The sequence below is a fragment of the Tiliqua scincoides genome, chromosome 12 (genome assembly GCF_035046505.1).
Source record: "Tiliqua scincoides isolate rTilSci1 chromosome 12, rTilSci1.hap2, whole genome shotgun sequence".
NCBI classification, from domain to species: Eukaryota; Metazoa; Chordata; class Lepidosauria; order Squamata; family Scincidae; genus Tiliqua; species Tiliqua scincoides.
The window spans coordinates 2,917,870-3,150,513 of NC_089832.1; the positions used below are offsets into that span (position 1 = coordinate 2,917,870).

Sequence of the window (232,644 nt, forward strand, 5' to 3'; positions counted from 1 at the left end):
TTTTTACTCCAGCTTCCATTCTCCAGGGAGCTCAGGGTGCACGCTTACGCCCCTCCCCCTATTTTATCATCACAACAACCCTTCAAGGTAGACCAGGCAGGGCAGTTAGCAGCTATCTGATTTTTTGAATAGCCTCAAGGTTTGAGGCAATTAGTTATCTGATCTTTCCATCACCCTTGTTTTAAATCTGAGGTTCTGTGGGACCCACCAGAAATCAGGTCCCAACCCACAGTTTGGGAAATGCTGTACCAGTGTGGCGCGCGCACACACACACACACACACACACACTGTGGACAATACAGCAACAAACATTTTGTCCAACAAGGCCCTTCAAAACACAGGATATTTTTAGGTGAAATGTCCTGATTCTAAAGTCTCCCTTTAGTCCTTGCGCAGACCATCAGCCAGGCAAGGCAGGCTTCTGTGCCCTATCTGTGACCTTGGAGGAGACTTCCTTTTTCCATGTCTCTCTCTCAACTTCAGACGTTTCACAATCAGATGACACAATTCTATATGACACTTTTATGCAAGGGGGGGGGAAACGGAACTAAGTGGAGAGACCAGGAGATCCAAATTACACTACTCCCCCCCCTTTCCTTGGAATTAGCAAAGTAAATTGATCTGCTCTCAGAGTGCTTCACACAATTCAAATTGGGTAGAACAGGTTTCTCAAGGTGGGCTGTGTGATGCATGATGGGCTGGGAATAGGGGAGGGGGCCTGGCTTTTATCCAGATAATCCTGCCTTCCAGAATCCACTTTCAGTGCATGAGGGTGTGAACACGGGCATGTGAAGAGTTCACCTTTTACAGGGGTTGGTTATGGCTTGTGGACATCATCCACACACACCCCTTGAGGTGCACTCAGCTTGTGTCTTTTAGGCTGCAATCCTAGACACATTTTTTTCTGAGTAGACATGCCTAGGCTTCGGCTCTGAATGGTTACTTGCTGTGATAGCTGGTAGTTGGCAACCTTCAGTCTCGAGAGACTCTGGTATCACGCTCTGAATGGTGGTTCTGGCACAGCGTCTAGTGTGGCTGAAAAGACCAATTCGGGAGTGACAATCCCTTCCAAACTGGGAGCAAGTGCAGTCTGTCCCTGGTCTGTCTCCCTGGCTATGGGCCTTCCTTCTTTGCCTCTTAGCCTCAGACTGTTGGCCAAGTGTCTCTTCAAACTGGGAAAGGCCATGCTGCACAGCCTGCCTCCAAGCGGGCCGCTCAGAGGCCAGGGTTTCCCACCTGTTGAGGTCCACTCCTAAGGCCTTCAGATCCCTCTTGCAGATGTCCTTGTATCGCAGCTGTGGTCTACCTGTAGGGCGCTTTCCTTGCACGAGTTCTCCATAGAGGAGATCCTTTGGGATCCGGCCATCATCCATTCTCACAACATGACGGAGCCAACGCAGGCGTCTCTGTTTCAGCAGTGCATACATGCTAGGGATTCCAGCATGTTCCAGGACTGTGTTGTTTGGAACTTTGTCCTGCCAGGTGATGCCGAGGATGCGTTGGAGGCAGCACGTGGAAAGCGTTCAGTTTCCTCTCCTGTTGTGAGCGAAGAGTCCAGGACTCACTGCAGTACAGAAGTGTACTCAGGATGCAGGCTCTGTAGACCTGGATCTTGGTATGTTCTGTCACTGGTAGAACCTGCATATACAGGGGCAGTGTACCCCTGAGTGCAGAAATAAGCAACAGGGGAGGGTTGTTGTCTTTATGCCCTGCTTGTGATCCAGTGTTTCTACTTCCTTTGAGGCCATGCTGGTCCTTCTACCATCCACTGGAGAGAGGTGTGGGGTATAGAAAGAATTGGTGCCCCTTTTGCGTCTGATATTTATTGGCCGCTCTTAAGCCAAAGCTCCCAGAATAAAATAAAAGGAAAACAGGGACAGCTATAAAATTTCTCCAAAACAAAACAACAAGGAAGAACAGCAGGTAAAAAATTCCAGCACAGAAAGTAGGCCAGGCTCAGAGGATGCCCTTCCTTGGCAGCTGCCAGTGAGGCTTCAGATGGGTCGCATAGCACCTAGCATTGCCACCATTGAAAATACAAGGTACAGGGTACAGAGCTGCTGGATAGGGTGGGCTCCTGGTGGGAGAAAGGCCTGGTGCTTTGCCCTGAATTGATGGGAAGATGGAATGCTGGAATGGGGGGAGGGCTGTATGGTTGGAGAAGGATCCAAGCTGGAATGCTTGAATTTCGAGCTAAGCAAAATTGTAGCACAATCAGGCTGTGTAGAAGCAACTGTTACCCTGCACATGCCCGATCTTGTCTGATCTCAGAAGCTAAGCAGGATCAGGCCTGGTTAGTACTTGGATGGGAGACCGCCTGGGAATACCAAATGCTGTAGGCTTATACCATAGTCTTTCCATGCCCGATCTTGTCTGATCTCAGAAGCTAAGCAGGGTCAGGCCTGGTTAGTACTCGGATGAGAGACCACCTGGGAATACCAGATGCTGTAGGCTTATACCATAGTCTTTCGAGACTGAAGTTTGCGAACCAACCAGGCGGTGTAATGTGACCTTTGGCTGATTGGTGCTTAGGTTTGAAGCCTAAATTGGTGATGTCACTTCCAGCTTAATGACATCATGACCAGTGGAACCCAACATTGTCATTCTAAAAAGTGGGTCCTGGTGTTTAAAAGTTTGAGAACCGCTGATATATGTAATGGAAATGCGCAAGATACCTCCAGGAGATAGGGTGTGGTGTCAGCAGTGGCCCTTTTCAGGGTTAAGGCCTGGGCATTCAGCAGGGAGTGTGCTGTACAGATGCAGCCACTTGAAGGCAATAGGGCCCTCAGGCATAAAAGCACCTGATGAAGGAAGAGTTTGGTGTGGGTTGCAGAAGGAGGAAAGCTTGAGGAAGGGGGGACATGGCTAATGGTGATGTTGATGTTGGCAACCTTCAGTCTCGAAAGACTATGGTATCGCGCTCTGAAAGGTGGTTCCTCTCCAGTGCGCGAAGCCTGGGTAAAGAAGGTATGGAGTTGCCAGAGCGTGACTGTGTTCAGCCGCGAACTGCCTCAGGGACTCCGGCTCCTGATTTTGCCTCGAGGTTGACTCCTGAAGCCTTTTCCACAACTGGATGTAGCCACAAGGCAGTGGAGGTTTGGGATCAGAGTTTTCCTTCTCTCAGATGAGACTCAACTAGTGTTGAGGGCTAATAGACTGATTGGTGAATAGACTTGGGAGACTGCTGGAACAGACTGCTGGAGACACTGGAGTTTGGTACCCAAGACCTGCTGACGACCCAGGGTCTGCTGTAGTGGCGGGAGACTGCTGGCAGGAGAGAGGACCTCTGCAGATTGAACAGGCAAGCTACCCTGGTGGTGGGGTCCAGCAGGACTGCAAGGCAGAACTAAAGCCTTTTGGGGGGAGCTAAAAATGGGCATAGGTTCTCCAGGCAGAGCTTAGACTGGGAATCTGGCAGAACAGCATAGCCAGTTGGCAACCTTAACCTGAAAAAAACTGCAGTTTGAAACAGCTGCGCGCACTCACACACACACACACATCCCTACACCATCTTCCAGCCAGAATTGGCCTCCTTCCACTTCCAAATGCAGCACCCCTCCAAACTAAGAGGCTGCAACAGAGCCGTAGCATCCTGCCTTGCATGCAGAAGGGTCTAAGTTCAAGCCCTGGCACCTCCAAGGAATGCCTGCCTGGAACTTGGGAGAGATCCTGCCAGTCCGTGTCTGCAAGACTAAGCCTGACAGATAAAGGTCTGACTCTGGGGGCAGCATCCACTTAGTGTGTCTAAGAAACTATCTTTTGGTGCACTAGTCTAGTGCTACCTTAGTTCTGCCTCCGGCTTCTAAATGCTTGTGTACATAAGTTTGCAGATGAGATGCTTGCACACAGGTAGGATTCTGGGGGTTCAGGGCCCTCCATGGTTCCTTCCAGCGTGGAGGTGCCATTGTTCCGCAGGTTGCTCTGAAAGGTTCTTGGCTTCACCATAGCAGCAGCCTTTTGCGCACCTCTGCCTGTGGGGACAAGCGGCGCTCCCCGTTCTCATGAAGTTCAGGCTGCCAGGCCCTTCAGAGAGAAAAAGGGAGCCTTCTCAGCATCTGTTCCTGCCAAGGCGGAGAGCGCGGGCCTGGCTTTCTCAAAGCTCCACCAGTTCAGCCTTCCTTTGGAGGGACAATGTGAATTTTAAAGGCAGCCCAGCAGGGATCACTACATTTTTCATTCCAAAGGGGGGGGGGAGATGAGAAGGGAGGGGGAGAGAGGGGGGAGCAAGGCTGGGGGGGGAGGAGAGAGAGGAGCCTGGTTTACTGTTTGCAGCTTACTAAATCCAGGAGAGATACAGGATTGCCAGGAACTTGAAAGGCACAAAGGGGGTTGTGTCTCAGGATCAGGGCAAACCAGAACTCAGGAGCAAAGAGCCTGACTCCTGAAGGACAGGATGGGATTCTATCCAGCAAGGTGCCCCATGGAAAAAAGTGGCAGGCATTGTGCGCTCCTTGGGTGTTGCACAGCAGGTGAACATGCGCCTTTCACTGGCGCTTTCAGCCAATGGCATGGCACAGCACAACTAGTGGCACTTGGCCCCACTGCCCGGGTGACTGTGTGGCACAGACTTGCCCTGCCTGGCCTGACCCTGCTGGAAGTGAAGAAGGCTGGGGTGCAGGGGCACCGATGAGCAAAGGGCGACGGGTTCCTTTTGACAAAGGAGGAAACGGAGCCTAGTCCCTGCTGTGGGGCAAGTCCCCCTCTCCCGTGCATCATTGGGGGGCAGTGGTGGAATGCACAAAAGTGGCGTGGTGTTTCAGTGACAGGACCTCTGCACTCCAGACAACTGTGTCCTGGTCAAACGGGTCCTGGTTTTGCATCCCTTCCTTTTGCACCCTGGACACTTGTGTCCCAATAGATGTGTATTTATATTAGATGTACTTTTTAATTATTAAAATGCAAAGGTAGGATTAGGGCTGGGGTAAGAAGCTTAGGATATAGAGCAGGGGTGCCCAAACTCCGGCCCATGGGCCACTTGCGGCCCTTGGGGGCTCCCAATCAGGCCCTCGGGGAGCCCCCAGTCTCCAATGAGCCTCTGGCCCTCCAGAGACTTCCTGGAGCCCACGCTGGCCTGACGCAACTGCTCTCAGCATGAGTACGCCTGTTTGACCTCTCACCTGAGCTGTGGGATGAGGGCTCCCTCCACTACTTGCTTTTCACGTCTGTGATGCAGCAGTGGCAGCGAAGGAAAGGCTGGCCTTGCTTTGTGCAAGGCCTTTTATGGGCCTTGAGCTATTGCAAGACCTTCATTCATTCATCTAAGTTCCAGCTCTAGTATATTAATTTAATAATAATAATATAATAATATACAGTATTTATATACCGCCTTTCTTGGTCTTTATTCAAGACTTTATTCAAGGCGGTTTACATAGGCAGGCTTATTAAATCCACGCAGGGATTTTTACAAATTGAAAGAAGGTTCTCTCTTTCAAGAACCACCACATTCAAGATGTTACGCTCCGATCTGGTTTAACATTCTGGCCTCCATCCTCCCACGCTCCGAGCAGATGGAACAGCTCAGCTGCAGCTTGCCAGCTGCTTCAAGGTCGCACGGTGCCGGTGGCCTCGAACTGGCGACCTTGTGGATGTTAATCTTCAGGTAAATGGAGGCTCTACCCTCTAGACCAGACCTCCTGCCCATTTATGTAAACTTATGTAAATTTATTCAAATTTTAAATGTAAATTAATTCTTTTTCTCCCCCGGCCCCTGACGCAGTGTCAGAGAGACGATGTGGCCCTCCTGCCAAAAAGTTTGGACACCCCTGATATAGAGCATGGGCTTTGCGGCCCAGTCAGTGGCGTCACGCCAGCGTGTCACCCCTATGATGGACTAGATGTCCCTGCTGGTTTTTTGGCTATAGACTAGAGATATTTCAATGCCATTTGTTTCATTGCATTCTGTGTGAAATTATGCATCAAGTGATCTATAACATGATTGTATTATTTGAAAATGCCTAGATTTAAATTTTTTTGGCCAGTATTGGTATCATCCACCTCCTATGTGCATCACCTGGTGCAGCTTGTACCCTCTCCCGAACCCAGCTAGCGATGCCACTGGGTCTGGTTACTGTTTGTTGCCCGGTTATAGTGCCCACATGACACTGCCTCATCTGGTCTGGTCAGCCTGCTGGCAATGGAGGTGACTGGGACAGCGGGGGCACCAATGGGCAAGAGGTGCTTGGGCAGCTGCCTGCTCTTTAAAAAGAGGCCTGGTTTGGGGGAAAGGGTGCCAAGCAAGCACCCTCCCTTGTGTGCACAGCTGCTGTCTGGTGACACTCCCAGAAGTCGAACCTGTGAAAGGTAGACGGCGCTTACAGGGCTGAAGTCTGCCAAAAAAAAGGCCAGCCTCACCAAATACGTACAAAGACGCTCTTCTAGATTCATCTTTTCCACCTGCAGAGAGTGGAGCCTTGCAGTCAGAGACCCGCCTTGCAAGGGGACGTGGCAAGGACCTGGGTTGGGGGGCAGAGGCACATCCATCCGTGGCTACCCTGGCCCCAGCAGTACACAGCAACCGCTCTCTGCTCCCACCCCTCACTTCCCTCTGCCAGCTGTGCTCTCGCATTCCCTCCAGTGGGGTTCAGGAGAGAACAATGCGCTCTCATTCAGCCCGGACGCCCGTGGCCATTTTCGACACAGTTTGTGCCATTTTGTTCAAGGATTATGCCACGCGGAGCAGCTGGCCCTTCCTGCTTCTGGGTGGCCACATCTCCGCCCGGTCCATGATCTTCCATAGGGGCTGAGTCGAGCCCGGGGGAAGGCCAGCAACTTCATTCTTATGGGAGCGTCTCCTGCAGGGCTGTTTTCTTCCTGCCCTCCAGGCTTGCCCTGGAAACATCCCCTAGAACTTCTCACCAGGCAGAAGTCCTCCCCTCTCTCCCACTCCAATACTCTGACACTGCTTTGGTGCCAAGGAGGAAGGCTGCAGCCCTCACACAGGAGCAAGAGACTGGGAAACAGGCAGCTGGTGAGAGAGAGAGAGAGAGAGACAGAGAGAGAGTGTGTGTGTTGCTTTCTGAATGGTTTGCCTTTCGTGGCACTACGAGTGTAATAATCACACGGCAGGACCTCCTTAATAATAATAATAATAATAATAATAAATACAGGTATTTATATACCGCCTTTCTTGGTCATCAGATTTCTCCGCAGACTTTATTCAAGGCGGTTTACATGGGCAGGCTGTTCTAAACCCCCGTAGGGATTTTTACAATTGAAGAAAGGTTCTATCTTTCAAGAACCGCAACATTTCAGATGGATCTTTCTGATCTGGTATCACATTCTGGCCTCTAGTTTCCTCCCATGCAAGCTGACCAGCAGCTCCTTCACCTCTCACATGGAGGGCAGCCAAGACGCTTCTTTGCTCACACCAAAGAGCAGGTGGAATAGCTCGGCTCAGCTTGTCAGCTGCTTCAAGGTCTCGCCATTCACGGTGCCGGTGGCCTCAAACTGGCGACCTGCAGATGTTATCTTCAGGCAAACGGAGGCTCTACCCTCTAGACCAGACCTCCTGCCCAGACCTCCTGTGTCTCCTTAGAGAGACACAAGCGCAGAGATCACCGTGACAAAGCGGACTGGTAACTTTGGTCTGGCTACTTCAGCCCACCAAGACAGAGCATCTGATGTCCCCAGTTGCTGGCTGCCTGGATCCGACGCTATCAGTGGCTGCCCAGGCAGTGGTGCTGGCCAGGAGTGCTGTCAGCCAACTTTGGCTGGTGCTCCGGCTGCAGCCCTACCTGTCAAAGGCCGGTCTGGCCTCATGTCCACACACACTGATCACCCCCAGTGCCCTGCTGGTGCAGCCACTGAAGATGATTTTGAAACTTCAGCTGCAGCCAGACAGGATTACACAGGTGCTCAAGGGGGCGGGGCATCATCCCCATCCCGTCATGCTGACTTGGTACCAGCTACCCTAGCGGTTGCCACTTTGCTTCCAGGCCCAATTTCAAATGTCCGTATGGAGGATGAAGGGCCTGTGCAGCCTGGGACCCAATTCCCTGAAGGGCTGCTGTTGCCCACATGCCCCTCCCGGGGCAGCACAACCAGCCTCTCAAGCTGTGGTCTCTGGTCCGTCTTTGACACAACTTTCTTAGAGGGTAGCAGGATCAGGGCCCTCTCAGTAGTGGCACCTGTGTTTGGAATTCTCTCTCTCTCTCTCTCTCTGCAGATACCCACTGAGGCTTCTCACCAGTAGCGTAGCCAGAGGGGGGATGCATTCTGGGCAGTGACGGCAATGTGTCGGGCGCTTACCAAACCAAACGACTTGTCTTGCACATTGCGGTCAGTGCCTGGAATGGCTCCAACAGCAAGAATGTTAACATCCTTGTTAACTGTTAACAGCCTTGTTAACTTGTTAACATCCTAGCAGTTAACAACAACAGAATGGCTCCCCCCCGCCTACGCCTCTGCCTCCCTCCTTCTCTATTCCCAAAAGTTTTCAACTTGCTGATTTTAGCCGGTCTGCTTGATTTCCTGGTGCATTTCACCTTTCTGTTTTGGCTGGTCATTGTCAGCTGCCCGGGGGCCACTTGTTTCAAAAGGCCACTTGTACAGCCAGGCAAATTCTCTTTATCGGCAAATTCACTCTCCACTTATCTGTGAGGGGCAGAATTGCCACCTACCTCTCCTTACCTGAGACTCTGTTCTTGTTGTCCCCTAATACTGTGCAGGTGCATTCAGGGTGGGTGGGGCTCAGTGCAGGTACAAGCAGGCAGGTGGGCATGAGAGAGGTTGCAGAAGGAGAAGAGACAGTGGCCTGCTCGCAAGCAGAAGACAGTATGGAGGAAGAGGGAGACACACATAAGAACATAAGAACAGCCCCACTGGATCAGGCCATAGGCCCATCTAGTCCAGCTTCCTGTATCTCACAGTGGCCCACCAAATGCCCCAGGGAGCACACCAGACAACAAGAGACCTGCAAGGCTTCCTGGGAATTGTAGTTAAGAACATAAGAACAGCCCCACTGGCTCAGGCCACAGGCCCATCTAGTCCAGCTTCCTGTATCTCACAGTGGCCCACCAAATGCCCCAGGGAGCACACCAGACAACAAGAGACCTGCAAGGCTTCCTGGGAATTGTAGTTAAGAACATAAGAACAGCCCCACTGGCTCAGGCCACAGGCCCATCTAGTCCAGCTTCCTGTATCTCACAGCGGCCCACCAAATGCCCCAGGGAGCACACCAGACAACAAGAGACCTGCAAGGCTTCCTGGGAATTGTAGTTAAGAACATAAGAACAGCCCCACTGGCTCAGGCCACAGGCCCATCTAGTCCAGCTTCCTGTATCTCACAGCGGCCCACCAAATGCCCCAGGGAGCACACCAGATAACAAGAGACCTGCAAGGCCTCCTGGGAATTGTAGTTAAGAACATAAGAACAGCCCCACTGGATCAGGCCATAGGCCCATCTAGTCCAGCTTCCTGTATCTCACAGCGGCCCACCAAATGCCCCAGGGAGCACACCAGATAACAAGAGACCTCATCCTGGTGCCCTCCCTAGCATCTGGCATTCTGACATAACCCATTTCTAAAATCAGGAGGTTGCGCATACACATCATGGCTTGTACCCCATAATGGATTTTTCCTCCAGAAACTTGTCCAATCCCCTTTTAAAGGCGTCTAGGCTAGATGCCAGCACCACATCCTGTGGCAAGGAGTTCCACAGACTGACCACACGCTGAGTAAAGAAATATTTTCTTTTGTCTGTCCTAACCCGCCCAACACTCAATTTTAGTGGATGTCCCCTGGTTCTGGTATTATGTGATAATATTGTGGCGTAATATTATGGGCATAATATGTGGTATTATGTGATTATATTGGTTCTGGTATTATAGGTGTATAACACCTATACAGTATATGGCCAATGGGGGAAAGGGTTGTAGTAATGGCATCCAGCCAATTGTACTTATTTTTAGAAGGTTGTCTGGATTGGGTCATTTTTCCACATCAAACGGGCAATGGTATTGGTCCATGGAGAATGGTCAGACACATCTGGTCCACTTCCAGACTTGCTCCACCATCTTGGGCACCATGGCTGAACTCCAAGGGACTCCAGCTGAACCTTCACAACCGTAGCGGTGATGAGAGGCTGTTGATGACAGGTCTCTGGAAAGCTGTCTGAATGCTGCTCTGGGGCTGGGGCAAGCAAGAGACAGGTGGAGGAAGGGTGAAGCAACCTCCTCCCCATTGCTGATCTCTGAGGCCGGCAGTGTTTCAAGGTGGGAGGAGGGCGGGGAGGAGGCGGGTGGGAGGTGTTTTGGGGTGAGGGGAGTGCAGGCAGCAGGTGTTCCCAGGGGCAGGCGGGCGGACAGCAGGAGGCAGATCCAGGACCCACCAGTTCTGCTGGATCCTGACCCCGTTCCTGGGTGGCTCAGGGCAGTCCCGAGCGGCTCAGATTTGTGCCAACTTCAGAGGTCATGGAGATCAGAGTAGCCCCATTGGGACTGCAGTGGCTGTCCCCAGGGTAAGGGGAAATGTTTCCCCTTGCCTCTGGCTGCCTGAAACTTGTGCTGGATACAGCACAGGCAAGCTGGCCTGCCTCTTCCAGCGCAAGTTAGGATTGCACTGTTTGGTCCACAAAGTTCATATGGTGAAGAGGGTTCCCTGGAACCTAACGGCATTTTTCCCATAGGCTCACTAGTCTACTAGTTCATTATCCACCAGGTTTTCCAGGAATATAACCCTAGCAGTTAACAAGAACTGACTGTATTTTGAAACTAATAAATAAATGTTTAACCAACTTCCAGGGCCAGAGCAATTCATCAGGCCTGAGTCCATCTTGAGACTACATCTCAAGACTCACCTCTGCCAGGAACTCACCATGTACGTAGCCTAGACAAACCATTCCTCCTCAGACTCTCTTCCCTCCCAATCAACAACAACAATGCCAACCTACCTTATAGGGTTGCTATAACAACGACAAGCAAATGCACAGGAAGCTCTGTGAAGTCTTAAAAGTGCTTTACATAAGTGCTCGAAGTATATATTGTGCTGCATCTACATCCCAGCACTGGAGGAAGGGCGTAATGACACATACATCCCAGCACTAGATTTTTAAAATTCAGAATCCATGAGAAAAAGGTCAGTATGAACTCTGGTCTCTCTCTCTCTCTCTCTCTCTCTCTCTCTCTCTCTCCATTGCCCTTCTAGATCTTGCTTTTGAGGTGGGGAGAAGTTTGCACATAGAATATGGACAATAGGATTACAGGAGGCAAATCTAAATGCAAACATTGCATCTTTCAAGATTCAAAGGCCATTCAAGAGGACTGGGCCAAGGGGCAGATTGTGAATTCCAAGAGGCGCAGTGTAGGTAAGGCGATACCTTTTCCTGGGCCAAGTTTTGCCACCAGAAGATCACAGAAGTGTCAGGACTACACAGAAAGCCGCCAGGGCACACATTCTTTTCTGCCAACAGAAGTCTGTCCAGTGGGTGGTATCTCCTTACTGACCTGCTCTCTGGGTGCCACAAGCACTGAAGATGCCCACCATGGTTGTGCGTCCGTGGGCGCTTAGAGTTCAAGGAGATTCCTTGGCACTGTGTTCACTTGTACGTCTGACCTGCCAGCTCCTGAAATCGGTCCGTTGCACCGATTAGAGAAAATCCTTTTCTAGGCCCTCACTAGGACAGGGAGAGCCATGCTTTGGAAGGGTCTAGTTGTTGGAAAAGATGTGGGGGGGGGGGGATTCTTTTGCATTCTGCCCACAGCTGCTGGAATGGTAATCTTAGGAAGTCAGCTGGGGAGAACGGTGGCCTCTGAAGCCCTTCCAGGCAGTCATCACTTGTGCAGATGAATGCTGGGACCAGACTGGCACACTCCGGCCAGCCCTCACCCCCCGCCTTACTCAGAAGTGCCAGTTTGAAAGCTCGCGGACGCCAGGCTTAAAGCAGGCACTTTGATCTATTTTCTGCGACAGGTAAGATCAATTTCCATCCACGTCGCCCAGGCACAGATCAAAGGAACAATGTTCACAGGAGAAAAGGCGGGGACCACTCAGCTGTACCCTGAAAATGTAAGAGGAACGCAGTATATGAAGACATGCCGCAATGACATTGTGGCATTGACCCAGGCAAATGCTTGCAGTCGTGGCCCAAGGGCCACCAAAATGGACCAGGAAGAAGGGATGAAAACACAGCAGTGGGCATCTGGAAAGAGTAATTGGGAACAGCCTTGGGACTTGAACAGGATCAGGCCTTTAAGGGGGCACTGCATTCGGCTCCAAATGCCCACGTTTGCTAGAAAGAGACCCCATTTTCAGACATCTGTTCTTAGCCAATCATTTCTGTTTATATAACATATGAGCTATGATCATTGAGAAGCTGTGTAGGGGGAACTGTGTGTGTCTTGGGCAGCTCTATGTGAATTGGAAGTTGTGTGATTTTTTTTAAAAGGCTATTTTATTGGTTGTTTCTTTTCTGCTTGTTTTTTATTTGTTGACTGTGATGCCAATAAAGGTTTCTGATCTGATCATTTCTGTCCCCATTTTTGCCTTTTGGGGGGTGCCTCCTTAAAACATTTTGTTTGCATACGTTGCTTAAGCTGACCCCTTCAAGGTTCAGTTCCTCCCCCAGGATCTCTATTAAATAAATGCATTTATTATATTTCTCTCCCACCTACCCCCAGGTTAAAAAATAAATAAATCACTGTCTCTGGGCAACCTGCAAACAGTTAACACAACGCAAAAATACAAATGATTAAGGTACAAATCCTATCCAACTTCCCAGCCCTGATATAGCCATGCTGATGGGGTGTATACCTGGAACCTAACCCCATTTTTTCCCATAGGTTCACTGATTCCGTATCCTCTAATTCAGTATCCACTAGCTTTTTAAGGAACCTAATCCTCCTGGATAATTAGAACTGACTGTATTTGGGCTCTTTCAGATCTCAAAAATATGAACAAGATTTGCACATGTTCTCTTCTGTCATTTGCAGCTACTGAGTTTCTAAATGAGTACAGTGTGCTTATTTCTGGTCATCATTTGCTTAATGATAATAATAATGATGTCACTTCTTGCTTGTCACATCCAGCCCTCAGCAAGCACCATGAATGCTAACTTCATCCCTCTGTCTGAAACGAGTTTGACATCCCTACTCTAGAGTCGCCTTCTACTCTCCCCCTACAGCTCCTCTGTTCCTTGCTTCCTGTTCCAATCCAGGGAGCAGAAGGAAGAGGAGAAGCGATGGAGGCATGCGGCAGGCAGTCCCTGAGGCCACTGTCTCAGCTGGCTTCATTGCAAGGCCGGCCCTGAGGACCAGAAACCAGGACACAGCCCTGGTTATAAATAAACAGGGACCATTATAGTGTATGGAGCACTCTGGAGAAAAACAGGCCAGCCACAGCTGCAATCCTGAGTGGCCTTGGGGGATAAAGGGCTGAGATTCTACTTTGCTTTCCCAACCAGCCTAAATGCAGGCAGCTGAGGGGGAAGGAGCAAGTCACCTGGGGGGAGGGCTGGGAGCGGCTGCTGGGCCCCAAGGGAATGAGTCACCCCCAGGGAAGGAAATCCTTTGATTCAGGCCCCAAATTAGTCATCAGGGTAGGAGGAGAATTCCAGCAAGTTAAGCTAAGGGGCAAACTGTGAATTACCCTCTGAAAAGGGAGGGCAGGAGGCTTTTAAGGAGGTGGAATGCTGCAGATTTGGATATTATCACAAGGTCAGCCCTCCCCCCCCTTGCTTCTCCTAACACCTAGCTTGATGAAGAGTTCTAGAGAATGTGAAAGCTTTGCTCCTAAGTATAGCCAGATCAGGTTGGTGAGCATGCACAGAATCGGGACCAAACCTGGGCATCTGAGCACTAGCACAACTTGCTGTCCCTGTGGATTCTGGGTGCAGGGCAGCGATTAACAAGACTTCACCATGCACATATTTGGAAGCGCACATTCTGTGACGCGTGCTTCGCCACTCTTTTACCAAAGCTTGTTGCTTGCATACAACGCCTGGCTGCTTTTTTGACCATTGACATAGGAAGGGCACCCATTTTTCTTTTGCCCCAAGTGCGTGATCCACTTAAATGGATGACGAGCTGTGCCAGATGACCACCGCATCTCAACCTCCGTGTGCTTCCGGCGGGACCCATGACAATCAGCATCCTCTCCGATGTGTGCCATTGACCTTCCATCTGCTGACCTCGTGACTGAGTTTGGCTCTTCCAGGTCGCTGGTCAGCCAATCGTTTCCCGTCTTCCCTCCCATAGGAAGCCACCGTTCCCAGTCATTCCATAAGGCATCAGCCATCACGTTGGCGCTGCAAAGGATATCAAAGGGTCCACACAACAAGAGAAAAGAGTCACAGCCCCCCCAGCGAGGTAGGGACCCTGCACCTGTTTGACAGGTAGCCCAATTCACAGGAGGGAGCCCTTCGGTATGGAGAGCCCAGGCCCACCCAATCCTCCTGCATTTCTCACCTTCCCTCCCTGCTCAGAAGTCTGCTCTTAAAGACTGTAACGTGATCTCCAGCAGGCGCAGCAAAAGGAAGTGATTAACTCATGCACAAATCTGCCAGGAGACAGATTCAGAGCAGGCGGGCTTGGAAACCCAGCTCCCCGGACAAAGCGGGCAGGTGAGCCTCCTGCGTGGCAGGTATTTGCTTTCCAATCATCTTTTGTCTCACTCTCGGAGCACGCACACCTGTGGTCGGCGCAGTGGGCTGGCTCAGACAGCCCAGAGCAAAGCAGTGTTCCAGGCCCGCAGGGTGAGCCAGATCTGGCTCTGGCGACGTTCAGCCTCACATTTGTGGCCAAGCAGGAGGGAGCACATCACCCCACATAGAAAGCCAGCGCGCATGCAGCTGGCCAGTCAAGAACTAGTTTTAGAGGTAGAAGTAATGACGGGCAACTGCAGTTTAGTTCGCATCAGGAGAGTCCTGCCAAGTCAAACTGTTGTGGGTCCATCTAGTCCAGGGTTCTGAGCCCCACAGCGGCCAACCTAGATAGCCCTGGGAAGGCCACAAACAAGGACAAAGGCCACAGGCCTCTTCCAGTGTAGTTCCCCCAACAAATGGAAATCACAGGTGGACTGTCTTTGAACATGGAGGTTCAATTTAGGAAATATGGGGGGGGGGACACACCAATGAGAATGTTTACCTTCTCACCTGCTTGTGGGCTTTCTAGATAAATCTAGGTGGCTGCTGTGGCAAGAGGAACCAAATCTTTGGCCTGATCCAGCAGAGCCCTTCCTTGGAAGGGTAATGAAGATGGTATCGTTTAGGCACATTTTTTTTAGACCCTTTGATGTGGCCAGGCTGGAACTTGTTATATTCCGCTGTGTGCGCGCATGTTGTGCTGTCTGTTTATATTAGCTGGTTGTCTCCCATTAAGCCGCCTGACATGCCCTTCTGTGCAGAAAGATGCATTATAAATTAATGCACCCAGTTCGAGATGTTCCTACTTAACACTGTGCACTGACTCTTAGGGGACAGTGACTCATTTGCACCATCAAGTCTAGTGCCGATCCCGTTAAATGGCTTGGCAGTCCTTAGATTCAAAACCACCAGCACCGGAAAAAAAATAAGTGGCTGGGAATGAAAGGAACTCAGCCTGGTGGCTTTCCCTGTCTTGTAGGAGATTTTTCTTCAGGTCTGCATATACTTGACAGCGTCCCTGTTTTTCTCCCATGTCTTCTTCCCATTGGAATGTCTTCCCCCGAAAGCCCAAATTAATGTTGGAACGTTTGGAATTTGCTTCAAGATGCAGTCCAGATGAAGCTGTTTCATGGTGTCACTCGCCCGGGTTTAGGGCCAGACCGGCATCCTCTAATACTAAACATTCGGGCCGCAGATTTCCCCGGTTGGGGTCGGAGAGTGCCAAGTTGCTTGCAAATATACAACACGCTCATTTTGGAGGGAGAGAAAGGTCACACCCGCTAATCCCTCTTTTGGGGTGGAATGTACACAACTGTCACTCTCCTGAACATGTGTAATTAAACAGCCTCTCTGGTCTGTGTTGCTTGGGTGTTTATTTCCCCCAGTTGGCAACATGGTGGATTTTTAATATAGTTGGACATTGAAAGAGTACAGCCTCTTTACAGACACAGAGCTGAGGTTTTTCTCTGGATTCTACCCTAAACATCTGGCACTGCCAAAGTTAGAATGCCCCTTAATCTTGGGTGATAAGCTCTGAGTCCTGTTGAGCATAAGAATAGCTCCAGTGGACCAGGCCAAAGACCCATCTAGTCCAGCTTCCTGCATCTCACAGTGGCCTACCAGAGGCCTCAGGGAACACACAAGTTAACAAGAGACCTGCATCCTGGTGACCTCCCCTTGCAACTGGCATTCAGAGATAGCCTACTTCTAAAATCAGGAGGTTGCACATATCCACCGTGGCCTGTAAACTGTAATGGGCTATTCCTCCATAAAGTTGTCCAATACCCTTTTAAAGGCATCTAAGCCAGATGTCAGCCATCACCACATCCTGTGGCAAGGAGTCCCACAGATTAAAGAAATATTTTCTTTCTAACTAATCAGTGGCTTCGCTTTGTAAGAGTGTTGGTAATTATGCAGGTAATTGTGGGGAAAGGACAATGACACGTGATCAGTTGTGATTGGTTGGCAGATCAGGAACTGCAGTTTGAAGAGGTTTTGCAAACAATGTTAGCTACACAGCTGAATGGGCAGAACCAGGCTTGCAGCCAGCCTGTTCTCCTTCTCTGAAGATACTGCACCAAAGTGACAGGCATGACCCAAGGACACAAAACACCCAGGGAGGAGTAGCTTTAAGCCATAATTAGTCTGTTGAACGCTTGGGCGCTTAAATTATGGTGTGGTCAGTGTAATGAATGAATTGCACCATACTCTTAAGTGGGGTGAAAGTGGTTTGAACACACATTTGCTAGCTAGAAAGCATATGTCTTATCATGGACAGGAGTGTGTTGGCTTTTGAATGGCTGCCTTTTTCATCACCCACTACTACTGAAATGTAAACTGTAAGCTCCATGGGGGCAGGGGACTGTCTTTTTTGCTCATGTCACTTCTGCGTAAAGGAAAAGAATCCTGCTGAGGCCCCCTCAGCCAGCACAGCGTAGAGGCAGAAGGCAAAGTCAGGGTTGGAGCAAGAGGCCAGTCCACAGGGTTGCAACAACAGCCTAGAGAAGAGCTGAACGCTCAAAGGCTGGCAGATGTTTCCCTGCCAGGACCAAAAGGGCAGGGCGATTGCTGGATTCCATGAGTTGGACACAAAGCTGGGCTGAGTCCAGCCACCCTTCACGGCTCAGCGATGCTGTCCTCGCATCTCGTTTGCTGAAGTTGCAGCCCTAGGAAGGAAAGCCCCAGAGCTTGGGGAGGGAGACATTATGAGGGGGTGCTCAGCGCTTTGCAGGCCTGCTTGGCAAAAAGAGGAAGCTGGGGTGGGGGAGCACTTGAAGGACAGAGATTCGAGGGGCCTGGCTGGGCACTAGTACCAGGAACCTTATCAGGGGTACAAAGTTTCTGTTGGGGTACAAGGCTTCCTTTGGGCCCCTTCCCTTCTCAATTGGATCATAATTACATACAATTATAATTTTTATGAATTACACAACAGGTGAATGCTAGTCTTCCCACAATATATGCAAACATTTCCTGAGACCTCGGGAGATTTCTGGCTTCCTCCTTTGGCTCTAGGGCCCCCTTTTTGGCCTCGGTCCCAGGTACATTATACCCCCTGCACCCCCTCCCAGTCTAACCCAGCTCATAGGATTGTTAGGACCACCAAAGGAGGGCAGCGACTCGGGCATGGGGAGAAGGTCCCTGGTTGGATTCTGACATGCCCAAGTAGGGCTGGAGAAGACCTCTCTGCGCCTGAAACCCAAGGAGCTTTTCCCATTCCAAACTCAATGGATCAAGGGTCTGACTCCAGGCAGGGCAGCATCCTAAGCTTTCAATATGGAAAAAGCGACATCCGGGGGGAAGAGGTTGGCCTAAAAAGTAGCGGCGAAACCCACCACCATATCATGAGCCAAAAGTGGGGCTTGAATGATTCTGGATGCAATTTTGCCGTTTTAGGTACACCAAAACGAGAGCCAGGATGGTGCAGTGGTTTGGGAGGAGGACTTAGACCTGGATGATCCAGGTTCAAATCTCCCCTTAGCCACAAAGCTTCCTGGGTGACCTTGGGCCAGTCACTTTCTCTCAGCCTCACCTACCTCACAGGGTTGTTGTGAGGACAAGAAGGAGGGGAGGAGCAGCTGTGTAAACCGCTCTGAGCTCTTTGGAAGAAGGGCGGTATAAAAATGTGAATTAAAAAAAAAAAAAACAAGCAAGCAAGCAGACTCAGCAACTCACACAGGGCTAGGGCAGCTTGCTTTCAAACTGGGCATTCTTGACATTACTCAGTGTTCAAGTGTCTCATTGCTCACTCTCTTTAGGGGAGGTGTCCTAACCCCCCCCACACACACACACAGAGTCTTGTTCCTGTAATATCCCAGCTAGCGCTCTGTAGAGGGAAGCCAGCCACACCCTGCTCCTGTAAGTTCCATACAAGCACCTCAGAAAGTAGCGCGAGATTCTCCTCTTCTTCCCCCCCCCCCACTTTCAATTCCTTATAGCGGCTTGGGTGGAGTGGCCTTAAACTAAGTACATCTCTGTGCATTATAAATTGCAGGGTGTTGGAGCCCCATGAAAGGAGGGAAGGACTTGCCAGACCCTGCAGGATGAAGAGAACATAAGAACAGCCCCACTGGATCAGGCCGTAGGCCCATCTAGTCCAGCTTCCTGTATCTCACAGTGGCCCACCAAATGCCCCAGGGAGCACACCAGATAACAAGAGACCTGCAAGGCTTCCTGGGAATTGTAGTTAAGAACATAAGAACAGCCCCACTGGATCAGGCCATAGGCCCATCTTGTCCAGCTTCCTGTATCTCACAGCCGCCCACCAAATACCCCAGGGAGCACACCAGATAACAAGAGACCTCATCCTGGTGCCCTCCCTTGCATCTGGCATTCTGACAAAACCCATTTCTAAAATCAGGAGGTTGCACATGCACATCAGGGCTTGTACCCCGTAATGGATCTTTCCTCCAGAAACTTGTCCAATCCCCTTTTAAAGGCGTCCAGGCTAGTTGCCATCACCACATCCTGTGGCAAGGAGTTCCACAGACCAACCACATGCTGAGTAAAGAAATATTTTCTTTTGTCTGTTCTAACCCACCCAACACTCAGTTTTAGTGGATGCCCCCTGGTTCTGGTGTTATGTGAGAGTGTAAAGAGCATCTCCCTATCCACTCTGTCCATCCCCTGCATAATTTTGTATGTCTCAATCATGTCCCCCCTCAGGCGCCTCTTTTCTAGATTGAAGAGGCCCAAACGCTGTAGCCTTTCCTCATAAGGAAGGTGCCCCAGCCCCGTAATCATCTTAGTCACTCTCTTTTGCACCTTTTCCATTTCTACTATGTCTTTTTTGAGATGGGGTGACCAGAACTGGACACAATACTCCAGGTGTGGCCTTACCATAGATTTGTACAACGGCATTGCAATATTAGTCGTTTTGTTCTCAATACCTTTCCTAATTATCCCAAGCATAGAATTGGCCTAGAAGAGGACTGTAGGTGCCGAGGTCCCTCAATCGCAAACAAGAATTGCATTTATAGAGCTCCTTTAAAAAAAAAAATCTCAGACAAGAGCAGATGAAAAGTTCTTCAGCGTTGGGATGATGACCGCTGTGTCCATCAGTAGCGATTCACACAAACTCAGGAGTGTAAATGGACAAAATTACCCATACAGGTCTGACCTGTTTAACCACGGGTTCAGAATTTGCAGATATAACTCACTGCAGATTCTGATCTCACAGTGGATGGCCGAACCTGAACTCCCAAACATGTTCTCTGAGGCCCTGAGAGGCTGCATATGGACGAAAACTGGAAGAGCCTTTTTGCCACCTCTGGAGGCCCGCAGAAGCCTCTGCGAGCCTCAAAATACCGCCAGACTCAACCAGAGAACATCTCTGGTCACGTCCAGAGGTCACAGGGGACCAGAGCCGCGCATTCGCTTTTCCATGGGTTTCGGTATCCCTGCCTGGATACGGAGGTCCAACCTGTATATCTGACAGCCACAATGAATACTGGAGCCAGATTGTGGTTGCATCTAGACCAGGGGTGTCCAAAGTTTTTGGCAGGAGGGCCACATCATCTCTCTGACAGTGTGTCGGGGGCCGAGGAAAAAAAGAATGAATTCACATTTAAAATTTGAATAAATTTACATAAGTTTACATAAATGAATATATTAAAGATGAACTTATATGAATGAATGAAGGTCTTGCAATAGCTCAAGGCCTTGCACAAAGCAAGGTTGGCTTTTCCTTTGCTGCCTCTGCTGCATCACAGATGTGAAACAGCAAGCAGTGGTGGGAGCCCTCATCCCACAGCTCACATGAGAGGTCAAACAGTCACACTCACGCTGAGAGCAGTTGTGTCGGGCCAGTGAAGGCTCCAACAAATCTCCAGAGGGCCAGAGGCTCATTGGAGACTGGGGGCTCCCTGAGGGCCGCATTGAGAGGCCTCGAAGGCCACAAGTGGCCCCAGGGCCGGGGTTTGGGCACCCCTGATCTAGACCACTGGTGTTTGCTCTCAATGGAAGGGCAGCTTCTCAAGGCCTTGACAGGGTCTTCTAAAGGATTCCCAGCAGTAGGGGGAACAATGGGGATTGAACACGTGACCTGTTTGCAAAGCAGTCACTCCTCTGCTGGGCTTTGGCCAACGGACTGGGGCACAGCCTCCTCTGCAATCATTTTTCTTCTTTAAAGGACTATCCGGACATTAATCCATACAACTAAAGCATCCCCGAGTATGTACAGAGTGCTTTCCCACTGAGTAACTGCAGCCTGTATTTGTGCTCATTTTACTAAGGCCTCCTTCCAGGGTTGACCGAAACAATGCACAAAAGGGGCTCAGTATCTCACACCCCCCATCCCAAATTAAGAATTACCCTCACCTTCCTCCTCCTTTTAAGAGGAGATGGAAAGTTCTGACTGAGGTTTGTAACAAACCCCAGTTTCCCCACTGTGCCTGAACCTGAGAGACCATGGTTTGTACAAAATGCAGCTTGTGAAGCCAGGATTCTCAACCAAGAGCTTAATATCCTGGCTTGCTTGTACAAACCACAGTTAAATGTTTTCAGGTGCAAAAGAAAAAGGAAGCTTGATGTCCACCTTCAAACGGTGGTGTGGCTATGTCTGAATTGGGGCACAGACCCTCAATACAGTGTGAACAGACAAACCAAATGCTATTTCATGGCTGTTCTTTTAATTTATTAAAATCAACATGCTCAGTCATCTTATTCTCCTGAAAGGATTTGGAGGGTCTTGGCACTTGATCTTCACTCCAGAATGCTCGCCCTTCTGACCAACCCTCCTGGCAACTCAAGGCGACTTTGGCTTAGTCCTACCCACTTTCTATCCAGCTCCACCCACCTGGGTCAGGATACCTGGGTAACCTGCAACTCAGAGGCTGCCTAGAGGGCCCAATTGTCCCACTAATGTTTACATATGCGACTCATCAACCACTAGAAGTAGGCAGAAAGTCAGTCCAGGTGCCCTCATCTGAGCCACGCTTGCCAAGGCTCAGTCCTCCAAGCAAACAGTGAAATTGTCCAGATTTAAAACAGTTCCCGCATTCCATATTCCCACAGCAGACTTCCAGTGGGTGCCATGAACCTCAAAAATCAGTGAGGGAACTGACAATATACAGAGAGGGGAAGAAAGTAAATTGATGGTGCTCAGACCAGCCTGATTTTTGTTGTTATTCATGCCAATTAGCTCAAGGGATGAAATGCATTTTTGCTATTTTAAGTAGGACTGGGAAAAAAATCTTCCCTCTTCCTTATCTCTTTTGGGATGCAAATCAGGCATTATGACCCTCTTATAATTCAACAGAGTTTCTTTGAAATAAAAAGAACTGTAACTTGTTTACTAAATCTAAAATCTGTTCTTCCTTGTTAATTTTTCCTCTCTTTTGTTTGTTTTAAAAAGGGTCACTTATCTCAAGTCATTCATTCCATGATCTCTGAAAGAGGAAGAGAGCTTGTGGAGAATCTTCATGAAATGAAAAGTCACGTATTCAAATTTTTCTGTAGACTAAAGTCTAGCCCAGCTATTTTTTTTTAAACAAGTCATTTGGTCAGCAGAAGAAAGGATGCCAGCAAGACAGAGGCCAGGAGGTCACAATCCAATATCACCTTCTTGCCTGAATTGTGGATTGCCGAAGCTTCTTTGCTTTGCTGATTCAAGAGCTGTCTGTTTGAAGGGACGTCATCCATATCCAGGTCATATGCGAGCTCTGGAACAAAGGAAATGAAAAAGAACGTGACTTGATTAGCAAGTGGAACTCACTGCCACAAGACGGCAGAACTTCTATGCTCCAGAGGTTCCCAACATTCCTTTATGGAAAGGGGGTAGAAAAGTGATGGGAGAACAGAGAGAAGAGAACTGCAATGCTTGACGTGATGTTTAAGTATTTCCCCACAGCATAGGCTTCCTTTGAAAGCCTTCCACATATACAGACCCTTGCAAACAAAAAAAAAGGAAACTCCTCTATCCCATTAGCATGGGGAGAAGTCTTTGCTACATGGAGCGTGGGACAGCGGAAGCCTGCAAACCACACTTAGGCCCCCACTAGTGTCCAGGGTCACACTGGCCTCCGAAAACACTTCTGCCACAAAGCCAGCTTTCAATCAGATGCTTTTGCTCTCGCCAAGAATCTGTTCTCTCCCCCCCCCCCCCTGTCTTCTTCCAGGCAACATCCCAAAACCTGCTCCAATGTTGAATCAGACCTGCTGGGTCTGGGGGTGGGCCTATTTTCAGCAATCTGTGCTAAGGATGTTCCCCACCCTCACTCAGTCTTGTGCTTTGTGCTTCAGATTAGACCAGGGGTGCTCAATAGGTGGATCGCGATCTACCGGTAGATCGCGAGGCAAAATGAGTAGATCGCGGAGCCCTGTCTCTCCAAACTGTTAATATGTCAGTTTCGTCTAGTGACTAGACAAAACTGACATATTTAGCTGACACTAAACTGACACTGAAACTGACACTTTAGCTGCTCTTCAGGCATGCAGCAACAAAACTGACGAAACTGACTAGACTCCAGCAGGGGCTCCATACATTAAAGGGGGTGTCTGTCAGACGCTTCTTTCCCCCCTGGTAGATCTCCGGGCCTTGCTGGGTTTCAAAGTAGCTCTCGAGCCAAAAAAGTGTGAGCACCCCTGGATTAGACAATCCTTTGACAATAATGGTCAATCAATCCTTAGCTCTGCTGGAATTTAGGAGCAAGGATTTCCCCCCCCCCCGCCACAAAGAAGAGGTGTTTGAGAGAGGGAGGGGGTGGGTAGGTGGTTCTCCCTACCCATTTTGCAAACAGACTGCTAGCTTTTACACTGTATTTTCAAAAAAGCTGGGGGGAGGGCAGATTTCGTTTCTTTACCCCGTAGCCTTGGGGCAATCTAAAATTTGCTTTGCACCTAATTAAATCTACTTAACACCTCCGGAGTTCCATTTTAAGACTGTTACAAACTTTGGACTTTGGGGGCTTTGCCATCACCCCACTTTCTCTCCCCCATCCTTTTTCCTTGTTCTCTCCAACATCCAGCTTGGAGAAAAGAAAAGAAGGGCTTGACGAAGTCCAGGAGGGTGCCCGCATGGCTAACCAGCCAAGTTAGAGAGACCCTAAAGGGCAAGGAAGCTTCCTTCCGTAAATGGAAGTCTTGCCCTAATGAGGAGAATAAAAAGGAACATAAACTGTGGCAAAAGAAATGTAAGAAGGTGATACGGGAGGCCAAGTGAGACTATGAGGAACGCATGGCCAGCAACATTAAGGGGAATAATAAAAGCTTCTTCAAATACGTTAGAAGCAGGAAACCTGCCAGAGAAGCGGTTGGCCCTCTGGATGGTGAGGGAGGGAAAGGGAAGATAAAAGGAGACTTAGAGATGGCAGAGAAATTAAATGAGTTCTTTGCATCTGTCTTCATGGCAGAAGACCTCAGGCAGATACCGCTGCCTGAACGGCCCCTCCTGACCAAGGAATTGAGTCAGATAGAGGTTGAAAGAGAAGATGTTTCAAACCTCATTGATAAATTAAAAATCAATAAGTCACCGAGTTATTAAGTTATAAGTTATAAGAGTTATTAAGGAATTATTAAGGAGTTATTAAGGAATTAAAGAATGAAGTTGCTGATCTCTTGACTAAAATATGCAACTTGTCCCTCAAAACGGCCACGGTGCCAGAAGATTGGAGGATAGCAAATGTCACGCCTATTTTTAAAAAGGGAAAGAGGGGGGACCCGGGAAACTATAGGCTAGTCAGCCTAACATCTATACTGGGTAAGATGGTGGAATGCCTCATCAAAGATAGAATCTCAAAACACATAGACGAACAGGTCTTGCTGAGGGAGAATCAGCATGGCTTCTGTAAGGGTAAGTCTTGCCTCACAAACCTTTTAGAGTTCTTTGAAGAGGTCAACAGGCACGTGGATGCGGGAGAACCCGTGGACATTATATATCTGGACTTTCAGAAGGCGTTCGACACGGTCCCTCACCAAAGGCTACTGAAAAAACTCCACAATCAGGGAATTAGAGGGCAGGTCCTCTCATGGATTGAGAACTGGTTGAATACCAGGAAACAGAGAGTGGGTGTCAATGGGCAGTTTTCACAATAGAGAGAGGTGAAAAGCGGTGTGCTCCAAGGATCTGTCCTGGGACCGGTGCTTTTCAACCTCTTCATAAATGACCTGGAGACAGGGCTGAGCAGTGAGGTGGCAAAGTTTGCAGACGACACCAAACTTTTCCGAGTGGTGAAGACCAGAAGTGATTGTGAGGAGCTCCAGAAGGATCTCTCCAGATTGGCAGAATGGGCAGCAAAATGGCAGATGTGTTTCAGTGTAAGTAAGTGTAAAGTCATGCACATTGGGGCAAAAAATCAAAACTTCACATATAGGTTAATGGGTTCTGTGCTGTCTGTGACAGATCAGGAGAGAGATCTTGGGGTGGTGGTGGACAGGTCGATGAAAGTGTCGACCCAATGTGCAGCGGCAGTAAAGATGGGCAATTCTATGCTTAGGATCATTAGAAAAGGTATTGAGAACAAAATGGCTAATATTATAATGCCGTTGTACAAATCTATGGTAAGGCCACACCTGGAGTATTGTGTCCAGTTCTGGTCACCACATCTCAAAAAGGACATAGTGGAAATGGAAAAGGTGCAAAAGAGAGCGACTAAGATGATTGCTGGGCTGGGGCACCTTCCTTATGAGGAAAGGCTACAGCGTTTCAGCCTCTTCAGCCTAGAAAAGAGACGCCTGAAGGGGGACATGATTGAGACATACAAAATTATGCAGGGGATGGACAGAGTGGATAGAGAGGTGCTCTTTACACTCTCATGTAACACCAGAACGAGGGGACATCCACTAAAATTGAGTGTTGGGAGAGTTAGAACAGACAAAAGAAAATATTTCTTTACTCAGCGTGTGGTCGGTCTGTGGAACTCCTTGCCACAGGGTGTGGGGACGGCATCTGGCCTGGATGCCTTTAGAAGGGGATTGGACAAGTTTCTGGAGGAAAAATCCATTACGGGGTTACAAGCCATGATGTGTATGTGCAATCTTCTGATTTTAGAACTGGGCTATGTCAGAATGCCAATGCAAGGGCGGGCACCAGGATGAGGTCTCTTGTTATCTGGTGTGCTCCCTGGGGCATTTGGTGGGCCGCTGTGAGATACAGAAAGCTGGACTAGATGGGCCTATGGCCTGATCCAGTGGGGCTGTTCTTATGTTCTTAATTGGGTAGAACTCAAAAGCTTGCTGATTACTTTCCAACTCAATGATAACCATTTATTTAAGAACATATTTCACTTATTTCCACCTTTGCGGGCACTCAAGACAGCTCACAGTACAGAACAAAAACAACAGATATACTGTCATCCATGTACTGTGTAAACATGATGTTTTACACAGAAGGAAAGGGCAGTTCCCTGCCCCAAAGGGCTTACAATCTCTAGCCACTGACAAGAGAGACAAGGGAGGCAGGGGAATCATAGAGGACTGTTTCAACTACACATAAAGCAGGGATTGGTGCAAAGTCTTCTGTGGAAAAGCAGGGTTTAAGAAGGGATTTGGGGAAAGTGCATGAGAAAACATAAAGGGATGCCCTTAGTGGGCTTTTTCCCCAAAAGGAGAGCAATGACCAGCCTATTGCAGGGGCTTTCACGAGAAAAGTGCACAGATGCAACACTCTAAGCCACCCCCACTGCAAGTCTCTGTTTGCAAAAGCTACTTTCAGAAACTAAACTCCTGGAGGTGAATGTGTGAGTTGCTGGTAGCACATCAAACACTCAGATCTTCTGGTCTTGCTGCAACATGCCATAGGAATGACACCGACCCAACAGCTGTAAACCCTCAAATATGTGTTCCCCACATCAGCAAAGCAGGGGGAGGGAGGCGGGGGGGGCATTCCATGGCGGGAAGACAATTCAAATTATGTCGCTCATCTCTGTGCAGGCTTGGCAGGTAGGAGTCATTACCAAGGGGGTCCATCTTCCAACTCCTCCTCTGCTTTTGGAAGCCTCTGCAAAGACAACTGGAGTCATGCCAAAATGCAGGAAGGGAGGGGGAAACCCACCCCTGCTGTCAGACTGGCACAACGGGTTACGCACTGCGGCTGGCGCATTCAAATAAATAAATAACGCTAAGCCAAGGGGATGGGTTTTGGCATGCAGGCACATCACTTCATACCAAAAATACACCCCTGCCTGGCAGCCTTCCCTGTCCTCCCCCCTTTCTGCCACCATCTAAGGACAGCTCCGGACCACAGGAAGCCTACCTTGGGCACAAAAGGGGCATGACATCAAAGAGCATCGTGCAACGCTGGCCTGGCAGCCAGCTGGCCAGCCAATATAAGGACTACTGGAGGCCAAAGCCAGAAAACGTTCTCATGCAGCCAAGCACCTGGGGTCTCTCCAAAGGGGGCTCCAAGCATAGTTCAGCAGATGGCCTCAAGGTTGAGTGGGGTGGTCAAGCAAGCAAAGGCCACACGTCTTCTACAAATTGCGTGGCTGTTCCGAGACCGTGCCAGGGGCCTGGCGGAAGCCAAGTGTTGCTGGAATGATTCTCTCTTAAGAATGCAAGAAGAGCCCAGCTGCATCAGGCCAAAGTCCCATCTAATCCAGCTTCCTGCATCTCACAGTGAACCACCAGATTTCTCAGGGGGCACAGAAGACAACAAGAGACTTGCATCTTGTGGCCACTCCCTTGCACCTGGCATTCTGAGGTAGCCTACTCCTAAAACCAGGAGGTTGCAAAATCCTTCATGGCTTGTAACCTGTGATGGACTTTCCCTCCATCAATGTGTCCAATCCCCTTTTAAAGGCATCTAGGGCAGATGCCATCCCCACATCCCGTGGCAAGAAGTTTCACAGATTACACACTGGGCTAAGAAAGTTTTCCTTTAGTCTGTTCTAACTCTCCCGACACTCAATTTTAGTGGATGTCCCCTGATTCTGGTGCTGTGTGAGATGGAACATACCAAGATCCAGGTCTACAGAGCTTGCGTCCTGAGTACACTTCTGTACTGCAGCGAGTCATGGACTCTTCGCTCACAACAGGAGAGGAAACTGAACGCTTTCCACATGCGCTGCCTCCGATGCATCCTCGGCATCAGCTGGCAGGACAAAGTTCCAAACAACACAGTCCTGGAATGAGCTGGAATCCCTAGCATGTATGCACTGCTGAAACAGAGTCGCCTGTGTTGGCTCGGTCAAGTTGTGAGAATGGATGATGGCCGGATCCCAAAGGATCTCCTCTATGGAGAACTCGTGCAAGGAAAGCGCCCTACAGGTAGACCACAGCTGCGATACAAGGACATCTGCAAGAGGGATCTGAAGGCCTTAGGAGTGGACCTCAACAGGTAGGAAACCCTGGCCTCTGAGGCAGGCTGTGCAGCATGGCCTTTTCCAGTTTGAAGAGACACTTTGCCAACAGTCTGAGGCTAAGAGGCAAAGAAGGAAGGCCCATAGCCAGGGAGACAGACCAGGGACAGACTGCACTTGCTCCCGGTGTGGAAGGGATTGTCACTCCCAAATCGGCCTTTTCAGCCACACTAGACGCTGTTCCAGAACCACCATTCAGAGCGCGATACCAGAGTCTTTCGAGACTGAAGGTTGCCAATATTCATTCTGTGAGAGGGAAAAAATAACATCCCTCTATCCATCCCCTGCACCCCCATCTTCTGGAGGTGCCGATTGTCATGAGGCCAAGAGGGGAACGACCATCACAGAAAGCAGGTGAATGGGCAAGAGGTATTCACCCACTGGTAGGCTATATTGTCCAGAAGGGGATTGGACAAACTGAAGAAGAGGAGATCCATCAGCAGTGATTAACCATGAGAACTGAGCTGAGCTTTCAGCTGCAAGGGCGGTGACGCCACAGACCATCAGCAGCTGCGTACAACTTCAGTTCCTGCTTCTCTTTCCGGCAATCTCATTGGTCCATCTGCAAAGCAGGATGCTGGACTAGATCTTTGGTCTGAGCCAGCAGGTTTCGTTCTTTCAGCTACACTATTTAGGAATAGAACCTCCAGGTTCAGTGGCAGGCTACTTCAGAGCACTATAGTCTGGGGACATACAACAGGGGTGTGCGCGCCAGGTTTTATTGGGATTTTCAGTGAAAGATGCTGCAACTACGATTGATATTTATCAAAGACAATGACGATGCCAGGTCAGACTGGCAGGCCAATCCTATCCACACTTTTCTGGAAGTAAGGCCCATTGACACCAATGGGATTTACTTCTGAGTAGGCAGGCATAGGATTGGGCTGTGAGGTGGGTAACTCAGGTCTAGCACCCTGATGCCTTTGCCTTCAGCAGAATCAGACCGCCTGTGCATCAAGTTCAGGATTATCTACACTGAAGGCCAGCAGCAGCCCAAACCCCACCCTGCAAAACTCAATTTTTATTTTTTTTTTGCTTTTGTGGGGAGGATACCTAATTGAGGCTGCTATCCTAACCACACTTTCCTGAGAGTAAGCCTTATTGAACAAAACTAGGACTTACTTCTGAGTAGACCTGGTTAGGATTGTGCCCTTAGTCATCCGGGGAGGGATTTCCGAACCAGGTAACAACAACTTTCTTCTACCTGAAGAATTAGTGGTGGCACAAAAAAGTAAACTATTGGCGATCGCATGCCCTCCAACTACTAGGTCTTACTACCCAACTTGGTTCTGGTTCTCTTCCAGTAGTGCACCCCCCTAACTGTTTGACTCTACATTGCTTTTCAGATGGTTCCAATAAAAGCAGAACCTTCATTTTGATTGCCGGTGCTTCAGTGTAATTAAGGCTGTAATTAAGCAGCAAGTTCCACTAAAGGAGGTGCGACTTACTCCTGAGCAATCAGGCACAGAACTGGGCTATGAGTCCGCCAGCACCTCCTGCAGGCAATCTACAGCCCTTAACCAACTGCAGGTGCCATCACTTCCGCCATTCTTCTCCATCCCTGCCACCTTTGCTGTTTTCCTTAAAATGGTCAACCTGCAGAAGGGAGCTGTTGAACTTGGAAGCTTGCATGCTGTTCACTGCCACTGCAGTTGACTCTAAGGTGCTGAGGTGCCAGGCTGCCTATTTTGCTGTAGCTCCCGCCAGCAGAGCCTGCATCTCCATTCATTGGGGAGAACCCTGTGCCTCCGAGCCAACTTCCCACAGGAATAAAGGTGACTGAGCTGCTCCCAGCCTTGTGCCCTTCAGCTGGTGCTGCCTCTCTCAGCACCTCTGAGGCTGGAAGGGTGCAGCCCCAAGCAGGGTGTCAGCAAAAGCCCCAAAAGCCGGTTGCAATTAGCCTGCATGCCAAGTCACATTGAGGCAGAGCATCCAGGTACCACGATCCCTGCGATTTTGCGGTTGTGCCTCTCTCTCCCTGCTTCGGTTTAAAGGGTGGAGCACCTCAAACACTGCTGAGTGTGAGAAAGTGACAAATGGCAGCTAATTCTCACTGCAGGGGGCAAGAGAGAAAGAAACAAGACAGGATCTGCCCTTCCAGGGAGTGCCAGGGCTGCAGGACGTGGAACCTCTTTAAAATAATAATCTGTTTATGTTAAGGTATTTAAAAAACAAGCCTTGGTGAGAACAAGCAAGTTGCACTGACATCATGCACTGAACATTTTAATGTTGCACTGACATTTATTGTGAATTGAGCAAGCCACCTTGGGGTGCCCTTTGGGGAGAAAGGCAGAATATCAACAGAAGTCTTGTTGGCATCCTTCAGTCTCGGAAGACTATGGTATCGCGCTCTGAATAGTGTTCTGGAACAGAGTGTCCTCTCCAGTGCGCGAAGCCTGGGTAAAGTAGATATGGAGGATAGACTGTTTCCCACGCAGCAAATCCCCCCTCTCCACGTCGCTGGAATGATCCAATGGAAAGGCAGAGGCCAATACAGTTGGTTCCAGCGGCGTCGTAGGAGTTGCCAGAACGTGACTGTGTTCAGCCATGAACTGCCTCAGGGACTCCGGCTCCGGATTTTGCCTCGAGGTTGACTCCTGAAGCCTTTTCCATAACTGGATGTAGCCACAAGGCAGTGGAGGTTTGGGATCAGAGTTTTCCTTCTCTCAAATGAGCTGCTTTCTCAGGTTGTCAAGTCCCATCTACCCGGTGGCTGTTTAGTCACCTCTTACAACAAGTACAGCCAAACCGAGGGCCTGTTCTTATCCCCAGCCCAACAGAAGTAATGAACAAACATAAGGTACATGCATGATGCTTTCAGCAGTGGTTTCCAAACTGTGGGTCATGACCTGATTTTTGGTGGGTCGCGAAACTGACAGCTGACAAGGAAAATGCATTGAACCCTATGGGAGCTGAAATGGAGCAGCACACGCGTGTTTATGTAAGTGAACGTGCCTTGATCCTCTTTGAAAGGCAGGCCGTGGGGAAGGCAACTCCACCAGAATGGTCCCAGTCCAATGAGCGCAGGCCCCAACAAACTCTCTCGCAAAGGAAGCCTCCCCATCAACCTGACAAGGAAAATGTATTGAGCCCTATGGGAAGCAAAACTGAGCCGCACGTGTGTTTACTCATGAGTAGGCAACTGTGTGGCGCACAACCACTTCACGCAGCTGGGGGGGCAGTGGATGGGGGCGTGGCACCACTCTCCCCAGGCATACTGCTTGGGGGACTGACCCCTTGACTCCCCTCAGATCTGCTGGTGCTGCCTTAGACCTAGGAGGGGGGCTTGCCAGTCCAGCAGGAACATGACATGCTGCTGGCCCAGGACTGTCCCCTCCAAGCCCTAACCTGGATACTCAGGTGGGTAAAAACCAGCTGACTCACTCAGGAGCATCCCTGTACTGTTGATGAAAGGTAGCTGGATGCATTCAAGAATGCAAACATCAGTTGATGCATTCGCCTTGTCCTGACTCCAGAAAAATTATGAGGGCATGGGGAAAAATAATCTCTGCTTTCTCTCCTGCTGTGAGTAGCCAAACCATCTTTTTTCCCCCCTAACATGAGACAATTTTTTATAAGCCTCTATCACATTCCACCCGCCTTAGACACTCTTTTCCCCTAATTAAATCAGGTTCTCCTCTGCTGTTATGGTCCTGCAGCAAATGCAGTTCAGCTCCTGCCTTCTTCCCTCTCCCCCCCTCTGCCCATTTCATCCCCATGGGACAAGATGTTCTCCTCCAATTGCTCCATGCCCTGTGGAAGACCCTCGATTTCCCGCCACCACAGAGCAAGCACATTGTGGCAAAGGGGAGCCTCGCGGTGCCAACTCTCTCTCTCTCGATCTCTCTCTCCCTCTCAAAAAAAAAAAAGCCACTTTGGAAAGCAGCCTGCCCAACAGATGCTTTCATTCCCTTCTGCAGGAACTGGCTGTGCTCAGCGCATTACTGGCTCTGTCCTCGCTACACAACATGTTCGAGGAGGAATAGACACAACAGAGATTGCACCAAGCAAAAAATGCCACTGCCTCTCTTGGTTTTCGGATTTGCACCCAGGATGAGTTTTCTTGAAGTCCTGTGTCTGAGTCAGATCCTACAAGTTGCCTTTTGTGTGTTTAGTAGCTGCGGCTCCCAAACAGGAACTCCTGCCATGGGGGCACCCACCTATCTTGGAAACTCCTAATCCACAACCGGAGGCGTTATGAAGGGACCATGGACCTCTATGCCTGAATCTGCGCTGGAGGGGGCATTCTCTAGCATAGGGTGTGTTCAACTGCCTTCCACCAAGGTCAGACTGTTGGTCCATCAAGCGGCTCTCCAAGGCCTCAAAGAAAGAAGCCCTTTGCCAGCCCTCTTACTAGAGGCCCTTGACCTGGAAATGTCACTGAGCTCAGAAAGCAAGCACTCTCTCCCTGAGCTTGATCCATCAGCACAGTCCACGAAAGAACTTGCGAGGCTGCCTCCTACTGACTTGTTGGTCCTCTAGAACTGGCAGCAATTCCTAGCTCAAAGAGAAGACCTTCCCCAACACCCTCCTGAGCTGGAGAGGATGGAGATTGTTCCTAGGATGCTCTAGCATGCAAGAGATGAACCTTCACAAGGTGCCTGCAAAGAAAAATGACTTCAACTTAATCCAGAAATGGCAACACTGTGATTTTGAGGGCTAACCTTCAAATTTTAAAATGTTCCCATGAACAGGCTACAGAGAATGGCTGGGTTCTCAGTATTTATGAGGCCTGGCCTGGCCAGAAGCTTCAGACTGCCTACCAAGCAGAGGGGGGGACCAGCAGTGTTGCACATGCTTTTTAGCAGAGGCATACGAAGAGGGTAACTGGGGGGGCGGGCCTGGGTGCCAGGCTGCAGAGAGGCACCCCAAGATGGCTGGAGTGACCCTGGCTGATCTTGGTACACCACTGCTTCTTATTTCCTTTCCTGTACCTTCAGAGAGTGCCAAGCCTTGCTCAGCCTCAGAACACGAGGTGCCAAGCTAACACGCCAGATTCCTTGAGTGAGTAAGAGGCGGAACTAGGATGCAGTCTGAGGGGCACTACACTGGGAGGGGGGCATAGCTACACCTCCGGGTCCATCCTAGTTATAGACTTGATGCTGCTGTTTCCTTCTCCTTCAGAGGGAAGCCTCTACCGGAGAAGGAATGGGTGTGCAAAGCCATCAGTGCCCCCTGCCCCGTGGAGAACCCGTAAGTGACATCACCATGTCATACGACTTCACGGCGTCACTACGTCGGGCGCAGGGGCAGTGAGTTACGTCTCCGAATTAAGTGAGCCAAATCATACACCAAATTGTGGATGTGGCATGCCTCATAAAGAAGCCGCACCACCGCTAATTGCCTGGGCAGGTTGTTTTTCTGAGAGCGCCCCCCATTTTGAACAGGTGGCCGGATCCGGACTGGGGTAGTGAAATGTGCCCATGCGAGGGGCTTACAGAGAATCCAGACTTAAAAGAAACTCAGAAATTGCAGCCTAACTTCATGGGGTGCTCACACAGACAGAAGCCTTTTTAAACACAAAAAGCAGCCCTTGTGTGCTCCAAAAGCAACACCGTCTTCCTATTTTGCATGTCTCTGAACCACATACACTGAACTGAGAGAGCCACCTCTTCAGGGTCTGCCCTGGAGGCCTTTGTCTTTAAAAGTGGATCAGGGTACTGGCCCTTTATGAGGAATTCATTTATATAGATTTTTAAAAGTAGGCTCACCTCAACTGAAGCAGACATTGAGATTATAATTATGGGAACGTCTCCTGGGTTAGATTTGTAAACTCTTCGATCGGCTTGAATTACCAAAATTAGCAAGGCTAATTTTTAAGGTCCCTATTCAGAAGGGGCTAACGATTTGGAATTCCTTAATGGCCTTCGGAAAAGGCGCCTTTATGCTCCAGCACAATCTCGGCTTCATTCTTACCGAAATTCCTTCTCTTCGGGGCCTGTGAATGCCCCTGTTTTGTAGCCAACACAAACTTTGTCCAGTAAAATAATGTACGAGGGACTGTGAATAAAAAAGAGCTTAGCTGTTCCTTTGCTCCTGCTATTTTAAAGCAGAAATAACTTTGGTTTCTCCCGATTCCCGAGACAAAGCCCCGAAATGCAAAGCACGGCCAGCCCTTCGGCTCAGCTTGAAAAGGGCCTTCAAACATGCGCTCTCGCAAGTAATGGACTTATTAGAGGGATGAAAAGAAGGACTTTTCAGAAGAGAAGCCCAAGTGCTTTAGTCCTGTCATATCAATGATCTTGCTTCAGAATTTCATTCTGTTTACATTTCTTCTCCTCCTTTTTGAAATATCCCCGCTGCCTCCAGCAGCATGAAAGACTGACACTTGTAAAATGCTCATTTATGTATGTTAATGCGTGGAGGTGCCGGGCATTGTGGAACGTCAATCCGGGGCTGGAGGGGGGGGGAAGGGGGGAAAAAGCCAGCACAAAAGAGGTGGAGCGCGGTTCTCTCTCTCTCTCTCTCTCTCTCTCTCTCTCTCTCTCTCTCGTGTAACAGTTTCCAAAACAGCACACTGGACTCTGAAACAGCCCCAATACGAGGGGGTTCCATTTTGCACCCCTTATAAGCTTATGAACAGGACAGAGCATATTTAAAGAGTTGTGGGGAAGGGAGGCCCTTCATTTCAGCTTACACATCTGCTGACTGTGTGAGCACTTTGGAGCCTGCACTACTAAGGGTTCCCCCTGCCTGAAAGCCCCACCAAAAGGAACCAGGGCTAGGCAACAGCATGAGAGATGCGCACCAGAGAAGGCTCCGGAAGTGGGGGGCTTCAAGGATGGTGGGTACCGGGTTGGATTTAAGAGAAGGTGACTCTAGGAAACTACTTGGGGTGCTGGGCATTTCAGTTATTCTTCAGACTAAACAGCTTCTATAAGAGAAGAAACTACATAGTTTCTTGTGTGGGAAGGGCATGAACAAACAGATTTTCATTTCTGGGCATGCAGGTCATTGTCTCATGCGGCAGGGACGAATTGTGTGTACGGAGGTTGCCAAAAGGGTACAAAGGCCATGAACAAACAAGGAGATTCCCCAAGTTCAATAAACAGAGAGAAACAACAAAGATTCTCTGCGCCCAGGGCACAGTTCTAGCGTCAGTCTCAGGGCAGGGAAGATTAAAGCTCCCTATTTGGGCCTTCAAAATGGTCTTGCACACTAGCTTGCACGTAACTAGCTTACTTGTCACGTAACTAGCCACAAGAGCTAATGCACCATCTGGATCCAGAAGCAAAGTAGCATGAAGGTTCGCAGGCCAAACCTGATTGGATAGTCCATCCATGCAACAGGTGCCAGTTAATCTATTAATGTTTATCCCTTACCATTCGTCCAAGCAGAACTATAAGCAACATACAGGTATTAAATAGCTCCAACAGGCTTGGCTTCCAAAACCGTGCCAAAGCTACTTGCCTTCGGACCACACCAAATGTGGGTGGGGGACATTTTCTGAATTCCATCCTACCTTTAATACAGAACCCCCATGCTTCCCTACAAGTAAAAAGTTAGCACATCAGGGAGAAAGAGTCTAAACTCAGTTCTCCCCCCAACATGCTTGCTTTCTATTTGCAAAGAATTTTTAAGTTAAAGGACCACTAAAAAAAACCTGAATCTGCCACCTGCAGCGTGAAGCAATGCTGTCCGTTCTTCCCATTTAGTATTCTACAATATCTTCCACCTGTGCTCAAAGATACTCCATCAGTCCAGAGAAAACGACCAAGAATCAATGGGTTTGATTGGCAAATGTTGGTGCTGTTACAGGAGGAGCAGATTTATACCAGGTTCTGAGAGAAGATGCTTGCTCCATGGGCAGAGGTGAAGGACTCCCATCTTACCCAAGGCCAAGTGCTCGACTTTTAAAATTGATATTTTTCAATGCTAAATTTCATTGGGTTGCTTTTATTATTCCCCCCCCCCAAAAGCAGGGTTATTTACATATCAGTCACTTTGAATCACTGGAATAGAGCAGGATATAAAATAGAACACTACCATCACAAAATGGCCAGGGGTTGAAAGATGGTGGCCCCACCGCGAGTAGCAAATGGGGCCTCTCGCATCTCGACACTCTGAGCAGCTTGCGAGGCTGGGGACTGTGATCGGAGATGCCCAATTATGGAAGGAAAGGGAAGCAGGAAAGCTGAAGTCAATGTTTTCCTTGGGGAGGAAGCAGCATTTCATTATGTATGGCCAGGGAGTTCCTATTTGCAAAGAAAAACACGCACAGGTCTTCTAATTTTTCTCCCCCAATCACCACCTGGGTCCGGTGGAGTCCCAAGCAGCTGGGCTCATTCACCTCCCTGAGAACTGCCAAATCAGAACTTCTAAAATGAGAGACACAGCGAGCTGATTTTCGTGGTTAAAACAGAGCCCATTCCATGGAGCTTTGGAGTTTCCAAAAGGGAGACCAGACCTTTCCGAAAATTAAGGGCATACAGTGAGATACACGCATCTCCCTGTGAGGAAGAGGGCCATAGCTGGACCTCCATGTGCAGATAGCTGATTTCAACATGGAGCATCTCTACATAGCTTGTGCCATGTGGGGCATAAGCATGGGTTTTGTCCAAGGACCTTAAAAGAAATAAACAAGTGCATGTGGATTGATGATCTGGCCTTCTTGCTTTTTATATGAGAATCCACGGGGTTTGTTTTTAGATTTTTAATTATTTGTAAATTGTTTTAAATGTTGTGTTTTTAATTGTTGTAAGCTGCCTTGTGTGCCCTTTGGGCATAAAGGCGGGATATAAATTAATAAAATAATAATAAAACTGTAACACCAGTTACAGTCATTCACACAGAAACATGCACCCAGAGATGCTGCTGTTCCCAGGTAGAAAATAAGAACATAAGAACAGCCCCACTGGATCAGGCCACAGGCCCATCTAGTCCAGCTTCCTGTATCTCACAGCGGCCCACCAAATGCCCCAGGGAGCACACCTGATAACAAGAGACCTGCAAGGCCTCCTGGGAATTGTAGTTTAAGAACGTAAGAGCAGCCCCACTGGATCAGGCCGTAGGCCCATCTAGTCCAGCTTCCTGTATCCCACAGCGGCCCACCAAATGCCCCAGGGAGCACACCAGATAACAAGAGACCTCATCCTGGTGCCCTCCCTCGCATCTGGCATTATGACATAACCCATTTCTAAAATGTCTGTAACGGCTACAGTTAACATGTGAACAACCTTGACTGTTTGCTTAAAAGGGAACCACAGTCAGCCTTAATTCTCCAAGGGTACCTGGACATCATGTGTTTTCAAACATCTATTTTTTATGGTCACACTCCACATTTTTTGGTATCTAGCTCAAAAAATCTCAAGATCTACATTGGGGTGGGGGGAGAAGGCATGTATGAGAAGGTGCCAAGAAACTAGTTGGGTTATGTTACTGAAGGTCATGGTCTATAGAAGATCCATTGCCACTTCCCTGCAAAAGGCAACGTCCAGCAATTTGCCCCCTTCCCAGATCCTGGGACATGGAATTGCAGATTCTCCAGCACACGTAACCAGCCGGGGGGGGGGGGGAGGGCTCCAATGCTTACACAGCAGCTGTGCAAGGACAGGTGTTCCAGAGGTAACTCTTAAAAGAAAGCCCTCTGAGTAGATTTTGACACACGTAGGCCAGAGTTTTCAAGCTGCTTCCGGTCCCTCTGATGTCCCATTTTCTTTTCTGATGGTGGTGGTATTCCCAGGGCTCATGGAGACCATCTGTGTGGGCTGCAGGCAATGGGAGAGATTTGCAATCTCATGCATCAAAGCATGTTGAATCCAAGGCTCTTAGGTTTCCAGCTTGGATGCTCATGCAAGAATAAATCTGGATTCCAGGGGGAAGGGGGGGAAGGGCTCCCCACCAAATTTAGCTTGTTATTCTAAACTGCAGCCCCATTACTGGCAGAGGGCACAAGGCTGCGTCTGCTCCCGGCTCTCTCCAGCATCTGGCAAGGATGTGCGCTTACGGGCCATTGCCTGCTCAACGCTTTTGTCCATCTGTTGGCTGGATCCTGACCCTGGCTCCTCTGGAAGGCTGGTGGGACCATTTGCTCAGCCGCAGGTGCCAGGCAAGCCACAGGGCTGCAGACTACCACAAGCTCCTCCCGGACATGATCTCAACTCCAGAAACAAAAAAGCACTTGTTGCTCGCAGCAGATGTGGCCTCCAAAAGGGAGACAGGCCGCAACATCCCATGCGGAAGGAGGCTGTTCCCCTCTGCCAGCAGGGACAGGGCTAAGGAGGGCAGTCAAGCTCCTTGGCGGCACTGCCCAAGGTGGGGAGAACCGTGTGACAAATCTGAGTGATGTCCTCTGTGGGAGACAAGGAGCCAGAGAAAACCTTACAGGAGTTGCAGCCCCACCCCATGATCAGAAAACATGATCACACTGGAGAGGCGAATAATATCACAGCATGACCATGGTGTAAATTTGACTCACCGCAGATGCCATGTTGTTGGCAACCTTCAGTCTCGAAAGACTCTGGTATCGCGCTCTGAATGGTGGCTCTGGCACAGCGTCCAGTGTGGCTGAAAAGGCCGATTTGGGAGTGTCAATCCCTTCCACACTGGGAGCAAGTGCAGTCTGTCCCTGGTCTGTCTCCCTGGCTATGGGCCTTCCTTCTTTGCCTCTTTGCCTCAGTCTGTTGGCCAAGTGTCTCTTCAAACTGGAAGAGGCCATGCTGTACAACCTGCCTCCAAGCAGAACGCTCAGAGGCCAGGGTTTCCCACCTGTTGAGGTCCACTCCTAAGGCCTTCAGATCCCTCTTGCAGATGTCCTTGTATCGTAGCTGTGGTCTACCTGTAGGGCGCTTTCCTTGCACGAGTTCTCCACAGAGGAGATCCTTTGGGATCCGGCCATCATCCATTCTCACGACATGACCGAGCCAACGCAGTCGTCTCTGTTTCAGCAGTGCATACATGCTAGGGATTCCAGCTCGTTCCAGGACTGTGTTGTTAGGAACTTTGTCCTGCCAGGTGATGCCGAGAATGCGTCGGAGGAAGCGCATGTGGAAAGCGTTCAGTTTCCTCTCCTGTTGTGAGCGAAGAGTCCATGACTCGCTGCAGTACAGAAGTGTACTCAGGACGCAAACTCTGTAGACCTGGATCTTGGTATGTTCCGTCAGCTTCTTGTTGGGCCAGACTCTCTTTGTGAGTCTGGAAAACGTGATGCCATGAACACCAAGGAAAAGCTACTTCCGGTTTGTTCACCAAACTGGAAGTGGCCAAGAGTTGCATATCTGTGGATGCCTGAATCCAAGGTGTGTCCTAGAACAATCCCCTGCAGATAAAATGGCCCAACTGTATTAACCAAATTATATTTTTTAAACACTGTTCCATCTCGCAAGGAGCTCCCGGTTATTTTTCAGACGCTGAAGCTCCTGGATTGCATCAAACACATCCAGTTTAGAATGAGATTTCTGCAAGGAGTAGGGACACTTATATTTTCTGCAAAGGAATTGGGAGGGCGATCTATTAGCCAAGACTTCCAGAAAACATCTGAGGTGGGGTATTGTAATTGTTATTTTAATTGTTGGGTGTTGAGTTGGCACTGTCCTGGGGACCACTGCCAGCTACATAAGAAGAACATAAGAATTGCCCCGCTGGATCAGGCCAAAGGCCCATCTAGTCCAGCTTCCTGTACCTCACAGTGGCCCACCAAATGCCTGAGGGAGCTCACAAGACAACAGACACAACCTATGGCCTGGTGCCCTCCTCTGCATCTGGCAATCAGAGGCAGCCTGCCTCTAAAACCAAGAGCTTGCACATACCTACTATGACTTGTAACCCGTAATGAACTTCTCCTCCAGAAATTTGCCCAATCCCCTCTTAAAGGCATCCAGGCAAGATGCCATAACTACTTCTTGTGGCAAGGAGTTCCACAAACTAGTTACATGCTGGGTAAAGAAATATTTTCTTCTGTCTGTTCTAACTCTTGGTTTTTGGTTTAGCTACTTGGCTTTTTGCATAATTCCGTGACTCATTTTGGGGTGCAGAGTTTGCAAGACCCTTCTTAGAACTCAAATTGCCAGAAGGATGGGTGTGGCTCAAATAGAACGCTGCACTGTCTTCTGGTCTGATGGGTCACTTAAATAGCTGCTATAAGTGCGGAGGATCCAGGAGAGAAGCACCCCGCATTGAGAACTAGAAACTTGCTGGGGGGGGGGGCTTTGTCAGCACAAAGACCAAGGAGTCCAGATTAAGCACTGCAGGTGTCAGCTGCCATTGTTATTAATCAGAAAACTGTTGATTCTGCTCCCACACAACAATCCTTCCTCCAAAAGCTGCCCTTGTTCCCCCCAGCCTTTGGAAATGTTCCCACCCTAACCCCACCCCACCAACATAAGATAACCATGGCAAGACCACATTACCACAGCAAGATCATGAACTTCAGCTCTGTCAAATTAACTCAGGGCAGTCAAATTTATGAACAGAGTGATAGAAGTGCAATTTGGAAGCCTGCTCCCTCCCCACAAGGTGAAATGCAGAAGGTAATATTTCTGCCCAAAATAAATGTACTGTATTTGTACATCTATTGTTTGATTTGTGTTAAAATTCAAACACCACTTTTTGGCTCAAAGGAGCACCCACAGAAGCACGGAAATGCAATAATTACACAGACCTACAACATTTTGATGTCTTAAAAGTTAGACCTATTGTTGGGTATATGTGGAGTGCTGAATCCAAAAATGCCATCAGCTTTGTCCAATTGGCTCTAGTTTGGGGGGCACAGCATAGCTACCTTACATGCAGATTCAAGCAGCTTCCTCATGAGGAAGCTAACACCATGGCTTTCTCACGAGGAAGCTGCTTGAATCAACATTTAAAGTGGCTATGCCGTACTCCTAAAACTAGAGCCAATTGGGCAAAACTGATGGCATTTTTTTTTGATTCAGCACCCCCAAAAATATCCTAAATTCATTCAAGCATTGTTGGCAACTAAAAAAAAGTTGTGTTTTTTTTTAAGGCTTGAGTTCTCCAATGAAAACAGCACCTAAACAGTATATTCAGCTCCCTGTGGCAGATTTAGGGAGTGCAGAATATCTCTCTGCAATAACACTGGAACTTTGCTTAACGGGCGGGCGGGTGGGGGGGGTCATTAAGAATCCACAGATGGAAGCATGCACCTGATGGAGCTTAGAGAGCAAAAAATTTGGAAAGGGGGGAGAGAGGAAGGATATTGGTGGTTATTATTGGAATACCAATGAGTCCCCCTGGACAACAGGAGTGGTATAGCAAATGGAAATGGGAAAAGAAACGCCGCTCGCCCCCCCCCCCCACTCCAAGACTTGGTAACAGCTGTTTGAATAAGAACTTAGCACAGGAAGCACCTTTCGGAATCCTGGGGATGCAAACAGTCCCAAAATAGCCTTGAGCGCAGCCTCAGAGCTTCAGACAGGGAGGTACGTACAAGCAGGACAAACAGAAAGTGGCAGGATTGGATGCTAGGCTGCGAGCGCGCCGATGATGGCCTTGCCTCTGTTCTCGTGACGGCAGGACCACCAGCTGCAGGAAGCCCCAAACTGGCAGCCTTCTGGGAACTGGAACTTGCTTTCCAACTCCCTTTGGCCTCAATGGCTCTCACATGCCCTTTGAGTTTCTCTCCAACTCACCCACCGTGACCGACTACTCCCCATCTCCAACATGATACAGTTGGCCGCTTGAGCCCTTCAGCCTTTGTCTCCATAGATGGTACCAAAGGACATCAGCCCGGCTCCCCTCCGTGTGTATCCCGAGTGCATGAAAGAGAAAGCAGGACCTCATCTTCCCCCAAACACTGGCATGTCCAGCTGAATATCAGAGAAGAAAAAATATAGGCCCAGGTGCAGTGACATGCTGTGAGGTCCAGGTTCGGGGAGGCTCGGCCACATGAATGCTCACTCACTCACTCTCTCTGTGTGTCCCCCCAAAATTTTATTTTTAAATAAATTTAAAAACTCATCTCTTCTCCCTCCCACTCAGAGTTAGGGAGAGCTTGGCAAACGTGCCCCCTGAGGCAGCTCGACAACTGCCTCCCTGATGCTTCAGAAAGCCTAGCCACTTCATACAGGCTTTCTGCCATTTCCATGGTTTTCTTATTAACAGAACGAAGGCAACTAAGGCCTGAAAGAACTCTGCCTCCCCAGGGATTGCTGGTGCAGGTGCCCTGCCTGTTTTCCATTGGAAGTCAGAAATGATTGCAGCAAATCGGCTGCTAGCTGCCTGCCCGAGTATTGTAGACAGAGAGAAAGTGTGTGAGTGTACTGCTCACTGACTTTGCTGGAGAAGAAGGGAGTGGAGCAAAAAGGTACTTAAAGATATTTTTAAAAACTTGTTGGGTCCTTGTCTTTGTTTTTTACTTGCTGGGTCCAGTGAGGCTCTGCCTCCCCCTGACTGCACATCCCTATATTTATTATTTATTTTATTTATTAACTTTATTTGTATCCCGCCCTTCTCCCTGAAAGGGACCCAGGGCGGCTTACAACATGTAAAAAACAATTTTAAAAAGCATGATTTAACACAGTTAAAAACATATTAAAAACACATTAACAGAGGCCATATAAACAGAATAAAAAGAGCATAAAACAGCAAAATCATAGAGGAATCCAGTCTGTCAAAAAGAAACTAAAAGGTGTATAAAAGTGTTAAAAAGGCCATGGAATCAGAAGGCTTGTTTAAAGAGCAGGGTCTTCAGGCCACGCCGAAAAAACTCAAGAGAGGGAACCATTCTCAAGTCAAAGGGAAGGGAGTTCCACAACATTGGTGCCACTACTGAGAAGGCCCTATTTCTTGCTGCCGCCCCACAAACCTCCTTGGGCGCTGGCACTTGTAAAAAGGCCTTCTCTGATGACCTGAGAGGACGAGCCGGATTGTACGGGAGTAGGAGATCTCTAAGATACCCTGGCCCAGAGCAGTATAGGGCTTTAAAGGTCAAAACCAGCACCTTGAATTGGGCCCGGAAACAAATGGGCAGCCAATGTAGTCCCCAGAGAAGTGGACTGACCGAGTCAAACTGCCTACCTCCAGTAACCACACGGGCCACCGCATTCTGCACTAATTGCAGTTTCCAAACCGTCTTCAGGGGCAGCCCCACATAAAGCGCGTTACAATAATCTAACCTTGATGTCACCGTAGCATGGATCACCGTGGCCAGGTCTGCACGATCCAAGTACGGACGCAGCTGGCGCACCAGCCGAAGCTGAGCGAAGGCCCCCCTAGCCACAGCCGCCACCTGGGAATCCAGGACCAGCTGCGAGTCCAGGTGGACCCCCAAGCTGCGGACCTGCTCCTTCAGAGGGAGTGCAACCCCATTCAGAGCAAGCCGATAATCTGATAATCCCTACACAGATGTCTAGATGCAGAGGTCACTTCCATGCATTTGGCATGTGTTTGGAACCGTCATTGTCCTGGGGGCAACCTGGTCTTTCACATTCTGCTTTCGAGAACAGTTGGAAGCGCTAACCTCCATTGGACACCTCGCCTAACCCAAGATCTTCCAAAGGAAGGATCCTGCCGTTAGGATGGCAAAGACACCTGGTCAAGGTCTGTGCTGGAGCTGGGCTAGCGAGGCTCCATACGTCCTGTTCATCACCCAGCTATACACCAAACCATTTTGCTCAACTTCCCGTCCCTTCCCCACTCTACTCCAAATTCTAACACACATCTAATCCAGCTGTAGACGTAATCCAGGAAACACATGCAGCCAAGACACTCTTAAATCTGGAAATGGTCACTGCTAAGACCGTTCTGCATTTAATTTAAAGAAATTAACTCTCACTTCTGCCACAGCTGCTACAAATTGGACCACTTCATAGGTTACAAATTTGCATTTATCGCTGAAAAATTTTTTCCAATTTTCTGAAAGGAAACATGAACCAGCAAAATGAGAAAGTAAGAGCTCCTTGGAACACGCATAAAGGCAGACAGGAGAGTCAAGAAGATGACGTAAAGAGGGCCTCGCCAGGAGAGGCCAAAGGTGGCCAGGATCCTGTTTCCCAAAATGGCCCATCAGACGCAGGCAAGTGGCCCTCTCCTACAAGCCGGTAGGATTTCCCTTTTTATAACACTGGTCTACACACATTTTGTTCTCTTAAAAGTTAGACTTATTCTTGGGTATATTTGGGGTGCTGAATCAAGAAAAGGCAACAGTTTGGCCCAAATGGCTCTAGTTTTTGGAGCAGGGCATAGCCATCTTATATGCCGATTCAAGCAGCTTCCTCATGAGGAAGCCATGGCATTGACTTCCTCAAAAGGAAGCTGCTTGAATCTGCATTAAAGGTAGCTATGCTGTACCCCCAAAACTAGAGCCAGTTGGGCAAAGCCAATGGCATTTTTGGATTAAGCACCCCAAAAGTATCCTAAATTCGTTCAAACAACCTTGGCAAATTAAAAAAAGGGCTTATCAGTCTATCAGTCTAACCCAGGGGTGTCCAAAGTTTTTGGCAGGAGGGCCACATCATCTCTCCTATATCACATGATATAGGTCATATATGATGACCTTGCCTCCTATATGAAGAGGAAAAAAAGAATTAATTTACATTCAAAATTTGAATAAATTTGCATAAGTTTACATAAATGAATATATTAAAGATGAACTTATATGAATGAATGAAGGTCTTGCAATAGCTCAAGGCCTATAAAAGGCCTTGCACAAAGCAAGGCTGGCCTTTCCTTTGCTGCTGCTACTGCATCACAGACATTAAACAACAAGCAGTGGAGAGAGCCCTCATCCCACATCTCACGTGAGAGGTCAAACAGTTGCCCTCACGCTGAGAGCAGTTGTGTCGGGCCAGTGTGGGCTCCAGCAAGTCTCCAGAGGGCCACATGCTCACTGGAGACTGGGGGCTCCCTGACGGCCACATTGAGAGGCCTCGAGGGCCGCAAGGGGCCCCAGGGCCGGGGTTTGGGCACGCCTGGTCTAACCAACTGAGTGATAAAGGTTGCAATCCTATGGGACTTACTTGTCCTACCTGACAAGTTAGGCCTAATCAGGTCTGCTCAGAAGTATGTCCTATTGTGTTCAATGGGTCTTACTCCCAGGAAAGTGAGGTTAGGATTGCAGCCTTAGTGCCATTAAACTCCATAAAGTTTACTTCCAAGTACACATTCAAAGGATTGCACTGTCAATGTCCCAGTTGTTGTATGCAAGAACTTGATAGAAAATATAATCCTTTTTCTTCGACCTGGTACATTCAACCCCCCTCCCCCCCACAAAGCAAACATCCAAAGGCTGAATGTGCTTCACGAAAGCAATTGCCTTGTATCCAGAGGAGCCTTTTTTCATCCTCGTGAACGATGCGTGAGTGGATGCGACGATTGCTGCTGCCCTTGGCCTTGATGGAAGAAAAAGGCAGCAAAGCACAAATAGCTGGTTTTGCTCAAATTGCAGCCAGGCCTCCATTTTGGTGGTACGCTGCATCGAGACCAGAAGCCAGAGGGTGCATCACATCTCCAAATCTCCACTGCTGCAAAGCTTCTCCTAGAGTTTTCACAAGATTTTTGCCTAAGGGATGCCTGAGGGAAGGAGCTGTGTTAAGGCATTTAAAAGCGGTGGTGTAACTAAACTAAGGGAGGGGGCAGGACAGTATACTGCCCTGGGTACCAGACCTTGAGGGGGTGTCAAGGGAGTTTGACACTAGCAGCCAAATTGTGGAAACCTTGGTATGTACGAATACCACCACAGTGTTATATACAGGTGGCCCTTGATACCTGCGAGTTCAGTACCTGTGGATCTGAATACCTGTGGGTTTCCAAAACAGGAAGGCGAGGAAGAGGCAAAGCAGCGTACCAAAGACAAAAAGGTAGACTTGGACAGGAAAAGGGAATCCTTCAGACACCTTGGTCCCAGGTGCTTAGGTGATTCCTTTGCGAGGAACCTCAGAATCCTCTGCAAAGAAGTGGGGCCCTATAGCCGTCAGTGCAAAAAGGATTTCTTGAAGGTAAGGCATTATATGTAGGGACGAGGCACACATTTTTATAACAGAGCTTTCGTCTCAAAACTGAGGGCTGTAAGGGAGACAAAAGCCCCCCAAATCAGCCCCAACCAAGCCCAGTGCATCCCTGTAAGCCAGTTGTAACTTATAAGAAGATTCCATCTTCACTGCCCGTGCACAAGAAGCCCCTTGTCTCGCCTTTCAGTTTCAAAACATATGAAACAAAAACAAAGCCAAAAAAAAAGGACATTACATTGATTCAAAACCACAATTGCAAATAGGGACTTGAGTCAACTGGAACAAGACAGAAACTCTTCCTCCACCAATCTGCACGTGGACAGAGAATTCTTGATTCCCAACCAAGGCTTCATTAAAAAGAGGAGAGCAACGTCAGCCAGCCCAGAAACACTTTTGCAACGGCCTGGGACGCTGTGCTGTTTTAATGGCATGACGACAGTTCTCAGGGCGAGATAATCTTGCCGGCGTCGGGGCTCAGCTCCCCCTCTCCTTTCTCCCACGTCCAGGGGAAATACGCGTCTTGTAAAACAGCATGCCCTTTCAAGCTCTTGTTTCCTTGAAATGCGGAGGCACTAGGAGGCCAAAATGACCACAACAAAAAAAATAAAGGCTCATCATGACGAAGGTCAACAACGCATTTGGCACAGGGAATGACCATGCAGAAATCTGGCGGGTACCATGTGGGCTGCAGCCCCCCTCCTGAGCCATGAAAGGGTACAGGATCTTGGAAGAGGAAGCCGTTTTAATGGGGAGGTGCTAACCCAGCCATGCGACAGCCACTCACCTCCTCACCTGTAGTGCGTTAAGAATTGCCGCCAAGTGACCGAACCAAGAAGCCCCCTCCCCCTGAGCGCAAGGCCTGTTGGTGGAGGGCGAGAGATCTGCACCTTCAGGAGGGAGAGACTCCGGATCCAAATGTCATTGAAGCACTTGCAAATGGAAAGGCGGACATGCCTTCAGCGGGTGCAAGTGGGAGAGGGCTCTTGCCTACATCTCCTGCTTGGGGACTTCCGGGGGCATTTGGTTGGGAAGAAGCCGGATGCTGGCCTGGAGGGGACTCGTCTTGGCTGTCCCCTTCTGTCCCCTCCTCGTCTTGGCTGTTCAAAGGGGGGATTTGAACCTGGATCGTCCAGGTCTAAGTCCACATCCCAAACCACTACACCACCCTGGCTCTCTATAACTTTTGATAGAATAGAAATATTTCAATGCGGTCTGTTTCATTGCATTCCACATTAAATTTGCACATGAGTGATATATAACATGCCACAGGATGTGGTGATGGCGTCTAGCCTGGACGCCTTTAAGAGGGGATTGGACAAGTTTCTGGAGGAAAAATCCATTATGGGGTACAAGCCATGATGTGTATGCGCAACCTCCTGATTTTAGAAATGGGCTATGTCAGAATGCCAGATGCAAGGGAGGGCACCAGGATGAGGTCTCTTGTTATCTGGTGTGCTCCCTGGGGCATTTGGTGGGCCGCTGTGAGATACAGGAAGCTGGACTAGATGGGCCTATGGCCTGATCCAGTGGGGCTATTCTTATGTAACATGATGGTATTATTCAAAAAACACCAAGATTTAAAATTTTTGACTAGTAGTGGTGTCACCCCCCCCAAGCATGTGTCACCCAGTGTGGCCCACACACCCCTAGTGATGCCCCTGGTCCGGTCTCTGAAATGTCACCGCTGCCAGCCAGCCAGCCAGCATGCAGTCAGACTGGATTGGCACCTGTGCTTCAGTTCAATCCCCCCCCCCCCCCCAACTCAGCCATGATGCCCACTGGAGGATCTCAGGCCAGCAATGACTGAATGCAGACTCCCAGATCCAGAGCTTGCTGTGTCACCAACCTTCCAAAATATTGGGGAAAATGCTGTAATTTCATCCCGGAGACTCACTCTGACATCTGGGCGACGTAACCAGCACATGGCTATGCATGCACTTGCTATTTTGAGACCTGCCCAAGTGCACAAGTTCCAGGCTGCTCTTTTCCAACATAAAAACAGGAAGCAAAGCCCCAGCCATCTACAAATGTTTCACTGATCACATGAACATTTTTATTTTTGAAGTGGAACCACAGCTGCAATATCAACAGATCTACTTCTAGGCAGGTCTGAGAAGAGGATGTCTGGGTTGGGCCTGTCCCAGAAGACAGTCCTCTGCCCAAACCAGTGGTTGACTAGTGATCACGCCCATATCTATCTGGAAATGGGTGCAGGAAGGGTCATGTTTAGGAGCTGCAGGGCCAAATTAGAAACTTTCTTGCAGGTTCCAGGTTCACAGCCAAGTCTGTAAAATCTTAGAGTCAAACTTTATTCTAGACCAGGGGTGTCCAAACATTTTGGCAGGAGGGCCACATCATCTTTCTGACACTGTGTCAGGGGCCGGGGGGGAAAAATTAATTTACATTTTAAATTTGAATAAATTTACATAAATGAATTTATTAGAGATTGCACTTATATGAATGAATGAAAGTCTTGTAGTAGCTCAAGTCATATAAAAGACCTTGCACAAAGCAAGGCCAGCCTTTCCTTTGCTGCCACTGCTGCATCACAGACATGAACTGCAGGTAGTGGAGGGAGCCCTCATCCCACAGCTCAGACGAGATGTTGAATAGTCGTCCTCATGCTGAGAGCAGTTGCGTCGGGCCAGCACAGACTCCAGCAAGTCTCTGGAGGGCCAGAGGCTCATTGGAGACTGGGGGCTCCCCGAGGGCCTGATTGGGAGCCCCCGAGGGCCGCAAGTGGCCCCCGGGCCGGGGTTTGGGCACCCCTGTTCTAGACTTTCTACCTCTAGGGTAGAATGGAAAGCAATCAAAACGTGCGCCTAAAAAGTGCATGTGGGTTAATGGACCAAATGGATCTAAGCAAATTTTAATGTAAAACTGCTTTCAAGACTAGAGTAGATGACTCTAGCACAGGGGCCCCTTCAGTGCAGGGCTCAATCGGGAACAACTGGCTCAACGATGGCCCTGGGTGCAGGCGCTGAGCCAGCTACTTAAATGAGCGGCACAAGGTTAGAATAGAAAGGTGGCCATTTGCCCAAGACCACCAAGTGAATTCACGGCAAAAACAAGAGCTGAACAGGGGGACTTGATCACAAAATTCCACAGGCTCTTTATGGATGGGGCTGAAATCTTTGCACCCTCAAACGAATCTGGGCATGTGGATTTGTACAATGGAAACTTGTGCTCCATTTCCAACTTAAGCCCTCATTTCCACATCTTGCTGCAGGGAATGGCAGCTGTGGGAGGCTGTCTGGAGCAGGAGGACTGCCGGAGGGGGGCCAGAGAGAAGCTTCACTTCCTATGGACATGCGCGCTTATGTACCTGATCATGCACACAGGCCCTCGCCTCTTTTGTCCCGTGGCTACCATCAGTATAGCAGGTCATCAGGAAACCTGCAAAACCCACTTGAGCGTGGAAACAAAAATGAGGCGAGGAGCAGCGCATTCCCTTTCTAACCAGCTTCCCTGTTTGTTTAAAAAAAAAATGTTCACCTCCAGATGGAGCGAAGAAGGAAGCCTTCATTTAACACTGCAAACACGGGCCTTTCTCACCACCTCCAGAAGGGAAGGGGTAATTCAACTGGGGAGAAAGAGAGTGTGAAGGAAAAGGGCTGGACATCTCTCTCCCTCCAAGGGAACTGCCTCCAGCCAGCTCAGCAGCCCTGCAGGGCTGCAACTCATTAAGAGGCAGAAATGTTGAGAGATCCAAATCGCGGGTTGGCCACATCTTGCAGGGCTCGGCCCTCAGGACTGTGCAACACCAGATAACACCGAACATTCCTTCCTCCACATATGAGCTCCACATGTCACCCACCAAGTCCAATATTTACCGAGGCTGATAGGATAACTCGGAGGTCACTCCTTCTCTCTTCCCTAATGTTTTATTATCTCCATGTTTTATTTACCCGTTACATAAAATATACATTTTTTTCCACCCTTTATAGGGAGAGTCTTGACAGGCAGCAGCCAAATACCTCAGCTTTCACTCCATTAAAGAGTAGGTAATTGTCCCAGATCAAGGGGAGAAAACTTATACAAGCATCTGGCCTCATTTTAAGAGACCCTGTTTTCCTCTTTAAACCTGAAAGCTGCAGGGCTGATTCTATCCAGATTCCCGTTGTCCAGTCTCGGACCAGAGAAACTCACAGTCCTCAGAGAGGGGTTGTTGGTCAGAGCAAGTCAAGGCAAGGCAGATTTAGACGAGCAAAATTCGTCACATTTGGGGCAGCCCTTGTCCAATCCCATTTCCACTGAGCTATCCTACGATGGAGTCTCCAAACCAAACTCTTCCCTTGGTCTTGGGAACATAGGAAGGGACCCATAGTACGGTGCTTTGTAAGAAGAAGGTCCTGGGTTCAGTCCCTAGATGCCCCTTCCCCATGAAATGGCCAAGGAGCAGCAATCAACAAGTCCCCTGCCTGATACTCTAGAACAGCGGTTCCCAAACTGTGGGTTGCAAGTCAATTTTTGGTGAGGCAGGGAGCGTTCGTTGAGCAGAGCCTCCAACTGAAACACGAGTGATGGAAAGATCAGATAACTAATTGCTTCAAGCCCTGAGGTTATTCACATACCAGGTAGCTGCTAATTGCCCTGCAAAGAGCTCAGCTCCTGCAGTTTGCAAGGAACTGAGCTCCTGAAGCTTGCAAGCATGTGGCCTAGGTATCTTAGTCGACACTCCTAATAAATAATAAATTGACACTCCTAAAAAATAAATACTTCTAATAAGTTGACACTCCTAATAAATAATTCCCCTCCCAGAGGGGGTCCAGAGAGCTGAACCAGTGACCCAACTCAGCAAGTAGCAGCTGCGTACGAAAAGAAGGGAGAAGAAGCAATGTTGGCAACAAGGTTGGAGATGAGCAGCAGTTAGACAGCAGTGAAACAGTGATGTTTGGTGCTTGGGCACTCTACCAAGTCTGAGAGGGAAGGTCAACAGACTCTTCTTACCTGCTATGAACCTCAGTTGATTCTTTACCCTTATTTCACCGTTTCCAGACATGTCACAGTCATCCTCATCGTCACAGTCCCCACTCTCTGCCTCATCCTCATCTTCTGATTTCTCCAGACTTTTCCGGCGGGGAACTGACACTCTTTTTAACAACTGCAAGACAGGTGGCGGGGGGGGGGGGGGAGAAAAAGACACCGGAGGTTAACAAAACATCTTCTGAGATTACAGCCTCATGGACACCTGAAACAGAACCAAATCCATTCAGGAAAACGGATCGAGCTTCTGAAGATTCTCCCCCCCCCCCCGAAAAGCCGTTCTTAGCGCAGAGAAACTAGTGCCCTAAAGAGAAAGGTCCCCGCTGATGGAGTCAGAAGGTCTACGTCAAACGTTCTCCATGAATCTGATTTGCTGAACGCCAACTGTCTTCGGCTTGTTTAGAGGTTGAACCCACCTCCAAACCTGCACCCCAGGACCCCTCCGAGAGACCACCGGACAAGAAGGGTGGGCCAGGGTCCGGTTAGCTGAAGACGGCCGACAACTAGCCATTTCCTTCAAACAGAAAATTAAAAAAAATTCTCTGCTCGGGCTGGCCTGAAATGAATCGCTCAGTGTTCCTTGCCTGCTTTGGATGAGCGTTTGGTGCAATTTTGAATTAAAATCCCAAAATGAAAGTCACCAAGTCGTAGATGGGGACTGCATCTATGTAAGTCCTCCCAATGCATGGCTCTTGGGCTGCTATCTCCTCTGAGCCCTGCCCCCCCATTTTTCTCTCCCAGAATGCCAGGGTGGTTCTGGAGTTGCACCTAGACCTGGGAGATTCAAATTCCTGCTCAGCCATGAATCTTCCTGGGTAACCTTGGGCCGGTCACTGTCTCTTTGCCTCACCTACCTCACAAGGTTGTTGTGAGGATAAAAGGAGGGAAGGAACCATGGGCCCCTTGGAGGAAAGGGGGCAGAAACATATGAAAGATTAATAATATAATAATAATATACAGTATTTATATACCGCCTTTCTTGGTCTTTATTCAAGACTTTATTCAAGGCGGTTTACATAGGCAGGCTTATTAAATCCACGCAGGGATTTTTACAAATTTTTACAAATTGAAAGAACCACTTTCAAGAACCACTACATTCAAGGTGTTACACTCCGATCTGGTTTAACATTCTGGCCTCCATCCTCCCACGCTCCGAGCAGATGGAACAGCTCAGCTGCAGCTTGCCAGCTGCTTCAAGGTCGCATGGTGCCGGTGGCCTCGAACTGGCAACTTTGTGGATGTTAATCTTCAGGCAAATGGAGGCTCTACCCTCTAGACCAGACCTCCTGCCCTCCTGATTAAATAAATAATCTTCCCCCGGCTCTAAAGGGTGGACCTTGGGGTTCTAGAAAGAAAAAATGGAAGGAACTCTTATCAGCCTAGAAGTGTCGACGCCACAGTTAAAGTCTCCTTGTGGCTGGCCGTGGGTGTAGGCCAAGTTTCATGCCAAACTGCTTGCTACGAGTCAGACGAAATATCTGCGGCAAGCGGCAAGGCGGAAGTGGTGAAGACAACAGAGCCCATAAGGCTGGCGTTTCTGCGAAGAGCGTGGCTAGGTGCCCCGACCCCAAAATGATGGCCTCCCAAGCCTTTAATTTGGGGGTCAAGTGCCAAGGAAGGCAGACATTCCTAAAATAAACCAGAAGACAATATAGCTGTTACCATACTCCTGGGCATTATGGTCTGTTATACTGTTCTATATTATGATGCATGCTGTATAGAATGTGTGGGTGAGTGTGTAGAGTGTGATTGCTGGAACTGTAGTATATATTTATGCTGGTATCCCAAAGGTGCATAAATTTTGTTGTGCCGTAGCACAATGACAAGTTACTACTACTACTACTACTACTACTACTACTACTACTACTACTACTACTAACTACCGCGGCATCTCTCTCCTTAGCGTTGTAGGAAAGCTGTTTGCCCGAGTTGTACTAAAGAGGCTCCAGGTACTTGCAGAGAGCGTCTATCCAGAATCGCAGTGTGGATTCCGAGCCAACAGGTCCACCACTGATATGGTATTCTCCCTTAGACAACTGCAGGAGAAATGCAGGGAACAACGACAGCCACTCTTTATAGCCTTCATAGATCTCACAAAGGCTTTCGACCTGGTCAGCAGAGACGGCCTCTTCAAGATTCTCCCCAAGATTGGATGTCCACCCAGGCTCCTCAGCATCATCAGATCTTTCCACAAGGACATGAAGGGCACTGTTGTCTTCGATGGCTCCACATCAGACCCTTTTGACATCCGAAGCGGAGTGAAGCAGGGCTGTGTTCTTGCACCAACCTTGTTTGGGATTTTCTTCGCTGTCCTGCTGAAACAGGCCTATTTTTAAAAAGGGAAAGAGGGGGGACCCGGGAAACTATAGGCCGGTCAGCCTAACATCCATACCAGGTAAGATGGTGGAATGCCTCATCAAAGATAGGATCTCAAAACACATAGACGAACAGGCCTTGCTGAGGGAGAGTCAGCATGGCTTCTGTAAGGGTAAGTCTTGCCTCACAAACCTTATAGAATTCTTTGAAAAGGTCAACAGGCATGTGGATGCGGGAGAACCCTTGGACATTATATATCTGGACTTTCAGAAGGCGTTTGACACGGTCCCTCACCAAAGGCTACTGAAAAAACTCCACAGTCAGGGAATTAGAGGACAGGTCCTCTTGTGGATTGAGAACTGGTTGGAGGCCAGGAAGCAGAGAGTGGGTGTCAATGGGCAATTTTCACAATGGAGAGAGGTGAAAAGCGGTGTGCCCCAAGGATCTGTCCTGGGACCGGTGCTTTTCAACCTCTTCATAAATGATCTGGAGACAGGGTTGAGCAGTGAAGTGGCTAAGTTTGCAGACGACACCAAACTTTTCCGAGTGGTAAAGACCAGAAGTGATTGTGAGGAGCTCCAGAAGGATCTCTCCAGACTGGCAGAATGGGCAGCAAAATGGCAGATGCGCTTCAATGTCAGTAAGTGTAAAGTCATGCACATTGGGGCAAAAAATCAAAACTTTAGATATAGGCTGATGGGTTCTGAGCTGTCTGTGACAGATCAGGAGAGAGATCTTGGGGTGGTGGTGGACAGGTCGATGAAAGTGTCGACCCAATGTGCGGTGGCAGTGAAGAAGGCCAATTCTATGCTTGGGATCATTAGGAAGGGTATTGAGAACAAAACGGTTAGTATTATAATGCCGTTGTACAAATCGATGGTAAGGCCACACCTGGAGTATTGTGTCCAGTTCTGGTCGCCGCATCTCAAAAAAGACATAGTGGAAATGGAAAAGGTGCAAAAGAGAGCGACTAAGATGATTACGGGGCTGGGGCACCTTCCTTATGAGGAAAGGCTACGGCATTTGGGCCTCTTCAGCCTAGAAAAGAGACGCTTGAGGGGGGACATGATTGAGACATACAAAATTATGCAGGGGATGGACAGAGTCGATAGGGAGATGCTCTTTACACTCTCACATAATACCAGAACCAGGGGACATCCACTAAAATTGAGTGTTGGGTGGGTTAGGACAGACAAAAGAAAATATTTCTTTACTCAGCGTGTGGTTGGTCTGTGGAACTCCTTGCCACAGGATGTGGTGCTGGCGTCTAGCCTAGATGCCTTTAAAAGGGGATTGGACGAGTTTCTGGAGGAAAAATCCATTATGGGGTACAAGCCATGATGTGCATGCGCAACCTCCTGATTTTAGGAATGGGTTAAGTCAGAATGCCAGATGTAGGGGAGAGCACCAGGATGAGGTCTCTTGTTATCTGGTGTGCTCCCTGGGGCATTTGGTGGGCCGCTGTGAGATACAGGAAGCTGGACTAGATGGGCCTATGGCCTGATCCAGTGGGGCTGTTCTTATGTTCTTATGAACTGCAACAGAAGGCATCTATCTCCGGACCAGATCAGACGGAAAGCTCTTCAACCTCTCCAGACTGAGAGCAAAATCCAAAGTCCAGCTGAAATGTCTGCGTGACTTCCTCTTTGCCGACGATGCAGCTGTCACTACCCACTCTGCCAAAGATCTCCAGCAGCTCATGGATCGTTTTAGCAAGGCCTGCCAAGATTTTGGACTGACAGTCAGCCTGAAGAAAACACAGGTCATTGTTCAGGATGTGGACTCACCTCCCTGCATTACAATCTCTGAGCATGAACTGGAGGTTGTCCATGACTTTGTGTACCTTGGCTCAACGATCTCCGACACTCATTCTCTCGATACCGAGCTAAACAAGCGCAACGGTAAAGCAGCTACCACGTTTTCCAGACTCACAAAGAGAGTCTGGTCCAACAAGAAGCTGACGGAACATACCAAGATCCAGGTCTACAGAGCTTGCGTCCTGAGTACACTTCTGTACTGCAGCGAGTCATGGACTCTTCGCTCACAACAGGAGAGGAAACTGAGCGCTTTCCACATGCGCTGCCTCCGACGCATCCTCGGCATCACCTGGCAGGACAAAGTTCCAAACAACACAGTCCTGGAACGTGCTGGAATCCCTAGCATGTATTCACTGCTGAAACAGAGACGCCTGCGTTGGCTTGGTCATGTCGTGAGAATGGATGATGGCCGGATCCCAAAGGATCTCCTCTATGGAGAACTCGTGCAAGGAAAGCGCCCTACAGGTAGACCACAGCTGCGATACAAGGACATCTGCAAGAGGGATCTGAAGGCCTTAGGGATGGACCTCAACAAGTGGGAAACCCTGGCCTCTGAGCGGCCCGCTTGGAGGCAGGCTGTGCAGCATGGCCTTTCCCAGTTTGAAGAGACACTTGGCCAACAGTCTGAGGCTAAGAGGCAAAGAAGGAAGGCCCATAGCCAGGGAGACAGACCAGGGACAGACTGCACTTGCTCCCGGTGTGGAAGGGATTGTCACTCCCGGATTGGCCTTTTCAGCCACACTAGACGCTGTGCCAGAACCACCTTTCAGAGCGCGATACCATAGTCTTTCGAGACTGAAGGTTGCCAATACTACTACTACTACTAAGACGTCCATCCCGACCAGACACACTCTCAGTGGGTTCCAGTGAAGGGCCTCCTGCTGGGTGAAATACATGTGCTGCAAGGCTAAAACCTCTGGAATTTCAACCATCAGAGGAGATCTCAGAAGAACCCACACTATGAACAGAGCTTCTGGGAATCTGGAGACTGAACCCGATGCAGGGACATCTCAATATCCTTCAGGTATTTTAAAAATATTTGGAATACTTTCTGCTACTTCTTTAACTGCTCAAGCCCCCCCTCCCCGCTGTCGCCGCCACAATGTCTTTGGGTTCTGCGGCTTACGCAACACATCTTGCAATGCCTGTTAAGAACATAAGAACAGCCCCACTGGATCAGGCCAAAGGCCCATCTAGTCCAGCTTCCTGTATCTAACAGCAGCCCACCAAATGCCCCAGGGAGCACCCCAGATAACAAGAGACCTGAATCCTGGTGCCCTCCCTTGATGTCAAGGGGCCACTTTGCAACCCCCTGAATTCGAAAAGCAAGATTTAATAACAGCCTGGCTCTCACCATAGTGATTAGTTGCTGCCCTTTAGAAGTTCATAGAAACATTCCAAAATTTTGTTTTTCTGAAAAAATGTCCTTCTGAGTTACAGCCTTCAAGATGGCTATCAAGTCTCATCTCACCCCCCCCCCTTTGCTTTTGCAGGGGTCTACATCCCTTCCCTTCCTTACGGCATGCTCAGGCTGGCACGTGTGGCCCCCCTTTTGTCCTCACTACAACCCCATGAGGTACGCAAGACTGAGTTACAGTCTGGCCCAAAGTCACCCTGCAAGCTGTGATAGGGATTTGAACCTGGATCCCATCGGTCCAAGGCCAAAACTCTGTCCACCAGGCTGACTAATAAGGAAGGCAGTGGAGAAAGAAATCACACTGCTATGATTTCCTCTTGTTCAGACATGCAAGTCACCCCTTGAGGCTGAAGTCATCCTGTGATAAATAACTCCTCAAGCGGTTTGTAATGGCATTACCCAGAATTATCCAATTAACTTCTAAATGCCACAGCCAGAAGACTGTTGCGGGCCAGCCCAACACCCCAAACCAGGACAGGCATGTTTTGGTCTCACCAACTTTTTGCTCTCCCTAACCCCAGACACCTACACTGAAGGTTTGGCATATGCAAAGCAGAGACTGCCTTCATCCAGGGGGCAGCTACTATTTTCTGTGTGTGCTTTGCTAGAGTCTCTGATCAAACAGATTCTGCAGGCTCACATAAAACCCTGCACCACCTCTTTGACCCAAGACTACATAGGGCCAAAAATAAAATGACGACTCCCTTATACCGCCTCCAGCTTTGAAAATTTATCACCTGGATACATCCAGAGGCTGTTTGGGGATGTGCTTTTTTTTCTGATCGAGTGTTCTGCTTGCACATGGCAGTCTGACAAGAATGCTTCAGTGTTTTCGCTTCTGCACAAGTTGGCCCCACGAGCCGCACCGATTTCCTATTAAGTAACAATTATGACTGTTTTGTCTCCCCCCAAAATGATATTCGGTGGTTTCTCGGCCTTTAAATAGCTGCTCTCGCAGAGCACTACCCTGACATTACGGCTGGTTTCTATCTTGCGGGAAGAGGCAGCAAAATATACAACCCAATAATCAGCAAGCAGCATTCAACAATAAGCGGGTTTTAAGTTAATGACAATTTACCCAGCTGGAAGAGTTTAAGCAGCACATCCTCTTTCCTCTCCTGCCAAGCCAGAAAAGAAAGTCTCCAGTTCAAGGCATCCAACTTGGAAGGAAAGGTTAAAATCCAACTCTGTGCATGCACTTGTGAACATTTGCACAGCACCTTTGGAACACACAGAGAGAGCGCAGCCCGTTCTACCTGAGAACATATTGAGAGCAGGAAGGGATGCCTCATAAGAGCACAAGCCTACAAGCCAGTGGGTCAGACCATCTAATGGAGCAAGCTTTTTCCCCAGCAGTGGCCAGTCAGATGCCTCTAGGAAGCCCATGTGCACAAAATGAAGTCAAGGGACATCTCCCACTGTTGTTCCCCTGCAAATTGTTCTCAGGAGGTTCCATACAGCTAACACAATGAAGAACCACTGGTCAACACACCAAAATCTTTAACATCCATGCAGTAGTGAGGACTGGAAGGCTCCAGATCTCCCCAGGGGGAACATTCCACAGTTTTGGCCACCACCAAGAAGGCCCTGCTTCTCATGAATACCTACTAGGTTTCTGAGCAGGTCTTCCAACAATGATCATAAGGGAAATTCAAAGGGGAAGGTGTTTTTTCAGAGATCCTGGTCCTCAATGCCCAAACATAACTTCTCCAAGTCTAGTACAAGGGCTCAATTCTTCAACACACTACAGCGAGCGAACTCATTTGCTCACCTGTGTTTTTAGGGTACATCAGTCTTAACAGCAGCCCAGTTCCCTTCTGCCATTTCAGTGTCCCTCATTATTATGGCATTCAGTATCCCCCCGCCCCCGCCATCAGAATGGAGGAAATTTTGAGAGCACATATCCTGCAGGGTAGTCACATCTCTCACACAGAAGTACACATCTCCAGCTCCCCTGATGATTGACTGGAGCCAGTCTCCCAATATCTTACACAATCTGGACACCCAGGAAAATAAGTGCACATGAATATCCTCAAGCATCAGCTATAATTTAACCTTAATATTTTTTTTAAGTAATGAGAAAAACACATTTTTTAAAGTAATTTTTGTTGTTGTAATTATAGTAATGGCCTTGCAGTCTAGACCCCCAAGCAGAGTGGCCCGATTCCCCCACTCTTCTGTCCTTATAAGGACATTTGCAAAAGTCAACTGTGTGTTTTCAAAAAAAATCCACTCAGCATAACAAACAGCTAAAATGTGACCTCAAGTGTTCAGATAAGTGAAGAGGATTTCTTTCAAATGGAGGGTTCCCTTAGGAGTCTGGCAAAGCCAAATCTGAATTAATATTTATACTCTTCTGGGGCATGCAGCTCTCCTTTAATTTAGTCTGCATGACTGAAAGAATTTAATAAAATTAAAAAAAAAAAAGATTCTAGGGGCAGTGCTGAAAATTCTCCACATATTTTTCCATAAGCCTTTTGGACAAGGATCAAGCGTCAAGATTGGAATGGGCTAATAATGGGTCTGCAGCTAAAACAATAGCCAGTTATACTTTGTTCAGTTTTTCTAGTGATTCTAAGTGTAGGAGAATGGCAGGGAGGAAAGGAAAGGTGTGTTTGCGCAGAAGGGCCTGGTTATTCTCTTGCACTTCTCAAAAGAGGCTGCTGCCTACTAGGCCAGGCTCTTGATCCAGCTAGCCAAGCACTTGCCAGCACAGACTGGCAGCATCTCCCCAAGGTTTCAGAGATAAGCTACGAGGTCTCCCCTTCTTCACTGAAATTTGAAAGAAGCAGTTTTACCAGACTATTGGATTCCAGAATAGTGACTGTCAAGTACTGACAGGACTCCTAATTGCCAAGTTTTTGTGGGTGGTGCAGATTTTGGTGCACCTCTCTTACTTTTCCTCCAAGAGGTAACTTTTCCCTCTTTGAAGCCCAGGTGTTAATTAAATGTACATTTGCTCATTCACACCACAGGTCTTCCAAGTGATAAAAATATGGCCATCCTGCCTGCCTTTAAGAGGATTTAAGGGTGAGGTCTGGCAACAAACAAATCAAGGTTTAATTCTAGTTACAGAAGAATTACATGAGACATCATTTAAGTTCCAGATCTACAAACCAGGCTTGTTAACTTCAGAGGTATTATGGAAGGGGGAGAAGATAACTGCACCCTGGATCACACTGCAGTACACCCCCCCCCCAAGGACCCTGTCATGGCAAAGGAGATTGTCAATGCACACAGCTCAGTGGTCAATGCAAATCCTCAAAGTTCATTTATATGTTAATCAAGAGCAAAATCATGCAATTGGAGCCAATTAGATAGGAGTTGCACCAATCACACCAGGGGTTCTGGCAAGCAGAGCAGCCTTGCTGAATCAGATCCAAACTCTGGACTAGGTTACTGGTATCTGGCTCTACTGGTATAGAGCTGGATGTGACAAGGCTAGCACATCCCTGATAGCCAAATGGAAGCTGGCATGTGCAAATCACTTCAGTTCCCAGCTAGAAGCACACAGAAAGAAGACTCTTTTCCACATTTTAATGGTTGCCACAGCTGTGTTAGCTGCATGATGGAGACTGCATCAGGGACTGCAGGATTTGAACCCGCTATACCCAAGTGTGGCCTGGTGAGCTCCTGCAGACTGCCTCTGTTCAGGCCTTGATAAGCACGAAGATGGAGAACAGGGCTGCTCACCACAAGCAGAAAGTGATAGAAGCTTCACTTTATGGTTTTTGCTCCGGTCAACCGAGGACCACCTTGCAAAGTTCATTACGGGTTACAATATGTGCAAGCTCTTGGTTTTAGAGGCAGGGTGCCTCTGATTGCCAGATGCCGGGGAGGGCACCAGGACGCAGGTTATGTCTGTTGTCTTGTGCGCTCCCTGAAGCATTTGGTGGGCCACTGTGAGATACAGGAAGTTGGACTAGATGGACCTTTGGCCTGATCCAGCGGGGCTCTTACATTCTTACGTTAAAGGACTTTAACATGGAACAGGCAGCAAGAGAATCATTCCTCTCTAAAAACTTTGAGAGCCAATGCCAGGAGGCAGCTTCGTCCTAAGGAACTCCCCACCACATGCCAGCCAGAACCAGTGAACTCTTATCTTAGGAGGGGGAAAGCATCGAGTTTCGTCCCACCGCTGCACTACTTGGTTTTGCAAATAAAAGAACCGACAGAGTGTCATCGCCAAACTCTCCAGTCTGCAGTGCTCACAGACCTGCTCTTGATACAGCCCCTGCTCCCCAGTGTGCCTGCTAGTTAATTAACTTTTCCTGGCACATTTGCCAAAAGGATTATTTTATCTCTACAGTTTTTTTCATTCAGATGCGAAAGTCTCACTTCCCCAGACACAAACAAACGGGGCCTTTCCCGGCAGAGGGAGAAACTCTCTGCGCCTGTAAACACAGGCAGTGCCAAGCACTTTCCTAGAGATTTGACTCTGTCAACTGTTTCAGGGAACCCTGGCTCCATCCACCAGTCCTCCCTCGAACCACAAAGGAAGACTATTTAGAGTCTGCTTTGGAAGTTGGGGGGGGGGGGGAGGACTCCCACGCATTCTGGAAGCAGAGAGCCAGACTTTGTCCACTGAACCCCAAACCTCTTCCCACATTTGTCATCAGGCAGCCTCTCACACACTGACCTTGCAGTTCTGTGTTATGGGAAAAGGACTTCCCTTTCCCTGGGTCTATTGACAATCCGCTCCGCTGGGTGACCCCCAAGTTCTAGCACAAAGAAAGGCAGAACTGTGGTCTGCGACACCCACCCACCCACCCACCCACCCACCCAGGATTTAACTGTTCTTCTCAAAGGGGCCAACAGCACAGATCTGGTACTTCTCCCTCAAGAGGAACTTCCACATAGCAAGAGTCCTCACCAACACACTATCGATTTTGATGCGCAGTGAGGCGCTCTGCATGGCCTGCCCTAGTCTTTTAAAAGGCACTTCCGGTTTTTTGCTAAACAAGAAATGTGTCTTGGAAGGCTCTGGCAGGCCTCCTGAGGCATGGGGAGGCTATGTGCTGTCTCCTTGCACCTCAGAACACCTTTGCATGGGACCGGAAGACAATTATGGTTATGTCTTGAGGGTCCTCTGATGGCCCTGACCTGTAAATTCAATTATCTGTGGTTTTTTGTATCTATGGGGGGTCCAGGAAAGGATCCCCCACAGACTGGCCAACGATTGGCCCTCGTTGGCCATCAGAGGCAGGTCATTCACACGGCCTCACTGCACATCAAAAGGAATCCCAACACAATCAAAGGATTCGTCCAGTCACCTCTGGGAGGTACAGCCAGGCTCTCCTGACCGACGTTGGGCTAAATCCTGCAAACCTGCGGGTCCCAAACCTGCGAACAAGGAGGGTTGACCTGTACTCTGTTTATGGAATACTATTCCCAGGAAGGCTCACCATTTTGGTGCCATATGGAGACCTGTATCATCATCCAGGATTGTCGTGTTCTTTTTCCCATGTTGCCATTCTGCCGCAGTTTTGGATTTTATTTCCTGTTTGTGTTTGCTACTTGCAAACTGCTTTGGTAAATTTTATTGTTGGAAAAACAGAACATAATGCTTTGCACACACGCACACACTTCCTCCACTCGTTTATCTGCAGAGGCCACGGGTGCCAGAGCCTAGTTAAATAACATAGCTGACCCGTCATGAGAAAACGGAAGATTCTGGAAAATGATGCAGTAGGAAACAGCTGCAGGAATGAACTGGTCAGCACCACTGGAACTCACTGCTACAAGACACGATTATGGCCACTAGCTTAGATCATTTCTTCAAAGAAAAAGGAGGGGACACACTATCAAGGACAGATCTATCAAAGGCCATGAGATGTGGAGGAAAGCTAAAAGGCTACAGCCATCGCCTTCCTCCATGCTTGTGGAGCTTCCTGAACGCACTGGCGGCTTGTTGATGGGAAAGGTTTGTTGGACCAGTTGAAGCTTCACCCCAAGGAAGTAAGATAATTCTGATGTCTGGAGAAAGGAACGGAGGAAGAGTCAAAACTGAACAGATTTGCAAGCCAAGGAGAGTGTAAAAATACGTTCCTCGAAGGGCACCACCAGGCGTTTACTTCCCCATTTACAGGGACACAGAAACAGGACGCCTGTTAACGCAGTGGCGTGCCTCTGCTGCCCATGGTTTTACAAGGCCACTCTCCTTCCCCTTGAGCCCATCCTGCTGGTACAATTCCCGGGGAGGTCGGTGCCATTGTTGACCTCCAGCCCGCAGGCAGCCGTCAGCCTGACACTTCAGTACGCCGAGCCACTGCGCTTGCTGGGGAAAGCGGACACATTCAACAGTGACAGGCAAACAGGGAACAAACCGTTTGGTGGGAAGATCTCGGGGAAAGGCACAAAAGCGCTATTGCAAGGAACAAATCTGCCCGGGCCAGCCTGCTGCCTCCCCCAGACCCAGAATTTAGAGGTCACTGCCATGAAGAGAACGTGAGTAAAGCAAGTGGACACAGGACCCAGGAGAGAGGGGAGAAGGGAGCCCAGGAGCCAAAGGAGGAGGCTCAAAAATACCCTGCACATGCCTGATCTCGTTTGATCTCGGAAGCTAAGCAGGGTCAGGCCTGGTTAGTACTTGGATGGGAGACCGCCTGGGAATACCGGGTGCTGTGGGCTTATACCATGATCTCGGAAGCTAAGCAGGGTCAGGCCTGGTTCGTACTTGGATGGGAGACCGCCTGGGAATACCGGGTGCTGTAGGCTTATACCATAGTCTTTCGAGACTGAAGGTTGCCAACCAATCATATTTTCCTACCTCACCTGTACTCACTGGGTGTGCAACGGCTGCTGCTGCTTTGTGGCCCATTTTAATTAAATTAATGGCAAGGCCACATCTGGAGTATTGCATCCAGTTCTGGTCACCACATCTCAACAAGGACAGAGTGGAACTGGGAAAGGTGCAGGAGAAAGCAGTCAAAATGATTAGTGGGCTGGGGCACTTCCCTTATGAGGAAAGGCTACAGCGTTTGGGGCTCTTTAGAAAACAGGCGCCTGAGGGGGGGCATGATTGAGCTGTATAAAATTATGCAGAGGATGGATGTTATTTTCCCTCTCGCATAACACCAGAACCAGGGGACATCCACTAAAACTGATTGGCGGAAGAGTCAGAACAGACAAAAGAAAATAATCGGTGGGACTCCTTGCCACAGGATGTGGTAATGGCATCTGACCTGGATGCCTTTAAAAGGGAGTTGGGCAGATTGACAGGGCAAAAGTCCATCCCAGGTTACAAGCCACGATGGGCATATGCAGCCTCCTGGTTTTGGAGGCTATCTCAGAATGCCAGATGGAAGGGAGTGGCTACAGGATGCAGGTCTCTTGTTGTCTTATGTGCTCCTGAGGCTTCTGGTGGGCCACTGTAAGATACAGTGAGCTGGACTAGGTGGGCCCTTAGCCTGATCCAGTGGGGCTCATTTTATGTTGTTAAGTTCCAGTTGGGAGCACGTCTCAAGTTTCCATGTGCCTCTAGTTTGACCCTCCCCCGCCCAAAAAAAGACAGGCAATCAGGGCATTTGTAGGCACGGCAGAGGCGAGGATATGAAATGTTCAGACTCACTGAAAATGTCAAAAGGGAACGGGAAGGTTTTCTGCAATTAAAAAGGCACGATATGTTCAGACTTAATTATACGTAGCACCCACAGTCTGTCACACTTCTGCTGCTTTAACTGTCCTGGCTCTGCCGCAGTTAATTGCTCCTTCCATATGGAGTGGAAATCTGCAAGAGGGTATTTACGATGCTGCGTTAACTCTCGAGCTGCAAAGAAGGGCAATGCAGCTAGTCCTTAAATACCAGGCCCGTGGCTTGCAGAGCTGTAGATGATTCTGCGTCATTGGGGGGGGAATTAGTTGATGTGCTCTCAAACACACCAATCGACGCAGGACCACGCCTTTTGTGTTTCTGTCCAACAGCCTCGAGGAGAAATAATGACAGTAGTTCGTAGATCATGACGGTGCTGAGTGTTCAATATTTGCTATTTGTCACATATAGTTTAATGCCTACAAAAAGGGCAGCCGAAAGAATGATAGGTGCTCTTTCAAAATACATTTCATCTTCCTTCTTCTTGTCGGTTCAGGAACTAAATTCAGGTCTGGCAACTCAAGGAAAGCTATTATACTTCAAGAGTTCTTAAGTAGATTGCTGAAGTGTCCTCTAGTCTAGATCAATGTTTTTCCACCAGTGGTACTCGAGGTGGTGTCCAGCAGTACATGCGAGACCCCCAGACCCCTGTTGTCTGGCAGCAAGACCACTAATGCAACGTGACAAACAGCAGTAGGAAGCCCGGCTCGGAGGGCAGAACATGCACTTTTCACATGCTTGAAGAAGTCCTCCAGTCCACACCCTGAGCCTCTTACCAGTGTTTGTTGCATCATGCCTGGCCTTCCAATCTGGAAGTAACTGGTGATGACATTATCACTGCCCCAAATGGCTCCTGAGGTGAATGGGAAGGACAGATAACACAGCATGTTGCAGTACCTGCTGGACTTAAGAGCGTCGCAGCCCCCTCACTACACTACTGGCTCCGCCTCGAGTCACAACTCTGCATCAGACTTTGATCTTAGGGGGTCTGAAGCAACAAAGGAGATTGCACCAGCTTCAAGTGTGTCCATTTACAGCACAGAGCTTTTAACCTAGGAAAATTCTCCTTTTAAAAACAAACAAACCAAGAGGAAAAGAGACTAAATTCTTCTGTGAAGTAGCTACAAGTGAACTTGAAGACAACACTGCCTCCTTGGCTGCTGAAAAGTCACTGATGGCTAACAAACACCAACGCTCTGTTAATTAGCCTTGAAGGTGCTACCGGGTCCAGACGCCAAGTTTTGTTTGCACAAACATATTCCCAGGCAGGGCCTAGGAGAGGGGGGTAAAGGGGGTGATTTGTACCCGGGCCCAGGGTCAGAAAGGGGGCCCTTGAGCCAAAGGAGGGGGCCCAGAAATTTCCTGGGATCTTATATTTTCCAATCGCACCCAGACTCACTCCCCATGCAGGCGGCTGGTGCTATTGCCGTGGGCACTACTGCCTTAAGCCACATACACCAGGCCCAGGAATGCATACATGCCTTAATAGGGTCACATCTGGGAGGAAACTGACCTGCAACAGTAGCTCTTTGGCTTGTGGATCTGTTTACTATGAAGGAGTGTAGAGGGACACAGGGACACAGCTGCGGGACTGCAGCTGCTGCAGAAGTCCGTTTTGGTGTACGCAGGACACTTTCCATTGTAGTGTTAGCCTAAATTCAATGACACTAATCTCCTGCAGTGATTTTCTATATTCGAAATATTTTAGAGAGACTTAGGAGTATGTTTGGTTTTCCGTATCACTGTATCTGGCTGCCAGCACTGGGCAGGCAGGTAGACCTGAGCTCTGCATTGGGAAGACTGGTAGACCTGGGCTCCAAAGACTATTCCAACTGTTGCCACTTTTCCCCTGACTGTTTTACCTCCGTTGCTACCTCCGTTGCCACCCCTCCCCCACTCTGTTACACCCCCTCCCTCTTTGGGAAGGGGCCCAAAAGAAACTCTGAACCCCCTGATAAAATTCCTCGCAGAGGCCCTGTTCTCAGGCTCTTAGTCCCTGCACAGATTCACCCACCTCTTGCAACAACATCTGAGATCATCTGGCTACAAAACACAGAAAGCAGGATGTTGTTGGAGGTATCGCTGCGGCGCTTCGGAAAGTAAATTATAAATTGGTCCGCATGCATCCCAAAGATCTGTCAAGATACGGGAGGCTTGAAATACTTCCAGACATGGGCTGCAAAATCACCTGCAGCAGAACCCTTTCCACCTGCTAATGGCCTGGCTGCCCAAGTCAATTTCGTTCCCAGAGTTTCGGTCCTAAAATGACTTGCCCGCTGCAAATTACAGTAACTTGCGCATTTGGCTGCACTGGCTCCCTGTCTTAAATGCTTAGCTCTTTATAATGGGTCCTTGACGTCTGTGGGGGATCTGTTCCAGGACCCCCCCCATACAGAATTCTGCCGATAATGAAATCTGGGGGACACACAATGTGGCAGCTACTTACCCGGGGGCTGCATGCAGTCTCCTGACACCTCTGAACACCTCCTGGATGCAACCAGAGGCTGTTTCCAGTCGCATCCAGGAGGTCCCCCGAGACCCTCCAACCACGGCATCCGTGGATATTCAAATCTGCAGATGAAGACCACTGTTTCTGCTCCCTATCCCATTTGTGATCCCCATTTGTGTCCCCCAACCTCCCCAAAAGATGAGGCTTAAAGGATATGTCCTTCGAGTTTCCACCTGATAATCAGGGAACTGATCTACATCTGAAATATTTACCTCCTGATCATTTTGGCTGCCCTGTTCTGCGTCTTTCCCAGAGATCGAGCAGCCCGCTTCCCACCCAAAAAACATATCTGCAGATGAAAATGAAAACAAAAACAAAAACCCTCCAGGCATGCCTTGCCTTCAGTTAACTGGAAAAACAACGATAATAATAATAATAGTTGAGACTATTATCCCCCCAAAAATCTCTCATCTTTTTGAGACTTCTCAGTACTTCTGCCAGAGCAGTAGATGGCACTGTCAACATCTCACATGTTAATCAGGGTTGTCCCCCCCTCCTGCCCTCCCAAAAAATCTGCTATCATTTCACTTCTTAAGAACAAGTCCCTCTAAATTCCTAACTAAAACCAGCTTGGCAACCAGGAACACCCCCTCAAGGTCTGGATTTGGAGATAACTACCCACAACCTGAGCTCAGATCCAACATTTTTGCCTTGGCTGGAGAACTGGACTTTCAAAGGCTTTGGCAGGCCTGGGTTATTTGAAACAGTATTCCACCACTGTTTCAGAAAACACCACCACCCAAAAACACAGGTGCCTGTGAGTGTCCATTCAAGAGAACAACCTATTCAGTAGAGTAGTAGCACCTATTCAATAAAGGTATAGTTAAGACAGAACCTGACGAGCACCTGTTCTGGGTGGTACGCCAAGGGGGGGGTGCATGACGGCCCCCCATGCTGCACCCTAGCTATGGAAGAGGTGCTGGTAGCTTCGCATTCTCCGTTCCTTTTCCTGTGGAGGCTCCCTTGAAAGTGAGTAGCCCTCCTCCAGGGAGTTCCCCTCCTCCAGGAAGAACCAGGGAACCACTCCAGGGAAGTGATGTCAACTGACACAATGTGATATGACTTCACTTTCCTGAGTGCCAGGACAGTAAATTTATATCTCTGTCTTCGGATGCCAGAGGATTCTGTTATGAGGTCTGGGGACATGCGGGGTGACAGAGGGACAACACCTAGTCTGCCCCCTGCACACTCTCCATCATAAGCCTGCGTGAATATGGTGCCTTCTCTCATGACTGGGAACCCTGCAAGGAAGGAGCCCTGCAGAAGCTCAAGAGTGTAGGACTAGATCCAAGGAGCTCAAGCTGCAGAAGGGGAGATTTGGGGCCCAATCCTGTCTGACTTCCCGGCACCGATGCAGCCATGCCAACAGGCAGTGCATAGAATCCTGCGTGGCAGGGGGGAGGGGGTTGTCTTGGAGGCCTCCTCAAGGTAAGGGAATGTTTTTTTCCTTTACATTGGGCCTGCATCGGCGCTGGAAAGTTGGATAGGATTGGGTCCTTAAGTGGAATGTCGGGAAAAATGCCTTGACAACAGGAGTGGTTAGACAATGGAACTGATTACTCAGGAAAGTGGTGGGTTCTCCCTTGCTAGAGGTCTTCAAGCAGAGACTTGACAGACATCTTTTGGAGATGCTCTAGACCAGGGGTGTCCAAAGTTTTTGGCAGGAGGGCCACCATCATCTCTTGACACTGTGTCAGGGGCCGGAGGAAAAAAAGAATTAATTTACATTTAAAATTTGAATAAATTTACATAAGTTTACATAAATGAATATATTAAAGATGAACCTATATGAATGAATGAAGGTCTTGCAATAGCTCAAGGCCTATAAAAGGCCTTGCACAAAGCAAAGCCAGCCTTTCCTTTGCTGCCACTGCTGCATCACAGACATGAAACAACAAGCAGTGGAGGGAGCCCTCATCCCACAGCTCACGCGAGGTCAAACAGTTGCCCTCATGCTGAAAGCAATTGCGTCAGGCCAGTGCGGGCGCCAACAAATCTCTGGAGGGCCAGAGGCTCATTGGAGACTAGGGGCTCCCTGAGGGCTGCATTGGGAGTCCTCGAGGGCCGCAAGTGGCCCCAGGGCCGGGGTTTGGGCACCCCTGCTCTAGACCAGCGATTTTCATCCTCTTTCATGTCACAGCAACACTGACAAGGCACTAAAATTGTCAAGGCACACCATTGGTTTGTGTTTGTTTTTTTTTTACAATCAACAAGGCACACCAGGTTGCAAGCGGGGGGCTCACATCCACCAATGGCTGTACTAATAAATGACCCTCCCCCCAAATTCCCATGACACACCTGCGGACCATTCATTGCACACCAAAAGTGCCGTGGCATACTGGTTGAAAATTGATGTGTAGATGGATAGTGGCCTCCTCTGATTCTATGATTCAATGCAGGCATGCAACAGAATGCACGGGAACTGGGGGGGTCTTGCCACTCTCCCCACACATGCACTCAGACCTCCAGCCACATGCCTGAAGAGCTGTTTTGGGCCCTCTGTCCAGGGACTGAGCCCACCACATACCTGATTGATGTGCTTCAGTTTGTCGATGATCTGGCTGATGACTGGTTCGGGCCCTTTGGCCTTGACGTCATGGTTGCCAAGTGGGGCTTTTGCACCACTTCGAGCCACCTGGCGGCTGTACCTGCAACAGTAAGACACTAAAGGTGAGCAATGCAACAACCACAGACAGTCACACAGGGTTTCAACCACCTTCAGTGACCTAAGGCAGGGGTCTCCAAACCCTGGCCCGGGGGCCAGATGTGGCCCGCGGCAAGCCTCTGTCCAACCCGCAGCCAGCCTCTGATCCCCTGAGAGCCTCTGGCCCAGTTGACCAAGCACAACCAGAGTTGTATTTTGGGGTAAGGAATGGGGGTCCATTTAAGTGTGTGCTTTATTTCTTGGGCTGTGTTTGTTTTTGGAGAAATCCTGGACATTCGAGCCCATTTATTTATTAATTCATCCAAGTTCCATCTCTATTGTATTTATTTAAATTTTTTAAAAAAAATTTTCCCCCGGCCCTCGACACTGTGCCCGATATTTGATGCTGCCCTTCGGCCAAGACGTTTAGAGACCCCTGCCCTAAGGCAACACCCTTGCACGCCGCATTGCATGCAAAGCTGGCCAATGCATTTCCTCCTTGAAGACTGTTGGGATGTCACTGTGAAAGTGAGTGGAGTGAAGGAAAGAGAAATATCACCCTCGAGCCTTTGGAACAAAAGGGACTGGAGTGGGAGAGGAACGGGAGCAGGGATGGTGTAGTGGTTTGGGAGTTGGACTTAAGACCTGGGAGACCCAAATTCAAAGCCCTGCTCAGCCATGAAGCTTCCCGGGCAACCTTGGGCCAGTCTCTCAGTCACACCTACCTCACAGGGTTGTTACAAGACCAAAAGGAGGGAAGGAACCATGTACGCCACCCTGAGCTCCTTGGAGGAAGGGATGTATAAAAATGTGCAAAATAAATGCTTCTCCCCACCCTCAAGGACACTTTTCCCAATAAGATGCAGTGATGCGGGGGGCGGGGGGGTCAGACTCTATCTGGTCACGAACCTCAATGGGTGACCTTAAGTTAGGTTAGGGTGTGAGAGCAACGATCTCACCTGTTGCAAGAATAGAACTGGGAGGGAAGGGGGGTGGAAAAGAGAGAGGGTGCTCTGGGCTCCTTGGGAGAAAAGCAGAATCTCAAATACATGCAACTGGTCATGTATGTGGATGGGGAGTTGTAGCAGTAAGAACTAGGAATTAGGAACCCAGCCCCCCCCCATTGAGCCAGAAAAGCCTCCCCCTTCTTTCTCCCACTCCAGTCTCAAGGCACATTAACTATTCCCTTGGTGCCATCTTGTGGAAAAAGCACAACGGTGCATCATAGGCCATGTGGAGTACGGCCTCCCCCGGAGAATCCTCCGGGGCTCCATTTCCCTGATTTTCGCAAAATGGACAGGCAAGAGCGGACCAGTTCAGAAAGAAAACACACTCTCCATTTTATCAAGGAAAGGACATTAACCCTAAGGAAACCAAAGCCACCATGGCATGTGCCCTGCCGCTTGCCTTCACGCCCAGCCAAGGCCCAACTTCGCATCATCCATGGGTTCCCTTCCCACCAGGGCAGTAACTCAGCACACAAGGGTCCCCATCACAGCCGTCCCTACAGCCTGAGCACCAAACCAGTTCTGAGGCCATTTGTGTTTCCATTATTGACAAGTCCAGCATACAAGCAAGGGCTGTTAGCAGGATATGGGCCATCCCCCCCTTTTCCCCCATTCACCTGTGGGCCTGCTGCTCCGGGGTGTTTTTCCCCCCCTCTTCTAGCAGATTTTTGACGCTTTCTCTGAAAGTGACCACAGCAAAAGAACCAGAAAGCCCAAGAGAACTCTCTCTGGAGGGTCAGACTCTCCTCCCATCTAGAGCGGGAGTGTGTGGGGTACAAAATGTCCTTCTGTCCCGACAGTATCTTCCCCCATAACAAAGCGTTGTACCTTATCTCCAGTTGTGATACCCCCTTGCTTGCCTCCCCCTCCTCATCCATTTTCCTCACTTTCCATCACACCTTCTACCTCCCCCCATCTCCCTCCTTACAGGCTGTTCACACCCCCTGAGGCTCACCTCACCCTGACCAGCCCAACCCCTTGGCCAACCCTGGCCTCCCTTGCTTTTTTGGCCCTTCCAAAGCCATGACACCCTCAGTGGGCATTTCTAGCTGCAGTCCAGCCAGTCACCTTCCTCAATGGCTACCATTTTGGGGTTGTCCCACAGACACATACACTGTCCGCTGCAGCCCAAATAAAACCTGCTGGTTTTTGCAGGTCGAGGCTGGCAAAGAAACCAGCTTCTTTGTGAAGCGGGAGGGGAACAAAAAGAATGGAAATTCCTGCCAAGCGCTGCACTCCAGGGGCCCCCACCTTGGCTTCCACGCAGCCTCATTTGCCTGTGATTTGTGCACAAAACCCTAATCTAATATGTTGGCAGTAAAAAAAAAGGAGATTGGAAGCCATTCCTCTCACAGAAGTAACACGGAGAGAGTTTATGGATGTTACTGAAGTCTTTTTAAGTGACGAGGGAATAAAGCGAGGAAAAAAGCATTTAAGGATGAATTAAGCTCATGCAGAATTCATTTCTTTCACTATTTGAAAATGGCGAAGCACCCTAATGCGCTTTAAAAACGTTTTGCAAAAAGGGAAGCCCCTATCATCTTATTCAGAAGCAATTTAAGGAACAGGCCACCCTAAGCAGCTTAAATAGACTCTGTGAATCTGAATGTGTAATAGGGTTGGAGGTTTAAGAGCTGGGAAAACCCTGACACTGTGTAAAATCTTTCTATTAACCAAGAGTTCCCTACAACTAAGCATCTCTCTCTCTCTTGTTCTCCAGGGCTTGGCCATAAATATCCAGTACATTTCACCACCTTCCCAGGAAGGGGCTTTGTAAGTATTTCTTTAACTCCTCTAGATGAGTTTCGGCAGTTTCACTGCCAAAACAAGGGTCTTGTGACCCCACAGGGATAAACAGAAAACTAAGCTAGCTTCCTTTGGAACATATCCTACTAGCATAATGGTTCTCAAACTTTTTAGCTCAGGACCAGGGTGACCAGATACAGTGAAGTGCCTATACCTTTAACCATTGTATAGAAGAGTGCAGGTGCAGCTTTTTAAACCCTTCTATGTTGAGCTGCAGCCAAAATTCCCTCTTCTGTACAATGGTTAAAGGTATAGGCACTCTGTTCTTCATTGCATATGGTCACCCTGCTCAGGACCCACTTGGTAGAATGAAAATATGTCGGGACCTACCAGAGGTGATGTCATTAACCTGGAAGTGATGTCATGGCCAGAAGTCATGGCCAGATGTCAAGCAAGAAAAATTTTGAACAATCCTAGGCAGCAATCCTATCCACACTTACCCAGGAGTAAGCCCCATTGACTATTAGAAGAGAGATGAGTGCCCACAACTCTACACTCTACCACATTTTTCCATTTCCTCTACCTTCTCAAGTTCGGAAATTGTTGGAGTAGCAGTTGAATTGGCAGTGACAGCCACACCACGAGGTAAGGGTGGGCTGGGTTATACCATTCCAGGCTCCAAGAGAGCTGGGGCTTGTCTTACTTCTGTCTGAGGCCAACAAGGTTTTGCAAGCAAAATTGTCTCAGGAGCCTACCAGAACTGAAATCCAGAGACAAAAGCAAGACCAAAAGAGCATCTGTAGGTGTCACAGGAAGCTGCCCTTCTTTTGTTGAGCACTTGCAACTATTGTCTGCCTCCAGCCTTATAAGACACTATAACAAGGTGGTAGATCACATGGAGATCAACTCATGTTTCCAGAAAAAATAAGATCTATTGTGTATTGGGGGACAGCAACCCATTACTAGAAGATGCAGGGAATGGGACGACCTGGGCGAAGAAGGGCGTCTTTTTACCTTTCCACAATTTCTTGTCCATTCCAGCAATGGGTATTGTTCTGTACAGTAGAACTGTGGCTACAGATGTACTCGGGCAGGCTGCTGTAGAAACTGCTGTGTGCTCTCAGTTGTGTGATGAGTTCCCTGAAATAGACAAGAAAGAAAAAAAAAAGATGAAACCAGAGACAAAAAGGAAATTTTTATTTTACAAACCTGTTTCAAAACAGGTTAGGAAGCACAAGAAAACTGCCTCTTGGGAGTTTCTGAGAGCAGGTTATGTGGCATGCAGATGCTAGTGCCTTCCAATTAAAAAATGGCTATTTATAGGGTTGGACCACAGGGCACTTTGTGTCTCACACACACACACACACACACACACACACACACACACAAATGGTTGGCAACCTTCAGTCTCGAAAGACTATGGTATAAGCCTATAGCACCCAGTATTCCCAGGTGGTCTCCCATCCAAGTACTAACCAGGCCTGACCCTGCTTAGCTTCCGAGATCATGGTATAAGCCTATAGCCCCCGGTATTCCCAAGCGGTCTCCCATCCAAGTACTAACCAGGCCTGACCCTTCCGAGATCAGATGAGATTGGGCATGAGCAGGGTAACAGCTGCTGTCTCTCTCTCTCTCTCTCTCACACACACACACACACACAGAACTTTTATTGATGTTCTAAGACAGAACCGCAATGTCCGTACTCTGCCACTAGGTGCTGCTACAGTGCCATTGCAATGCCAACTTCAGCATGGCATGTATGGCAAAGAACAATTATAATAGAGTAACTGTGTTCAGCAGATTGTTGCAAATCCAAGAACAAGTCCTGCAACACCTTGAAAGGCTAACACTATTATTAACACTTTTATCACCACACACTTATTGTGGCAGAAATTTCCTCCCTGCCAACTGCAACTGAGTCCATTAACTCAGCGTTTCCTCAAACTGTTGGTCGGGGTCGTGAGCCAATTTCAGGAGGGTTTCCATTCATTTAAGTGTATATTCTATTTTTAATACATTAGACTTGATGCTACCATGATATGTGACTGCATTTGGGGAAATGTGACAGACCTGGACTTTGAACAGGCTACTATCTATATATGCTTCTAATGATGATAGTCAATGGGACTTACTCCCGGGTTAGTGTGGGTAGGATTGCAGCCTTCAGAATACTTGGGGAACTTTTTTTTAACCCATTTCTGCCCAGCCCACAAGTTGTACACATTTGATGCCTGTTCCATATATGCAACACTGGGTTTAAACAGATCAGTAACTGCTTCGGAGGGTTCTTTTTTATTTCAAATAAATTTTTAAAAACTTATACGTATTGTAAACTTTAACATTATTTACTTAATTTGATTTTGTCATATGAGGGGTATTAAAATGTTTCCTGCCCGATGCGGTCACTTCCAGCCATGACATCATTTCCAAGTTAATGACATCACTTCTGGAGGGTCCCAACAGATTGTCATTCTAAAAAAATGGGTCCCAGTGCTAAAAAGTTTGAGGACCACTACATCAGCCTATTTCTGGGACTACGAGCAGGGCAGAGACATGAGTCAGCTGCATCAAGGATGCACAGGAAGGTGTGGCAGGCTTGGCTGAAGGGAGGTCATCTGTGGTGACTAATTTGCAAATGGTTTGAAATTTGATTTATTACACAGGTCTACAAAAACAATTTAGCTGCCACAATGTTTGAACATATTTAGGATGTTCCTGGGTGATGAATCCAAAAATGGCATCGCTCTAGCTTTGGGAGTATGCCGTAGCCACCTCTTAAATGCAGATTCATGCAGCTTCCTCGTGAGGAAGCAAATGCCATGACTTCCTCACAAGAAAGCTGCATGAATCTGCCTATAAAAAGGTGGCTATGCCATACTCCCAAAATCAGAGCCAATTGTACACAACTGATGCCATTTTTTGATTCAGCACCCCAAACATACCCCAAAATAGGGCTAACATTCCAAGATCCAGGTCTACAGAGCTTGCGTCCTGAGTACACTTCTGTACTGCAGAGAGTCATGGACTCTTCACTCACAACAGGAGAGGAAACTGAACGCTTTCCACATGCGCTGCCTCCCGGCCACATCACTTCCAGGTTAATGACATCACTTCCTCTGGGTCCCAACAGATTTTCATTCTAAGAAGTGGGTCCTGGTGCTAAGACATTTGAGAGCCACTGTCCTATCATGAACACACTATGCAGGATCATCAACCACACACTAAAGTTGTCCATTAGCTCTACAGACCTGTTGACAAGCAGAAGAGCAAATGCTGCCTCACCCAATCCCCAAGTGTTGCCTCAACATGCACAAATCTACAGTCGATAGCGGTTTCTCTTTTTTCTTGTTAGCATTTCCTGTTATTTATTTTAACAGACGGCTTGAAGCAGTAAATCCCTTTCAGCCTGAAGTAAACTATTATAAAGATTAGTTGTGAGCTGTAAAGTACCCAGCTGGGGGCAGAGAGAACAGCTACCAGCCCTTGCAATGCTTCCAATGGGAGCCCTCTTCTCTTTCTGCTTTTATTTATTTTTGGGGGGCTTTGTTTTAATAAGCCAGACAGGTTTTTCCCCATAAGCAGATTCTGGCAGAAATCTGCACATACAGGCTTTGCAATAAAGAGCAGAAAGCACATGAAATATGATTCTTCATTATGAGGATGTTGTTCTTTTACCCTGCAGCGTTGATGAGGAATAATATAGCAGGGATCGCTGTTTGTCTCCAGCAGTAAACAAGGTGTAGTTAATGAACGACATTAAAAAGGAGAGGTTTGATCTTTAACAAAAACGAGGGCATCTATCCATGCCAGCAAGTTAACAGCAGACCATATGAGACACTGAATTAGATTTCCTTTGGGATTACTCAGAGGAAGGTGCCATCGTTCACCACGCAGAAACACAAACAACAAGATTATTCTCAGTGAGACCTTTCTGCTAGTCTCTCCAAAACTGATCTATGCCAAGACTAGTTTCACACAGTGGGCTGACACCTGCTGAGGACCAGAAGTGACATCATTAAGCAGGAAGTGTCATCATTAAGCAGATGATGGCCAGACATAAGCACTTTGTTATCAAAGAGGAACTCATTAGATGCGAATGACAGAAGAGAAAATACGCAGATCTTGATCATATTTTCAAGATATGGAAGCACTCGGTTAACACAGGCCACCCTTTCAGCTGCAGCACCACTTCGCAGCTCAGCAACTGAGAGGTGCTCTGCAACAATTTTAGTACCTTGTCAGTGCTAAATACACACACACACACACACACACACACACACACCCACCCCGCATTGGGGGAATTCCAGTTAATCAAGTATGTTTATGTGGGTTGATCAAGGATTTCTCACCTCCTCCTACTGGACAAGGTTTCCTCGTGTTCCACGTGTGCAACCCTCAAGAGTCTCCTGTCCACGAAAAGGTCCTCAGGATACCAGGCTGACCTGTAGTGCCTTGGCTGAGAATGGCCACACAACTTGCTAATCTGAAAAAGGAAACATGCAAGCATGAAACCCCCCTCTTTTCCTTCGTACTTTCAGGTGTTGTCTTTGCATTGCCCTTTGAAACCAAGTGTAACTTAAAACCGAAATTCATCTTTCAGGGTTTCTTTACAACATGCCAAAACATCCGCATTTGGACTCTTCCATCCCTACTTCACTTTAGATGCATTTAGCTCACAACCATTATCTCATAATTAAATTACATGACTAATCGCCAATGGATCAGAGGGTCAAGGATCTATAACAGTCTGCTCTCTTAATGCTAACATAATAGTAACTTACTGTGCATGTCTACTCAGAGGTAAGGTCCACTAGGTTCAATGGGGTTTCCTTTCAGGAAAGTTTGCACAAAACTGCATTAAAAAAGCCTTGCTACCAGGTATACCACTCTGCAGTTCATGTTGTTGAAATAATAAGATCAAATTACAACTCTGATGGTCAGCAAATTTCCTCATTAAATCCAAGTAATTCTTCTTTAATTATTGGACAGGTTCCATACAACCCAAAGGCTGCAATTCTATCCACACTTACCTAGGAGTAAGCCCCACTGATTGTGGTTGTTAAAAGCACAGTAGCCAGAGAAAAGTACAGGTCTGTAACATTTCCCCAAATGTAGTCATATACCATGGTAGCATTAAGTTTAATGTATTCAACATTGAAATGAATGGGGACCCACCTGAAATTGACTTGCGGCTCACCTAATGGGTCCTGGCCCTCAGTTTGAAAAACACTGTACTACTGAATCAGTTTGAGTTATCTTTAATTCCCAATACTTGTCACAAAAAAGTTCCAGCTGCCAACATTACACAAAACAATAATTCTTCTTCCTTCATTACCTTTCCATCTATAGAAGTCAATAAAAGCCATTTTCCATATCCAATGGTTAACATGTGGAGTTTCCAGAGGAACAACTGGCTGGCTGTCATATCAAAAGCACCACAAGAAGCTTGTAACACCTCCAAGGCTTGCAGATTTATTGCAATGTTAAGTTTTTGTGGGCTCCACTTCAGCCCACCTTATCAAATGCACAGAGTCGGTACCAAAATAAACTTGTCAACCTTTGAGGTGCTACAAGACGATGCAGAATTTCTCACCATCACTTTGCTCGTCCATTTATGCCTCTTTCGAGGAGCGCACGGTCAGGACGGCTCTGATGTGTCCTTGAGCTTCAGCAGTTATGGATGGTGCACAGTCGCTCAAGGAAGGAACGTTAGCCATGCGTGCGCAAGGACTTGACAATCCTGAGTCAGTCAATGAGGGAGGGCAGCAGGGGTCACTCTCCCAAGCGGCAGAGCTTGACATGAGAGGTGCGCAACCTCTCCGGTATTAATGTGGCGCGCATTGTGTGGCTGACATCCACCTGTCAGGCTCCAGAGACTTAAATCACCGCATGCCACTTCTTGCACTCTGATTGTGACACTTCATTCAATCACGGAGGGGAAGGGACGGGAGAAAGACAGATAGCAACTGGAGTCTTGAAATGCGGCGTCCATGGTTCAAGAGGCTGGCTGTGTTCAGTGGCTTCCGATAAGCGCTGTGGCGCATTGATGTTAAAGAGAGATGTCAATGCTATCCATCAGCAGTCCCCATCACCAACATTTCTAGGTCATCAAGCTCAGGGGACAGCACGCACAAGAGTAATTACCTACAGAGGAATAATTGTCTAAGCTTCATTTGCTGTGTTCCTTACAAATCAGGAGCGCCCTCTGCACCTGACTGCGTTCTCTAGAGCATGGTTCATAATATCTACACTAGTTTGGAACAGTGGTTCCCGATGATCAGTCAGGTGCTGCCCCCTTAAGGGGGTAGCAACCTTAGCGGGGTCCCACAGGTTCTGTTCGTACAGCACTTCTAGGTTTCACTGTTGCTGCCAAATGAGGGTTACAAAAAAACCCATTTTTACTTACCCGTGTTCAGCCACATGGCAGCAAAATCCTGAAGTGCCATACTCATGGTACCTACAGGTCCCCCGATTGGTCACTAGTCTCTTTAAGGGGGTAGCATCCCAAAAGCAATTCCAATGGCTGCCCTAGGGGGTTCCAACCCCCAGGTTGGGGGACACTGGTTTGGATGAAAAATGAAAGGAAGAAGAAAAATGAAAGGAAGGTATGATGGAGGTTTATTTATAGAAGTATACAACATGTGGGGGGGGAGATGTTTTACATCTTCTTTTGGAATACTAGAATTGCAGGGTCACCCATCTGGCCTGAGAGTTAAGGTGGTGTAAAAAAAAAAGAAGACTACTTTCACACCATGCGGAACTTACAGAATCAACTTATAGAATTCACTGCCCCATGACAGCTTTAAAAAAAATTAAGACAAATTCACAGGGAAACAAAGTCACAAAATGGCAATTAGTCAAGAGGGCTAAAGGGAAGCACCAAGTTCAGAGAGCATCTATCTCCAATCATCAAATGCTGGTGAGGGCTGCAACCTTCATAAACAGCTTGCGGGTTAATGGTTTGGTTGGATCCAGCAGGGTAATATGGTAGTAGCATTCACCCCTCCTCACTACATAGGGATATGGCCTACCTTGCAGGGCCATCATCCAAAAGAGACTTGCTGGCTCAGACTCTCTTATGGCAGCAAAGTTCATTCATTCATTCTGCCCAAAGTCAACGATTTTCAACCTTTTCCATCTCCGTCCCCCTCCACCAGCCCAGCTGCACCCTCGCCAAAGCTAAAAGAAGGCTCCTCTTCCCACCCTATCACCGCCACTGGGTGGGTGGTTTGTTAAGTAAAATTAGAGACATAGCGCACTCTCTCCTACCCGCCCCGGCGGTTATCAGCAACAGCTGAGTTTACACAGGAGGCTGTTTTGCAGAGCAAGACTGTCAAGATGCTCCTGTCTTAATTACCAGTTTAGCTATCAGCGGGACAGAAAGGATGGTCTCCTTGACACTGTCTTTGTACCTGCTTCTGATCCCTGGCATTTTCCTCCCCAGTTTATTTTTTTTGGCTGCTCCCTCTGTCAAGAGCCCATCTCCTCCTCCCCCACATGCATCTCCTAGGAACATGCCAGGCCTTGGAGCATCAAATCCCCCCAAGGGGCCAAAGATGCATCCATCACACCAAGCAGAAGGTCACTGAATGAACAGAAGCACTCTTTTCTTTCCCCCCTTTAAGAAAGAAGATACATATACAGTGGGCCCTTGGGATCTGAAAGGGGTCTGTTCCAGGACACCCCCACCCCACACACACACACACAGATATAGATTTCTACAAATAATGAAATCTGTGGAAGGGCCTCATAGGACCTCCCAGACGTGACGGGGCTTTCCGGTTGCATCCGGGAGGTGTTTTCAGATGCAGGGAGGCTCTCCTTAGCCAAGGGCGCACGTCTGCCTATATTCAAATCCACAGATGCCAAGCCCAAGAATGAGGAGGATCCACTGGGAAAGGAGCGGTATGGCCCATGGATGCCCATGTTAGTGTGTTGGAATAATCCATCCTTGCTTTTTTTTTTATCCCGCTAAGGTCCATCTAGGTCAGCCAGACGCCTCTGGATGCTGGAAGCGCATGAAACCACTTTGAGCCAACTTAGTCCTCTGATCCCTCAAAAGCCCAATAGTGTCTTCAGCCACTCTCCAAGGTCTCTGCCCCTCCTCCCTCAAATCCTCTGAAGAGGTGACATCAAGACTGAGCTGGGAACTGTCTGTACCACCACTGCAAAGCAATTCATTCCCCCCACAAACAAGACACAAAGTGGTGGATTATCCCTACCCTCTTCTCCCTGCATTTGGCACTTAGGGTATCTCTAGAGGTAGAGGTTAAGAACATAAGAACAGCCCCACTGGATCAGGCCATAGGCCCATCTAGTCCAGCTTCCTGTATCTCACAGCGGCCCACCAAATGCCCCAGGGAGCACACCAGATAACAAGAGACCTGCAAGGCTTCCTGGGAATTGTAGTTAAGAACATAAGAACAGCCCCACTGGATCAGGCCATAGGCCCATCTAGTCCAGCTTCCTGTATCTCACAGCGGCCCACCAAATGCCCCAGGGAGCACACCAGATAACAAGAGACCTGCAAGGCTTCCTGGGAATTGTAGTTAAGAACATAAGAACAGCCCCACTGGATCAGGCCATAGGCCCATCTAGTCCAGCTTCCTGTATCTCACAGCGGCCCACCAAATGCCCCAGGGAGCACACCAGATAACAAGAGACCTGCAAGGCCTCCTGGGAATTGTAGTTAAGAACATAAGAACAGCCCCACTGGATCAGGCCACAGGCCCATCTAGTCCAGCTTCCTGTATCTCACAGTGGCCCACCAAATGCCCCAGGGAGCACACCAGATAACAAGAGACCTGCAAGGCTTCCTGGGAATTGTAGTTAAGAACATAAGAACAGCCCCACTGGATCAGGCCATAGGCCCATCTAGTCCAGCTTCCTGTATCTCACAGCGGCCCACCAAATGCCCCAGGGAGCACACCAGATAACAAGAGACCTGCAAGGCCTCCTGGGAATTGTAGTTAAGAACATAAGAACAGCCCCACTGGATCAGGCCATAGGCCCATCTAGTCCAGCTTCCTGTATCTCACAGTGGCCCACCAAATGCCCCAGGGAGCACACCAGATAACAAGAGACCTGCAAGGCCTCCTGGGAATTGTAGTTAAGAACATAAGAACAGCCCCACTGGATCAGGCCATAGGCCCATCTAGTCCAGCTTCCTGTATCTCACAGCGGCCCACCAAATGCCCCAAGGAGCACACCAGATAACAAGAGACCTCATCCTGGTGCTCTCCCTTGCATCTGGCATTCTGACATAACCCATTTCTAAAATCAGGAGGTTGCGCATACACATCATGGCTTGTACCCCGCAATGGATTTTTCCTCCAGAAACTTGTCCAATCCCCTTTTAAAGGCGTCTAGGCTAGACGCCAGCACCACATCCTGTGGCAAGGAGTTCCACAGACCGACCACGCGCTGAGTAAAGAAATATTTTCTTTTGTCTGTCCTAACCCGCCCAACACTCAATTTTAGTGGATGTCCCCTGGTTCTGGTATTATGTGAGAGTGTAAAGAGCATCTCCCTATCCGCTCTGTCCATCCCCTGCATAATTTTGTATGTCTCAATCATGTCCCCCCTCAGGCGTCTCTTCTCTAGGCTGAAGAGGCCCAAACGCCGTAGCCTTTCCTCATAAGGAAGGTGCCCCAGCCCCGGAATCATCCTAGTCACTCTCTTTTGCACCTTTTCCATTTCCACGATGTCTTTTTTGAGATGCGGCGACCAGAACTGGACACAATACTCCAGGTGTGGCCTTACCCAGGGCTTTTTTTGTAATGGGGCTTTTTTCCCCCTCCTCCTTGCCCCCCTGCCTGCACCACCCCGCCCCCTTTTTTCCCCCTCCTCTCTGCCCCCACCTTTTCCCCCCCTGCCTGTACCACCCCGCCCCCTATTTTTCCCCTCCTCCTTGCCCCCACCTTTTTTCCCCTGCCTGCACCACCCCGCTCTGCACTGCTGGCTAGGGAGGGATTCGAACCTCCAACCTAGTGCTCCACAGCCCAGCACTCTCTCCATTGGGCTATAGGAAAGCCTATTCTCAAAGTGTTCAGAACTAATATATAAGGTCTTCAGCCCAGCTGGTGGCCATCAGTGCCTCAAGTGTTAGTTCTAAACACTTTGAGCCTAAGAGCTCTGGTGGCTCAGTGGTTAAACTGTAGGACTGAGGAATAATTTTTTTTTTTTAAGGTGGGAAGGTGCTCCATGGCTGCAAAATATAAAGGTTGGTTGCTAGTTGCCAAAAGGGGGGCCAGTTGAGGCTGCAAAACTCCTCAAAGTTCAGTCCCAGGCAGGCTCTTTTTTGGCCTTTTTTTTTTTTTTTTTAAGTTCCAGTTAGGACTTAACCCACAGTTAAGCTCCTGGAGTGAGCCCCCTGCTGGAGGCTGTGGGTTAAGTCCTACCTGGGACTTAAAAAAAAAAAAGTTCAAAAAAGAGCCTGGGACTGAACTTTGAGCTTATATATTTGTTCTTATATATTTCTGGGCTTATATATTTGTTCTGGGCTTATATATTTGTTCTGAACACTTTAACTACTGTATAGGCTTTCCTATAGCCCAATGGAGAGAGTTTCCTATAGCCCAATGGAGCACCTCCCCACCTAAAAAAAAAAGGGGTGTTTCACTCCAGGAGTGCTTTTGCTATCAGGGAGCTCACACGGGATGGACGTGTGTGTGCGTGCGTGCGTGCGCATGTATAAAAAATGGTTTAAAAATAAATGAATAAATAAATAGAAAGTTGTGAGTTCCTGCAGCTATTTTTTTTTACAAAAAAAGCACTGGCCTTACCATAGATTTGTACAACGGCATTATAATATTAGCCGTTTTGTTCTCAATACCTTTCCTAATGATCCCAAGCATAGAATTGGCCTTCTTTACTGCTGCCACACATTGGGTCGACACTTTCATCGACCTGTCCGCCACCATCCCAAGATCTCTCTCCTGATCTGTCACAGTCAGCTCAGAACCCATCAGACTACATCTAAAGTTTTGATTTTTTGCCCCAATGTGCATGACTTTGCACTTACTGACATTGAAGCGCATCTGCCATTTTGCTGCCCATTCTGCCAGTCTGGAGAGATCCTTCTGGAGCCCACCCTTTCTCGCACTTTTTCCCACACCAGAATCTACTTTTCCCTTTGGTTAGCTGAACACTCCAACACAAGTGCATTTCTTACATTTAAAGTTACCATAAAGTGACCCTCAAGTCCATTAACTTGCTTGCTGCTGCCTAAGTCAGTTTAATTAAATTCTTTTCTTGCTTTTCTCTTTTTTTATTTTAAGGGAAATGTTTAAAACATACATTGAAATGATGGGGTATAGAACATAAACTTTTTAATAGTAGTAGCCAGGCCCATTTAACATTTCTACAGGTGTAATAAAAATGCTAATATATGTTAATGTTTAGTCTGTGGTTAATGTTTTGTCTTGTTAATTTCCCCAGGGCTTTTATTGCAGATTTAAATCTGCCATGCTATTCAATGGATTGCGTTCCTTTCTGCTAACTGCAAGGCACAGCTCCCTGAGAGAATACTGATTAAGAAAAGTGAATAAACATCTCACTGGCCAAAAAGGAAAAAAAAAATCACTCTTATTGTGTGTAAGCATTACACATATCTTGTCAAAAGGTGAAAAAAGCCATCATGGGGGCACCCTCTCAAAAAAAATTCCTTGATTGAAACACAAAACAAAAAGCTACTAGTTTATGAAAAACAAAACAAATTCATTTTCTGATTATCTGCTGCTTCTGTTTCCCTTGTTTAATTTTTCAAGACTGGAAGCTAGTTGGGGCAGGGACTTATCCTCCTGCAGTGGCATAAATGCACATTCTTCTGTTTAGTTCTGCCTCCTTCTCCCCCTCCTTTCTCAGCTGTGAGGTCCTTGGGCAGGGACCCACTTCCTCTCACATTCTGTGCAGTACCATGCGCTGATGGGGCTATTCAAATAAATGAGCTCAGTCCCCATTTGGAAATCTTGCAAAAGGGAGATCTATGGTGGTCGGAGAGCAGCTCAGTCTGTGCCTGAATGACAAAGAGTTCAGAATGAGGTGGTAAGGCCAGTGTGAGCACAGAATGGGACACTACAGGCCCCATGGGTCACCAGATGAATAGGAAGTGCAATACCACTTTCTGGCCATCAGCAGTGGTGGCGCTGCGCGCGCGCACACACACACACACACACACACACTTCCTCTCTGGACACAAAGTGCAATGTGCAATAATGAAAATCCCTTCCCCAAGAGAGGGGGCATTTCTGAGAGTGAGGCCTTGTCTGGGGTAGTACCATAATTGTGGAACGCTTCAATAAGCTCTTTGCCTCAGAGGTGTAGGGGATCCTCCGGCCATCTAAATTGCTGGGGCTGGACTCGTAACAGAGAAGGTGCACCCTAAAGGACACAACACCTTTTGTCCTCATTCAGCCTAATTTGTCCTGATCACAATGTGAGCCATCACCCAACCCTACAGCCTTCAATGGAAACTGTTCACTTCTATGGGAGAATTGAAGCAGGGAAGAGCTGAGAGGGGGTTGGGTGGAGGGTGCACGGGGGGGCGTAGTGCTCTGCTTTCTTCTCAACAACCTCAACTTCTGGCATATGAGCCCCCTGTAAGAGAAAGGCCAAACAGCCTGGGAGTATATCATGAACAAGAGATGGCAACTGGGGATGGAAACCCCAGGAAACTAGTGCCAACCTCTGTTTTTGTTCTATTTCACTGATTTGTCACAAGAGCAACACAGTGATTTGGCAATAAAAAAAAGGACTCTAATCAAAACGCCTGTCTCTTTTCAAAAGATAACTAGCTTGGACAGAGTTATGTAAAACAGCTTTTTAAACCTTAAGTTCTTTTGACACGACCTCACGCGCCACAGGAAACAGAGCCCGGCGCCGTGCCCACGAGTCCAATCAATAATGCAACAGCCCTGAATAATTCATTGCCAAAATGTGTAAAAAAAAAAAAAAGGCACCGACACACAAATGCAGAGAACACCACCATTTCTGTTGCGCCCTACAGGATGCCAGGGCTTCAGACTTTACCATGCCAGGGCAGGTTAAGCGGAAGATCGGCAACACCAGAGGAGAGGTGGGGGGAAAAAATGGATCTGGAAAGGGACCATTATGAGGTCTTTCCAAAAAGGTTATCTTTGCTTTTAAAGTCACACCAAGTTGTCAATTACAGAAGGGATGGCTGCTGGGCAGGCCAAGCTGCCCAATGTGCAGGGCTGCAGCAGCGCCAAAAATGGCGGCTGCTGCATCCAGCACGCCCCAGGCAGCCACCACTGCCTCCTCGGGAGAAGGGAACTTCCGTTCCCTTCCCCTGGGTAAAGCGAGCAGCCTCACAATGGGGCCACTCAATTCTACAACAACCCAAAGGTTGGCATAAAACCGTTACCTAATTACCTGTCTTGGACCCCCTTCTTTCCTCCCAAAGTAACTTGTAACAGCCATCAATACAGGACAGAGGGAGGGGGTGCAGAATGAAGACAGGCCAAGTATGAACTTAGGAGAGATGCTCCAGACTAACTGCCTTGCAAATTCTATAATTAACAGACCCCCTTCCTTTTCGCTGACGAGGTAACCAAAGTGCTTAATGTCACAAAATTCCCCTGCTGACAGCTAACAAAACCCCACACGCCAGACAATATGTAACCTCATAGCTGCGTTGGCTTGGTCATGTCATGAGAATGGATGATGGCCGGATCACAAAGGATCTCCTCTATGGAGAACTCGTGCAAGGAAAGCGCCCTACAGGCAGACCACAGCTGCGATACAAGGACATCTGCAAGAGGGATCTGAAGGCCTTAGGAGTGGACCTCAACAAGTGGGAAACCCTGGCCTCTGAGCGGCCCGCTTGGAGGCAGGCTGTGCAGCATGGCCTTTCCCAGTTTGAAGAGACACTTGGCCAACAGTCTGAGGCTAAGAGGCAAAGAAGGAAGGCCCATAGCCAGGGAGACAGACCAGGGACAGACTGCACTTGCTCCCGGTGTGGAAGGGATTGTCGCTCCCAAATCGGCCTTTTCAGCCACACTAGACGCTGTGCCAGAACCACCTTTCAGAGCGCGATACCAGAGTCTTTCGAGACTGAAGGTTGCCAACTACTAGATGATGTTCCAAAACCACCTTTCAGAGCACGATACCATAGTCTCTGGAGACTGAAGGTTGCCAACAAGCTGAAAACAGCAGGACATGTTTTGCTATGGCTAGACCGAAACCAGGATACTTCCCTGTTCGAAGGTGGGGGGCAAAAGCCATGAGGAGGGCAATGGAGAGTGGCGGAGAGCGAAGGCATGAGAAAGTCAGTAAAACTTTACCAGGGAAGGTTAACACCCTTTTGGGGGGACTGTGTTTTTGAACGACAACTGAAATGTATAAAAGGAGGGTCCCACCCTTTTGACACTGCCTTTGAATTGGAGTGGTGCAAACTCTCAAAGGTCACAGACATGTCTGTTGAACAATAAAGAACCTTCAAAGCCTTCCACCTTTCAGTGTCTGCTTATTCGGCCTCAGCGGCACTGGACAGAATCCACCCTGACTACCGAACTTGCGCTGCCCTTCTGGGCAGGGGTACGACAGAACGAAGAGTCTCCATGTCGGGTAGATGGCCTGACACAGAGGTTCAGGATCCCTTGGAGCCAAGCTCCACCAGTCCTGCCTCCCTCCCACCCCCTGCCCCAGAACACCTTCTCCCTGCCTCCCCCATGCCCCCCACCTACCTCTCCTCTGCCCAGCAGTGCTCCACAGGCACTAACCTAGCACCAGTCAGCTCTGGGCTACCATCGGCGCTCCACCAGCGCTAGGGCCTGCAAACGTGCCTTACAGCACATTTGCAACAGTGGGCACTGGCAGGAAGTCACTGCACACTCTTTAGGATTCAGCCCTCAGTCTTGATTTAATCTACAGAAGTGGAAAGAGTACAGGCGCACCTTTAAGACTAGCTAAAAAAGAAAGGGGTAGAAGAAAGGATGTCCAACCTGGTCAGGGAAGAAACAAGATCAAATCCTGCCCCCCCCCCCCGCCAGAAGGCTCACAGGGTGACCATGTGCCAGCCACTGCCAGTCTAACTGATGCTACTGGACTTTTGTGAGAATTAAATGGGGTTGGAAGGGAAGAGAGAAAACCAGACACCAGCCCAGGAGGAGGACTGGACAAAAGACACAAGTGTCAGACTGCCACACTCAACTCTGTCTTCAGGGCCTTCGCAAGACGCATGCCAGAAGGTGTCTAATTTGGGTTTATTGTTCTTTAGTTTGTCATTTCTGATCTTTTTATTTTATTGAGGTTACTGTGATTAATGTGTGAGAATGGATGATGGCTGGATCCCAAAGGATCTCCTCTATGGAGAACTCGTGCAAGGAAAGCGCCCTACAGGTAGACCACAGCTGCGATACAAGGACATCTGCAAGAGGGATCTGAAGGCCTTAGGAGTGGACCTCAACAGTGGGAAACCCTGGCCTCTGAGCGGCCTGCTTGGAGGCAGGCTGTGCAACATGGCCTTTCCCAGTTTGAAGAGACACTTGGCCAACAGTCTGAGGCTAAGAGGCAAAGAAGGAAGGCCCATAGCCAGGGAGACAGACCAGGGACAGACTGCACTTGCTCCCGGTGTGGAAGGGATTGTCACTCCCGGATTGGCCTTTCAGCCACACTAGACGCTGTGCCAGAACCACCTTTCAGAGCGCGATACCATAGTATTTCGAGACTGAAGGTTGCCAATACAATACAATGATTAATGTGTAACTGACTGACTGTTCCTTGCTAGACGGTAGAGACAGCAAACGAGTGGAGGCAAGTGAGTGCACAGAAGTGCTACTGCCTGAGGCAACTGCCTCAATCAACCTCAGATGGGCCAGACCTGGATGTGCAGAAAGTTTCACAGACACACACACACACACACACACACACACACACACACACACAGAGAGGCAGGCAGATTCTTGCCCAGCTCTGCTTCTACAGACTGGAGCTGCAAGGGGTCGAACCCTCCAAGCTCGTCCTGGGCATGCAGGCCAGGAGAAGGCACAAGAGTTGCACAGAGATAAAACGCAATGAGTTTGATAGACCGTTCATTTGGCCTGACAAGGCACCAAAGCAGCACAAGAGATTTCAGAGATTTGATTCCAGTCATTGCGGCTCAAATCAAGATAATGGTTTTCTGTCACATTTCAGGTTGAACTGCACAAACCAAGGAGAACGTTCCCATCTATTACAGTGAACTCTCAATTTAACAGACCTTGATTTGACAGGCTTTGGAAACAACATTTTCTGTGCTACTCATCATATATTTTGCACAGGTCTGCCTCCATTGACTTAAATGCATCCAGATTAATTGATCTGTAAGTCAGAGGACTATAAGCATCTGTAGTCAGAGGACTATAAGCAATCTGTAAGCATTAGAGGACCCTCTTTCCCACATTTGTCCTTTACATTGAGGGTTCATTGTATAGTCATTGCAAATTGCTGCTGGGTTTCTCTTACATACTTTTAAGCTCCATGCAAAACTTTTGCCGACTTTCTCTTGCAGTTCCTGGCCTTCAGGCCCCAGAGTTTAACACGTGTCTGCCAATGGAGGAGGCCATTCCATATAATTTAGAGCAGAGGTGTCCAAAGTTTTTGGCAAGAGGGCCACATCATCTCTCTGACACTGCTTCAGGGGCCGGGGAAAGAAAGAATTTACATTTAAAATTTGAATAAATTTACACCTGTTTACATAAATGAATATATTAAAGATGAACTTATATGAATGAATGAAGGTCTTGCAGTAACTCAAGGCCTATAAAAGGCCTTGCACAAAGCAAGGCTGGCCTTTCCTTTGCTGCCACTACTGCATCACAGACGTGAAACAGTAAGCAGTGGAGGAAGCCCTCATCCCACAGCTCACGCAAAGAGGTCAAACAGTTGCCTTCACACTGAGAGCAGTTGTGTCGGGCCAGTGTGGGCTGCAACAAATCTCTGGAGGGCCAGAGGCTCATTGGAGACTGGGGGCTCCCTGAGGGCCACATTGAGAGGCATTGAGGGCCGCATGTGGCCCCAGGGCCGGGGTTTGGGCACCCCTGATTTAGAGGATCAGGATCCTTTAAAGGTGTCAACACTTTTCCTTCTCCTGTTTTGCAATGGACGTACATGGCTGCCTCTCAGGGAAGAAATCTATTTGTCTTCTCTTGGAGCAATTTAGACATCTGAGCAGCTAATTAGGAAGTGGAGGGGGAAACTTTGGTTCCATGGAGGACCCCAGTTACTCTTGCCTTTCCACCCATGCAAATCATATTCTATTGCTCATCCGTGGATGGGAAGCATTTGCACAGCAACAGAGCTGACAGAGAGAGGCAAAGAGGGGACTTCAAAAGGTTAAGTGTGTGGTCACAGGAACGGTTCATTAAAAAGGTTGCTTGCAGAAGCAAGGCTGGACAAGCAAAGGCTGCAGAGAGGCAAGCGAGAAAGGGTCGCGCAGGGGGTAAGGTTCTCATGTAAACTCAGATCACTCTGCCCATATTTCCACACAACCCAGCCCAACAGCAGACCCAGAAATCCTTGTGCCAGGCCAGTGGCATAGCCAGAGGGGGTGCAAAGCACTAAGTTTTGCAGGGAGCCTCTCCGCAGCATGCAAGCGGCCCCTCCCCTTCAGAGCCATTCTGGTTGAGGGAGTAAAACAGACAAATTTGTTTTGCTCCTCTGCCCAGAATGGCTCCAAGCTCCCTGAAAAACCCACCTTGTCCTCTATGGTGTGCTGCAACACAGGAATGACTTAGCAGAGGGCAGGGAGGCTTCTTCTGGGTTGTGCTGGGCAATTGACCTACAATACTACCCTCCATGGACCTCAGAACGGCCCATAGAAGCCTCAAAAAGCCACTTCTGGTTTGCTTCAGGTGGCTTTCCAAGGCTTCTGTAGGCCACTCTGAGACCAGCAGAAGACAGTAGAGTTGGTCACCCGCCCGGTGTGATCCAGACGGGGCATCCCCACCCTCCTGGTGAGCAATTTGGCTTCTAGAATGACTCTGCATTAGAGCCAAACTGGAGCAAGGGTGGGTGGGAGACCAGTGGTTGGTCTGTGGAACTCCTTGCCACAGGATGTGGTGATGGCGTCTGGCCTGGATGCCTTTAAAAGGGGATTGGACAAATTTCTGGAGGAAAAATCCATTACGGGTTACAAGCCATGATGTGTATGTGCAACCTCCTGATTTTAGAAATGGGCTACGTCGGATGCAAGGGGAGGGCACCAGGATGAGGTCTCTTGTTATCTGGTGTGCTCCCTGGGGCATTTGGTGGGCCGCTGTGAGATACAGGATGCTGGACTAGATGGGCCTATGGCCTGAGCCAGTGGGGCTGTTCTTAGTGGTCTTGTGACCCACCAGTGGATCGCAACCCACAGTTTGGGAAGCCCCAGTTTAATCTTTTTTTGAAGCTATCCAAGTTCCACACCCTTCACCCCATTTGATATTTCGCCAGCGCTGTACCAAGCTACTGAATTCTTGCTCTGAAAAACCCACCGGGGTCTGCCACTACAGTATGCAAACAACCATGAGACAGTTTCAAAAATCCACCTCTAAGAATGCAAAAGGGTTTATCCAAGTAAAAAGAAAGAGGGGAGAAAACCCACTCATCAAGCCTGGAAGCCTTTCCTAATGTGATCTTCAGCAATTAGCCACTGTGCCCTGCTTATGATTGACTATCATCTTTGAGGAGAAGAGCAATATTCTCTTGGAAACGGAGCATTAACTTGTCCACCAATAACTTTAATAAGGCACATTTCAAATTACTGCTCACAAAACCAGAGCAGGGCTGGGGGAGGGGGGAAAGGCTACTGATGATACCCAATCTCCTTAATTAGGCCTCTCTCCTTCCCTTCCTCTCTATTAGCAACTTAATAGCAAGTGTACATATTTAGATAAAGCAGCTCAAGTGTGGCACACCAAGGAAAGCTGGCCGTTTAATTACCGGCCGGTAGACAGTAATCACAATTTCAGAATGCATGAATTACAGCAACCTTGTACGCTCACCGCTCGTTTAGATTTACAGCGCCATAAAAATCCCCACTGGGAACCATTCCAGTAACTTCTTGGCTTCCAGCAACATATTGAAGATGACCAGCCACACCCATCATCTGAAAATACTTTCTTCTGACAAGACATTTGGGTGGAGAGTTAGGACCAAGTTTCTCCTTCTAGCCTTGGATTTCATTTGAAGGCATCTCTTCTTTCCTACATTCAGCTGGTGATAAGAACATAAGAACGTAAGAACAGCCCCACTGGATCAGGCCATAGGCCCATCTAGTCCAGCTTCCTGTATCTCACATCGGCCCACCAAATGCCCCAGGGAGCACACCAGATAACAAGAGACCTCATCCAGGTGCCCCCCTTGCATTAGACATAGCCCATGTCTAAAATCAGGAGGTTGCGCATACACATCATGGCTTGTACCCCGTGATGGATTTTTCCTCCAGAAACTTGTCCAATCCCCTTTTAAAGGTGTCCAGGCCAGTCACCATCACCACATCCTGTGGCAAGGAGTTTCACAGACCGACCACACGGTGATGATGAGACACAAGGTTTTCTTCTGTGGTGATACCCCAACTAGAGGGCTCCAACTAGAGGACTCCCTCCCAGGAAAGCTTCCATAGCCCCATCACTGGCTATCTTGCCTAGCCAAGACATTTTTGTTTCAAAAGGCATCTCCTTTACCCAGGGTGGTGCAGTGGTTCAGGAGTTAAACATACTTAGACCTGGAAGATCCAGGTTCACAACCCCACTCAGCCAAGCCATGAAGCTTCCTGGGTGAGACATCTCCCAGCCTCACCTAGGTACACCCAACCTGAGCTCCTTGGAAATGTGAAACAAATAAATATTCTTATTTGTTTGTTTAAAGGATTTATACCCCACCTTCCTACCACACTCAAGGACATCGAATACGGCTTACAAAATAAAACACCAATACAGTTACAGATAAAACATTAAAACAACAACACAACAGACTCCAATGGATCACAGTTAGAATTACATTTCATAAGAAGTGCCAATCTCAGATGGCAGCAATAAAATGCTTTCCTAGACAGAGAGGTCTTAAGACCCCACCAAAATTGTTCCAAGAGGGGGCCATTCTTAATTCCAGGAGGAGGGAATGCCACAAACAAGGTGCCACCACCAATAGAAAGGCCCTATTTCTTGTCACCACCCTCTCACCTGGTTCAATGGTGGCACAGTTAGAAGAGCTCCCTCTGATGACCTGAGAATATGAATGTATCGGGCAGGAATATATGGAAGAAGGCGATCCTTACGATCTGCCATCGGCACAGTTGAAATTCAAGACACATCAAGCCTCCATCTGAGGTCTTGTCCAACACCTTTTTCAATGACTTTCAGTGGACTTATAATGCTCACAAAGTTATAATGCTGGACAAAGTTCCAAACAACACAGTCCTGGAACGTGCTGGAATTCCTACCATGTATGCACTGCTGAAACAGAGACGCCTGCGTTGGCTCAGTCATGTTGTGAGAATGGATGATGGCCGGATCCCAAAGGATCTCCTCTATGGAGAACTCGTGCAAGGAAAGCGCCCTACAGGTAGACCACAGCTGCGATACAAGGACATCTGCAAGAGGGATCTGAAGGCCTTAGGAGTGGACCTCAACAGTGGGAAACCCTGGCCTCTGAGCGGCCCGCTTGGAGGCAGGCTGTACAGCATGGCCTTTCCCAGTTTGAAGAGACACTTGGCCAACAGTCTGAGGCATAGAGGCAAAGAAGGAAAGCTCATGACCAGGGAGACAGAGCAGGGACAGACTGCACTTGCTCCCAGTGTGGAAGGGATTGTCACTCCCGAATCGGCCTTTTCAGCCACACTAGACGCTGTTCCAGAACCACCTTTCAGAGTGCGATACCATAGTCTTTCGAGACTGAAGTTTGCCAACATAATGCTCACAAGGGTTCACCAAGTAGAGAGGGATTGCAATCACCTTAGAAGACTGGCCCAAAAGATGTATTCCAGTGATCAAAATTGCTATGCTGCTGCTGAAAAAAAAATGGAACTCAACAGTACCAGAAAGCATCACACTTGAAATACAGATTTGGGGGGGGCACTAGTGAGACATCATTTGAAGGGCCCTTCCCAAATCAGTCCCAAGTGGAATAGACCAGGAGGAGAGAGAGGCCTCTGTACTGTTAAGAAGGAAGACAGAATGGAGGTCAGAACCATGCATATTTGCAAAAGGATATTCTCAATCAAAGGGAGCCAGATCTAATCAACTTTTCCAAGGCTGAAATGCACTAGCTACAATGGACAGGAAAAAAACAAACCCAGATAGGCAGCAAGAAAGCCTTTTGTCTAGTAATAGCAAAAAAAAAAGCCATTGATACACATCGAGCACTTCTTCAAAAGAAAAAACACTCCACAAATATAGGATTTAAATTTGAAAATAACAGTCCCACTGCAAAGAAGCAAAACCCAAGGAGTGCTTTTTGTGCTCCACATTCTGGGCAAAATCATCTCTGATTAGATTAAGGGGGGGGGGGAACTGGATGAAAGAAATTCATTCCCAACCCAACCACAAATCCTTGCTAGGGAAAATGACACAGCAACTGTGATCACTTCAGGGTGCTATATAATCTGACTAGCTTTGTAATAATGTCCTGGAGGCCCAAGTCAATTCAGAATAAGAACCGAGAGACCCAATTCAGAGCAAGGGCAATCCCTTTATGAACCTCTTCACTGGGTAAAAGGAGGTATAGTCCCCTACATAAGCCACATGTCCTCTCAGATTATTGCGGAAGGCTCTGCTCCATGTCCCACCTTTATCAGAAATGTGGCTGGCAAGAATGCAGGAAAGAGCCTTCTCCACTGCAGGCTCCAGGCTACAGAATTCCCCGTCCCCAAAAGATCTAATTAGCTCCCACATAATATGGTGGCTTTTAACTACCAGGTAAAAACACTTTTATCCCAAAAAATAGCTTTAGGTTGACAGTCAAAATCCCCCCTGCCACAAGTCTGAATACCAACCATAATGTATGAATCATTTTCGAGGCTTCTGATCTACTGAATCATCAGTTTTAGCAATGCAAACATGAATCACCCATGTTTGATGATGAGCCGCCTTCTTTCCAGGTTCAAATCGCCGATCAGCCAAAAGGTTTCCTGGATGACCGTGGGCCAGCCACCATTTCTCAGCCTCACCTACCACATAAGGTTGTCGTGAGAACAAATGGGGGGAAGGAACTAAGTACACCAGTGGTTCTCACACAATTAGCAGTGGGACCCACTTTTTAGAATGAGAACCTGTCAGGACCCACCAGAAGTGATGTCATGATTGGAAGTTATGTCATGGGGCAGGAAATTTTTGACAATCCTAGGCTGCAATCCTACCCACATCTGCCTAGGAGTAAGTCCCATTTACTATCATTGTTAAAAGAATATACATAGTAGCTTGTTAAAAGTACAGGTCTGTAACATTTCCCCAAATGCAGTCACACACCAAGGTAGCATCAAGTCTAATAGATTAAAAATAAAATACTGAAATGAATGGGGACCCGGCTGAAATTGGCTTGTGACCCACCTTGTGGATCCTGACCCACAGTTTGAGAAAGACTGAAGTACACAACACTGAGCAACCTCAGTGAGAGGAAGGGTGGGATAAAATGGTGAAAAATAAAGTAATAAAATGGAGGATGGGTTTTGCCGTGAGCAAAATGTTTGCAAATGCAAACCCCCCCACTGCAGTGTGGCTCAGCCCTACTTGAGACTCTCATACTAGGGGAAAAAAATGAAATCACCAGCCCTATAAGGAAGAGGGCACAGAACGCCCTGCACTCCCTGCAGTTTTCCAGGTTGAAACTCATCTGCTGGCTGACAGGGGTCAATATATCAGAAACAGGCAGTTGGGGAGTAAATAAACAAGATGGAAAAAAATCAGTCCAGTAAAGTGAATCCCTCTGTGAATTAATGTCAGCAACCACTACACTCCGTACTTCTGCGCTCCTCACGCTATAAGCATAATAATTTCTACTAGGAAACTGGGAGTGCCAGGGAATTCAGCACAGAAATTGATTCAGGTTGGAGAGGTCTGCCTGCATAAATAATGGTGGGGACTCAGAAGGCTCAGCTGTTGTAAAAAATGCAGGCAGCTAAACTCCACTGTGCCTGAGACTCCTGAAGTCAGGCTCAAACCAAGTGAGTGTCATGCCATAGACGGGGGTGGGGAGGAATCCACATCTTTGAGGCAGAGCCAGTGCTTTGGATGCATAAGATGATGCCCAGTTTGAGCACAGGCACCTCCATCCCAAGGACGCTGACAAACTCCTGCCAGGTACCTGGACAGACACTGCAGTCTCCATCAGCTGCCGGGACTGGAAGACAGGCACTCCACCGATAGATGCCTCTGTGGGATGGCATCCACACCATCAGCCAAACCCAAAGCTCTTTCTTCCTCCCCTCCCTCTGAAAAGATGAACCTGGAAGATTATGCCAGCACCCATCAGGAAGCAGCTAGACCCACCACCAGGTGAATATAATTTTAAGCTGCTTCGGAAGCCAACCTGGGCTGAGAAGCAGGACAAAGATCAAATGCCAAAAAGCTGCCAACATACTGAACACATGCAGCTTCTGCAGAGCGAGACCCCCAGCTGCTCTGTATGGTCTAGCTCCCCTGGGTTTCCTGGAAATGCCACCTGATTTTGAACCCAGGACCTTCTGAAGACTGAAGGGCTATGTCAGAATGCCAGATGCAAGGGAGGGCACCAGGATGAGGTCTCTTGTTATCTGGTGTGCTCCCTGGGGCATTTGGTGGGCCGCTGTGAGATACAGGAAGCTGGACTAGATGGGCCTATGGCCTGATCCAGTGGGGCTGTTCTTATGTTCTTAAACTACAATTCCCAGGAAGCCTTGCAGGTCTCTTGTTACCTGGTGTGCTCCTTGGGGCATTTGGTGGGCCGCTGTGAGATACAGGAAGCTGGACTAGATGGGCCTATGGCCTGATCCAGTGGGGCTGTTCTTATGTACTGAAGCAGGCACCTCACTGGCCCCTCCACAAAGGACACCAGACACTCCAACCCAGAGCTAGAGAGATGTGCTCAAAACTCATGGACCAGCCCCACAAGTCAGATCTACACCTGAGCAGTCCAACGTTTATTCATTACACTATGCCCTGCCTGCTCCCCCGTTACCAGGATGATTGACATTCTGCAAACCAGACTCTCAACCCGCTACCTTGTGCGTGTAGCTGCTGGGGGGCAAATAGACATGAACAGTGATGCAAATAAGAAACAGAGTCCGTTTGGCTCCAGACGACACAGATCGTTCCAAATCATGTCAGGGAGCCAGTTTCCCACTTTGCCGCTGTGGATTACTGCAGAAGCCAACTTCTGCCGCTAATTTCATTTCAATTCATTTGCAGAGACACATCCAGCGAACATAAAAGAGGAGGAATACAATTCATTGCTGACCCTCCTTGCCACAAGCCCCCTTTTAAATCAAGGGGAAATGTTTACTTCTATAAGCACTGGGACTTCATCTTCTACATCTGGAAATATGTGCATTTCAGGAGAGGTAAGGACATGTGTTCCAAAGGAATAACGGTGTGTGCAACTCCAATGGAGCAAGGCCACTTGAAAGCCTCTGTCTCTTTCTGAGCAGAACTGCTAGCACAAGTGAGTGGTCTGCTGTAGTGGTGGGAGGCTGCTGGCAGGAGAAAGGAACTCTGCAGGTTGAACAGGCGAGTTACCCTGGAGGTGGGGTCCAGGAGGACTGCAGGGCAGAACCAGGGTCATTTGTTGGGGGAAAGAAGGGGAGCTAATTTGCTTAAAGTGGGCATAATTCTCCATGCAGAGCTTGGCCTTGGAATCTGGCAGAACACACCCCTGTTCCAGCATGCAAGGACTTTTATCCCGTGGGGAGGTATCCAGCCTCAAGGACTTCAAGTTGACCCCCAACCAGAAGTAATACAGTCTAGGTTATTGTCCTGGTCTTTTTGTAGCAGACTGTGGACAAGGCGCTTAATGATTTCTACAGCACCATTAACATGCTTTGCAAACAATACAAGGGAGGGCACCAGGATGCAGGTCTCTTGTTGTCTTCAGTGCTCCCTGGGGCATTTGGTGGGCCGCTGTGAGATACAGGAAGCTGGACTAGATGGGCCTATGGCCTGATCCAGTGGGGCTGTTCTTATGTTCTTAACTACAATTCCCAGGAGGCCTTGCAGGTCTCTTGTTATCTGGTGTGCTCCCTGGGGCATTTGGTGGGGCCTCTGTGAGATGCAGGAAGCTGGACTAGATGGACCTATGGCCTGATCCAGCGGGGCTGTTCTTAATAAGAAGGAAACAGGTCCCTGTCCTGAGGAACTTGCAATCTTAAACCCAAACTAACTTACAGCTCCATCTTATGCATGCTTAGTCAAATAAGTTCTGCTGTGTCAGTGGGACTTCTTCCCAGGTAAGCATGCAAATGATTGCAGCCTAAGCAAGGTATAGAAAAGGGGGGAAGTAAATCATTCAGAACTATTTGTAACCTTCCAAACCACTCATTTGTTTTCAAGTCTGGTCGCTACAGAGAGTGGAGCAGCCAGCAGAAACAATTCAGCATCCCATTACACAATTCAGCAGCCCCAAAACAAAAGGAGCTGTGAAAAGGCACCACAGGAGGCCTTTCCTTAGAAGGATGGCAGAGGAGAAGCACAATGCCCAGGGGAAAATGTGCTCTCATCACTGAAACTAATGATGAAAGTGTTGGAGAATCAAGGTCCGTCTGGGTCAGGATCCCATTTCCAAAGGCACTGGGCAAGTGTCACCAGAAGCCTAAAAGCCAGGCACAAGCCAAGACTCTCCTGTTGCTTTCAACCATCTACAGATCTGGGGTACAGCAAACCCTCTTTATCCACGGTTCTGGCACCCATGGATTTCACTATCCACTGATGAGGGTCCCCTCTGAAAAACATTTCAAAAAGTAAAAATCAATCTGAAAATAGCCATTCCTATCTTCCTGCTGCAAAACTGTGCCCAATTGCTGCAAGGCAGTCTTTTGCACTCCCAGCAGCAACTTCTGGGTTGCACGACCTCCTCCCTCGGCCCTGGATCGCTCCAGAATTGCTTCTTGATGTTCAGAAGACTGCCCTGCAAACGGGCTCAATAAGGTAGTGAAGGCTATTTTCTGACTGATTTTTAGTCTTTGAAAAAATGTTTTTAAAGGGGACTCAGTACTCACGGATTTCGGTACCTGTGGATTCCAAAGGATCTCCTCTATGGAGAACTCGTGCAAGGAAAGCGCCCTACAGGTAGACCACAGCTGCGATATAAGGACATCTGCAAGAGCGATCTGAAGGCCTTAGGAGTGGACCTCAACAAGTGGGAAACCCTGGCCTCTGAGCGGCCCGCTTGGAGGCAGGCTGTGCAGCATGGCCTTTCCCAGTTTGAAGAGACACTTGGCCAACAGTCTGAGGCAAAGAGGCAAAGAAGGAAGGCCCATAGCCAGGGAGACAGAGCAGGGACAGACTGCACTTGCTCCCAGTGTGGAAGGGATTGTCACTCCCGAATCGGCCTTTTCAGCCACACTAGATGCTGTTCCAGAACCACCATTCAGAGCGAGATACCATAGTCTTTCCAGACTGAAGGTTGCCAACTGCGGGGAAGGGGGCAACCAAACCTCCTCAGGTACCGAGGGACTACTGGATCTCGTCTCTGAACAGCTGACACGCTAACATTAAAGTGCATTTTTTTTTAATTGGGAAGCACCAAAGTTGATTAATTGGTTAAATTAATTTACAGTTTGAGAGGCTAAGAAGGTGCCCCTGATTAATCAGGGAGTACATTTAAAAACATTCAAGTGCCATACAAACAAAGACTGCAGTTGGCAAAAACCATCTTAGAAGAGGCATTTCCATTGTGTCTCATGCAGAAGGGGATGCATTTCCTACGTTTAAGCAGGTATCCACAGCAGTAAAATGTAACTGTAGAAGTAGCATTCCCCATTCCACTCACAAAAAACGGAATGCCTCCAGCACGTGCATAAACAAATAATCACCATCAAGGTAAAGCCAACAAGGTAAAGAGTTACCTACACAATCTTCACCTGTTGGTGCCTTTTATGCAGAACTGTGACACCCCCCCCCCCATGCAGAAACTCCAACTGCTTTGTCAAGAGGAGGTGAAGTAGCAACCAGAGAGGTATTACTCCTGTTTATTTTTTATTCCACTAAAGTGCAAGGGGATAAAAATCTGCAATTTGGCACCTTCCAGCAGCAGGGGAAAGGTGGGATATCAATAACTTAAATCATCCAAGGCATTCCCATTTGGGAGAGGCACAAGAGGGACTGCCTCTTCTGAGACAGCAGCTCCCGCAATATACACACACATCATCTCATATCAAAGCGTCCCATCTTTTCTTCCACTGCGGACGTGTGCAGTTGAACCGATCCAAGCTTAAAATTAGCACATTCTGTAAAATTGGAAGGACAGCCCTGAAGTAATTCAGTCGGAGCATCTTCAGGGGATACACCGACACCTTCCTCGGTTCTCTGCTCTTTGACCCGTGCGTGTACTTGGGCTAAGTTCGTACATGAGCTATAAACGAAGAGAAGAACACCCTTCCACAATGTCTTAATTAAGAGCCTTCTCTGGTTATCCATTTGAATCTTTGTTTACCTTTAATGTACCAGCAAATTGTTCACGAGTTATTAATCCCAGAACAGAGAAGTCATCTGGTATAAAATCACCTGCTTTTCTTTTTTGCCTGCCTGCTAATATCTTGCAATTAGAGAGGCTGTTGCAAGGCAGAGATCTGTCATCACGCTTTATGACTTCATTTTGTCTCCACTGCCAGTGAAAACTCTCTCTTTGCTTTCCACAGCCCCTCGTCAAAAGAGAGATTAACTGTTCCTTGCTCCCTTGATGCATTAATCTAGGAAACTGAAAGGGACCAGATTCCAGGCACAGCTGTGATAAGACCCCCAGGAGTTTTACATGAACTTATTTTCTCCTATACTATAAAATGTGCCTTTCCTCTCCTTCCTCGGACACAGACACACATGAAAGAAAATGCAGTGGCATAGCTGGGGGGCCTTTGTATTGGCAACCTTCAGTCTCGAAAGACTCTGGTATCGCGCTCTGAATGGTGGTTCTGGAACAGCGTCTAGTGTGGCTGAAAAGGCCGATTTGGGAGTGACAATCCCTTCCACACCAGGAGCAAGTGCAGTCTGTCCCTGCTCTGTCTCCCTGGCTGTGGGCCTTACTTCTTTGCCTCTTAGCCTCAGACTATTGGCCAAGTGTCTCTTCAAACTGGGAAAGGCCATGCTGCACAGCCTGCCTCCAAGCGGGCCGCTCAGAGGCCAGGGTTTCCCAACCTGTTGAGGTCCACTCCTAAGGCCTTCAGACCCCTCTTGCAGATGTCCTTGTATTGCAGCTGTGGTCTACCTGTAGGGCGCTTTCCTTGCATGAGTTCTCCATAGAGGAGATCCTTTGGGATCTGGCCATCGCCCATTCTCACGACATGGCCGATCCAACGCAGGCGCCTCTGTTTCAGCAGTGCAGACATGCTGGGGATTCCAGCTCGTTCCAGGACTGTGTCGTTAGGAACAGTGGCATAGCTGGGGGGCCAGGAGGACTCAATTGCCCTGCCCACCAGGTCTTGGGAGGGTGCCAGGAAGGTTCCTTTTGGAGGCCTTCTGAGGTCCCGGGATGCCATGCATGGCCTCCCTAAGCCTCAAAACACCTGCCAGAAGCCTTAGAAAGGCACTTCCAGTTTTCACTAAAACCAGAAGTGCATGTCTAAGGCCTCCAGCAGGCAATTCTGAGACCCAAGGAGGCTTCCGTGTGCCTCAGATCACCTCCCAGATACTCCGGGGTGTGTTCAGAGCATCTGGACCCCAGGGGAGTTCTAGTTTTTTGCCCTCAGGTGCCAGATCCCTTAGCTATGAGAAAATGACCATTTCTTCGGGCCGCGGCACAGCGGCAGAACTCCTGCTTTTGAACACAGAAGGGCCCGAGTTCTATCCCCAGGTAGAAATGCTGCAAAATGCATTGTTCCTGAAATGCTGAGGAAATGAAGCAAATCAGTGAAGACAAGATGGTGAACCCTCAGTTTAGAGGACCTCAATTTAGCTGAGTTTGAAAACAATGGACTTTGCCTGCTTCTTTAAAAACTAGTCGTGCATATTTTCTGCACATGAGCATGCACACTCATGAATGCCTTTGTACACGATATGGGCATAGCTTCCCCCACCTCGTAAGTCCATTAAATCGAGGGCTCGCTGTAATGAGCCGGCTGGACCAAGGGTCCGGCTTCACTTTCTACATCCTAGCCCAGCAATTTTCAACCTTTTTCATTGCACAGCACACTTGACAAGGTGCTAAAATTGCCAAGGCACACCATCAGTTTTTTTTACAACTGACAAGGCAGACCATGCTGCTGGTCGGGGGTTCACATCCCCCAAGGGCCTACTAATAAATGACACCCCCTCACTCCCACAGCACACTTGTGGACCATTCACAACACAGTTAGTTGGCAACCTTCAGTCTCGAAAGACTATGGTATCATGCTCTGAATGGTGGTTCTGGAACAGTGTCTAGTGTGACTATTCACAGCACAACAGTATTCACAGCACAACAATTTGCCATAGCACACTGGTTGAAATTCTCTGGTCTAACTGTCTACCAAAAAGCGTGTTGGCCACTTACCGCCGCAGTCAGCTTCCCTGCATTCTTTTGCACGTACTCAACAGAGTCTCGTATCAAGGAGAAGAGGTTGAGGAGCACGTGCTCCATGTCATAGATGCCCCTCATGCCCTTTGCCAACCCTTCCAGCGATCGGAGGTATTCCCGCCAGTAGCCGTCGATCTCAACCACGCTGGCCAGACACCCCTGCAACACAATGCCACAGAACGAGGCACAGGGTTTGGCCATCATAAGGTCCTGGCAGTGGGAACAGTACCACATCCTCAAGAGGGCTCGCCCGCAGTCTTTGCTGAACTTCAAGTGATCGGTGGTGTTGACCACCTCAATGCCCAGGTTGAGCGCCTGAAGGAAGACCCGGGTCACCTGCAGAGACTTGGACACCTGGGTCATCATGAGCTTGGGGATGTTCCCAAATACCTTCAAGTCCCGCCGGGCAAGGCGGAGGCACTCTGCCATCTCCACCGAAGGAGCAGGGAGGCCCGGGTTGACCAGGTGAGGGTACACCAAAGGGAACAAGCTGTCGAAGAACTCATTGATCATGTCGTTGACGCTGATGTCCGAGCCCAAGATGTAAAGAGAGATGTCCGTGAAGAATTCCCCCACAAATTTAAAAGCTCTGGTAGCCATGTTGCGATAGTAGCTCTTGAACATGGCGTTGGTGTAGTTCCTGGCTTGACGAACGACAATTTCAAAGGCTTCTGCAAAAACAAAAACAGGGTAGGTGTCAATCACCCAAGCAAAGGAATCTTCACCGATTCATTGACTAATCAGTGTGCCTGGAGATGGGTACTTTTCCCCTTCCCCGTGAACTAAGACAGCAGTGCTAATCTCTGTGTCATTGTCTCCCTTAGCAAGAGATATTTCAGCCCTTTCTTCCCCTTAGAACACACAGCCCATTGCAGAATCCACCCTAGGTTTGTTTCTAAACCATGCGTCTGTTTTTTCCACCCCATATCCTTCAGTCAGGGACTCTGAATTTTATCCAGGGGTACAAAGTTTCTTTTGGGGCCCTTCCCTTCTCCACTGGATCATAATTTCTACGAATTTTGAGATACGTAAAGCTTGTGCAAGCTTACACAGAACGTGAACGCCATTCTTCACACAATACAAGCAAACAATTTTCTGAAATCCCAAGGAATTCCCAGCTCCCCTCCTTGGGCTTCTGGGTCCCCTTTCTTCCACTGGGCCCCCAAGTATGATGAACCCCCTGCAACCCCTCATGAGCCCCAGCAAGATCAGAAAACGTAAGATCCCAGGAAATTTTGGGACACCCTTTTGGTTCCCAGGTACCCTTTTGGTTCCACAAGTCTTTTTGACTCTGTGCCCAGGTACAATTTAACTCCTGCACCCTCTTCTCATGGGCTGTACTCTCAGCAGTTCTAGTGATATGGATGCTAGATTTGGCTTTTCTATATCCTTCATTCAATTGAGAGACAGCATGGCATAGTAGTTAGAGTCAAACGAGGCCCAAGACGCCTGAGGTTCAAATCCCCAAACATCTCAGAAGCTCACACTGTGCGACCTTAGCACAGTCATTGTTGCTCAACCTAACCTGCCTTACAGGGTTGTTGTGCATTCAGATTGGGTGGAAGTGAACCATATACACTATTACCCTGAAGATATAAATGCACACACCACCGTAACTCAGCTGCATTCAGAATAAGGCACAATTTTCCAACACCAGCACAAAAAACGGTGCCCATTTCTGTCCGCCGGAATGTAAATGAATACGTTAAAAGAGAAGGCACTATCATGACCGACAGGTATTAAATTCTTTTTAATGCTAAATATCCACACGGCTCTCGGGCCTCTGAGCCCCCCAAGGGCACCATTAATAAAGTGATGAAAAAGCAGCGAACAGCCCCGCGATTCACAGGTCACTAACCCCGCTTGGCATAACAGCTTTCAACTGGATCGGCCGGGGGAATGTGAAAAATGGACGCAGCCAGCATGAAAATTATTCACATGAAATATTTAAAAATATATATTAAAGTTTTAAGCCATAATGTTTCATTTCAATTTCCTGGGCCCCCCACCACCACCTGCGTGACTTCTGAATGGAGATTGAGTTACAGAGCCCTTGCCGCCAAATTTCCACACGTCCAAGAGCCACAAATTGAGTCACTTAAGGAGATGAAAAGGCAACAGCCCACGATTTGCAGGGCTGGCTCCTTTGCCACAGATGTCATTCTCCCCCTGGATTAGAACAAACTGCACACCAAGAGTATACTGTCAGGTGCTTTATATTGCAAAGCATCCCTCGAATCATGGGGTGTGACTGTTGCAGAGGGGGGAGCCCCCAGTCCAAGGCTGAAATCCTTGCTTTGCAAGGAGTAAGAAAATCAGTCCTGACTTGCAGGGTTCACAATCTAAAAATACAAAAATGAGGGAGACCACAGAGGAAGAAGAAGGAAGTGGAAGCCTGGATCATCTGCGCAAGAATACGACAGGTCAAGAGAAGCGGAGATCCACCCTTGGCTATAAATCAATGGTTCCCTGCAGAGTCATGGGCCATTTTCTGCCCCAGTAGAGAGACTATGGCACAAGCCTCCAAGCATAAGAACAGCCCCACTGGATCAGGCCATAGGCCCATCAGCTTCCTATATCTCACAGCGGCCCACCAATTGCCCAGGGAGCACACAAGACAACAAGAAGACCTGCAAGGCCTCCTGGGAATTGTAGTTTAAGAACATAAGAACAGCCCCGCTGGATCAGGCCATAGGCCCATCTAGTCCAGCTTCCTGGATCTCACAGCGGCCCACCAAATGCCCCAGGGAGCACACCAGATAACAAGAGACCTGCATCCCGGTGCCCTCCCTTGTATCTGGCATTCTGACATAGCCCATTTCTAAAATCAGGAGGTTGCACATACACATCAGGGCGTGTAACCCATAATAGATTTTTCCTCCAGAAATTTGTCCAATCCCCTTTTAAAGGCATCTAGGCCATATGCCATCACCACATCCTGTGGCAAGGAGTTCCACAGACCAACCACACGCTGAGTAAAGCAATAGCAGGAGAATCAGCATGGCAGGTGCTGCAGAAAGCCCTCCCATCTGTCCTGATCTTCTTATCGCTCTTTGGAGGCTTGCAATGACTGGAAGCGAGCGGCCAGTGATGTTATCACATGAAGTGTTTCATGTCACTGCCACTCACTTCCGGGTTCTGAGGGCATCGCAACCCTGGAAACTTTGGGAACCGCTGCTCTGAATGCATAAGTCACACTTTCACTGGGCCACATGCCACACTCGAATCACAGAAGGCATAACCAAAAACACATCTTTCCAACACCATTCCCCAAAATACTAAAAGACTTTGCCAAGTTTTCCTAACAAGGGACATCCACAGGTATGGGCAGATATTAGCAAAGCCTTTCCTCAGTGCTGAAGTTCTCCTACCCTGAAGAACAGATGAAAAATCATTGACTTTAGGACTGACTCTATTTTATTAAGCCTGCAGCCATTTTGCCGAAGCTGTGGGAACCAAGCTAGGTAAAAGGTAGAGAAGGTCTGATCTTGAATCTGAATCAACCAGGTGATACAGTACGATGAACTGGATTCAAGGTCTTGTTAATTGGAAATTGGATGTAGCTGTGATTCTCCAGTTGGGAGGGACCAGAATGAGTGACCAACAGTAGCCTCAGCTGATGAGATCATTTTCCAGAAACTTAGGCTTGACCAAATCTCTGGTTAGCTAAGAGCTAAGTTTGAAGTATAAAAAACCCCGTAACAGGGAGGGGGATAGCAGCTCTTTAACATTCCATCATGGAAGTCTGTTCATATCTGTCACGGGGTGGGGCAAGTGCCTTTCCCTTTAAGATGGATTAAGTTGGGTGTTTGCTGCCCAGGTGGTGTGCATCAGTAATTTAGAGAATAAAACCTGGGCATGGATGCCTGAAAATACACACACAGCAGGAGGAAGGAAGCTGAGGGTTAACATCTTTTATATTGAAAATGCTGAGAGACCTGCATGGTGGTAATTTTAGCCTCTTTTTAGTTTCTTGTTTTTAGCTACTGTAATGCATGTAAATATGTCTTTTGGAGTAATTGAAACTCCCTTAAAAATAAAAATCTTTTACATGAAAAATTGGGTGCAATTATTGACCAAGGAATTGTATGTTAATAGGACCTGGGGCTTAGAGTAAGCTAAATAAAAAAACATTGCTCTTTGGGGTTTGTGGAGGATGGTGTAAGATTGGAGGAGGGTTAAATCCTGGTTGACTTGGGAATCTCCCCTGGTCCTTCCCTTCCCCAAGGGTGATGTTTGTGACAATATCAGCTATGGTACGACAGGTAGAAGAGCTACTCTTTGCTTATGCTCAGAGGTTAGAAAGTCCTAGGTGAGCGTTGGGAGCAAATAAGCTTTGGAGCTTAGCTCTATTGTTTTAGCATTGTGTGTGTGCACTGCATTTATTCTCCAAAATACCTAAATGCCTTCCAAAATGATATGTAATCTTAATTCTATTCTGTAGATAAACCATTCTTAAGGCTTGTGACTGAGAAAGTACAAAGAAACTGGGATTCATCTAAGTCTGGCCTAGGCTTCTCAGTCTGCTACTGGAATGAACCAGAGCCTTGAGGTTTGAGTCCCTGGAGTTGGGGGAACTCAGTGACTAGAAGAACTGGGAAGTTAGCCTGTAGGACTCCAGCTTCTCCTTGGCTGAAGGACTGGCTGTTTAGAAGGGGTGATGGCCATTTGCCCGGAAAACTTGTATGCCCACCTGTTTAGGGTGCTTGGCCAGTCAGGTGACAGGCACAAGAACTTTTGGCTTATTTGATGGGAACTGTAGCCTGGAGTATTAAGCCCCTTGAGCAGTGATTCCCAAACTGTGAGCTGCGGCCCCCCAGCTAGGAGAATTGCAGAATCCTCGTGAAGAACCCGCAGCCCTATACAACGTATAAGATAGAAGCCCTAACGGGGAGCCACAGCCAATGGCCCAGGAGGACAAGGGAGCTGCCAGTCAAAAAAGTTTGGGAACCAACTGCCCTTGAGATAGTAGGACAGATACACAAGAACAAATTGGGAACATGCATTTCTGACTCACTGGGGGTGTTTGGCCAGTAAACCAGAAGTGTGCATGATCAATCAGAGAGGCCCTGGACCATGGCACCTACATTGAAGGGCACAGATGGAAAATGCAAGATGACACCCTTGGTCAATAGCCTAACCCTGTACTAGCAGCTGCTCATTGGCTCTTATCGACCGACATGAGCAACCGCTTGGAGCAGAGCTAAAAACTTCCTTTTAAAAAAAACACAATTCCTCGTAGAAGTTTTCTTTAATTAATGGATGTAGCCCAAGATAATTTAACGCTATACACGACTGCTGCATAAAACTTTATGTAGCTTTTCTGATGTCTAATTAACATACATCACTACAGGAGGAGGGGGGGAAAGAGTCCTAATTAATTTTTACAATTTCCTGCATGGCAAAAGAATTTGCTCTCATAATTGAATACAATGGCACCATCTAAAACAATAAACTACCGTTGCCAGGTAAGTCTTTAAGGAACTGCATAAACAGGCTGGCCAGACATAGAAGGGAAAAGCTAATCAAAGTCTTGAGGAACCTGCAGAGACCGCAAAGAGCTGAGGGATAGAGATACAACTGTGCCAGATTCTGATGGTCTTGAAAGAGCAAGGTACTGCGGCAAAATGCCTCCAGACCAACAGAACAGGCTCCACTGAGCAGCTGGGGGGAGGGCTTTTTAGCATGTCACAGCTTGCATTGCAAGTCCTGTTAATCATTTTCTTCCTCCTATCCACACACTTGGCATCTGTGGATTTGAATAACCATTGATCCTGAGCCCACAACTGGAGGACCTGAAAGGACCACTTGCAAGCGACCGGAAGTGGCTTCCGATCATATCCAGGAGGTCCTCTGAATGCCCCTCCGGGGTGTAATTATCCACGGAATTTGATATGCACGGGGTGGGGGATGTCCTGAAATGGATCCCCTGCGGATACCGAGGGACCACTGTATATACGTATTTATCTGTATGGTTCTTATGACAGAGACGTTTCTGATTGGCTGAGCTTCTGTGATGACATGGAATGTTCAGGGTCAGGTGCTCACTACTGGTAGATGCAGCTTTCAATCAGATCAAATACCCCACCCTTCTTGCTAACAGCAAGAAAGTTCTCCGATGTTGCACTGACTTTGGAGAGGCTCTGAAAGCAGGACAACATCATGCAATGTGTCTAGGACATCGACCGCACATTTCTTTAAAGATTTGGCAATGCTGATCATCTTGTACATGTTGAGATTCAGCAGGGAGGGAACACGGACTGGGCTTTCTCACAAATATTTATTTTACCAAGTGGCTTTTAGCACAGGTATTCTGTGAAAGGGGAGGCGATGCTTCAGTGGAATATCAGTTTCTGCATTAAGGACCTTGGCAATTGCTAGGACTTCCCCAAAATTCACTCCTAGAAGTCCACAGAATGGCAAGCAGGCAAGCAGCAGCACCACCAACAGTTTTCAAATCACCTGGATACAAAGGAAAGGTCTTGTCACCTCCTACCTGTCCTCTAAGGGAGGGAAATTAAGTAAAGGCAACTCAACCAGCTCAGGGACTAACCCTCTGAAAACATTAGAAAGGACTCCAGTTCTTTTCTGATTATTTCAAAAACTCCTCTCCAAAGAGAATGTCAGACCAGCCGAGAGCCGTTTGCCATTCATCTGTTCTGCACGCCAAATATTTGCATTGCGCCTTAAGTCTACTCGGTGCCCTTTTTCCAAGTGTCCCTGGGAGAGTCTGCTATCTGCAGAACTGAAGGTTGAGATTCAAAAGCAATGCCCAAGTATAGTGACCTCCACCCCCAGCCTGTACATTCAAACAAGGATTTGCCCAGCATTTCAGTAAGTTAATGCTGCCCATTTAAAGTTCTTAAGACCCACCAAGCACATACCAGAACAGAAGCTGCAACATTCAGCACCGCCTAAGATTTACAAAGCTCCTGCTTTCCCAGGGTGCCCGAAGCAACATGTGATCCCCAAGGCGGCTCTGGCCAATGCCCACACCAACCCCTAACTAGCCTTTACTTTGCAACCAGCTTGACTGTGCTCTGTCCAAGGGCCATCCTAGACTCTGGATTGGCACTCTGCGCACGCACATGACAACTGGCTGGCTGTCGACCACGGAACTCACCTGTTGCCAAGACTCACACTCGCTGCCCCATCCCCATTCTCAAGTGTGGTCACTGGAGCCATCACAAGACCCCAGCCTCAAAAAAGGAGAAATCTAGTTTTCAAAACCAGAATGACGACATCTCTCATCACCTTGACCACGTCTTTCAGTTCAGGAGTCAATAACAACAACAACAACAACTTTATTTTTACCCTACCTTTCTCCCCGAAGGGACTTAAGGTGGCTTACAACAGGTTAAAACAGTTTAAAAACAATGGACTTCAGGGCCAGCAACAACATAGGGGGCAGCCTTCTGGCTTGCAAGATCTAATGCATTTCCTGCTTACACCCCAACATCTACCAACAGTCAGGAGCAAGAAGGGGGCTCAAAGGACAGAGCCAATTACCTATCATACCCCAGGAGCCACACACAGAGATGACTCACACACACAAGTCTACTTCTGAGAGTGCAGTCCCTTATACTGGCCCCGGGGTGCTGTAAACATGATGCAAGGCACGTTTGTGCCACTGTGTGAGGAGGAAGGCCGACAAACAAACATGTGCCAGCCTCCAGGGGCCAACCCAAGCCCTGCTGGGCCAGCGCAAAAGATAAGGCCACACCAGTCAAGTCAGGCTGGCATGGGAGCTTGGGGAGAGTGGCGGAGGGCAGAAAGGGCTTAGGGAAGGGGGAGGAGGGCAGGAAGGAGGTATTCCAGGGTGGGGAGAGGGTGGGAAGGCCTCGGCCAAGCAAAGGGTGGAGCCAGGATTCAGCTTTTGTGCCAGATTCTAACCCCAGTCCCGGGCAACCCAGAGCAGCTCCGGGTTGCTCGGATCTACGCTACCTTTTTAGGTGGCGCAGATCATAGTAGCCTCATTGGGGCTGCTGCAGCATTACCCAGGATAAAGGAAATGCACTCCCCCTTGCCCTGAGCTGAGCCACAGGCAGCCCCAACCCCAGGGATACACGGTAGGCCAGCCGACCTCCCTGTTCCAGCGTGGGTTAGGATTGGGTTGTGGTCAACTACAGAGCAGAGATTCCAACACAAACACTCTATAACTGGACATCCAAGCTGCAGGTTAAACTGGGGCATCAGAAACTTTTGCTGATCTACGACCATACACCCTGAGAGCAACAAGCAGATCCCAACCTACGACCTTCCCATAAAGAGCACAAGTTTTCTGGGGAAACGTAGGCTAGAGAGGCACGTGTCCTATCCCAAGTATTTGCGATTAGACAGACAGCAAATGTACCAATAGATTTATTGCTACTAATTATCACCTAATAGATTTAACAAACAGAACTGCAATATTTTTGAGCTCTCAGTCACTGCACAGTCCACTGCCCATTTTAAATAATAGACTTTTAAAATTAGAGACGCCTGTTCCTTCAAAGGCAAATGAATTTTTCAGCAACCGGTAGCAGCGCGAAGCCTTGTGCCTACAACATTTACGGTGAGATATGATTTAAAAGACTCAATATAGCCAAACCATATTTTTAAAGGCCAAAATCTGTCTGTCGGTGAGCTCCCTTACATTTAACTCAAGTTCTGAATTTATTAGCACATTTCTGAAAAATGCATGGCTAGCAAATTGCACCCGTTGTCACGATAAATCAAAGTTTTCCAAGGTCTGGCTGAAGTAGGAATTCAGGATTTTGGTGCACAAGAAATACCTTCCTTCCCTAGCCAGCAAGAGGGGCACAGATCTCAGCATGCTGGCTTCGGAAAAGGGTCAGGGTATTAATGGCATGACACAGCCAAAGCCAGACCCCCAGGAAGCCTCAAGGAGGAGGAGCCAAGGTCCAGTGTGTAGGGCAGTGGTTCCCAAATTGTGTATTGTGATACCTTAGGGGCACCATGGTATGTCTCCGGTCACCCCTCCTATCTATTCCTCCTGGGCAGCACAGTCTTGGATCTCATGAAATCTTGTCAAAGCACCACCATTTTGGATCTCATGAGATCCAAGATTAAGGCACCCAGCTCACCTGGTAAGAAGAGGCAGAGGTGATATCGTGACTCAAGTAGGATTGGGAACCACTGCCATAGGGGAACCCCAGTTCTAAGAACCTAGTGCTCCCTACTTCGACCACAGTCTCTGCTTTGGCCTCCATTTCATTATTCCCCAGAGCGGTTCTGGAGGAAGGTCAAGATCCAGCCTGGACAACACCCGGTCATCATGGGCCAATAGCCCACTCCTACGCACAGCTGCCGATTTGGGTGCCGCTTGCAAAAATGGTCCTTGCCAAATAAAACCAGAGCTTTGCAACTTATGCTTTAGAGGAGTTTGCAACATGTATAAGAAATGCAAGTGGTTTGTAGCCTAGTTACATCCCCTCACGTAATCTGGAGGAGGTGCAGTGGCCACCCGCCAGAGGGCTTCTTTTAAGCATGTCTGAATCATTGCTGAGACTTTAGGAACGAAACCCAGGCCAGCAGAAGAAGCAAATCTCCCACAAAATATCCTCCTGTCCAAATTCTCTTTTTGAAGTTGGCTCCTTCTCGACCCCAACAGCAAGCATGAATGAAATGCTCTGAGATTACGGACACCTGACAGCCTTTTCTTTTTAAAGTCACTCTAACCCAGCGCCAGCAAGTCCAGTCTCTTTCCTCCTTGATCATCCAAAGTTGACACAACAGCTTTGCTGGGTAAAATCAAGAACTGGCACTACAGAGACTTGCATGCTCTTAAACGGATAAGTAGATTTGCTTGGGGTTGTGTTTTTTTTTTTCTTCCAAGGCCCTGAGTGGAGATTTTATTCCCTCTCCTCAAAGGCACCCAAATGTACACACACACACACCCCCAAGGAGCTCCAGAACTGAGGGACATATTGGCTCTGCGGGCACTGCTCTGATCCAAACCAAGGCTTCCTTAGAATCCGACTGGGCTTATGTCGCTGGGACACCATGAAACAGACATTCCCCTGTGTTTCCAAAATTCCAGAAGTTCATTCACCTGCTTCCGTTTCCTCTGTGGCCAAGCCAGGTAACAAGAGGGGCCCTTGTTGCCCTGAGCTCTGACAGACAGACAGACAGACAGACAGACTGACTGACTGCACTGGTGGAACATAGTGGCCAACTAACTGAGCTACCAATCAGGACTTGCCCTAGAAAACTACCACTGCTCTCCTCTCCTCCCTCTTCCATCCAATCCCTGCTTCCTTTTTCAACCCAGCAAGCAGGCGGAGGAAGAGGAGGAGCAGAGACTGGTGGGCAAAGGGATTAATAATCCAGTAATTATGGATTACTGCAACACACTCTGTGTGGGGCTGCCTTTGAAGACTGTCCACAAACTGCAATTAGTACAGAACGTGGCCATGTGTGCGGCTGCAGGGGCTCAATGGTTCAACTCAGCTGGGCCACTGCTTTAGCACCTACACTGGCTGTCAGTTCGTTTCAAGGTGCTAGTTTTGACTTTAATTAATGCTCTTTACAGCCACCAAATATTTACTCTCATCACTTGCAATTACTTATAGGCACATAACCTTAGAACTAGTCTAATTTCTAATGAGTTCTTGGTTTTAAATATATCCCTTTGCTAGGGAAGCTTCACCTGAGATGTATCAGAATCTGCTACAGGTATAACCTAATGGATTTTGCACCTGCGGTTTTATCTCAATGAGATGAGAAGGGCCCTTTCAACTAAAGGATAAACATCCTTTAACGATAGCCTTGCTAATGCAGGAGAGGGCAGCCAGCAGATAATCCATCAATCATTCTCTCTCCAGATGCTAAGAATAGCTACACTCCAAGGCAAGTGATCCCTCCCTTTGCCCCGACACAAAGTGGAAGTGATTATCACCTTCTCTTTGCATTCTTTCCCCATGCTGTGCTCCTGGTGAAGGGAGGGGTTGCTGCCTCAGAGTGAAGCCTTTCTAAGTGCCTGGAGAGAGACTGATTGATTTTCTGCCTAATGTCTCTGTCCTGCATTACAAAGGCTGTAAAAACAGCAAGGCTGTTTTTAAATCACTGAGCAAAGGAACTTCATTTAACATGGTTTTTGGCATCCAGTGGGTACTGGGAACCTCACTCAACCTGTATTTGTTACTGAAGATGGTGGATCCCCACTTTCTGAGAAGAAAAAACCCATAACATTTTAGGAAACTTTTTCAGCAAATTAAAATTCACAAGTTGCCTCCTGCGAGAGGCAGGCGTGCAGCGTCGGAAACATTTTTGCCATGACAAGAGGGCAAACAGCATATCCATTAACAGTGCATATGCAACTCATAGAACGTAGCAAAAGGCAGGTTTTTTAAAGATCAATAGAACATGTGATTTATAAATAAATTATAACAAGGTGCTTTGGAACAAGGAGAGGGGTTGGAAGACATAAACAAGTTATCAAAAGTAGGCTCAAAACCTAACCCTCCTAGCACCAAGAATGCATATTTCATAGCATTTGCATGCAGAAACCAACTTCAATACATTATTGAAGACTGTTAAATATTCAAAACCAGCATTAAAAACTTCCAGACTCATGAATTTTGCTACTGCAAAAAGAAAGGAGGGTTAATACAAGACTCTTAAGTCAATATTTTTAACTCCCCAATAATTTGTACCTAATAATTCTACACGGTCCAAGACTCTTGCAGTTCACACACCCATAAGGGTGTCCATTTCAAATTCAGTTCTTCATTTTTCTATTCTACACTTCCAATTTCTTCCTGATGTCATCTCCTGTCTGATACACAAACATTACAAAATAAAAATCAACAAAACTGGGGGAGAGGGGGAGATTACGGACACACTCAGAAGAATGGACAAAGCAGATGTCTAGACCTCCCCGGCTCCCCGGAAAACAAAATAAAACTTTTGCTTATTTTCAACAGAAGTTGATAAGAGCCTCAACTGAAAAGTAAAAGGAAAGTCTCCTATAAATCACTGCTTTTTCTCTAGCCAATTCTGACCCATTTTGAATTTAAATAAAAGGCTTAGATCCCAGTTTAATTTCTAGTTATCACTAGTTGCACAGTTATGGGTTGCACCAGTTCAGCTATCACAATAAGCCAGCGAGATCACTAAACCCAAAGGTAGAAGAAGGTCATGAGTTCCTCCTCAAATTGCCAAAACACAGCCTAGTAACCTACGTAAGTGAACCAGACCATTACACCTTTATGACCCCCTTATAAGATGAAGTTATGACACAAGACTTATGAGGCCTACAGAGGAGCAATGTCAATTGCTATCTGATTTTGGTAACGACCCCTCAGAGAAACAAAAATCTCACATCAGTTAAGCGGCAACAGACTTTTAATAAAGTTACATGCCTCACAAATTGAATCTCTATTAATATGAGCTAGCGAAGACTATTGGGAATCCATTGGGAGCGCAGGGAGATTATTAGCTTCGTGAGTAAGAGAAAATGCAACAATTCAATAGAATTCTGGCAATTAAAGTCAATCAAGAACAATTCACCTGCGTATTTAATTTTTTTCCCCAATTTATAGTTACTGTCAATTTTTTAAAATCTATTTTCTTCCTACTATAGGTCTCATACTCCGAAAGCTATAATGAAACAGTTCCAGACCAAACAGACAACTGAAACAAGCAGAGAGCATTCCCCACATGCAAACACACTGAGTGAAATGACTCAAGATAGGAGAAGCTTCAACGTTGCATTAAAGAAAACGGGTGTCTCTTTAAGGAACATCTCCTAATTTGGAGTCCCAGTGCAGTGGGAGAAGAGAAGGTCACAGCATCGCTATCATAAATGGGCCAACATTTTTGTTCCCAAGAGGCTTTCTGTGTGGGCATCGGGAGAAGGGTAGTATCTAATTTTTCATCAAAATATCCATAGCACCCCATGACTTTTTAGCATTGCTGAATGTATAGAAATGTTGGGGTTCTTTTTTTTTTTTGATGGTTATTGTTATTTTATTGCTGTTGACGGCTTCTACGAGTGCCATCTCATTCTTTCCATTAGCTGCTTGGAAAAGGAAAGCGGGATGTCAAATGAAACAGGGCCTTCTCCGTAGTCGCGCCAACCTTATGTGACTCCCTCTCTCTCAGTTTACAAACTTCCTCCTCCTTAGAGGCTTTCCAGGATCCCAGTGCAAACAGCTTAAACCTGGGGGGGGGGGGGGGCTGAGGTTTCTAGTTCTTGTGGTTTTCAAGATTAGATCTGACTCATTTTGAAAGTGAAGAGAGAAAACTTTGATTCCGTTGCACAGACAAACAACTGAGGGATGGCCTGATGCCCACCAAATCCTCTCTACATGCTCCTAAAGCTTTCCTCATCTGAGGTCTTCATATGGAGGGAGAGAGGCTCAAAGAATTCCTTGCAAGCCGATAGCCAAAGAAGAGCTGTAAACACTGCCTAGCTGAAGGCACTCTTCGTTTGCTGAAACAAATCACATCATTCACGGACAAACCTGTGTACACACATCTCACACACACACAAAATCCAAAGCAGGAAAAGCTAATTTTCTTTACTCCCCTGCGAATCATCATCTACAACTGCTTTTTTGCCGCAAAACGGTTTCTGCTGGTCTAAGCACCATTAAAGCAATGCCAAGGGGGCAGAAAAAGCACAGGGGTGAGAGGCACTGGAAAGTGACAGAAACAATTTCAGGTTTGTATTTGGCAAATGACAGCAGCTCTGATTAGGTGCAGCAATAAAAGCGGAAACCAGCTAGACCAGGAATATTTTAACCATATGGCAAAAAAAGAGTTTGCGCGTCAAGAGAGAAATGGAAAGGACATAGGACCCCAAAATGAGGCTGAGAGAGCTCAACAAATGGGTAGTCTTAAGATGATCAAAAGTGAATAAGGCTAATGCTTGGGGGGAAGCTGCTCTTATCTGAAGGGTGATAAGGGGGTGATCAGAAAGACAAGGCAGTGGAGGCCAGATTCTCCGCTGTAGTCAGTGATAAGTGGTTCCACAATCAGACACTCACACAGCCTGCAGTTGTGTGATTTGCATTTCCCCATTTTTTATCCTGTTGGATGAATTTTGTGACTGTGAATCTTTTCAATTCAAAGACAAATATTCCTTCCTTAAGTTAAACAATCTAAGCCAGTATAAAATTGCACTGAGCTGCTTCTTACATTTCAAAACTCCACTGAGAAGGATTTTTAATCCACACACACAGGGAGTAGTCGCAAGGTAAGGAATACTAATCCCGTCCACTGTTTTTCTGGTATTCGGTTCTGCTGATCCTACAGTGCCAAGGAGTACCCTCTTTTCAATGAGCTGCTAATCTTGCACTCAACATACTCTGGAGAACCTCTGCTTGGTCTTTTGTGAAGCCAACTTCAAGACCTGGGGGCCCTCTCACCAAGTACCGTTGAGGAGGAGAATATACACAAATGATCCACAGTAAGTGTAACCAGCAGCTCTTCCAGGGTCTCAGACCTGCTACCAGAGAAATCAACACATCAAGGATTGAACCCAAGAACTTCTTTGCGCAAAGCATGCGCCCCACCTTGCAGCTATGACCCCTCTAAGTTCCACTAAGGCTGCAATCTTAATCACACTTTTCTGAGTATAAGCCCCATTGAACAAAATAGGACTTGCGTCCGAGCAATCCTGGCTAGTATTGTTCTTTAAGAGCAGCTTGGCAAAATACAGTGGGTCCTTGGGATCTGCAAGGGACTGGTTGCCCCCGCCCCACAGTTAATGAAATCCACTGATGCTGGAGCCCGAGGTGGGGGCAGGGTTGCAGCATCACAGTTGTTCACCTGGAGGTTGTGGTGGACACATGGCCCACTGCATTGGCCTCCCCACATCTCAGAACACCTCCCTGATGTGACCAGAAGTCACGGATGTGAACCAGAAATAACTTTCGGTCAAGTCCGGCATGGGGAGGCATCCACGGTTGCTAGAATTCGTGTACACCAAGGGCCCACCGTAACTGCACATATGCTACCAGCCTACAAAAATTCTTACCAGTTCACCTACAACCTAAAAAGGAGGGACAAATGAACCTCCTTGGTAAAACTTTCTTCCCTGGTCACCTATTAGCAATTCATACCCACCTCAGGCGACTAACTACTCAGTAACTTGCTTTCAAAGCATGCCGCGCTATCATCTACGAGCCCTGAGCACCACCCGCTAAATTATAATATAACAGGTATTTAAATGGTTTCCAATTTAAATGGTTTCCAATCTGTTCTTTGGTTAGTTTGGATTTCACCAAGATTACCCCACCCTGTTTATTCCATTGCTGTTCCTCTCCCTTGGATGACAGGAGAGAGAAAAAGGACCCAATAAAATACCCCAATATTTTAGCTCATAGTTTCAATTTTGTATCTTGCCGTCGACTCTCCTTCACTTACTGCAAAATCTTTCGTTATTGACAATTCAATCATGTCTGTTTGGAACAGCAGAAGGCCTGATTTGATCAGCGATCATTGGATTTACAATATATAAGTGACAGGATCATACCGGGCTCAGAGCTTCACACAGCTGCCTCTTATTGATTTATATTCCACTCGCCAGGAAGAAAAATTGAAACTCAATCTAGTCGGATAGGCCCAGATCGATACCAATTTTTTTCTTAATGACACAAAGGCTGAGATAAGGACAGCATAAGTCAAATCTAGACAGATCAGATTTGCCCAATATCCCTTTCAATTACTGCAGACAGACGGTGGGATATGTAACATTAAAGCCAAAGGGAATTTATTCATCGGGGGGGGGGAATTGGGGCTTAACATTGCAACAGGCAGATGAGGCTTCTGTAGATCTCTCCAAGGTACTTGGCGTTCTCACAACTTGAGGGTTTTGAGGAGGGGACCCTTCCTCTAAAGTGGGGCAAGGCTGGTTGCAGGAAAGGGGTTTGTGTTGAGAGGCAGCTATTGGATCCATTTTAGGCAAGACTTCCTGCCTATTCCCTGATGTTCTTGTGATTTTATTTATACATTTCACATTTCTGTACCATCCTTCCTCCAAGGAGCTCAGGACGGTATACATAGTTCCTCCCCTCCTTTTGTCCTCAACAACCCTGCAAGATAGGTAGCTAAGGCTGGCAGTGACTGGCCCAAGGTACCCAGGAAACTTCATAGCTGAGTGGGGATTTGAACCTGGACCTTCTAGGTCTTAAGTCCAACTCCCAAATCCCTACACCATCCTGGCTCTCATTGTAAAGCCAAGTTTTAAAGTTTTATTTACTATTACTATTCCTTAGCCGGATTTTCTGACTGAGCACCTTCCAAAGCAGCTTACAAATACGAAATATATACAGGTCAGCGCTTCTCATCCACAGGTTTGCAGTCCACGGAAGTCCTCATTGGAAGTCCTCAGAAGGCCTCCTGGAGACTTCTGAAAGACACTTCTGGTTACATTCAGAAGTCCTGTGACGCCCAACCATGGAATACAGTATCCACGGGGAGTGTAGGAATGGATCCTCCACTATACAGACCATCAACTCTCTCTACCCCCCCCCCACTCTACAGAACCCTCCTCTGGTCTCCTGGATACCACCCTTGACCCTTCCCCACATCTCAGGGATGGCACAGAAACAAGCAGGCTTCTCTGAGCTCCAGCCATCACTCCAAGGACGGTCCCCACTGCCCCCACATGGAGCTTCCTTTGCCCCCCCTCCCATTTTGTTTATAGCTCATTACAGTCTATACAATATGTCACGGTGCCCTTTTAGTGCAATTATATGGCAGAAATATAATGCAGTAGCGAAGCCTTTTAAACACCCGTGGCTGAGTGCCAAAAAGGCAAAGTGACAGAGATGCTCCTTCCGCTCTGGAAAACACAATAATTTTTAACCTGACTTTACAAAGCCAAGAACAGAAAAGAGGAAAAAGACACAGATTGATTATCTTTCTTCAAAGCTATTCCTTTACTGCACCCGAGTCCTTTAAAAAAAAAATTGTTCCAGCCAACACTTTAGAAGAAGTCAACGTGTTTCATTGTATTTACGCTCTTAAGGAAATAATTAAATATTTTTATATCCTGCTCTTCGATATAATGCTCCAACAGAAGAGTTTAGGAACATACAAGGAGAGAGAAGGAGGACCAGAATGGTGTAGAAGTTTGGAAGTTGGACTCAGACCTGGAAGATCCAGGTTCAAATCCCTACTAAGCCATGAAGTTTCCTGGGTGACCTTAGGCCAGTCATGCCCTCTCAGCCTCGCCTACCTCACAGGTTTGTTGTGAGGACAAAAGGAGGGGAGGAATTAGGGATACCACTCCGAGCTCACTGAAGGAAGGGCACGATAAAAATGTGAAAAACAAAACAAAAACAATAGCAAAACATTATAACAAAGAATAGAGACCATTTCAGTGCAGCCCCGCTAAATTTGCTCCAGAACTTTCCTGAAAAGTCAAGCCATGGTCAGAATGGGAAACCTGAAGACCTCTTTGAGGGAAGGCGTTCCATGGCCTCAAGGCTACAGGCATAAAGGCTTCATCCCTGCCCTGCCCTGTCATCGTACCTATATATGAAAACAGGAAGGTCTGTCTTGCTGACTCCATCAGGCTCCTAGATGTCAGGACCTGCCAGGGTTTGAGCCTGCAGCCAAGAGGCTTCGGTGTGCCTGCCCACTATCCAACCCCAACACAAGCAGTCAGAACTAGGACTGCGGCACGAGGGGGCAAGCTGCCCTCTGTCTAGCTGGGCCCAAAGCCAGTGTATTATCCCAAACTGGCAAGGATCAAGTTCCAACATGATCAGGGAACTGGAGCAGGCGGTTTGATCCTGTCCTTGCCCCAGAGGTAAGTTGTCTGGACTGAGGAACAAGCTTTGAGGTTGGGATTTTATAGGGTTTGGTGATCTGGGATTGGCCCTGTAAGGTCAGTTGACCAGACGCTCAGGTGGGCTAGTATTGCAGGCTTGGGGGAAACTCAATACATACTTAGTCTATCAGGTTAGCACTGAAAGCAGCCCTGGCAGTGAACGTGGCCCAATTCAAGACACAGTCCCTCTGGCATCTTGGAGAATCGGCGTACCAACTGCTTGTGGTTGAAAAGTAGTATATAAAGCTTCCTAACAAGTGATGATGGTGAGTCCATGGAGTTCATCATTCTATTTCTAGCAGCTTCTAACCAGATCTGCCTGGAAGTTTACAAACCGCAGATAACCTTCCAGTGTTTTCTCTCTAGTGTCAGGCACTGAGCACGTATAAATCACTGCTATATAATTGTACATAATTAGTATATAACAAAATAAAATGTCAGTATTCACAATCTTGGCAACAGACTCCTCTCCTCCGTGGGTTTTACTGAACCCCTTTTAAAACCATTTAAGTCAGTGGCTATCTTCAGATCTTGTTGGGATTTCTTTAATCCCAATCGTAAGCAGGTAGTTATTTATAATGTGTGATTGTCCTAAAAATCAGCCCTCTTAAAGAGAAACTCTTTGCAAAAATATGGCACACTGCCACATATTTGGAGAGAACGATACAGAACTAATTTCTTTTCTTTTTTCCAAAGGAAAAAGGGTGTGTTGCTTCTTGCAAAGCGCCGGATTTCCCACAGTGTCTGCCCAAGGCCTGCCCAGACACCCTTGTGAAGCAGATGTCACTGGGAGCTCACACTGAGCCCCTGCCATTCCCACAGCTTTCTAACTATATTAACTTGACATTTAGAAATATAGCTTAGGAAAGCCATTATGGCACTTAAAGAATCCCAAGTATTTTCTCATCCACAGAGCGTCAGTGGGAACAAAGGGGTATAATTAATTTTCAAAAAAAAAAATAGAACAGAGAACACTTCATCTGTTGTGTGTATATTTCAGCCAGAAAAAAAAACTGACAGCACGTATATTATTTACACCGAAAGGTACAAAGACACACTGTCACACTTTGATCCTGAGATGGGAGTTGAGAAAGCAAGTTGGGACCATCTCTTCCTCTCAGCCCATGTCCCACTTCCAAACTGCGCTTTAATTTTTTCTCCAGGAAGGATCTTATATGGCACAATTCAGGTAAACACTGTATAGTACTAACACAAACAAAGGTGGGTTTAAAAAAAAAATCTGCCAATATTTGAATAATCCTTGGCTTTTTAAACATAAGGCATAATGGTTATCTTTTTTAGTCATCTGCAGGACATGCCCGATCTCATCTGATCTCGGAAGCTAAGCAGGGTCAGGCCTGGTTAGTACTTGGATGGGAGACCGCCTGGGAATACCGGGTGCTGTAGGCTTATACCATGATCTCGGAAGCTAAGCAGGGTCAGGTCTGGTTAGTACTTGGATGGGAGACCACCTGGGAATATTGGTTGCTGTAGGCTTATACCATAGTCTTTCGAGACTGAAGGTTGCCAACCAACCATCTGCAGGATCAGGAGCCAATTCTGTTTTATTCTGGGAATTCTATGTAGATATTCCATTATACCCACTGAGAAAAATGACCCCTGGACTCCAACTTCTCCTCATACCTTTGTGAAGTGCTTCTCCAACATCCTGCAGAAGTTAACCTGCTGGCTGCTAACACTCCTCTTCTACCTCTCAGGTGGAGAAGAGACATAGCTCCTCAGAGAGCCAAGCCATGCACTCATCCTGGTTTCTTATAATCTCTTTCCAACTTCCATGATGGCTGTTTTCTTCTAGGCATGGCAGCCCTCTGAACTCAGTCTCTGTCCTCCCTGCTTACTTAAGAAGGTCTCCACACGCCTTTTTTGCATTTTATTTGGACGCTGGCATCTCTCCTATCTGCCTCTTCAGAACCTCTAAGGCAGGAACAAAGCAGATCAATTTGCACCTGGACAATCTTCTCCAGGGCAGCCACACTGGCAGCTTGGTGCTTCTTGGATCCAGGCTTGCTCATCCCTACAGAAATATGTCAAAGGGGGTCCCATTGTCAAAAATGGTGGGATTACAGAGAGCCATCTATACACTCAGCTGTTGAGCTCCTTCTGCGATGCCCGACTGCTTGGCCCAATGTTCCTCTACAGCAGGGGTGTCAAACATAAGGTCCATGGGCCGAATGTAGCCCCTGGAAGCAATTTCTCCAGCACCCATTATCATTGGGTTCTCTCATATGAAAATATAAACAAGGTTTATGCATTTTCTCTTCTGTCATTTGCAACTAATGACACTGATGATAATGTTAATTAAGTTTTCTATGTGAAAACAAAGTGCTTATTTCTGGCCATCATCTGCTTAATGATGTCACTTTCTGCTTAATGATGTCACTTCTGGCCCTCAGCAGGCACCATGAATTCCAACATCAGCCCGCTGTATGAAACGTGTTTGACATCCCTGCTCTACAGGACACCCTTTCGGCACAAAAGGGCATTTTTCAGGATTTGCAGAAAAACTTACCAAGGCAGCTCACCACATCGTTGGTCATTTCTCATCCTCTTTCTTTCCATTCTGTGCAATCAACAACAAGCAGGTCCAGAGCATCAGAGGCTAATCAAGTACAGATGCCCTCAGCCTCCCTGGCAAAACACGGCCCGTGTACAAAACACCTCCCAGTTCAACACAACATTATCAAACACTTTGGGAGGGGGGGAACCTCCCTTCCTTTTTTTGCAAGAAATACAAAGAAAGTGCTCAAGCCCAAGCGTAAATCAGAACCCCTGCAAGTGTAAGAACAGCCATCTAAGAAAAATATTGGAAAAAGGGGGGTGCTAAATTGCACTTCCGATAACAGAAATAAAAATATGCTTAAGACCACCCCTGCTGATGGCACGCTGGCGAGAAATGCCCTACATAGAGTTTCATTTGCAAAGTCATTTCATTCTGATGAGTGTGTGTCTACAGGCTGCACTGTGTGCCCCCCCCAGTGTGTCTACACACATCACTGTGTGCCCCCCCCCAGTCGAGGAACTGTGCGGCTGCGTGATTAAAATGAATTTCCTAAGCTTGATTCTCAACCCAACCTGAACTGAAAAGGAATGTCATTGATCTCTGGAAATGAGAAGAGGACGCTTGTGGTTCTAACACAACAACATCCAGGGTGGCATCAATGACAAGCACATGGCACTGGGAGGCTTGATATTCAGAGTCAAGTCCCTGAAGTCTCTTTTTGTAATAATCTTGGATGCCTCGGGCAGAAAAGCCCCTTTGAACGTATCCACCCTCTTCAGTGCTCAGGGACAGATGCGATAGAGCTCTTGCCATTTTGTTAGGACAGTGCAGAGGTTCTCAAACTTTTAGTGTCGGGACCCACTTTTTAGAATGAGAATCTGTCAGGACCCACTGGAAGTGAAGTCATGACCAGAAGTAACATCATGAAGCAGGAAAATTTTTGACAACCTAGGCTGCAAACCTACCCACACTTAACCAGGAGCAAGTCCCATTGACTATCATTGTTAAAAACATATACCTAATAGACCGTTAAAAGTACAACCTGTAACATTTCCTCAAATGCAGACACATACCAATCTAATATATTAAAAATAAAATATTGAAATGAATGGGGACCCAACTGAAATTGGCTCGCAACACACCTAGTGGGCCCTGACCCACGCTTTGAGAAACACTGTGATAGATGAATTGCTTCTTCCAACCTTTTCTTCCAACCATCTTAAATCCTGAGCCATGGAACTTTGCATGGTAAGGTAGGGGCTCCAAGGGGAATTTTATCAGGGGGTACCAAGTTTCTTTGGGGGCCCCTTTGGGGGCCCCTTTGGGGTACAGTGCAACGTTTCTTTTGGGCCCCTTTCCTACTCCGTTGGATCATAATTGCTATGAATTACGCTATATATAAAACTATGTAGGCTTACACAAATGTAAATGTTCCTCTTCACACAAGATACGCAAACATTTTCTGAGATCCCAGGAAATCCGAGTCCTCTCCTTTGGCTCTCAGGCCTCCTTTTTGACCCTGGGTCCAGGGACAATTTAACCCCTGCACCCCTCCTCTCATAGGTCCTGTAACAAAGGAGGAGGTGGTCAGCACACCAGGAATTAAAAAGACAGACATGAATCTTGGACAGATCTTGCTTGTCTCTCTAGAAGTGGCCCTTCTAGCAGAAGGTGTTAAGAACACCTGCTGCCTTGCTGAGACAAAAAAGCCCCATCTAAGCCAATGTTTTGCCTTAAAGAGAAGACACACAGACACCTTGGGAAGCTCACAAGCTGGGCATGAGGTCGATGACCTTCCTTAGCCTTTTGCCCCAATACCTGGCATTTAGGTTGTGGGCCCTTTGGGGACAGGGAAGCATTTACTGATTTATTCTGCTATGTAAACCACATTGTGAACTACATTGTGTTCACAGAAAGCCAGGGAAGTGCCCAAGTCACTAAGCTCAAGTCACAAATTACTGACCCTGCAACTGATTGAGACATACAAAATTATGCAGGGGATGGACAGAGTGGATAGGTAGATGCTCTTTACACTCTCACATAACACCAGAACCAGGGGACATCCACTAAAATTGAGTGTTGGGAGAGTTAGAACAGACAAAAGAAAATATTTCTTTACTCAGCATGTGGTTGGTCTGTGGAACTCCTTGCCACAGGATGTGGTGATGGCATCTGGCCTGGATGCCTTTAAAAGGGGATTGGACAAATTTCTGGAGGAAAAATCCATTACGGGGTACAAGACATGATGTGTATGTGCAACCTCCTGATTTTAGAAATGGGTTTTGTCAGAATGCCAGATGCAAGGGAGGGCACCAGGATGAGGTCTCTTGTTATCTGGTGTGCTCCCTGGGGCATTTGGTGGGCCGCTGTGAGATATAGGAAGCTGGACTAGATGGGCCTGTGGGCTGACCCAGTGGGTGTGTTCTTATGCAAACACGGGGGTTCAGAAAGGAAGCTTCTGAGACCTTTCTGAAATTCCCCCCAACTGCATCAAGATCCACCTCTTCATATGACCAGTGAGGACACTAAAACCTCTGCAAACTGGGTAAGTGGCACTTTTTCAAGTGGGTGCTCCTCTTTTTAGCAGGGGGAGAGTAACTGGCCCACCTCACCCCAGCAGTGTCTGTTCTAGTGCCTATCTGCTGTTCTTTGGCATCTTTTTAGATTGTGAGCCCTTTTGGGACAGGGAGCCATTAGCTGTTTGATTTTCTCTGTAAACCGCTTTGTGAACTTTCAGTTGAAAAGCAGTATATAATACTGTTAATAATAACAAAACAAGATATGCTTTTTGGATTTCTCCACATCTGGCAAGGCTAAAAATTCAAGGCAACATTTCAAGTTCCTTCCCCTCTTCAACACCAGCAGTCTTTTCCCCAGATGACATTTTTGCTGCAATAGTGAACGAAAGAGTGCGCTGCATGGCTTTTAAACTTGATGGCTACAGAACGATCACATCATTCATTACTTTAAATCAATATTTTGTAAAAGGCACTGGGAAGGAAAAGGCCACCTCCATATGCAAATTTTCCAGCAACGTCCCTCTTTGGAGTGCAGTCTGGCAGGGGTTTGCTGCATTAATGAGAAGAGTTTTCCGTAAATTGCCTGCGTATGTCTCTGCATTATGGGAAATGGGTCTCGGGTACCTCTTCCAGCCATAAAGTACGGCTGCTATTAATGCTCACCAACATGGCACTGACCCCCATAATGTGTGGCTTCACTGTGAATATTTAATTTCTGGAGGTGCAGAGGGAGATTGGAGTCTATTGCACGCCTTTTTTACAGCCCTGCTAATTCTTTATTGTGCCACACTAAAAGCACCTGGGCTGTAATTGCAGGAGAAATTCAAACATACATTTTAGGGTTAGGGCACACAAGCACACAAAACCACCCCACACTTTGAACTCACACGTTTGGAAAAAACCACCCCTGCTTCTTCACATCAGGGAATTATGCCAGCCAACCAAAGACCACTAAAACTTTTTTAATTTCCATTTCCACAAGACTGCTGACATTCTAGGAGTTGCTAATTGGCAACTCTTCCACAGGTTTGGAAGAGATCAACAGCAAAGCACGCCAAAAATCTTCTCCAGCAGTGCCGAGTACAATTCCCTGGCTTTCATGCCTTCTGAAATACAAAAGATACACTCTGGACTCTTCAAAACCATTTAGGAAGGTGCATCTGTAATCCAGAAAGCAGGGCCTCGGGATGGAATCATGTCAACCCACATTTAAACAGGAACCATCTCTGGAAGGGGAAGTATTGAACACAAGTGTATTTCTCTCTCGCCCGCTCCCTCCGACTCCAATTCCCAACCTAAAAGGTTTCCAAAAATCTTGCCATATCAACAGACAGTTTTTTGTCCCCTGCGCCAGGCTGAACTTTTGCCCCCTCTTCTGCATCTTGTCACTCATTAAAGATGTATATTGACATGCCAGACAACCCCCCCCAAGCATTACTTACGGAGGGTGCTTGTGATAACAATGCAGAACGGTATCATTTCTGCACATTTAACCATCCCTTTAAATATTTCATTCCTTCCTGAGCACAGGAGCAGCTCTGCTGGGTCAGCCCAAAGCATTTTACATCTCACGGTGGCCAAGCAGATGCCTCTGGGAAGAGATAAGCAGCTGTCGCCAGCTGTAATCCCACCCACCCCCAAGAGCATTGGTTCCCAACCTGTGGTCCGGGGACCACAGGTGGCTTGCAAGGTCCTGAGAAGTGGTTCACAAGCTCTCATTTTAAAAAAATCAATCACCTTAGATCATTTCCAGCATCACCAAGTGAGTGCCCCTCCCATGGACTACCAGAGAGGGTGCAAAACAGACTGTCCATAGTTGCAGCCGGCACTGAAGCGGTCCATTCTCCACCCTCTGTAGTAGTCTGTAGAGGACCACTCACTCTTACATCTGCACAGAGGGACTGAGCCCGCAACTCGATATAAAGGTCCTTGAAAATCCCCCTTTGATCAACAGGAGCAAGACAAAGCATCCTTAGCAAGACCCTCTCAGGCCTCTTCCATCACATTGCCCTTTGGGCTACACGGGGCAGAGGCCACTGTTCAAAAGGTTGGCCGTCAGCGTTCCAGAACCACAATGCAAGCAGCAAACAGAACAAAACAGCAGGACTCGACTAACCGATTTCAAGGGGCCGGCCCCTTCACTCACTGCGCAGCAAATCAGACGATGTGCCTTTTGCTGCTTTCAAGCACAGACAAGACAACAGCTCTGAGCAACCTTGCACGTGAGCCTAAACAACCAAGGGATCGATGTCATGCTTCCATACAATTGGGTAGCTTGCAGCCACCTGGACACCAGACCTGCCTCTTGACCTGCTTAGGTGGGCCTGGATAAGCCAAGCAAGGGAGCTCGCTAGAAGCATTAATGGTGCTTCAAGGTGACCTGTAATCCTCAAAAAAAATGTGGCAATTGTAATTATGCTGAACTTAAAGAACTGAAAGGAAAAAAATTTCCAGGTAAGGGCTGTTGCAGCTGGATGTTCCAGGAGATTCTCTCAAGATGTTGAAGCATCACAGAAACCACTAGGGGTTAGGAGGGCTCAAAGCCAGGAAGGTCTAGGTTCAAATCCGCACTATGCCATGAAGCCTCCTGGGTGACTTTGGACCAATCGCCACCTCTCAGTGTCACCTACCTCACAGGGTTGTTGTGAGGACAAAAGGAGGGGGAAAGGAACTATGTACCCCAAACTCCTTGGACGAAGGGTGGTATAAAAGTGCGAGAAGTATAAATAAATAAAGCTAGGGGAAGGGGGAAAAAAATCATGGGCTCCCACCACATGCTTTCATCCCTGACTATACTGATGGAAAATTACAATTAAGATTATTATTATTATTTTAAAATTACTACTAATACACTTCTTGGGCCATTCTGGTGCAGTGCCTGGAGAATTGTTAATGGATCAGCACCATCTCTGCACCTAAACCCAGTTCCCAAGGTGAAATGAGAACCACAAAAATGCTCCTGAAAGAGTTACTAAGACAAAACACAGCCCCGCAAACTGCCGGTCTCCATCGTAAAGCAGCCGAGCGACAACAGTTTCATCATTAAAGCTAATTTCTTGTTGCACAGTCACAATTACAGGGGATAATGCTGTGATTGAGCCATCTCCCTTTGTGCCGCCGGTGGGAGGTTTGCAGCAGTTTGGCTCATTGGTTTTAGTGTGTTTCTCTCTCTCTCTCTCATGGGGGAAAAAACCCCCAAGTTGTTACACTCAATGTCCGGGGGGCGTCATGCAAGCAGTAGAAAAAAGTAGTCTAAAGTAATTGGTTCCCGTCATGAAAATTCCATCAAAGCCACAGCAAATTGGAGGCGGTCAGGATTTGTTCAGTGCAGTGTAGGAAGTTAGTTCCCTTTCAGCAAACTAGATCATTCAGGATCTGGGCTTGGGGGAGTGTGTAACTGGATTCAGAAATGCCAAGGATACTTTGGGGGGCAGGCAACAAAGATTTAGGCTCCAATCCTGAACAGTGCACACCAGTTTACCGCTGGCACGCACCATCACAAACATGCCCATAAGGCATGTATGCAAACCCTTACCGCAGCCCCAGAGCTAGCCCAGTGCGAGCCTACACTGGGACATCTCCAGCACTGGGTCCGTGTTCCACCACCTGGCAGTTGCCCGAACCACCAGGCAGCAGAGATGTGAGTGAGGGCACGGGGAGAGGTGGGGAGAGAGGCGTGGCAGGGGAGGGAGTGAAGTGGGAGGAGTTTGGCTCCACCAGATCTTGAGCCCCATTTCAGACATGGTTCGACATGGGCCTCTCCAATTCTGTGCCAGCTCCAAGGCCAGCGCAGAATTGAGTGGCTCCGAGGAGACAGTGGTGGCTGCCTGGGGCACGTTGGATGCCGCGATAGCGATTTTGGCACCACAGCAGCCCTGCGCTCCGGGCAGCTTGAGATTGGGCTGTTAGCCAGCCAAAAATGATTATAGCTGGTGATGTGAAGGGTTGTTCTATCAGTTTTAAATGTGGAAAGTGAGAAGTCTCACACAGGCACACACAGAGCTTTTAAACCTGATGGGCATTATACAGTATACAATGATCTCGTGATCCACATACCAATATTTCACAAAGAGCACTGGGTAACCAACAGACACCTCTGTATGCAACCTGTATATCAGTGCACCTTCCTGAGCGCACTCTGACACACGTTTAATGCATTAATGAGGATTTTCAGTAAACTACACAAGTAGATCTCTGCTTTATGGGAAATGGGTCTTGGGCACAACACACAGTGGCTATTAACAGACACCAACTTTTGTGGGTTCACAGCAAATATTTAATCCCTCAAAGTCAGTGAGCGAAATCGCAGCCCCCTGCAACACTTCCGTCTTTCATGGCTTTGCTAAATTCTTTAACATGTATGCACCGCACTCAAAGTAGCTGGAATGCAATTGCGGGAGAGGTTTCAAGGGGGATTTCAGGGTTAGCTTAACCACAGCTAACCACAGTTAGCTAGCAGTAATTAAATGCACTATTCAAAAGGTAAAGTTAAACCATTTCTGCCCAACTTTGCACATATGCAACAGGGACACGCTCCCCTGTTCCACCACAATCTACCCTCCTGTAACTTAAGTCCATAAAAATGTAATCCTGACCTCTGGGGCAGCTGAGGGCAAATCTTTGCTCTCTTCTATATGACATCCCTTCAGGTATTCATAGAAATCTATCATGTTCCCTGCCTCCCTCAAATCTGCTCCTATCCAGGCTAAACATACCCAGTTCTCTGTCTCCACACCATCCATAATATTCCCCCCAAACCATCTATCATTGTTGTTCTCTTCACAGCACCTCCAACATAAATTGTGGATTACCAAAGGGATTCATACTGGGTATTCAGATCCCAGATATTGCTTGAACTGAAAGACAGAGTTCAGAGGGATGACTACAGAAAGGGACTGGCTTTACGAGGTCTTTCCAGAAAAATGCTATTTAAATCTTCAAAACAACATGTTGACAAATGAACATATTCTCCAAACTTGTTGCTTCTACCTCCTGGCCCATATGGAAGCTCAACAAGAGCCTTTGCAATGACTTATGCTTTAGATGCAATTTAATTGAATTTTGTACTACATTTCTTGCTTTCATTACTCAGAAGATGGACCTCCCATCATGTTCCAATTGTGAAGAACGATGAGGGAGGGGGGGGGAGACTCACACACACACTCAAAATCTGCTTCATTTAATACCTGGTGCTCCCAGAATGAACAATGACTTTGTAGATAAATTTTCTCATTTGACTGCCAAAGTAACGAATAGGATTTTCAGAGCATCCCAGGACAATAAAAAGGGCACGTGAAAGCCTTTCCATACAGTGGTGGATGAAAACAGTGCGCTTGAATTGACAGCTGTGTCAGGTGCATGAAGGATTGGCACACATGGGTCAATTGCCATCAGTTGACTGTGTACTATTTGGCTGTGGTCAGATATTCCACTGCATAGATGCCCCACATTCCATTGTATAGATGACATTTTGCAATTGGTGGTTAGCAAGGCCAGGGAGGAGGGCAGCTTGCCCTCTGATCCTGCAGGAGTCCAAACCTAGCAGAACAGCAAAGCTTCCCTTCTTGGTCAACTGCAGGACCTGCGAGGACCTTCCTGCATCTCCGAACAGGAACTCAAGCTCAACATCAGGAGCAAAAGGCCTCACCCTGCAATTGCTCATTGTGCCATCTTCCTCACTTCCACAACCAGGGAATACCTTGCAATCTGCCTGCCCTGCGAAGGTCCCGCTAGAGACAGGATTTGTGTCCAAAAAACGAACCGCTGTTGAAACACTTTATAAGTATTGGTTGAAGAGAGAACACATGAAACACAAAAGGGATGCCAAGTTAGTGACATTGAGAAAAGCCAAACTGTTGTAGACAAAGACAACCTTACTTGCGTTAAAACAACTGATAATCACTTAGCAGACTCTTTTGGATTGGATGAATTCCAAATCCTAGAAAGGGGGTGCCAATAAGGCTGCTTTGCCAATCTCCCCAAGCGAACTCCAAGTTTGGTACTGCCTACTTAGATCTGGGGTGCGCCAGATCTGGGGTGCGCCAGATCTTGGGCACAGATCTACTTAGATCTGGGATGGTGTTATGACTGTGACCTGATTGACACATCCTGGTTGAAAAGTGATGTACCAACAATGCTAATTAACCAAGCAGTGTACAACTTGAGCATTGCCCACAAAATCCAACACTGAAGTACACTGTTAGTTTAAGGTATCACAAAACAGTCTGTTTCAGCTGCAGATCTAACACAGCTTCTCCTCTGAAAAATGCACAGCCAGATGGTTGGTTTTTCAGAGTGCTTTTTCACACTGGGTTTTTTGTGATCATTGCTCTCCATCATGAGCTTGATTAATCCAAAATCTCTGTGAGTGGCAAATCTCTGGAAGGGAAAAAAAAGAGCACCCCACTATTGACTGGGAAACATTAATTGGCTGTTGCCCAGATTTATTGACATGTGTGGCCTGCAGAAGGGCCTGTTCAATCCACAATGAGCAAGTGAATTGAAAAAAATATATTAAATGCTATATGTTTCACTCAAGATCTGGAAAGAACTTGTAGGGCCATCCCCTTTTCCGTAGACAATCCTCTCGCCATCACGGGCATCTGTCCATTTCTGCATGGACAACAAAACTGCCGGGCCCCAGATGCTTCCACAGGAGCAGAAGGAGACATGAAACAGAGCTGGCCTCTGTTGATGCTTGAATGCTGCCTTCCCCTGGAGGCGCATCGACAATGTTTAGAGAAGGGCACTGGGGGATGTGCTCGAACAGGGCCACTGACGTCTGAGCACCTATTAAGATACTTACTCCGGCTCCAGGAGTAAGACAAACCCAGAAGCAGCCCATGCAAGATAAAAATCTCAGCTCTGCTTTCAAGGTCAGAAGGGCTATTTTAATTCCCCTGAATGTTTTAAATACCTGGAAATCCGAACAGGCAAGGAAGATGTTATCAACACTGGAGCCTCCAAGGAATTCTCCGCGGCGCTCACGCACGCGGTGCGCCAACTGCTTGGAAGTGGAGAGCCGTCTGTCATTAGGAAAACTGATAGCCCTTTGCCGCTAAATGCAGGCTAATGGTTTCAGCATCGAAGCTTTGTGGACTCTTTACGTAAAGCCACAAAGTCAGGCTCCAAATTGGATGGGGGGGGGGGAGAGAAATGAATCTGAGGAAGAAGCAGCTCATAAGTCTCTCCAAGCGGCTGTAGGGTTAACAAGCATCTCCTTTCTCCCCACCAGTCATTCATCCTTTTGCAAAAAAGGAAGCAGATGCGGTTGGAAGGAGACGAGCAATAAACTCCTCCATTTCCTAAGCTGGATGATAAAAAATGTTTTAAGATCCAGTGCAGACCTCACAGGCTGCACCCACAGCCTCTGAGGAAATCTCATCCGGCCCTGGCAGCCTCAACTAAAATTTTAACTATGATTTTCAAAAAGGAAGGCTGCCCACATTTCGACTCATAAGCAAAACAGCTAAGGCAGAGGTTCTCAAACTTTCTAACAGCAGGACCCATAAAATGACACTATCAGGACCCGCATCCTCGGCATCACCTGGCAGGACAAAGTTCCAAACAACACAGTCCTGGAACGTGCTGGAATCCCTAGCATGTATTCACTGCTGAAACAGAGACGCCTGCGTTGGCTTGGTCATGTTGTGAGAATGGATGATGGCCGGATCCCAAAGGATCTCCTCTATGGAGAACTCGTGCAAGGAAAGCGCCCTACAGGTAGACCACAGCTGCGATACAAGGACATCTGCAAGAGGGATCTGAAGGCCTTAGGGATGGACCTCAACAAGTGGGAAACCCTGGCCTCTGAGCGGCCCGCTTGGAGGCAGGCTGTGCAGCATGGCCTTTCCCAGTTTGAAGAGACACTTTGCCAACAGTCTGAGGCTAAGAGGCAAAGAAGGAAGGCCCATAGCCAGGGAGACAGACCAGGGACAGACTGCACTTGCTCCCGGTGTGGAAGGGATTGTCACTCCCGGATTGGCCTTTTCAGCCACACTAGACGCTGTGCCAGAACCACCTTTCAGAGCGCGATACCATAGTCTTTCGAGACTGAAGGTTGCCAATACAGGACCCGCCTCACTTTACAAGAATTAAAGTGATTCGGAGAGAAATAATTTTTATTTCTTTATTTACAATTAATATTTTATTTATTTGTTTGCAAAAAGCACAATCCATTTCTCATAATGAGGCAGCCCTGAGGAAAAGCCTCAAGGCTTGAGGGGCTTAGTTATGTGACCCAGCCTACACCTGACCCCACTAACCGTCATTGACGGACTTGGAAAAAAAAAAAGACACTCACACGTTTATCTCTGGATATCTACACAAGCTTACAAAGTGCAGGATCTCAGCTCTTTGCAGGGCATTTAGCAGCTGATTTTTGAATAGCCTCAGGGCTTGATCTTTCCATCACACATTTTTTCATTGCAAACTATGTGGGAGCCACCAGAAATTGGATCATGACCCACCAAGTGGGTCCTGACCCGCAGTTTGAGCAAACACTGAGCTAAGGTGTAAGAAAGAACTAAGGGTATCCCACATTGTTTCATGCAACACCCAAAAAGATGCAACATTTACCATCCTTGCAGTGTTTTGCACACTCCTGATTTTCAAGTGGGGAGAAGTTTCAAGCACGCACACACACACACACACACACACACACACACACACACACACACACACAATATTCTCCTCTTACAATACTGTTTTTTAAATTGTAGCTGTACTTTTGTGCAACCCAACTTGGGTCAGGTGGTAGACCCACCCCAAGACAAATAAATTCAGAACCTCTCTAGCAGCTTATTGGGAACAAAAGATCCAAACCATGCAGGGAGGGTAGCGATCGAGCATATCTTTTGCACACAGAAGATCTCAACTCCAACACCGAGCAGGACAGAGAAAAATCCCTGCCAAACCCTGGAAAGATTCAGCTAGTCCGTGTTGGCAAAGCTCAGCTAAGCCCAACTCAGATTCCTACGTTTCTTTTTGCTCAAACAGGGAGGTAATTTTAAAAACAGGCCAATACCAGAGGCTACAAGCAGAATATTTTCAACTTTCAGGAGATCTTCAACCCCCCAGCAGGCAGGAGCACACAGAGAGAAGAGTGATTGTATAAAAATGACTCATAATTTATTATCACCAACTCTCTTTGATTCAAGCCATATCCTGCTAGAACTATCAGCAACACACAGGCAATGAGGGAGTAGCCTTGGGCGCCAACTGAACAGCTGAAACTTCGACGATGGGGCTCCCACAAGGCCTCCCCCCCCCTCTAATCTCACAGCCACCAACACACACGAAGAATCGGGGGGGGGGGGCAGAAGCACTTGATGTCTGACACCACTACTGATTCAACCCCCTCCCCAATTCCAGATAACACCACCCGCCGACCCTCTGAGTATAGCTCAAGGTGGCAAGAGGAGGGGCAGTACCCCCCCACACACCACTGGAAGATCATGGTCACCCACCGAGACTACAATGCTTCTCAACCTTGCCCTCCATTTAGTTCCAGTTCCACTCCAGAGTATTGAGAATGCGGCATGAATTTCAAAGCTGCACAAAAAATGTTTAGCAAGTCATTTTTTATAATTCCTTATTAAACGCAGTTTAGTCACTCTCTACCAATGGGGGGGGGACTCCTCCCAGAGAGGCCCGTTCCAGGTCTAGACTGTAGAGGAGAGTCATTCAACTCTCCTGCCCTCACACTGTGATCCTGAGCAAATTTCCCCTCCCACCTACGGCAGCAAGAAAGATATGGTTGAACACGAACAGGAGGAGAAGAACGACTGCAGAAGTGATCAGGAACCAGAACAGCAATTTGCAACCAGCGTGCCACGAAAGGTCCACAGGTGTGCCACGGGAGTTTGGAGTACAGAGGTTGAAAATCACTGACAAACTCCTGCAGGTTTTGTGGCTCCATTTCTAGGACAACTGCCTGCAGTTAATGAATTGTCCGACCCTATTCCTCCGCCAGTGGAGGGAGTCGCCTCCGAAGTCAGCGTAGCTTTAGGGCACCAGCAAAGTCATGCTGGGATCTGAATGGGGCACAGGATCTGGCATACCACTTGCCCTTCTCATCACCCTTGTGCCTCTGTCCCATTGAGAGCCAGGATGGTGTAGCGCAGAGACTCTCTGGGAGAGTCTGAGAGCCACTAAGTAATTGCATTAATACTTATAGTATTCCATAATACTGACCCTAACACTCTCCTGTATCATCTCTTTGATGACCCCTTACTTTTCTGATAGACCTTGGAGCGCAAAAATAAAACAATTGGGAGTTGAGCCTGATTTACTTGGTCATTTGTCACAAGCCGAGGTTTTCAGGCTCATTAAAGGGAGACTCCTGGATATTCACTCTTCCAATATTTTATCTGCCGCCAATAAAACTTGTTCACCTTTATATGATCACTTGCCGGTTGAAGTAGGCGTAATTCCCAACTATCTTTATATTTTGGAATGCCCAAAAATTAGAAGGGCCTTTTCTATGGCCCGTTGCAATTCTATCCCATCTTCTGTTCTTTGGGGTAGATTTAATGGCATCCCTTTCCAGGAAAGAATTTGTCCCTGTCCTCAGCGGGTCGTAGAAACGTCAGACCACCTTCTTCTTCATTGCCCGCTTCACAATGCGGCCAGAAGGAAATGTCTGGCCCTCCAATTTCACCTTAACTCCCTCGCTGAGGATTTTGCTATACTGCAATTTTTATTAACCTCCTCTGATTTTGACATTGTTTCTCAGATAGCTAAATTTATCTTACAAATTGTGGCGACTAATCTGAAGCTTGCCCCTACTCGTTGAAGTGCTTGGTTTAGAGGTGTCATTTGTAGTCTGCCACGTTATACTTGTGCACATCTGTATGTCCTTTGTATTTTCAATAATGCCTAATAAAGGTGTCTGAATCTGAATCTACTTGCTTGGGTGGGGGGTAGGCAGCAGGGGCCGGGGAAGGCAGCGGTGCGATCCCCAGGATCAGACACTCAGGGAAGCTGCAGGGGCTTGGGTAAACATACCCAAGCCCTGCCTCCAGGCTGCCCCCGCCCCTTAAAGGAACAGGGGCCAGGGCCCGCAGGCTGGGGCGTCGCAATGCCCCAGTTTGAAAAGCCCTGGTGGTTTGGGAGCTGGATTTAGACCTGGAACATCCAGGTTCAAAACCCAGCCCAGTCTGAAGTTTGCTGGGAAACCTCAGGCGACTTGTTCTTTCTCAGCCTCACAGGGTTGTTGTGAAGACAAAAGGAGGGGAGGAACTATGTACACCACCCTGAGCTCTTTGGAGAAAGGGAGGTATAAACGACAATCAATACCAGGTGCGGGGTACCGATTTCCATCTCCGACTTGTGGGCTTCCCAGAGGCAGCCGGTGGGCCACTGGGGGGAAAAGAATGCTGCCTAGATGGCCCTCCCTCAGGGGGGCTTTTCTTATTGAAGTTAGAAGAAAGCAAAGGCCAATCAACATAATGTAATGTGTCATTTGATGCACAGTTGACATTTTCACTGAGCTACTCAATTGCAAGACCTTTCTTGGTTGGTCACCACCAGCTCAGTCCTCAGACCGTTTTTAAACAGAATTCAGATTGTTTTTAAACAGAGTGACAGCTACACACACAGACACACACACACACACACACACACACACACACAGAGGCATCTTTCATTTCTTTCCCAGCCAGCTCCATTTGGTTTGCTTCTGAAATAACACATAGAAACTGAAAGCACATTCTGTTGACACGCACTATCAAGCAGACGCAGTTGGATCACCAGCCACTTCGAAGCTCGCTCGCTCCCGGGGATCCTCGTTGAGCTGCCTGCAGTGAAACAGATTTCTAAGTGTACATCCAAAGCCTGCCGCTTGCCGCTCTCATTAACTATAATGGCAGCCAGGAGAGCAGGGGGTTCTGAAGGAGCAGCCAACTGTGAACGGGCTGGAGAAAGCCCTCCGGCTCAGCCCTTGCCAAACTGTGTGCCTGACCCCATTTTGAGAGGCTCCCTCTCAGACCTTTCTGATAAAGATCAGAAAGGCACCCGAAAACTCAGAAGCCATTTCTGATAAAGATCAGAAAGGCACCTGAAAACTCAGAAGCCACAAGGAACCAAGATTGGGGGTGGGGGGGTGAGAGACTTTCCCAATCAGGACACAATTCTCCCCCAACATCTGGAAGCTCAAACACATTAAGCTGGTTCTCTACACCCAGAACTGCAAACCAGAACGGAGCTGCCCTCCACAGAAGGTTCACACATCTCTTCATTCAGTTTCATTGCTAGGAAGTAAAATTATGCATGGGATGGATAGAGTCGATAGAGAGATGCTCTTTTCCCTGTCACACAGCACTAGAACTAGGGGACACCCACTAAAATCAAGTGTCGGGAGAGTTGGAATAGACAAAAAAAGCCTTTACCTGGCATGTTATCAGTCTGTGGAACCCCTGGCCACATGATGTGGTGATGGCATCTGGCCTAGATGCTTTTAAAAGACAATTGGACAGATTTTTGGGAGGAAAAGTCCATCATAGGCTATTAGCCATGATGGGTAAGTGCAACTTCCTGGTTCTAGAAGAATGCCAGGTGCAAGGGAAGGCAGCAGGATGCAGTACCCTTTTGCCTTGTGGGCTCTCCAAGGCATTTGGTGGACCACTGTGAGATCCAGGAAACTGGACTAGATGGAGTTTTGGTCTGATTCAGCAGGGCTCTTCTTATGTCCTTATTGCTTCACTCCAATGCTAAAATCCTGCTGCAATTTGAGATGAGAAATCAGAGAGTGAAAGTTTAGATGTGCTTTTAAAAGTATGCTGCAAAACTTTCCCCTTTATCCTTTACAGTAACTGTCTCTATCACAACCAAAAGAGCCCTCAGAGTCCTCACTAGGAACCTGGAAACAAGGCTGGATCCCAGAGTTCTCCATTTAAAACGGCATCACCTATGTCCTGCCAGAACTCTGGCTTCTCATATTGGAACAGTCTCTTAATCCATCAATTAGCCTGCTTCCTCTGCTCTCTCTTTAAATCTATTACAGCGTGCTACTTGTTTAAATTGCCATTAAGTGATTAAAACAAGGCTATCACCTCCTCTCCGGGCACCAGATCAAAGACATGTCAAATGGCCTTTTCAAATTTTTTAATTATTTAGTTCTTACAATCATATTATGTACAGCCTCTAGCATAATCATTCGTTAACCCACGGGTTTAAGTAATGATCGGAAACCATGTACAGAAACCAGTAATGTTCCAGGAGCACATTTTAGATATTTATCAAATCACATACAGGAAATAGCAGATTGGCATAAAAGCGATTTCATTGTTTATCCCTAGCATCTGATGCTCAGTGACATACTACAGTAGTCTTCAACCTTTTCCATGACACATTGTTGTTGGCATCCTTCAGTCTCGGAAGACTTTGGTATCGCACTCTGAATGGTGGTTCTGGAACAGAGTGTCCTCTCCAGTGCGCGAAGCCTGGGTAAGGTAGATATGGAGGATAGGCTGTTACCCATGCAGCAAATCCCCCCTCTCCACGTCGCTGAAATGTTCCAATGGAAAGGCAGAGGCCAATATGGTTGGTTCCAGCGGCATCGCAAGAGTTGCAAGAACGTGGCTGTGTTCAGCCATGAACTGCCTCAGGGACTCCGGCTCCGGATTTTGCCTGGAGGTTGACTCCTGAAGCCTTTTCCGTAACTGGATGTAGCCACAAGGCAGTGGAGGTTTGGGGTCAGAGTTTTCCTTCTCTCAGATGAGCTGCCTTCCCGGGCTATCGAGTCCCATCGACCCAGTGGCTGTTTAGTCGCCTTTTAGGGCAAGTACATGCAAACTGAGGGCCTATTCTTATTCCCCAGTCCCCAGGGGAAACATGACACAAACTAATAATTCACTGTGTTCATGACACAAACAACTAATAATAATGAGACAGGGACCCTTCCATTGGTCCTACACCCCTCCTGAGACCCTATTCACTCACTCCCTGGCCCCTGTCACTGCCTACTTCCTGCCTTCATTACTCCCTCCCAACACTGTAACCAGATATTCTTACTTGAGAGAATAGAAAAAGCGACCCTGGAGCCTGACACCAGTGAAAGCTATTTCAGCACAATTGCTAAGAACCTGAGCAGGATTGGGACCCAGTCTCCTGGTACCTGAAACGCTACACGAGATGCCTCCCCCTGTACTTGGTGGTTCTCTAGTCCAGTGGTCTTCAACCTTTTTCATTCTGGTAAGTTGCCACAATCCCACAACTGAGGTCTTGTGACCCAATTGGGGTCCTGACCCCAAGGTTGAAGAACGCTTGTATACAATATATGGAAGTTTCATTTAACTATCATGGCTAAACGTTATTTGAAAGATTTACAATTCATTTAGTTAGTGTTATCCAGACCACAACTGGAGACCCACAAAGGGAAGACTGAAAAGTAATGGATGAGCAAAGAATCACAGCACCCTGGACAGCTCCAGAACAGGACACTGCTCTCACAAGGGTCAGAGGGGGACCAAGGCAAGGCCCTAAATACTGACTTTCCTTCCTGGATTTTGCCCTTCTGCATGGAAGGTGGAGACCTTAAAGGTGCAGCCTGGAGTCTTGCACTTCACTTCCTCTGGGTCAAGTCCTGCCTTCTCCACTGCAAGCTTAGAAATGCAAAGTTGCTGGCTTGAGGAGGGGGCCGAGTCTGCAGGAGATTCAGAGGGCTGGCTTTGAAGGCATAGTGCCCTCAAAAGACTCCTGTTTCAGGGGGTCTTCTGCTGTGGCTCAGGGTTACGGTCTGGAACTGTGCTCCTCAGTTCACGCATGCAGAATTACTATGCAGACTAGGATTGTTGGCAACCTTCAGTCTCGAAAGACTCTGGTATCGCGCTCTGAAAGGTGGTTCTGGCACAGCGTCTAGTGTGGCTGAAAAGGCCAATCCGGGAGTGACAATCCCTTCCACACCGGGAGCAAGTGCAGTCTGTCCCTGGCCTGTCTCCCTGGCTGTGGGCCTTCCTTCTTTACCTCTTAGCCTCAGACTGTTGGCCAAGTGTCTCTTCAAACTGGAAAAGGCCATGCTGCACAGTCTGCCTCCAAGCGGGCCACTCAGAGGCCAGGGTTTCCCACTTGTTGAGGTCCATCCCTAAGGCCTTCAGATCCCTCTTGCAGATGTCCTTGTATCGCAGCTGTGGTCTACCTGTAGGATGCTTTCCTTGCACGAGTTCTCCATAGAGGAGATCCTTTGGGATCTGGCCATCATCCATTCTCACGACAAGACCAAGCCAACGCAGGCGTCTGTTTCAGCAGTGCATACATGCTAGGGATTCCAGCAGACTATGCAGACTAGGGAACATGCCAATGAGTCCTACTGAGACTAACACACACACACAAATTAAGAAATCAAGAAAGAATATAAACCAAGTCTCCCCTGGGGGCTGGGGAGAAGAATAGACCCTCAGTTTGGCTGTACTTGTTGTAAGAGGCGACTAAACAGCCACCAGGTAGATGGGACTCATTAGCCTGCGAAGGCAGCTCATCTGAGAGAGGGAAAACTCTGACCCCAAACCTCCACTGCCTTGTGGCTACATCCAGTTATGGAAAAGGCTTCAGGAGTCAACCTCCAGGCAAAATCCGGAGCTGGAGTCCCTGAGGCAGTTCATGGTTGAACACAGTCACATTCTGGCAACTCCTGCGACGCTGCTGGAACCAACCGTGTTGGCCTCTGCCTTTCCATAGGACCATTTCAGCGACGTGGAGAGGGGGGATTAGCTGCATGGGTAACAGTCTATCCTCCATATCTACCTTACCCAGGCTTCGCGCACTGGAGAGGACACTGTTCCAGAACCACTATTCAGAGCGCGATACCAGAGTCTTCTGAAACTGGAGGATGCCAACACACACAAACTAAATCAGTCACATTCTTGTAACAGCAGGGGAAATACTGCAGAGCTTCATCCTGCTCCGAGGTTAAAAGCCTGCTTTAAAAGAGGAAAAACAGTCTTAATAGCTCGCCTTAAGAGCCAAGCTCTCAAACCTGGCAAGTCTCAAGTGGGAATAAGTGCCTTAAAGGCTGTGCAGCACACAGCAAAATGCTCCACTAATTGCCAAGGATAACCCAGGCTCTGAAGGGGTTGGCGCCCGCCACGGAAGCCCTCTGCACATCTGTCTGATCCTTGAATCCTTTGGCATATGAGCAGAAGAGCTTGTACTGGGGCAGTCTTGGGGCGACAATAGTTTCCTATAACAGGCTTCTGTACAAGCCAAGGAAAGCAGGCTGGGGGGGGGAGAAGCTTACTCAAGTCCAAGGAGCTGCTCCTACACCTGCTTTCTCTGCTACCTTAACAAACGTCCTGGAAGTGCCAATGGAAGAGACAGCAGTCAGCATCTCCTTTCCCAGCATACATACATATGACACAAACACATCCTGTCTGCATGTTCAACCAGATGGTGCTGGCACAACAGCTCTACCCTGGAGACTCTAACAGTGGTTCCCAAACTTTATAGCACTGGGACCCACTTTTCAATAATGACACTTTATTAGGACCCACCTAGCTCTACAAGGCTAACAAAAGTTTCACTTTACGAGCCACTCAAGCCTCTGTTTTTATCCCTTTTTACTATGGTGGGGACTGCCTTCTGGAGCATTTGTTGAGCTCCACATGCCTCAGATTGGGGCCATTCTGGTGGCCTGGCGTTCCCCTTTGCCTGTCCTTTGATAAGAGCCAAGATATTTTGCCTACTTGTGAGCAAACACGGCTGATTCACTTTCCATTCCAATTTCCAGTTTCACTTTCAATAGAGATAAATATGTTTCCTTGACAGCTATCAGCTTATCAGTTTCACCAACCATCAGGTTGTGACCCACAGTTTGGGAAACTGCTGAACTAGCCCTTCCTCTTTATCAACTTTCACCAGAATACTCTTGGATAACTCCACTGCTACATACCCTCTGCTCCAGCCCTGCTACCCACCCTGGTCACCTACTCACCCAGGCCTGCACTTCATAAAGCCCTCCTACCACATGCCGTGAGCATGGAGAAAAAACAGGTGAGGTGCCACAGAATGGAGACAAAGAAAAGCTAAGAGAAGGGGGGTGAAGAGCAGGAGGAACCAAGGCAGGCAGGGCAGAGCAAGATCCAGATCAATTTGAGTGGCCACCTCAAAGACTCCTTCCATTCACTAACACCCCCCCCAAAAGTGTCCTCCATCAGTGAGTACGTCTCATTCATTCCCAGAATCTTCAACACAGTCAGACTTGAAACACATGAAGAAAGCAGAGGCAGAGAGATGAAAACGTCTTCCCCCAGGAAGGGCGTGTGGTCTGTGCAACACAGAGCAGGTTGCCTGCAGGCTCGGAAAAGCTTGGTGAGCAGATTTAAGCAGCAAGGCCAGGCCGTTGGATATGCAAAAGACATTTCCAGGTCAACAGGCACTGGTGAGTATGAGCTTCTGGCTCTGCCCATTGTGTGGTCTTTGTGTCGTGTTCCCACCACTCTTGCAACCCATCGTGGACACTCTTGACACTCCTCTCCAAGCAGAAAATAAAAGATTACCAGAAGCAGTGGGTGAGCTGAAGTCAATGCATCTAAAGGCTACCAGCAAACTGCAGGAGCCAGTATAAGGGTTAGATTTCTGTCCCCCAAGTCCAAGAATTTCATGCAATTCAAAACCAGTTAACACTGTAACCACAGCTGCGATACAAGGACATCTGCAAGAGGGATCTAAAGGCCTTAGGAATGGACCTCAACAAGTGGGAAACCCTGGCCTCTGAGCGGCTTGCTTGGAGGCAGGCTATGCAGCATGGCCTTTCCCAGTTTGAAGAGACACTTGGCCAACAGTCTGAGGCAAAGAAGGAAGGCCCACAGCCAGGGAGACAGACCAGGGACAGACTGCGCTTGCTCCCAGTGTGGAAGGGATTGTCACTCCCGGATTGGCCTTTTCAGCCACACTAGACGCTGTGCCAGAACCACCTTTCAGAGCGCGATACCATAGTCTTTCGAGACTGAAGGTTGCCAATATACAACACTGTAAGTTTGGAAGCAACACAGCACCGATTCAGCAAACCACTTTCTTACACAGCTTGATGCCCATGAACTAATTTGGCTCCCATGTTGTCTCGGGACTCCAAGCCGTCAGTACAAACTGCAGCTTGTGCTGCCATGGAAAAGACAAATGTTGGCACCATTCAGGGGTCCCCCAGGCAGAGATGATGGGTGAACAAGTGGCAGGTCCCTCAAGTCCAGGGTAGAAAGGTGGCGTCACACATGCAGAGAGCCATAGGATCTCACCAGCCACAACTGGAACATATTTCAGTACCTAGAGGTTGGAACTGAAGGACTCCGAGCAGCAAACAAGATTGGTAAATGTGCTTTTCAAATATAGTTGGGTCAGGCAACCAACACAGTTAACTGCAGAGACAGAACTGCACATGATGCATGCTCAACGATGGTTCAAAGATGCTGTGCTCCAAACGTACATCCAAGTCCCTAACAACAGAGGCTTTCTTCAATCAAAGAGCCTTGCAAAACGGTACACTATGGAGTTGTCATTCAAGTTGGGGGTGCACCAGACGCTCCTTGGGTTTGCAGCCCAGAACACGCTCTCTCCTCCCGCAGAAGGCAAACGGAAAACAGTCTCGTAGCATTTAACACTCCAGTGCGCTCCACTTTCACCGTGTGGTAGGAATGCAAGCTTGAACATCAAACTCAACAACTCAGCGACTGGCATATTTGCATGGCATGTCAGTTCCGGATGCCACATCTGTAGCCAAAAGTGCTGAAAGGCTTAGCACGAGGACAACGGCACCCGCCAAGTGCCAGCTGGCGGGCAAGGCTTTGCTGCCAGGCAGACAGAAGCAGAGTTGCGACAGGTCACGAAGTCACCCACATATAGGTGGCTGTGGAAGACAGCAGTGTAGGATTGCCATTAATCTTTGGGCTTCTTCACACAATCCGTACAGTTCTCTGCCACAAGGTGTAACAGTGGCCACTGGTTTGGGTGGCTGTCGACAAACTCTTGGCAGCAGGAAGTCTTATCCATGACTCTTGAGTCACAATGGCTGGAGCCTTCTGCTCTAAGCCACTGTTGGAGGTAAGCGATAGCAGAGGCTTGACATTTTGCCCTGCTTGCGGTTTTCCCCAGAGGCAACCAGTTGGCAGCATAGCTCTTAATACAGCTGTGACGGGAAGCCCTAAGTAGGCACAGAATAGAGAGGAACAAGGTATCTTCTGAAGTCACGAGCAACCCCCACCTAGGGGCAGGACACAAAGGAGAAAGTGTGCATTGTTGAGAGGAAGCAAGAAAACAGACAGATCAAGGAAGTTGGAAAGACTGGGAATGGAGAGAGCAGAGTTACTAGGGATCCACTCTAGGCCCTGACTAGGGGCTTCTGGCAGGTGGACTTGCTGCTCCTACTACTACACGTGATGCCCCGGAAGCCCAAAGGGGCAAGGAAGGAGCTCAAATTTAGCGTCTAAAAAAGACCTCTTGCTGCAGATATTGTTCAATCCACAGCTCCTGAAAGAACCCTTTGAGCGGCAGAGGAGGAAGGGGTCAGTTTCACAGCAACCCTGGCCTCAAACTTCTGCAGATGTTCATTAAGGCTATCAATCTTTATGACACATACGGGACCAGCAGGGAATTTAGGAGATGTTCATCTACAGCAGACATGTTCTTTGGTTTGCGCTAATCATCAACCGTTCCTTTTTTTCTTACTGTTGCAACCAGGTCAAACAGCATCACGTGGCAGGCCTCAAGACTGAAGGGAGGGGGTTTGCTGCCACCCCGGCCCCCTCATGTGTTGCTGCCCCCCTTGGCTGAAGCCTCCCTAGGCTTGCTAAGGGAACCTGCAACCTTTGAAGAATCCAAAGGAGTCTCCAACTAGCCCTTGACATGAGAAAGCTGTGTTTTCCTCCCTGAAACAGCAAACTGCAGTTTACATGATGGGATGAGGCCACTTTCACTGCAAGCAAACCTGCCCCCACCCAGCAAGTTCTTTCATTGCATCCAACTTTATATCCACCACTTCTCTGGAACTCGGGGTACAAAAAGTCTGGCAAGAATTCTGCTGGCGAATAAAAGAACCCAAAGCCCTATTCAATGTGATTAAGGGGGGGACGGACTAATATAAGATGCAAATATAACTCTGAAAGCTTAAAAACAAAACAAAAAATCAGTTGCTAGAATTGCACAGAACGCAACAGTTCCAAAACGCACAGTTTTACTGCCTGTGGCGCGCCGTGCGGATAATCAATGCCTAATTAGATCCCGTTACCCTGATGCAGACCTCATTAATGCTCCTGTCACCCTCTTATCACTGAGGTTTGTCTTCTTTCCTCATTTGAAAGAACCTGCCCTTCTACAAAAGCCCATTATGGGTGCAGGGGGGGAGCAGAGGAGTAAGTGCCAAGATAATTTTTCAACAAAAGCCAAGTTGCTGTTATTTTTCCTCCGAAACATCTTACACTTCAGGAAATGTCAGAAGTGTCAGAACACATCAGCAGAGAGGAAATCAAAGATCTGTATCCCCATTAATACTGCATGACCTCCCCGACTGTCTCGCTTAGCGCAACTGGACATTCCAGAAAAGCGGGTCGGGGCATCTGCTGTACAGAGAGAACAGACAAAGCATGAGAGACTGCATCATCTCAGAAGAGCTGTCCCAGGACCGAGAAGAAAAGAAGAAAAACCAGCAGAAACAACTGCATTTGTTTTAAAACAGTTCTCATGCATAAAGCATGCCAGGCTATATTTTAACGACCTCTCATGCAACAGGAGAAAAAAAATCCTGCAGCGAGGAAAAAAAGAGGGAGGGAAGGAGCTTTTTCATGTTCTAAAAATACAGGACTGGGAGAGAATCTCAAAACTATCGAAACCAACTGCTCGTTCTGTCTGTGCTCAGCAGTAAAGTTGCTTCCTCTGGAGCCCTTTGCAGCAGATCCTTCTCTGGATCCACTTTTCCCCTACACTACCTTGTTGGGAGGACATCTGCAAGGCCCACCTGCCATCTTTGTGGCCCGCTAGCCATCTTCGGTATCTCCCCATCTCCTAGGAACTGCCAGCTTTCTCACAGGTCATTCTCATGGGAAGTTGGGCTCAAAAGCAAACAACCTTGACCACAAACGGCTGTTCCAAGGCATGTTACGCAGCGTTTTCTCTCTAGGAACTTCAGGTTCATAGCTATCTCTTGCTTGTACCTGCCTGACCAAGTACTTGGTTACACCTGCATGATAAGATGCTTCCAAGCGGGACAGATCCAAGGGAGAACATGCGTGCATGCCCCCCCCCCAAACTGTTGTGCCAGCAGGGAAGAGTGCCCGTTGGGGTGGGGAATAAAATTGGGGCCAGGGGAATACCCACTAGCAAGATTAGCTGGAATGGGAGCCCAGGTCTACTTGCCCAGCAAACAGCCAGGGAGGCCATGTTAAACAGGAAGCCCAGGTCTGTCCACCTTGTTGACCTGGGCTCTGGTGTTGGTAGTGCTCATGACGACCCCCCCCCCCAACACAAACACTGGATCTGCCCCGGCTTCTAAGCAACAAGAATCTGGAAAGTGGTTGTGCATATTTATTTTTCACATTTTTCTACCGTCCTTCCTCCAAAGGCAGTGTACACAGCTGCTTCCCTTCTTTTGGGGAGTTCACAGTTCATAATTTTAATCACATATAATCATCCTGCTGTCAAGTAGCTGAACTACTGAAGTAGTAAACAGTGAGCAGATTTAGGCCCAAATCCTAACCAACTTTCCAGCACTGGCATAGAGGTGCCAATGGGACATGTGCTGCATCCGGCACTTGGGTGGCACTCCAAGAGACCTCCTCAACTTAAGGGAATGTTTGTTGCCTTACCTGGGAGCTGCACTGCCCTTATCAGTCAACAGTCAACAAAACCTTTATTAGGCATAAACATATGATAGGTGAGAACTCTGTACAGAAATCGTAGAGAGTATAAACCTAAATAGTACACAAATATATGTATAAGTGCACACCTATGTGTACACACAGATACAACGTACATTACATTTTACAAACAAACATGAATTTAAAAGACAGAAACAATCTGTTACTCTGAGGATCTTGCCAGAATGTAGCCTACTCAGTGATTACTTGGTACAGAAAGCTTGGCTCGATTCAGAATACTCAAATTTAGGAACTGTGCGACTGAGAGGGTTGTATGTTCTACATCACCTGCTAGAAGGAATTGAATTATATCTTTCTCAGAATGCCCTGTTTTGGGATGGAGCAAGGGAGAGAGAAATTGCTGCCTTAGTGCTTGATATCTGGGACAGTGCAACATGATGTGTGTGGATGATTCTACTTCGCCTAAATTGCAGCTACATAAACGATCTTCCCTGGAGGCGTTTCTAAATCTGCCATGCACGTCATTAGAGGGGGTCACATTACAGCGTGCCAAGGTAAAAGCCCTTCTCTCCAGGGGGTGTATTAGGAGGGACAGATAATTTGGTTGTTGACCACTTGTGATTTTAAGTTGAAAATTCAGAGGGGAACATTTTTTCTGTGCTGCGCCTAGAATCTCTTGCCTTTCTATATCCCTTTCTATATCCCTTATGTCGGTGCTGGAAAACAGGTTAGGATTGTGCCCATAGTCACGCAATTAATTTAGCTTGGGGCCCCGGACTTGGCTCTGAGCACCAGCACTTGGCTTTGTGTCAATCAATTTCAAGAACCTTTATTGGCATTAAAACAGTTTATAACGGGCACAAGAAACACAGACTATACATCAGGGTCCTATCCACAGCATAAAAATTTAAGTTAATGGGATGCATGAAGATAGTTGCCTTATAACAACTAGCAAATAATCAGCGACAAAAGTCTGTGTCAGTCTGTGAGCCCACTTTGTAAGTTTTAGCTCTGTATGCTTTGCTCTTAAAAGCGGTTCAGTATCTTTTTGCCTACTGACTGTGGACCAAGGATATTTTTCTCCTCTGATTCCAGAAGATACATCCCCCCCCCCCCCGGAGCTCACAGCTGAAGGTCTGGAACTGCATCCTACAGCCTCTTTACAGCTTGTCCAATTCCCAAATTGTTCCCATGCCGGGCTGATCTAAGATTGCATATTTGTCTGGATTTTGGAATAATTGCATGAATATAATGAGAAATACCTCCTCTTGCTCTTTTCACTGTTACCCTTAAAGGCTTTTAGTTTCTTGGACATTTTTCAACCATGTCTGTACAGGTACATCCTAAGAATGAAAAGACTCTGGCTCCCTGCTTTAGTGTGTGCTTGCTTGCTTTTACACCCCCCGTTTCTGGACTCATTTCTCAAAAAGAAAACCTTCTCCTTGAACTTATCCTTCTCCTTATTATTAACAGTATTTATATACCGCTTTCCAATTAAAAGTTTACAAAGCGGTTTACAGAGAAAAAAATCAACTAATGGCTCCCTGTCCCAAAAAGGCTCGCGATCTAAAAAGATGCCAATGAACAGCAGACAGCCACTAGAAAAGACACTGCTGGGGTGGGGTGGGCCAATTACTTCTCCCCCCCTGCTAAAAAGAGGAGCACCCACTTGAAAAAGTGCCTCTTACCCTGTTCACAGGGGTTAAATGACATGAAAAGGCTCTAGACATGTTGCAATGGCCATCTTTAAGACTCATGGGCAACTCAAGTCAAAGGGGGCCGAGACTCCAGACTCAAGACTCAAAGCTGTAACTTCGGGCAGGAGGTCTGGTCTAGAGGGTAGAGCCTCCGTTAGCCCGAAGATAACATCAGAAGCTCGCCAGTTCGAGGACACCGGCAGCTCCCTGAACAGCTGAGAACGGCGAGACCTTGAAGCAGCTGACAAGCCCAGCTGAGTGATTCCACCTGCCCTTGGTGTGAGCAAGAAGCGTCTCGGCTGCCCTCCATGTGAGAGATGGAGCTGCTTGTCAGTCTGTGTGGGAGAACTGGAGGCCAGAAGTGAGACCAAACCAGGAAGATCCATCTGAAATGTTGTTGGTTCTTGAAAGAGAGAACCTCTATGATTGTAAAAATCCCCTTGAGGGGTTTAGAAACGCCTGCCTATGTAAACCGCCTTGAATAAAGTCAGAGGAGTAATCCGATGACCAGAAAAGAGCTATATAAATACCTAGTTATTATTATTATTAACTCCAGCACATTCCTATTAGAAAGACAGCCAATAACAGCTTTAGCTTATTCCTATACTTAACTCGATCATGAACATTAAAGCCATTTAGTTATTTGATTTTTCTCTGTAAACAGCTTTGTGAACTTTTAGTTGAAAAGTGGTATATAAATGCTGTTAATAATAATTAATAATTAATAAAGAATAATGCAAGCAGCCTTTCCTCCCAAAAACCTGACTGCAGAGCAATCTCACCACAACAAGCATAAAACCTTTGTTGCCATGAGCTTCATCTCCGTTCCCATGAGCTTCCAACTCAGCTGACAGGGAGTCAACACCACAGATGTAGTATTTGAAAATGGTTCTCTTTTACATTTGGATGGAGGAAGAAGGCTGGTCCTTGTGTGGGGCAAAAAAAACCTTTGACGAGTTGAAACTGAGTGGCCAGTCACTTTTTCCTATCTAGATTTAGACTGGGGGGGGGGGCAAACTTTCAGCTTTAGAGCTCCTGGACCTTTAACAATTGTGTAGAGGAGGGAATTTCAGCAGGTGCTGCTTCTCATCTCACAGAAGGCAAACTGCACCTGCTGAAATTCCCTCCTCAACACCATTGTTAAAGGTCCAGGAGCCCTAAAGCTGAGAGGTTGGCCACCTCTGATTTAGACCCACCATCTAAAGAGCAGCAGTAAGTATTTCTGAGAGGGCAAAGTGTCGTCCCCCTTTTCCTGCCCTTGCAGAAGTGATTCAAGGCTAGCCACCTGCCCTTTCAACTGCTTGTACATGGTTCTGTCCCAAACATCACTGGAAAAATTGGGGAAAATGTAATCAAAACAACTCTGACGACATCTTCTCCAGGCTGCAAAGACCCAGTTCCTTCCATCTCTTGTCATCCAATTGAAGGAAAACAAAGAAAATTATTTTGTGTGTGCACATGTCAATCAAAGCCTCCACTGTCAGATACAAACCTTTTATTTAGCGACACTAATGCAAAGAACTGCATGCATTTTCAAGGAAATGGCATATATTTGCCCAGCAGAAACAATAATTGCTTATGTGCCTGGTTATTAGCAACGCACTTTGTGAACTGCATCCTTCCAAATACATTAGAGAGAGATGCTCCCCACCGCCAAAAGGCCAGTGTTGCGTTTTATCCTTTGCTTCTGACAGAACTAGATATGCATGGCTATTATCAACTTAATTTTTCAGATATCAGGCTGTTTTTTCAGGTAGCGGCTCCTTCCCCGTGACCCTCTCCATCATCTCCCCCACCTACGGGAGGGTTGTGCCTTCTAACCATAAAGACGATCTGTGCACGCAGCAAGATAAGGCTTTAAACAAAAGTACCCTGTACTTTTACATCATGCAAAGACGTACCGGAAAAGTAAAAAAAAGCAAGGTATTTCGAAGAAGGGGGAGAGAGTTGTGTTCTCCCCTCCTCCATGCACACTCCAAAAAAAAGCATGACATCAAAAGAGCAGGGCCTACACTGGCAGTTGATGGGGGGGCAACAATCTTTAAAAGCCTCTTATCTCAAGTGGCATCACGGGCCTGACGAAAGCTGTTTCATCCTGAGCACTCGCAACTGGCGTCTACAGTTTCAAGACAGCAAGGGGAGGGGGGACTCGTACTGCATTTATTCAGTCTTAAAACTGGGAAATGAGATGCTCCACTTCAAAAGGAGGAAGGCGTCTCCCTCTTTATGGGGGGGAACTGCAAAGGCTAGAGGGAAGCTTACAGGAAAATTGCCAAGTTAAAGAGGGAGGGGAGAGAGTTCGCTTTCTTGCAGCTCTTTACACACACAACACAGCAGCAAGAAGGGCATTTAAAATTGTGCCATGTGCAAGAGTTGGCCCTAATGTGGTTAGGAAAGCCTACTGCAGGGGTGGCCAAACCACGGCTCTTTGACATAAAATACGCAACTCTCGGAAATATGTTGGCTGATGTCCTTTTGGTGCCCCATCTGTGCCATGGGTGTTGATACACAACATTTAGGTGCTACCTGTAGAGTATGTGGGCAGAAATGAGTTTTAATATAAAGTGTAAATCAGAAATTTTCAAGCTTTATAATTATTTACTGGGTATACAGTGCAAGTTCACTGAATTAAAACGCAAGTTTAATGTTCAGCCTGCTTCTCTGGGGGCTGCATTGGCTGCCCATTTGTTTCCAGGCCCAATTCAAGGTGCTGGTTTTGACCTTTAAAGCCCTATACTGCTCTGGGCCAGAGCATCTCAGAGATCGCCTACTTCCGCACAATTCGGCTTGTCCTCTTAGGTCAGGGGTGCTCAATAGGTGGATCGCGATCTACCGGTAGATCGCGAGGCAAAATGAGTAGATCGCAGAGCCCTGTCTTTCCAAACTGTTAATATGTCAGTTTCGTCTAGTGACTAGACGAAACTGACATATTTAGCTGACACTAAACTGACACTGAAACTGACACTTTAGCTGCTCTTCAGGCATGCAGCAACAAAACTGAGGAAACTGACTAGACTCCAGCAGGGGCTCCATACATTAAAGGGGGTGTCTGTCAGACGCTTCCTTCCCCCCTGGTAGATCTCCGGGCCTTGCTGGGTTTCAAAGTAGCTCTCGAGCCAAAAAAGTGTGAGCACCCCTGTCTTAGGTCATCAGAGAAGGCCTTTTTACAAGTGCCGCCACCTAAGGAGGTACGTGGGGCGGCGGCAAGAAATAGGGCCTTCTCAGTAGTGGCACCAACGTTATGGAACTCCCTTCCCCTTGACTTGAGAATGGCTCCCTCTCTTGAGACTTTTCGGCAAGGCCTGAAGACCTTTTTGTTTAAACAAGCCTTCTGAGCTCATGGCCTTTTTTTAACATCTTTTCTATATCTTTTAGTATTTTTATAGGCTTGATTCCTCTATGATTTGCTGCGTTTTGCTCTTTATATCTGACTTTTTATCTGACTACTGTTTTTATGGGTATCTGTTAATGTGTTTTAATATGCTTTTATTTGCGGTTAAATTATGTTTTTAATCTGTTTTTAATATGTTGTAAGCCGCCCTGGGTCCCTTCGGGGAGAAGGACGGGATATAAATAAAGTTTATTATTATTATTTATTATTCACAGCGAGTAAATCTATTTAAGAATTTAATGCTGCTTAAATATTGTGGCTCTTACACATCTGAAGTTTATTGTATGTTTTGGCCACCCCTGGAGTATTGAGTAACTCTTAGTGGTTCTATGTAAAATGCATACGGTCATTTCTCAGCCTCAGGCCCTGAACTTATACCAAGTCAAACGATTGGCCCATCTAGCCGAGCACATCGCCCTTGACTAGGAGCCACCCTCAGGCAGATGGGGGTAATCTTCTCCATCACTCCCCCATCCAAGACCCTTTCCATCCGAGATGCCAAGGAATGAACTGGAAACCTTCAGCATACAAAATATGTAATCTGCCACCAAGAATCAAAATGGATACTACTCTAAACTGGTTGCTGGCTGAACCAGGACTCCTGCAGACTGAAGTCAGAGCAGGAAGGGGAAGTAGACAGTGGGTTTAAGCCCTCTCCGCTGCCATGGTTCTAAAATAGATGGTCAGCAGCTATTTATCCTGAAAACAAGTTCCTGCTTGTGCTACTAGGAGCTCCTGGCACCCCCCCCCCTCCAAGAAAACAGCCATGAAGGACCCATTGGGAGAGAATTAAACTCAGGCAGGAGGTCTGGTCTAGAGGGTAGAGCCTCCGCTTGCCTGAAGATAACATCCGCAGGTCACCAGTTCGAGGCCACTGGCACCGTGCGACCTTGAAGCAACTGAAAAGCTGAGCCAAGCTATTCCATCTGCTCTGAGTGTGGGAGGATGGAGGCCAGAATGTGCAACCAGATCAAGAAAGAAACATCTGAATGTTGTGGTTTCTTGAAAGATAGAAACCTTCTTTCAAACTGTAAAAATCCCTACGGGGATTTAAATTGCCTGCCTATGTAAATGCCTTGAATAAAGTCTAAGGAGAAATCTAAGGACCAAGAAAGGTGGTATAGAAATACCTGTATTATATTATTATTCTACCCCACACCATGGCCCTGATCCACCTATATACCAAACAAAAAAAAGTAAGCCCCAAACACATGGTTTAAAGCAGCACCTACCCAGTGGCATCACTAGAGGTGTGCTGACTTTACCAGGTGGTACACTCAAGTTGACAACACTACTGGCCAAAATTCTGTAAATCTTTGTATTTTCAAGTACTGTCCTGCTATATATCATTCAAAGCACAATTTAATGCAGAATGCAATGCAACAAATTACATTGAAATATCTGTATTCTACCAAAAGTTATAGCCAAATAACCAGAAAAGGAAAACATGACTGCCTTGTGTAACAAAAAGTAAATGTTCTTAACTCAACAATGACTGACGAGATTGATTGTTCCAAGAGCCAAAGAGGTGTTGTCATAACACAGCAGGGAACCAATAAGGTGTTAGCCTGAGTCAGGTCTCATTTCCATGTATCAGAGCTAATACTAGAACTCCGATTCAGTTGTGTGTCATCAAGTGGGTCACTGATTTTTTGGGTGACCTAGACTGTTGTATAGCAAAATAAATAAAGTTCATAGGGGTGATACCAACCCTGCAGATACCTGATCTTGTCTGATCTTGGAAGCTAAGCAGGGTCAGGCCTGGTTAGTACTTGGATGGGAGACCGCCTGGGAATACCGGGTGCTGTAGGCTTCTACGACAGTCTTTCAAGACTGAAGGTTGCCAACCAATCCGAGCAACGCCACTGCATTGAGGCTGTGCTTATGATATTGTAATTTATTCAGTATGGTCTGGTATGGGAGGAGGTCCATCATGAGGGTGACGCAATGAGCTCTCACACCGGATGACAAACCCTGGTGACACCTCTGCATCTACCCTGACCCTTAGAATAGACTTCGAACAGTTTATGATCTAAAATTTAGACTTGGAATGGGGAGGAAAAAATGGATGCAAGAGGAATGGACACAATTTAGACACAAGAGAAATGGGGAGGAAAAAATGGACATGATTTCTTTACAATTGCAAATACTATTTTTTGCTGTTAATACCTTATTGCAATAAATTGAGTCAATACAACCACCTGAAAACTAAGCCATTTGTTGTAATTCACAGTTTCAAAAATTCCTTGTCAAGTAGGGCTTTGCAGAGAGGCGCACTGATCCCAGGAACGGTTGTGCTGCTTCTCCCCAGTGTTTAAATTGCTCCTTTAAAACACAACCTTCACGCCCTCTGATAATGAAAGACTATCTTTGAAGAGAGCAAGTAGAGTACAGAACTGCGTGGTGGGGTTTCATTTTTTCAATGCAGCTGTGCTTTGCCGCTTAAAAAGAACAGGAATAGGTTCTAAAGGCCTGCCATAGATAAAAAGCATCTTCAAACAGTGATGCACAAACATGAACAAGAGCACCTTAGCAAGGAAAACTGGTCAGCTACAGCATGGCAAGGTAAGCATGAATGCACACGGACACAGGTCAAGTCCCAAATCACTGCCTCTCAGTTCCAAGTAGAGTCCGAGCCAGTGATTCACGGGACTTGGGAGTGAGTTGCAGGACTCGAGTCTACATCACTGGGGCAGGACGTCTGGTCTAGAGTGTTGAGCCTCCATTTGCCTGAAGATAACATCCGAAGGTCACCAGTTCGAGGCCACCGGCACCCTGCGACCTTGAAGCAGCTGACAAGCAGAGCAGAGCTATTCCATCTGCTCTGAGCGTGGGAGGATGGAGGCCAGAATGTGCGGTCAGATCAAGAAAGAAACACCTGGATGTTGTGGTTTCTTGAAAGATAGAAAAAATCCCTACAGGGATTTAAATTGCCTGCCCATGTAAACCGCTTTGAATAAAGTCCAAGGAGAAATCTGAGGACCTAGAAAGGCAGTATAGAAATACCTATATTATTATTATTATCATCATCTTCTTCTTCATCATCGGCCATCTGCAAACGGCCATGTGCACCCAAGACCGCCCCGTCTTTCTCCATCCCGTTGCCTCTAAACATCATACACAAAGCTGCCCCCTCCCTGCTCACAGTCCTACATGGAGGGACATTAGCAATGCAATCTGGCTGTCCATATTCAGAAGCCAGGCATTAACACATCAGGGATCTTTCCCCCGCATGCGTCTCCAGGCATTTTAAAATTCAAGCTTCGGCTCAGTTAAACATTTATTAATTTAAAATCCAGACAACGTCCCCTTCTGAACAGCGATGACAAAAGAAGAGCTCAGCGACTCAGCACATAGGTCACCAAGCTTTGCAGCGGAAACATTGATTCGCGGCGCAAGGCTGAAGAGATTCCCCCTCAAGTGGGTGCTTAACTCACTCCGGCTGTTAGGAATCAATTCCTGAATTTCCAATACATTGCACATGGCCAAGGCCAACAGGCTCCCCATGCGCAGCAGACATCTGAGGACCGCACAGAAGAATTGACTCTTCATCCACCAAAATACTTAAGAGCATGACCTGTTTGGGCTTCTGTAGAGATACACACGTACTGTCCCTATACATCAGCCATTTTCAACCACTGTGCGGTGGCCACACTGGTGTGCCACAGGGATTTGCGAGAAGGTGATTTATTAATAGGGCCAATGGGAGACATGAGCCCCCCACTGCAGTGTGGTGTGCCTTGTCAATAGTCAAAAACCTGGTGATGAGCCTTGAACATTTTAGTGCCTTATCAGTGCGCCGTGAGATGAAAAAGATTGAAAATCACTGCTATACAGGTACACACAAATATATAAAATCCTTATTAAGGAGCTCTTAATAAGTATCCTTATTAAGATACTAATCACACAGGCATCATATTCTCCTGTCACCCATGATAGGTTTTGAAGAGGTGGGAGAGAAGTGGATTATCAGACGTTTTATAAAGCTGAATGAATCACTGGATCACCATCCCACAATAGGCTGGTCATTCTCTGCTCCACAACATTGGCACTGTGTTACGTCACCTGGAGTTCCACCTCCTCCAGACCAGAACAGTGTTCTTCAAACTGTGGGCCAAGACCCCAGTGAGTTCACAAAGCCTCATCTGGAGGGTCAAGACAAACTTTCAAAGCCTTGCAAGAGAGGGCTTGGGACCAATCCAATAATGGGACCGTCTTATAAAAACTCTTGATATAATCTGCATGGCCTCTTCTTGCTGTCTTGCCCTGAAACTCCTGAGGCCAGCCTTGTGCAGGTTGCTGTCTCACAGGGTTGTTGTGAAGACAAAAGAGGTAGGGGAAACAGGGAAAGCGGTGATGGGGGCAGATTGGGTCCCGGGGGGGGGAGATTGGCTGTGGGTCCCAAGTCTCATACTTTATTTTTTGGGGTCATAGCACGAAAAAGGTAGAAGACACTGGACTAGACAACCTAATGTGAATTGCTGTCCACTGCAAACCAGGGTAAAAACAAGACAGCAGAGAAAATTGGAAAGTGCACAAGCCCATCGCCAACATCCCGCTGTTGGCGCAGCCCCTTAAAACTACACAACAAAAAAATGAATTTTAAATCTTTTATTAGACTGTTTCTTCTCCTGCTGCTAATTCCTATTCCAAAACTTACTGACCTTCATCAAAAGATCTGGCTCATTTCATCCCAGCTCTTGAAGAGGGTTGCAACAGTTTCAAACAATATTTTTTAAGAGTATTTGTTTGTTCTGCAGATGTTTACCACACTTTTCAGCCTCCAGGACTGAAACGACTGAATTTTTAAAAATCCCAGATAAATATAAAAGGAATACTTGAGTGAAAGCCTCTGTGAACCTGAGTGAAACATTTAACATGTGCCCCTAGGCAAATGTCTCAGTAGACCTCCTGATGAACCTGGCAGGCCTCAGCTACAATTCTTGGAAAAATGTTTGAGCCATCTTGCTGATGACAAACTGTCAGCACTCCTGCTGACAAGGAAGTCCAGGAGATCCACTCTCCCTCAAATATGCTTTACAATTCAAGGGACCACATAGGGGGAAAAATTCAGAGGACCCAATTAAGCCAAAAAAACTCACTGAGGGAGTCGTGAAAAGAACCGCCAGTCTGAGGAGTCAATGTGAAAAATCCTGTCTGTTCCAAGTTACATCAGAGCCCTGTGTGATCAGAGCCCATCCACCAGGGCACTGGCACCATCAAGCTTCCAGCATCCTGACCTGAGGCCACCCACCCCAACATCCTGCTTCCAGTTATTCCAAACTCTCATGATGCTGACGAAAGTCACCGAGGCATTTCTGGACAATCCTTCTGGTTGCCCGAAGAATTCCCTCTCTCTCTCCCCCCCCCCGCCTCCAATTAGAACAAGGACCAGACAAAGGCTGGTCTGATTCCCAAAGCAGGCTCCAAACCACTTGCTCCCCTCGCCAGTCCGACTCCTGATCTGTCTGGCATCTCCGAGAGACTCCATAGAAGGTAAACACAGATCCCTGATGCCCCGGAGGCCTGTGTGTGTTCACTCTCACTTGGGCTGAAGTGGCTGTCAAGGCTCTCCATTAACTTGAGGCCCCCAAGGAGGGGGGGGGAGAGAGACAAGGAAGGCATCTGCAGAAGTGTGCGGTCCTTTTGCTGCCCTAGAAACTCTGCCAGGACTGCCAGCTCTCCCGCTGAGCATCAGTAAGCAAGTGTCTGCTGCAGACTCTTCTTCTGCTGCAGAGGAGTCAGGAGAGAAACGGCTGCAATTTGGAAGGCTCTCTTGCCGTTTTGATTCTGGTGCCTCACTTGGATTACGGCTACAGGACCTTCTCACATCAACCAGGGGCTCTGCAATGAGGCTGCCAATGGGATGATGGAGACCTGCTGTGTGCCCGAACCCCCAAGAACCCCATTTTGCATTCCCTTAATTCCTTTCTCTCCTGGTCGATCTAACTAAAAGGGCGAGGGGACTTCCAATGGCTACACAGCATCATTTGAAATGTTCCTCCACGGTTTCAAAAAGCACAAGCCAGTGGCCAGCTTCCAAGCTTCCTCCTTCTCTGGGTTGCACCAACTAAGCCAATGAGCCAATCCTCAAAACCAGTGTGGTCATTATTTAAGTCAGCGGTTCTCAAACTTTTAGCACTGGGACCCACTTTGTAGAATGAGAATCTGTCAGGACCCATTCAAAGTGATGTCATGACTGGAAGTGACATCATCAAGCAGGAAAATTTTTTGACAATCCCAGGCTGCAATCCTACCCAGTTGCAGACCTACCATTAGGTCCGATGGGGCAAATGCCCCAGGCGTTAGGCGCCAGGACCCTGCAGAAGCCTCTCTGGGGCTCCCAACAGGGGTGGAAACTATGCTTCCAATTTTCTGGAGGCACAGTTTATAGTGCCTGGGAACCTCACAGAGGTTTCCCTGATCCGTTCCTGGGTCACACAAGGCTCCATGAGCCTCAGGTGAGCAGGAGGTAGATTTCTGCAGGGGGGGCAGCAATAGCCCATGGGGGTGCCATCACAAACCTTTGCCCCAGGTGTGGGGCTGGGGGGGGTCCACTGCTGATCCTACTCACACTTACCCAGGTGTAAGTCCCATTTACTATCATTGTTAAAAGTACAGGTCCATAACATTTCCCCAAACGCAGTCACATAGCATGGAAGCATCAAGTCTATCAAAAATAAAACATTGAAATGAACGGGGACCCACCTGAAATTGGCTCATGGCCACAGTTTGAGAAACGCTGACTTAAACCACAGTTGACCTAACCATGGTTAAGTCAAGTGTGGTGCATACACAGGTAACTTGGAATTTGTAGGTTGGTAAGAAAGCTTTTCCCACATCCACATCCTCTTGCTCTGTTTCAAACACAGATTAATGTACTTTTACAATGTATCACAAGATTATAAATTGCCAGATTGACTTTGTATCAGCCGGCAAGTGCCACCAGACTGAGAAACAGTGATCCACTTTGTCAGGGGAGGAGGTGACAGCAGGACATACTGACAGCTTAATTGGCTCAGGAGGAGTTCATATCTCCGGTCTGAAATGCCTCACTGGCCTTTTTTATTGCTCCATCATATCAAAGCTTTAAAAAGTGAAGCAGATGACAATTGAGCAAAATGTTTCTTTTACATAAACCGGGTGCCAGCCCTTGAATTCATAGCTCCCTCTCCAACCCCCCCCCTATACCGCCCACCTTCCCTTCTACGGACTGCTTCTTCCCTGCATTTTAAATACTCCAGCGCAGTCAGAAAGAATTTATATCTCCTTGCTTAATCCATTCAGGCCCAAAGACCAAACACATTTGGCAAGCCCAAAGTTTACATTGGGGACGGGAGAGAGAGGAAACAGCGAAAATGGCGGCACCAAGGAGCATAAATACAGCTTCAGAAGGTAACCTGACATTTATGGCCACCTAGTGAAATCCGGAAAACATAAGTTGGCTACTTTATTGCATTGGGGGGGGAGCTGAAACGCACAGGACTTGAACGACCAAAGATAACTCTTGCCTCCAGAAGTAATTACAGAAGACAAGAGAGCCAACCACTGTGGGGGGGGGGGGGGAGAAGAGCCAGGCCTGGAGAGATGCACGCAGCCCACCCACAGGAATTTACAAACGTAAAAAGCAAAGAGGAATGGAACAAGCTATGAACCAAAACCGACAACAATGCAAATGTGGCTTCTGATGCAGTCAGAACCTTCAAACCTGCAAACACGGCATAGATAGGGCTGACTCAAGACCAGGAGAAGACCTGTTTCCCACAAGCCCTTGGAAGAAAGTCGTCACCAAACTGATCAACGACTCAATGGCGTTCCTAGCACTGCAGCACTTCCAGTGGTACCACACCCCACCAGGAGGTGCTGCCCCCCCTACACCCACTGCCTCCCTCCAGAGGCTTTCTAAGGGCCAGAGGGGCTGCCCGCGGCTTCCCTGACTCTCTGAATGCCTTGGGGGGGAGACCCTCATGGGGCAGCCCTCAGAGCAGTGCACCAAAACTATCAGCAGTCAACTGAGTGCTGTGGGGAGGGGGGTGCCACGGGGGAGTAGATGGTGGTGCAGCACCGCTTCCTCCAAACCTAACACTCAGGGCATTTGTTCACCTTGCTCTCCCCCCCCCCCGGTACACCACTGCAATGGTTTTTGCTCACATCAGTAACCCTCCACTTGCTTTGTCAGTCTGCCCAAAACCTCCGCCTCCTGGTTCATCAGACCCTCTCAAGGCAAAAACACAGCACTTTTTCCATCTGCTTCCTGCACACCACACCTCAAGCATGCCAACAGCTAAATGGGCCTTGGTTCTGATCCAGCAGGGCTCTTCTGAAGCTCTCTGTGTTCCACCACCTCTGACCCACCAAGGCAGCCTCTCCAAGAGCACTTGCAACATAACCAAAATTCTAACTCCCCCCCCTTTTTTGCCCATCACTCTGTATCACCAGGTAACATGAAGATGTCCCAGCAGGCCAGCTACCTGATTCGCTCTGGAAACCAGGAGTCAGGACATGATTGTGTGAATATGCCCCAAGAGCGCTGTGATGCAGTTCCCCAAAACCATCCGAACAGAACAACCAGAAGTTCACCTCGGCAGAAAGAAGCTTCATCTGTGAAATTGTGGGGAATATATAGTATAGGCACCACCACCCCCATATCCACAGGGGATACATTCTTAGCCCCTTCCTGTGGATGCAGAAACCACTGATAAAAGGAAGCCCTATACAGGGAAGTACAATACTTACTTCTCCCTGCCCTCCTGTGCCCACTGCCTTCATTTTTCTTTTTTACCCTGGTGCCAAGCAAGCCTGTTTCTTCCTTTTACAGAACGCAAGAATAGGAATGCAACAAGCAGGCGGGCAGCCTGAACGCTAGAGCAGGGCTCTCCAAACTACAGCCTGCGGGCCAGATCCAGCACTGGTGCTAACCCCTCCCGGGTGAACAGAGTTTATCGTTCCACAGGGGAGCCTTTCATCTTCAAGCCTGATCTCCCCCAAACCTTGCACCAGCATTCTCTAGCCCCCAGCAGGCTTTGCACCCGGATTTCAGGGCTGGCATGGCTAGCTGGCACAAAGTTTGGGGGAGACTGGGTGCAGAGATGACAGGCTCCCCAAAGGAACAGTAAGGTTCAGTCAAGCCAAGGAGACTGTTTTTGGCACGCAGTGATCTCCAGTTTGGAGACCGCTGTGCTAGAGGGAAACAGCCAGAAAGTTAACAGGAAGCTTCCTGTTACTGATGACATAGCGCACAATCCTAACCAACTTTCTAGTAATGGCATAGCTGCACCAGTGGGTCACATGTTACATCCTGCAATTGGGGGGGATGCACAGAGTCATGGAGACTTCCTCAAGGTAACGCAATGTTTGTTCCCTTACCTCGGAGTTGCACTGCCCTTACCTTGGTGCTGGAAAGCTAGTTAGGATTGTGTCCTTAGTCTCCTCCCTCTGGCATTTAGGAGGATAACTGTATCTGCAGACAGTGGGTCTGTGGATACAGGGGGGATGCCTGTATTCAACTCTGTGTGCCACCTCAAGGAGACTTGCCTCACCCATTGGGAGACCCAAGATGCCACTAAACCTGGAGGCCCGTGGCCTACCTGCCAAGCATTCTCAAAAGCCAGGGCTGCACCCAAATTTCAACTCCCTGTTCAAAGGGAATTCAAGAACAGGCACCTTTGCGATCTGCTTCTCCAAGATCTGCTGCCACACGCAGAGTTCTGCCATCGCGGCGCCTTTGTTCCCTCCATGATGGATTTGACAATTTGTTAAGGAAGGTCTTCCTGTCCCAAGGAGGAATTATTTCTAAGAATTCTGCTATCGCTCAGCATTTTTTTCAATCCCCCTCATTTGAAACTGCTGCTGCAAACTCCCAGCTCTGCCCTGAATGTTCAAGCGCACCCAAGCCTGCCAGCGTTTCTCTCACCGTCACAAAATTATACAACATACACAAACCCCTTCACAGCTTTTGATTTCAAAACAAGGAAAGTCGATTACCACCTGCAGGAGAAATTCTGGCAGTTTCATCTGCAAAAACCTCCAGGCTTCTCACTCTGGCGCGGCTTCACAAGTCTCCCTTTTCCAAATGCTCCCTTTCGCAGGCGCCACCCCCGTCGCCAAAGACAGCAGTCATGCATGCACGGTGGACAGCTGGCCCCACAGTTGGGGCTTGACTCTGCACCCCCCAAGCTGAGCCAATTCTGAAGGGCCAGACAGCCTCACAGCCACCCTTTGCCCCACGGTGCCCCACTTACTCAGCCTCTCTTCCAGCAAAGTAAGGCCAAGCAGGACAATGCCTCTAAGCAACAAGGCACTATTGACCATATTACCGCCACACGATGAAGTTGCACAGTGGCTGGAAAGCAATGTAGTAAGCAGCAGGTACAAACTGACATGCTCCAGAGGACCCCAATGTACATAGAGAGAAAACTAGAAATGAACATGTTGTACCTTTAAAACGTTTTCTAATAATGCAGGTTGAGTATCCCTTATTCAGACTGCTTGAGAAGGTGTCTGGATTTCAGAATAATTGCATGAATATAATGGGAGATGCTTCTCATGCTCTCTTCACTGTTACCCATATGGGTGTCAGCTGGCCTCTAATGTCTGTACAGGAACACACCACAGAGCAGAGAAATCCCAGCCTGTACCTATACTGTACATGGGAATGAGCACATGACCTCGTGTTCACACTACAGAAAGTTTAAAAGTATTCTTGGACAAAAATGTCTGGATTTTGGAATACAGTAGTCCAGATTTCTGATGTCCTGCTAAAGGGCAATCTACCTATGGTAATAATAATAAAAACCTGGTAAGATCAAAGGTATCAAAGGGCAGCCTGAAGATCTCTGTGACGCTCAGAAACTGTTAGCAGCAGCAACCGATGCAAAGTGCATTTAAGAGGACCACCTTCTGCCACACAGATCTGCCCACCTACTAAGATCACAGACAGAAACCCCCCGTGTCCAGGCTTTCACCATCAGAGCTGCAACTCTGGAAAGGAACACAGGAGGCAGCTGTTTTTGGTAGCCTTCCAAAGTCTACCTCCGGGAGCACCTACCGGACACCGCATAAAGGCATTCCAACTAAAACAGTTCTATTTTGTTGAGCCTTTGGCATACAGTGGGTTTATTTTCCCTGATTTAGATTGAATGCTTCTGTTGATTATTCCGAAGATGGATAGAGTGTGAGAGAGAGAGAGAGAAGAACATCCCTCTACTTACAACACCAGAACCAGGGGACATCCACCAAAAGTGAGAGTCAGGAGAATTATAACAGACAAAAGAAAATACTTCTTTATGCAGCATGTAATTTGTGGAACTCCTTGCCACAGGATGAGGTCATGGTATCTGAAAGCCTAGATGCCTTTAAAAAGGGATTGGACAGATTGCTGGAGGAAAAGATTATAAGTCATGATGGGTATGTGCAAGCTCCTGGTTCTAGAAGTAGGTTACCTTAGAATGCCAGATGCAAAGGAATGGCAACAGTTACAGGTATTTTGTGGTGTTGTGTGCTCCCTGAGGCCACTGTGAGATCCAGGAAGCTGGACCAGATGGGCTTTTGACCTGATCCAGCAGGGCAATTCTGATGTTCTTATGTTCCTGCTGCCGAGATTTTGTTCATTTTTAATGTGAACACTGTTTTATAACCAGGTATTTTATTGCTTTTTTAAAAAAGCTTGCGTTGTGCCTACCATAGTCTTTCGAGACTGAAGGTTGCCAACAGAGGTGTGTTGTGCGAAAGGCCTTCAGCAGAGAAATATACTAAAGCCTGCAGGCTCCCAAGTCCCAGAGTCTGTACTTGGTTCCTTCCCTCCTATGAAACATCAGGACAACACAGGCTTCCAAAATGCCTTTTGAACAGCAACACAAACACAGGAAGAGAAACAGCTGCCCCAACCAGGCTTGGATTTTCTTTCCACAAAGATCAAACACAGCCCTGCACCGTATTGTCAAATCTAATTGGTTTCAAAATGAAAGGCCCGTTCAAAATACCACTATAATGAACCACCAGCTCTTTTCATGCAGAATTTTAAGAACACCCAACTATTTCAATTCCACAGAAAACAGTCCTGGAAAAAAAACAGATCCCTCAAAAGCAAAATCCATCTTGTCTTTCCCGCAACTAATGGATGCTTGGCACATTTGAATTTACCTGTAAATAGGCTCAATGCCAACATGTATTTTTTTTTTTTTAACACACAAAGAGGTCTGTGTTGAAATTTCACTCACTCACCTTGGCTTTAAAAGGTGTAGCAACTGACTGAGTTAGAGAGGAAAGAAGGCATTAAGAGAATATTCCTTTATAAAAACAATTTTTAAAAACCTGGAAGATGAACACTGATCTTTTATCTTACAGACTTCAAGCATAATCAAGTTTCTCCAAGGAAACTCAATAAAATCCAGACATTTTCATCATAACAAAATACATAATTCAGCCTTGATTTTAGTGGAGTCCAACATTAGGACTGGCTATCTGATAGATTTGCTGCACAAATTTGATAGATTTGTGGCACAGGCGCCACTGAAGTGATTAAACAGGAATGCAACATCAAAAGTGCCCCTTCTCTCTTGAAAGTCATCTTTCAAGAACCAAAATAACTGCATATAGCAAAAAATGGAGGCATCACCCCCAACCGAGCATTTACTGACTTTGGAGACAACTCTCTCCTAGGAGAGGCTTCCACTGCACAAAGAGTGGACAAATGTTTGTTGGCCCAGATACCATGAGATACACCAGTGGTTCCGAAACGTTTTAGCATTGGGACCCAGTTAAGAAAACATTCCACTAAACCAGGGGTGTCCAAACATTTTGGCAGGAGGGCCACATCATCTCTCTGACACTGTGTCGGGGGCCAGGGAAAAAAAGAATTAATTTACATTTAAAATTTGAATAAATTTACATAAATGAATTTATTAAAAACAAAACTTATATGAATAAATTAAGGTCTTGCAGTAGCTCAAGGCCTATAAAAGGCTTTGCACAAAGCAAGGTCAGCCTTTCCTTCACTGCCACTGTTGCATCACAGCAAGTGAAACAGTAAGTAGTGGAGGGAGCCCTCATCCCACAGTTCAGGTTGAACAACCGTCCTCATGCTGAGAGCAGTTGCGTCGGGCCAGCATGGGCTCCAGCAAGTATCCAGAGGGCCAGACACTCATTGAAGACTGGGGGCTCCCTGCGGGCCAGATTGGGAACCCCTGAGGGCCACAAGTGGCCCCCGGGCCGGGGTTTGGGCACCCCTGCACTAAACCATCACTCAAGTCTTTGTGGCTGTTAACGGTGACTGGGCAGCAGTGCTCCCCCGTCCTAAATAGCAGGTTGTTTAAACCTTGATGTACATTGTGAAACTGGCAAGGCAGATTAGACAACCTGCCAAAAATTGGGTCACGGCCCACTGACCCACAGTTTAGGAACTGCTAAGATACACGATGCTACACACAAGGGCCAGGAAATGCTTCTGTTTGGCCACAGCTCTGGGGAGCAGCATAAACACATAGGAATTGGTTACATCCCAAGTACCAATCAGCAGCACCCACAGCCAGATGGAATATACAGGCGTGCCCCCATATCTGCGGGGGTTCCATTCCAGAACCCCCCCCCAACGGTTATGTGAAACTGTGGATACAGGCAAACGTCTCCCTCCCCCAAACCATCCAAAGCCATGGGGCGCTCCATTCCCCTCCCCTCTGGAGAGTCCAACAGTAAGGAAAACACTACTTCCACTTTCTCTGTGAAACCAGAAGTGACATTTTTAATGCCTTATAAGGCATTAGTAGGCCCAGGGAAGCCCCCCAGGGCTTCCCCCTCTGGGTCTTCCCCGGAAAAGTGAATCCACAGACACGGGATCCTTGGATACAGGGACACCCCTGTCCAGCGCAGAGATCAAATTTGGGCAGTCTCTGAAGTTGCCCTACTCTTGCTTCATAAGTGCATTACTAGTCTTCCCTAACTTAAAAACAGAGGACACTACAGATTCCAACCCAAGAGGAACAAAGGGCTCTCTCATTATCCTTGAAAGACTTCAGATGCAGCAAAACTGAGCTTCCTCCATCTAACATGTTATTGACAATTACAGCCTCTTTATCAGGATTCAGATAAGTTAATTTTTCAGTAGTGTGGATGAACTGACTGAAGATTTTTCTGACTGGCCAAGCCACAGAGAGAAGACAAGACACTGCATCGCGGCTAGACTCCGTTTAACACTGTCAGAAGCCGGCAGGATCCCAGCAGAGGACAGCTCTTGAAACATGCATGGAGCACACAGCGCATAAAACTCCACAGCCAGCAACTGTACTCCTCAAAATGGAATTTCTCCCTCCGTATTTGTGTCGTGTTTTCCCCTCTGCAATAATGAGAAAGCCCAGAGGCTGAAATTCATAATCTAATAACCTTGGCTAAGTGAACACAGTAACAGATACGGCTGGATGAGATTTTGGTAAATGCCAGACAATTCCCCCTGATCTTTATCAGCAGGAGAGGCTGATGCAATTTCAAACAGAAAGAAAATTAAATTCACACAGAACAACAATACCGGCCCGGAGAGTGTGTGTCTGTCATTCAAACCATCCCTTCAGATGTCAGGCTGTAAAAATATTGAAATCAACTCAAGGGATGAGGGAGGGGGTCCCGTTTATGAACAGCCAGGATGCGTTTCCATACCAACGTATTATAAACACTTGAGAAATTAGAAATTATTATATTATAAGCATGAGAAATTCCTCCTGACACCACTAAGCCATTCCTGCTACTGGTGGGGTGAGTATAGGGATGGGGCTACAGCTCACAAGTAAGGCAGTTCCTTTGCATGCAGAAGGTCCCAAGCATCTCCAGGTGGTTCCAGGAACAACACCTGTCCAACGTTCTGTAAAACTGCTAGTAAGCGCAGATCAGTGGTCCCCAAACTGTTAAACATCAGGACCCACTAAAAAAGCTCCACTTTACCAGCCGCTCAAGCCTCAGTGGCTATAATGGCGATTGGGAAACAGTGCTTCCCACCAGGTTGTTTAAACCCTCGATGCACGCAGCCTAATCTGCCTTGTCACTTTCGCGACCCACCCAAAACTGAGTCTTCACCCACTGGTGGGCCACTGACTCACAGTTTGAAAACCGCTGGTATAGACAACACTAAGAACATAAGAACATACGAACAGCCCCACTGGATCAGGCCATAGGCCCATCTAGTCCAGCTTCCTGGATCTCACAGCGGCCCACCAAATGCCCCAGGGAGCACACCAGATAACAAGAGACCTGCAAGGCCTCCTGGGAATTGTAGTTAAGAACATAAGAACAGCCCCACTGGATCAGGCCATAGGCCCATCTAGTCCAGCTTCCTGTACCTCACAGCGGCCCACCAAATGCCCCAGGGAGCACACCAGATAACAAGAGACCTGCAAGGCCTCCTGGGAATTGTAGTTAAGAACATAAGAACAGCGCAACTGGATCAGGCCATAGGCCCATCTAGTCCAGCTTCCTGTATCTCACAGCGGCCCACCAAATGCCCCAGGGAGCACACCAGATCACAAGAGACCTGCAAGGCTTCCTGGGAATTGTAGTTAAGAACATAAGAACAGCCCCACTGGATCAGGCCATAGGCCCATCTAGTCCAGCTTCCTGTATCTCACAGCGGCCCACCAAATGCACACCAGATAACAAGAGACCTCATCCTGGTGCCCTCCCTTGCATCTGACATAGCCCATTTCTAAAATCAGGAGGTTGCGCATACACATCATGGCTTGTAACCCGTAATGGATTTTTCCTCCAGGAACTTGTCCAATCCCCTTTTAAAGGCATCCAGGCCAGATGCCATCACCACATCCTGTGGCAAGGAGTTCCACAGACCAACCACACGCTGAGTAAAGAAATATTTTCTCCTGTCTGTTCTAACTCTCCCAACACTCAATTTTAGTGGATGTCCCCTGGTTCACTACATTACATAGCCCAACAGATCGACTCTATAAGGCAGCAGGAGCAGCACTTTAACTAGGGTGGAGCCTGAGGGGCACATGCCTTGCCAGCTCCCTCAAGCAGGGGCACATGATTGCCCCTAGTTATGGAGGAGGTGTTGGCAGCCTCACATGCCCCATTCTTTCTCCCATGGAGGATGGAATCCCCTAGGTCTGTGGGAGAGGAAATGGGGCATTCAGAGGGGCTGCAGTGAGCGCCCCCTCCTCCGTGGAGAATCTGGACGTGACCCCGCCACAAGGCAGTCACCTCTGGGCTCTTCCCAGGGACAGCAGCGCTGGTGGCCTCAAGCACCCTGTTGGCTCCCCTGTGGGGTATGGGAGCCTCTACAGAAAAAAAAGGGGGCATGTGAAGCAGGCACCTTCCTCCAGGAAGAACCCACAAGTTGATGTCACAACATCACGTGATGTTGTGACATCACTGCCCCAGGTGCATGGCAGGGTTGTTGTGACATCATCGTGCAGGGGCAGTCAGTTATGACTGAAAGCAGGAGAGTCTTTGTTCCAGCAGATGCGCTGCACAGAGGTGCAAACCAAAGGCCTTCCGGCAGCCATGTAAACAAGCCATGTAAACAACAAGCTGCCTTCTCCCGAATCAACCCTTGGTCCACCTAGCTTAATACGTCTCACAGGTTGCTACTAGCTCCAGGGGGACCACCAATATACAAAGCAGGTGCTCCACTGTCATTCTCTGAGCTGCCCAAGACACCCCAAAATCCTCACAAGCCACCTATCATTCCCACATTCACAGCTCAGTCACACATGGGACACAGAGGACAGGAGACTCTCCTACAATCCAGCAAGCAGGTCTGACACTTCCAAGCAATCAAACACCCCGGCCCTTAACTGGCAACATAGCCAGCTGGCAAACTCAGGGCTCCGCAACACAACCTCCTATCTGTGCAGAAAGAAGCTACGACAGCAAGCTGGCCACCTACCTTGGAAAACAGCTGTGTTCTGGATGATGAGGAATTTGAGCTCCATGCTGGCCGACTGGAGGAGCTGTTCCATGTTGGAACGGGCCAGGGCTTGGTACTTCTCCTCCATCTTCTTGGAGCAGCACGTTGGACCTTTCGGGAGGCAGACTTGCAAATCCGACCCTGTGCACAGACAACAGAGGTACACTGAGTTCAGAGCTGCTTCTCAGAATGAAGGGGATCTGAGTGCCACCAAATGAATGGGGGGAAACTATCTTCTACTGAATCAGACCTCTGGCTCATCTAGTTCCACAGGGGCTCCCTGACTTGGGGGAGCAGCTCCCCAGGGTCTCCAACAGGGGCCCTTTCTAGCCTTTCCTGTAGGCAATGTGAGAACAGTTCTCCTGGACCCCATAATGGCCAAACAGGCATCTAAGTAGTCCTCAAGCAGTTTGTCAAAGCATGTGTCTCCCCTGCCGTTGCTCTCCATTGAGAGATGGATGCAGAATGCCCCCATCCATGGAGAGTCCATCATTATCAACAGCCTCCCAAGTGGTCACAGCACATACCCATAGACCACACCCCAGGATCTGTGCACTCTCTACCACTGAGTGGTAGAGGATCTGTGCAGGAAAGTGGACTTCCAAGATTCAATAGTTCAAGCTACTGTTAGCCAACGGCTGCCTGAACAAGAACGCCCTCCCTTGGCCCCCACCTCACTAAACCTCTTCCCACAGGAGAATTAACTCCTCCACCCTTGTGTTTTATAACTGCATTTTACTTCTCAGCTAACTGCAGGAAACTGTCAAACATTTGCTACATATTGTTCCATCCAATAAAAAGGAACAAGAGAAATATTTAAAAGAGTTTAAATATTTAAACTACCACTCAGCCACAGCCTTTCCCCATAAACAGATTAAAGCTGCAATCTTGTTACCTGGGAGTAAGTGCCACTGAACCCCAAGAGACATACTTATGAGTAGACACATCTAGGACTGCACAGTTAAGGGAGTGCCTTCCCTATGAAGCAATGTTAAAGCAGGGGGGTCAAACGTTAAGGCCCTGAGGCTAAACACGGCCCCCAGAAGCAGTTTATACAGCCCCTGATATAATTTGGCTGTTCCAGCTTAATAATCAGGTTGTCTCATATAAGAAAATATGAACAGGATTTGCATGTTCTGTCATTTGCAACTAGTGAGTTTTCACATCAGAACAAGGTGCTTATTTTTGGCCATCATTTGTCTCGTGTCATCACTTTCTGCTTAGTGATGCCACTTCCCACTTTCGGCAAGCACCATCAATGCTAACTTCAGCCCTCTGTATGAAGCAAATTCGGCATTCCTGGGTTAAAGTATCAGGGGGGCTTTCTAGTTGGGAGGGGGGTGAAGATCATCAGGGAGGGGAGATAACATGAATTCATAAATTATGCAGAGCAGAGAGAGGGGGAAGTGTCTCTCTTCCTTTCCCGTAACACTAGAACTCAGGGTCGCCCAAGGGAACACCATGTCAGGAGGGCAGGGCCAATCAGGAGAAGTATCGCTTTGCACAACACAGTTTAGTTCATGGAATTCAATACATTGCTGGCAAAGATGGCCTTAAACGGGGATTGGACAACGTTGTTAAGGACAGCCATGGACACTTCGCACTTGTGCACCGAGTCTGCATGTTCCTGAATGCCAGCTGCCAAGAGACAGAGAAGCCCCTTCCCATTCACTGGTCCTGCCTCAAGGCTCTGCAGGAGTAGCCCACTGGGCACCTCTGCGAACAAGATGCCAGATCAGATGGCTTCTGGGCCCTCGCAACTTGTGCCACATTCGTTCTGCATCACTCCAATCGCATTGAAAAACTACTTTGAAAACCTCTGTTTTAGGAAACTTCAGTCCAGGTGAAACAGACCAGAACAACTGCAAAGTCAGGAAATTAGATTTCACGGAGAAAGAGAGAGAAAAAGGGAAGGGAGATTAAGAGCAGACCTGTTAGCTGATCTGCACCAACCCAGAGAAGTCAAGCAGGAAAATGAAGTTGCCCTTCTACAGTCCCCCGGCAAGGATCCGGAGAGCCACAGTTGGGCCAGAACATGCTCCACCTTAGTCTAGAACAGGGGTCTCCAAACCCTGGCCCAGGGGCCAGATGCGGCCCACGGAGAGCCTCTATCTGGCCCGCAGCCAGCCCCCGATCCCCTGAGAGTCTCTGACCCAGTTGAGAGGCTCACAAGCAGAATTGGGCTTGTGGGGTGGGAGAATGGGGGTCTATTTACATGTGTGATTTGTATCTTGGGCTGAGCTGGTACTTTGAGAAATCCTGGACATTTGAGCCCATTCATTCAAGTTCCATATCTAATGTATTTAAATTTTATATTTAATTTTTTTTCCGGTCTTCAACACTGTGCCAGATATTTGATGTGGCCCTTTGGCCAAAAAGTTTAGAGACCCCTGGTCTAGAATGAGGCACGGATGGAGCTAATTGAGCTGCTATGGTCACCCTGGCCTGGGGGGGGGGGGGGAAGAGGGTGCTTGCCTTCATGTCCACTATGGGAATCAGGATGCTGGACTAGATGGACACCTGCCTGGTTCCAGAGCCCTAACAGGTTTGTCCGTTGACATGCTGAAAGCACCTTTCAGGCAGAAGCCTTCTTCATCACTGCTCCAGGGAGCCGAACAAAGCAGATTTTGCAAACCGCCAAGAGGCTTTTCTGTGCAGGCTGCCCGACGAGTCGTAAATTGCCGATATTCGTCCACAGGGGCAAGGGGGTTAGAAAAGCCTTTGAGCCCCAATAACTCACATGCCAGTTTGCAAGACTAGCAAAGCTGGGCTGCAATAGCCAGCCAACCGTGGAGAGGGGAGAACTAGGAACATCCAGTTACACCTGGGAAGGGCACACATCCAAAGGTAAATCCTGTTCCACCCCATGTGCATATTGCTTGCAACAGGTGTGGAGAGAAGAGGCCTCCCAGGCTATCAAGCCTGCCTGAACACACACCCCCACCCTCCCTAGCATTTTATTCAACTGGGAGAGATAACCATCTCCCTCATCGGCAGCTAAGAGCCTTCCTTTGCTTAATGGTCCTTATCCTTAGATTGCTTTATCTTCCAATTTGTTTCATTCTTTTTTTAAGTACAAAAAGAAGAAAAGGAAAGGGATTCCAACCACTGCATCTCACATTGCTATCCTTCACGGCAGGAAACAATCCCTTGCTTGCGCCACAGGTTAGTGCAATTTGGTTTATAAGGGGGAGGCTGCCCTCCAATTTCACCATCCACAGGACTTATGCGCCACTTTCCCACAATGCACCCAAAGCACACTTACTATAATAGAAAGGTTTGCTGCACCACCATTAAAAATTGTCGTAGTTGGCAACCTTCAGTCTCGAAAGACTGCGGTGTCGCGCTCTGAAAGGTGGTTCTGGAACAGCGTCTAGTGTGGCTGAAAAGGCCGATTCGGGAGTGACAATCCCTTCCACACTGGGAGCAAGTGCAGTCTGTCCCTGGTCTGTCTCCCTGGCTGTGGGCCTTCCTTCTTTGCCTCTTTGCCTCAGCCTGTGAGCCAAGTGTCTCTTCAAACTGGGAAAGGCCATGCTGCACAGCCTGCCTCCAAGCGGGCCGCTCAGAGGCCAGGGTTTCCCACTTGTTGAGGTCCACTCCTAAGGCCTTCAGATCCCTCTTGCAGATGTCCTTGTATCGTAGCTGTGGTCTACCTGTAGGGCGCTTTCCTTGCACGAGTTCTCCATAGAGGAGATCCTTTGGGATCCGGCCATCATCCATTCTCAAGACATGACCGAGCCAAAGCAGGCGTCTCTGTTTCAGTAGTGCATATATGCTAGGGATTCCAGCACATTCCAGGACTGTGTTGTTTGGAACTTTGTCCTGCCAGGTGAAGCTGAGAATACGTCGGAGGCAGCACATGTGGAAAGCATTCAGTTTCCTCTCCTGTTGTGAGTGAAGAGTCCATGACTCGCTGCAGTACAGAAGTGTACTCAGGACGCAAGCTCTGTAGACCTGGATCTTGGTATGTTCCGTCAGCTTCTTGTTGGACCAGACTCTCTTTGTGAGTCTGGAAAACGTGGTAGCTGCTTTACCGATGCGTTTGTTTAGCTCGGTATCGAGAGAAAGAGTGTCGGAGATAGTTGAGCCAAGGTACACAAAGTCATGGACAACCTCCAGTTCATGTGCAGAGATTGTAATGCAAGGAGGTGAGTCCACATCCTGAACCATGACCTGTGTTTTCTTCAGGCTGATTGTCCATTAAAAATTCAGGCTCATTCAGGTCATTCAGGCTGATTGACCATTAAAAATAAACCCATAATAAAGTTAATCTCTTTATTGTCTGGTTTCCCAGCTGCAACTGAGGGCCGCCCCCCCACACACCTGTGAGCCTGGCCTTCCTAATCTGAGTAACCCACAGAAAGTCCATCCAAAGTGGCATAAAGCTGTAAGAACATAAGAACAGCCCCACTGGATCAGGCCATAGGCCCATCTAGTCCAGCTTCCTGTATCTCACAGCGGCCCACCAAATGCCCCAGGGAGCACACCAGATAACAAGAGACCTGCAAGGCCTCCTGGGAATTGTAGTTAAGAACATAACAGCCCCACTGGATCAGGCCAAAGGCCCATCTAGTCCAGCTTCCTGTATCTCACAGCGGCCCACCAATTGCCCCAGGAAGCACACCAGATAACAAGAGACCTCATCCTGGTGCCCTCCCTTGCATCTGACATAGCTCATTTCTAAAATCAGGACAAGGATGTCCCCAAGGTCAACCTCCAGCCACAATGTGGTAGCAACACATCCATTCCGCCTCTCTGACACACTGTTTGGACAGAACACCAAAATGCAGTTTGCCGCAATGCTTGAAACACTGTTCAGCATACCATAGCTTGCAAATGCCCAACAAACTGTGACCAAAAGCTAGTCTACAAGTCACTGCTTGGAGAAACTATGGTTTGGCCAGGATGGTGTAGCAGCTTGAGAACTGGACTGAGACTTAGAAGAACCAGGTTCAAATCCCGGCACAACTGTGAAGTTTCCTGGGCGACTTTGGGGCAGCCTCTATCCCTCAGCCTCACCTACCTCACAGGGCTGTTGCGAAGACAAGGAGGAGGGAAGATATTATGTACACCACCCAACTCCGAGAAGGATGGGTGGTATAAAAATGTGGGAGTATAAAAAAAATAAATTTGGCATTACAGCTGCACCAAGAAGCGACAGTTCAGGATGCCTGTTGTTGGCAACCTTCAGTCTCGAAAGACTATGGTATCGCGCTCTGGGTGGTGGCTCTGGCACAGCGTCCAGTGTGGCTGAAAAGGCCAATCCGGGAGTGACAATCCCTTCCACACTGGGAGCAAGTGCAGTCTGTCCCTGGTCTGTCTCCCTGGCTGTGGGCCTTCCTTCTTTGCCTCTTAGCCTCAGACTGTTGGCCAAGTGTCTCTTCACACTGGGAAAGGCCATGCTGCACAGCCTGCCTCCAAGCGGGCCGCTCAGAGGCCAGAGTTTCCCACTTGTTGAGGTCCATCCCTAAGGCCTTCAGATCCCTCTTGCAGATGTCCTTGTATCGCAGCTGTGGTCTACCTGTAGGATGCTTTCCTTGCACGAGTTCTCCATAGAGGAGATCCTTTGGGATCCGGCCATCACCCATTCTCACGACATGACCGAGCCAACGCAGGCGTCTGTTTCAGCAGTGCATACATGCTAGGGATACAGTTCAGGATACAGTTCAGGATACAGTTTAAGATAGCCTCTAAAGATTTTCCAAGTTGGAAGCAGCCCAGAAGCCCAGATTTTTTTGTGTTTCAGGGGCACAAGCAATGTTTTGCCATCAGAACTACAAGGGGTTCAGCCATGACCTGGCTGTGTGTCAGAGCCTACAGTCTCTCTGCTGTCCATGATTAAGACAACAGCAAACCTTTGCCATTAACTTTTCAAAGCCTCAGACTTGGGATCCAGGCTCTACACAACGAAAGGGAGAAAAAGAGGCACACAAAGGCACACCGAGCATTGCATTCTGTTTGGAATTTGATCGGTTCAATCAATGCCTTTACGGGTCTCTCCTTCCTCACTAACTGCGCACAAAAGAAAAGTTTCCCAATAAAGTGCGTTTAGCAGCAGCCAGCAGGGACGTGCTCAGCAATAGACAGGAGTGAGGAACATCATGCTTCACACGCCAGCACCAAAAAGGAAGAGGGCAAAAGAATTACGAGGCCATTAGAATTTGTTGGGCTGTATTTTATTTTAATAAAAAGCTTGTATTCCAAACGACATCGTAAATAACCGGGACCCTTTTGACATGGGGAGTTTTTAATCCTTGCCACCAGGGTGGGAATCAGCCGCTGCTCCACAAACACAGAGAAAAACAGGTCAAGTACTGAATGATGGCTTTTAAAAACCTAATTAAAAAGATATTATATGCAGTAGTGATGCCCAATAGGCAATTAGGGCCAGAACACAAGGAACACGGCTGGTTCATCGGCCCTCTCTTAGTCTGTACAGCAGCCTCATCTATTACAGTTCAGAAGCAGTACGTCTTAGACTGCAATCATACACACTTTCCTGGGAGTAAGTACCATTGAACACAATATGACTTGCTTCTGAGTAGACACGTACAGGATTGTGCCCACAAGCACCAGGTGGCAGCTCAATCCTATCCCCTGCTCTGCAGAGCACCGGAACGGCTGCATCCTATGTGGGAAAGAACTCCAGCAGGAACCTTGGGGTAAGGAAGCATTCATTCTCTTGCTCCAGATAAGCTCCGGCACCCGTAGCACCCTGTTCCGTGCAAGATATTCCTTCCAGTGCCCTCTTTCTGGCTAATTAACACCTCCCCTTCTCCAGAACCGGCAGCAGTGGTGTGCAAAGGAATTACTACACCTTATCGGTTGGAGAGCAATTCACACAATTTATTGCTAACTAACACTCCCTGCCAATTCCTCTTGTCCAGAGGCTTTCCCTTCCCCCAAACTTCACTCAGCTTAGGACAGGGGTGTCCAAACATTTTGGCAAAAGGGCCACATCATCTCTCTGATACTATGTTAGGGGCCGGGGAAAAAAGAATTTACAATTTAAAATTTGAATAAATTTACATAAATGAATGTATTAGAGATGGAACTTGCATGAATGAATAAAGGCCTTGCACAAAGCAACGCCAGCCGTTCCTTCACTGCTACTGCTGCATCACAGATGTGAAACAGCAAGTAGTGGAGGGAGCCCGCGTCCCACAGCTCAGGTGAGAGGTAGAGCAGTTGCGTTGGGCCAGCATGGGCTCCAGCAAGTCTCCGGAGGGCCAGAGGCTCATTGGAGACTGGGGTCTCCCCGGGGCCTGATTGAGAGCTCCCGAGGGCCGCAAGTGGCCCCCGGGCCGGGGTTTAGGCACTCCTGGCTTAGGAGGTGAAAGTCTAAAGCCTCCAGTGCAAACCAACAGCAGCTTCTAAGCACGGTCCAATAGAAACTGTTGGCAATCCAGCAGTTGGACGATGAACCAGCAGCGTCCCCGCGTCTATCTTTGTATGGGTCCAATATGGATCTGTCAAGCAGAGTCCCATAACCCCCCTCTGTTCCCTCCTGCAGCTTCTGGGCTGCTTTTATTCCTGCACACTCCCTGTTATTCGAATGAGGCTCAGGTGGAAGCCACCTTTCCAGTTCATGTCCATCAAAGTCTCCACTGGCCTTAATTACAACTGTGGACTGCATCCTCTAGGACTCCAGCCACTAGCCTTACCCTTCCTAGCTGTCAAAACATGGGAATCAGCATCAACACCACATCATCTGCTCGGTGATCTCCTGACCTTCCATTACACCCCCAGCCCCAGCAAAATAACTGGCACAAGTCCAAGCAGCCCCAAATCAGGAAGTCAGGCCCAGGAAGGGGGATAGGATGAAATGGAGATATCTGCCACTGTTCCCACTCCACTCCCAGAACTGATCCATGCACTCCCCACTCCATTAACATAACTCAAGGGAAAAGTCCACATTGCAGAAGTGCTCATCCCCATCACAGAGCTAAGCAGTTAAAAATGCAGGTTCCATGTCAGTTCAGATTCACCCATGGCTGGCCCAAGACCTGTCTGCTTGCCCACCAGGGAAGCAAGCTGTGAATTGCAGCTTATGTAGCCACTACACTACAACTCAGTGAATCCAGCCTAAGTTAGCATTCAGTATGAGGTGGATCCAGATAGGTGAAGAATTTAAGTGCGTGGCCTGCACCAAAAATAAAGGATCTGTGACAATCTGTGGCTGCTTTCTCCGCTGCAAAAATCAGTGCCAGTCCCTGACAAAACATTAAGATGCTCAGACACTATAAAAAAAAGCCAGGTAAACTTCCAAGATGGCTTCTGCAAAGCAAATATCCATCCGTAAAGAAAGCATTCCTAGTTTATAGGGGTCTCTAGCCCCCATATATTTTAATTGTGCACATAAATACATAACACACTTCCTAAAGCCATCCGGAGGCAGGCAGGGGGAGTGGAGAGGAGCACTTGCAAGAAAAGGTTTTCAGGATGTTGTTAAAATTAATCCCTTGGCAGAGGAGGTAAAGCCCTAACGGTCACAGTGAAAAGCGATTGCCTGGAGCAGGTTGCGGCAGTTCTGAGGGTTGAGTTTCTGCTCTCTGTACTATCAAGAGAGCAACTTGTGGGCCTGAAATAATTAAGAAAAGAAAACTCAATTACCCAGCAAACTAAGAGACGTGAAAACTGCCGCACTGAGCTAAATGGGGAAAGAAAAGGAGGACCAAAAGCATCATTAGCACCAGCTCAGGGGAAAAAAATCATATTAATTTACATGTTCACACGGAGACAGCAGGACGCTGACTCAAAAAATGCATTCCTCCAAAATGCGTGGTATTTTTCACTAAGCTCCTGTCTAAAAGTCTCACTTCTCCATGCCAAAAATGTTAAAGGTTAATCTCCCCTTATTTTCTAAGACAGCATCTATATTTGCCTCTATAAGAGAGAAGGAACTAAATGTACAGGCAGTCTAATTCCATTATGGGAGCCGAGAGAGAAAGAAAATCTAATCTCTCCATAGTCGTGTCTGTGGCATGCTCCAGCTGCCATCACAACCTCAAGGAAACTCAGTGGCCAGACACAGTACACAGAAGCTTCACTTATGAATATACAGGGTGAACCCAAAGTAGGTGGACAGTAAATAACATTTATTTTGAGATTACGTATACAGTTATGTTTACTAATACAATTAAATTTAATATGACACAAACGACATAGTTATAATGAACACCATCGTTATAGTATAACCCTAACACAAACCCTATTCCACTTGCTGTCCACCTACTTTTGGCTCAACCTGTATATTTCAGCTCTTGTGGCGGCACCCAGATTAGCAAACACCCTTCCCAGGAGCTCCTTTGGCACCTAAACTTCTACCTCTCCAGCACCATAAGAACATAAGAACAGCCCCACTGGAACAGGCGATATGCCCATCTAGTCCAGCTTCCTGTATCTCACAGCAGCCCAGCAAATGCCCCAGGGAGCACACCAGATAACAAGAGACCTGCAAGGCTTCCTGGGAATTGTAGTTAAGAACATAAGAACAGCCCCACTGGATCAGGCCATAGGCCCATCTAGTCCAGCTTCCTGGATCTCACAGCGGCCCACCAAATGCCCCAGGGAGCACACCAGATCACAAGAGACCTGCAAGGCTTCCTGGGAATTGTAGTTAAGAGCATAAGAACAGCCCCACTGGAACAGGTGATATGCCCATCTAGTCCAGCTTCCTATATCTCACAGCGGCCCACCAACTTAGACCCATTGTCTCAAGCTTTTAGTAAGCAGTTATCCTTTTGGTGTTTGTTGCCCTCCCCAACCTTGTTTCTGCAGCCAACAGCTTGGTTACTACCCTGGGCGTTTTTAACATTTAAGAAGCGAGTATCATTTTAGGTGGATTTTATTTTGACAGTTTTTTATTCTTTATTCAACACTCTGCATGGGAAGTCAGGGAATGCCCACTTTAAGCAGGCTACAGACATCAGGGTTACTAGAGATGCACATGGCAAGGGTAGAAAAAAAAGCAGGTCACTTGTAGCTTTTGGGAACATGTGCCTGCTATCCGCCAACTAGACAACAGCAAACTGTTAGAGAAGCCTTGTTCGCAGCAAAGGTAGTGTATACATTGTGCATGATCACTTTGGTGGACTTGGCACTCTAGAGCAGCCATTTTCCACCACTGTGCTGTGGCACGCTGGTGTGCAGCAAATGGTCCCCAGGTGTGCCACAGGTGTTTGGTGGAGGGTCATTTATTAATAGGACCATTGGGTATATGAGGTCTGGTCTGGGCAGGAGGTCTGGTCTAAAGGGTAGAGCCTCCGTCTGCCTGAAGATAATCATCCACAAGGTTGCCAGTTCGAGGCCACCGGCACCGTGCGACCTTGAAGCAGCTGACAAGCTGAAGCCGAGCTATTCCATCTGCTCTGAGCGTGGGAGGATGGAGGCCAGATTGTGAAGCCAGATCGGAATGAAACACCTGAATGTAGTGGTTCTTGAAAGAAAGAACCTTCTTTCAAATTGTAAAAATCCCTATTTAATAAGGGATTTAAATAAAGCCTGCCTATGTAAACCGCCTTGAATAAAGTCTTGAATAAAGACCAAGAAAGGCGGTATATAAATACCTGTTATTATTATTATTATTATTATTATTATTATGAGCCCCCCACCAACAGCAAGGTGTGCCTTATCAATTGTCCAAAAACTGATGGTGCGCCTTGACAAATTTAGTACCTTGTCAGTGTGCCATGAGACAAAAAAAGATTGAAAATCACTGCTCTAGAGCAGGGGTGCCCAAACCCCAGCCCTGGGGCCACTTGCGGCCCTCGAGGTCTCTCAATGCGGCCCTCAGGGAGCTCCCGGTCTCCAATGAGCCTCTGGCCCTCCAGAGATTTGTTGGAGCCCACACTGGCCCAATGCAACTGCTCTCAGTGTGAGGGCAACTGTTTGACGTCTCGGTGAGCTGTGGGATGAGGGCTCCCTCCACTGCTTGCTGTTTCACATCTGTGATGCAGTAGCGGCAGCAAAGGAAAGGCCAGCCTTTCTTTGGGCAAGGGCTTTTATAGGCCTTGAGCTATGGCAAGACCTTCATTCATTCATATAAGTTCATCTTTAATATATTCATTTATGTAAACATGTGTAAATTTATTCAAATTTGAAATGTAAATTAATTCCTTTTTTCCCCAGCCCCCGACACAGTGTCAGAGAGACGATGTGGTCCTCCTGCCAAAAACTTTGGACACCCCTGCTCTAGAGAACCAGTGCTCTCCTCTCCCCTAAGCAGCTTTGGCTCCATCCCCGTCTTCCAACCCAGGGAGGAGAAGTCAGCCCAACACCAAATAAAGCAGATGGGCAGCATTTGGCTTGCCACCGCAGGCACTCAGGGTCTTGGGCCAACCCTGCCTGGTTGCCTTTGCCACCTGAGGTTCAGCAGGCATTTCCCTAACAGGACCTTTTTGGCTGTGGCACCACCTGAAAAGCCTTCTTGTTGGAGAGCCATTCGGTCCCATCCTTCAAGCATCCATGGCTTCTTCGAAAAGCTTTTTGGGATCGACTGGTTTTCTGGTGTTTTTGCTGGCTGTGAATTAGCAGCTTGGGATTTCTTTACAGGTTGATTTCATTTTGTTGTGCTTTGCTGCCATTTCCTTACCTGGGGAAGTTTTTAAATCTGGTTTCTACCAATTTGCCTTAAGGAGGCTTGGAAATGGGTAGGCAATGAGGTTGTTGGGGTTTTTTGAAAATAAAAGTCAAAAATCCCTTCCTGTTTGTTCAGCTCAAACACCCCCAAAGCGCTCCTTGTTAGCTACTGCATGATCAGACCCAGGGAATGGTATTTGTCTCAACTAAATAATCCAGATCAGAAGTGCATTACGTACATGAGGGCATTTTTCCTACCCCACCCCTCCTGCCACCAATCCGAGACCCTCTCTCTTCCCTGCACCAGGTGATTTAGATTAGAAGCAGCAATCATCTACTGCCAAGCCCTGCAAACATAACTGGTTTGAAGTTTTAAAAAAAAAAACAACTCACACACAAATTTCCCAGAACGGTTGTCACTATATATTGTAAATGGGGGTGGTGAGAAAAACCAGACCATTGTTTCAAGTGACAGATGCAAGAAGGCGGGGGAGGAAGGAGAGAGCGCATTAAACTGGGAGCCTGATGACGACCCTTCCAGAATGACGCTTCCCTGATTACAGAGATTTATGTAGCCAGTTCTAGATGATCATCTAGTTTCTAAGTGTAATTACTCTGCTGAGATCTCCAGGACGGGCTCATTCCAAGACAGATAAGCAGACAGTCATTGCTTTCATTATAGCTACATATTAATGTTCTTACACAAACAGAAGCCCCATCACCACACAGGCCACAAGGGCAGAACACAGATACAATGTATATAAGTTATATACTGTACACTGGGGGGGTGCTGATCAGGGCTGTCAGATTTGCAAAAGCCACCCTTTCCACAACCTACAGCAGGGCCACGGTCAAAGGAAAGGGTCTGGTTTCTTTGTCATGAGCACTTTGGCAACACTCAGACTTGACTACCCCATTGTATTGTGCGTGGGGCTACCCTTGATGTTTGTTCAGAAACATCAGTCGGTTAAAAATACAGTAGCTAAAGACTGGAGGCAGCTGCAGTCAAGGTATTTCACCAGTGCTGGAAGATCTTCATTAGACCCCAGTTTGTTCCCAGACTTCACATTTTAATACCTCCCTTCCTCCAAGGAGCTCAGGTGGTGTTACATAGTTCCTCCCCTCCTTTTTGTCCTCACAACAACCTTGTGAGGTAGTTGAGGTTGACAGGTACCGGCCCAAGGTCACCCGGGAACCTTCATAGCCGAGCAGGGATTTGAATCCTGGATCTCTAAATTTTAGTCCAGCACTACAACCATTACCCCATCTTTGTCCTTACATTCCCTTATTTACTGTCTTTTTATCCCATCTTTCTCTCCAAAGGAACCCAAAGTGTCAATTTCAAATCTCTTGAGACAGGAAACTGTCATTTTTACTCAAAAGGGCCATGAATATCAGTGGTCCTGCTATATTACATAAAACAAACGCAGCAGCTCCTTTGTTCACCTTTCCCTGGCCATTCTCAACTCTTCATCCCCCGCTGCTCCTTCACAGTATCTTGCCATCTACCTATTTGTCATTCTTGAAATGAGCTCACCTAAGCCAGCTTCAAAGAATTTACTGGATTTGCAAGCCAACCCCCGTATGCCAACTGGATTACACCTAGCACAGAAAAATCCATTGATCAACTCTTTCATTCGATAGGATAAGAGTTTCCACAAGGATAAATGGATCAAAAATAACTACGTTTTGGAAGGTGGAAAGGGGAGATGCATGCATGGCCTTTCACTTAGATCAGGGGTCTCTAAACTTTTCGACCAAAGGGCCGCATCAATTATCTGGCACAGTGTCGCGGACCGGGGAAAAAAATTTAAATAAATACATTAGAGATGTAATGAGTAAATGAATGAATGGGCTCAAATCCCCAGGATTCCTCCAAGCACCAACACAGACCAAGAAATAAAGCACACACTTAAGTAGACCCCATTCCCCCACACCACAAGCACAACTCTGGTTGTGTTTGATCAACTAGTCAGAGGCTCTCAGTAGATCAGAGGCTGGCCTTGGGCCAGACAGAGACTGGCCGCGGGTCGCATTTGGCCTCTGGGCTGCGGTTTGGAGACCCCTGATTTAGATGTTCAACACAAAGAGCAGGCAAATTCCAAGGAAGTCACATGTGAAAATCAGAGCAAAATGCACTATGAGCCAAAAGTTCTCCAACAATTGAAGGTGAGAACCAAGACCTGTGTTCGGGAACACCAGCCCCAGAATGTTAATTTTGCAACCTAGGGTTGGTCATAGTCTCCTGTCAACTGGCTCTCACCTTACCCTTACAACAAGAGTAATGTATTGTATTGGCAACCTTCAGTCTCGAAAGACTATGGTATCGCGCTCTGAAAGGTGGTTCTGGCACAGCGTCTAGTGTGGCTGAAAAGGCCAATCCGGGAGTGACAATCCCTTCCACATCGGGAGCAAGTGCAGTCTGTCCCTGGCCTGTCTCCCTGGCTATGGGCCTTCCTTCTTTGCCTCTTAGCCTCAGACTGTTGGTAAAGTGTCTCTTCAAACTGGGAAAGGCCATGCTGCACAGCCTGCCTCCAAGCGGGCCGCTCAGAGGCCAGGGTTTCCCACTTGTTGAGGTCCATCCCTACAACAAGAGTAACGTAATTCTTTTCCCAACAATATTCACTCAAATAATAATCAACCATTCTTGAACTTCACTAAACTTCACTGTAAACAACATAAGACATGTTGGCTTTTCCTCGACTTCTCCAGTGCAATCCAATGCATGTCTAACTCAGAAGTTAAGCCCCATTGATTTCAATGGGACTTGCTCTCTCGTACATGGGTTTAGGATTGCAGCTCAGAGCCTCAGCTTTTCCTATTTAGGTGCACATCTACCTTGCAAGAGTGAAGAGGTCTTCATTGCCCCAACCAAAGATAGTGCAAAGGAAATAAAAATGTGTTTTATGCTGGGGTAGAAGATCACCCTCCAAGCCTTCTCTCTTGGAAACACTCTGAGGTCATCACTGTGCTTGCGATTCTGAATTGCTTACAAGAAAGGGCTCCATTTTGGCTGTCAGTGGTCTTTTGTCTTTCATCTATCCACATGCCACAAGTGACTTAAACTCCATTATGCGGCTAGCAAGAGCGGTGGTGGGCATTCAATTCTGTTGTGCTCCTGCAAACAGCAACAGTCTATTCAATTCAACATGGTGCCTTCTCAGGCAGAAGCACATCAACCTCTTCCTACCTTCTTCCCACCCACTCTGCGGTCCTCAATCAGAAATCAGACCTTGTTTTTCCCCACAGACCCTAGCCAAATCCTACCTTCACACCATGCCGCACTGCCCCAGGATTCCTGACACTGTATTATACATATTTTATGCATGTTACCTTGTGCAAGATTTTCCTATCGGCAAGCACCGCATGAGCGACAGGCCAGGACGGGTCTAATGGTCCATTAGGTTTCCATCTGAGCATTAAGAAGACATTTGTGGCTGTGGATCATAAAGGCCTCATTGTGCGTGCATCTCTGCACACTGTACAATTGATTGGTATGTCTAGACTATACTTGCTCCCCAGGGTGGCTGTAAACCTCCCCTGGAAGTGCATGCAAGGAGTCCAGGGGCCGATAGAAAAGCCAAGAGCTTTTTCCAGGTTGACTACAGTAGCCAGGCACTCACCTGGAGATGGCATCCACAGCTTGAAAAGACACCAAGAGAAGCTGTGGCTGCCATGCCACCCGCCATATTCCATCACCTCATTTAAGAAGAGACAGCTCTTCCTCCTCAATGCTTCATGGAGCAAAGTTAAAGGGCTGGATGTTACCCAGTTCAGTCCTCAGACAGGGGAGCTGAAAGCAGCTCCAAATAAGGCAATTAACATGCCAAGGTGAACATGAAGGGGGAATTTTGGAAAAGTGCAAATTCTCACTCCAATGTGGAAGAAGTTGCACCTGCTTTACTTCCTCAGAGTTGATTCAGAGCTTGAACTGTGAGCCAAGAACCATTCGGTTTAAATTTCACCAAGCAGATAGACTCACTAAAAAGGAAGATGTTGCTAGTCAGACCATAGGTCCATCTGGTCCAGCAACTTGCTTACCTTAGAGGCTCACCAGGTACTTCCAAGAAAGTCTCAAAATGGGGCAACAGCCCTCCGTCACTGTTGCTCCCCCAGCAACTGGTATTCAGAAATACACTGCCACTATACACCGAGGTTTTGTATCATCATGATGACCAACAGCCACTGATGTTTCTCCCCTTCTCCATAACCTTGTTTAATACCTTTTGAAACCATACAGTTTGATGGCCACCACCACATCTTGTAGCAATGAGTTCTACAAATTATGGATTAATGCAAACCATTGTGGGCAAGTCAGTAGCAACATGGGATTAAAAACTACCAATACTGGCCTGCCTTATGTGAAAGTTGTAAGGACTAAGAAAATGTACATGACACACTGTGTGTGAGCTTCTGAAATATTCCGTTTGTTGCATCTTTAACCTGCACTTCCTCAGAAGAGCTCAGAGTGGCATTCTGAGGTTCCCTACCTCCCTTGAGTCTCACAACCAGACTGCGACACATTAGGTTCAAAGTAACCTAATGAACTTCCTGCCGAGTGGGGAATTCAGACAAAGTGGAGAGACCCAGGTTTGACACTCACCACTATAACATGTTGCCTTCACAAGTTATTACTATGAGTCAGTGGTTCTCAAACTTTTTAGCACGGGGACCCACTTTTTAAAATGACACTCTCAGGGCCCACCTAGCTTTATGAGACTTAAAAAAATTTTTTCCTAGATCACTTATTTACTTACTAGTAATATTTTATTTATTTATTTGCAAAAAATACTCCATTTCTCAGGATGTAGCAGACTTAATGAATAGCCCCAAGGCTTGAGGGGCTTAGCTATATGACCCAGCATTCAATTGCCCCAACTACCTGACAGACTTGGGGGGGGGGGGGACAGGAAAAAAGACACATTTATCTCCCTGTATTTACACAAGCTTGCAAACTGCAGGAACTCAGCTCTTTGCAGGGTGGTTAGCAAAGGGTTTGAGGCTATTAGTTACCTGATCTTTCCACCACCCTGTTCTCATTGGAGGCTCTGTGGGACCCACCAGAAATCAAGTCCCAACCCACAGTTTGAGAAATGCTGCTATAAAGGATACAATGAACTCCACTTCCATTCATTTCAGGCCAAGCCAGACACATTTCTCTTCCCCTGCAGCACCCATCATTCCCTCGGTGTGGCTCCCATGCGCCAGGTTCCAACGTGGGGCCGGCATTTGGGTACTGGGGTTCGATGGGAGTGCTAAGCCTTCCTCCTCTGCCCTCACACCCTCTGTCTGAACAAGGAAAAAAACACAATCACTGCCCATCACCCGCAATCGCTCCCATTTTGTCACCATTACAAAGGCTTTTATTTCTGACCCAGTTCAAAACTAATTACAGAAGCAGTTTTTTCTCAAGTGCACAAGAGTGCTAGGAATCAAGAGGTCACTGGGATGGTTGGAGGCACTGTGCAATAATTTGCAGCTCTCTTAGTGGGATGCTGAAATCACAGAAGGCAGCACAGAACGTACTCCCCTGCTCGTTCCATCGCAAGCAGCAGCAGACTACACACGGACTGCAGGTCATGTGCCCTGGAATTCCCCCTCTGATCGTTCAACACTAAAATATTGATGGACCTCCTGAGCACTCCCCCCCCTCCATGTTTATCACCCTGCCGTCTTCTTCCACCGCACAACCCAGTTCCTCTTCCTGCACCTGTCAAGACTGATGTTGTGTAAATTGTATATACAGCAGAAGGCTCTCGGAAAAGCGATTTCCCCTACCGAGTTGGCAAAACTCCTGCCAGGAAATCAAAGAAGTCTCTATTACAAGACATTGTTCCCCTGCAGGGAAGAATTTCACAGAATCCACAAGGACAGGAGACAAGGGAAAAAGTCCCACCCCCTCCCTACAGGCTCTGACTCCACTGTTCCAAACACCAAAGCAGGTATCCGCGGTGCTCACATGCACAAAGCAGGGGACAGGCTGGCCTCATTTTCTTAAAGACCTTTGATAAAAGTCTGCCCAAAAAAAGAAAAGCAGCCTCTCTGCTGGATCAGGCCAATAGCCCACCTAGTCCAGCAGCCTCTTCCCCACAGTGACCAACCAAAGGCCTTTAGGAAGTTAACAGGCAGGACAAGAGCTATAGGTAGCCGATAATCCAAGATATACTGCCACTCTTACCTGGAGGCTCCATCTATCTAGCATGACTAATACCCACTGGGAGATCCAATTTATTTCTCTATTCCCCTTTCAGTAACACCACAATGGGAATCCTCCAGGAGTCGTTCACTTCAGAGGAAACTATTTCAGCTTTATCACAGGATACAAGAGCACGAGAGCCAGAAGGTATTGCTGCATCAATATTTAGGGATCATGCCAAGTGAGTCATTCGTAATCCTGCAGACATTCTCAGAGCCCACCCTGCAAGATAGTCTAGAGCAAAGTTGCCTGTATTTGCAAGGTGGGAGCCAAGACCCAAGGAGCGGCTTGCCCCAGGTCCATCTTGAGAGCTCCAAGGACAGACGCAACTGGAGATTTGCCCATTCACAGCTCAGCCCCCCCCCTCCAAGGTTGCACTGAACCTCACATTATCCAGAAGGTGTCACACAGGGCCGGCTCATCTACTAGGTTGAATGAAGTGATCTCAAGCAGATCTCAGGGGAGGGGGCACCTACTTCCTTCCACTCACTTGCCTCCACTGCTCCACTTCCAACCTACTCTCTGCTTTAGAAAAGGAAGAGCGGGCTCCTCAGGTAAGTGGGGGGATTATTTGGCCTGCCACCTCAGGAGCCAGAAGGTCTTGGGCTGACCCCAGTCCCACCTGGAAGAAGCCACCCTCAAGCACAGGGTGCCAGGAGGGCAAGAGCAAAGGGTACCCAAGACACGAAGATGCAACAGGCAAACGCTATCCCCCTCCCCGCCCCAAACAGCATTTAAAAACTCAAGTGGAATGTACAAGAGCGAACACAGGAGGGGCGCCAAGTCTCACAGGGGAACTGCTGGAAGGAAGTTTGGGGGTTGCATTTCGGAGGCTGCGAGGAAAGAGAGAAGCGGTCAGAGATAAACCCCAGAGAAGGCTGCCCCCTGGCGAGACTGAACCAACACTCACTCACGCAAGCCCCTCAGCCGTCCACCAAAGCGGCTGCCTATTTCTATGCAAGAAACCCCTCGACCGAGAGAAGATGGTTTCCACCAAGATGCAAGACTCTACCCTAGAGAAGGATAACGAGGAAGAAGGCCCAGTCTCCCCATCTGGTCCCAGCAAGGCAAAGGCTCCAAGCTCTGCAGCAAAGGACTGGACTCCCCTGGCCTTCCGGGCAAGATCCAGGCCCAGCTGAAAAGAGACATAGTCACATCAGTAATTATCAGTAGTGACAGAGGGAGGGAGAGAGACCCTCTGTTTGGTGGTTTTAAAGGCAGAGTAGCAAAACATTGCCAAAAACAGTTTTGGGTTTTTTTGGCTCTCTCAGCAATTCAGAGAATGCAGGTTAAAGCCAGGGGCGGGAGGGGAGTGGGAAGACGGCCTGCCACAGGAACTCAATGCAAGGTTTGGACAAGGTTTCTGGTGCAAGACCGGCCACTCTCCAGTTCCTTTTACTGCTTGTCACCTCTGGGCCACTTTCAGCCACAAACCGCTCTGGCGTTGTCCTTCCACCTTGGTATCCTGCTCCAGGCCTCCTGTCCAATGAGAGACACTCACATGGGCACCCATGCCCACTTGGGAAGGGGCTCTCTCCCATCACTGCCAACCGCACACTTCAGGCCATGCCCAGTTCAGACGCCACCTGCCTCTCATTCAACACCTGGTTCAGAGGTGCCACCCAGCCGGATGAGTGCCAGGCTCCCAAGCCTCATGCAGTGCATACATCAGCCAGCATTAAACTTTTTCCCACCACGACACGCAGGAGTCCTCGGAGCCCAGGAAAGCCTTGCCTCAAAAGGAAGGACCTCACTCCCACATGACTTGGCCCAGGATTGCAACTGAAACTGACAGAAGTGGAAACCAAGCCTATCTGTTGCTATTAACCAGAAGGGCTAAATGGACCATCCAGTACAGCTGCTGGGGCCATCACCTTGTGCCCCGTCCCCCCACCTGTGACCACCCAGAGGCTGTTGGAAAACAGCGTGCTGAACTATGCAGCAACTGTTACCCTGCACATCCCTGATCTTGTCTGATCTTGGAAGCTAAGCAGGGTCAGGCCTGGTTCATACTTGGATGGGAGACTGCCTGGGAATACCGGGTGCTGTAGGCTTATACCATGATTTCGGAAGCTAAGCAGGGTCAGGCCTGGTTAGTACTTGGATGGGAGACCGCCTGGGAATACCGGGTGCTGTAGGCTTATACCATGATCTCGGAAGCTAAGCAGGGTCAGGCCTGGTTAGTACTTGGATGGGAGACCGCCTGGGAATACCGGGTGCTGTAGGCTTATACCATGATCTCGGAAGCTAAGCAGGGTCAGGCCTGGTTAGTACTTGGATGGGAGACCGCCTGGGAATACCGGGTGCTGTAGGCTTATACCATAGTCTTTCGATACTAAAGGTTGCCAACCATGAACTAGAAGGACCTTTGATCTGACCAGCAAAGGCAGTTCTTTATCAGGCAACACACTGAAACGGAGCCTCCACGGCCAGAAGCACTGCACCACTGAAGCCCATGTGCTGGGGTTGGCCACCCACTGGTGCCAAACAACCTGGGACAGCTGCGTTCAAGCACCTGGCAGGGCACTGCTGGAAGCAGGAGACGAGGCTCTCTCTGCCTGGCTGGGTCACGCCCTGCTACACACCCCGAGTGGCACAGACTCCAGTCCGGAACCTGTCCCAGCACAGCTCTGGAGCTGATGGAATACTGGCACTGCCAGTGCGGCGGACACCGGGATCTGGAAACAGGGTCCTACCTGGTGGCATAGCTAGAGGGGGGCAAAGCACTAAGTTTTGCAGGGAGCCTCACCACAGAGTGCAAGGTGTCCTTCAGAACCATGGGGGGGGGGAAGAGGCATATGCCGCCCACTGCCTAGCATGGCTCCGAAGGGGAGGACCCCTTGCATGCTGCTGGGAGGCTCCTTGCAGAACTTAGTGCTTTGCCCTCCTCAGCTACACCACTGCCCCCCCCCGCATTCAATAGGACCGACCCCCAAGCTCGAGACGGGGGTCCCGGAGCGCATGAAGCACCCTGGTCCCTCCCCAGGTGGAAACCCAGACCTCTGCCCCACAGCGCCCGGCTGCCAGCCCCCCTCCCCACCAGACCACCCCCAGCCCAGCCGAAGAGGCTCCACTCAGCCCCCGGAGCCGGCGAAGTAGGAGCGGGCGACGGAGACCCGCTCGGGAGACCCAGAACCCCGCGTGGGTCGCTCCGGAGTGGGGCGATGGGGCGCGGACAGCCCCCAGCCAGCCGTGCGCCTCCGCGCTTTTACGCACGACTCCCCGGCAGCCCCCGCCCGTCCCAGGAAGGTCTACTCCAGAGTAAGTCCCATGGGGCTTCCTCCCAGGAAAGCGGGGCGAGGACCGCAGCCTGAGAGCCCAACCCCGCGCCTGTCTACTCAGAACTAAGTCCCATTAAAGTCAAGGGGGTTTACTCCCGGGTCAATATGGATAGCATCCCAGCCAGAGAGCCCAATCCTCTGCTTGTCTACTCAGAAGTAAGTCCCAGTACAGACAATAGGGCTTCCTCCCAGGTAAGCGTGGACAGGCTTGCAGCCTGAGAGCCACCCTCTGCCTGCCTACTCAGAAGTCCCACTGAAGCCAATGGGGCCTTCCTCCCAGGTAAGTGTGTCTCGCACTGCAGCCTCAAAGCCCCATCCTACGCACGCCTACTCAGAAGTAAGTCCTATTAGAGTCGATGAAGCTTATTCCCCGGTAAGTGTGGCTAGCACTGCAGCCTTACAAGCTGCCTACTCAGAAGTAAACCCCATTAGAATCAATGGGGCTTCCTCCCAGGTAAGTGTGTCTCGCACTGCAGCCTCAAAGCCCCATCCTACGCACGCCTACTCAGAAGTAAGTCCCATTAGAGTCGATTAAGCTTATTCCCCGGTAAGTGTGGCTAGCACTGCAGCCTTACAACCTGCCTACTCAGAAGTAAACCCCATTAGAGTCAAGGGGGCTTCCTCCCAGGTCGGCAGCCTCAAAGCCCCATCCTACGCATGCCTACATGACAGTCAAGGGGGCTTCCTCGCGGGTAAGCGCCTCCGCTCTGCTCACCTGGCCCGGGGCCGTCGGGCACCCACTTGGCTCCGGGCTGCAGCGCCTGGAAGGCGGCGCGGACGCGCTGGCAGGTGGGCTCGGCGCGGACGCTCCGCAGGGCGGCCAGCAGGGCGCAGAGGCGCAGGGCTGCTCCGCCGCCGGGCATCCTGGCCCCGCGCGCATCCCAGGCCGGCGCCCGCTGCCCCTGCTACCCGCTCGGCTGCGCCGCCGGCTCTCCAGCGCAGCGCCGAGCCGCAGAAGGAGCAGCCGCGCCGCGCTGATTGGCCCCTGCCCGCGACGCCGCCCAGGCTGGCTCCGCCAAACTTTCCCCGCTCCCCATTGGCCAGGGCGCGGGTGCCTCGGCCGCCTCGCCTGCTCGTGGGAATGCGCCTGCCCACCCTGCGCCAAAGGAGGGGCTTGCCTGGAACACGTGTAGGCTCAAGGGGCGTCCACATCAGGTGCTCAGAAGTACTTTCCAGCAGGAGAAGAAACCTGCTGGTGCTGGATCAGCCCAAGGACTCACCCAGTCCAGCTTCCTGCATCTCACGGGGGCCCACCAGGTGTCTGACAGCCCAATCCTAACCACACTTTCCTGGGAGTAAGCCCCATTGACTCAAATGGGACTTGCTTCCACGTAGACTGCCTAGGATTGCGGTGTCAGGGAGCAGCCACGGCCACAAGAGACCAGCATCCTGGTGCCCTCCCTTGCACCTGGTTGCCTGCGCAGTTTGTAACACTTCCCCAAATGCAGTCACGCACCAGGGTAGCATCAACTCTAATAGGCTAAAAATAAAATTCACACTGAGACAAATGGGGACCCACCTGACCTTGGCCCGCAACCCACCTAGTGGGTCCCCACCCACAGTTTGAGAAATGCCGCTGTCCATTCTACAACTGAGTGGGGAGAGAAGAGGAATCCCTATCAGGAAAACAGTGAGATGGTCCCTATAAAAAGAGACACAGATACTCTGTCTTCCTTCCCAGACCTTTGGTGCCAGCCCCATTGCGTCACCCCACTGCCACCAGGGTTTTCAGCAAGAAACACTTTGATTTTTGACTTTATTTCTTTTCAAATCTTTTGACCTGCTTTTCTCCAAAAAGAATGCTTGATGAAAAATCACAAGCCTTAAAATCTCGTATGTCAAATTAATTCAGGGAGGGGGGAACCCATTTAGTCCATTAAGAGCTTTTTAAAAATAAATTAATGTAACCAATTCCTTGATTAAACATTCATATTCCAAGCTGCAGCCTGAATAAAAATCAAAAAAATAAATTATTTATTTCATAGCCAGGAGGATGGTGTAGTGGTTGGGGAGTCGGGCTTAGACCTGGAAGAGCCCGTTTCAAACGGCTCAGGGCCCGATCCTATCCAACTTTCCAGCACCGGTGCAGTCGCAGTGCAGCCCCGAGGTAAGGGAACAAATGTTCCCGTACCTTGAGAAGGCCTCCATGACTGCCTCCTCACCACAAGAAGCAGCGCCCACCCCGTTGGTACGGCTACACCGGCACTGGAAAATTGGATGGGATTGGGCCCTCAGCCGTGAAGCTTCCTGGGTGACCTTGGGCCAGTTACTCTCTCTTGGCCTTGCCTACCTCACAGGGTTGTTTGTGAAGACAAAAGGAGTGGAGGAACCACGCACACCACCCTGAGCTCCTTGGAGGAAGGGTGGTATAAAAATGTGAAAATTAAGGAGCTCCTGAGCTCATGCAGACTGCATGTCCCTCACCACTGAGAAAGTAGAGAGCAGGAAGGAGTGCTTTCCAACCAGAGGGATGTGTTTCCAGAAAGGCATGGACCCTTGTGTCTCTTTTCTATAAATCAAAACCCTGGAAGAAGAGGCAGCCGGCTCCACTCACGCCTGCAACAGAATCCACAAGCTCAGCTTCAGAACAGATGGCTGGTGCTGGAAGAGGAGGGTGGACGGCAGACAGAGATGAACCCAATCTAAAAGCAACACTGTTTGTGGAAAAGAAAGGTCCTTGCGTGGGTTGCGTGCAGACAGCGTTGTCGCATGTAGTGGCTGCTGCACGCAGAGTCCATCTTTTAGGCCCTCCTGCCCAAAGTGTCTGCCCCGACTTGCAGCAGCTCTCCAGGATCTCAGGCAGACATGGAGAAAAAGGAGAGAGAGAAATGGGTTTTCCCCCTCCCACTCTCACAGCACTGGAACTCCAGAGGCCAGCACCTGAAAAATCTTGGCCAGAGATTCAGGACAGAAGGAAGTTCTTGCAGTGTGTCACTGAGAGAATTCGCTGCTACGGGATATGAAAGGGGATGGAGAAGAGGGGAAAGAAGAGGGTGGGTCTACCAGGATCTAATATTTGTAACTAAATGGAGCCTCCATTTCCAAAAACACTGAAAAACAGTTTGCGGGGGAACAGCTGTTTCTTTCTGGACTTCCTCGAGGAAGGAACACTGTAGGAAACGGGATCATGGACTGGATGCAGTTGGCTCTCCTTAAGGAAGGGAGGTCCATCAGTGGCTGCCAACTCTGCCATCTCAATGAAACCTCCATGTGCAGAGTCATTTTTAGGCTCCCTGATGTACAGGGAGCAGCTTGGAGCAGTGCCGCTCTCCCTGGCGTGCTAGTTTTCTCCTTGCATGGCGCGATCACCATGAAGGCCATTCGAAACTGGGCCCCTGTGGTCGTAAGAGACATAGGGCCCGATCCTATCCAACCTTCCAGTGCTGATGCAGTCTCAATGCAGCCCGAGGTAAGCGAACAAACACTCCTGCACCTTGAGGAAGCCTCCCTGACTGTCCCCCCCACAGCAGGATGCAGCGCCCACTCAATTGGCACAGCTACATCAGTGCTGGAAAGTTGGATAGGCCCATAGTTCCTTCTACCACCTCACTGTGCCACATGCATAGGCCTAAGTTTCAAAGGATGAATTGGGGTTGACAGGTTGAGAAACCGCTCCACATCCAAAAGGAAAATGGCCAGAGGAGGTCCGGCTCCCACTCACTCGGTGCTCAGTTAAACCCCTGGCAAGACGTGGTTCACTCTGGCAAAACAAATCACCTGTGCAGCATCATATCGAAGCCAGGCTGCCCAGCCTTTGCCACAGGAACACACCCCCTCCCCCAGGTGGGACCAAGACCTCCTGACGCGTGAGTCAGTGAATGTGCCCCCCCTTACTTGGGGGTGTCCCAGGGACCACGTCCCCTGCTCCTACTGCTCTTTGGATTCCGAAAGAAATCCCACGAATGAGCCGGCCTTGCCCCTGACTGCAACATACCTCTGAGTCAGGGATGCACAGCTTGTCAAAGGATATAAATTTAAGGCAAGGGGAGGCGAAAGGTCAGTTGGGATCTTCTGGCTGGGCAGCAAGAACAAGAAGGCGGCTTCCCCTTCTCCCTCCATGCTTCAATTAGGTTTGAAATGAGGAGCAGGGAGAGACCAGGATTGTGGGTTTAATGGAAGGAAGGACCGTGAGCTCAGTTCTGAGATGGAGAACAATGTTCTGGGCCCAGGAGACACCCAGGGGTTCCCTGTGTTTTATTTCCCTTTGCAAACTGGTCGCCTTTGACTAACAGCACAGTCCTATGCAAGTCTACTCAGAAGTTCCATTGAGATCTCCGGGACTTGCTCCCAGGTAAGTGCGCCTTGGATTGCAGTCTCAGCCGTTGCTCAGCTTTGCTGTTCCGCTGTAGGGCTTTGATTTCCAGTCCCTGATTTGGCCTCCCTCTCAACCTTCCCTGTCTGCAATAGTTGTTAACCTTTTGACATCCAGGATGATATTTAGGAAGCATCAGTGAAGGCTAAGCTCCTTCTGCAGTTAAATTCTGCCCAACCGCTATTAAATTCTGTGCTTCACACTTCCAGCCAATTAATCAATAACCCCGATTAATGCTGTCAATTTGCTACTCTGCTCCAATTCCAACAGCTATTCCCCGTTTGTTGCCTGGAAACTTTTCCTTTTGCCAAAGGAAGTTTGTAGAATCTTCCCACATTCCCCTAACATGACCAGCCTTTGCAGGTTTCTGGTTGCAGCTCACAGTGTCTGTACTTAGCATTCAAGGAGGGGGGGAAGATGCAGAAGGCAGCAAGGGCCGTTTGCATTGACATTTTAAAAAGTACAGGCGCACATCTGCATTCATATTAATAGAGGCCTGCATAAATAAAAAAGTTTACGTGAATGCAAAATGGGGAAAGAGCGCCCAGGCACCAGGCTGCAGCCCATGCGCAGAAGTGCAAGAGCCCCATCTCAGTGCAGCCCTGTCGAATGAACTTCACATCGCTATAGCGAACACTTGGAGAACGCTGAGAGCTGAGAGTCCATTTGCAATTCTCATCTTTGCTGCCATTGCCACGGTAGGGAAGCTGTCTTGCAATTATCTGAGAGCATACAGACAATATAATTCAAGGGCACACATAACCTGAGTTGCTCCCATCTTGGAGGGATCCTCAAGCATTGTGCTAAAGAGGAACAGAAGCAAAAGAGAAAGGCTCGTTCCTCCTGTGACAACCACAGACAGCCCTAGTGGGTGGACCAGTGGGGATAGCAAAGAAATCATTACCAGCTCAGAGGCACTCTTTTTCCCCCTTTATTTTTAAATAATGTTCTGGAAATATATTGGAAATTTGGTGCAAGACACACACATTCCAGCATTTTATAGATGAAAACAGGGACACGGGGGGAACAAATGAAGGCTGCTTCCTACTGATGAAGAAGTTGAAACTACTTGACGAAGAAGTTGAAAGATGAAGAGTTGAAACTACTGATGCATCTGCTTAGAACTGTCCACTCTGACTGGTAGTGACTCTCCAGGGTTTCATGCACAGGTCTTTCCCAGCTATGGTCGGCAAGGCTGCCAAAGATGGAATCGGGCACCTTCTGTGCGCAAAGCTGTGACTTCCCCACTGAGCCACAGCCTCTCCCCTCTGTTGCCATGTCAGATATCAAGTCTGAAGCCCTCACGCACCCTGCAATTACACATCTCAGTTGGTTGTACACCAAATCCATTGACACTGCAATAACCTGCCCTCCAATGACTTGAAAAGCAACTGGGGTCCTTCCTTGGGTGAAGGTAAGTCAGGAAAGCAGAACCGTCTTACCAATCCTACGTACGCATTCCATTCAACGGGCCTACGGTCTGCACCCATTATCAATCTGTATGTAAAGAAAATATTTCTTTACTCAGTGTGTGGTCGGTCTGTGGAACTCCTTGCCACAGGATGTGGTGACAGCATCTGGCCTGGACGCCTTTAAAAGGGGATTGGACAAGTTTCTGGAGGAAAAATCCATTATGGGGTACAAGCCATGATGTGTATGCGCAACCTCCTGATTTTAGAAATGGGCTACATCAGAATGCCAATGCAAGGGAAGGCACCAGGATGAGGTCTCTTGTTATCTGGTGTGCTCCCTGGGGCATTTGGTGGGCCACTGTGAGATACAGGAAGCCTGGACTAGTTGGGCCTATGGCCTGATCCAGTGGGGCTGTTTTTATGTTCTTAACTACAATTCCCAGGAAGCCTTGCAGGTCTCTTGTTATCTGGTGTGCTCCTGGGGCATTTGGTGGGCCGCTGTGAGATTCAGGAAGCTGGACTAGATGGGCCTATGGCCTGGTCCAGTGGGGCTGTTCTTATGTACATCCGGTGATTCAAATTGCATTCCATGTATGTACAACCGCACACTGGATCTATACTGTCCATTTATGAGGTTTCCAGGTTTCACATCAACTTTCAAAATGAGCACATGTAACTATCTTGTACAAGGACACATTACACGCAGTGCGTACAATGTAACATGCAATCATGTGTGTGCATAACACATAACATGCAAGCAGCCCTTTGGTTACCAGCAGTTCAACAGAGGCTGCAGCAGCTGCAAAGTCTACAAAAGAACGGGCCACACGCTGCATGATGGCAGAGTTAATGTATGTGCATGTATATGGAAGTGCTCTAACCACAAGGTGCATCTATCCCGCCCTCCACAAAATATAACTTCTAGAGACCCTGAGGAGGATGCTGAACGGTGTAGAATGACAATAACCAGCTCGCAGGAGGTTGCCAACAACAACAACAGTTACCCAGATGTAAGTTATACCTGAGAGTAAATACAGGTGGGGCCTCCATTTTGCATCTGCAGATCTGACTCAATGCGGGTCCCCTGGACCCATGTGGAGCCAGACTTGGCCCCACCTGAGCCTTCCAGAGGTGATCAGAGCTGTGCTCCAGTTTCCTCTGGAGGGCTTTCTGAAACCTGCAGAGGCAGTGCCCCTCTAGGGGCCTCCTTGAGTTTCAGAATGTCCTATATGGCAAAAAAATGTCCACTTTCAATATTCCTCAGGAAACTGGAAGTAGTGTTTTTTGGCCTAAAGGCCATTCTGAAGCCCACAGGGGCAGCTGGCAGAAGCGCACTGTGATCACAGATTTGATTATCTACGAAATTCAACATCTGCGGGGGTCCCTCGCAGATACCAAGGCCCCACCTGTATAAGGTACTTACTTCTGAATAAACATGTTTCAGATTGTGCTATCAAATGACTGAGCTGCAGATGAGGACTTGCCCTGTTTGAATCTCACTCCTGCAATGAACGGATTCAGGATGCCACCCTATGCACACTTTCCTGGGAGCAAGCTCCATTGACTAGAATGAGACTTACTTCATGCAATCCTATGCATATCTACCTGCTTCTGAGTAGACATGCATAGGATTGGCCTGTACAGCTGCAATCCAATACACACTTTCCTGAGAGTAAGTCCCACTGAACACAATGGGACTTACTTCTGAGTAGAGATGATTGAGCTGTTCGTTTAGGTCAACCTCTCAGCATCTGTTTTCCCCATATGCAATATGGGGATAATACGACTTGCTTACCTTACCTTACACTGTAAGGACATCAAGATAAGGATATCCTTACTGTAAGGAAATCAAGATAATATATGTGAAACTCTTTGCACACCCAGAGAGCACTATAAAAGCCTCGTTTTTAATATGGGTTTCAATATAAGTGTGTGTTTAGCACATAAAATGGCAAGGATAAGGCAAGGGGTGGTATATGCCTGCTGGGTTGAAAAGGGGGTGGGAATGTCCCCCCCCCACACATGTAGAGCAAACCTGCACACACACATCAAATTTATGGGCTGATTTACAACAGCAGGTGAGCATAGCCTGTTACAGACTGTATTTATTTTCATGCCCGAGGTGTACATTTCATTTATCTTTAAATGTTACATGGATATTGTAAAAGACACAATGACGGGAAGGGATTCTCTATGCCATAAAGCAGGCACAGAGTGGCGGAGGGTCACTTCATCCAGGATGAATCAATTCCACTCGTCCAGGATGTTTCAGGTGAAACGGGCACAAAACACAGCTGGCCTTTTACAGAACTACCCAGAATGACCTGTGATGCCTGGCAAAGGTAACAACCAGCTATAAAAAGGAGAAGTTGATTTTTCGCCATGAAACCCAAATATCCAGAAAAAGACAGTTAAAACTATGAAGAGGTTAGAAGTCCATTTCAATGCACAAGTGACATTAAATAAACTCCTGGAGGAGAAAAGCAAGACAATAAAGGTGGCCCACTGGCCTACTCCTGTGTCTGTAACACAGTGATTTTCAATCTTTTCTGTCTCATGGCACACTGACAAGGTGCTAAAATTGTCATGGTACGCCATCGGTTTTTGGACAATTGACAAAGCACACCATGCCGCTAGTGTGGGGTGGGGGTGGCTCACATCCCTCAGTGACCCTACTCTTGGATGATTCTCCTAGGGCACACCCACGGACCAATCACGGCACACCAGTTTGCCATGGCGCACTGTTTGAAAATCACTGCTTTAACAGTTGAGACCTGTAGAAATCAGCCGGTGAAGTTTTTCCTGGCCCTGAGCACAATTCAACCAGCTGCTGGTTACAGCAGATCAAACTAAAGACACAGAAGTAGATTGGCAAACCGACCCACAATGAGGGCTGCTGATCCATGCGCTGGTTCTTCCGGAGTGTCTTTTCCCCTCCCTCCCTAAGAAGCCAGTCAAGCAAACACATAGCTGCATATGAGATATCTGAAAAAGAAACCCATAAAATGTTGCATTCTAAACAGGAATAACTTGACATTTAATTCTGGGACATCAGAGTAAAATGTCAACATCTGCTCTGGAAGCCTCAAATAATTACTACGGTCAGGACAGTACGAGACCCACACCAGAATGTCGCTGGAAGCTGCAGGCCAGCGGCATCTTGCTTCCTGATCAACAGGTATGGACAGTGGTTCAGGAAAGGGAGAGATTGTTCATCTTGATGCTGGAAGTGTGTTCTGCTCACACTTTCCAGACATAATTCAAAGTGGTCACTTTGACCTGCAAAATGCCCGCTGCTCTGTCCTGACACCACAGCTGTGTGATGATATAAGAGACCTCTTTTCAATACAATAGTTCACAAAGCAGTTTACAGAGAAAATGAAATACAAATCAATCAATCAATCAACAGTATTTATATACCGCTTTTCAACTAAAAGTTCACAAAGCGGTTTACAGAGAAAAAAACAAATAACTAAATGTAATTGAACGGCTTCCTGCCCCTGCCCCAATAGAGCTTAGGGGTAGATGACCTCATGCTTCCAGATAATAATAATAATAATAATAATAATAATAATAATAATAATAATAATAGTAGTAGTAGTAGTAGTAATAGTAGTACAGGTATTTATATACCGCCTTTCTTGGTCTTTATTCAAGACTTTATTCAAGGCGGTTTACATAGGCAGGCTGATTAAATCCCTATAGGGATTTTTACAATTGAAAGAAGGTTCTATCTTTCAAGAACCACAACAGTCCAGATGTTTCACTCTGATCTGGTTTCACATTCTGGCCTCCATCCTCCCACGCTCAGAGCAGATGGAATAGCTCAGCTTCAGCTTGTCAGCTGCTTTCAAGGTCGCATGGTGCCGGTGGCCTCAAACTGGCGACCTTGTAGATGTTATCTTCAGGCAAATGGAGGCTCTACCCTCTAGACCAGACCTCCTGCCCAAGCATTCCTGACCCCAAGCATTCCTGACACAGACAAAGAGTCTCCTTTGCTCCCAAGATTCTGGGGGTGACATCAGAGCCATGGCGTAGAACTAAGCAAGGTAGAACAGGATCCCCGAATGGGGCGGTTTCCTAGGCCACGGTTTGGAGGGTTCTCAGTATCTGCCAACTCTCTGTGGTCCTTGTAGATGTTGGACCAGCACAGTACACGTGCACTCAGTCTCTAGGAGTTAACATATGAGTGGACAAAGTTGCCACCTAACATGTTGTTGGCATCCTTCAGTCTCGGAAGACTATGGTATCGCACTCTGAATGGTGGTTCTGGAACAGAGTGTCCTCTCCAGTGCACAAAGCCTGGGTAAAGTAGTTATGGAGGATAGACTGTTACCCATGCAGCAAATCCCCCCTCTCCATGTCGCTGAAATGGTCCAATGGAAAGGCAGAGGCCAATACGGTTGGTTCCAGTGGTGTCGCAGGAGTTGCCAGAACGTGACTGTGTTCAGCCATGAACTGCCTCAGGGACTCCGGCTCCGGATTTTGCCTCGAGGTTGACTCCTGAAGCCTTTTCCATAACTGGATGTAGCCACAAGGCAGTGGAGGTTTGAGGTCAGAGTTTCCTTCTCTCAGATGAGCTGCCTTCCCAGGCTGACAAGTCCCATCTACCCGGTGGCTGTTTAATCGCCTCTTACAACAAGTACAGCCAAACTGAGGGCCTATTCTTATCCCCCAGCCCCCAGGGGGACCACCTAACATAACCCTGGAGCAAACATGTCCCATTTGTCTTAAAGGGGGAAAAATTGGACAGATTTGCTACCACAAAATGCTATCAAAGGCTTTGTAGGGGAATGGACCCATCCATGGAGGATGACTCTATCCATGGCTCTTAGTCATGAAAGCTACAAGCCACTGCCAGGCTCAGAGGCGGTATGGAGGGGAGCAATAGCAGGTGTTGCCACTCCCGCTTGTGGGCTTCTCAAAGGCATCTGATTGGTTCCTGTGTGACACAGGAGGCTGAACTAATTGGACCTTTAGCCCAACCCCAGCAAGCCTCATCTTATGTCCTCACCTTTTTCTTGGGAGCAAGACTGCCCCTCCCAACCCCAATTTTCTGGCAAAAGCATGTGACAAAACTCCAAAGGCCCCTTCCTTCTATAGAAAAGCAGCTTGGGGGAGGAGAAGCAGCAAGCAGGCAGGCCCTTAAGCTGTTCCCCATAGGTTCTCCTCTGCCCTAATTGCCCCTTCCAGCTGTTACTTGGGACAGGTGGGGTCTTGGGTACCCACATGTACTTGGCTGTTAACACAGAGTTCAGCCCTAACATTGCATACCATAGTCTTTCGAGACTGAAGATTGCCAACCATTTGTGCTGGTGCACGATCGGTGCTGGTGTGATGCGGAAAACAGCTGCTGTCAGTCAGAAAACATTTGCAAACCCTCAGTGGCCAAGGGGTCTTCTCTTCCTTCTACAGCTTTGCACTCCAACACCTTTGCAACCCAGTGTCAATTCTAATAATACAGCAATTAACTAAAATACTTCAAGTTTTTAATACGAAACAGGATAAATGTAGCTATTACCCAGGAAGCCGCGGGAAAAGTCATCTCTAACAGCGCAGCTGCTAATTGCAAACCGCTTCACTTTTTTTCCCCCTTCCTAACCCAAATAATTTCTTTTCTAAATCATTTTCTTTTTGCAACACACACAGAGACGCGATTAGAGATTTTAGAGGCTTGCTGAGAAATTTAGACTTGGAAATAACGAGGAGGGGATTATGGAAAAAAATTCAAATTATCCTCCCTGTGCCATAGAAAAATAAAACCAGAAGTAAAATCTGTTAACCAACACAAGAGGTTTGCAGGGAGACTTTAAGATGTTGCTGATTAATGGGGCTAGTGGGAAAGAAGCCCAAATTGAACAGGGCTTAAGAGTAATAGGCTGGCAGCAATGGCATACCAAGAAGAGAGCAATATTTGGCTTGCTAGGGCTCCACTGAGGAAATCTTAGTGTTGGACTTCCAGCTGTCACTCCACTATCTTGAATATTTGGGGAACCTGCATGCAGCAGAATGAGATAAAAGACAATCAGGAGGTAGAAAGAGCTGTACAGCTTCAGCCTGCAGGTGGGAGGCCCATAATTTTTAATTCTTTTGCATGGGGAAGGGTCCTCCCTGCAGGTAAAAAGCAAGCACAAGAGGGAGCTAGTTCAGCTCCCTGATGAACTAGATTTCTTGCTTCAGGGAAGATGTTTTGTTGCTGTTCAACATGGAAAAGCATTCAAAAATGACATCCCTCACCTTCAGTCCTACAAACCACTCTCCCATCTCAGGGTCTAACAAATAATTAAAAGTTCTAGAGTAAAATAAGAGTAACAAATCAGGTTCTAGAACAAAATATGAGGTGGTTCCGTCCCAAAATAAGAGGTGGTTTCCTGCCTGGTGGTAGCTTTTCCCCATAATATAACTGTGGGGAGAAAAAATTTTATATAAGCTACTTCCACTTGCAACTGGTTCCTTGTGCAGCCTTCGATGAAGGAGAGCACAGCTTGCTGAAGGATAATTCCTACAAGTTGTTTTGCAAAGGGATAAGAATTTCATCTGTCTCCTTTCAAAGCAGAGTTTAAAAACTATAAAAGATAAAAGATTTATGGCCATCCCCACAGCGCTGGACTTGCCGCCGCGCCTTGGAGATCTAATATTTGTCTGTTGGCCCCATCACTATGGTGATATTAGATCCAGGGCTTTGGTTTATTGCCGTTCCGATGTCACCCAGGGCATCTTTTCAAAATTAAAAAAAAAATTCTGTAGGCTGGAGCTATAATGTATCACTCAGGCTTCAGAATTAGGTTTCCTTCCTCTTTGATTTCGTGTTATTTTATTGCTGTCTTTCCTGATAATGTGTTATTAATTCACTGCCTCTCTACTTTTTGCAGAGGGAACTGGGACAGATGCAGTGATAAGGCTCTGTGCAAAGAGCCTTTGCGCCTCTAGAGGGCAGCCTGCTGCAGATGCACCCTAGTCTGGATTGTCATGACTGGATCTTCAGCATACCTGTATTTTACATAGGAGCAGAGAGAGAGGTCTGTGCCCCAGGGAGCTTGCAGTTGACTCCCTGCAATCAGGTAAATGGTAAAGGGACCACCCAGAAAGGCAAAGGGGGTAAACATACACACATGCTGTAGTATGTGTTTCACTTCTGGTTCACCATTGGTTTCCTGGGAAAGGTGAACCCTAGAAAGGCCCAGCTAGTCCAGCATCCTGTTCCACCACAGTGGAGCTGGTTGGTTAGACAACCTCCTGGAAGCACACAAAGGAAGCTATTTCTTCCTACAAAAGTACACTGCAACTAACAGTTGAGGCTCCACTTCATCATCATATGACTGTTAATAGGCATTTCTCACTCCCTGCCCCCATAAATTTGCCCAATCCTCATTTAAAGCCATTGGACCCTATCATGTGGCACAAGCTGCACATGTGAATCTGGCATTGTGTGAAGAAGTCCTTTCCCAGTCTTGAAGTTCATAGTGACTGAAAGTTGCCTTCTCTCCTCCTACCACTGCCCAAGTCTGTTGGGTAGGTAAAATGGGTAAAGTGTGGATCCTGCACCCTACTCTAAGCGGTTTAGATAAAGGCCTAGGTGGAGACAGATTGATCAACGCAGTAGACTACTGTTTCCCAAACTGTGGGTTGGGACCCACTAGGTGGGTTCTGAGCCAATTGCAGGTGGGCCCTGTTCATCTCAGTGTGCATTTTCTAAGCTATGAGACTTGATGCTACCCTGGTATGTGACTACATTTGGGGAAATGCTACAGACCTATACTTTAAACAGGCTACTTTGCACATACTTTTAACAATGACAGACAAATGGGGCTTACTCCCAGGTAAATGTGGATAGGATTACAGCCTTTAGGATCTTTGGAGAACTTTTTGTAAACAGATCCGCAACTGCTTGGGAGCTTCAGGAGGGTTCTTCTTTATTAAAACATTTTTTTTTAACTTATACTTACTGTAAACTTTTAATTTACTTAGGGCACAAGCCTAGCCACGTCTACTCAGAAGTAAGTCCTATTTTGTTCAATGGGGTTTACTCTCAGGAAAGTGTGGTTAGGATTGCAGCCTTAATTTTCTTGTAAGGGGGTGTTAATAATGTTCCTGCTTAATGATGTAACTTCTGGCCATGACATCACTTTCAGGTTAACGATATCACTTCCGGTGGGTCCCAAAAGATTGTCATTCTAAAAAGCGGGTCTCAGTGCTAAAACGTAAAACCACTGCAGTACACAATTGCAAAATGCATCGTTTCAATCCCAATGTGCACATTATGGCCATGTTTTATCAGTGTCAGCTTTCCTTTTCAAACTGACTAAAGCTGGGAGATTTGGGGCTGTGCAGATGGAAAAGCTCCTGAAAGGCCCATCTAGGTACACACTGAAAAGCTGTTCTGTCGTGAGGGCTGTTTCTGTGGAACAGATGGGCTGGTTGGTTAGAGGGACCGAAAGGGAATAACTTACTGGGCCAAAGGCAAGGCAGCTGGGAGAGAAGTTTCTGCTGGCAGAAGCCGGTAAATGATGCATGCAGAGATGCTCTGGAACAAGGGATCACTCTGGACCGTACAGGAGGAGGCCAGGTTGCGCCTCAGTAACAAGGATTGTAGGAAGCAGCACTGGTGGCAGAACCTCTACCAGAGACCCTGTAGTTGTTGACAGCCTGTGCTGGGTTCGATGACCCACTAGCTCAGTCTGCTCCTATGCATTTTAACTCTGAAGTACGTCCCCAGAGAACCTCTGGGTGCATCCCAAGATTGCATTTAGCCTCTATTAAAGTGAATCAACATGGCTCCGCCTCTTTGAGCCCATCTTAAAACTCCTGTAAAATGCAGACTTTGGGGGTCCATTTCACCAGATCTTTTGCATAGAGCCTGGCAAACTCCATAGTTTTGCCATACGAATGACTGCATGTCTTTTTGGTGGGCTTCAATCCAGTGGCGTAGCTAGAGGGGGCGCAAAGCACTAAGGTTTGCAGGGAGCCTCACCGTATCATGCAAGCAGTTCCTCCCACTCCCTTACCAAGCCAGGCATAGCCTCCATATGGCTCCCCCCACCTGGAATGGCTCTGAAGGAGGGAGGTGCTGCTTGCACACTGCGGTGAGGCTCCCTGGAAAATTGAGTGCTTTGCACCCCCTCTGGCTATGCCACTGCTTCAGTAAAGTCTTACCAGAACACAGCTATCAGATTTTCCTTCTTTCAGAAAGCTACCTTCCACAGCTGCCTGTAATTTTTAATACACCACCAAGTAAGCACAGAGATGAATTTTTAGGAAATTTGGTTGAGCATTCCACATGTGCTAGAGAGGAGCAACATAATTCTTGACAGTCAGGGTGGTTCATCAATGGAACAGATTGGAGTGGTGGACTCTCACTGGAGATCTTCAAGAAGAGGCACCTGATGGACATGTAAGATGGTGGTGTCGTCATCAGTGTTGTGTGTCTCAGTTAAGAAAAGATTCAGCACTTCAGGGAATTGTTTAAAGGCAAGGAAGCCGTAGGATCTAACCTGAGCATGATGCTCCTCAAACCCACAAGTTACACAAGGCTAATACCTTTATTAGGAGCCATGAAAACATCACAAAGTTGTAAGCACACTTATAAGAGCAGTTCTTCAGGCTGGATGCTTTAAGCCAGGAGTCTCTAAACTTTTCCACCAAAGGGCCACATCAAATATCTGGAAGGAATGGCCTGCCAAGGATGTGGTCAAGAGGTCTGGTCTAGAGGGTAGAGTCTGTTAGCCCGAACATAACATCAGAAGGTCGCCAGCTTGAGGACACCAGCAGCTCCCTGAACAGCTGAGAATGGCGAGACATTGTAGCAGCTGACAAGCCCAGCTGAGTGATTCCACCTGCCCTTGGTGTGAGCAAGAAGCATCTTGGCTGCCCTCCATGTGAGAGATGGAGCTGCTTGCCAGTCTGTGTGAGAGAACTGGAGGCCAGAAGTGAGACCAAACCAGGAAGATCCATCTGAAATGTTGTTTTCTATGATTGTAAAAATCCCCTTGAGGGATTTAGAAACGCCTGCCTATGTAAACCACCTTGAATAAAGTCAGAGTAGTAATCCAATGACCAGAAAGGCAGTACATAAATACCTAATTATTATTATTATTATCTGGCACAGTGTCAAGGGTGGGGGGGGGAATTAAATATACAATTTAAATAAATACATTAGAGAACTTAGATCAATGACTGAAAGAATGGGCTCAAATGTCCAGGATTTCTCCAAGCACCAACACAACCCAAGAAATAAAGCACACACACTTAAATGGACCTCCATTCCCCCACCCAAGCACAACTCTGGTTGTGTTTGGTCAACTGGGCCAAAGTCTCTCAGGGGATCAGAGGCCGAATGCGGGCTGGATAGAGGGTCTCCGTGGGCCACATCTGGCCCCTGGGCTGGGGTTTGAGACCCCTGCTTTAAGAAAACCAACACAGGAGGGGGGAAAAGCCTATCATGGCCATTAAATGCAGATCTTGGGGCTTCCCCATCTTAAGCTGGCGTGCAGAAGATGTCAGGGCTACACTGGCTTGATTAGACTCATCTACAACCCCTGCTAATTGGGTAAGAGGCACTTTTTCAAGTGGGTGCTCCTTTTTTTTAGCAGGGGGAGAGTAACTGGCCCACCTCACCCCAGCAGTGTCTGTTCTAGTGGCTGTCTGCTGGTATTCTTTTGCATCTTTTTAGATTGTGAGCCCTTTTGGGAGAGGGAGCCATTTAGTTATTTTTCTCTGTAAACTGCTTTGTGAACTTTTAGTTGAAAAGCGGTATATAAATACTACTACTAATAATAGGACAGTGCAATAAGAATTTTTCCACAAAAGGATAAAAATCAGCTTGGACCATTCTCATAAAAGCCTGAAATTTTCATCCCAAGCCTTTCAAAGTCCAAGCCTGCTTGCTCTCTAATGCACTCTGCACATGCTCAGAGCCACTCATTATGCATAGGCTGCTTCCGAAAATGGGTGACTTCAAGGCTATACCCTGACATCATGTAGTTCCTTAACCAAAAAGAATCAAAGGAGCCAAACTGGAGCACCTATGGGATAACTGAGTCTGGGGGTGGATAAAAACCAGCAAAATATCAGTCCACTCCTGTCACAAATGGAAGTTTTACCTCTCAGTTTAAAGCAACTCTTCAGTAAAAAGGACAGGATGTTTTCTCTTCAGAAACAGCCTGCCATCTTGTGGTGGAAAGAGAACACCACGTTTTCTTGACAAATTAATGCCTACAACCCTTTCCACTCTAAATTTTGCACATATACTATACTTAATGGCAAGGATGGTTTTGATCCAGTGATCTCCAATGCAGTTCTCTTCTAATTCAAAGCCCAAAAAGATTTGCTCCACGCTACTAGTGCAGCTGGACACTGCAGAGCTAGGCTGTGATGCTGCTTACAGAATCGTCAAAGAAAGAATTCTTGATACTGAACAAGAGCTATTTAGTGCCACCAGAACCACACGCTCTCCACTCTATCTCCATGTTCCAGTCAGTTTTGGGAAACCAGCCTCCTTCTTTTATCACTGGTAGTGCCCACAGGCTCAGAGAGCATTCACACTTGCAAGATGTAATGCTCTTCCATCAGCCTTGTTATCGGGCAGGTTCAGTGGTATTCCCTACTGGAAAAGAAAATGCAAGTGTGGGAGGGATTGTACTGAGACAACACATACCTTTTTCTACTGCCCGCTACATTATGTCTCACACAAGCAATATCTAGGCCCATTGTTAACTAGGATGCAGGGCTGGGAGGACTCAATCAATCATGCTTCCGTCTCTCCTTTCCACACCTGACTCTGAGACCCTTGATAAGGTCACTTCCTTTCTATCTGGGGTAATTGCCAGGCAGAGCTCTGGGACTCTGGGCAGTGCATGAGGAAAAGATCGATGTCTATGTTGTGTTGTCTTTGTATATTTTTGTTTTGTTCTTTCTCTGTATTTTATACCAATAAAGGTCTTACTGAACTGAACATATATGCTATTAGCAATGATAGTCAATGGGGTTTACTCCTGGGTAACTGTGGATAGGATTGCAGCCTTTGGGATAGCTGGAGACATGATTTTTTTTTTTAATCAGACCAGCAACTGCCTGGGAGCTTTAGGAGGGTCCTTTATTTTAAATATTTTTTTGAACTTATACTAATTGTAAACGTTTGATTTATGTAACTTGATTTGATCATGTTAAAAATTTTCCTGCTTGATGTAACTTCTGACCATGACGTCACTGCCAGTGGGTCCCAACTGATTACAATTCTATAAAGAGTGGGTCCTGGCGCTAGAAGTTTGAGAACCACTGCTCTACTGGGATCATAGGGCCTGCACTGTGACAACATCTGCACTCATTGCTGCTGTGGCTGCAGGCACAATAGAAGTGCTGGCTGCAACCACCAAAACCCTAAAGACTTGGGTCAGGAACCCTTGCAGAACTGCCTCCCTGCTAAGATTTGCGCATCCCAAACTTTCAAGCATGGAGAGGCTTTTCTGCAGTCACACCCCAAGCCCTGGAGCTCCTTCCCTCAAGGGACACAGCTAGCCCAGGTCCCTGTCAGCTTTGCAAGCCTATGAAGACTTCATTGACCTGACATGCTTTTATGCAATTTCTGCCCAACATTGCATATATGCAACAGGGGCCAAATGTGCACACCTGTGTCAAGCAAAAATGGGTTTTAATCTGCAAGCAAGGGTTCTATTATGCTGGTTTTACTGTGGCTCTGTCCTCAGTACATTTCTAACACTGCTTGTCACTTTTTAAAAAAATATTGCCTACTGCTATATTGTTTAGGATTTGTGCAAGCTGCCTTGTCATGACAGAATGGCAAATGAAAATTTGCCTTTTACTCCTCCCTGCAAGCAGAAAACCAGCAAATCAGGAATTTGGTACAATCAAGCCAGGTGCAATGGTCCTCTCCTTGCAGTTTGTTTCAATCCCAGAGGGTAGAGGTTCCCACCCTTGAGGCAGTTACCTGATTTATGAATGCCAAGGGAAGGGGCTGTAATGGTGATTGGGTAGCAGTGCTCCCTGCCCCCCCCCCCCAAATAGCAACTTGTTAAACCCTTGAAGAGCACAGCCTAATCTGCCCTGTCCATTTCACAAGCCAAAACTTGGGTCACAATCAATTGATGGGTCCTGAAAACTGCTGTGGTACAGCATTTAAAAACAGAATTTCATACAGATCACCACAGCTTGCCTCTGACAGTCTTGTTCAAACAGCCCATAACCACACAGACAACCGTTCAGAAGGCAACATGCTTTTAAAGTTTAATTTGGAACAGTCCATCTAGATGACATATTAGGCCCCTTCCAACTCTGCGATTCTGAGAAGCCACAACCTGTATGAAATCAAGGGGAGACCAGCTGTTCGAACGAACAGCAGCACAGAATTTGGTTTGCAAGAAGTCACCATCTTTCTTTGGGCAGTCTTCACCCCACAAAACCAAGTCAGCGGAAAGGATTTGTTGTATTTTGAATGTGATTGTCACCATTTCTCCTAGGAAGCTGAGAGGACACACTTTTTTGCAACCTCCAGATTTAAACCCTATGAGGTAGGACAGATTGAAAGCAGACACTGGTACTGGCCAAGTCAACCCTACTAATCTTCAGTACTGGTGATAGCAGTAGCCACCACTATGCCCATGGAGGCAGAGTGGTGGGCTTTGTCCAGAGCCCACAGCAACTAGAGGGCTTGCAACTAGCCTAAGGTCATCTAGCTGGTACCACAGTTGAGTGGACAGCTAAACTCTATCTCCTTGTCTGAAATTCTAACCCTGCAAGCACTGAAGTGGAACAAACCTCCAGATCACACCCATGAAGCAGAAACAAGACTTTTTTTTCTTCTCACAATTGAGTTGCTTTATTTTTGGTAGTAAAAAAAGAACACGCTGGACAAGTTGCTTGAAAACATCTGGCGTTACAACTGCACTCTTGACATTCCAGTGGTGTGTGTTCTTTCAGAAAAACTAGAACATCAGAGTGTTACAGATACACCAGCCACAGCGCTCATGGAATTGACATGGGACCAGTCCCCATCTTTCAGCTTAACCTACCTCAGAGTTGTTGCAAGAGCAAAGTGACACCATCCAGCCATCCTGTGCTCCTTGGAGAAAGGACAGGTTTTTTTTTTTAAAGCATCATTTATCTTCAACAATTCCCAGGGCATTCTGCTTGCTTCGACCAGCCATCAGGACATAGTATCCAGGGAGGTCGTCCCCATCTCCCACTACCCTTTCCACACAGCTTGCCTTCCCCCCCCCCCCCGCCAAATACTGACAAGAGCTATGCCTGTCAGCAAAGAAGGTCCTGCGGTTTACAGATGGATACCGTGCAATTTCCGTCCTGCTAATCTAATCAAAATTGCATCGTGATCCACCCGACAACAGCAAAACACGGCTTCATTCCCACTGGGGCAACTGCCCCGGTTCCTCCCTGCACCAAGAGTTTGTTCCTGAAGAAAAGGCCTCCTCTCCTCCACAGGCCGGGACAAGTGCAATACTGTTCAGTGAACCTACAAGTAATGCAACAAATCCCAGCCCAGGGAAAAGTCAGTTTCAAATTTTCTGATAGTCCAAAGGGAGGGGGGAAAGAAAAAAAAGGGACCTCTATCTCCCCCACCAAAAACCCACCATTGAAATCCCACCCACCACTTTGGAAATCCTGTACCGCTCACAACCACCACCACAGTCCGTTTTGCATGGATTTGCACAGCAACGGACACCAAGCTGAGATGCAAACCTGCAAAACGGACTGTAGATGAGCACAAGAGCTGTTCCCCGCCACACCAGCTCCACGGCTGCCCAGAACGGCGATTTGGATCCAGCAGTACTGTAAGTGCCCACATTACAGTAGATTTTGGTCCACAGCTACCTGCACTATGAGCACTTTGCAACTGCAAGGATCGGATGGGTCAGAAAGCGAACCCCCCACCACCACCAGCGCAGAATCCTTTGGTGAGCCTCGACACAGCCTGCTAGCCACTGTGAAATACAGAATGCTGGACCTTCTGGTCTGACCCAGCAGCAACCTGCTTATGTACTTAGCGTGTGCTTCTACACAGATAATTACTGCTATCAGCCATGATGGCTAAATGGAACCTCCTTGTGTAAACGCAATCTACCTCTGAATAAGAGTGCTGGGGTGTGACTCTGGGAAGGGCTATTGCCTTTACGCCCTTCTTGTGAGCTTCCCAAAGGCATCTAGTTAGCCACCAGAGGAAGCAGGATGCAGAAGCTGATCTAGATGGCTTGATCCTGTCAGTCTTATGTACTTAATTGATACAAATGTGCCTTTGAATACCAGCTGCTGGCAGTAAAGACAGGGGAGGGAGAACAAGTGCAGCCCACCCAATTCTGGAAACGTCTGTGGCTCCTGAACAAGTCAAGGAAGAGCACCTCAAATCCCTGCCCCTTGGGCAGAAGAAGGGGAAAGAGTGCTTTACCTTCAAAACCACCTTGAAAAGATAATTTTCACATTTGAGGAGGTCTGCCAACATCCTAGCCATTGCTACATTAAATCTCCATGTTCAGAGGCACTATACCTTTGAACATCAGCTGCTGGGCTACAAGTCCTTAAGTCCTGCTTGCCAGTGTCCTGGAGGTTACCTGGCTGGTCACTGTCAAAGAGGATGCCAGCCTTTGGCCTAAGCCAGCAGGGCTGCTCTTGCATCAAGAACAAACTACAGGCTTGTCCCTTTATCTGTGGGGGTTCCATTAAGACTGAGCTGTACAATTCAAAACATGCTAATTCTGGTTTCATGGAGAAACTGGATTTTTTAAATGCCCTATAAGGTATCGGGAGGCCCAAGAAAGCTTGGGTACCCCAATGCCTATAAAGGCATTAAAAACCATCACCTCCAGTTTCACTGAGAAACCAGAAGTTACGTGTTTTGAGTTGTAAAGCTCAGTCTGAGGCCAGCAGAGGCCGAGGACATTTGTCCCCAGCCTCTGCTGAGCTCAGCCTCCCCCCAGAGGTAAGGGGAGCAGAGTTCTCCTCACTTTCAGAGGGGGAGTGTGGGGGGGTTGCGTGCACTGGGGGGGCAAGACTTTATCAGCAGATAACTGAATCTATGGATATGGGATCTGCGGATATGGGTTTCCCTCTGTGTTCACATTTTAGGCCAGTGGTTCTCCATCTGTGACATGCGACTCCCTTGGGAGCCATGGAAACCAACCAGGGGGGCCATGGAATACTTGTGAAAAACCCACCACCATCTTCTATACATCTTACACATCTGCAGCGTATAGGACTGTAGCTCTAATTGGGAGCCACGGTCAATGGCCCAGTAGGTAAAGGGGCCCTCCAGTTGAAAAAGCTTGAGGATCACTGTTTAACTGGCTTTCCACAGTAGAACAGAGAACTTTATGTAGGCAAAATTCTACTTCCTTCTCCTTTGGAGCCATGCTACTAGAGAAAGGTCAGAAGGGCCACAGACAATACTTGTAACATAAACCTACCCCGTCCTCTCAGGTCATCAGAGGGGCCCTTCTGACTATCCCACCACCAGCAGAGGTGAGGGGGTTGGCAGCTAGAAATAGAACCTGGTGCTTTCAAATGAGATAAAATTAATAGTTTTGTGTGATCTTGGGGTTTCTTCTGTTTTAATCACGTTTCATGCTTAATTTTTAGTACCGTTTTGATTAATATCACTTTTATCTGTAAGCCACCTTGAGTGCCCTTGAATGTGGGGGGAAAGGCAGGATATGCATTCTTCAAATAATGAAACACTACCCACCTCCAAAGGTGCATCAAAAAGGCGTCCTCTTTCCAGACAGGTGGATGGAGCCTTCTGGAGTCCACCTGTCCTGCACCTCGAGAGGCCCCATTGCCGAAGCTGGTCCGTCAGCCGCTTGTGCCAGAAGGAGCATTTAGGGCAGTAGATTCTAAGCTACTTCAGTAACTGCACTAGATGCACCTTAGCACAAGGGGCCCTTCTGGCCTTTCCCGATGGGGGTGGGGGAGAGCAGAGAGCCAAACCACACCTCCAGCTGGGTGGGGGTCCCACCTGAAGTCAGGACTGTATGGAGGGCCTTGAGGGCGCTGAAGTGCCAACACTGCAGTAGGTCATCAGCAAGGCTACCTGCACTATCAGCACTTTTGCGACACTCAAGGCAGGGCTGGGTGGCTGGAGGTGGGCATTCCGCAGCTTCTTCCTTCCACCAGTGTTAAGGGACAGTTTGGAGGACCGACGTGGAGGGTTCACCGCTGCTACTTAACAGGAAGGAGGAGCTGAAATTAAGAAAGAAAAGGGAGAGGGAAAGAGACATATAGAACATATTAATACCAATTTGCACACAATACGATCACCTGAAGAACAGAAGGAAGCATCAGGGGACTGTTTACAACACAAGCAGGCACAAAAACCATTTGTGACCAAGCAGGGGCAACAGTTATGAGAGACAACCACTCTATTTGGATTCTCCATTACTCCAGTCAGGAGGACCACTCCAAGGAAGGGATGGTGGCAGATGGGAAAGGGGCCCCTATCCCTGAAGTCTTGGCCTGCCAATTGCGAGCAATATTCACTCCTACCTTGGCATCTGCAGGCTTGGGGTGAGGAACAGATGGTCTTGCCAATTCTTAACCAAAGGCCAAACTTCATTTTATTTTTCAAATTTTTATACCTCCCTTCCTCCAAGAAGTTCAGGGTGGTATACATGGTTCCTACCCTCCTCTTGTCCTCACAACAACCCTGTGAGGTAGTCAAAACTGAGGGTGATTGACCCAAGCTTTGTGGCTGAGCAGGGTTAGGCACTTTACAACCATTAGCTAGCAAATGTTCAAGAGGTAGTAATGGGCTTGTAGGCTCCACTTCAAAAATTCAGATTCAAGTTGTAAATTTAGATCATCCAAGTCAAAACTTGTGTTTTGTGCAAGAGCTGCTACAGCAAGCTTCCTCCAATAAGAAAGGAAACAAGCATGGCTTGCTGTTAAGTGATCCAACTCATGCTTACAAAGCAGTGTAAAGTACTGAGGCTTAAAACCAGAGAGGCTGGGGTCCAGATAACCCCTTTTAATCCCTTAAACCTCACTCCACTTACTCAAGTGCTTTCATTGCGCAGTTTTGAATACGGGCATTTGTCTTCTGCCTGCCCCCAATTAATATTAGAGCAGCTTCTCCAAGTTTGCAATACTTTGCAAGGGTGCATCTTTGAGCAAATGGGAGATGAAAAAATAGATCCCAATACAACTGTAATCAAAATGGCAGTCAAACCCTTAAGATCAGTCTACAAGCTAGCCAAATGGCCAAAGCCTTCTCTCCCCCTTATCCCCCCCCTCATTATAATCAGAGGAGGTTCTCTGACAAACAACTAGATAGGAGCTTGGTATCCACTGCACCAACAGTCCAAGACATCAGTGCCTTTTATTCAATCACCCAAAAGTCCACTCAGTGCCTCTTTGCAGCCTCCCCTTCCCCCACACCAGCCCCTACTCCTTTTTCAAGAGCTCAGTTGTGGCCTCCATGCTCTCCGAGACTGAGCTGACCATCTGCTTTAGGGGGAGGGACAAAGAGGGAGGGATTGAGATCCCTTCTCAACTCTACTCGCCTTGCAGCATCATCATGGGAATATTTCACCCGCAACTGAGCTGGTTCCAAAAGATTAAGCAGAATATTTTGCCTAGACAGTCAGGGTGGAAGGCAGAGCTAAGAAGCAAGCTACATTGTAAGTGGGGTTCTATCTAGAAACCAGGTCTGCAAATGGCCAGCATCTTATGTCAATCATAAGCATCCCCCCCCCATTAGATCTGTTTTTAAAATATTAATCAGTAAAGAAATGTGATATTCCTGCAGGGAGTGGAAATTTTCTCTATGCATCCAATATTACCCCCTAGAAAGCACCCTCCAAAAACTGGAAATTAAAATATACTACACACACACCCCTTAAGGGAAAGAAAATAAAATTAATTCCACAATTAAGTGGGGCATTAAAAAAAATTTGACCTGCATCTTTCAGTTCTTGCTAAAAAGACTCTGGAACTACTTGAAGGGAATCACATCTCACTTTATAGTCTTAAGTAGTAGAGAGCTACTTCCCTGGGAGCAGGCCCAACTGAACACAATGGGGCTCACTTCTGAGTAGACCAGCCTAGGATTGGGCTGTAGGTGCATCTACTCTGAAGCAAGCTGTTACAACTGGATCCTTCCAAGGCATCCCCTGGTGCCAGAGTGCATGTTTTTGAGGATCTTGGAACACACAGCAACAAGAAAAACCAGTAGAATTCCACAGAGAACATGCACAAGTGTTCTCCCAATTTTGCCATCGCCCTGCAAAAGGTTTGGAGAATGTCAACCCTTCCCTTTTGTGTCTCTTATACATAGGCTGCAATCCTAACCACACTTTCCTGAGAACAAAACAGGAGTTACTTCTGAGTAAACCTGTTTAGGATTGTGCCCTGAATCTATTTCACCAACTGAGCATCTTGAGCATCTGTTTTTTTAAATATGTCTGATCCAGGAATGGGTGCAAAATGCCTTCACCTGACTTTCCTGGTGCCCTGCAAAAAGTTTGAGAATCTTAACCCTTCCCTTCCCAGTCTCTTAAAATGAGGCTATTTCACCAACTGTTTTTTGTCCCTGATCCAGAAGTGGGTGCAAAAGTGTTACTGACTTTGCTTTAGCCCTGCAAAGAGTCTGGGAAGGTTAACCTTTCCTTTCCCTTTGGTGTCTCTTATACTGAATCTACTTCACCAACTGAGGATCTATTTTTTTAAATGCACCTTATCCAGGAGTGGGTGCAAAAGTGGGTGCAAAAGTGACTTGGCCCTTGCCCTGCAAAAAGCTTTGAGCATGTTAATCCTTCCCTTCCCAGTCTCTTAAAACTGAGGCTATTTCACCAACCAAGCGCCTCTTTTTTTGAATGCAGGGGTGTGTGCAATTCTTCACCTTTCCTGCTTTTTGCAAGCGCTGCTTCTGAAATGCAGCACATTTTGCTGGCAGGATCTCCCCCCCCCCAGCATCTTGTGCATCTTTCCCCCCCTCCACCTTCAAAGTTTGCTTAATGCAACATAAAGTTCATTTCCCCCCCCCCAAAAGGGTTGCAGGGAAGAAGGGGGGCTGCCGCCTGCGACCCTCCCCCATGCACAGGCCCTGCAGGGGCGCGCAGCCCCTTCTTGCAGGACCCACCACGTGCCAGCGGGGCCCGGGGAAGAGGATTAAAGAGAAAGGAGGGCGCGCGGCATGGTGGGAAAGCGAGTCCTCCATTCAAAGTCCCAAAAACGCGCCAAGGCCGGCCTGCCCCTCCCCTCCTCCCCCTTGATCCCCCCTCCCCAAATGGCTGCGGAGCCCACGCGCCGCCCGCATGGCCCGGGCAAGGGGAAAGTCCCCGAGCATCGCCTGCAAAGTTCCTCCTGCAGGAGCTGAGCCCGGGGCTGGGCTGGGGGGGTTGCATGGGAGAGGACCCGCTGGAAAGCTGCTCCCCCCTTCCCCCACCGCCTCCTCCCCCTCTTGCAACTTGCAAAACTCCCCGCGCAACTCTGCACGCTGCACCAGCCCAGGCTCCACCGAGGGCCCCCCCGTGGGGAAAGCCCCCCCGCGTGCCCCTCCCGTCTGGGGAGCCCCTCTCTGGCCCCCCCGCTGCAGGAGAGAGCAGCCCGGCCGGGCGCAAGCAGGGGGCCCTTTGTCTCCACGGCTGCAAGCGGCAGCCTGCGCTGAGCGCCCCCCCGCGCCCCCTCCCCGGCTGGAAAGTTTGCAAACCCCCCTCCCCGAGCCCCCCTCCAGAGTTACCCCCGGGGCAGGCCAGCTGGAGCGGCGATCGGGGCGCCCCCCGGCCCGGAGCAGCCGGCGTGCTCCAGGAGGGCTCAGCCAGGGCTCCGCGTGTCCAGGGCGCACCGCCTCCTCCTCCTCCCTCCAGCGCGTGGGGCTGGGCGCCTCCCGCCCTAGACTACAAGCACCGTCCTGCCCCGCGTGCACGCTCATGCGCAGTCGCCCCTACCCTCTCAGCCCCCCACCTTGCAAAGAGGGGCCCGATCCTTTGCACCGCGTGCAGAGAACTGTGCACGCGCCCAGGCTTGCAAGATGCCCGGGAGTCGTCGCAAAGCCCTTGCAACCAGGGTTCAGCCCAGCGCCGCCCCCCCCCGCAAAAAAAAAGCAAACCCAGGCTGGGGCTCGATCCTGCACAGGGAGGCCCCCCAGACAAAGGGAGGGGGAGGGGGCAAGAGCTTGCAGTGCAACAGCAACTGAGCAGGGACTATTTGGTGCGCAGAACTGGGGGGGAGAAGATCTGAGGTGAGCCCCCCCCCACTGCAAAGGAAGGCTTTTGCAGGCAGTGTTGCACCCTCCGCCCAGGTTGGATATCTGCAGCCACAGCAACCCAGGAGAGGCAATCAGGCCGGTGGCGTAGCTAGAGGGGGGCAACGCGCTAAGTTTTGCAGGGAGCGTGAGTGCAGCGAGCAAGGGGCCCCTCCCCCTGCACGCTGCACTGAGGCTCCCTGCAAAGTGCTTTGCCCCTCCGTAGCTACGCCACCGCAACAGCCCAGAGCCGGCTGGAGGAGCGCACTCCTACAGGTGGCTGCGCACACAAAAGGAGCCATGCTGGCCACGCTGCGCCTCTTGGCCAGGCGCTCTCGGGGGCCGGCCAGCCACCCATCCAGCCACGACCGTGGGCTTGCCCTGCCAACTGCGCGCAGGGACAGAGCCCGGGGACCCAGGAAGGAGGAGGAAAGTGGCTGGGGGGAGATCTGGGATCTCCCCCACCCCCAGGCTTGGGGTGGGAGAGGGGGAGAGGGCGAGCAGCAGCACCCACCTTACCTTGGCAGCCCTGCGCCCCAGCCTGGCAGCAGCTCCTTTGGCCCCCCAAAAGCCCACATTTACGAAAGTGGCGCGAAGGAGAGAAAATCATGTGATGCCCAAGACGGGGCGTCCCCTTTTCCCAACCAGCCAGAAAGAAGAAGAGGAGGAGGAGGAGGATGGGAGGGAGGGGGCACATCCGCTCCCCACGCAATTAGCATAATTAATTGTGTCCTGCAGCTGCAGCCCATCCCACTTGGCCAATGGGAGGCGAGGGAACCCCATCCTCCTCCTTGGAATAACATGGCTTGCCAAACGGGGGGGGGGCATGTTCAGCAAATAAACACCCAAAGTGATCAACAGTTGGGGGGCAGAGGCTCACACTGCGGGGATTTGGTGCTGCTTATGAACTGGCCCCACAAGCAGCCTGTTTTTGGAAATTGCACTTTGATGCGCTCTGGGGCTTGAGCTTGATTCCCCCCACCACCACCAAAGGGGTCTTCCCTTTTCCTCTTTGTCCCTCCTGCTAAAAATGTGAATTAACTCATTCCCACGAATGGGAAATGTGGATTAACTGGGGGGGGGGGAGAGAAAGAGGGGTCGTTCATTCTTCCAAGGGGCAGTCGACTGGTACAACGTGATGAGTGAGGGCCCAGTCCTATCCAACTTTCCAGCACCGGTGTGGAGCCCCAAGGTAAGGGACAAATGTTCCCATACCTTGGGGAGGTCTGTGTGACTGCCTCCCCACCAGAGGATGCAGTGTATACCCCACTGGAGCAGCACTGGAAAATTGGATAAGATTGGGCCCTGATTTCTTACTCATAAAGTATCAACTTTAGGCAGGAAAAAGAAAAAAGTCATCTGACTTTGGATTTTTTTTTAATCTATCCATCTCTTTTATTTCCAGGGAATTTCTGAATATTCAGGATGTCCAGAAAATAAATAATATCAGTTATTGAGGTTTTTTGGGGAGGGGGCTTCCAAAAATGCAAACATTTGATGAAGACTATTCACATTTTAAAAAATATTTTTCTGTTGTTCAAACATCAACATGGGGAAAAAAGGGGGGATTAGATCACTTCAGGGGATGGACAAATCCTGCAGAACAAAAGCCAGCATTCCACTCCACATTCTCTGCCCTCGCCCTCCCCAAAATAACATGTTCAGAATAGCAGTGCCCCCCCCAAAAGCACGTGATTCACCTCATGGGTTTTTTTTTTCATTTTCTTTTTAAACTTGTGGTCACCCTGAGGCTAAAAGCTAAGAGCTTGTGACCCTTCAACCCTGCTCCCTTCCCCCTCCTGGGCCACAGTCCTGGGCTCCCAAACAGGAGGTTCTGAATTGGAGGCATTGCCTAACTTTTTTATGGTCCTTGCAAAAAAAAACACAGGCACAAGAACCAGCCTTGCCTGATCTCACACTTCCAAAACATGTGCCAAACAATGCTGTATTTGGGCATCCTTCTGATACATTTCCCCATTTACGCTAAATGTCAGAAACTCTTTATTCTTCATCAAAATATTCGCTTCTGATTAGCAATCATCCGGGCTGGCCTTAGGAGCCACAGGGCCCAATTGGAAACATTTTTTGCAGGGGGGGGCCCTAAGTTCGCAGCCGAGGTCTGTAGAAGAGATATAAATAAAATTTATTCTAGACTTTTTACACTGTTCCATAATTAATTGACATGTAATTCAAGTGCAGTTTAAAAAAATGGGAATATAAACTGTATAAACAATACTACAGAGTTTTTAAGAATTCAGAAGAAAATTAAAATTGTTGCACTCACTATAAAACCTGCAATGTGGTGTTAGGTGTCCATTGCAGTGTGTTGTTGCATATATTTGACATGGGTAAAGTAGATTACCCTAGCGCAGGGTCCCCTTAGGCACAGGGCCCAATTGCAAGCAATTGATCCAAACTACCTTAAAGCCAGCCCTAGCAATTGCCCTGTTTATTTCCTTCCTTCCTCCCTTCCTTCTTTGCACAAGTTTCCAGCACATCCTTTCTTTCCATCTCTCCACCCACCCACCTATTTCTTTGTACATCTTTCTTCCATCCCAGCACACCTCTCTAACTGTCCGCCTGCAAGCCTATCCTGCACGTCTACTCACTGTGTTTCAAATGTGCAAGTATTTCACATACATTATAGGGTCATGCATTGCTTAAAAAGCAGCGCAAAGACTAAAGAAAGCAAGCCACAACCTTTATCTCACAAAGTCTCTCTCTCTCTCTTTCATAAAAGTTCAAAGAATCCCATTTACCCTATGCCTGACTCAGCACAAGGCCTGCAGCCCAAGTGCCAACTCAGTACACAACACAAATCGCATCTTCAGACAGAATGTTGTGTGTACAACTGCAGCTGCTCTTCCAACGTGTCTTGGCAGCCCCTGAACAAGGATTAGGGCCTTCCAGAAATATCAGTCAATAAAGTAATTAACAACCTTCTTCGGCTGTCAGGAACAGCTCCCATTTGATTCTGAAATAAAATTAGGTGCCTCATTTAACCCCAAATGATTGCATCCTAGTGTAGTACAATAAATAAGTACATCTTAAACTCCCCATGGAAACCACCAAATGTGTGTGTGTGTGTGTGTTATGCAAGGAGAAACAGCTTGTTATTTACTACTGTTTAATTTCTCTCTTTTTCTTCTAACTTTCTAGGGCCAACATATTTTATATTTTAACACCGAATTTTCTAGAGTTAACTGTTGTGGGAGAGTAGGGCACTTTCCTCCCCCCCTCCCCATGACCACTGCCAGTGTGTATATTTGAGAAAGAAAGAGATTCAGGCCCAGGAACAAAGCAACCAAATGAACCAAATTCCTTGAACAAGGTGGGAGGGCAGGAAGGCTTAAGAAAGGGGGAGAGAGAAAGAGAAAGAGAGAGATGCTGTTTTGTTACTTGATACATCTGCCCTAACAATTTCAGTCTTCATTACAAGCAGAAATACTCTTTTGTGTTACTCAGAACAGCACCCTCTAAATGAGTGCAATTTCTCACATACTCACAATGAAACATTTACTGGCCCCTTTCACATGCATTCCCCTCCTCCCAAATCTATATTTTTCTCTTAGTGGAGAAAATAGCTTCTGAAAAAAAGCAAAAATGAACCCTGTGAAATGCTGAAATTAAAAATAAGGTCTGTTTAGACTGTTTTCATTTTGTCCGTTGACGAGAAAATCAGAATTAGTGCTAAGACTACAGGGACATCATCCAGCAGCTCAAGATCATTGGATGTTGTAAGAAGGGCTCCTCAGAAACAAGAAGAACTTAAAATACTAAGTTGTCCAATAAATAGTTTAACTCAGTAAACTATTCACACTTTCAAAAAGACAGATTCTGTTGACTCTTTTTCCAGCCTAGAAATTCCTCTTCTGAGCCCGGAAATTTGCAAAATGCTAGACAAAATAGAATATCCATCTGCAGCAAAGCAATGAACAGAAAGATCACCTGATATTTACTATTAAGAACTACTCAAAATGTGTAATCACCTTCCCAAAAAACACCAGGACAATAATAAGACAATATTAACAAATTATAAGAAAACTAGATTGAGTGAAATTCTACATCAGACCATCTGATCTTCTGTTTCAAATATAGCCATAAAGTTCTGCTCTCAGGAAATTCAACCTCTGCACAGGGTATTTTTTTGATAATTTCTTTGTACTTTATTTTTCTTCTTCGTTTAATGGTTAACTTCCTCTGTTTCCCCAGAGGTTCCCAGAACCAGAAAAAAAAACAGCTGAATGGTTTTTGTGCTGCACAGAGTGAGTGAGAGATGATTAACATCCAGGAAAAATAATTGCATACTGAAATTGTTGTTCGGTTTTTGTCTTTAATCAACATTGAGAGGAAGGAAGATTTCAAAGCAAACTCCAGAAATCACACAAAATCACATATTCTCCAGTTCAAAGGGGAAATCCAACCAGAAAACAAGCTCTGGAGTCTTGTTAAATTAATTCTCACTATTAGAATTGAAACTGACAGATTTTGAAGGTAGACTTCCTGCTGACTTCAGAACAATCAGGATTGTAGAATGCAATCCTAAAAGCAAAATGTGGCATCACTTCCCCCAAAATTCAGGCTAAGGATAAAAGACTTGTCCAAAATATTAACTCCAGTACTCATGAAAATAATATATCTAACTGTACAGCAGCACTGAACTGGAGCCCAACTCCAGGGGCACTTTTGCTGATTCACCCCTTTTTAAAAAGTGACCTTAAGTGATATTAAAGATTACACTCAGCAGCACTATCATATGCATATCTACTCAAAAGTAAACCCCATTAAATGGAACAAACTCCAAGGAAACTATGCCTAAGGCTGTGGTTCTATACACACTTACTTGGGGGTGAGTTCCATTGAACTCAGTGGGACTTACTTCTGAGTAGACATTCATAGGATTGCACTCGACACATCTTCCCCCATCAAGCGCAGTATTTTAAAATGCCAACAGGACAGGCTTCACATGACGTTTATACTTGCAAAAGTTTAGCAGCATACTATTCTTTAAAAACACATTTAAACATCTACTGCGGCTTTTATATTTACATCAGTATAAACTGCTATTGCTGAACTAGCTCCGAAATGTTTGAAGAGTTCGTGCGCTGTGTTTGCATTTTTATTTCTTCCTTGCTTAATTAAAAGCCCGATCCTATGTAGAACTAAGTTCCATTACAGTCAATGTGGCTTACTCCCAAGTACGCCAGGGATAGGATTGCAGCCTAGTTCTTGCAATTTCTTCCCTGAAGCTCTTTGATCACTCAACTTGTGTCTCAGCCCCAGTTTCAAAGGGCCACTGAAGCAACAGGGCTAGATTAAAAAGCCACTCCCTGCTGGTCCACCTCTGTGACAAAGCAAAATATATAAACATTTCACTGCAAAATATGATCTATTTTTTCTTAAATGAAACCAGATGCAATTGATCAGCAAATTGAACATTACACCAAATGCAATCTCTGTAATCTAGCAGGGATCTTAACAGACGTGCCAAGATTCTGACATGGGCACCCTGTTTGTTTGTTTGGTTGCTTGCTTTGTCACTTGTTGCTTATGCAAACATACATCTGGCCAACCATCTGCTCAATTGGTCCTGTTTACCAGAGACTGCCCTGGCTTCCTGATTCCACTCCCTGTGCCTTTGGGGAAAGCCTTGTTAAAGTCACACAAGCAGGTCATTTGCTGGAGTTTTCATTCTTCAGGGCTAGGGGGGTGCAGATCGCACTGGGTGATGCACTGGGAGGGAGGGGTGGACTCCTGGCCAAAATTTGTGAACATCTGATGAAAGTCTTGGTATTTTTGTATAACACCATCATGTTATATGTTATATGTTATATGTTTCCCCTGGGAGCTGGGGATAAGAATAGGCCCTCAGTTTGGCTGTACTTGTTGTAAGAGGCGACTAAACAGCCACCGGGTAGATGGGACTCGTCAGCCTGGGAAGGCAGCTCATCTGAGAGAAGGAAAACTCTGATCCCAAACCTCCACTGCCTTGTGGCTACATCCAGTTATGGAAAAGGCTTCAGGAGTCAACCTCGAGGCAAAATCCGGGCCGGAGTCCCTGAGGCAGTTCATGGCTGAACACAGTCATGTTCTGGCAACTCCTGCGACGCCGCTGGAACCAACCGTATTGGCCTCTGCCTTTCCATTGGACCATTTCAGCGACGTGGAGAGGGGGGATTTGCTGCATGGGTAACAGCCTATCCTCCATACCTACTTTACCCAGGCTTTGCGCCCTGGAGAGGACACTCTGTTCCAGAACCACCATTCAGAGCGTGACACCATAGTCTTCCGAGACTGAAGGATGCCAACTACAACTACATCATGTTATATATCTTTCAATGCGTACTATAGTGCAGAAGGCAATGAAACAAGCCACGCTGAAATATCAGTGTTCTATCAAACGTTATAGCCAAATAACCAGAAAAGGAAAACACAACTGCCTTATGTAACAAAATGTGGATTTTTTAAAACTTTGACTAATGAAACTGATTGTTCCAAGAGCCAATGAGGTGTTGTTATGACACAGCAGGGAACCAATAAGGTGTTAGTCTGAGTCAGCTCTCATTTCTATGCATCAAAACCCATACTAGAAACCTGATTCAGTAGTTTGAGTGTTGTCCAGCTGGGCTCTGGTTTTTTGTTGGTGACTAATTTGTTGAGTGACTTGAATTGTGATATATTAAGGCTGCAATCCTAGCTACCCTTTCTTGAAAGAAAGCCCCATTGAACAAAATAGAACTTACTTCTGAGTAGACCTGGTTAGGATTGTGACCTGAAATAAAGTTAATGGGGGTTACACGAACCCTAGGGGTGCCCCTGCATTTAGGCTGTGCATATGATATTGTAATTTATTCTGTATGGTCTGGTACTGGAGGAGATACATCATGTGGGTGATGCAACGAGCTCTTACACTGGGCGATGCCAACCCTAGTGGTGCTTCTGCTTCAGAAATATACAGCCCTTGAGTATGGGCTGATGATGGACCTCTGTTTCTCATGCTTCTGTGCACTGAGGTAGTGCTCATCTTGACCTTTCACATGCTGGTCATAGGTTGTAGGCAAACACACCTTTGGTTTTGAAAACTGCTACTGCAAAGGAAATGAGTGCAGCAACCCCTTGACTTTCTTCGCTTTACTCTTTCAGCCATTTTCAGTTATGAGCCCATTTCAAATGTCGTCGACCTGCTTTCTTCTTTCGTCCAAATTCATCCAGTCTTCCATGAAGTTTGTTGTTGGTTTATTTTTCCTTTATTTCAGTTTATGTAGGTTTTGCAGGTATTTGCATGTGTTATATAGTTATTTATGTTTTTCGTCTGTCAAAATAAATTTGCCTGTTAGGCTCTGCTTTGACATTCATCCATTTTTTACTTTCATTACTGCTCTGGTCCCTAACCAGATGAAAGTGCAAGGTATGGCTTTACAGTAGGATGAGGACCTTTGACAATCTGGAATGGGGTGGGGGGAAGAAGTGGGACAGCCCTCAGGTGTTACAAGTACATTCCTGTTTCCATCTCGGACATGTTAGCAGGTATGGGGAGCTTTTTTCCCCCCAAATTGACAGCCTTTCACAGGATTCTCCAAAAGCTGCTATAGCAATTAGACCAGTTTAAAGTGGAACCTTTTGTCTGAGGGTGTCTTTCACAAGTGGCTAGAGCAGTGTTTCCCCAAACACCACCAGGTGACAGGGAGTGGGATTTTGCATCCTGGGAACCTGTGTGGAGGTGAGATGGAGGTCCACAAAAGGTGGGAAAAATTGGCAAAAACTCAGATAAGATCACAATCACTATCATTAAATGGGAGAGCCTAGCAATGCGCTCCTATGCATGTTTTACTCAGAAGCAGATCTCACTGTAGTCAATGAAGCTTACTCCCAGGAAAGCGTGCCCAAGACTGCAGCCTTTGGGCGTAATCCTTACCCCTTATGTCAGTGCTTTCCTGGACCTGCAGAAAGGATGATTGCTTGAAAGAAATCTTATGAACGACAATAATTTTCTATACCATTTTAGAATATTCAAAATGCTTCTCATGCATTTTCTTCAAAATCCTTATAATGAGCTTATTAGATATGTCCATCATTATTCCAGACTTTTTCCAGACTCACAAAGAGAGTCTGGTCCAACAAGAAGCTGACGGAACATACCAAGATCCAAGTCTACAGAGCTTCAAAATCCTACAGGTCTTCAAAATCCTTATAATGAGCTTATTAGATATGTCCATCATTATTCCAGACGTTTTCCAGACTCACAAAGAGAGTCTGGTCCAACAAGAAGCTGACAGAACTACTACTACTACTACTACTACTACTTCTTCTTCTTCTTCTTCTTCTTCTGCTTCTGCTTCTTCTTCTGCTTCTTCTTCTTCTTCTTCTTCTTCTTATTATTATTAACAGTATTTATATACCTCTTTTCAACTAAAAGTTCCCAAAGCGGTTTACAGAGAAAAATCAAATAACTAATGGCTCCCTGTCCCAAAAGAGCTCACAATCTAAAAAGATCCAGGTCTACAGAGCTTGTGTCCTGAGTACACTTCTGTATTGCAGCGAGTCATGGACTCTTCGCTCACAACAGGAGAGGAAACTGAACGCTTTCCACATGCACTGCCTCCGACGCATTCTCGGCATCACCTGGCAGGACAAAGTTCCAAACAACACAGTCCTGGAATGTGCTGGAATCCCTAGCATGTATGCACTGCTGAAAAAGAGATGCCTGCGTTGGCTCGTTCATGTCGTGAGAATGGATGATGGCCGGATCCCAAAGGATCTCCTCTATGGAGAACTCGTGCAAGGAAAGCGCCCTACAGGCAGACCACAGCTGCGATACAAGGACATCTGCAAGAGGGGTCTGAAGGCCTTAGGAGTGGACCTCAACAGGTGGGAAACCCTGGCTCTGAGCGGCCCGCTTGGAGGCAGGCTGTGCAGCATGGCCTTTCCCAGTTTGAAGAGACACTTGGCCAACAGTCTGAGGCTAAGAGGCAAAGAAGGAAGGCCCACAGCCAGGGAGACAGACCAGGGACAGACTGCACTTGCTCCCAGTGTGGAAGGGATTGTCACTCCCGAATTGGCCTTTTCAGCCACACTAGACGCTGTTCCAGAACCACCTTTCAGAGCGCGATACCAGAGTCTTTCGAGACTGAAGGTTGCCAGCAGACCATCATTATTCCCATAATGCAGGTGGGAAAGAGTGAGGAAAATTTAATACAATTGAATTTATTAAACCAATTGGATCAATTGCTCCCAACTGGGCCCCACGCCTAAGGAGGCCCTGCACTAATCTACTCTAGTCTTGCCAAATACACACAACTACACATTGTAATGGACACCTTAGACCAGTGTTTTTCAAACTGTGACTCAGGACCCACTAGGTGGGTCACAGGCCCATTTCAGGCGGGTCCCCATTCATTTCAATATTTTATTTCTAATATATTAGACTTGATGCTCCCATGGGATGTGACTGCATTTGGAAAAATGTGACAGACCTGTACTTCTAGCAAGCTGCTATGAATGTTCTTTTAACAATGATATTCAATGGGACTTAATCCTGGGTAGGATTGCAGTCTAGGATTGTTAAAATTTTTCCTGCTTGATGATGTCACTTTGGGTCATGACATCACTTCTGGTGGGTCCTGACAGATTCTCATTCTAAAAAGTGGGTCCCAGTGCTAAATGTGTGAGAACCACTGACTTAGACGCATTTGGTCCATTAACTTACATGCACTTTTTAAGTGTGCATTTTGATTGCTTTCCGTTCTATCATAGAGACAGAAAGTCTATAATAAATTTTATTGATCCCTCTAAGATCCTACAGACTTTGGCTATGAGCCTGGGGCTCCAGAAAAAAAAAATTTCCAGTTGGGCCCTGCAGCTCCTAAGGGGTTCAACCACTGAGCGAATCCCCTTTGCCAAAGAGCCATTATAACAATATCAGAAGCCAAACCCATGTGGGTCCCTCAAATTCAGTCCAACCTCCTACAAGCCATCTTGACCCACTGGATTGACTTGGGAAGCCCAGAAGTGGGACATGAAGGTAAACACCTTCTCTTGTGTCCCAGCAACTGGCATTCAGAGGCATTTCACGAGTTTAAACTGTAGTGAGGGAACCCACCCCAAGATGTGGAGAGTGTCTTATCCCAGTGCATGAAGTTTAGCCCATTGCAACAACTAATGTTGGACTTTACCTTAATACAGCTATTTTCAACCGGTGTACCGGTGTGCTTTGACACACTGGTGTGCCGTGAATGATCCACAGGTGTGCCGCAGCAGTCTGAGGCAGGGTCATTTATTAGTAGGGTCATTGGGAGATGTGAGTCCCCTGCTAGCCATGTGGGGCGCCTTGTCAATTGTCAAAAAACAGATGGTGTGCCCTGAAAATTTTAGAGCTTTGTCAGCATGCCATGAGATTGAAAAGGTTGAAAATCACCTTAAGGTGATTTACAGCTGCTTACACTCAAATATATCTGGAGCAAAATGGAACGGAAAACAGTGTTTGAGGATACCCATGTAGAGAGGAACTTTGGGTCTGAAACCCTGTTGCACCCAGAGAGCTGCTTCTTAAGCCTCAAGAAATCCTTGGAGGTGTCTTGTGAGCAGGCATGAGGTCATGACCTGGGTCTTGAGAAACCCAAGTGAGTTGATGTTCGCTTCCCTTGGCTCTTTGTTTACCCTGGACTTAGACATTGCCCATGTTTCAGAATCTGGGCCTTAGGAGGAGATTCTATTTATCTTACCCCTTCTTTTTCATGGAAATGCCTGAGTTTTCTTACAAACAGCGATTTGATTGTGGAATCTTGGTGCCCCTTGGAGAGGCTTATTCCACTGGACAATAGCTTTCCTCCGTGTCACCACCCTTTTGATTTCCCAGTGGTCACAGGCTCCCAAGGTCACGCAAAGTGCATCCTTTTGTTATCAGGAACCAAGAATGTTGCAGGGGAAAGAAAAGGCAGGAAGGGTAGGGGGGAATGTTAAAATAATTCAAAGCACTGGGGTTACTAACCTAAAGTACCATTAACTTGTATAAATCCTCCTATGACTATAATTATACGGTTACATCTCTTAATTTTGTTACGTCTTTCAATGATGATAAACCTTTTTTTCCTGCACTAACTGTGCCGAGCAAAAATATTTAATACAGCCCCATGTGCCATAAGAAAACAGTGTTTAAGCTGGCCTCCCAAATCCATAAAGGCTGAATAACAAGAGCTGTGGTTTCAAAGGTATCTCAGTGGCAAAATCAAAAGCCTTGTCTCTGCTTGGCAATCAAAGCTCTGCAGGGATGCCAAGTGGGCCCAGAATTTTGGTGCCACTCCTGAGGAGGTCCTGCTGCAAAGATCCACAGATATAACATCTGGAAGGAGCAGGACCTCTAGCAGTAAATTTCTTGCTTGTTGTATTCAGGGGTTCTACAATTCCAGCCAGCTGTGATCCACATAGAGGACAGAAGAAATGGTAGGATTAGATACATTTGTCTTGTAGGTTCATTTGCGGGTTGTTTTGGCCACTTCTAGATTGGTCAAGTGCAGTGATCTTCAACCAGAGTACCACAACACATTGGTGTGTCCCAGGAGTTTGGAGCACAACTGTCAAAAATTGCTGGAAAAAAACTCCTGGGTTCTGTGACTCTGTTTTTAGGGCACAGAAACAGAGTTCCAGTCTGGAGTAATGAACGGGAGGGAGAGGGACAGACAATTCATTACTACAGCCAGTTGCCCTAAAAACGGAGTTGCAGAACCTGGAAGCCAGAAGCAAAATCACCAGAGGTGCATAGAGAAGACCATGGAGGTCATTGTCCCATGCAAAGAAAAACATTGAAAATCGCTGCTCTAGTGCAATGTGTTCTACATGTGGCTACCTCTGAAGAACTTTCAGGTAGCACAGACTGTGGCTGCCCACCTGTTAACAGGTGTAGGCTGACATTTGCAGATATTACCCATTCTGAAACGTTTGCACAGGTTGCCAGACACCACTGAAGTGCCCTGCTCAAGGTGCACCTGTCGCTTAGCTAGCTAATTGTTTCCAGAATGAATCAGTTGAGAAAACTCTGAAAACTTTTCCAAGGATTGGGGCTGCAGTTATCCAGGACATGGACACCGATAACTGATTTTGACTGCATTCAGCATCCCGAGGATCTCTTTGAAAAACAAACCTGTGCAAGTGCCATGTTTGACAAGAGTCCCTTTCTGATGTGGCCAGTCTTGTTCAATGTAGCTAGATCCACTGGTACCTGAGGGCGTCATGCTCAGTTGCTCTGATGTGAGGAAAGTGGAGAATTTTCTTGGGAGTTCAGTTTTCCTTTGTAGTTGTGGGGGGAGAAATACACCAGAAATCTTGACACAAGTCACAGGCATGAACAGCTACACAAAAGGCCGGCTGGGAGTTTATTGTGAACTCCTGGTGCCTCTTGAGGAGGCTTATGGGACTGGACAATAGCCTTTCTCCATGTCACCACCCTTTTGGTTCCCCAATGGTCACAGGGTTCCAAGGTCATGCAAAGTGCATCCTTTTGTTTCCACACCCTGAAACACTATCTGTAAAAAAGGACGGTTTGAAAGGACCCCAAAGTTGGGTAAGACACAGTTACTATTTTCTTTTGCCAAAGTCTGTGAGGACTTAAAAGATGACCAGCGATGGAACATTAAAGAGCAACATTTTCTACATGTTCAGGTTTTGGTGGAAGGTCCCTTGGAATGTCCCAAAAAGTCTGCCTTAAGTGTACACAGGGGTATTCATATAAAATGGGTCTTAGCTGTGTGAAAAATCACATCCCATTTTAATAAAATAGAATAGATATAAAGTTAATGAGGTTCAGCAGAAACACTGTTAAGTGCAACTGACAAATACTTATTAAACATCTATTCTTATCTCAGGTTTGGGGGGGGAAAGCATTGTTTCAAATAGGATTGCCAATGCCTGAAGATCAGTGCTGATTCTGGGAGGCTTCCAAGTTGGTTCTGGAAGCCAATTCTATGCTTGGGGTCATTAGGAAAGGTAATGAGAACAAAACGGCTAATATTATAATGCCGTTGTACAAATCTATGGTAAGGCTACACCTGGAGTATTGTGTCCAGTTCTGGTCGCAGCATCTCAAAAAAGACATAGTGGAAATGGAAAGGGTGCAAAAGAGAGCAACTAAGATGATTACGGGGCTGGGGCACTTTCCCTATGAGGAAAGGCTATGGCATTTGGGCCTCTTCAGCCTAGAAAAGAGATGCCTGAGGGGGGACATGATTGAGACAAACAAAATTATGCAGGGGATGGACAGAGTGGATAGAGAGATGCTCTTTACACTCTCACATAACACCAGAACCAGGGGACATCTACTAAAACTGAGTGTTGGGAGAGTTAGAACAGACAAAAGAAAATATTTCTTTACTCAGCGTGTGGTTGGTCTGTGGAACTCCTTGCCACAGGATGTGGTGCTGGCGTCTAGCCTGGACGCCTTTAAAAGGGGATTGGACAAGTTTCTGGAGGAAAAATCCATTACGGGTTACAAGCCATGATGTGTATGTGCAACCTCCTGATTTTAGAAATGGGCTATGTCAGAATGCCAGATGCAAGGGAGGGGACCAGGATGCAGGTCTCTTGTTATCTGGTGTGCTCCCTGGGGCATTTGGTGGGCTGCTGTGAGATACAGGAAGCTGGACTAGATGGGCCTATGAACAGTGGGGCTGTTCTTATGTTCTTATGTAAGGTTGGCAACACTAGATCCAAAGTAGGCCTTAAGGGTGTGGATGATGGATGCCAGGGAAATAAAAATAAAAAAGTGTCTGGTCGCCATAGCATCCACTGATACAAAGGGGGGCTGTTCCTCAGTCATGGAGAATAGCTCAGTCATGTGTGGGACCAGTGGTGTCCCTCGGTTTGCATCATCTGGTACAGGAGGCCAGTGCTTCATCACCATGATGGACCTCCAGGCAGTGGGCATGGTGATGTACCATTGCCCTGCTCACTGGTTTTTTGGCTGTAACCTTTGATAGAATACAGATATTTCAAAGCAATTTGTTTCATTGCATTCTGCATGAAATTATGCATCAAATGACATATAACATTATGGTATTATTCAAAAGTACCAAGATTTAAAATTTTTTAGCTAGTAGTGGTGTCAACCCCCCCATGCACATCACCTGTGTGGCCTGCACATCCGGTGCCCCCATAGTGATGTGGGACCCACTATGATGTGGCACATCACTACATGGCACATCACTATGTGGGACCATTTTGGGCTCAATTTCTAGGGACTAAAAGCTCTAGCCAGGGAATTTGCTGCTTAGTCCAAATATGTGAAATTCATCCCCCTGACCCTCTGCTTTTTAGCTCAACCTCTTGGGTTGCCAGGTCGAAAGGACCATTGAAAACATAACTGGCCAAAATTCCCCTTCTCTCAAAGGTACAGTGGACCTCCCAGGCTCTAGAGTTGTCTCTGCCAGCCTCCTTATCGACATATAAATTAAATCAGCATTTCTCAAACTGTGAGTTGGGACCCACTTGGTGGGGTTGTGACCCAATTTTTGGTGTGTCCTGTAGAGCCTCCAATGAAAACAGTGTGATGGAAAGATCAGAAAACTAATTGCCTCAAGCTCTGAGGCTATTTAAAAAATCAGGTAGTTGTAAACTGCCCTGTAAACAGCTGAGCTCCTGCACTGTACAAGATAGCGGCGAATTGCCCTGCAAACAGCTGAGCTCCTGCAGTTTGCAAGTTTGTGTAAATAAATATAGGGAGACAAAGGTTTGAGCATCTTTTTCTGGTGTGTTCCCCACCCCCCCAAGTCTGTCAGGTAATGGTCTGTCATTTCCCCAATTACAGGTAATGGGGGCACATAAAGTGTGGGTCACATAACTAAGCCCCTCAAGCCTTGGGAATATTCATTAGGGCTATCTCATTATGAGAAATTGATGTTTTGCCAATAAATAAAATATTGCTTGTAAATGAGTGAGTGAGCGAGTGAATGAATGAACGAACTATTCTTTCTTTCTAATCACCTTTTAAAAAAAGTCTCATATTGCTAGGTGGGTCCCGATAGAGTGACATTTTAAAAAGAGGGTCCCAGTGCTAAAGCATTTGAGAACCACTGAATTAAATAAAACCAGGTGCCATTGTCTCACCTGCTCTTACCTCAGGAAAACCACCATCCCTCTCAAAAGCAGACAAGGTAAAACATTTTTTTTTAAAACAGGACCTCACCTGCAAGTCTAACAATGTAATCTCATTTATTGAATCCAAGAGCCCCAGATGCCATATTCAATGTCCTGGGAAAACAGACCTTTGCTCACAATTTAGAAACCACAAGTTAGCAGCTGTAACATAGGAAGCTGCTGCCTGACAAGTCTGGACTGTTGGACTATCTAACACAATACTGCCAACACTGATTGGCAGCTGCCTACCAAGGATTCAAACAGGGTTCTCCCTCCCTGCGCTTACCATGGGGTTGAACCCAATGCAAAGTAGGGACTCTTCCACTAGGCCAGTATTTCTCAACCTTTGTCCTCTGCCATAACACTTCACATGGTACACCAATTCTAAGTACTACCCAAGTAACTAGCAATGACATCATTGCCAGTTATTTCTGGGTTGGGAGGCCAGACACAACACGATCAACATTGGTAAGAGACTCAGGATGGATGGGAGGGCTTTTTCAAGTGCAGAAAAGCATGCTTTCGAGCTCAGCTCTGCCAGCTAAGCTGAGCCTCCTGCCGCTGTTTGTTGTGTCAAGTTGCTAGTCTCGCTCTTGGGCAGCAAGGGTCCAGGGGTCCTGCGAGTACCACCAGCATCACCTCAAGTACCACTGGTGGTTCCCATACCACTGGTTGAGAAACTCTGCACTAGACTCAACTCAAAGCAACCCTGGTGGTTCAAACTTTCTGACTCAGAGTATGTCCTGCCGAGGAACCATCTAAGCCAAGATAATTGGAAGAGAGAGAACTAGACATTAAGACACAAACACCCCATGGGCACGGTCTGGAAGACTTGCTGTGCAATCCTATGAAGTTTACTTTGAACTAAGACCCATTGAGTTCAATGCAGCTTACTCCCAAGAAAGTGTCCCTAAGACTGTGCCTCGGGCAATTGCCATGTTGCTGCCAACCTGGGTGTTTCTCAAACCATTGGCTTGCAGTGCTAACTTCAACCACAACTCTGTCTTGCAGAGGAAGGCAGAAGACAAAAAGTCTGTGGCAAAAGATTTCTGCTTTGCCACTGTCTCTTGGGTGGCTTGTAGCCTGTGAATGCTTGTGCCATAATGATACTGGTGGTCATTAAGGTGTTCCCAGACCTTTGGTCTCCCAAACTTGGGTGTTTTGCTGCTGGAGTTGAGTATGGCGTTGGAGCACGAAGCCATGTTTGCAGCCGAACAAGGTGGTTCTTTGGCACTATCTGCAGAAAATGGAAAGCCCCCAGAGGAAAGGCTGAGCAGATCTGCAAAGGTTGACAGCCCTTCAGGATGGGGCTGGCAGCTCCCACCCCTGTGGCAAATGCTGCTTCTCTCCCCTCCCAACTGCCAAGGAACCGCCAGCCCTTCCTTTCCCTGTAGGCCAGTGTTGCTAGGGAGACCCTAGCAACTGCTACTCCTCCTCCTCCTCCTTCTGCAGCCAGAGAAA

The 232,644-nt window shown here is 47.8% G+C and overlaps 1 protein-coding gene and 3 pseudogenes across 1 annotated transcript; 3 read left to right on the forward strand and 1 right to left on the reverse strand.

Moving 5' to 3' along the window:
* Positions 1 to 17,073: 17,073 nt before the first annotated feature.
* GPC3 (glypican 3) lies at positions 17,074 to 190,000 on the reverse strand. Its single transcript, XM_066640180.1, has 9 exons — positions 189,853 to 190,000; positions 168,060 to 168,221; positions 101,438 to 102,132; positions 76,156 to 76,289; positions 72,821 to 72,946; positions 68,937 to 69,057; positions 50,724 to 50,877; positions 22,133 to 22,233; positions 17,074 to 17,241 (listed from the first exon to the last, which is right to left on the reverse strand). The coding sequence occupies exons 1-9, from the start codon at positions 189,998 to 190,000 to the stop codon at positions 17,074 to 17,076; spliced, it is 1,809 nt and encodes a 602-aa protein (XP_066496277.1).
* Positions 62,826 to 62,939, forward strand: LOC136663429 (5S ribosomal RNA; annotated as a pseudogene).
* Positions 120,544 to 120,659, forward strand: LOC136663355 (5S ribosomal RNA; annotated as a pseudogene).
* On the forward strand, positions 152,867 to 152,987 carry LOC136663474 (5S ribosomal RNA; annotated as a pseudogene).
* Positions 190,001 to 232,644: the final 42,644 nt, after the last annotated feature.

What these genes read in the sequence shown, in the direction of transcription:
- GPC3 (XM_066640180.1), bottom strand. Translation starts at nt 190,000, where the DNA reads ATGCCCGGCGGCGGAGCAGCCCTGCGCCTCTGCGCCCTGCTGGCCGCC. An exon ending in GCCCGACGGCCCCGGGCCAG is followed by an intron (nt 168,222 to 189,852) that starts GTGAGCAGAGCG and finishes GTCTGTGCACAG; the next exon opens with GGTCGGATTTGCAAGTCTGC. An exon ending in CAGGGAAGCTGACTGCGGCG is followed by an intron (nt 76,290 to 101,437) that starts GTAAGTGGCCAA and finishes TTCCTTTTTCAG; the next exon opens with ATTAGCAAGTTGTGTGGCCA.